The sequence below is a fragment of the Lissotriton vulgaris genome, chromosome 3_1, assembly GCF_964263255.1.
Source record: "Lissotriton vulgaris chromosome 3_1, aLisVul1.2, whole genome shotgun sequence".
Taxonomy (NCBI): domain Eukaryota; kingdom Metazoa; phylum Chordata; class Amphibia; order Caudata; family Salamandridae; genus Lissotriton; species Lissotriton vulgaris.
Genome location: NC_141689.1, coordinates 742,303,126 through 742,591,483, shown reverse-complemented (window position 1 = coordinate 742,591,483; position 288,358 = coordinate 742,303,126).

Sequence of the window (288,358 nt, the reverse complement as noted above, 5' to 3'; positions counted from 1 at the left end):
GCAGGAGGAGCGTTATGCACGCAGCGCTAAAGCAAGGGTTAGAATCAGACTGGGACGAGGTAGGAGGTCCTACTATTATTACCTCCTCCTCCAATGCGTGGGTCCTGGCAGGGCGAGTGTCTCTCCCTCACCCAAGATGGCGCTCAGTGTGGAAGGACCTTCTCCCCACTCCAAAATGGCGTGGGGAGATACGTGCACACACTCTCACATACACACACGTGCACATATACTCAGAACTTTTCTCCACTCCAAATGGCGGACACCGCTATTAGGAACCTTTTTCAAGAAGATTTCAAGAATGATTCATACACCTATGAATAGAAGTAATTTGTGTGCAGTTTGTAAAGAGACTCACAATCAAACACTGCATGGCAACACAGTTGAGAAATGGTCTCAGAAGTAACGATGTTATAAAAACCTACTATCATGATGAAGTCTAATTTACAGCTTAGACCGAGTTTATTCGAAGGCATGTTTTCTATGCCAATACATCTTTGTATCTTGGATTACTACCGTAATCTCTCCCTGCAGACCAGACTGTCTGTAGCAGAGCCAGCCTGGGAAAAGAGCAGTGTAGTACAACATGTTGAAACAAGCCCTACATTATACCAAGAGAAGCAAGCGTGAGATCCAGGTTCCTGCATTAAAAAAAAATGACTTCTGGGTACAAAACACTATGCCAAGAATTAATGGATAAAACTGGCTGAGGATCGTTCTTATATTTAAGGACTCTTTGTCATGTAACTTGAAAGGGTATCACACCTACTGTGCATTCCAGTACATGACGATTCAATAAAGAATGCGCCTTCACAGTCTCTGAAGCATTCAATGACAGCATATCATTCTCCTGGGATGAATCACATTTTCCTGCTTTATTGCTCATCAAATGAGCCCATCTTCTTAGGTGATTTCAATATTCAAAAGGGAAAGGAAAACAATGCACACACCTAGACTCTCAACTCCTAAATCCCTCTTACTTGAGAAAAGCTATTTCATCCTATCAGTAATTTTCTCATGTAAAAAGGGTCAGTTCTTGACTTAGTCATGTCCAGACAAGAATGCATTAGTCTACAAGATATGATGGACTATACTCAGGTGGAGTTAAAGCAGACATTGCAAGCTTATTGTGAGAGGAACTTGCTTACTGTAAATGTGGAAAAGACCAGAACCATGATCTTCTTTCGAGATAATGCTTCACTAGAGTAGGTTGAGGAATACAAATTTGAGGTGGGATACTCATGAAAATAGTGAAAACTGAGCTATTAAGTACAGTAAATGCATTAGGAAAGTTTTACTTGAAATTTGGTGGTTTGTCCGTAAAATTTTTAAGAAGGTGGTGGTAGGGAAGTTGATTTCTGAGGCCCTTTATTGAGCCAAGTTTTTGGCCCTGGGAACACTGTTGACTGGGAGTCACAGAAGGGTTCTTGTTTAAGGGCCCTCTGTGTCTCCCGGCAAGCACAATGGTTACAAGTACTGAGGATGGCGCTAACTATTGTCTCCTGGTCACTGTTTGCCAGATCATACTATATGAGATTAGTGCATGGCCTAATGCAGGAAGTTATCAGTACTAAAACTTTACTGCATGATGATGCAAAACATTAGGCTGTCCAATATCTAGTTGTTGTATTCTTTCATAGCATCAGTGGAAAAATGGACCAGGGCCTTGGAATATGTTATAAATGGGGGTCTCTAGTTGGCAGAGGTAAACACCTTTGTTCAAGTAGGGACCCTTCCTTCTAGTCAGGGTAAGGGGCTTACACATTTTAGTTAACCCCAGACAGGCTTATCCCGAAGGCAATGTTTAAAATATTTGTACTCCAAACTAAGAATGGGCGGTGAACTCTGCTCCGCTTGCAGAGATTTTTTTTTCTCACTCGTGTTCGTCAAAGTTAAGTTGGCGAGTGAAGAAAATCCACCTCCCTGTGAGATTTTACCTCACTTGTGATCGCCAACTTCAAGTTGGCGAGCGCAAGTGTGTAAAATCAACCTCCCAGTGAGATTTCCCAACTCAGGCAGTCAGATTTCTCATCACGAGTGGTCGCTTATGCTCGCGACCACTCAGATTGAGAAATTGTCCTTTCGCGTCGAGAAAGCTGCAGCCTGAGTAAAAATCAACTTGAGTGGCTGAAAGGAAGCAGCGCCGCTTCGCTGTGCATGGTGCAGTTTGCAATGATTGCACAGTGCAGGCAAACACCTGGCACTGAAAATCAGTCACCTCCAACAGCATTTATCCAACGCACTCCACCGCTTGTGGAGCTCCGCGTAGCACAGCAGAGCTTTTTTGCACTTCGCAGAGTTCCGTGTAGCAGAACTCCACGAACTCCGCCCAGGCTTACTCCAAACACACAGTACCAGAGTGAAACACCACAAATAAACACCACACCAGTTTAGAAAATTAAAGTATCTTTATCTAAACAAAAGAAAACCAAAACAAGCAAAATCCAACATACATAACTTAAAATATGACTTTAAAAGATTTTACGCAGCTAGAAAACTATGGCTGCATGATTTTAGAGCAAAGTACCTCTAGATATGTCAAAGTTTACAATGCCAAACAGCTGCAGGGAGGGGGAGTGTTGGAAAACACAGCGATGCATCCATTGTTGAGTCCTTGTAGAGGCGATGCAACAGTTCAATTGCATGCAGGAGAATCGATGCGTTCAGCCTGGACTGTAGGAGGAAGTGAGGCATCGAAATCCAAGATGATTCTGGTCTGCGGGTGATACATGGAAAAACCTGGCAGACAGGTACGATGCTTGAAGTACCAAAACCCTGACAAAACCCACTTCTGAGGCCCTGTTATTGGATGAAGGCACCTTTTGTGTCACTGAGACCTCTTAACAGGAGGCAAGCACACAATAGCCCTTGGAGAAACTTCACAAGCAAGATACACAGCACAGCCCATTCCTTTGTCTTCTCCTTGGCAGAAGCAGAACTGCAGGCCAACACAGCAAAGCACACTCAGCAAAGGGGCAGTACTCCTCCTCAGTACTCCTCCTCACAGCTCTCCAGCTCTTCTCCAGCTCTTCTTTCCAGAAGTAATCTGTGACAGCATTGTGCAGAAGAAACACTACCTAATGAGGTGCAAGTGAAACTCCTCCCACCACTCTAAATGCAGCCAAGGCCTATTCATCTCAGCTAAGTCACACAGGAAAGGCAGAACACACCGTAACCCCACTTGTGGCTATCTAGAGTGAGTGCACATCCCCGGCCCCTGTCGCTCCAAAACCAGACAGTAGACACAACTGTAGAGGCACACAGAATGGTTAAACAGGAAAATGCCCACCTTCTAAAAGTGGCATTTTCAAACACACAATTTAAAAACCACCTTTATGGGGTATGGCCTGGCCGCCAAAAGAGTAGGACACACCTTGCAGTGTCTCCGCTCTCTCGTGGCCGGCCCTGACGAATCCATCACCAACGGGACCTGGGAGGTAGATGCAGACTCCCAACTGAGGTCCAGCTCGCCATCTGCCTTGACATCACAGCGAGAGTGTGGAGATTGGGGCTGTGATGTAGCGGCATAGCGGGGAAGAGCGACTAGACCCGCCAATTAGAACCCGGGCGGGAGAGTGCCGGCCCATGTATTGGAGGCCTGAATCACTCCCCAAGGGCCCTGGCGGTTGCTTTCAGGCGCCAACACGTGAACCCGTGGCCCAGGGACTGGGGGTGCTCCCCCCAACACCCCCTGGCCAATATCGATGATCGGCCTGGCCAGCTGGAGCTGGGGGTACCATTTTGTCGGCCCTGAGGCCGGAGCGAGCTCCAACTGCTGATCGACCAATTGAGACAGACCTCTCACCAAAGGCTGTGGCGGACTCCTCTGGGGCCTGAAATGCAGGCCCGACCCAGGGAACTAGATGAGGCCCACTATGCATCAATGACCCAATTGTTTCTGGGGCCCTGCCGACCGGAGCATGTGGTGCAATCTTGCAGGCCCAGAGAACGGGGCCTGATCCTCTCCAGCGCCACAAAGTCGGAGCACTGAAGGCAGATGTCAGATGAAGTAGTGTGGCTCACTGGTTAGAGGCGGCAGACCCGAGAGCAGAGGACGGCCCGGGACCAGGGTTCGATTCCCGGTGCGGCAGGTTTCTGGACCAGGGTCAGCGGACTCGATAATTCTCTCGCCGCGGTGCCCACTCTGATCAGCGATCACACTCGGCAACTCTGGGCATTAGCTTGCCTCATCTTCACTAACGGCCCCACCAGACCGCCGGGGATGCCTGGTCTCACCCTGGAGATACCCATTAAGGGACCATCTCTCAGGGAAGCCAGGAAGGGTTTCGCAGCGGTCGAAGCGCCTTGGGACCCTACGGGTAAGTAGTGCGCTATATAAATGCCTATACATACATTTACATGGCAGAGACCTGAGTGGACTTCCCTGCTGGCCACCATGGGACCTGGCCTGCTCTCCTTCACAGGTGGCACAGGCAGACTTGAGGCCCTCCCGGCTATGATGCAGCACCAAGGAACAGCGCGTCCCTGCAGTCGGAGGGACCCATTGCCAACCGTACGGCAGAGAAGTAACTTGAGCCTCATCTGAAGGCCCTCCCGTTATCGAACCACTGCAGACAATATAAGACTGAGGTGAGCACCGGGTCAAGCGTGGGCATGGGCGTTGTGCAAGGACTGCTATCTGAGCCTACGGGGCAGGAGGGAATGGTCGGTTGCACGGCCAGGCTTGCCCCTGCTCCCTCTCCTCCTCCTCTCCTATTGCATGAGCTAACAGACCACTGGGCCCCCGCACGGGGGGAAGTGATTGGCTGTATCATCGAGCAGCTGGATGTGTTGCCCCCCAAGTGTAACATGAATCACCACATGGCATCCTATGCAACCTTGTTGGCAAAAATTAGAATCAATGGACTCCTTGCCCCTCCTGTACGTATTCACAGGGGTACCCGCAGAGATTTCCTTTATCTCCTCTACTCTTTGCCCTGGCAGTTGAATCCCTGGTGATAGCCATCTATTGATTTTGCTACAATCAAAGGCATACCATTCGGAGGCGACAAACACAAAGCACTATTCACAGACGACCTCCTGCTCACCCTGTTGAACTCTAGGATCTCCCTTCCTGTGTTACTCTTATTAGTCTCACAGTTGGAATGCGTCTTGGGACTTAAAATTAATGTAACGCAATTGCACACATTGAACCTAACACTTCCCCCTCATGAGGTCCTCGAACAATGCTCTCTCAACCCGTTCCAATGGACTATTCACTCGATTCGGTACCTGGGCCTCAATGTGACTGCCATGCTGGACTCGTGGTCTCAGGCTAACTGACCGGACTGTAGACGATTCATCAGGGAAGGCCTAAGGCACTGGAAATTACTCCCCATATCATGGCTAGGTCACCTTAATGCAGTAAAAATGTCCATACTGCCCAAGGTACTTTCCTCTTTCAAACATTTCCGACACCTATCTCCCAAGTGGATACTGTAAGCCTTCAGAAAGACTTGAATGCATTAATCGGGGGAAGGGTAGACTGTGATTCTCCAACTGTATACTAATGCTTCCGAGGGATTTTGGGGGACTTGACTGTCTCAACTTCCTTGTCTATTACTGGGTGGCACACTTCCGTTACATCTTGGAGTGGGTGGTCCGCGAAAGTGAGAAACATTGGTTTCATATGGATAAGACCGTAACATGACACCCCCTTTGGGGCCTGGCCTGGATACTGAGGAGATTGTGGCCATGCGTTGCCTACATTGCCACCCCCAGGAGAACGGTCCTGGACATTGGGATAGGCTTGTGGTTAGTCAGGGACTTACTTCCTTTCCCTCTCCTAACACGCCACTGGCCTGCAATCTCGGCTCCCTCCCCGGCTCTACAGCCCAATTCCTTTCCGGCCTAGGTAGAAGGGGAATGATGCACGAATGGGGACCTCTTTGAGGGTGAAACCCTTAAGTTCTTCAACCAATGCCAACAAGATTTAAACCTCCCAGCTACAGCACACTTGCAATATTATCAACTACGACACTGGCTACCGAAGCCCATCAATATGCATGTTGATACTCACCAGCTCACTTCCTTCAAGGCGCTAGTGTGCTCCTTTGATGGCTTGCAAGGCCTGATCTCATGCACATACCAGGTCCTACAGCACTCCAACCCTCTACCTCTAAACCCTTACCAGCGAAATTGGCACTCCGACATATCGGACGATATCCCTCCAGAGCAATGGGAGCTGTCGTGGAGGGATATTCCCAGGACATATAGAAGCATTCCTCAACAGGCGTTGACTTATAAAGTCATGACCCGCTGCTATTACACTCCAGTCCACCTCCAGAAAATGTTCCCCACCTCCACGCCTCTGTGTTGCTGCTGAAACTCTGACAATGGCTCCTATATACATATTTGGTGGTCTTGCCCAATACTAACTCTCTTCTGGAAGGAGGTGCCGAGATACATCAAAGACAAGGCAGGGTCCCCATCCCGAATACTCCGCAGGTAACAATCCTTGCAATCCGACCCAAAACTCTTAAAGCCATGACCCACTCTGACTGGCTTGTGGTTCTCTACATGCTAGGGGTAGCCAAGCAGGTCATCCTCCAACATTGAAAGAATCCCTTGACCACGCTGGCCTCGATGTGGCTCACTCACCTCTGGTACATCATGTCAATAGAACTCTTAACTAGTTCCATCACGCACTCTGATACTAAATTTACACCCCTACGGCAACCACTAATACAATACTTGTCTAAACTGTAACACTGCTGCTCTCCCCCTCCTCGCCAGCGTGCCTTGCAGCTCTCTGAAGATGCTATGCTGCAGCGAGGGGCTGAACTCACAGAATGAAGCAGACCACATCACTGTAGACGATACCCTTCTACTTAGTCACACCACCTCTTTATTTCATTAATCTTACCTCTCTTGGTGCCACTGGAAGCGCCCACGATAAATAGTGGCTATGGTATAACCTCAAGGGCTGACCTCCTCTGACCCTTTCTTCCCCCTCTCCTCCCCTCCATCCCCATGTTGTCCCAAGTTTTACGTTGTTGTTGAACACTGGTGGAAATATGCCTCTGTGGCAAAACTCTTTCTTTTACCTGAGTCACCTTACTACACCATGTGTGCTCCACTACGAACTATAGTCTCTCGATTAAAGCAAGAAGAATACTTTCTGATCCACCAGGATGCTATTTGTTTGAATGATTATCAATAACAGAGGATGTGTCATAAATATGTACGCAGTTATGTGGGAAATAATGAAACATATTTCAACAGAAAAAACACCTTTACTGAAAGATGTGTAATTAAATTCTGAGTTCAGAGAGGCTAAACTCCATTTTCCTATCTTGGAAAGCTTTATTATTATTATTATGAGAAATGGTTATGAATCAGCTTTCACACCTGAAGGGGGGTCTCAGAGGTAAGAGGCTGAAGAGGCCCAGCCAAAATCAACATTCCCATTTATTTATTTATAACAAAAAATCTCCAAAACAGAATCAAACATGCAGTGGTGCTCAAACAATTTTCAGAGTGGAGATGTTGCCATTAATGCTACATCACTAAAGTAATAGCGATTGTGAAAAATGTAAGAATCACACCAAAAGCAAGTGTAGAAAATGTACCTCGTCAATTCAGCAGGAGAGGGGTAAGGGTGTGTTATGTAGCTGTTGGTGCATTTTGGAGCACAATTATTATTTGTTTTACTCCTAATAAAATCTTTGTTTTCATCACAATTCAAAATACAAAAAAATTGCTTCGTTTGTTCTTTACTAATGGCTGATATATTTTGAAATATATGTAGAGTTAATTTACAAGTATTTCAAAGTCGTTGTGCATTAGAAAAAAACCTAACATCCTACAGCCTTTCCTTTCATTTCAACAAGATTGTCACTAAGGTCATTTTGACAAAATCCTGTCACTTTGCAGTCAGAGTAATAAAAGTGACCTTTATTTTTGAACTGCAAATGTGACAAGATAAACACCAAATCTGAAGGCATGTTTATTTTTCATTCATCTTCTGAAATTCAAGTGCATAAGTCCTCTGCTGTTTACAGCATGGGTGCAGTTGTACAATTTGGGCTATTCTTTGGGTAAAAGGATTTTACTGGGAAAGAGTAAGAATTCCCTCAAATATGTGCAGAAGTATTGCACGTTTTCAGTTGGGGCCCATGAAGGGAGTTCCGCGTGGCGGTGAGGTGGGGCGGAGAAGGGGCAGGGTAGGGGGTAGTAAACTCTAGCTCACGTGCGACCGGAGTAATGTAAATAAATAAATAAATCAAACAAATTTCATTGCGTGCACTGAAACGCTAATTGCGTTTTAGTGCACACAATTAAATTTGTTTTATTAATATATTTATTTGCATTACTCTGGTCGGCCGTGACCGGAGTTTACAACGCCCTGCCGCTCTCCCGCCCCACCCTGTGGAACTCCCCCCATGGGCTGTTCCTGCACGTTTTACAAGTAGGCCAGTGCAAGCTTCACAGACACAGAAACATACACACATACACGTACAAATGAACATAGTGAGACAATACATACTAGTGGGCTGCAATAGTGAAAGCCTGCTACAGACACAGAATATATAACACAGGCAGAAATGGGGTAAACCCACTCCAGAACCCCCACCCCACACACATTGAACACATTGAAGGATAGCAGCAGAGGTGCAAACCAGATACACACACACAAAAGTGAAAGGACAGTCCACAGCAGTAATAGTTTCCCTCATACACACAAGAACAGGTGTGAACAGATTAAGCCAACCTCACACATGTATGCAAGATATTGATGCATGAATCAAAGGATATTGAAGGAACACCACAGACAGCAGCACAGACAGCAGCAGTTTAAACTTCTCTTTTTCAAGCACATACTATGGGTGTATACAATTTGAGTAATGTGCTTTTGTGTAATTACATGAAATTCCAAGAAAATTATGCATAATTGCTTGTATTTAAGTGAAATGCAAATCTGTCATTTATCGCCATATGTTAGCCCAAAATGCATCCTTGTGTCAGTTTTTTATGCGGAGATGTATTTTTCTCATTTTTCGCTGTGAGCAATAGTTGCTCATGTTCAGCTTGTTTGAATTGTTCCGGTGCCATTATGCTATACATTTACTGTGTGCGGCGGCGTCATTACGTGACTGTTATAATGGCATAATTCAGGGAATTTCATGTAACAAGAGTAATGTGAAAGTTACACTGGTACAATTTAAATTGCACCTGGCCTAGTACACACACACACACACACGCACGCACACACACACACACACACACAAATCAGCTGCAGCACAGGTATTGTCAGTGCATGTTTTCTTGCATAAGACCTTGAATAGATCATCTTGAAGAAGTAGGTCCGCTGAAATTCTTGGACATAGGGGCTCTCAAAGTTTCTCTTCTGACCACATGGAACATGTTTTGCACACAATGTGGAATTTTAGTTTGCGAACGGAACATCATCTGCGCCATCTTGTCATCCATGTACAATATGCACGGCAGCTATTTTAGGTACCATGGTCTCCCTGTTCACGATCGATCGCCAGCGCGCTCCCCTGACCCTGCGAGCATCCCCTGCACACCCTGGCTGCCCACGCTCTCACATGCACAAGTCATAAACCCTCTCCTTCCGCATGACTCTGTCCTTGGGAGTCGCACCCGCGCCTGACCAACACTTCCTTTCCTTTCATGAATACCCCTCTTTTGATAAACTCTTCCTCTGCGCTCGATTGTCTGTGCAGACCATTCCTTTCATGAATACCTCTCCTTTGATGACCCCTTCCTCTGAGTCCGGTTGTCCGCACGGGTCCCAGGCCATCACCTAGCCGGGGGATACAGTTTATTGCCCCCCTATTGTATGGAGTCGCTCCTCTTCAAAGGAGCTACTATTGATCATGGCCTCCCCACCCCCTGGGATACGATCAGGCGCACACATCCTAAGAATCGGCGGAACACTCAGCTGCGTGATAGCCCCCTCCTATTGTATGTGGGGTGAGGACCTCCACTGTAGATACGTGTGGGGGTGGGTCTGAAACGGGGATTCCGGGGATGTCTTTTCATACTTCAAAGAGTCTTTTCTGCAATAAAGAATGCGCACATGTCATAAACCAGGGTATAAAAGGCCAGGCCTCAGAGAGGCTGTTAGAGCACCTCGAAACGATACCTTGTTGTCTGATCTGATGTGTTCTGCTCCGTCGGAATAAAACTTCTGTTTCCTGCCTTCCAGTCTCCAGCGCCTGCCTCTTTGTTTGGCAACTAGAATGGTATAGAGGCGGTTAGCGCCGGGCAACTTTGAAAAAGGCCATCAGCCCTACCCTTTTCACAATTGGTGTCCCAAACGTGGGGCCCATCAGTGACTCGTGGATCCAGTGGGAGAGGTCCTGAAGACAGAGTGAACGACTGCAACGATTGGGAGAGCTCCTGTCCGATAGACCCTCGTCTGACAGCCGATCATCCGAACTTCACTGATTCCGAACAGACCTCTCTCGAGTGATCTACGGGCCTGACTGGGAACCATCAGGAGTGCCGCGAAGATCACGAAGAATAGAGGACGATCGGGTGCTGGATTCGGAAGACAGGAAACTCTCCATGCGGTCCGGGTAAGGTCGTGTAAATGCGACAAATTGCAAAATGATTGTTTGATTTGGATAATACTAGTATTACTCTTTTGTTGATTTGTTTGGAGATTTGCTGTCTGCAAACAGAGAAATAACAGGCTCTCTCTTTGCAGGTAGCGAAGGATAGGTAACGCAGACTTTTGTCCCCGTTGTAATCCGTCGTGCCTATCTTCCTCCCTCACTGATTGATTGTTTGGCCCGAACTATTGTTCGCGGATTGTTTTCTGGAGATTCTCTGTCTGTAAACAGGGAAGAACAGGTTCTCTCTTTGCAGGTAGTGAAAGGGTAGGTAACGCAGACTTTTGTCCCCGTTGTAACCCGTCGTGCCTACTTATTCTCCCCATTGATTGTTTGATTGACCGAACATTGATTGTTCGATATTGGTTCTTTTGAGGTATTCACCGCCTGCAAACAACGAAGAATAGAAATATTCTGTCTAGTCTTTGCGCGCAGTGATAAGATAGGTAGTGCAGACTTTTGTCCCCGTTGTAATCCGTCATGCCTATCTTCTCCCCACTGATTGGTAGCCTGTTTAGCCCGGACCGCTCATTAGAGATGAACCATCCAGCTCCACTGGAAGGCACCCCTAATAAGGACATGTTCATTAAGCATGGACTAGTCGCTATAGCTTATAATAAGTTATGGCATAAATATACAAAGAAGGACCCCGAAAGTCAGTGGCCACTGATAGGTTCCTTTGATGATCATAAAATAGAAACATTAGAAGCAGCGCTCCAGAAAAATAAGACTACGCCCACCATGCTCGATAGTATCGGCATGTGGCGCAAAGAAGCGGAACAACGAAAGAAAAGAGAAGAAGCAAAAATAGGGAAAGAGGTACGAAAGGCAGCCCACCTAGCTGCTAAGCAACTAGAAGAAGAAATAAAAGAAAGAAAGGAAGCTACACAAAAGCCAGAATCAGGGTTGACAGGCCAATGCCCTGTTAGGACCCCCTCTACGCTCTGCCCTGAGCTGCCCTCCAAACAACGGGCGAACGATGAGTTACTGCTAGGTCCTCCAATCATCTACATGCCCCCTCCATATGCCCCCTGCCAACCTCTGATACAGCACCTACCAGCTCCAAATACAAGCGAGAGTGACCTTAGCGCTAGTGCCCCAGCCCTTGCGGCCTCCGCACCGGCTGCATTAGTAACGACACCAGATGACCCCGAGGCTAGCAAGCAACCACCAGCCAGACCAAATAGATTGAGCAAAGATGAGCGGGATGGGATTGACAAGATAGTGAAGACACTAGTAGAACGGAAGGAGAGCGAAGAATACACAATGAATATGCACAATTCACATGCCGGTAGCCACAGACGGCATTTCATTTTACGATTCAGCTACCACACCCTGAACGCATATGAGGATAGGTATCAGAATAAGGGCCCCGCTAAATTGACAACTCTATATAGAAAGGTCGATGTCGGAGATGGGACTGAACACGATGTGACGGACCTCTTCATGCAAACGCTTGAAGTCTTCCGCCACCTCACGGAACAGAAACCAGAAGTCAAGATTACAGTCCCTGAAACGACCGAGTCCTCATTAGAAGTAGCCAACACTATGATGCCTATCAGAGAAGCGGCCCCTTACTGGGTTCCGCCACGAGGTCAGGGAACAAACGACGATATCAACCACACAGATGCAAAGGGGAGGGTTGTGTACAATTGGGTTTATCAACCCTGGGATCGACAAGATATCTTAACTTTTAGGCAAACCCTGCCCGATTTAAGAAAGAACCCGACAGCATTTTATACCGAATTAGGCACAGCCTTGGGTTCGACGATAATGACTTTAGCGGACATTGACTTGTTTTTCGGGTTATGTCTGCCGGCTGACGTGTGGAAGCAAATCCGGAAAGCCGACCACACAGATCTGTTCGGACATACCTGGAATCAACTCAGTGAGCTAGATAGACAGCGAGAGTCTGAAAGGAAACCTGTAAAAGACGTACTGGAACTCCCATACAAAATAGTTCAGAAGCTAAAGACATTAATCCCAGAGTAAAAGGTAGATTGGTCGATAGTCCCGGCTTGCCGTCAGAAACCCCAGGAAGACGTATCGGAATACTTCTCCCGATTTGAGACGGTGTTCTCCGACTACAGTGGCCAAGACATGACCACCGCCACAGTACAACACCTGTTTGTGCAAAATTATGTAAAGGGTCTATCACAAGAGGTCTCCCAAAAGTTACAGACGAGCAAGAGTAGTTGGGGGGCCTCTAAACCCGCAGCTATCCTTCAGATGGCTCAGTATTACGAACATCAAAAGAATGAGAGTGATAGGGCATCCGAGAGAAAGAAGAAAGATTTGAAAGAAAGGGTGATGATAGCCCAGATACAAGGGGTAGCGGTCGGAAGAGAACCCCACAGGGGGAACTACCAATCAACCGCCCCTAGAAATCCACCTCCTAAAGATCGCACCCCAACACCCCACATTGGACGTAGAGACATTAGCGAGAACCAGTGTGCCTTCTGCAAAGGATTCGGCCATTGGAAATCCCAGTGTCCGGTTCTGTTAGAAATGAACAGAAATAGGGACCCCAAGGACGTAGCGGGTGGACCGAGGAATAGGGGACAGGGATGAGGGTACGCAAACGACACCAACAACGACAGACCAGGGAGATCGAACACGTTTGACCATCCCCGACAGAACCAGTATCAACTATCCGACAGTGAGAACGCCCCCGACTTTGCATAGGACTGCCAGGGGCAAGGGAGGGATCCAGTCGAGCTCTGTGTTGACCAGCAAGGTCCTTACATCACCGCTAAGGTCCTGGGTACAAAGTCTCCATTTTTGGTAGACACTGGGGCAACACGTAGTTTGTTATCTAAACGACTGCTTCCAAGGGCACCCTTGTTTGGCTCACATATTACATCGATAGGTTTCGATGGGGCGCCCTCCACTAACCCCCTGTCCGTACCTATCTCCTTTGACCTAGAAAACAACCCCACTGACACAACATTTTTGCTCTCCTCCAACTCCCCTGACGCCATTATGGGCATTGACTTACTAAAGCATTTTCGAGCTACCATCAGGTGTTCCCCAGATGGAGTCCGAGTCATCCTGTACGACAACCCGAGCATGTCCAAATCCTGCCCAGCACGACACATGTACTCCATAACTGACACTGACCTGTCCTTGCTCGACACCCTGCCCCCGTACCTATGGGCCAAAAATGACTCTGATGTGGGACGAATGATGATTGACCCTGTGCACATAACGGTAAGAAAAGACGCAATGCTCCCGAAACTCCCACAGTATCAGATATCGCCCGAGGGCGAGAAGGCACTGGTAGCGATCATTCAGTCCCTGGTAGATGCAGGAGTGGTCGAGGAAGTAGTTAGCAATGTCTGCAACAGCCCTATCCTACCCATTGTTAAGAAGCAAGGCGAGGGAGATGAGAAAGCGTACCGCTTCATCATCGACCTGCGGGAGGTTAACAAAGTAGTTGTACCCCAGTACCCTGTAGTCTCAGACATCACCACCATTCTGACCCTCATCCCGTCCACTGCCACCACCTTCACTGTCATGGACCTCAAAAATGCATTTTTCTCTATCCCCATCCACCCACACAGCCGTTATCTCTTCGGCTTCACCCTAAAATCCCGCTCGTACCGATTTTGTAGAGCTCCCCAGGGCTACACTGAAAGTCCCAGCATTTACAGCCAGGCCCTCAAAAGACAGCTGGACGCCGTCCAGCTACCAGATGGAGTGGTGATGATCCAATATGTCGATGATATCCTTTTGGCGGCCGACACCACCCCACTTGCAATCACAGCCACTGTCCAACTCTTACACTTTCTTGCAGAAAATGGCCACAAAGTCTCTAAAAAGAAATTGCAGTTCTGCCAGCCTCAAGTGACATACCTACGCCATCTCCTGTCCAAAGAAGGGAGGAAACTTACGCCCGATCGAATCCAAACCATCCTAGACACCCCCATCCCAAAAACCCAAATGCAAGTCCGTTTTTTGGTGGGTCTAACCTCTTTCTGCAGACAGTGGTTACCAAATTTCAGCCTCATAATAAAACCCCTACTTTCCTTGTTGGCCAAAGATGTCCCCTTCCCGCTCCCTTGGACCCCCGAATGCCAAACGTCCTTTAAAGAGTTGCAGGATGCCCTTTGTTCAGCACCTGTCCTGGGAACACCGGATTACTCCAAGCCCTTCTCCCTCTTCACTCACGAAAGGGAGGGATGCGCGTTGTCTGTTCTAACTCAGCCCATCGGCCCTAAGCAGCGCCCTTGTGCCTACTTCTCTGCTACTCTTGACCCTGTAGCCAGAGCTTTGCCTGCCTGCCTTCGAGCAGTAGCCGCCGCTGCTGTCTCTATCCGTCAGAGCGAGGGAATCGTACTTTCGAACTCTCTCACTGTGTTAGTACCCCATGCAGTCGACACTCTTTTGAACCAGACCAAGACTCAACACCTGACTAGTGCACGACTGACAGGGTACGAATTGACCCTACTTGCCCCCCACATCACTCTGAAGAGATGCATGACTTTGAATCCTGCCACACTGTTGCCCTTGCCAGAAAGTGACCCCGACGTGCCTCCCATACACGACTGTGTAACCCTCACGGACGAACAAACTAGGAGTAGAATTGACCTCCGAGACACTGCTTTCACAGACCCTGATGGAGAGCTATGGGTAGACGGCTCATGCATCAAACTCCCAGATGGCACCACCTCAGCTGCCTATGCGGTAACGACAGCCCGAACTGTAGTTGAGACAGCCCGCATCACACAACAATCCGCGCAGGTGGCAGAGCTAATAGCCCTCACACGAGCATGCATCATAGCGACAGGGACCACGGCGAACATTTACACAGACAGCCAGTATGCCTTCGGAGTGGTTCATCATTTTCAGCTCTTATCGAGGGAAAGGGGATTCCTGACGTCCCACGGCACACACATCCTCCACGGGGATCTAGTCTCTGCCCTGATCGAAGCAGTACTACTCCCCAAACAATTAGCAGTGATCAAGTGTCAGGCACACAAGAAGGTGACGGACTTAGTCGGACAAGGAAACGCGCAGGCCGATATCACTGCGCGAACCACAGCTGAAAATAGGACAACGGCACGCATGTATGTGACCAGGTCACAAGCAGCGAAATGGACTGACGCTAGGGAGACGATTAGAGACATCCAGTCGGCCAGCACACCTCACAAACTGACTGAGTTGGCACGGGTGGGTATGAAGGACGACGAAGGCTGCTGGCGGACAAAGGATGTGAACAAATGGTTGCTGCCTGACTCATACCTGATCCCCATACTGACTATGGCATACTCCCCCGCACACATAGGGTCTGCCCCCATGATCGAGCTCATTTCCAAAGTCTGGCACAACGACAAAATCCCTGACTCAGCCAAACGTCTGGTCCAGCAGTGCCTTATCTGCTTGCAACACAACCCCGGGAAAGGAACTGTAGTGCCCCGGGAAGGGTTTGGGATCCCCGACCACCCCTTTGAGGTCTTCCAGATGGATTACATTCAGCTAGAGAGATGCCAAAGCTTGAAGTATGTACTGGTCATTGTATGTGCCTTCAGCAAATGGGTGGAAGCCTATCCAACCCGTGATAATACTGCCATGACTACTGCCAAAGTACTACTGAAAGAGTTTTTTCCTCGCTATGGCCTCTGTTGAATTTTATGGAGCGACAACGGCCCCCACTTCATAGCAGAAGTTATTCAGCTAATTTTGAAGGGGTTGGGTGTGAGGCAGAGGTTCCATGCGGTCTTCCACCCCCAATCTGCTGGTTTGGTGGAGCGACACAACGCTACATTGAAGCTGAAATTGTCAAAAATTGTGGCCACCACAGGACTTAAATGGCCAGATGCCCTCCCACTGGCATTGCTATCAATGCGCTCCACCCCCACTAAGCACCATTTGACCCCCTATGAGGTTGTATTCGGGCGACCAATGAACCTTTGGACTGCCCCCAAACCGACCTCCATTCATGACGTCCCGGACGTCCTGCTGTCTGATTACTTGTACAAATTAACAAAAACATTGTCTGTCATTCATCAGCAGGTGCAGCAGGCCATCCCCGATGCTTCCAGGGGTCCGGGCCACGACATCCGTCCGGGGGACTATGTATTAGTCCGGAATTTTCAACGGGCAAAGAGTCTGGAACCCCGGTGGACGGGCCCCTGGCAAGTACTAATCACCACCCGGACGGCTCTTCGAGTGGAGGGGAAGCGGCACTGGCTGCACGCACACCACTGCAAGAAGGTCTCCTCGACCCTGGCCACCACCGAAGACATCGACAACCAAAAAGAGCTCCTGAACAAGGATCGACCATCACTGAACTGCTATCCCGATACCGAGGCACTTGAACTTGCAAAATTCCCTGATCCCACTGTACCATCCAGGGAAGGGTATTTCCTGCGTCGAAAGGAGGGAGCTTCGGCTAAGTAGACCACGGACTAAGTTAAATCTCAGAACGGTGACCCAAACACCACCAAGGGTTACCCGGAGAGAAGCTAAACAAAGTTTGTGGTTCTGCTCGCTACCGAGCACCTTGAAAATGATGGAAGCGCCAGATAAGAAGATGATGGAAGCAGCCGGAAATACCCACTACAGGAACCCAAAGACTGACAATATGCACAAATCAAAGACAATCGCCTTCTTCATTGCTTTCCTCTTTGCCTCCTCCTCATGACTTCCTTCTGGATCTTGGAGGAAAGCACTCCTGCTCATCAGATATTGCTAATCACTGCACAGCCAACCACTATGAAAGAGCATCACCTGATCTCCCTCTCACCTCAGCTCCGAGAGAGGCGTAAGGAGTTCTGGAACAATTCCTTTGTACAACTGTTGCACCAGCACAACCTTGCTGCAAATGCCACCAACTGCTGGATCTGCGGACTGCTCCCGCATGCCACCGGTCACTCCATCCCCTTCATCCCTTCTCCTTTCTCAGTTCATGGCTCCTGCCTTGTCTGGTTGATCCTCATGCAAGAAAGCCACAAGGACAACGCCACTTCTGGTCAAACAGTGTCACACTTCTACCATGGGTTCTGGCTGAACAAAACCGGAAGGACATCTGCTCCCTTGTGTCCTGTTCCCTCTGGTTCCGCCTTCCTTATGGACACCCCTGCAAAGGAGCGAGTAGAAATGCAGGTGCTCCATAATCCAGCTAGAGCCTCCTTCTCCCACCTACGGATGCGAACCGCCACCACTCTGACTGTGGCCCTGTCTGTCATCAACGTCACTGGCCAGGTGTGTATCGAAGGCCTGGGAAGACAGCTGGTAGGTCACAGTGCCTGCCACATCACCAGGTCACTGGACTCAATTGACCCCCCCTCTTTTGTTGCTTCTCCGAATATGTACTTTGTTTGTGGCACCAAAGCTTACACCTGGCTCCCGAAAGGTTGGAGAGGCACTTGCTACATCGCTTTCGTCCTCCCCCCCACGTATGTAGCCCCTGCTGATCATCACCGGCAGAGACACGCAAGTGACATTGGACAAGCCGACTCCACTGGAGCACAGTTCCTGGATGCGGTGAAGGGACTTGTTCCTCTGTGGGGCCCGATGGCGAACAGCCGCGCCATCCGACATCTGACCCAGGCAAAAGAAACAACCATCAACATCACAGCTGGCGCCCTCGCTAACAACACGGCTGAGCTTCAGGCGGTCCGCCTTGTGACCCTTCAAAATCGCCTGGTTCTAGACGTTGTTCTAGCCGATCGTGGAGGAGCATGCCGCATCATCGGATCTAGCTGTTGCACCTACGTGCCAGATAACTCGCCCTCAGTCTACAAGGCAATTGAGCACCTCCATAGACTTTCCTCAGAAGTTCACCAAGAGCAAGAAGGATGGTCGCTTGGGAGCTGGTTTTGGGACACTTTGAAGGGCTGGGGATGGAGGTTGTTTACGTTCATATTGATACCGATTGTAATACTATGTGGGTGTTGCCTAGGTATTCAATGTTGCCATCTTTGTGTGCACTCATTTCTAACTGCATGTGCCCTAAGACTTTGGACTTCCGAACTGAGCACATGAGTCCCCTCTACGAGGTAGAAGTACGTGGCCTTATGGGGATAGACCCGAATTGACAAGTTGGCGAGACATGTTAAAAGGGAGGACTGTGGAATTTTAGTTCCCGAACTGAACATCATCTGCGCCATCTTGTCATCCATGTACAATATGCACGGCAGCTATTTTAGGTACCATGGTCTCCCTGCTCACGATCGATCGCCACCGGGCTCCCCTGACCCTGCGAGCATCCCCTGCACACCCTGGCTGCCCCCGCTCTCACATGCACAAGTCATAAACCCTCTCCTTCCGCATGACTCTGTCCTTGGGAGTCGCAACCGCGCCTAACCAACACTTCCTTTCCTTTCATGAATACCCCTCTTTTGATAAACTCTTCCTCTGCGCTCGATTGTCCGTGCAGACCATTCCTTTCATGAATACCTCTCCTTTGATGACCCCTTCCTCTGAGTCCGGTTGTCTGCACGGGTCCCAGGCCATCACCTAGCCGGGGGATACAGTTTATTGCCCCCCTATTGTATGGAGTCGCTCCTCTTCAAAGGAGCTACTATTGATCATGGCCTCCCCACCCCCTGGGATACGATCAGGCGCACACATCCTAAGAATCGGCGGAACACTCAGCTGCGTGATAGCCCCCTCCTATTGTATGTGGGGTGAGGACCTCTACTGTAGATACGTGTGGGGGTGGGTCTGAAACGGGGATTCCGGGGATGTCTTTTCATACTTCAAAGAGTCTTTTCTGCAATAAAGAATGCTCACATGTCATAAACCAGGGTATAAAAGGCCAGGCCTCAGAGAGGCTGTTAGAGCACCTCGAAACGATACCTTGTTGTCTGATCTGATGTGTTCTGCTCCGTCGGAATAAAACTTCTGTTTCCTGCCTTCCAGTCTCTAGCGCCTGCCTCTTTGTTTGGTAACTAGAATGGTATAGAGGCGGTTAGCGCCGGGCAACTTTGAAAAAGGCCATCAGCCCTACCCTTTTCACAACATGTCAGCTGTTTTTTATGCATAATGTGTACAAAATTGTGTTCATGCTGCCAGTGCACATGCTGTAATGCACATAGGTAGCAAAAGATTGTCTTGGGGTGTGGATAGTTTTAGGTCCGCGGGCAGGGGGGCAGGGTGGGTGGAAAAGAGAGGAAGGAGGTGGGTGGGATTGTTTGGGTTTTTTGTTCTGTTATTCTTTGTTAGTTGCAGAGTCACTCTTACTTTTGGGCAACACTGTCGACAAGGTCCGGCTCCAAAAGGCCGTGTGAATCTGAGATTGAAAGTTCCTCGCTCTTTTTGTAGATCCCTTCAGAATACACTTCCCGGGGGGCCAGCTACACTATTTCTCCCCACACACCGCTATGATACAATCCCTTGCCAGAGCACTCAAAGTCATGACGAGGAACATTAACGGCCTTGGTTACAAAATAAAGAGGGGGGTACTATCAGGGCTGGTCCTAGAACTCCTGGGGCCCCGGGCGAAAGAGACGATGTGAGGCCCCTCAAATTTGCATATATCTTCCAGTCGCAGCCGGCATGACTCGCGGTTGGAGGATCTCGCGGGAGTTCGGAGGGGGGGGGGTGGAGAACAGGAAGCAGGCAGCCTCCCTCCCCTCCCCTAAGCAAATCATAATGCTGCAATGGCAGCGTTGTGATTGATCAGGACGCCGACCAGCCAGGCGCCTATGGGGAGGCCATTTTCCCCATGTAGGCTGCATTGCAGCCTACATAGAGAAAGGCCAGAGTGTGCATGACTGGTTTGGCCGAACAGTCAGCGCCCTTAGCAGTTGGCAAGGCAATCCTCTCCTGCCCTAAAACAGACCCGCCCGCCCCCACCGAAACACATCTGCTTTCGCGCAGTGCTAGAAGCAGTAACATAAAATGGTCGTTTTAGCATTTTGTGTTTCTGCTTTTGCGAGAAAGTAGTGGGGCGTCGCTCCTCCGCCCTAGTGAAGGAGCCGCCCTTGGTAACATCACAAGAAGTGACATCATAGAAAGTGACATCGCAGGACTATTGATCTTACTTGGCATCCCTGAAGAGACCTAACGTGGATATCAGTAACATGGACAAAAAGATAAATATACAAATGAAATAAGTCCATATATTTTAAAACTGTTAAATGGATTACATTTGTCTCATTAGATGGAAAAGCTAGGTGCAGGTCTCACAAAGATGTATATTATTGATCACCAAAGTTTCATGACATTTTTGTTGTTGCCGAAAATTCCTGGAGACCAGGAAGGAGGCAGCAAGAGCTTTTAGAAACATAATATATTGCAAACATGACCCAAAGTCAGCGCTCAATGCGATCTCACCGTTTGCACTGCCCTAGAGCCTCCCTGCTCAAGGGTCCTGTGACCTCAATGGCAGAATCACTGTTGCTCTAGGGTGTGCTGCTTCGTAGGCCTGCCCAAAAGACTTGCGGTGGGCTTCAATAGGGATTGTGGTAGACAGGTCTTCAAGGTTAACCCACACTTGCCACTGCTAGGGTTCACCTGCTGGTGCTAAGACACCTGGGCTTCTAAGGTTGTGCGGGTCCTTCCAAGGTCTAGCATGGAAATGTGCTCCCTCAGGGAGATTGGTTTGGTGGACTGGTCATGAAGGCTGAACCTGGCTCCCCAGTTCCAAATAAGGCAGCTCTGACCATAGTGCCACATCCTCTCTCCACTGAACACCATACTACCCCACTGAGAGAAACTCGCACTGCCTTCAACTACAACTCAATTGTGCCCCGCTACTAACACCTAGAGGCAACTCATTTCAAATTACGCACTAGACAAGAGCAATATGCTGCCTAAAAAAAAAGTGACAACATTCTGGAAAAAGCAAACACTCATAAGGAATGTAAGATTAATTAAAGCATGTGAAATGTAAGCAGGAACAACATGGTTACCTTAACGCTTTAGCACTTATTCAGAAATGAATGAGTGCTTTTGCATGAAAAGTTAAGGCCATGACTACAGGGCCGGAACAGACCTGCTTCAATGCCCATTGAATATATCCTTACAAAACAAAAGCAATATGGTTTAAAAAGACCACATTTGTGAATACAGAGCAGCGGTATGCACTTTATTTTCCAGTCCGCCCATCAAGGAGGTATTGCAGTACATCCAGAAATGGTGCACTTCCCCACCTGGGGAAAACAATGCTGTTTAGAGAAAGACAAGAAAACAAAAGTAGCGCTTCACTGGTAAACTCTGTGTAGTGGCACTAATGTGATTTGGGTGTGAATAAAATCAATCTGGTCCCTTTTCGACCCACTCTGTCTTGCTTTAGTTATTTTTTACAGTTTGAATTTTTTATTTCTCTCTTTCACAAGGCTGCACTTTGGGAGTGATAAATGTCACAAAAAGATGACCTTTCCAGCAAAAAGGTTTTTCTTTTTTGGATTCATTTCACAGGGGAACAAATAAAGGAATGGAAAAGAAAGAGGGAGTAGTGGCTATGCTGGGAAGGGGGCCCCCACACCCTGACCTTGCAGATTTCTATAGTGCTTAGAGGCCCAGGGAAAGGGGGCCCCACACCTGGACCTTGCAGCTTGCTCTAGTGCTTAGAGGCCCAGGGAAAGGGGGCCCCGTCCCCTGGGCCTGAAGCAGTAACAAGGCCTTTTTTAAAACACTGCCCCAGCACCAGTTGATCTCGCTGCTCCCTCCTCCCCTCACCCACTGCTCCTTACCTGTGTCCGGCTGGTCCTGGAAACAAAGGGGCCTTCTGTCACCTAGCAACAAAATGCAGACAGGGAATGGCTGGTACTTAAGAGAGGTGTTGCCTCGCCCCTGACACTCTGAGCCCTAATTGCTGGCCCTGCTGCTTTGACTTCCCCACTCTGTTTGTCCCTCCCCCCCACCCCTGCACCCCCAGGAATGCCACCACGCGGTCGTGGACACCAGACATCTCTGATGTGTATTGTAATGTGTGGGGAGGGGGCCTTGGTGGAGCAGGGGGGCCCCCTGCCTCTCTCCTGAGCGCAAGGCCCTGGGCGGCTGCCCATACTGCCCATGCCTAGCGCCGGCCCTGGGTACTATCACAATATCTCAAGTGCCAGAACCCCGACTTGGTCCTGTTGCAGGAGACACACCTAATGGGGAATAGCTGTCAGGCACTACAATGGGGGGTTTCTAAACTGTTAATCCATGCAGGGTTTACCTCCGGCTCCCGCAGTACAGGTATCCTTATTAAGAAGAACCTGGCACTTACATGCACAAAGACATGGGCAGACCCTCTGGGACGTTTTGCAATGATAGAGGCCGCCTGGGAAGGTCGGACGGTAAATGTTGTTTCCGACTACCCTTGGGCAGGGAGGCTTTACGAGCCCTAACCTAGATATTGCTGGACCTCCCCCTGGGCACTCTGATTATCAGAGGAGACTTTAATATGACAATGAATGATGCGATAGACAGACATCCCCAGCACAGATCACAAAGGCGGGAATCGGAACTTATGGACTTCACACGGGCAGTGGGACTGGAAGACCTGTGGAGAACATTTCACCCAGACACCTCCTATTTTACATATTATTCTAATGCACACAATAGCATGTCTTGTATTGACTACTTTTTCTGTCACACAGCAGATGTTGGCTACTTTCTACATCCCAGAGGACTCCCCCGGTGAATTTCGGAGCACTCCCCTCTTAGTGTTGAACTTACATATCATCAACAAGTTACCCGAGGGTCCATAATTATTAGCCCATGGCTTTTGAAAATTCCTGACATTAAGGAAAGCCTGATTGAACACACAGAGTACTATTTCACTGAGAACGTTGGATCAGTACGCTCAGCAGTTACAATTTGGGAGGGCCATAAGACAGTTATCAAGGGGAGAGAGCTGGCTCTCAAAACCGGATACATACACAAACCCAATGGACATCTTCTCTAGGCTGAAGCCGATCTGCTCCGCCTCGAATTGACCCACAACAATACCCCATCCGACGATTCGGCGTATCGTGTCCACACTAAGCAGCTTGAATATAAGACCCTGGCCCAAGAGCAGGCACAGGCTACACTCCTTCAGACTCGTCACCGAGTCTACGAATTTGGAGACCAAGCCGGCAAAATGCTGGCGTGGCTGGAGCACCGTGGGGAGGGCACCAGATGGGTCCCTTTACTCGTCTGCCCCGATAAAACCCGCATAATAGATCCACAAGAGGTGGTAGGGGTCTTTGCAGACCATCTAGAGCAGGTCTACTCTGCTAGGGCGCAATATACATCTGAGGAGTCTCAGCAACTTCTAGAAGAAATGCACCTGCCCACTCTCTCCGAGTCAGATAGAGATGCGTTGGATGCCGATCTCACGGCCGAAGAGATTAACACTGCTATCTTTGCCATAAAGTCGGGCAAATCCATTGGACCTAATGGCATCCCCATTGAATTCCTGAAGGGAGTAGCCCTTGGAGTAACCCCCAATCTGAAGAATATGTTTGAGGAGAGTCGAGACAGGGGCATCCTCCCACTCGACCAAAGGCTGGCCTCCATAGTTGTGATCCACAAGCCCAAAAATCTGACTACAGATTGCAGTTCCTATAGGCCGATCTCTCTGACAAGTCAAGATCCTAGCAAAACTCTTAGCAACCAGACTCCTTACTGTTCTCCCTTCACTGATTCATGACGATCAGTCGGGATTCCTCCCAGGTCGGAACACGGCCCTGAATCTCCAAAGGGTGAATAACGTCCTGGGTAGACAGTCCTACTTGCAGGAAGATGCTGCGATATTGTCTCTCAACGCCACAATGTGGTTCGACTCAATAGAATGGTCTTATCTCTTCGAGGTACTGGTGTGGTTTGGCTTCGGACCTAAATTTATTCAATGGGTCCTCTTTCTATATACGGACTTATTGGGACAGGTGCGAGTCAATAATGACACATATCGACTATTCACTCTGCATAGAGGGCCCGGACAGGGCTGCTCCCTGTCCCCACTATTATTTGCACTTACCCTTGAACCATTAGCCCATTGGGTCCACACGGATGCATCTATCAGAGGCCTTAAATGGAATGACGACACAATTGATAAAATCTCCCTATATGCTGATGACATTCTGGTCTACGTTGCCTCCCCTAAATCCTCAATCAAAAGTTTACTTCACGTTATTACTAATTTCGGGAAATATTCTGGTTATTCAATCAACTGGTCACAATCGGTGTTATATGTGTTGCATGGCCCTCCGCCAACTCTCCCCCAGGGATACTCCATTGCTTTGGCCCTAGATGGCTTCAAATATCTAGGTATCTTCGTTACCCCGGATCCCAACATTTTTTATGATCGTAATTTGAAAGGCCCACTCCAAAGACTAGATAAGGATATATCCCACTGGCTATCATTGCCCTTGTCCCTCCCTGGCAGGGCGGCCCTCTTCAAAGTGTTGTCGCTCCCAAGGTTTTTGTACGCTCCCCAAAACTGCCCCTTTCCTATCGCCGATTCTTATTTTAACACACTAGAAGGAGTTTTGCATCTTCTATTGTGGGATGGTAGAGCATTCCGCATAGCCCTTCATAAACTTACCAAGGGGTGGCATGATGGGGCATCGCCCTGCCGAACTTACGCCTTTATTATTGGGCATCCCAATTGGTAGCTACAAACCATTGGATCCATGGACCGCCCTCAAACTGAACTTGCCACCTGGAACGCTACCAAACGGGACGAGAGGGTTACCTGGGGGCCCTATATAGTAAAACTTCTCGCAGTCCATACGTGGGGCCCATGACGCAGACAATAGCTATATGGCATCGCGCCAATAAACGTATGGGATTGTCCGACACATTCACTAAGACCACGCCGTTATGGGCTTCACAGAAACCTGGCTCCCTTTGTCACCAAATGGGCTTTGATAAATGGGACACCATAGGCATATCCACACTGGGAGACCTGATTCAAAGAGGGGAACAACTAACCTTCACCGACCTACAACAGAAATACACCCTTACTCAAGGTGAGGTCTTTCGATACCTTCATATCAAACATGCTATTCTCGCAAACGTATCTGACCTCTCCTCTCTCCCGGAAGCCTCACCCCTCGAGGACAGACTGCTCTCTGAGCCCCTCCAAGCGAAAGCCATATCATACACCCGGACGGCTACAAGATCATCCGGAGGGACCGCGTCAACCAGACAGGAGGAGGCATCGCCATCGTCCACAGGAACTCCATCCGCATCACGTCCAACACCAACGACACCCTCGCACCCGCCGAACACCTGCACTTCCAGATCCACACCGACCCCAAGACCACCCTCAGAGGCACCCTCATCTACCGACCCCCGGGACCACGCACACAATTCAGCGAAGACATTGCCGACTTCATCAGCCCGCACGCCCTCCCCTCCGCTGACTGCATCCTCCTCGGGGACCTCAACTTCCACCTGGAGAACAACAACAACTGCAACACCACCACCCTACTGGACAACCTCGCCAACCTCGGTCTCAAGCAGCTGGTGACCACCCCCACCCACTACGCCAGACACACTCTCGACCCCGTGTTCTCATCCAGCAAGGACATCGCCTTCAGCCACGCCACCGGACTCCACTGGACGGACCACAGCTGCGTTCACTTCAGCTTCAGAAGGACCACGATCCACCACCACCAGCAACAGGTTGCACGCAGAAGCTGGAACAAGATCACAGCCGACCAGCTCGCGACGTCCCTGAGCATGAACCCTCCCACCAGCGCAACGAACCCAAGCCAGGCGGCCACCAACCTCGCGAAGTGGATCAGCAACTGCGCAGACGACCTCGCCCCTCTGAAGACCCCGCCTAGCAGACCCGGCAGCAAGAAAGCCCCATTGTTCACCGACGAACTCAGGAGCTCCAAGAACTGCCGAGCCCTCGAGAAAGCCTGGCGCAGAGACCCAACACCGAACAACATGACTGCCCTCAGGCTCGCCACCCGAAAACACCACCAACTGATCCACGCCACCAAGAAGACTGCATTCAAGGAACCACTAGACAACAACGCCCACAACAGCAAGGAACTCTTCAACATCGTTAAAGAGCTCTCCAACCCCAACGCCGGAAACAACAACATCACCCCTTCACAAGACCTCTGCAACTCCCTCGCCTCCTACTTCCACAACAAGATCACGGACATACACAACAGCTTCAGCACTCAACCGACGCACGCCACGACCGAACCACTGCCCCCCACTACCACCCTCCGCGCCTGGACCCCGATCAGCACCGAAGACACATCCGCACGATGAACTCCATCCACTCCGGATCTCCGACTGACCCCTGCCCGCACCACGTCTTCAACAAGGCCGACGCTGTCATCGCACCCCACCTGCGGGACATCATCAATACCTCCTTCGACACTGCTACCTTCCCGGAGAGCTGGAAGCACGCCAAACTCAGCGCACTACTAAAGAAGCCATCAGCCGACCCCACAGACCTCAAGAACTACCGCCCCATCTCGCTGCTCCAATTTCCTGCAAAAGTCATCGAGAAGACCGTCAACAAGCAACTGGCCGCCTTCCTCGAGACGAACGGATCCCTCGACCTCTCGCAGTCTGGCGTCCGGGCCAACCACAACACCGAGACCGCCCTGATCGCAGCCACCGATGACAACGGAGAAACAGCGGCCCTCATCCTCCTAGACCTCTCCGCGGACTTCGACACTGTCTGCCACCGTACCCTAGTGCAGCGCCTCAGCAACGTTGGAATCCAGGAGAAGGCACTGGAATGGATCATCTTGTTCCTCGCCGGAAGGACACAGAGAGTCCGCCTCCCCCCATTCAGATCAGAAGCCACCAAAGTCATCTGTGGCGTTCCTCAAGGCTCCTCGCTCAGCCCAACCCTCTTCAACGTCTACATGAGCCCCCTCGCAGCCATCGCACGCCAACACAACCTCAACATCATCTCCTACGCCGACGACACCCAGCTGATCCTCTCCCTCACCAACGACCCCGCCACCGCCAGAGCCAACCTACAAGAAGGGATGACAGACGTAGCCAAGTGGATGATGCACAGCCGCCTGAAACTGAACTCAGACAAGACGGAAGTCCTCATCCTGGGATCTTCACCCTTCACCTGGGACGACTCCTGGTGGCCCCCCGCCCTGGGCAGCGCACCCAAACCAACAGACCACGCCCGCAACCTGGGCTTCATCCTGGACTCCTCCGTCTCCATGACCAGACAAGTCAACGCCGTCTCCTCGTCGTGCTTCAACATCCTGCGCATGCTACGTAAGATCTTCCGGTGGATCCCCACCGAGACCAGGAAGACGGTCACCCAGGCCCTCGTCACCAGCCGTCTGGACTACGGCAACTCCCACTACGCTGGAACCACCGCCAAACTCCAGAAGAGACTCCAGCGGATTCAGAACGCCTCAGCACGACTCATCCTGGACATCCCCCGTCGCAGCCACATCTCCAGACACCTGAGAGATCTGCACTGGCTCCCGGTCAACAAGAGAATCACCTTCCGTCCCCTCACCCACGCACACAAAGCCTTACATAACCAAGGCCCAGGATACCTCAACAGCCGCCTCAACTTCTACGCTCCCACACGCCAACTTCGATCGACCGGCCACGCCCTCGCCGCCGTCCCCCGCATCCGAAGAGCCACCACAGGAGGAAGGTCCTTCTCCTACCTGGCCGCCAAGACTTGGAACTCCCTCCCGACCCACCTCCGCCTGACCCAGGACCACCTTGCCTTCAGGAAGCAACTCAAGGCCTGGCTGTTCGAGCAGTAGCGGACCCCCCCTCCCCTAGCGCCTTGAGACCCTCTGGGTGAGTAGTGAGCTATATAAATGCTTTGATTGATTGATTGATTGATTGATTGATTGATTGATCGTAAACTGTGTAACAACATGCCTCACTCCTTCCAGACCTTACGAGACAAGTGGCAGGGGGATGTGGGACACCTGGAGAATGAGGAATGGCAGGCAGCATTGAGGTCCCCCAGGGAAACAGAGATTAATTATTGCTTTCGGTTGATCGAACTGAAAGTTTTACATAGGGCATACATGTCTGCCCCCCTCCTGGCCAGGATAGGTAGATGTCCAGATGACATATGTCTTCGGGGATGTGGACTAACCAGTACCTTTTATCATATCCTGTGGAGCTGTTCTGTGATCCAACAGCTGTGGGAACGGGCGACCCAAAAAATGAAAGATGCACTGGGGAAACCCCTCCCTCGGTCACCTAAGGGGGGGATCCTTAACATATGGGATGCCACAGATTTTACTGACGTCGAACTCCGATGGGTGGCTCTGGGATACCTACTTATAAAACGCGCAATAGAGATGCCCTGTGGCACTTCTCAATGGCCACTGTTAGTGGAATGGTTAGCTGCAATGGATAGATGTATGCTCGCTGAGAAGACCGTGTATAAATTCCGGGGCTGTCCCAAAAAATGGGACAAGAAATGGGGACGTTGGAATACTTATAGGGGCGAGCTTTGGAGTTCCCCCACAGCTGACATGGCCATGGAAAGGGCTGGACCCCTACACTGTAACAATCACTGATAAGCTATGTTTTAATTGTATAATAAAATGCCCATGTAAAAGGCCCACTGTGTTGACTCTGCTATGTATTGCGATACTATTGAATGATTGATTCTGCTCTCTTTATTTCCATAAAATGTTTAAAAGAAAAAAAATATATATTGTCTTGACCCTTTTCCCTAAGATTTTGTTGCTCAAGATCCACCACACATGCCTCTGTACAGATGTATTGGCAGGTAGCTTTGTGCAGGCTTTGGGCACATATCCTTCAACAACAAAAGAGACAGAAAAACCGACATATATGTATTTTGTGACTGTATGAAGACAATGAACACACATTAGGCTACTCATTGTATTGCAGTAAGCGGTTAGGGGCAGATTTATGAGGCCCTTGCGCCACGTTTATGCCGCTGTTGCGTCACTCAAGGCGGCGTAAACGTGGCGCATCCCTACGAACGATTTACAACGTGACGCATCTAGGCAGATGCGTCATGTTGTAAAGCCCTGCGCCGCTTGTGGGCGTTCCGGCGCAGGGTGGGCGTTCCGGGGCAGGTGCGCCTCGCAAAAGTGGCTGAGTGAATTCTATGAGATTTCACTCAGTCACTTTTAAGCCAATGCTGCGTCAAAAGCCTGCGCCTGCTTGAAGCAGGCGTAGGTCTTGACGCAGCATTGTTAAAATGGGGCACCCCCGAGCCTTGCTGGAGCTGCGTTGCACTTGCGACGCAACTCCAGCAATGCGCCACATTTCCGGCACAGATGCGTCACGCATCTGTGCCGTTTTTGCACCATGGTGCGCCGCATTATAAATGCGGCGCACCATGGCTGGCGGAGCTGTGGCGCACTGTGGCGCATGTTAACTGGCGCATCCCTAGGGATGCGCCAGTTAACATAAATCTGCCCCTTAGTGTCTGTGTAGTTCATTGACCTGATGCATTTTATTGAACAAATTTTACTTACTCACTGCATGAATAATGTCGTGCGGCACCGTGGACTTGCTGATAGTAATGAACTTTCCTTGATGAATACTTTTATTTTTCCAAGATTCACATGCTATTAAATGTAATCAATGGCTTGTAGCGTCTTGACGAACTTACTAGTTTCTGTTGAAGGCGACGATGGTCTTTTTACTAATTACTAATTGAGTTGCTTTTATTGCTGTAGTATTGATTAAATGGCAGTAAATATAATTTTAATTTTATTACGTTTAAGTAACTTGAGAAAAAGAAGAAATTCAGTTAGTTGCACATTTGCTGCACACAAGTGTCATGGAATTGACTGATAATCACTGCAACGTAAAAATCCTGCATGGACACTGTGCTCAAACTGCCTTGGATGCGCCATAATCCCTGTACTTTAATGTAGGTTTCAAGTGCATAGTGAAGTGGCGAGTCCCCCCTTGGAGAGTGATAATCAATGCCTTTGTTTTCCCAGTCTCTGAGCATGGCATGGAGACAGATACCGGTCGGATGCCCAAGCGTGCAGGTTAGAGGGAACAGTGCTGTCTCGTATATTAAATGTGACGAGACGTCCATGTGAAGAAATATATTTTCTTGTATCTGAGTTCGAAGTATGTGACTAAGGAATTTTTTTATTGTTTTGGAATAATTTTAATCTCGATTTTTTTTTGTGTGTTTTTTAACCAATGAAATTGTAAGGCGTGCATTTTATCTTTTTGAGATGCTACTGCTATGTGCAAATATTTTCGCAAGATAAAGTAATTGCAATGTATCATTTATTTTTTTTTAGATGTTAGTGTAATGTGAATATGTTTATAAAATGTATGTCTTGGAAATGCATCTTACTACTACTACTATTACTACTACTACTGCAAGATCTGAAGATTTTCCATTTCTCACTCATTAGCTGCTCCTGTTAAAAAGAGGCTCCTTTACAGGGACCCTTTGCTGAAGTATAGCCTGTTCTTGCCTGGACCTCTCGAGGCGGACTGCGGATTGGTGTGCCTTGCTGCACGGAGCAGTTTCTTCCCACGACTCGCCGGACCCGCTTCGCGGGTCCCGCTTCGAGTCTTTGACTAAGGAGGCTGTTTGCTTGTACCTGTTGGGAGGAGCGCGGGTGAGGCGTAGGGACCAGCGGGGCTGCGAGCTGTTGGGCAGGGACTCCAGCGACCAGGAGCCCTTGCGCGCCCAACTTGCTACACCTGGGCTGCTCTCCCCGCTGGCCACGCCCCCCCTGCCTATCAGCCAACGAACAAGCAGCATCAGTGTATTTGGTCTCCCAGCGGCTCCGCTACGCGGGAGCGCGCCGGGAGAAGCCCGGGACAAGGGCGGGACCGTCCAAGGCCGTCATAGGCCGAAGTAGGCCGGGCAGGGCCTACTCTCCTGGTTTGTGCATTCGACCCCTGGTCTCATACATTCGGCAGAGCGGCCCGCCGAGTTTAATTCATTGTGAACACCATGCCGTCCCCGGCAAGGGAGAGTACCCCACTAAAGCCGGGCGGAGCTAAGAATAGGACTCCAGAGAATTATTTCTCCCGGGCAGTGGGGGAGGGGGACAAAGAGTGTAACCTGTCCAGGTTAAGGGCAGAACGGAGACGCTCAATAGACAATATGAAAAACACTCCCCTTGGAGACCAACCCATTACACCAAGGGAGGAGTTGTCCCGAATTGATGATGTCCCACTACTGTTGAGGGATTGCACTAATATGTCACCAGGCGAAGTCATGAGTATAGCTCCAGCTACTAGTCCTAGCCCCCCCAGGGTGACCATTGATTTAGTGTCCCAACCCCCTCCAGCACCCCCAGCCCCTAAGACTAGGAAGGCTAAATCTAAGCCAACCAACACACAAGTAGCTTTTGGACCTCCTCCCAATAAACGCAGGAGGAAATCGAAGGGAGTTCAAGGAAAGAGCAAACCCAAGGTTCCACACTCGGACTTTGGGAAGTTTCTAAAAAACCCCACATTAGTGGAGAAACCATCGGTTGATTTACATCCCAAACCCATTGCTCTTGAGGACCCAGCTCCTGCTATGATAAAAGACTCAGGAGCTGGTATTGCTAATATTCCCTTGTCTGTTGTCCCGCTTGGAAACTTAGAATTTTTGCTAAGGTCTCTGTTATTACCGATCAGCGAGAGTATTAAAAAGATTGAGATCAGACTAACCATCCTGGAGGCCACATTAGGTAGTCTGAAAACTCCAGCTGGTCGACAGGGAAGGCAACTAGATTCCACTCCCCCTACTGTAGCCCCTCAACAGCCGGCAAATAGTGTTGTCAACCCAGTTCCTCCACAAGCTATGAATGGGGTGCCCTCACAACAACCCTTAAGGCCAAAGCCTGCAATAGCTAAGCCCCCTAACACCAATATGCCCAACCCTCCTTCAGGATCTGTACCTCCGGCACAGCCGGTAGATAATAGTACCCTGACCCCTTTAATGAAGCTCACTCTGAGACCACGTAGACCTAATTTACCCCCGGAGACTAACGCTTTCACTGTAGTCATGGCGGGTGTCCCCCCACTTGAGGAAGGTGAAACGGAGGACTTTTGTGCCCTGAAAAGTAGGGTAATTAAGTGGTTAAACTTAAATAGACCCCTCCCGACACACTTCAATAATGAAATTATAATGGTAAGAAGGGTTCCATGGGTGGGGAGATCACAAAAAACCATTAAAGGGGACTGCATACTGGTGAGTTTTAGGGATACAGGAACGGTGTCCCATATATGTCAAGGGAAAAATAGATCGAGGGAATCCACCACCCAAAACCCTCCATGTGTCGTTCTTTTTTCCCATCACCCCAGTCCTATTTCAGCAACCCCAAACTCATGACAGCTGGGAGAGGGTTGGCAGGAGGGGGAGTCACCAGGCCTTTAACCTTAGGCCGATATTTGGCCGATCTGAACAACCCTTTTATACCCACAACCGGTTCAATTGCCTGAATGGCCTAGAGGGGGTTGATTGACAAACAGATTATGCCCCCCAGGGTTGCACAGAAAAGGGTGGCCTGGTAGAAAATTTGGAGGAGCAAAGTTCTAAGGCTCAGCAAACCTTGGCGGTTGGTGTGGGGGATCCAAAGTGTGTCGTGCTTAAGGTAGTTAAAGATAGTACAGGAGGGGGACATGGGCAGGCAATGCAGAGGTCAATGCGGGAAATAAGACCAAGAGCCCAGGGGGGCGCTGAATGGAGTGGAGAGGGTGTGAGACTTATCTCATGGAATATAGCGGGCATAGTGGGCAAATTCAACAACAAGGAATGGGTTGACTTCATTAGGAAATTTAATGTCATATGTGTACAGGAGACATGGGCTGTGGAGAATAATTACCATCTGCAGGGGTACAAGTGCTTTTTTGTTCCCGCCCGAAAATCCAGCTCAGGGAGAGCAATGGGCGGTTTGTCTCTCTATGTAGATCTAGATCTCCCAGGCACCTGGTCCTCCCCAGACTGGTTCTCATATGGGATCCAGGCAGCTCGGTTCCATGGAAAGGGGTTACGATTCTCTGTTTTTAACATATATAACACTGAGATAGCAAATAACCATACCCCGGTATTAACTGAACTCGACCAAAGGTTAGGAAAATAAATCACATCCCAGAATAAGGGCCCGTCTCTCGGACTGCTTGTGGTGGGGGATTTTAATTGTCACCTCTGCCCGGCACTGGCTAAAGCGAACACAGATTGGGCGCAATGCCCAATAGAGAAGGGGCCGCATTTTTCTCACTCGCCTACTGGGTCGGCTCTTAGGTTGCTTCGGCTTAAGTACGACCTAGAGCACACCATTAATATGATAGACCCACAGTCGGATGGTACACTCCCACCAACTTTTAAGGGCAGGGGCTGCTCGTCTATTATAGATTATATTCTGGTCTCGAGATCCCTGGCTAACAAAGTAATCAGTGTAGGGATAGACTGGAATAGCTTCAGTGATCATAACCCGCTTGTCTTAATGCTCGTATATAGGGCGGGTATTGGTTCCAATGCCCATCGTTCAATTGTGGAGAGGGTCACCGATCAAGGCAGGAGACTGAAATGGTCCAAAATAGATGGGGCAAAGCTTTATAAAAACTTGAGTGATAAGGGTTTGCTGGCCATAAATGACTGTTTGGATCTGGAAGTCCAGGGACCAAGGTTATTAGAAGCGTTCGATCACATTGCCAACCTGATTGATGGACTACTTAGGTCCAGTATGCCCACACGCAACCTGGTCAATCCCCGGTGGTTCGATAAAGATTGTTCCAAGGCACTGAGGGAACTGAAATGCTCTCTCAAGTCAAAACCACGTGACCCACAAGAAATTAGGGCATGTAGAGAAAAATATAAAAAAGAGACCAAAAGGAGGAAACTCACCCTGCAGGCAGAAGCTTGGGCAGATCTGAGAGAGGCAGGGGAAAGAAGGGACCTAGCGGGGTTCTGGAGAATCATCAATAAACCGACCTTTCAAGAAAATGATTCTCCGGAGATAGGGGCTAACATCCTCCCGGAGCAGTGGGTTACACACTTTAGGAGTTTGTATAACCATGAACCGGGCACCCATGTAGAGTCACTAGTAACCCAAAGTCAGGCCATCCCGGTAGTATTCACTCTTAAGGAGATTACGGCAGGGATGGAGAGTCTGACTAAGAATAAAGCTCCGGGCCCAGATGGAATTCCCCCTGACCTTTTCCTTAGTAATATAGATCTATGGGCCCCCCTGATGACTAGGGTCCTAAATACTGCTATCACCTGCGGTCTCCCTCCATCATGGTCTAAAGCGATCATTGTGCCAATCTTTAAAAAGGGCAACAAGGACGACCCTAAGTGTTATCGGCCTATTTCCCTGATTGACGTCTCGGCTAAACTTCTGGAAAGGGCACTCCTGAACAGATTGTCCGAGTGGACCGAGGAGAACAACATCTTCTCGGACACCCAATACGGGTTCAGGTCAGGGAGGTCCACTGGTGACCAATGCCTGAACCTATATATGCTGACTGCCAAATATACTCTGGCCAGTGATGAACCCATTTATATGGGATTCATGGACCTGGCAGCAGCATTCGATCACGTCAACAGAGGGAAGTTGTGGGACATGATGGCAGGCATGGGGATCGAGAGTGGTCTAATCACCATATTAAGAGAGCTGCATAGTGACACTACGGCTAAAGTTAGATTTAATAGGGAGGGTGGATTGTCTGACTCCTTTCCATGCAAAAGTGGAGTCAGACAAGGTTGTATTCTTGCCCCTTTTTTGTTCTCCCTTTACATTAATAATCTGGAACAGTTTCTCTTGGGTTTAAAGGCAGATTCCCCAAGGGTTGGGACGCGGCAAATCCCTGTCCTGCTTTACGCAGACGACGCGGTCTTGCTTGCGCGTACACCCCGAAGCCTACAGATTTTGATAGATGGGTTCGTCAAGTTCATGAGTGACCTGGACTTATCTGTCAACCTAAGCAAATCCTACGTGCTCCTGGCAGGCAAAAAAACTTCCTCTAAATTTTCTTACACAATAGGCACCCATTGTTTAGAGGAAGTTAAAACGTTCTCCTATCTCGGAGTAACCTTTGATGGTGCTCTTCAATTTAACTCCTTGGTGGCAGAACGTTGTAATAAAATGATTGCCTCTAATGGGGAAATAGCCGGATATGGCAGGAGGCTGGGCAGATGGAGTCCGGAACAGGTGATGAACCTGTACGGCTCCATAACATGCGCTAAAGTAAACTATGGGGCAGAAGTTTGGGGCTTTGTGAACACCTCTAGAATTGAACAGGAAGAAAACAGACACCTGAAATCTATCCTCAGGGCACCACCCAGTACCGCTGGATTCATAGCTCACAGTGAGCTAGGGAGGTCATACCTGGTTGATTTGCTAAAACTTAGGCCAATTGTGGCGTGGCAAAAAATCTGGGTAAACCCAGATGCGCACTTAAGCAGGAAAATTTTATTGGACTGCTTAGGTAGGACTCACTGTATGCGCATCCCATGGCTTAAATATGTGAGAAATACTCTTGAGGATCTAGGGTTTGGAAACCTCTTCAAGAACCCCACTACCATTTCAGCACAGCACAAGAAACAAGTAGGGGAAATTTTCCTAGAGCGGAAAACCCAATGCCGTGCTGTGGCTGAAGGAGAGAAAAAGTCTGTGAGGGCTCATAATTTGGTGAAGAGAGTGGAGGGTATGGAGCCCTATCTGTATCTTGTACATAATACACAGGATAGATTTCTTATGTGCCGTTTTAGACTGAACCTACTTCCTTTTATGTTGGCCTCACCAGCAGGTTTCACTATGTCAATTGAGCAGAAGGGACCCTGCGGCTGCGACAACCGGTCTCCGCAGGATTCCCTTCATTTTATCTTGCTTTGCCCTTATTTTTCCATGCCCAGGCGTAGATTCCTAGTAAGCATCTTAAAAAAAGCCCACCTGGAACACGCCAGAGATGCATTAGTCTATTTGCAAAAAGCTTCTGACCCGCTAACCTTGTGTTGTGTTATGAATTTTATCAAGGTTGCGGTCCGACTAAGGATGACGAGGGGAGAGGAATGAAAAAGACTTGGGACTCTCTGTTTTAAATTCACGGCCCTGTATGTTGTATTGTATTGTATTATCTATGTACAAGGATCTTGACTAATATTTAATGCTTTTTTATCTATGTAAATGTATGTGTGCTTTTATGGTGTTTTTTAATCACCGAATAAAGATTCTTGAATTGAATTGAATACTACTACTATTACTACTACTACTGCAAGATCTGAAGATTTTCCATTTCTCACTCATTAGCTGCTCCTGTTAAAAAGAGGCTCCTTTACAGAGAACCACACTTGAATATCAACTTTTCTCTGATGTCCTCCTCGATAGATTTGATCCTTGATGCACCATAATGAACATACCCTTCAAATTCATCATCTTTTATATTTTCAAACTCAAAAAAGCGCACATTGGTTCAATTGTCAATGAAACAACTAGAAAAAGCGTTCAGAGATTCAGGAACAAATCTTATAGAATTAAGATCTACCATAAGACTTCAATAGTACTTATTAGACAGGGCCACATTCTAAATGTTCATATCAAAGCTTAAAAGTGCAAGAGCTGTTCAAGCCTCATACTTTAAACCACAGATGATCCGTCAAACCAAAGTTCTCAGTTAAAATGTTGAGGGAGCACGTTTTTAAGTTAGTTTTTGTGTAACAAACAGAATTGAACATCTTAAGATTGCAAATTATCTTTCTGTATCCTCCATTCTTTCCTTTGGTGTCCCATCGAGCTGTGTGTGTCTGCTATTCTTCAAATTCTCCATTGAACCATTGCCAATAATATTTGCAAATCTTCAAATTTCTGTCTATCAGCATTTTAATGACACTCAACTGTAGCTGAGTATCAGTGGTTCGGATGATTTCCCTACTCTAAAATACAGGCTGGGTTGGCTTAAATTAAACTGAAGCCCAATTCTATAAAGAGTGCATTACTACGTCTCGCCACAAACCTACTTGTAAGCTTCTTTCTAAGTGCCCAGAGAATTTTAATTCATTCGGGACAAATCCTAAGTTACTAACATAGTATCGCTTAGATTCCATCTTGATTCCAAGCTCCTTCTTAATGCTCATGTTAATGACTTCGCTAAAAGGACCGAGTATCAACTGAAACTACCAGGGAGTCAGTGACTCTTCCTTTCAACTACTATTTTAAAATGGAGGCGTGGCTTGGCCGGCTGCAAGATGGCCGCACATTTAGTGGGCTCTGTCGAACAAGCGTTAACATCCGTCATTATCCGGCTGACATCCTTACCATCGTTGCACGAAGAGGCTGAATCCTCGTTGCCAGCTCAGTGTGGAGCAGTATCATCGTATCGCCGCCTTCCGACTGGGTACTGCGCCAGAGCTGTGCAATCTTTTCTTTGGACGCCAGGCCTGCGACCTCCGGACCGCGAGGTTGGGCCTTCTTTGCCGGTGTTCGCCCGCGGGAGCCTGGAAGTCGCTGTGTTGCTGCTGGTTGGCCGCGGGTGAGTGGGGTTGCTGCCGTGGTACTTTGGGCGGGGTAGGGGGCTGGTCTGTCCTGCCGGGCCCGGTATGCTGTTCAAGGGGCACCGGACCTCTGGTGCATTCGGGGCCACCTGCGCGGCCGTTGTGAGAGCCCGGGGCTAGGTGTAGTGGACGGTGGGCCTCTTGCGCCTCCCCGCTCGTATTGCCGCGATTGGCTGTGCTCCCCTTCACCCGTGCGCCTACTGTGCTTTCCGGCTGTGCGGGTGCTGCCCGTTGCTCTCCACGCTTTGCCTGCCTCCTGCACCGGCCTCCTCCCACCACTGTGGGCCCGCCGGCTTAATCGGGCCTCGATCCTGCTGTAGCCTTAATTGCACTCGCCGGCTTCTCACCTGCTGCCTGCCTGGTCTTCCCTGCTACTGCCCCCTCAGTGGAGCCCGCCCCGGCTGCCGCTGGATCTGTTGTTTCCCTCAGTGAGGCACACCATTACCTGCTACATTGGGCCCATACCCGCTGGATTCCAGGGCCGGGCCCTCTTCTGAGGTGTCCGCAGTGCGAGGCTGGTCGCCGCTGGATGCCGTTCCAGACCGTGGGTGAGTTGACGAGTGGGACTGCCTCTGTGGCGCTATGGGCAGGGCTGAGGGCTTGTAGGCCGCTACGTCTGGCCTGGCGAGCTGCGGTGGTGGTGTCTGCCTTGCACAGCTGCCATGGGGCCCGGGTTTGGGATTGTGTGTGGCGGGCCACCTGCATATCCCTGCTTGTTTCTGCTGCGGCCAAGTGTGTCTCCCCCCCGCCCCACCCCGGAGCTGTGTGGGGGCTTCTCTCCGCTCTACGTGCCCTGCCCTCCTCTGTCCTCAGCTCCTCTTCCTGACTGGATGCTGGGAGGGTGGGGATGCCATATCAGCTTGCTGTAGCCCCGCCAGACATCTCAACTGCTATCTTCTTGCCTCCTCTGCTGCTGGCCCGCTGACCATCACCGCGGCAGCACCTCTGGCACTTCAGCCCTCTATTGTCCCTACCCCTGTGGGCTCATTGGTACTGCCTGCACCCTGTTCAGCTGCCTACTGTTCCATCTGTTCCATCTAGTGCCCGACCGCGCCTCGTCCTCATGGCTTTGTTACGCGGGGTGCGCCATGGCAGATCCCTCTTCTTTGGAGTGAGACTGGGACTGGGTGGCGCCGCTTTGATACCCCTTCGGAGCTCCTCATTTCTCGGGTTCGGCGGTGCCCCCTACCGGATTGCTCTCTTGGGAGGTCGGCGCGGGCTGGCTACCTGGGCTACCTGACTTTGCAGCTTGTTGAACATCCTGCTGTCGAGGTCCTCCGCCATGGGCAAGAACGATCCCAAGCAGCCCAAGATAGCATTGAAGTCTTCTCGCCTGGATGGCACAGGCTCTGAGGATGCTGTATCTGCAGCCAACATGGGGGCTCCCTCCAATCACAAAGACGACCTCAAGGCCATCATGCTTAACATCAAATCCATGGTGACGGGTATAGCTACCCAGCTTGACCAACTCTCAGCCCGTCTGGATACAGTGAAGGCCTGCGTCGACTCCCATGACAACCGTCTCCTCTACGTCAAAACCTGGGTCTCAGATGCTGAGGATGCTGCCACGCAGGATTGGCAAAAACTTCTTCAGATGGACAAGATCCTGGCCCTCATCCGAGACAAGAACGAGGACTTGCAGGCCCGCTCCCGTTGGAGTAACCTCCGCATCACGGGTCTTCCGGAATCCACAAGCATTTCTAATATGGAGGACTTTGTGGAACGATTGATAAGGGACCTGTTTGGCGACATCCTATCCCCAGTTTTCATTGTAGAGCACGCCCACTGCTCTCTCGGTCCCCGTCCCGGCCCTGGTTTGCCACCTCGTCCCATTATTGGCAAGATTTTGAATTACCGGAACTGGGACTCCATCCTCAGGGCTGCACTCTCATTTTACCCCGACTATACCCTTGCTGTCCAGGCTGCTTGGAGAGAATTTCTTCCTGCCAAGCGCATTCTCCTAAAGCACGAGGTCTTGTACTCCTTGGCCTATCCGGCGAAGCTCAGGGTCCGCCAGGATACAAAAACACTTGTCTTTCCTGATCCCAGAGAGGCCCTGGCGTTTGCCAAAAAGCTGGACAAAGATGCCCGTTCCTCCCCCTCTACAGCTCAGAATGACGGGCAGGCTGCCTTAGTGACAATGACTGAGTCGTGCAGACATTACTGGTCTACGAACTCCAATTTTTGTACCTAAATGATGTTCGGCATCCTTACAGCTTAGCCACCCTGCTTCTTTGCAGGGTCGTATGCCTAGCCCGCCATGCCCTCAATGGATGATTCCCTTTTTTCATGCTGTTTTTCCCCTTCCTAGTTGCGAGTCCCGGGGGTGGGGTGGGAGGATAACTCAGCCTATTTGAGGGGTTGGAGTGGGTGCGGGTGGTTGGGGTTTTCTGACTTGGGGTTGCTGTGTAGGGATCGGGTGGAGGAGGCGGGGGGATTGCAGGGGGTTCAGCTCTCGTACTGGAGAGGTGGCTTCAGTTTGCCACCGTTTTGCTGCTCACTATCGTTCTCACATGTTTCTTTGCTGACACTGTGCTGCGTTGTATTGATAATGTAAGGCGATTGTTGCATTGGTTATTTTCCCCTGACACTCTCAATCAAGTTTTGCTTTGCTCCATAGTTTGTCCTGCTCCTTTACACCATGCTGTGTTTTTGGGTCGACCTGGGGCTCTCTGCGTCCCTTTCCCCCCCACCCTGCCATCTGCCTTTTCTGCCGCCTGGGGTGCTGACTTCATAATCACTTGCTGGGCTTCGCGCTTTCGGCTCTTCTGGTCCGCAGTCTGCTTGCTTGCCTGCCCTCTAGGGCCCCACTTTTCTCTGTTGTCTCATGGCTGATTTAGTGTGCTGGTCACGGAATATTCGTGGCCTGAATGATCACCGCAAAGCTCGTTTGATACACTCCCATCTTCAGCGCCACAAAGTCAATCTCTGTCTCCTACAAGAGACACACCTGCTCCCGGGGACCATCACCAAACTCCGCTCCAGGTACTGGGGGGAATCCCACTACGCCACTTATTCTTCCTATTCCAGGGGTATCTCTAGTCTGATGCGACGGGGCCTCCCCTGGCAGACGGACAGGGTAATCCGCGATCCGGATGGCAGATATATGCTTTTACATGGTTTGCTACTGGCTCAACCTGTCCTGATCGCCGCGGTTTATGGCCCAAACTGTGATGATGCAGACTTTTTTACCCATGTTTGGCAACTTATCTCCTCTTGTGGTCCCGCGGCGGTCATCTGGGGCGGGGACTTTAATGTTACTCCTTTTGCGGCTCTGGACCGGTCTGGCTCCCAATCATTTCATCCTCGTGCTACCGCAGTTCTCTCGTCGATTTGCACCGAAAAAGCCCGCTATGATGTTTGGCCACACTCCTACCCTGAAGAGCAGGGGGGCACATGTTTTACTGGAGTGCGGGGCTGTTGGTCACGTATTGATTTCTGGCTGACCTCGCCGGATGTCCTGTCCTGTCTACTTGATGTTAGGTACATGGCTCGCACCTTTTCTGACCACGCGCCTGTACAGATTTGTTTCCACCCCCCCCCCCCCCCATTTTCCAAGGCAGGCTTTTACCTGGCGCCTTTCTCCCACTGCTCTCCGAGATCCCGTCTTGTGTGTGGGCATCCAGACGGTGATTACCATTTATTTTGATATTAATGCGGGGTCGGTGGAGTCCGCTTCTACCTTTTGGGAGGGGTTCAAGGCCGTCATTCGTTGTAAATGTATTTCTAATCTGTAAGGCGTTCTTTGCTCTGTTCGTTCTGCTTTGGGGAGGCTCGAGGGGGAAATCAGGGACTTAGAGGCCACTCAGTCTGTTAGCCCCAATCCCGAGACACTGGCACGGCCGCGCCAGAAACACACCAAATTCTCCGACGAGGCTGATCGCGAGTTGTCATTTCTAGGCAGGGAAGGCCGGGCGCGCCGTTTCGGTGAGGGGGATCGCCCCCGGTGCACCCTCACCAACCTTCTTCACCCACCGCGCTCCGCTTCCTATATTACACCACTAAGTGACAGCGGTCCAGGCAGGACTACCTCCCCAGATAACATCAAGTCCGGTTTTCTTGACTTTTACTCTACTCAACTCTGCGGGCATGCCCCTAGCCCGAGTGGACTTTGACCAATGTTTTGACTCCATCGCATTGGTATGGTTGGAAGACCACCATCGCAAGTTTCCGAATGAACCATTCTCCAAAGAGGAAATATTGGAAGTCATCAATAGTCCACCCGGAGACAAAGCCCTGGGTTTTGATGGTCTGCCGGCCTCTGTCTATAAAGCTTTTGCCGGTCTCCTGGTGCCACATCTCGCTTTAATTTATAAGGACTCGTTTGATTCAGGCTACTTTTCTCCTTCCCTGCGCGAGGCGCTGCTAATCCTTCTTCTTAAACCTGATAAACCCTCTGACCATCGCGATTCCTATCACCCCCTGTTCCTTATAAATATTGATAACAAGATATTTGCTAAGCTGCTCGCCTCCCACCTGCTCTTATTAATGCCTGCCATCGCTCTTTCAGATCAATCCAATTTCATATCTGGGAGGGCGACCTCCCACAACCTCTGCACGTTCTTCTCGGTACTGCACCAAATTAACCCTGACCTGCCGGCCGTGGCTGCCTTGCTTGACGCTACCAAGGTGTTTGACACACTGGAGTTGCTCTTTCTATTTTACATCTTGCCATGCATTGGCTTTAGTGACCGCTTTCCGCGTAATGTATGGGCCTCCGGAAACTGCATTTTACCTTCCCTCAACCCCCAGTCAGCATGCCTGCTCTGGATCTTATCTATACCTCCTCAGCCCCACATAAATTAGTCACCAAACGTTATGCTCTTACTCTGCTGTCTGGCTCCACCACCTCTGATCGAGCTCGGGAGGCGTGGGGGATTGATCTAGGAGCCGAAATCTGGCCAGCCGACTGGGTTTATTGTTGCAATCAGATGAAAAAGCTGTCACCAAATTACCAGCTTTGCTTGATTCATTTCAAGTACCTGCATAGGTACTACCGTACCCCGGTGCAGCTTCATAGGCTCGGGCTCACCCCCGGAGATAACTGTATATGCTGTGCCGCTCCTGCAGCGGACTTTGCTCATCTGGCTTGGCTTTGCCCGAAGGACTCGGAGTTCTGTAGGGCGGTGTGCTCTGCTATTTCTGATATCACAGGTGCGGCAGTGCGGCCTAACCCACCCCTGTGCCTTCTGGGGTTTGTTAAGTTCTGCCCTGATGCCTCCCGCCAGTTGATTGCAATGCTGCTTGTCCTTGCTAGGCGTAGGGTAGCCATGTGCTGGGTTTACAAGCTGGCTCCTACGGATGAGAGATGGCTGGAGGATGCCTCTCGGTGCCAGACTCTCCTATTGGAGTTCTAGGATTTAATGCCCACTAGGTCCTGGCCTGTTGACATCTGGGGTCCTCTGATTGCCTTTCTCCTTTCCCTCTCTCCTCCCAGTGGCGTTGCCTCTCCCGCGCTCCCCCGCCGGCCCTGGGTCCGGTGCTGGTCAGTGACTGCTTTTCCCTCCCCTGCAGGATGTCCCTCTGACCCCGACCCGCCCCCCTCCCTCTGGACCCTTTACCATTGACAACGCTTGAATTGGGGATTCCCATATGGGAAGTTTCTTGTTGTGTAGGAGCTGAGATATCCTCTTCATGATTTTGCACTGTGCTGATAATTAACAACAATGTATCATAGATCGCACGTTCTATTTATTTTGTGTGCTGCACTGTATCTTTGCATGCTGCACTTAAAACTACTATTTTAAAATTGTGTGTGAAAGCAATAGAGAAATGGTAAGCTTTAGGTCAAAGTGAAGCAGTGTTCTCATTACTAGACTTGTTTAACTTACTTAGCACTATCCAAAGCTGCCCTTCACTCTGCTGTGCATCTTGATTTCTTTACTAAGAAATAGAAACACACATGCAATCTGTGGCCCATGCTTACCTCTTCATGATAGCCTGGCACAGACAGACAATAGTATGACTTGTTGAAGGTGCATGCATTTAGAAGCAGGAAAGGCTGCAGTTTGTGTCTAGTGCTGGTGCATCTTTTCTAGAAGCGTTATTTAAAATGCTTGAGTTCATTTAACGAAACTACATGTCCTGTGATTCCACAGAACTCTTGCATGGTTTTCTAATTGTGGCGGCCATTTTGAAGTCACAGAGTATAAATTGGCTATCAAGATAAATATTTACTGCAGCCAGGACTTTTTGCTACAGTGAGGAGAATCCTTGAAGTCCGTTTGTTCTAATTTTGGGCTCGATGGAAAACTAAACTGCATACAGATAATTATTCTAGGAAACCATTCACATTCAGTGATTTAGACTTGCTTTCGAAGTGTTGTTTCTGGGGTTATTTTTTCAAGAGTATGAATCCATATTTTGCACAAGTTTTTCCATGAGAGTAATGGAAAGATCCCCATGCCTCTTTTGGTGCCGTAGTCTCTATATTAGGTGCAATACTCCCACCCCTCTCATAGGACACAGTCATGTATTGGGGCTAAGTAGCCCATATAGTCTTTCAGCCTTTCCTTGCCTGGTGACATAGAGCTGTGATGAAACTCCTGTGAGTGTGTTCGCTGGTTGTGCATAGGACCAAGTGCACAGTGGATGACAAATCCGTTCATGTGGGAATACTGCTGCAACCTGTGTATTGAGTCTTTGGGTGGCAGCGCCAGGAGTGGCAGCTTTTCACAGTGGCTTTCTTGCGGGCTCAGGCAGTTGATTTAGTACAGATGGCCCTCAAAGGGCTGGCTCGAATCCTCAGCTGAGTGAACTATCAATCCTGTTGGGTTCACCTTGGATGGAGGCTGTTCAGCAGTACTCTTATCTAAGATGCGGGCTCGGTCATCAACAGAGTACTTCTAGACACGGTTTAGGGTACACTAGCACAGTCCGATCAGTTGCTGGGGTCTGTGGCACCTCTTTTGCAAGGAGCTAATTTTGCATGTAGTGCCTTCAGGTGACACCCTTGCTCTTCAGAATAGTGGCCCTTGGGGAGTAGTGGCAGGCCAGCTACTCACTGGGTGTTGACTTAGATGGGCACAACTGGGTTGCAGTGTTCGCTTTCAGCACAGCTAGAAATGCAAAGCACACAGTTGCAGTGCTGGGGGTACCTTCACACAGTGGTTGCTGTAGGAGGGTAGGATCTGCTTGCAATGGTTACCCCCATTTTTTGCTGGTGTTTCACTGTTTTTCGACTTAAGTCCAGCTGGGGCCCTGCTGTCCAGGACCCCAGCCTAGCTGCTTCCTCTCTAAAATGATTGCATGTACTTTAGGTACACTCCAGTTTGGTTACTGGGGTACCCTTATGAGTCCCTAGTATATGGTACACCAGGTACTAAGGGCATCGGTACCCCAGAGGCCTACCAGGGGCTGAAGCATGTATTATGCCACCCCTGGGAAGGTTTCCAAAATGACATCACAAGGCTGCTACTGCAGCCTGGGTAAGGTGGTGCATGCATCCCTTACTAAGATATAGGTTACCTATAGCTACCTTCAATCACTGACACGTATAAGCCTATCAGTCACTCATATGGCAAGCCTTATCAATCCTGAAGGCAGAGTACTTGGTTTTGTGTGAGAGGGTGCCCATGCATGAGCTGGGCCCTTCTGCAGATTTCGGAGCCTATTCTCTGAGGCTGTTCTGTGATGCATCCAGACCATATACTCTTAAGTGCATCATTACCTCGCGGTAAATGCTAACTTTGGAATGGCTGCAAGGAAAGATGTCGTATTTGGTGTCAAATACCTTGGAATCCTACCCCCCCCCCCCCCCCCCCATCCTGGCGCGGGGGTAGAATACCACCCTTCTAGAGGGAGAGACATGTACACACTGGTCCAACCGGTAATAGTTTAAAAGAGCCCTGGCATCACAAAATGGAGGATGAAGCCACAGACACGAGTCTGGCCTCCTGCTGCTGGACAAAACTCCGGAAGGAGAGGCCTGTACAATAGGTTTCCTATCACAGGGAGGTGTAACCACCTCCCAGACAGGCTTTTGTGTATTGGGGTTGGGTGGGTGCACTCTGAGAGTGCTTTGAAGTCAGCACTGGGGGGTACATTTGGTGTCCCTGTGCATAGCCCAGTTCAAACCGGTTGCAGGGGCTACCAGCCCCTGCTCTGGCGTAAAAATGGACAAAGGAAATGGGTGTAACCACCCCTCTATCCTCCGTGGTTCCCCTGTGTCACTACAGACTACGGAAACGCCCTCTACACAGGAACGTTGGCCAAGCTCCTGAGACGATTGCAACGCATCCAGAACGCCTCAGCACGTCTGATCCTCGACATGACTCGCCGAAGCCACATCACACCCCACCTGAGAGACCTGCACTGGCTCCCCATCAACAAGAGAATAACCTTCAAGCTCCTCATGCACGCACACAAAGCTCTCCACAAGATCAGCCCAGCATACCTCAACAGACGATTCAACTTCTACTCCCTTACCCGTCACCTCCGCCCCACCAGCCTCGCCCTCACCACTATCCCCCGCATCACAAGAATGATCGCCAGCAACAGATCATTCTCCCACCTCACTGTCAAGACCTGGAACACCCTCTCCACCAACCTACGGCAGACCCAAGATCTACCGGCCTTCAGAAGACTCCTCAAGACCTGGCTCTTCAATCACTAGCCGCACCTCCCCAACCACCCCCAGCTCCTTGAGACCCTCACAGGTATGTAGTGAGCTTCACAAATGTCATGATTGATTGATTGATTTCCTGACCCTTCCATCGGTGGGTCCCCAAAGCATGTCCAACCCCGTTTCTTAGAATAAGTAAGGGACCCCTGGCAACAGGACTTTAGATTACACCTGGACAAAACTCTGAAACTGAATCATGGAACTTTGACACTCTACTACAGACTGGAGGATAGAAGAGCCTCCCTTGGGGTCAAGGAGTGACTCCCCTGACCAAGCAGGCAACAACAAAGCATTTGCCGGTCTGCATCGCCGAAGCTCCCACCGGACTCTGAAGTAGTTGCAGCCAGGGAAGAGGATTTCCAGACTCCGCGAAGGCCGACACGAGTCCCCCGCAAAGTTGAGACCTGCAGCCCTCATTAGTGACGTGGAACCAGAACCCCTGCACACTGTGCACATTTGCTAGTGCATTGACTTCCCAATCTTTCCTGAAGTTGTGCTTTGGGTTACTTGTAGCCCAAGCCTCGAGCACCATCTACACCGAAGTTTGTGAGCCTACACTCCATGAGTGTTCTGTGAGCCCCCTTCTTGCATTTCAACTTGAGGCTCCTTTGCGATCCCTGGTCCATCAACTGGTGGGTCCCCACAAAGGCCATTTTGATTTTCCTTGGGCTTCCCTGGTTGACCCAGACATGCCCTGACTCCCTACCAAGTGGTGAGTCCCTCAAACCTTTCTGGTCCACACCGAAGCATTTCTTTGATTCGTGAATTGCTGTTGCCAAGGCTTGTTGGGTCCAATCCGGAAACCGACACCACAGCACTCAACATCCTGTGTGGAACAGCTTGATTCCAGATCCTGGTTGTCATTGACGCCTCCTGGTCCTCATGGCTGAAGAGTCAAGCTTCACCTTCTTCACCTTAAATCACCCAGTGGGCATTCGACTACCGTGCCCCTGGTCACTGGCAAGTGACCATGACTCTGTCCCCTCTGCTTTCAGGTTCCTCTCATCTTTGAACCAGGCTTGGATCACACCGGACACTTTCCACTTGGACACCAGCAGCAATTTGCATCAGATCGCCATTGAAAATGACGACGAAACCCGACATCAAAATACACCTATGCACCCGGCTTCCCTGAGTGAGGTTACTCGAGTACTCCGGTGCTCCTATGGGTGTTGGCTCTAGAACCCCCTAGTTATAAAGGGGTTTGCTCCAAGTCCTCTTCTATTTGTCCTTTATCTTTAAAATTCCAACCGCGACTTTCCTCATAGAAGTTAATAGTGATTAGAAGCTGTGTTCACACACTGCACACATCCTCTGTGGGTCCCCTGTGTCACTACGTTGGGTGGTTCCTGGTGGCCCCAGTGGTTCTAAAGGCTCTAGGCCTTGTTTCTATGCAAGTCGTGGTTCTTATACCACTTTCTTAATATATGATTTGGTACACCCCTAGGGCTTAAGGTATATTGTGCTAATTTACTGTGTGTTATATAGTTTACTGAATGTGCTTTTGCCTCTAGCCTCATAAAGGGACAAGAGGGATGTGTTTAAAATAAATATATATTTTATATATATACCTGGTGTGGTTCTCCTTTCATTTGGTCATTCACAAGATTATCGACTGGTAAAACAAGCTGCTTTACATTCCTCCAAGACTTACCTGAAGGCTGCTCTCCACAGCTACCACTAGGAAAGCTTTCTATTAAGGTTGTCTTTAACCTACCATCAATAAGGGTCATTTTGACTGGTGCAAGGTGCCCACTAGAATAGTGGACAGCATATGCCTGGCCAATTTCTCACAGTTGACATGGCACAAATTTTGATCAAGAATTTAGTCATGCCAATCAATCAGACATGCTCCCACAAGTGCCATGGTGGTGCTGAAGAGGATGACTTTGAGGTATTTGGGCACACTTTGGAAGTGCAGCATTCTTCTGAGGATCTTCGGGACTGATCTGCAACTTCAATTGTGCCAATCATGCAGTCTGCGAGTCTCTAGTGGGCAGACACATGCACCAGGTGTAACTGCCTCTGACCTCTTCCACATGTCAGCTCCTACTGGAAGGTTGGTTCAGTCCTGCCCACTTGCCAAGGCAGGACTTCCGATGTTTCCCAGGAATGTCAGACAGTTCTTCCTCCAGATCGGACAACATGTGATTTCCCCTCACCTTTGAGAAGCTGGCTATCAGGTAGAAACCAGCCCTGGTTGTGCAATGGAGCACACACTCTTTGGTTAGAGAGAACTTGAAACTGGAAAAACAAGGGGTCAGCAAGTCCCACTTTTATGCAGAGCTGGCAGGTAGGGGATTTGGATCCTCCTCAGACTGCCTTCCATTCTCAGTCTTTGCCTTAAGTGAAGCTTGTCACAACAGGACCGTTTCCACGTTGGAGCGTCTACAATGGAGGCAAAAAGAGATGTGCGCAGGCGTCACCTGACTATCAACAGCCACACTTTATAATGATTAGGATGAGAGAAAAAGGGTTGCTCCTCAACTAAATGACCCTTTGTAGAGGCAAAAAGAGATGTGCACAGTCGTCACTTGACTATCAACAGCCACACTTGAGAGCGATCAGGATGAGAGAAAAAGGGCTGCTCCTCAACTGAATGACCCTCCGTATCCTAACAACAAAAAGTGAATACAATTAGCAACCCTCTGTATCTGAATGGACCTAATCAAGTTTCTAAGAGGAAGGCTGTCTCTTTGTTCTCCGCAGAGTATACCAACTGCCAACATGAAAGTCCGCCCAATTTAAATGTAGACGGGCCTTCGGTTAAGCTTCAGCAGTGACCACTACATCACCACTATAGCCAAACCTCTCTGAGTGCCCAAAGAAGTAAGGGCTCTGTGAGAAACGTCTGTATATCTGCCCACCCAATCAGAAAGGGCAGACATTTGGCCATTTTTATTTTTTACTGTCCATCACCGTTAGGCAAATCCTGGTGGTAAGCAACAGTAAAAATCAAATAATCCTCCCCCACATGGGAGATGAATTCAATGGCAAGGGGAGCATTCATTTCTTATTTTCAAAAATAAATTTCCGTTTTGGAATTTTATTTTTGAAAATAAAAAAAGAATACTCTTTGGTTCAGGGTTGCACCCTGCTGACACACCCTTGAACCAAACAGTGTGATGTATTTACAGGAAATGCCGTGATGTGATGGCATTTCATGCCAATGCGTTATAAATGACTGCCTACTTTACAGGTCATTTATACATTTGGAGGGAACTACGTCCGTCATGGCAGCGGAGTAATTTACTACATCCCCATGGTGCCAATATATGAACAGGGATTTAAGAGTCTCTTGTGTCTCCCATAGTCGTCCTACTTAGCAAGATCTAGGACTTGAGGTTAAATAAACTGTTATTTCTATTTCTGGGAGTATCACGTTTAATATCATGTTCTACATATTAAAAAATCAGCAGTCCCAAACTGATACACAGTTTTAAAGGATTGCATAACTCGTGACAAACATTACTTTTCTCTATTTGAAATGATGCAGCATGTGGTATCTGCATATAAGTTACTAATCAGAGAGCTTCAGTTTACACATGGAATGTTTCATTGGGTAATTGACTAAAGAAAGGATTGTTAATTTCCACTGCATCTCTAAGACAATCCAACATGGTAATGACCCATAAACCATATGGTGGCCTGTGATGCTAGCACTGTGCTCATCTTGTGCTTGCATTGCACTCTAATAGCCAGCGCTCTGTTTAAAAAAGCGGAATGTGAAATGACTTGAAAAGAACTCAATTCCCTTGATTGAGTAGGAGTGCACCAGCCGAGGGACCCATTTACGGAATCCTGAAATAAAATATACATTTTGTGAAAGGGACCAAAAAAAACAGTGCTACATTTTCAGAAAATAAATATGCAAAATGTTCTTCATACAAGCTCTAAGCAAACATTTTCCATAAAATTACTTAAGCGATTTCAAATGGACCAAATAGTACATAATCACACTTAAAATAATGCAGGCTAGTTAGCAGTTTCCTGTTTCCCATGGGCATAAAACTAATCGTGGAAGCTCTCCAGTATGAGAAAATGAACTCCATTTTCAGACTCCAATTTCAAACAGGAGTAAACAAGCCGGTGTTGCTAAACCGTTTCTCTCCTTCAAGATCAAATCGTTATAGTTGTCGGATTTTTCATAATAATTGCAGGGTCGAAACATATTTAAAAAGAGTGACTTGACCATTTCGAATTCTATAAGTTAAACAATGCGTCGCTATTTCGACGGTCACCGAACCAGTGTATGAACCATCCCTTTCCCACAGCCACGGCTTACCAATGTTTATCACAGTATTTTAGCTCTTTCTTCGTGAGTAAATGATCGTCCATTGTATGTGTATAGGCATTTATATAGCTCACTACTTACCCGGAGGGTCCCAAGGCGCTTCGACCGCTGCGAAACCCTTCCTGGCTTCCCTGAGAGATGGTCCCTTAATGGGTATCTCCAGGGTGAGACCAGGCATCCCCGGCGGTCTGGTGGGGCCGTTAGTGAAGATGAGGCTAGCTAATGCCCAGAGTTGCCGAGTGTGATCGCTGATCAGAGTGGGCACCGAGGCGAGAGAATTATCGAGTCCGCTGACCCTGGTCCAGAAACCTGCCGTGCCGGGAATCGAACCCTGGTCCCGGGCCAACCTCTGCTCTCGGGTCTGCCGCCTCTAACCAGTGAGCCACACTACTTCACTTCCATTCCACTGCCCTATCTCCTCCTTTAACATAAATGTTAAGGTTGAAACAGCAGAGGTCCTATCGTGTGTCAGCAAGATCTACATATGCATTTTCTCTATTCATGTCACAATTAGTATGGTGTATTGACATTTTACTAGTGGTTCCCGACATAGTACCACCATTAACCATCAGCTAGCCAGGTTTCCCTTTCATATCCAGAGGAAGAGGTGATAGCGGGTGGGGAGGAAATGTCTGTGTTATCACCAGGCAAAAATTGAATGCTGTGTTAAAAGATGGTTGGGAAACTCAAAGATTGTCCCTGCCACTACACTTTGGAATATATGCATTTAGACCATGGTGTGACCTCTCGGGCTCATAACATGGGCATTAATGTGTCTTAGGTTGTGTTAATGCAATATCTGGAGCACATTTGAAAACTGCCTATGTTGATATTATTTCGTAATTTCAATTTAGGTTTACCGTCACTATAGAGTGCTGGAAATGCCACAGTAATAAAGGGCCTGATTAACCAAGATAAACTTACTCTTTTGTGTAAGTTTACATTTTTTGCTATTAACAAACTACAAATTAGTAGTCATTTTAAACGTGCAGAGATTCCACAGTCAGGGCAGAGAACTCTGCACATAAAAAGATAGGCCTGTCCTATAAGTGAATTTATTTTGACTTCAGGTTTATGTAGGTGAAACAAAGAGAGAAGGCCACTACCCTACTAAGTCAAGCTGCTGCTGCAGTATCAAGCTATAAAGGTAGACTGGGTGACCATTCTATTACCACCATTTGCACACCTATAAAATGTAGGCTGTTGCAGTAGCATTAAATGGAGTGCTTTTGAATATAAAATCTCTACAAATAGTGGAAAATAATTTTCTAAGATTACTACTTAGTTTAGGCTAAAGTACTCCCTAATTTCCCCACACGTTGAGTTTGTTATTAATTGAACAGCTGACAAAATTGCATTGCACCCTATTCTATATTTGCTGACATTGCTTAAGAACCACCTTGCAGAGGTTTACAATAAGGCTATGCGTAACCCCTTCAAAGCTAATGACGAGCTGGGCTCGTCATGGCGCTTACCTGCCGTGCGCGGATGACAAGGCCAGCTCGTCATGAATAATGGCATCATGCATATCTCAGCGCAGGACGGGAAAACGCCTAGCAGCCATGTGGTTAAGGTTGCTGAACTTCAACCCACTTATAGAAAGCTATGGCATGTGGAATCCAGCTTAATTGAAATAAGTTTGGAAATCTTTAGTCTGACCCTATTACAGCTAACTCCTGTTCCATCTGACTGCTTGAGAAAAAATATTGGCTCAATAAGTGTAAGAAGCTTTCTAAGTACAGCATGGACCAGTCACAGCTTGCCACTTCACTTATATAAAGATTTCATCAGTAAGCATGGGCGAATTTTGCGAATCTGGCGTTGGCGAATTTTGCGAATTTGCGAACTCGCAATCCGCAAAAATCTGCGAATTCTCGCGAATTTGCGGATTTTTTTTTTGTGTTCGCAAGGATTTCTGCCAGTTCGCAAGGATTTCTGCCAGTTCGCGAGGGTTTTGTTCCAGTTCGCAATTGCGAACTTACATGTCGGCTCGCAACGGTCCCGATTATGTTGTTTCTACGTCTGGTTCATCATCACAGGTTCCCAGAACCCTCTGTTTCACCCCTGCCACCCTCTGTTTTACCCATGCCATCCTCTGGTGCATCAATGCCACCCTCTGGTTCATCATCACTATAGATTATGGGGGGGAAAAGCAAGCACACCTGCCTGCTTCAACTGACATGAATTAATTTGGGGTTGATTTATTAATGTGTCACTGTTTTAAAATTCCAGTCTGGCACCTGCTTCCTGATGTGTAATTTGCTTTCTGTTGCAGTGCAATTATTTTTTCCAGGACCTTTGTGGCCTACTTGTAGCTATTCTATGAGCCTGCTGTGAGGGTCAGAGCAGGGTCATATAATTGTTGCAAATAGCAACTGAACTCTGGAGGGGCCCTTGTCAGAAAGCACTACAGGGAATGGTTACTAATGATCAGTTTGAACTTTTGAACCTGCTGAATGCTTTTTTTGTGTTTGCAAGGATTTCTGCCAGTTCGCAAGGATTTCTGCCAGTTCGCAAGGGTTTTGTACCAGTTCGCATTTGCGAACTTACATGTCGGCTCGCAACAGTCACGATTATGTTGTTTCTACGTCTGGTTCATCATCACAGGTTCCCAGAACCCTCTGTTTCACCCCTGCCACCCTCTGTTTTACCCATGCCATCCTCTGGTGCATCAATGCCACCCTCTGGTTCATCATCACTGTAGATTATGGGGGGGAAAAGCAAGCACACCTGCCTGCTTCAACTGACATGAATTAATTTGGGGTTGATTTATTAATGTGTCACTGTTTTAAAATTCCAGTCTGGCACCTGCTTCCTTATCTGTAATTTGCTTTCTGTTGCAGTGCAATTTTTTTCCAGGACCTTTGTGGCCTACTTGTACCTATTCTATGAGCCTGCTGTGAGGGTCAGAGCAGGGTCATATAATTGTTGCAACTAGCAACTGAACTCTGGAGGGGCCCTTGTCAGGAAGCACTACAGGGAATGGTTACTAATGATGAGTTTGAACTTTTGAACCTGCTGAATGCTTTTTTTGTGTTCGCAAAGATTTCTGCCAGTTCGCAAGGATTTCTGCCAGTTCGCGAGGTTTTTGTGTAAGTTCGCAATTGCGAACTTACACCGCACGCAGCAAAAAATCCGCTGTGCGAATTTGCGGATTTTGCGGGAAATTCGCGGATCTCGCGGATTGCGAATTTACTGAAAATCCGCAAAATCCGCGAGTGTAACGGATTTTCCACCCATGCTTATTCATCAGTGATGTCATTTGAGATGTCATCAGTGATGGCATCAGTGATGTCACTGATCATGTCATGAATGATGTAATATGTGACATCATCAGCAGTGCATTGCGGGCGTGCGAGTTATAGTTAGCAGAACTAACTATAACTGAGGAATTTCTATGGTTTTTACAAGTGAAATGTCCAGGTAACTATAACACTCATGAAACCTATGTTTTTTTCAGTGAATTTCTAAGGTTTTTTAAATGCTAATTCCTAACTACAACGTGTCTGAAACCTATAGTTTTTTCAGTGAATTTCAAAGTTTTTTTAAAAGCTAATTTCTAACTATAACATCTCTGAAACCAATGTTTTTTTCAGTGAATTTCGAAGGTTTTTTAAATGCTGCTTTTAAGTGTCATTTAAAAAATGTTCCAAATTTTTGGGGGAGTCACGCCCCCAAAGCATACCTACCACAGCAGGTCCACGTATTCTAGCCGCCATTTTGGAAAAGTCATGAAGGATCCGCATATGGTGAGCGACGAGTGCGTGGTTTTTTTCATTTACACCATATATATACAATGTTACTTGGTGTGCGCAATCAGTATGCAACCGATCCGCGACACCTGCTCCAGCGTATTCGCGACAAGGGAACATTACGGTACGCAATGCTTGTTTGGTGGCGGGCCCGAAGTGACATCATATATGTACTGGCTCGCGCTGAGTGCCTGACTCCTGCAAAAAAAAATGTATGTTCTAAAATGATATGTATGTGCCTTTAAAGTACTTATATTAGGGCAAGAGATTATCTAAGGTATTCATTAAAATAATATATTTCTACTTGTAATAAACTTATATTATTTGTAAATATATTTTCGTGAAGTCACTTCGGGTGCGCGCTTTGTGAGCACACGGTGTGCGGATCCCATGTGACCTCAAAAAAAAGGATTTGATTGGTTCATAACATTTCCCACTGTAACAATTGAAGGACCCCACCCATTTTAATCATTCTTCCTGGAGCACCTTGAGAGGAACATCTTTTGTCCCAGAAGAACATCTGTGAATTTTTTTGGAGTGTTTTTCTGAATCCGACAATAAAAATGGCAGCAGCATAGCAGCAACAGCAGGAAGTATCTCCGGATGAAGAACTGTTGGAGGAGGCACCACCTAAGCAGAGGCCTGAGTCTGTGGTTTGGAAATGTTTTACTTTTCCACCTTGGGAACAGAATTCAATGCCAGGAAAGTGACCTGCAAGATTTGTTAGAGAATCATTTCAGGAGGAAGTGATAAAAAGTACTCTTGCGGCACTGCTTCCATGTACAAACATTTACGTACATTACATCCACGTAATCTTGCTCAGGAGGAGATGAGGAGAGCTGTTCTAAATCCACCAGCAGTTGAAGCAAGTACATATGGAATGTCAACATCTCAACCTCCTATAGATATAAGGACTGAATTTGCCTTTTTGGAGCAGCACTGCATCAAGTGCAAAAAAATAGTCAACTATGGAGAGCGATCGGTGGATGCTATCTGTGCTGCTCAGCGCAACCACTGGTGTTAATTATTTTGTTTTTTTGTTGTTTTTGGAATGATCTTTAATTCCAAAAGTTTCCTGTTTACTTCTTTCCTTTTACTGTTTAGTTTTTAGAAAAAAAACAAAAACATATAAAATTGTTGAAAAAATACAACAAAAAAACAAAACAAAAAAAGAAGAAATACATGTTCTTATCAGAACTACCTTATCTGGTTAAAAAAAGAACTATAATTGCAGGGTAATGTCTGAAAGTTTGGTTGAATGTATGTGTAGAGCATGATTGACTGAAAAAATGCATTACTACTGTATGTTGAATTTATAGGGGCAGATTTATGAGGAAGTGCTGCAGCGTGACACTGCAAGCCCTTTAGCTGCACCCCGCTGCGGCACTTCCAAAGCACAGGGATGTGACATATTTACATGAATATGTTGCAATTCTGTGCTTTCCTCTGCACTAGCACACAAACTGCAGCCATGTAGTGATGCAGGCACCCTTGCACCATGGTGCCAGGATATCTGTGTTGTGGGGAGATTGTTTTTGTGCAGGTAGGGACACCTTCCTGTACAAAAACAATCACTAAAGGCATTTTCCTCCTTCGATGTGTGCTGTGGAATGCAGCATGCATTAAAAGAGGAAAAAAAGAGGAGAAATGAAAACATTTCTCCTTGTTGTGCCTCGCTACACCACCTCTAGGATGGCGCACCATTCACACCTATTTACAGATTTACACTTTCTCGTAAATCTTGAGATTTCTTATTCCATGGGTGTTGTGTGGGAACAGCCACAGCAACACCCATGGAATGCCCCTTCAACACAAAGTGCTGCATTTGAATGGGTTGTATCTTCAAGGAGAAGAAAAGCCAAGCAGGATGGCTTTTCCTCTCCTTGTAAATATGGAGGAGTCCCCAGCACCATCACTACGTTATAAAAAGTGGCGTACTGGTGCAGGGGGCTTGTAAATCTGCCCTATAAGTGCTTAGGTATTGGCAGAGTGATACAATAAGAACATAGTGCTGGATGGGTGATTGACGAACAGTGGTCGCTGAGTCTGTTAACTTAGAAGTGACCACTATTGTCAATCTTTCGCTGCAGGAAGCTGTGGTTCCCTTGCCTTGGAAGGAGGCAAAGACTCGCCCTCTTCTTGAAAAGCAATCATTAGACCCCCTTTGCCCTTGGAACTATCGGCCTATTTCTCTCCTCCCTGCGTTAGCAAAGGTATGTGAAAAGGGTGTAAATAAACAGCTAACCGATTTTCTGGAGAAGGAGGCGCTTTCACAGCTAGCGCAGTCTGGGTTCCGGTCGTCACACAGCACGGAAACAGTGCTGGTTGAGGTGTCAGAGGCCATACAGGACTGTCTGGACGCAGGCAGAAGGGCAGCGCTTATCTTGCTCTACCTTTCGGCTGCGTTCAATACTGTCCCGCATCCATTGCTTTTGTCGCATCTGACCAGGAGCGGTGTGGGAATGGCTCCGGTCCCTTTTAGAAGCTCGGACTGAGCAGATTTGGATTCCACCTTTCTCCACCTCTCCCCAGGAGGTTTCAACAGGTGTTCCGCAGGGGTCCGCCCTTAGCCCACTTCTATTTAACATCTATATGATTCCTCTGATAAATTTAGCAGAGGAGCTGGGGGCTAAGGTGATGGCATATGCGGACAACACCCAGTTGCTCTTTACCTTGGATAAAGGGGCGGGCTCTGTATCTCAGGCCCAACATTGCCTAGCTCAAATGCAATGAAGGGAAATTGGAGATTCTGCTATTTGGCACTTTTCCCCTGAATTTCCGAGAGCAGCTCTGGCCTCCTGACTACCAATGTCCGACCTCCACGGGGAAACCGGCAAAAAACCTGGGGGTCTGGTTTGATGAACAGCTTTCTTTCACGGCACACATCAAGAAATTGGCTGGTGGCTGATTCGGCCTGCTTAAATCCTTTAGAAGCTTCTTTCCCCTTCTGCCAGCTGCAGCGATACAAACAATTACATGTGCTTTAATTATGTCCCGGATGGACTATGCCAATGCTATTTTTTCTGGCATCCTGAGCTATCTAGTGAAGAAGCTAAAGGTGGTCCAGAACACTGCAGCTAGACTGCTGTCGGGGCTATCAGCCAGTGACAGTGTACAGAATCAGCTGTGTGTATATCACTGGCTGCCGTTAGCAGCCAGAGTTAAGTTTAAATTACTGATTATGGCTCATCGCGTGCTTCACGGATGCGGGCCTCTTTATCTACAGAGGTGGGTGTCTTTCTATGCACCTAAGCGCCCTTTGCGCTCCGGATCCCAATTCCTGGCCCATGTCCCACGCTTTAAGCGGCAGAGGATGGGTGGTGGATGCTTCTCAGTGAAGTCAACTATTGCCTGGAATGCTCTCCTGCAGGCTCTGTGCACTATTCAGGATTCAGTGGTTTTTAAAAGAAAGCTGAAACCCATCTTTTTTTCTGAAGCTCACCATGATACCCCTCTAGACACGCGCCGGGACACTCCTGAGTAGCCGTACGAGCAATAAATTCATGTAACATAACATAACATAACTTGAGACTGACAGGAAGTATCCTAGGCTGCATGAGTACTATTTCAATATTTAAAGGAGTGTACCAATAATATGTTTCTGCTTAGAGGTTTGTCGCGTATAACGTGTTCGTGTTGTGCATGTCATGTTCGGGAACGCTATCTACTTGTTCGCGATGACAAGTGCATGTTCGCGAGAAATATCGCGCAAACTTACCCACATGGTCGCGATGGGCGTGGCCATCTTGTTTTTCACTCTATGCTATGGTTCTGGGCCTAGTTTTCTATCCACCTTTAATCTTTGCAATCCTTACTTATTTTCACAGTTTTTCTCACTTTTTTTATTTATCATCTCTGTCTCTCTGTCCCTAAGTTTATATTTTGTGATTTATTTCTACTTTCACTGTGTTTTTGTTACTTTTCTACTGTTTTATTTTACTTCTTTCTTCAAGCTCCTACTTCTTCTCCCTAACTTTATTTTGTCCTTCTTTTCTTTTCTGCCTCCACCCCAGAACCATGGCCAAGGGCTGCAGTACCGGCTCCAAGGGCAAGACGCCTGCGCCCAAGAGTCGGCTGCCTTGTGGTAGAATGCGCCCAACAGCTTTTTGGAGAGGCAGAGGAGGACGCCCTGTTTTTTTTCATCCAGCGCCACCTCCCCTTGTCCTTGGCAGCAGGCGGCAGGCCAGGCTCCAGCTATCTTACCCAGGAGCACACCGCCAGTGAGCGAAAGTGCGCCGGGCAGTGTTTTGCTGCACGAGGACTCGGCGCACCCACAACCAGCTGGCCCACCGGTGGTCAGACATCCTGGATCGGGAGCAGGACCTGTTGGACCTGCTAGGTGTCGAAGTTGTGGGGCTTGGTGAGTAGCTAGTAATATATAGTAGTATAAGTATTGTGTATAATTCTTGGACGAATAACACGATTACTGGTGTGCTTAGTTACATTGCAGGTCAATTCCGTTTCAAAATCTTCTGTGATTGTATGACACAGGTGCTGCTCGGCACTTCTCTTACTTGTTGGTAACTTTGTGGTAGCTTGGGCTGATTAATGATGTTAGAGTTTACTTTAGAGAACTGAAGTTAGTTAATGCTTTTAGCTAGAGTCTAGTCTTCCATTGTCCTTCTGTGAAATAGTGGTGGATGGATAATATGTTTACTTAGTATTAGTTCATATTCTTTTTACGGTCTGCATGACGCCTCCTCTGTCACTGAATGCTTCTTACCCCAGATCTCCATAGAACCTTTTTATAGTTTGTTTAGTGAGTGGTAGGCTTAGCATTGTCAGTCAGTAGCAGAACAACATATGACGCAACCACTTTCTTTATTATTTCTTCATGATCAGCACCCAGGGGCAAGAAGACGAGGTCCGAGTTGGTGGGACAACCACCAGAGGAGCGCTCCTCTACCGAGGGTCCTGCTGCTGGCCCTAGTAAGTCCTACAGTGCTTCTATTAACAATTATATTTCCTTAACATTTAACGCACCTTCTTTTTGCCAAACTATTAATTATGCTTCCTAATTTAATTTATAACAAAAGGTTCTTTGATCTTCATTATCTGTTTTCCAAATTTTGGTTATCCCTGCCTTTCAGTTCCTTCAAACAGCATCTGCTATGCCTCTCTGTACTACTACTATCAGACTGTCTGTAGCTAAGCTTGCCCTGTTGGCCACTCTTTAGTTAAGGTTTTCTTTTGAATAAAGCTGTGATAGAACAATAGTTGTAGCCACTGGGTCCAGTCCTGTCCTTTGCGCTTTCCTAATTAATCTCTAGGCTTTGACAATTCCCACCAACAAAATGCACAACTGGATGTTTGTCTAGTATTTTTTGTTAGGATAGTAGTACATACTACTACTGTTGTGGGTATTCTGTACAGCCACATACAGAACTATGCACAAAAAAATAGGATGTTGGTGATGGGAGGTTGGACCTTACTCACACCTCAGTCAGAACTCAGAACCCACAATTCCCTGACCGACTAGCTATATTGCCTCATTATTCATTAGTCCCCAAACCCCCACATGAAGATACCCAATGATTTTATTACACAATTTTATTCCCCTTCTTCCCCTAAACCTGTACCTCTACTCTATTCCCCCCATTACCGGGGACGCTTCCCTTGACCGTCTTGTATCTCAATACCCGGTCTATGGTGAAACATCAGCTGGAAATACTCTGTCTGCTAGATGACAGTGCCGTGGACATTTTACTGCTGTCAGAAACTTGGCTAACAGACGATTCCGTTCCCGACATCCTCGCTGCCATCCCCACTGGTTATTACATCATACAATCCAATCGTCCAGGGGGACAAGCTGGTGGTGGGGTTGCAGCCATTTTTCGCACAGAACATATTTTCTCAACCTTAGCTTGCACTGCGATCCCCAATACTCAAGTTCTTGTAATTAAACTCAGCTCTACCAGGTCCTCCCTCACCTGTGTCCTTATGTACAGACCCCCTGTTTATATGTTATGTTATGTTATGTTATGTTAAAAAAATTTGTAGGGCGCAGCTAACACCATTAGGTTTCTTGGCGCCAGAAAGAAGAGAGCAAATGAAGAAGCAGCAGAGGACGTTTTATTGGTAGGATTCGGTGAAAAGAAAAGTTTTGAGAGAAGATCTAAATTTGGGATACAAAGTGGACAGTCGGAGGGGCAGAGGGAGAGAATTCCAAAGAGTGGGGGCCAGATAGGAGAACTTAAGCCCACCGTGTTTCTTCCTCTTGTATCTGGGAATGGATAGCAGGGCCAGTTGGGAAGACCGGAGAGTGCGAAAGGGGACATAGGGTTGGAGGAGGGTAGAAATGAAGCGGGGGCCCTGACCGGCAAGGGCCTTGAAAATGGTGCAGCCCAGCTTGAACCTGCAGCGGGCGGCCACCGGGAGCCAATGGAGGCTCTTCAGAAGGGGACGAACATGCTGATCTCTTGGGAGAGAGTGTATCAGGCGGGCAGCCTGATTCTGAATGAGCTGGAGCCGCCTGAGCTGGTAGGCTGGGATGCCAACGTAAAGTGCGTTGGCATAATCAAGCCTTGATATTACTAGCGCTAGCAAAGCTAGGGTAAGGGCCTCGACAGTAAGTAGCCGGGAGATTTTCCTGATTTTCCTCAGTTGGAAGTGGCTGGAGGAGACTACCGCGCTAATCTGGGGCGTCATAGAAAGGTCGCTGCTGATGACGACTCCCAGACTTTTGGCACAGTTGGCGGGGCGAGGTGGGCTGCCGAGGCTGACCGGCCAGAAGGAGGAGTCCCAGGGGTTGGAAGGGCCACCGACAAGAACCAGCTCGGTCTTGTCGGGGTTGAGCTTTAGATGGTTTGAGCTCATCCAATTGCTGATAAAGCAGAGGGTGTTTTGGAAGGTAGAAATGGAGTCAGCAGAGGAATCGATGTTGAAAATCAGTTGTATGTCATCAGCGTAGTTGAACGCTGTGACATTGAACTGCCGGAGGGCACGGATAAGTGGGGAGAGATACAAATTAAAAAGGAGGGGGGACAGGGAAGAACCCTGCGGGACACCACAGGTAAGTTTGACCTGGGAAGCAGAGAACTGGGATAGTCTGACAGCTTGGTGGCGTTGAGTCAGAAAGGAGCGGACCCAGTCCAGGGCGGAATCCTGGATGCCAGCCTCCCTGACACGGTCGACCAAAATATCATGGTCGACCGTGTCAAAGGCGGCCGACAGATCCAGGAGAACCAGGGCCTGACAGATGTTTCCGTCCGCTCCCCTGCGCAGTTCCTCCATAACAGAAAGAATAACGGCTTCTGTTGAGTGCGCGGGTCTAAATCCAGCCTGCTGGGGGTCCAAGACACCGGAGTCTTCCACAAAGGAACTAAGAATCTGAGTGACGTGCGATTCTAGAACTTTGCTAAGGAAAGGGAGAAGGGAGATTGGGCGATAGTTGCTCATGATGGAAGGGTCTGCCGAGGGTTTCTTCAAGATGGCGACCACCTCAGCCTGTTTAAAGGGACCAGGAACCTCCCCCCTGGTCAACGAGTTGTTCAAAAGAGCGAGGGGGGGGTCCGGGCAAGAGGTGAAGGCTTCTCGGAGGACCGGGGGAGGGCAACAATCGCTGGGAGAGCCAGAGGAGACTTTATGTAGAAGTGACAAAAAGTTTTCCTTTGAGATGAGAGGGATGTGAGTGAGAGTGTGGGTGTGAGAGTAGCTAGGAACACCAAAGAATGTGGGAGCCGGTGGAGAAGTGGAAATGCTGGTTTTAATTTTGATAATTTTCTCAACAAAAAATTGGTTAAGGGAGTCGCACAGGGACTGGGAAGGGAGGGGGGCTAAGGCAACTCTTTCCGGGTTGGATAGTTCGTCCACTATGGAGAAGATATCTTTAGATTTGTTGGAGGAGTTCATAATTTTACAAGAAAAGTAGCAGGATTTGGCCGCAGTGATTGATTTCTTGTACTCCTTGAGCCGAAGTGAAAAAAGCTCTTTAGATGCAGGAGAATAATCCTGACGCCACTAAGCTCAGCGGTAAACCACTTTTGGGCATCGTGCCTACGCCTAGTCTTGATGAGTTTTAAAGGTGCCACAGAGTCGGCCGCATTAGTAAGCCAAAGTGTGAGGGTTTTGGACTGAAGGTCGGTGGGAGTGTTGGGTCCAGTGATGGGTGGGGACGAGGAGCTGAGAAGAGCAGTAAATTTGTTGAGGTCCGCTTTTTTCCAATTGCGTGCCAGGAAATTGGATTGGCAGGCGACAGTGGGAGGGAGGGACAAAGCTAAGGAGAAGGTAATGAGGTGATGATCTGACCAAAGACAGGGAGTGACAAGGGGAGCAGAGATGACAAGAGAGGAGGTCCAGACTTGATCTAAAGTATGGCCTTTAACATGCGTAGGTACATGTATGTGTTGGGTGCAGTTAAGACTCAGCATAAGGTCAGAGAAAGCACGTGAGTCAGGAGTTTCGTGGGTGTCTGCCGGCCAGTAATTAAAGTCGCCTAGGATCAGCACGTTGGAGTTACTGATGGTAAGCTGGGTAATCAAATTGCCGAACTGAATAGAAAAGTCAGGCATGGATTGAGGGGGGCGGTAGATCAGCACACATATGAGCGAGCTCCCGGGCTGTTCCAGTCTTAGTACAAGGCAGTCTGTAGAAGAGATACTGGAAAAAGGCACTGGGGAGAACCTGAGAGGGTGTCTGATGATGGCAGCGACCCCACCACCCGTCTTACCAGCAGGGCGATTGGTCTGGAGAGTATAGTAACCGGGGGGGATGGCTGCCAAAATGTCTGGGGACGAATCGTCAGTGAGCCAAGTCTCGGTCAAGAGCAAAACGTCTGGCTGTTCAGAATCCAGAAGATGGAATATTTCTGATTGGTGCCGCACCAAGGAACGGGTGTTGAGATACACCAAGGACAATGGGGGGGAAGAGGGGCCAGAAGGTGATGGGGTCCGGGCCGAAGATTGCAGAGGGGAAGTACATTGGTCGGGAAAGGAGGGAAGGATTTCTGGAAAAGTAGTTCTAATCGTGAACAGGTTGTGGAGAAGCAGTTTGGGGACGGATGGGGGGGGGGGTAGGGCGGGGTCGTGGGCAGAGACAAGAGCTGTGCGAGTGTAAGTGTAAGGGGGAGCAGAATAACGTGCCCCTAGCCCCGGCCGGCCGCGGACGGGCGCAGACGGGCTTAACTCTGGCGCAACTCCGGCGCGCCTACGTCGCGCCCGCTGCGCTCGTCCGCTGCGCTGACACATAAGGGCCGTTTATATAGGGGCGGGGCGAGGGTGGAGTGTCAGGGCTACACTCCGAGGGAACAAGGAAGCCCAATCCAAGATGCCGCCCGCGAGCGCTGGGAACCGGCAGTTCCAGGCAGCCCCCAGCCAGCAGCTTACCTTAGGAGAGTAAGTTTAAAATTATTTACCCTGCATAACAAAAGGGTGTGATTAAAACAGAGCACAAATTCAATCAGGCAAAAAGCGCGACCCGCTCGCAATTCGCGGGGTATGAAGCAAGAAATGCCACAGGTTGCTCTCAGAGCGTAAGGAGCAAGCCCACTGCCACTGGGCCACCCTCAAACACGAAGCTGGAGTCAACACACGCTCCTATATAGGGGCGGGGCGAGGGTGGAGTGTCAGGGCTACACTCCGAGGGAACAAGGAAGCCCAATCCAAGATGGCGCCCGCGAGCGCTGGGAACCGGCGGTTCCAGGCAGCCCCCAGCCAGCAGCTTACCTTAGGAGAGTAAGTTTAAAATTATTTACCCTGCATAACAAAAGGGTGTGATTAAAACAGAGCACAAATTCAATCAGGCAAAAAGCGCGACCCGCTCGCAATTCGCGGGGTATGAAGCAAGAAATGCCACAGGTTGCTCTCAGAGCGTAAGGAGCAAGCCCACTGCCACTGGGCCACCCTCAAACACGAAGCTGGAGTCAACACACGCTCCTATATAGGGGCGGGGCGAGGGTGGAGTGTCAGGGCTACACTCCGAGGGAACAAGGAAGCCCAATCCAAGATGGCGCCCGCGAGCGCTGGGAACCGGCGGTTCCAGGCAGCCCCCAGCCAGCAGCTTACCTTAGGAGAGTAAGTTTAAAATTATTTACCCTACATAATAAAAGGGTGTGATTAAAACAGAGCACAAATTCAATCAGGCAAAAAGCGCGACCCGCTCGCAATTCGCGGGGTATGAAGCAAGAAATGCCACAGGTTGCTCTCAGAGCGTAAGGAGCAAGCCCACTGCCACTGGGCCACCCTCAAACGCCCTCCTTTCCACAACAGGCCGGGGCTCTTATTTCCCAATTAATTATCAATAACGCCAAAGTCATCATCATTGGTGACTTTAATTATTGGCCCTACGACCCTCGGGAAAGCCGACTTTCAGAAGAATTCTCGGACCTTCTTACAAGCATGAATTGCCGGCAATTTATGCCGACACCTACTCATTGCAAGGGTCACACTCTGGACCAGGTCTGGACGGCAAACCTTGAAATCTCGCCCCCCTTAGTGACTCCTTGCTCTTGGTCAGACCATTACTTTGTATCCTTTTCTGTTGACCTATCTATTCCCCGCTGTCCCCCCCTTACAACAAACGTTTTGGCTCATAACTGGAAGAAAGCTAACCTTCCTGAATTACACTCCTTACTGGCAGCTACAGTCCCTCTGCTCTCCGGCTCAACCACCCATCAAGCCTTCATCCTCGAACAATGGCTGTTGTCGGCTTGCAACTCTGTAGCCCCATTGAAAACTATAAAAGCTATGCGCCCTCATGACGCTCAGCGTTGGTTCACTGATCAGTTAAAACTTGACAAACTGGCTCTTCGCCAGGCCGAGCGCCGATGGCGTCATAACTATGATCCCCTTCTCAGGCTGGAATTCGTGAACCACCTAAAAACCTATAAATCCTCTATTCTCGAGGCCAAAACAACCTATTTCTCCCGCAAAATAATGGAGTCTGCTTCCAAGGCAAAAGATATATTTTCTATCGTCAATGAGCTCTCCCTTCCTGACCGGGTCACTCTCCCCCCTGTGCCCACCCAGGCTTTATGTGATGCACTAAACACTTACTTTCAGGACAAAATCACCACCATCAAAAATAATATTCTTCCGCCCTCTTCACCCCTCTCATTCCTCTTACCCCCGAACAATCCTCTGCATCTGGATGCTTTTCCCCCTATCTCTATCACCGAGTTCCAGAGACTCTTACACCAAGTTAGTTCTGGGTCCCCTAATGACTGCTGCCCTCCCCACATCCTCAAAGAAATCTTCTTGACCTGCCCTGACCCTGCCTTGGCACTTCTTAACACCTCGTTGGCCACTGGAGTAGTTCCTGACTCCTTCAAACAGGCAGTGGTGCTACCAATTCTAAAGAAAGCTAATGCAGACCCTTCGGTCCTGAGTAATTACAGGCCTATCTCCTTGCTTCCTTACCTAGGAAAGATCTTGGAAACCCATGTCACACGCTGTTTGAGCGCCTTTATTGAGAGTTCATCTTTTCTGGACCCTCAATAGGCCGGCTTCCGCCCCCTTCACTCTATTGAAGCGGTTATTGCTGCCGTCATGGACACTTTAAGAACTGGGGCTGATAATAACATCTCTCAGGCCCTCGTCCTGCTAGACCTGTCAGCGGGCCTTTTACACGGTCGATCACTCTATACTGATCGACCGTGTCATTAACGCCGGCATTCAGGGCGTGGCCCTTGATTGGGTCCGATCTTTCCTTGACAAGCGCTCCCAAGCTGTACATCTTTCCACCTTCTCTGCTCCTCTTTCCTCTCTTTCTTGTGGAGTCCCCCAAGGCTCAGCGTTATCCCCTCTTCTTTTTAATTTGTATATGCAACCCCTTATGGTTTCCCTCTGCAAATCCTCTGCAACAATTTTCAACTATGCGGATGATTTGCAGCTGATCTTTCCTATTGATACCTCTCCTTCCTCCCACACTGACTTTCAAACCACCATGTTAGACATCTCTGATTGGATGGCTCACAGCCAGCTCAAGCTAAATCCTACAAAGACTGAACTTGTGCTGGTGGGTGGGCCGGCCAACCCATGGAACGACAGCTTTTGTCCCCACTCACTTGGGGTCCCCCCCGCCCTGTCAACTCTGTGAAAAGCCTCGGTGTAGTCATCTCTGGGGATTTATCCATGACGTCTCAGATCTCGGCGGTTACATCATCCTGCTTTTTTCATCTGCGCAGGATACGCAAGATCTGTAGATTTCTCACGTTCTCATTCTATACGTGGGGATCCCTGCTTATCAGCTCCAGAGGCTTCAACTGATACAAAATCAGGCCGCCCGCTTAGTATTCCATCAGCCTAAGCATCAGCACGTCTCGCCACTTTTACGGAGCCTTCACTGGCTTCCTGTGGCCAAACGTTGCACCTTTAAACTTGGATGCACTATTTTCAAAGCTCTCTACAATCTTGCACCTGCTTTCATTGCTTCCAATTTAAAGCGGTATATCCCAACACGTAATTGACGCTCTTCTGCTGATAATCTCTTGTGCACCCCAAAAATCCACCGCAAGAAACATGGTGGTCTCCGTTTTTCTTTTCTAGCCCCTACATTTTGGAACTCTCTCCCTTCCCCCTTCCGTCACTGTCCTTCTTATGAATGTTTTCGCAGGACATTGAAAACATTCCTCTTCAAAGCTGCCTTTGAGTAAACTTCGGCCCTCGCCCTCCGCATCTGTTATGAGCGCCAAGAAACCGTTTCGGTGAACGTGCGCGGTATAAGAATTTTTAACATAACATAACATAACCGAGAACATAACACCCTTTCGCTCGCTCACTCGTGTAAGTCCACAACACCACACCAAATACCACAGAGTCTATGTGTAAGTTCAAAAGGTTTATTTATTTCAAATAATAACTCGCTTTGTAAGTTGTTCCATTAAATTACATCCAGCTCCAACACGCAAAATAAAGAAGATTAAAACACTAAACATTTGTTACAACTAGTGCATGATAGAGATCTGTGTGAATTGTGGGAGACCCCTCAACGTTGAATGTATAAATACTGGTTACATGCATCTTTCGTAAGCTCTGCAAATCTCTGTTTCATAGAAGGGAATCTTCTGCCTATTATGAGAAAAATGGGGCACGCTGGACAGTATAATACAATTATTCAGGCTTTTTGCAGTCATGCCAAAAAGTTTAACATTATGGCTAAGCAATAGAGACTAACCAAACTCCATAAAGAAAGTGGCTTGTTTTTCAACCTCTTCACTTATATGCAACACTCATGTGGCCTCAAAGGCATCTTACTGCACAAGAAGCTGCAAGGTAACATGCGCAAAAGAGTAGACATGAATCTAAAATGGTTACATGGCTCAGGCTAACTTTTCAAAGAGTAGAGTAGGAGTAGAGATGAGATGACCCTCGGGACCATATAATAATACTACTAATGTCTGTCTACTGACTCTACTGTAGTACGCAATTTGGATTAGTGATGATTTATGTTGTACTTTAACTGTTTTTCAATCTTCCTTCCTGGTGAAAATGAGTAAAATAGGGGGAGATGCACAGGCATCTAAAAAGTTGTAATTTTTTTTATAGGTGCACTACCAGTATCAACCACCAGTGCCGGCGGGGCCAGCTGCGATGGCAATGCTGCCATTCAGGAGGGGGCAGGAGATGCGGCACCTGCAGGAGCACCAGGGGGGGAGAAAGCAGCAGCAGTGGGCGGTGGTAAGTTATATTCATTACTTATTGGCATTACTAGCTGGAAGGGGAACACTTCGCTCACTTTACTGTGAGACTTAATAAGTAAGTATGAACTTGAAGTTGTACTGAACAATATACAATGGTTGAAGAAGACACCCTTTACTTAGCATCACCAATGCATTAGAAATAGCATTACCAGCATGAGTTGAGTAACCACTGGACTCTTCTATCACACTCCAACTCAGCTGTGAAAGTTATGGAGAAGACTAAAAGTCAGATCAGATGACCTTGATGGATGTGTTGAACAAAAAGGGAAAGAACTAGGGTAGAAGAAGAAAGGACGGGCAAGATGTAATATGACTAGCAGAGAAGGATACTTTGGAAGCAGCATGCAGGTGGCTGATTGGAATCAGATGCATGGGTTGTTGAATGATGGGTGGAAGGTGAAAGAAGATGCCTGCCGGGGTGGGCAACACAATATGGGTGGATAGTGGATAGCAAGAATCATCAGTGGTGTTTGTGACAAATCCAAAGCCAAGGTAAGGAAGGAAGGAGTGGACACATGGGTGGTTGTTGGTGAAAGTGAAACCAGCTAAGGTTTGTTAAGCGATACATATAACTAAAAGAATGATAGACATTTACTTTTAATGGATGGATGCCTGGATGTATTCATCATAGGTGGAGACTGTCACTGGATACAGACTAGACTCTTACTTTGAAGAGAGTGTAAAAGAAACTGCGCCAGAGTAGCAAAGCAAAGGGTCATATCTATACTACTATTATAAAGAGAGAACACGCACCTTGAGCCAGGTAAACTCGGGAACCACAGCGCCAATCCACACACCCGATACATTGTAGAAATTGTCAGGGTGTGCAGAAGGACATAGGCTATCAAAAATAAAAAATAAACGTACATTTAAAAATATAACTTTTTAAAAAAAGTAGTGCCCTGAAAGTAGCGCCGGCCGCAACGCTGCTCTGGCCGCAACGTAGCGCTGGCCGCGACGTGCGTGATGACGATGAGGAGGAGCGGCGGACATGAAGCTGCGGTTAAGTGAGGAGCGCGGGCGCGTCATGGCGAAGAGGAGCGGAGCGGCAGCTCAGGTAAAGTAAAGCTTGAAGGCGGGAGGGGAGCGGGAGGGAGTCGGGGCAGGAGGGGAGCGGGTGTGCACAGAGGGACAGGCGGGAGGAGTGGGGGCGGGAGGGAGTCGGGACGGGAGGGGGTCAGGCGGGAGCGGGTGTACTGCCCCCAGCCCCTTTCTGCCCCAGGCAACGCTGGGGCGGGCTGCTAGTATTTATATAAAAGTAGGATTTAATTTCAGAATAGAGTTGATGACTCAGTAATTTGCAAGTGCATCATATATATATTATCAAGCGCCTTCCTCTGACTCCAAGGACCACTTCCTACCTATGTTAACTTTTTTCGATTGTGTCAGCTCAGCCACCCTGCAAAGGGTGGCCTATCTCTTGGTTACACAATCAATGAACAAAGTACCTTATGCATTAGCGGTCGGTGGTGGGAGTGCTGGTGGGTGGTGATGTGGGGAGTAGGAGGGGAAGGGTGGTAAACTATGGATTCTGAATGCAGTGCGTACAACAACATTTGTTTTATTTATTTATATGTTTACTTACCAGTAATTGTTCGCAATCCATAGTTTGCTCCCCCCCCACCCTGCCCCTCCTCACGTCAACACCCGCCAGCACTCCCACCTCTGACCGGTACTGGACTGGGGAAACATCCGTTACAACGCGGATGTTTCAACGCGGTGCTGTTACGACGCGTCCGTAACAACGCAAGTCGTTACCACGACTTGCGCTGGAGGGCGCTAGAAGATTAAAAATAGTAAATTTACTATTCCAACACTTTCCCTAGTGTCCACGGGGACTGGTGTTAGAATAGTAAATTATACTATTCGATATCCGCGCCCCCAACGCAAGTCGTGGTAACGACTTGCGTTGTAAGGGACGCGTTGTAACAGCACGCGTTGTGACGGTACGCGTTGTACCGTCACCAATCCCTGGACTGATATGTCGTTCAATATAAGCAATGATATTTGTATCAGAAGTATATTATATTATTATTAATCTGCCTTTTTGTAGTCGCCAGGGCACAGTGAAAGTGAAATTGAGCAATTGCCCTTCATGTAACAGAGAGAGTATGGCTAGTGCCACCCGTAATCGAACAATATGCGAGCTTCCCTACCTGCAGCTTAGTAAATAAAAGTAACAGGCGTCTAAGTATTGACCCGTATGTTGATCTTGGAACGGAAGCAAGCTTAGCTGACTGAGCTGGCTTGCCGACTACAGCCTACAACAAGGTTATGTAATTTATCTAAACTAGAGATAAAAAAAAGACTGATATTCTTCTGTGTACTGGAGTCCATCCATAGTGCTAAGGCATGTATAATGCTGGAAAAAAACTCCAACGAATGTTAGCGGTCGGGGAAGCAGGAGGATAGATACTTACCACAAATGGTATGTACTGCACTTGCTAGTGCCACCGTGCCACTATGTGTTGAATTAATTTTGTGTTACTGTTTTGCTAAGAGTTCTGGTTAAAATTATGTTTCTTTCTTTATAGATACTTCTTCCCAAAAACCAACACAGAAGGAGTTGGCAGCCAGGGCCCAGCAACGGAAACTGCTGGCCATCTGTGAAGAATACCGCCGGCTGGTGGCTCAGGCAGAGGAGGAGGAGGAGGAGGAGGCTGCGTCAGCAGGTGCTGCCTCTTCCAATACCCCGGGCCCCAGCGAGGCCCCACCTGCAGTAGTACAGCGCCGCGTCAGGCAGCTGCCCACCGCTGCCATTTTTCAGCAACTGCCCCCCCACATGGATGCAAATGTAAGTGCTGTGCATTTCGCCAGAAACTTCTCCTCCAGATGGCACAGCAGGAGGACCAATTAGAGGAGCGCATCAAAATCCTCGTGGACAAACACCTGAAAGCCTGTCAATTGTAGATGGACCCTGTTCATTGGCCCCTTTTTAGTACATTTGTTGGTGGGTGGGAATTGGGTGTTGGGGTTTCTTATTTGTTGGACATTGGTTGGACTTGGACATTAGTTGATGTTAGGGAGAGGGGTGGGTGAGATGTGGGATAGTCTATTTTTGTTAGGAAAATAAATGTTATTTATTTATACTTACACACACGATGTTAATGTTTTGTAGGGGTATTACTGTTTCATGAATTTATGTACATCACAAGGTTTCCTTGCAGATGCAGGGCAGCAGCCAGGGTTTGATTTAAATAATCTGCCAATTTTATAACATGCAAACAGATAGATGCATTACCCCTCATTGAGTTATATTTGTCCTAGTAGTACTACCAGTCGCTCCTCCTAGTCCATTATACCCCCAGCAAACTTATCTTACCTGTGATTGATGAGGATTAAGTTTGGCACAGCAATGGCTGCATGGTTTCCCAAGAGAATGGAGAAGATGCCATGGTTGTGGTGGTGGTAGTAGACACTGGCACTAGCATTTGCAAATTAAAAAAAGAGACACTCACTTGCCTGACAGAGACTGTGGGAGTTGTAGAAAAGTACAGTACATAAGAAGACTGCCAAACAAACAATATTGCAACTGCTAAACTAAAAGAAAACATAATGGTGGTGGGGACAGCCTAGTATAAGAAGCAAAGAAGTTAAACTGTAGTTGTGTTGAAGGAGTGACTTAACACAATCGTAATTTCTAAACTTTAATGCTGTAAATACAATTAATGCCGGCAAGTAATTATGATGTATTCGGTGGGTCCCTTTGGAAAAAAACTGGCTTGTACATGGACTAAGCATGGGTGGGCAAGCAGAAGAAGATCCTCTCCCTGCCTCGTTGACATATAATTAGTGTTGCTTTCACCACATCTGCCCCAGCAAGCATGTGATCAATTGTTGGCCTACATTTAATGTAGTCACATCACACCTCAATATAAAATCACACAGCCCAGGGGAATAGAGTTAGGGTTTGATGAATGGATGGGAAGGGCGGTTTGGGGAAAGGTTTGACAAAGAAAAACAGTACGCATGGAGACAACAAAAGCAAAACAATATTTGAAGACGACGATGATCCACTATCCAATAAATCTATAAAGTGAGAAAAAGGAAATGCATGCATGATGAAGATAACTTGATGGTTAATGAGTAGTACTTAACTACTACACAATTAGACAGTACAGGGAAGTAGTATTATATGAAATTTGCCTTGCCTATATGCCCGCAGAGAAATCTTAATTACCTGCTGTACCGGGCTGAAAGCTAACAAAGAAAATTAAAAACTTGTTGTAGGGTGCAATTAGCAAACAAAGTCACACAGTCGTAAAATAAATGAAGAGAAAAAAGGAATACAATTATTTAAAAGACAAATATGATACTAAAGTTACTGTATTATCCAGGTCCAAATGTGTAGTTGTATCTCGTCATTCATCTTGGTCCTCCCTTCCATGGACACTCTGCACATCATTCTTGGGTGCCACTAGCTGGCTGATGAGGATTGGTAAGGTAAGTGTGAGTTGTTGCTCCAAGTAAAATAGCACTGGGTAAAAGGCTGGCCTGTAAGTGTTGATGGAAAAACAAAAGGGATATTGAAAAATAAATGAATTTCAAAAAAAGCATCAATTAAGGTGTAGTACAAAAAGACAAGACTTGAGCGAGAAGACTTTCAGACTGAGGCGACTTGGATACATTGTGTCCACTCTACTATTTACACAGCATTAATCTACAAGAACAACAGGACAGGAGCCAGCACAGAACAGGCCCACAGCACTGGGCCGTGACCCAAAATCCATTTACCTTAATTTTTGACAGAGCCAGACAAAAGGCATATACAGCAACCTAGCATTTTTCAAATCAAGTGACTAAATTATTGCGCCACTGTCAGTCATCATACCACTATTTGACTCCACCACTGCACGGACATGTAGCCTAGGTCTGCTGTGGTTCTTGTTGAATGGTTGTGTTTACCTTTCATGACAGTTCATAAAAAGGTGTTATTCCATCAATCATCTCAGATCCAACTGACTGACTGTGTGCAAAGATAGTATGGTCATCATCATCATGGTGTGGTACGTGTACGTGTTGTCCAACAGACCAACACCAACTCAGTCTGTAGTGAGTGACTCCGATTAAGTAAGTCCAGACTGCACCTGCAGTAGTAGGAGTACAATTGGTTATTATTAAACAACATGGAAACATTGACTATCACTTGAGTCACTTTTACTTTGTTAGCAAGCATCCAATGCAATGCATGGCATCATTCATTAATCATATACCTGTCTTCCTCTTCTCTTTGGCTTTCAGATCAAAGATGCAGAGCCTTCTGAACGTGATGACGAGTTTACTTTAGTTTTGGATGCCTGCTCCAGTTCTGACAGTGCAGAGTTGTGGATGCCTGCAGACAGAGGGGGTAGCCTTAAGACAGTGATGAGTTTCAGATTATAAACAAAACAGAAGATGGCTAAAGTCACGTACTTTTAATTTGTTATGGAGGGACTGCTAGAGGCTACATTATTGTACTATTCTCCATCCACTTAGGAAGATGGAGCAGGACTCTGAGGAGTGGAGTAGACAGTTAAATGCACAGACGTGCAACTCCAATAGGTAAATATAAATAAGAGACGGTGTTGATGGATTTTTTGGGGTTTGATTTGAACCCGAAAGACAGATATACACACAAATAAAGGAAGGGAGAAAGTAACAATTTGGAAGCCTATTTGCCAGGGAAGAGAGCTCGTCCTCAAAATCCGGTGGTTCGGACAGGAGTAGGTCATGTAACCCACTACTTATGTCTTCGGAGTCGCTCTCCTCTTCCTGCTGTGATTCACGTATTTTGTAGTCTGGTGGTATGAAGTGCTGATTCATTTTGATCATGGTTAACCTCTCCACGCTTTTGGGCAAAAGACTGGTCTTTTTCACAATTACAATGGCACCAGCAGCACTGACAACACGCTCAGAAGAGACACTTGTGACAGGGTAAGCCAGATACTTTATCGCCAGCCTGCTGAGCACTGGCCATTGGCTTCTTCTCCCATACCAATACGCCAATAGGCTTTGCTCCATGAAGACCTCTGTTGTGCCATCCAGCTAGGCCTGGACCATCCGCTCAATGTTCAGGGGTGCTCCGATTTGCATGGCCTCTTTTGACTTTGCACCAGCAACAGACTTACCCAATCCTTTCTGTAGAAACCAAGCAGTTATTTTTGCTGTGTCTGATGAATCAGATCCTGTTGGTGCTGTTGCTGATGTTACTGGTAGTGTTGGTGACTGCTGGGAAGCAAATGCACTACTCTCATGCTCGGAAGAAGAACTTTACTCTGGATGCCCTGTAATACTTGCACTGTCCTGGGTTGGCACTGGCAGGCCTCTAATTTAGAGCTGGTCATTTTCTAAATCAGTGGCTTCCTCAGCTAGTAAAGTTTTGTACTTGGCAATATCCCCTTCTGAAAAAGGAATTACTGCATTACTGTTCAGAAATAATTTGTACCGTGGATCCAAAATTGTGGCAGTAATGTAATGTCGATGTGACAACATCTTATTTTGAATCCTTGTATTGTCAGATAAGCAGACGGCTAAGGCGTTCGCCAAATAACATGTGTCTACTTTGTCTTCCACACCTTCGTATGTTTCAGACACCTCCTTCAGCTGTTGCTCTATCATGTACAACAATGGGATAGCTTGGTCCATAGTACAGTCCTCCCTGCTGACTGCACGTGTGAAGACTTCAAAAGGAAGTAGAATCTCTGTCAGGCAATTAATGAGGTTCCATTGCCACATCTTAACGGTCATGGCTTTCACAGTAGGATCCCCTTATCTTCTCATGACATAAGCATTAAGTGGTATGTAATGCTTTAACAGATGATTAAGCATGTAATAAGTTGAGTTCCAACGTGTTGGCACCCCCTGGATGAGTGCTTTGACTGGCATTTTATGCTCACGTTGAATGACCCTTAGCTGCTTCCGGGCTTTAAAAGAATGGTTGAAATGTGTGTATATTCTTCTGCAGGTGGTCAGTAAGTTGCTAACTTTGCTTTCATTTTTCAGAAAGTCTTGAACAACAATGTTAATGCAGTGTGCCAAACACGAGACCCTGAAATAGCCACCATTTTTCATGGCATTAACTACATTACTGCCATTGTCCGTGGCAACAAAACCAATGTTAAGCCCTCTTGGTCCCAGCCATTCAAAACCTTGCTGTTAAACTCTGCCAAAATATTTGCAGCAGTATGAGATTTCTCCATAGCAAACATGGCTACAGTTGCATGTCTGCGAGTGTCATTAAAAATATCAGCAGTGTCAATGCCTGCAGATAGCTTTTCTCTACCACCTGAAAAAGAGATCCAGTGTGCAGTGACTTGGCAACTGGTCCACATGTCTGTTGTCAGGTGGATACTATGAACAGCAGTCTGATGTAAGGCTTTTCCAAGCAATTCCAGCACGTCTTGATGTAGTGCTGGAACAGCAACTCTGGCAAAATAGTAGTGGCTGGGAACCTTCCATTTTGTGCAGATGGTTGTCACAAATTCCAGAAAACCCACCCCTTCAACAAAAAAAAAAGGGAGAAGGTCCAGTGCTAACATTTTAGCTAGCTTCGCATTGTACAAACGTGCTATTTGGTTGTTGCGTTCGTACTTTCCCTCCTGCTGAGTAAACATGCTAAGAATAGTACGCTGTGTGGTATTTCTTTCAGTTCGGCTCGACACAGCACTTTGTATCGCAGTACTCCTTGGTGTCTCCGGCTGACTCTTACTCTTGTGCCACTGAGATGTTGCTGATGTGGAGGATGTGGGCTGTACCACTGACGTGCTGGGGACAGGGCTACTTTGTGTACCACTATCAAATAGAATGTCTCCCTCTTCTTCTTCCTCCTGTTCGACGTGAGTGGACCTTGTACTCGTTTATCCCCACCAAGATCAATGGTTCTAGTTTTTATGCTACGAAGGTGGTCCTCCCACTTGATTGCATGGTGTTTTTTCAAATGGGTCATTTGGCCTCCGGTACCATAGTTTGTACCAAGCTTACCACGATTAACAGAGGAATGACAATTGGAGCATATAGCAATGTTCTCCTCCTTTACGCTAACCGTAAAAAAGTCCCACACTGGGGAGCTTAACTTTTGTCTCCTGCTAGAGGTGCCACTTCCAATGCCGGATGAACTGGATGGTGTGTGTTGAATTTGACTATGTGGCTGTGCAGTAGTACCACTATCTACTTCTGCTGAGGTGGTGCTTGTGCTGGATGTAGGACGCTGCTGGCCCGTTTGCTAATATAAATATATAATAAGTCGCAGCCATTCTTGATAGGGTAAAAATGATGGTCTCCATGTCCTCGGGCTGGGAGTGATGACTGGGTCAGACTCATCATCATCATCATTATCCTGCTGTTCTACATCGACCTCAATAAGTATAAGGCTTTCTGGAACCTTCATTTTCCCTAGTCTGGTCTTGGGATGTGTCTCCCTTTCATGCTCAGGTTTTTGTGGCTCCCACGTGAGATCTAGATCATCAGAAGAGATGCTTGGTAAAGAACTCAATGGACTAACCCTCCTTTACCTAGGTGGGGATTTGGAAGACAATTGATCTACTGCATGAGTGGCTTCCTCTTTTTTTACTCTGCATGAGGCTCAATTTCCTGAACTGCCCCTACTTCAGGAGGAACAACAACTACTATTGCGGGCGAAGGTTACATTTGTTGTTGTTCACCACTTATCTGCTGTGTTCCCTCATGCGTTCATTGTGTACTACTTTGAGATAGGTCAGGCTTAGCATCACTGCTTTCCACCATTAGGTTGGCTACCTCTTCCACACTCATCTGCTCGTGCCAGGGTTGGTAGGTTTGGCCCACTGATGAGGAGGTGCTACCCCCAGCTTGCCCCCGGACACCGCTGCTGCAGGCGTACTTTTTGGTTTCCCAAAAATGGTTTTGGGGTCAACACCAGACTTAAGTGTCACTTCCTTCTTCTGTTCTTCCTTCTTCTTCTCAGGACCTTTCTTGGTCTTGGAGGACCTGGTATCTGCTTTCTTTGGGCCCATCTTCTTCAGATGTCAGCAGCACTCAGTTGCACAAGTTGCAGAGATGTCTGGTCAGGTCACACCACACATCACGTACAACAGAAGGACGTCTGTCTGGCAGTACAACGGACGATGAATGATGACAGACACCTCCTCCTCAGTCTTTTGTGCACCTACAAGCAAAGAAGGCAGAAGAACATCAGTCAAATGTGGAATTTATGTGCTTTCATTTTAATTACTAGTAGTGTTAGTACACTCGGTAAGAGTAAGAATAGCAAAGAACTAAAATACAAATGTAGTGGAAGTGGAACTTGTTTGTCCTTCATTTTTGCATCATGTCGGATGGATGCAGCATCAGTGACCTGCAGCAGATGGCAATGGGGATGGAAACAGTAAGCCAACAGGAACAATGGAAAGACACACAGGCCTATGTGGCAAAAACAAAACAGCACACTACTACTACCACCGCCACGGCTCCCAGCCACATTGTCACTCATCACAGGCACATGGGTAAAGCCCAGAAAACAATGAACTCAAGCCAACCTATATCCCTATATGGCTAGACAAAGGAGGATGCCTGTTGCACATCACAGCTTTCATGCAAAAAAGAAAATCCGCATGGCTAAAAAGGTTGGAAAGTTACACAACAACAACACATACAATAAAGGCATTTATTAACACACATCCAAAACGTTAACCACACCCCAAAAACCACATTTGGGAATTCCATCCGATGCCATTCATGCCCTAAATAATTATTAAATTCAACAGACAAAATAGAAACAGCTACATCAAGCATCCCCGATGACTACCTCTGGGACTCTAGGCCTACTGGCAGAATAGACCTATGGCAAAAGCACAGTGGAAGGTCACACAAAATGGCCGCCACCACATGACCTGGCCACCCACAACAACATGAAAAGAAAGAGAAGACAGAAAATGCATGCCTATGCCTATGGCAAAAGCACAATGTTTGGCTTCACAAAATGGCCGCCACCCACTTGGTCAGCCCACCCTCAAACAACAAAGTACATACAAAGGAAAGGAACAGGAAGTTAAGGTCTCTTGGAAACTTCCTTCCTCTTTTCAAAAATAAATGAAAACATAAAAATGACTCCATGCTCCAAAAACTACAACCAAATGACAACCTGAGGAGTATTTTTAGCAAAATAAACAAAATCATCATTTTCGAGAAGGTTTTATGCAACTCGAGACATATTGCTCGCGAGATTGCAAATTCGGCGTGTTCGGCAGCGCGAACTGTTCAAAAAGTTGTTATCGCATGCGCGAGCACGTACATTGAGCGTGTGAAGAACACAAAAACTGTAAGGTCGCGTTATCGCACTGTGCAAAGTTACCAAAACTACGCGAGCTGAAGTCCTAGGGTTACCTACTGGCAGAAAAAGCCCTATTATTTAACACACAACCAAAACCTGAAATTCCACCCCAAAAACCACATTTTGAAAATCAATCCAAAGCCATCCATGTCATACATGATGTTAAAAATTTAACAAACACCACAAAAACTGTTGTTTAACTTTCATGCACCCATGATGACTTGAGTAGTACCTCTGGGCCTACTGGCAGAGTAGACCACAAGCTTGGAGACCTATAGCAAAAGCATAGTGGCTGGTCCACAAAATGGCCGCCACCACATGGCCAGGCCACCCACAGAAAGTACATACAATGAACTCAAGCAGACCTACACCAACTATATGAACTCCTAGGGTTACCTATTGCTTGAAAAGCCAATATTTAATTAACACACACCCAAAATCTGAAATTCCACTCCAAAAAACACAGTTTGCAATTGAATCCAATGCCATCCATGATGTTTAAAAACTTGAAATTCAACAGACACCACAGAAACATGGTTGGACCCATGGGTACCTCTGGGCCTACTGGATGAAATTTCAAAGAAATACAACTTGGCCCCTCATGAAAGTACAGGCCTCCCACAACAACAATTTTTAACAAGGATTGAAAAGTCCAGAAAACTGTAGGTAAAAAAAAAGCCCAAATCAAACAAACATGTACACCAATTCTCCAACTTACTTGTAAAATAAAATTTGAAATCCAAAAGTCCTCAATAAATGCAATCCAATGATATGATGCAACAGACATACACAAAAAGTGATCCTTCCAGCTCCAAATCCAAAGGAAAGTGAACAGCACATGAACAAAGCACTGGGAGGAGCCTGCTGGACAGGAACAGGAAGTTTGAGACTCAGGGGCACTTCCTTCCTCTTGAAAAAAAGAGTAGAAAAAAAGAGGACTCCTTGCACAAAAGACTACAGCCAAATCACAATCTGAGGGTTTTTTCTGAGCAAAATGATAATTTCTAGAAGGTTTTATCATGCTCGAGAGATATTCTGTGCCATATTGTAGTTTCTGCGTGTTCGGGAACACGATCTTACCAACACTGCACCGGAAGGAAGATCGCGCGTCCAAATGATGTGTTCGCGCGTTCAAATGACGTGATCGCGTTCGCACCATCTCGCAGGATTGTGCGGCCAGATTCCTACCTCGTGGCGCACACGACCGGGAAAGAAAATCGAGAATGCATATTGAGCGCGCGAGGAAGAAAACAACTATGCTATGCTGTAGATTGCAAAGTATTCGACAACTTTGCGTTCACTTTGAAGCGCGAAGTTGCTGAAACTTCGCATACTCCGCGAGCGGAGCATAGTTCACCGCCCAGGGTTAGAATTTATATGGGGATAGATATTGTCAAAGTGATTATATAGGTATATAGTGCTGGATGGGTGATTCAAGAAGTACAAGGGACTGACAAGAAAAATTCCTAGACAGTATGGGTAGTACCTTAGTACTTAATAGACTGTACCAATAATATGTATGGAGTTAGAAGTCTGCATGCATAGTGTATAGAATGTTGTATGTTTACTTCTCTTAGTACCTAGGACATTCCATAAATACATCCCTAGTAATTGGAAAGATTACTGTGCTGCAAATAGACTGCAAGGTGATTTCATAAGTTCTTTGGTATTGGTGGAGTATTGGGATAAGTAGATAGTGCTAGATGGGTGGTTGGAAAAGTACATTGGACAGACAGGAGGATTACTAGGCTGCATAGGTAGTAACTTACTAAGTAGCTGGTCAGAGGGTTATATAGATACAGCACAGCTGAATGTAGTAGTACATGGATAGTGTTTGGATTACTTAATCTTATCTTTACAGTAGTGGATATCAAAATATTCTAAACATTTTTTGCAGTTGTTTTTTATAATTTACATTTTTTTAAATTTCTAACTTTAGAATGATGATTTGTAAAAGAGAAGAAAAAAGACTGTTATAATGTATAATATTATAATTTTATAAACACAACATAATTTAGGCATAATATAAAATAGTTAGTTTGCCTTTTTTGCTGTTCTCAGAACATATTGAATTTCACTATAAATAGTAATTTCAATGCTACTCATCTCATAACAGCGTGCAAAAAAAGACAATCTATAAGACTGTGTCAAAAATATTTTCAGTATAGTCAACTATTATTATTATTATTATTATATAAAATTTATAACGCGCTCAGTTACCCAGGGGCATCCCGGCGCAGTACAGAACAAGAAAGAAGCACCGCTCAATCACTACACTGGAAACAGATAGGTCTTCAGAAGTTTCCTAAAGAGTAGGATCTTAGGCTCTGAACGGATCTTAAAGGGAAGGGAGTTCCACAGTGCCGCCACTTGCACTGAGAAACGCCTGCCCCCAGAGCGAGCTCTCTTTACTCTCGTTGACTGCAGGAGATGTTTTTGGCCTGAACGCAGTAGGCGTGTGGGCTTATAGGGGCGTGCCATGGGGGCAAGGTTCGGTGAGCCCTTACCATGCAAAATTTTATGGGCCATACACAGCGCTTTAAATTTCACCCGTTCCCTAACGGGGAGCCAGTGAAGCGTTTTCAGGGCCGGGGCAGCTGAATGTCTTCTGGGAACATCCATCAACACTCTAGCGGCTGAATTTTGTAGCTGTTGAAGGGTTTTCAAAGTCGCTTCGGGAGCACCGAGAAACACCGCGTTCCCGTAGTCAAGCCTCGACAAGATTAGACCACGAATAAGAAGCTTCCTCGCTGAATCAGGGAGCAGTGGTAAAACCTTGCGAGCTGACCGAAGCAAACCAAAGCACACGCCTGCGGTCTTCCTGGCATGGGTCCTAAAGGACAAATCTTCCTCCAACCATACTCCCAGGGTCTTGATCTCCTTCTTGGGAGACGGTAGGTCACCCAGAGACCGAGGCCAGCAGCTAGCAATGATAGAGGGACTGGATTTACCCAGGAGCATCAGCTCAGTTTTCTCCCCATTTAGCCTGAGGGCAGAGTGGGACATCCAACGATGGACATTAGCCAGGCAGTCATGAAAGACTTCAGGTTGTTCCACCAACTGGGTGAGGCCTACCACCAGCTGAGTGTCATCAGCATAGCTGATGATCTTCACTCCTGAAGGGGCGACCACTCTTTCAAGCGGAGTCATGTAAATATTAAATGAAGTAGGGCTCAAAGATGACCCCTGCGGGACTCCACATTGAAGAGGGAACAAGGCCGACTGCTCTGCCCCTTCCCAGACTTGGTAAAAACGGTTGGAGAGGAAGGATTTGAGCCATTTCAAGGCCAGCCCTGTCACACCCACCTCTGACAGACGTTGGAGGAGCACCTGATGGCTTACGGTGTCAAAGGCAGCACTCAAGTCCAGGAGGATCACTGCCACTGACCCTCCTGAATCTAGAATGCTCCTTGCTTCCTCCACTACAGCCAGTAAAGCTATGTCCGTTCCCTGACCAGGGCGGAAGCCCGTCTGGGAGTCTCCCAACAGATGCTGGGACTCAAGATGGTAAGAAAGCTGACGATTGACCAACTTTTCTGCAACTTTAGACAAGCCGGGCAGAAGTGAAATAGGCCTAAAGTTGGCTAAATTAGAAGAATCTAATCCTGGTTTCTTCAATAGTGCTTTTACCACAGCCTTTTTCCATCTCTGAGGTACATTAAGCCCATGCTTAATGTGTATCTCTGCACATTAAGCATGGGCGAATTTTGCGAATCTGGCGTTCGCGAATTTTGCTAATTTGCGAACTCGCGATCCGCAAAATCCGCGAATTCTCGCGAATTTGCTGATTTTCTTTTTTTTGTGTTCGCAAGGGTTTCTGCCAGTTCGCGAGGGTTTGGTACCAGTTCACAATTGCGAACTTACTTGTCGGCTCGCAACGGTCGGGACTATGTTGTTTCTACGTCTAGTTCATCATCACAGGTTCCCAGCACCCTCTGTTTCACCACTGCCACCCTCTGTTTCACCCATGCCACCCTCTGTTACATCAATGCCACCCTCTGGTTCATTATCACTGTAGATTAGGAGGGGGGGAAGCAAATACACCTGCCCTCCTTCAACTGACATGAATTAATTTGGGGTTAGTTTATTAATGTGTCACTGTTTAAAAATTCCAGGTCTGGCACCTGCTTCCTTAGCAGTAATTTGCTTTCTGTTGCAGTGCAATTTTTTTTCCAGGATCTTTGTGGCCTACTTGTAGCTATTCTATGAGCCTGCTGTGAGGATCAGAGCAGGGTCATACAATTGTTGCAACTAGCAACTGAACTCTGGAGGGGCCCCAGTCAGGAAGCACTACAGGGAATGGTTACTAATGATGAGTTTGAACTCTTGCACCTGCTGAGTGCTTTCAGTTTTGCAAAACTCATTTTTCTGCAATTTCGCGGGATTAGCGGGGCGCGAACACACGCGAGATCGGATTTGGAAGCCGCAAATTCTTGCGAATATGCGATTTGTTTTTTTGCGGTGTGTTAGTTCGCAAGGTTTTGTGCGTTTTCGCGAGCCGCTTGTAGCGCAAGGCGCGAAGTTACCCTCGCGGTCGTTCAAGGGTGCAGCCATCTTGTTTGCATGACGTATTTCCGTTTCCGGGCGCGAAGTGTAATCTTGCAAAGTGTGCGGCTCGCCAGTACAATTTTGCGGGGGTTTGCGAGGAAAATCTCGCGCGAACTTACCCGCGCGGTCGTGAACTGGCGCGGCCATCTTGTTTCTCATTCATTGCTATGGTTCTGAGCATGCTTTTGGTATCCTCTCTGTATCTCTGCGATCCTTTGCTTGTTTGAAGTTTTTTTTGATCTATTTTACTTATTCTCTATCTCTCTATTTTTCTTGCCCTATATTTTTGTGTTTTCTGCTACTTTTGGTTAATTTTAAACTACTTTTTTCAACTCTTTACTTTTCTTCTCTTCCCCATTCTATTTTCTTTATCCTTTCTGCCCAGAACATGGTGAAGGGAGCCGGGAAGCATCCCGAGAAGGGGAAGGGTCCCGCACCCCGTGCCCGGCTCCCGTGCGGGCGTTTGAGGGGGGGAGCAGGTCGTACCCCGGGAGATCTTTAGCCCGGAGGAGGTGGCCGCACTCATTTTTTATGTTCAGCGCCGCCTCCCCAGGACTATCACGGCAGACGGCAGGATCTGTGTTGGGTACGGGATCCGGGAGCGCCGGAAGCGGTGGGAGAAGGTGTGCCGGGCCATGTACCACCACTCTCGGGTCCGGCGCACCTACAACCAGGCCACCCACCGCTGGACGGATGTCCTGGAACGTGAACGAGATCTGCTCGACCTGCTTGGCCTTGAGATCCCCGGGCTTGGTGAGTAGTAGTAGCTATTTCTTTACTACTCTGTTTTCTCCTGCTCTGTGTGTTATGATCTTGCAAATTTCTGTTTTTTACCAAGAGCAATAATGCTGCTGATTACATTGTAGGTAAATTATATTTCAAAATCTTCTGTGAATTTCAGGTGCACTGCTCTCCTTCTCAGTATTGTTGCTACTATGCTTATTTGTTTTCGATTTTGTGTTCATTTATTTGGCCTGTGAAATTATGTATGAGTATAGTTTAAAGAACTGCGTAATGCTAGACACTAAGGTTCAGATTTTTAATTACCGGCGCATCCCTGCAAAGTATCAGGGATGCGCCAGTAATTGTGCGCCACGCCACCACCACCCATGGTGCGTCGTACTTACAATGCGGCGCACCATGGGCCCGAAACATCACCAAAGCGTTACGCATCTGTGCCGTAAAGGCGGCGCATTGCTGGAGTTGCATCGCAACGATGGCGCAGCTCCATCAATGCTCTGGGGTGCCCTATCTCCCCAATGCTGCGTCAAGCCGTACGTCTGCTTCAAGCAGGCGCAGGGTTTGAGTCACGCATCATTGTCGTTAAAGTGAGTGATTGAAATCTTGTAGATTTCCATCAGCCACTTTTAGGATGCGTTCCTGCGCAGGAACGCCCTCCCTTGCGCCGGAACGTCCCCTGATGGCACAGGGCTTTACAACGTGATGTATCTCCCATATGCGTCACGTTGTTAATATACGCCGCACCATTGCGCCTCTTTTGTGCTGTCGCTGCGTCACAAAAGTCACGCAACAATGGAGCAAAAGAGCCGCAAGAGGCTTCTAAATCAGCCCCTACAGACTCAAGTCCAGTCCTTCCTTTGTACACATGGCGATAAGAAGAAATAGTGGTGGTGGATTGATAGTTTAAGTATTTTAATGACTGGTTAATGTAGTAGGAAACTTTAGTGTTGTCGCTGATCTGCAATCACAATGGACTTTGTCTGTCACTTCGCGACTGCTGCCTGCCAATCCTAGGCAAACCTTTTTAGTACTTTATTTAGTGAGTTACATAAGAAGTTTCCAATTCGACGGTCTGCAAATCAAGCAATACTAATAACGTAGTAGACCACATGAGATCGGTCAATAATATATCCCGTGGAATAGTTGTCTATTTGCTATTTCGCCAAAATATTTTGGTATTGTTCTTTTGAAATGTTTGATTTGGTTGACAAATATCATCCATGTTTTCTGGTCTTTCTTTCTTTCATGTTGTACATCAGCTCCCCCCAGGGGCAAGAGGAGGACACAGGAGGAGGAGGAGGGTGCTGTTCAGGATGCAGGCAAGGATCGGGCAGGCGAGGGCTCCTGTGCTGGCCCCAGTAAGTTTTAATTTTAATATAGAGTACTTATTTTTTCCTAGCATTCCTCATTCGATTTTTTCTAAATCGTCTTTGATCTTCTTGTAGACTGGATCTAAATTCTTATCCTGCCTCGACTATGACTCCCTGTGGTATTACTAGATTATTCTTATTAGTCTGTCTGTGTAGCTAACTAAGATTGCACATTTGGCAATTCCATTGGACTCCCATTCTAGTCAGCAATAGCTCTATGCACTGAGTGCAGTCCTCTGGGATTGTCCATAATGTCTTTTCAAGTCTTCTAAATGTTTATGCTTTGACAATTGCCAACAATAAAAAGGTGAATGACCACCAAGAAAGAATAAGATACTACTTTACTTTTGGTTTGGATAGTAGGACAATCCATTCTACTACTGTTGCAAGGACAAATCTGCAGAAACAGAACTATGGACACTAAATAATGCATTGTTTAGCTTATCAATTATAATAGGTGCTGTTAGACTTTCCACATACCTCAGTGATAACAGACTTTGTAGTTGAACCCCCAATCTCCTTACTGACTAGATAGTGTGGCAGAGTCATTTAGCTCCCAAAGTCACCGATGATTGATCCCTCATGCTTGCAAAAATTCCAAAAGCTTTAGCTCATCCACTCTAGTCTGGAGGACCAAAAACCACAGAGTCTATTTAAGTTTAAAAGCTTTATTAAAAGTAAACACATTTATTAAAATCAAGTTTGTCATAAAAGTAAATGTTTAACTGAAAATGGAAAAGTGCTTAGTGCTGACGATTAATTGGACACATTTCTTGTGGTCGAGCCGAGCTCTCACCTGGTTTGAACTTGATCCTGCTTGTGTTCTTAGAAGTCAAGCTTCTGTCTGTTAGGAGAAAAAGTGGTGCGTGTTAAAAATAAAAAGCAAGCATTCATCAGTTGTGCCAAAAGTGCAGCAAGACAACAGCCTTCCCTGGAAAAAGGGACATTTTTACTTTAGAGTAGACAGTCACAAATTATTAAATTGTATTCTGTTTTTTTCACATTTCCTTCTTTCTCCTAGACCAAATATTATATAGTAGTGAGTGTTGTATTCTAACATTATTAAATGTACTTTGTAGGTGGAACATCTGGAGGCGGGGCCAGCGCGGAGGTGGTGGTGGCATTGGACGAGGACAACTCTGGGGAGGAGGCGGTGGAAGTGCCGGACAATTCTGTGAGGGATAACACGGTGGTGGCGGGCAGAGGTAAGCTATATATTCCTTACTTATTGAGATTGAAGACTGCAGAGTGTGCTTTCTGCACGGGTGTATTATAAATCAACCAGGTAGTAGCCTCCTCTAAATGTACTTCGACTTAGCTGTGAAGTTTTTGGCGAGAAGAATCCCAATCAGATCTGAGATGAACTTGATGGATGGGATGAACGAAAAGCGAAAGAAGGGTGTAAGTAAGTGTGGAAGGACGAGAAATGTAATGATGACTGGCAAAGAAGAATGATATGTGTTTGCTTGGTCCCCGAGGTGGCTGGGAAGGAAAGAATATGGTATGGTACATGGCTGGGTGAATGATGAAGCAAGGATGGGTGGAAGGAGAACAGCCTGGGTGGGTGAAACAGAAACTGTATGTTTGCATTTACTTTGAATGGATGGATGCCTGGATCATGGTACTATCTGACTCTTAGATAGCATATGTGTATCTAGAGAGAGTAGACGCTCACTGGATGAACTAAGTGTTACTTTGAAGAGCATGTAACACCGCACCCGCACGTCCGTTCCAGTGTAGGAAAGGCAAGGAAAAGAAGTTGTAATTTTGTCCAAATACTACCATGAATAGTAGCAGTAGTTTGTATTGCAACTGCAAGCACAGCATATATCTGGTTATTACGGTGGACACTCCCTACCTCTCTTAATAATTTAGTTTAGTAGTAGTACGTCATTCATGTGTGGGTGTATCACTGTTTACTCAATAATAAGCAAAGCACCTAAAGTCATCCCATATGTCATCAAATACATCCCATGTGAAGTGATAGATAATCAGAATATTTAGCTTCTTCATTTTCCTTTTCTAATACTCATTTGCACTATAGGGTGAAAGCTAAATTAATTAAGCAGTAGCCCTTTTAACAGAGTATTCTCAGTGCCACCCGTAATAGAAAAGTAAGAGCTTCACCACCTGCATGTACTGGACCGGTACAGTAACGCAAGTCTGTCTCACTCATCATGGTGTGCGTCTGTTTTTCTTGGGTGCAAGTTCACTGCGCTGGCATTAAGCCGGCTTGCATAAGATAACGTACCAATTTTCATAAATGAGAGAGAAGAAGAAGAATAAGACTAGTGTACTGTCATAGTCGACTGTAATGGAAGTCCATAGTGCTCGTAGAATTTGTTCCTTAAACTCCCACTAATGTTAGAGCAAGGATGAAGAAGTCGGAGGTTACATAGATACTGTCCTCAATAGTTATGTACTGTGCTTTCAATTTGCTACTTGTACTGTGACACAACTTTCTGCTCAATCATTTTGTGTTAATCTTAAGGAGCATTGGTAACAGACTATGTCTTTCTTTCTTCATATAGTTGCTCCTTCCAAATCAAAGACACCATCAAGGAGGAGGGAGCTGGCTCGAATGGCCCTGCAACGGAGGCTGGATGCCACTGTCGCCGAATATCGGCGGCTGGTGGCCCTGGAGGAGGAGGAGGAGACGCAGTCTACAGGAACAACAACAACATCCACTGGGACAGCTGCATCCTCCTCCGTGCCCCCACAGGCTGCCAGCCAGCGCAGTGCTCCAGCGGTACGGAGCCGGGCTACCAAAGCCAAACGCCACCGCCGAGCAGCAAAGACAGCAGCTGCCCCCCACAGGATTTGCAAGGCACGCCAGCGCCGCTTATGCCTCAGAGTGTCCTACCTGGAGCAGGAGGTCCTAAGCTATAAGAACTTGGTGGAGGGCCTCCGCTTCGACCATGCCACCCTCTGCAAGGAGCATGATGCCCTGGCCGCTAAAGTCAACAGCACCCTGCCGTAGTGTCCCTTGCCCCTTTTTTAGAGACTTTTGGGGGGTGGGAATTGGGAGTTGTTTTTTTTGGGACTTTTGAAGGACAATCGTTGGGGTTAGGGAGGGTCTTGCGGGAGATTATTTTGTTAGGGCTATAAAAATATACTTTTTGAAACTTTATCTGACCATACCTGTTTTTTACTGCTTTTGAGTCTGGTGGGTGGGGGTTTAACAGTAAGTTTGTTTTCCTGAGTAGTCCTAGGACTTTAGTAGTACTACCGTCAATCTCTCGTCTCTCCTAATACTCCATTATACTACCTCCAACCAAAATCTTATCTCACCTGTAATTTGTGTTTGAAAGTAGGGCTAGGCCCAGGGCTGGCTCCACGGGAAATGGCGATTAAGGTTGGCAATCCAGGGCGGATGAAATTTCGTCCTCATCGCGGTGGTACTAGTGGTGTGACACAGTGGCAGTTGCATGGCTTTTTTAAAAAAAAAAATTTATTTTGTTGCAAGACGTGACAAAGAAAAGAATCATTACATTTCAATTCCATACTAAACATATATATACAACAGGTACAGACATAGAATAGAGGAGTGGAAACAATACAAAATATAATGCAATCTAAACTTCATGTTAGCTCTACCCTTGAAATAATAAGCTACTAAAGCAGCAGAACACAGTAAGTATAGGCCTAATCACCTTTCTTGCCCTTCAAAAAAATGCTTCCATATCCTTTCTTTTCTCAGAAGGGCTTTTGGACCTCTAAGTTTAGCTAAAGAAAACTCCATAGTTCTAATTTCGTGAACCAATGATAACCAATCCGCAACTCTAGGGGGTTCTTTAGATATCCATACCCTAGCTACTGTTAATCTTGCACATGCTAACAAAATCGTTAAAAGATCTTTATTGGGACATTTACTATCTTGGATGTCTAGTAAAACCATTTGTACTGTAAGATCCGGTGTATTTATCTGGTTAAATCGAAGATGATAGGATATTCGATTCCAGAAAGTGACAAGAGCAGGACAAGAGAATAGCATGTGTTCTATTCCAGCCGCAGCAGTATTACATTTAACGCACATAGATTTATCTGATATCGAGTTACCTTGCGCCGAGCTTGATATTTTTTGTGGCGTGTAGTACAGCTCAGTGATTGTCCTATATAGTTGCATTTTGAGATTAGAAGAATGAACTATATCACCTAAATGAGTTAGGGCGTTTCCAATCTGTACTGAATTTATATTTAGATTTAATCTACGGGACCATTTGGCTGCGATTTGGGTTGTATTTTCTCCCTTATCCTTAATAAGCCATTGATATCCCACTTTGATTAACGATTTTGTTTTATCAGAATAAATACCCTCAAGAATATCAGATTGTTTAATTTCCGTTATTCTCAATTTATTACAGAAAAAATCTCTCAATTGTCTATATTTAAAGTGCATATCATCCGTAAGCCCGTTTGTAGTTTTTAAATTCTCAAAATCAATCAAACCATTAGTACCGAAAAGGTCTCCTAGTGTATTTATATCATGTCTTATCCACCGATTCCCCGAACCGTCCGAAAATATTCCCGGGAGGCCAGGATTATTCCATAGTCTAAGTTTGGCGTTGAAAAATGAGCTGTTACTAATGTGCAGAATTTTGTCCCAGATTCTTATAGCATGTTTTGCAGTCTTAAATTTTACTCTTTTAAAGTAGTTTGGATCATGGACCCGTAATAGAAATTGATTTGAGTCAGCCCCTAACATATACTGATGGAAAAATAAAGAAGGAGTATTTTTTAATAAGCTCCTAATGCGTAAAAGAAAGGTAGCTAGAAAATAAAGGCTAAAATCCGGAAAGGTAAGTCCCCCTTTAGAAATTGGTAGTGTCAAGAATTTAACCGCCCTTCGTGCCTTTTTATACCCCCAAATAAAACTACTACAAATGCCACCCAACTTTCTAAAAAAAAGCTTATTTGGGTGTAGCGGTATGGCTCTACACAAATACAGCAACTTGGGTAGAATTTTCATCTTAATCAGATTAAGTCTCCCTAACAGACTCAGGGGTATCTTATGCCATTTTTTAAAGCTAGCAGCGGTTTCTTTAAGGAATGACTCATAGTTTAATTCCACAATTTTCCCCACTTCAGCAGTAAGTTTAATACCTAAGTATACGGCTTCTTTGCAGGTTTCATAAGCACGTGTAGCCGGGGTATAATTGAGTATAATTTGGGTTTTGTTCACATTTAGTTTATACCCAGAGATTTTCCCATAATTTTGTGCTTCTTTTACAATTGCTGGCATAGCTTTATTAACATCCGATGTATATATTGCTATATCTTCCGCGAAGGCGGTTAATTTGAGAGTTATTTCCCCATGGTATGCTGGTATTATATTGATTTGGTCGTTTAAAGCATTTAAAAAAGGTTCTAAAGAAAGGGCGAACAGTAGTGGGGAGAGGGGGCATCCTTGCCTTGTACCTCTTGCTATCTTAAAATTAGCAGAATCTATGCCTCCATAGCTAATCACCGCCCGTGGTTCGTCATAAATTGACCTAACCCAATGTAAATAGGAGCCATTTATACCCATTTTGCTTAATACTGTCCACAGATATTCCCACCCCACTCGGTCGAATGCTTTTTCAGCATCTAACATTATCATACCGAGTGGGGTGTTTGTGGTTTCTGCTACATCAAAAGCTGTTATTGAAGTATTTACATGCAAAGTGGTATCTCTACCCACTACAAAGCCATGCTGTTGGGGATTAACAATATCAGGCATATAGGGAGCTAACCGATTAGCTAAAATTTTAGCAAAGATTTTCACGTCCGAGTTAAGTAGAGATATGGGCCGATACGAACCACACTCTTTTTCAGGTTTTCCCTTTTTCAGAAAGAATATAATTTTGGCAATTTTCCAAGAAGAAGGTGCTTGTTTAGAAACAATAATTGAGTTAATCACCTTTTGTAGTAATGGTAACAATTCTTGAGAGCAAAGTTTATATAGTTCACCTGGTATACTATCTTCACCAACCGCCTTTCCTACTGGTCGATGGTCAATAGCAAGTTTTATCTCCTCAGTGGTAATATTAGAGTTTAATTGTTGAAGTACTTCAAGATTTAAAACTCGAGGTGGTCTTAAGTGCTGATCAAGATATTTTACTATCTCTATTTTATTTGGTATCTCCTCTGGTGTGTACAGTTGTTGGTAAAATTTAACAAATTGATTAAGTATTTGATCCTCTCGTCCATATATCACTGAATCTGATCCAATTATTTCCTTAATTTTGGTTTTCGCTTTTCTATCCGCAGTTTTAAAGGCCAATATTTTACCAATACAATCACCACCTTCATATTGATCTAATTTGTATTTTTGTAGTTTTACTGCGTACCTTTCTCTCAACGTTTTTTTAAGTCCTGCTTGTAATTCAGCCAATTGTGCTCTAAGCAACTCAATATTATTTGTTGAGTGCAATGTTGCCTCAGCCAGTTGCTCTTCCAGGTCTAATAATTTAGATGTCATGCTTTTATTCTTATTGCGATTTTCTGCATTGAGCCTGAATACATACTGCTGGACAAACCCCCTAATACTACACTTACAAGTGTCCCATACAGTATTAATACTAGCTGAATTAACATTTAGTGGAATAAACTCCTGTATATGTTTTTTAAGTAATGAAATAAATGTTAGATCAGCTAATAAGTGTCTGGGAAAAGTGAACTTTCGTGGTTTTTTATTTTTATTTTCGATAGTAATTTCCAAAAGCAAAGGGTTATGATCCGATGTAACTTTGGGGCAAATTTCAATCCGACAATTTTCTAAAATTTGGTCAGAGGCCGATACCATATCGATTCTAGAGCAGGATCTATGTGGGGCAGAGTAGTAAGTAAAGCCTGCCAATCTAGGATGCTTAGACCGCCATAGATCTCTAAAATTGTTTAATCTTGCAAGTTCTAAAATTGCTGCTCTTACTTTGTACATTCTTTTAAAGTTTTTTGGCCCCGTAGAGTCTATTTTATAGTCCATAACACAATTGAAGTCCCCGGCAATAATAGTTTCACCTTCCCATTCAAGTAGTTCTAAACTTAAATCTTCAAAAACTTTGAGTTTATCAATATTTGGACCATATACCACACAAAATACCAGTTTAGTATTAGCCCCTTGCATCTGTGCTATTGCCCACCTGCCTCGAGTATCTGAGGCAGTTTTGATTATCTCTAATGGGAGTGTTCTTTGCTTTAAAATAGCTACCCCCCTTATAGTCTCATTTAAAGAGGTACATGCAACCAAGTCGTAGCTTAGTTGAGTTAAATGCTTTCTGTCTTGATATTTTATATGAGTTTCTGAGAGCAGCACTATATTAGGGTTGTACATTTTAATCTATTCTTGTACCAAATTTCTTTTACTTTTACTATTTAGGCCATCTACATTCCAGCATAAAATTCTTAAATTAAGCATTTAATTGTTATACTATTGATCATGTACATATTGTTCCCCTCTTCCTCTATGTGTTTCACCGTCATTAAATTTTCATTCCAACTTCTCTTAGAAAGAAAAAAGTCAAATCTTGCAATCACATTTTTCACTCTTATTTCCACCCACCACCCTTGAGTCCAGTTGTCACCCTTGCCCCTGTGACAACCCCACCCCCTCCCTTGCTGCGACCCGTTCCTAGGGGGGGGAGCTCGCCTCTAGCATTTGCTGCCGCTGAAGTGGCAGCATAGTGAAGAAGCATGCGTGGGTGGCTGCTCAAACCATGTTTTAATTCATGCCTTATTTTATCTATATTTAGCTCATATTCAAAAAGACAAACAAAAAAAAAAAAATGAATGGAGAGTGTATCCTGTCACTAGTTAAGTAGTTTAGACTCTCTTGACCCACCCCACCCATTAATTTTCTTTTTCTTTTTGGTTTCTTTTTTCATTGTCTCGGGAAAATTTTTCCAAAGACTGTTCCGCGGATAAAGGATCAGTGAAAAAGACCACTTGCCCATCACGAATGACCTTAAGGCGGGCAGGTTCTTGAAGATAGGCCATGCAGTCTAGATTTTTAAAAGCATCAATCAACTTCCGGAGTTCCCACCGTTTATCCATCGTAGCCTTAGTTAAATCTGACTTCACAAAAAAAGTGAAATTATTAACGGTGACAGGGTTGTTAGGTTTAGCTTTTAGTGCTACTGCTTGTCGCAAAAGAAAATTACCAAAATAAATCAAGAAAGGTCTAGGAAATTTACTATTTGTATTTCTTTGGACTAAAGGAAGTCTATGCACTCTCTGGAGCTGGGAGTCCCAATCCCAATCTGCGAGATCTACAAAAGCCCTTTGAAAAAGTTTAACCATAAAGGCTCTCGGATCTGACCCCTCAATACCTTCAGGTATACCGAATAGTCTAAGGTTTTGTCTTCGGGCCCGGTTTTCCAAGTCCTCCACTTTGGCTTCCAGCAGAGACACCCTTGAAGTATTTTGTTTGACAGTTGATGTAGTCTGACTTACATCTTCTTCCACCTCCACTATTCGTGATTTAATATCTTCTATCTCCTTTGTAACTCCTCCCAAGTTTTGGCAGATATCTCTCATAGTTCCTTGTATCTTAGTATTATCCTCCCTTAGTTGAAGGTATTGCTGTTGAATCTCCACTCTCTGTTCTATAAGAGTCTGCATATTTGCCTCCATTGATATTTTTTTGAAGATGTAGGGTTTAGAGTATCAAATGGAATCGATTGAGAGGATTTTCGAGCGTGCACGGGAAACAAATCAGGTGTTGTTTTTTGAGAATTAAGATTTGCATCGTCCGACACAACCTCCAAAGAATCATGTTCCAGAGTTTCTCCTGGATTAGCATCAAAGTTCGGATCTGGTTGTGTTTGGATTTTCCTCAAACTGGATACTATGGTTATAGTGGTTTCATTTATCTGATCAGTATTAAGGGTTGGTAGCTCAAGATCTTGTTCTTCAGTGGCTTTCGCGACAGCGTTTTGTGTGGGAGGAGACAAAGAAGTATCTGAAATACAGATAGAAGCAGTGCTTGGGTCATTTGGATCGCCATTCACTTCTTCAAAAACTGTGACCATATTGCTAGGTACCTCTTGGTTTGAGGAAAGTGCACTTGAGCTAGAATCAGTTAATGGATCCATGGGTCTAATCAAATTTAAGCTTATAGCATTGCTTAAATTGCCCTCCTGAATATTACTAGATTGACCGTTCAACTCATTGGGACTGGCCCCTGAAAGTCTTAGGGCCATATTCTTGACTCCACCTTTAGCCTCTATCCACCTTCTCAGAGGGCTATCGTCTATTAGTCGGCTTTTTTTATTTCTTGCCAATTCTTCACCTGTTGTTTTTAGTAAAATAATTTTTTGCTTAGTCTTGACCTTCCTCTTGGCTTTTCTTGATACCAGTTTTTTGTTTGTTGTCACTTTAAGTACTTCATTGAGCCCTTCTTCCTCTTCTGAAAGTTCCTCATAGTCAACATTTGAATCTTCGTCTGATTTAGCCCCAGATTCCTGAAATAAATCAGCCACACCTTCCTTCTCCTTCTCTCTCTCCTTTGTTTTAAACTGATCAGTCTGTGCACAAGCCTTAATGTTGATATTAAGGTTTACTGGGCCTACTGGCTGTTCTTGTACCGTGTGCTGTGGTCCTTTTATTAAGTTTCTTTCTGTTGGAGCATCCATGCTATTTACACTCTCACTTGTCTTGATCAAATTTATCTCGCTGTTTTCTTTAGTTACAGAGTCTGTTAGCCCCTTATCAATAGGTAATTTATCCGAGCCTTTTTTACCACCGCGCGTCTCAACACCTCGCCCATTATCCTGTGCTACCTCCTGCGTAATCTTCTCTGCCACAGATTTATTGCATGACACTGTGAGTGCAACGAGCTCTTTATTTGCATGTATCTCATTGGTTCTATCATCAGCTTTATCATTCTCTTTCCTCTTTTGTTTACCAGTTGGTAGTGTCTCTTTTATCCTTAATTCAGCACTTAACTCAGCACTATCACCTCCCTTTGTACCTGTAGCAGAATCATGTTTCACCCCCTGACTTGTATCAGCTTCGCCGGTACCAAGAATATTGGGAGTCTTTAAACAGTCAGGATTAAGTTTAAGTTTAGCAGAGTTAATTGCAGCATTTGTTTCTTTAAATGTTAATGTTTGCTGGGTCTCGATTTTGTCGCCTAAAGACCCTGCCACTGCTACCCCTACAACCGCTGCAGTCATGGTACCTGTGGGCGCCTTCTTTACTGTCTGTGCAGACTTCTTGGATCTGGTCTGACGTGAGGACATTGGTTCATGCACCGGCGATACCCCCGTCTCTGTCTCTGTCTCTGTTAACCTTTGCAGCCTGAGCCTTAGCCGCATAGTAGGGAAAATCCTCAGGTGAGCGCCCAGCTGATGCGAGATTGAGAACGCCCAGCCGGCTGCGGTCGTCAAGGGCGGTGATGAGCGAGCGAGGCTCGCTGCGCGGCTCCAAGAGCGATGCAGGCTCCCGCCGCGATACTGAAGCAACAGCCTGAACATTAATCCCGCCGAGCTCTGATCCTTGCACGCTCTTCTCGGGAAATGCGGTAATCCTTTATTTTTCTCTCTCCTCTCCTCTCCGCCGATTACAGGAGTGAAAGTTCTTTTATATTTAATCAGCAACCTCCATCGACCGTAGCATTAGGGCATTAAGGCAGCGTAAAATTAAATTTGAGGAGCAGCCCAACGCAGCGACTTCACTCGGCGGCGCTCAGCCCGCCATCTTGACTCCTCCCTCTTTTTTGGCAGTTGCATGGCTATGTAAAAAAAAATGAAACCTGGTTTGTCCTTACTGTAGCATTACAACTGTACGATAGAGAATATAGCAGGTGACAGTACACTAGAACAGTGCCACAATGTAGCCTAACAAATGGTAAAGTATTGATAGTATAACTTGTACTTGTGTAGGATTTCTTTGACATTGGCTACTACTACAAGAAATAGTACTGAAGCTGAGTAAGTCTAGAATATATCCTCGGATTCCTTCACCAGCCTGTTGCTATGACCTTATTCTCCTCAGCAAGTGTGTGGAATTATTGATGTCATTTAGTCACACATCAAGCAAAACCACACAGCCCGGGGGAAGAGGGTTAGGGTTTGCAAAATGGATGGGAATGGGGTTTCTTTTTGGGAAGGTTTTGTTGAGAGAAAAAAAAAAAAAAGCACAGCATGGACAAACAAAAATTGAACATAAAGAAATTTTTGGGTACAAAGCTAACCATCAATCTTTTACGTGACATAAAGGAAGTGCATGCACTACTGAATGCAATATGCTGAAAAGTAAGTAGTAATTTCGACAACCGTGAATGACAGAATGCGTCAGTACAGGGCTACATTAAATTAGGTTTAAAAAATAGCCGAAGTAAAACCTATAGAATGGCTGTAGGGATCAATTTAGAAGCAGAGAGAGATCCAAGAAATGCAGTCACACACACTCATAGAAGAAAACAATGGATACTGTATCTGTATTGTTGTAGTTGTCCTGTTGAATTTGGTAAGTAAGTTGCATGCAGCAAACAATTCCTCTTATTAGCGGCACTCCTCCATTCCAGCTGACGCTTCGTCCATCAATGTTGGTGACCAGAAGACACCCTGTCCACTGCCTGCCTGGCGGATGCTGAATTGCGGCTTGCTAATGTGAAACCTGACTCCATCCTTTTTTCCCCATCGCACAGACTGAAACCCGGCCTGTAATTATTGAACGAAAAACAGGAAGTGATATAATATTACAACACCACTGATAAATAAATATAAGGTATGTACGCTGTGTAGTGCAAAAAGTCACACTTTGATTTTCCTAATAGACAGTACAATATTTTTGAAAGTGCGTACTCTGAGTCACCTTTTGAAGGATAAATAAGTATGGGCAAATTAATTTAGCGGATCTTTCCCCTCAAGCTAGGTGTACTGTAAACTGTGTTTTAGAACAAAATTAGACCTTCCCAGCAGTGCTCCTACCCAGACCCTTACTAAAGCCAGTCGCAAAAATGTAGAAGACCCCCAATCAGATCTCAAAAAACGAGGCCTAGCAGAAAACTGGTGACAAAACGTACTTTGAAAGTAAAAGTAGGCCCAAATACCCCCTTACCCACCGTGGATTGTATTCAAACCACTTGCAAGCAAGCAAAATTATCCATAGCCAGCATCGCTCCAAGACTCGAAAATCCCCCCACCCAAACACATGCAATATAAATACTGCTAACCCTAACGAGCCCTAAGTTAAGAATAGTGGCAAAGGCTTTCTTTAACTATGCCAAATCCCCCCTTTCCCACCATGGATTTTCTTCAAATGACTTGCAACCAAAATTACACATTCTCACGGGTGCTCTAAGACCCCATAACTCAGTTGCAAAAATCTAGAACACCCCGAAACACATGCAATCCTGCTGCTAGGGCTAACCCTAACGAACCCTAAGTTACAAAAAGTGCCAAAAGGCTTTTCCTTATGGATTTTGTCCCAACCACTTCTATCCGGTATTAGACCTTCCCAGGAATGCCCCAAGACCCGCCAACCCACCCGCCAAAAAGCCCAACACCCCCAAACAGCCCAAAAGGAAAATCTCATACTTACAATATTTCTCGGCCTTCGGTCCAAACGCGCTGTGCAGCTAGGCCATAACTCCAGTTTTCCACCACGGATTTCCTGAAAAGCAAATGCAATCAAGATCAGACTGTCCCAGCAGTGCTCCCAGATCCCAAAACTCAACCATAAACACCCGGAACCCCCCCAGAGAGCACCTCAAAGGCAAGCAAGTCAGCAAAAACACAAAAAGAATTCCGCCTCCGATTTGGTCCAAACCACTTTTATCCGGTATTAGAGCTTCCCAGCAATGGCCCCAGAGCCGTCAACCCAGGAGAAAACTAGTAGAAGACCCCCAAACAGCCAAAAAGCAAAAGTACAAAAATGGGGACTTAGTCATTTTTTTGCCAATTTCCCAAATCACTCCGTGCGCGCTCTGCAGCTAGGCCCTAACTCCCCTCTACCACCATGGATTTCCTTCAAACCTCTTGAAAACTAAAGTATCCATAGCTAGCAGTGCTCCCAGACCCCGAAACCCACCCACAAACACCAGGAAGCCCCCCAAACAGGCCCCCGAAAACGCTACATTGAGCAAAATGTCAGAAATAGCAAAATAAAAATCAGCATGGATTTTGTCCCAACCACTTCCATCCGGTATTAGACCTTCCCAGGAATGCCCCAAGACCCGCCAACCCACCCGCCAAAAAGCACAACACCCCCAAACAGCCCAAAAGGAAAATCTCATACTTAGAATATTTCTCGGCCTTCGGTCCAAACGCGCTGTGCAGCTAGGCCATAACTCCAGTTTTCCACCACGGATTTCCTGAAAAGCAAATGCAATCAAGATTAGACTGTCCCAGCAGTGCTCCCAGACCCCAAAACTCACCCACAAACACCCGGAACCCCCCAGAGAGCACCTCAAAGGCAAGCAAGTCAGCAGAAACACAAAAAAATGTCCGCCTCCGATTTGGTCCAAACCACTTTTATCCAGTATTAGAGCTTCCCAGCAATGGCCCCAGAGCCGTCAACTCACCCGCAAAGAAGTAGAACACCCCCACAAGTGCTGAGTCTTTCTTCATTGGGCGTAATCCAGCCCTCTGCTTTGAGGGAAATAGGAGTCTGGAGGAGGAGGATAGAGGAGCATGTTCTTCTGAACTTGTGAACCTGAGGAATGCAGACTGCAGCACCTTCAAATCAATAAGCAAACAAGTGAAGACAGTTCTGCTGATGGGCTTGTTTTTGTGATTAGGTAATTAAAGTTTCAATTATATTAACTGTGCACAACAAAGAAAGACAGACACACAGGAATAAAAGTGAATAAGGACGAAAAAGCAAGTTATTGATTAATTGTCTCATTTTCAGGGCTCGGTGTCAGGGTCCAGGAATAAGAATAAGGCTTCGTCATCATACTCTGCGAATTCAGGCAGGGTGAGCTCAGTGTCACCTAACAGAGAAGAAATTCCCTCATCTACGTTGCTGTCCACCTCGTCTTCATCCGGCGTGCTTTCTCGTACTTTGTAATCTGGTGGTATGAAATGCTGATTCATCTTGATCATTGTTAACCTCTCCACATTTTTGGGCGAGTGGCGGCTCCGTTTGGGAGTTACAATGCCACCAGCAGCACTGAAAACACGTTCAGAAGACATGCTTGCGAGTGGGCAAGACAAGTAGTTTAAAGCCAGGTTGGAGAGCTATGGCCACAATTCTTTTTTTTTTTTTTTTTTTTTTGAAATCAAAGGAGAGAGCAAGGGATATTGTCACTAGGAAGTGACAAGAGATACCTCCTATTCCCCTGATAGGAATATTTATGCAAACAAAAAGAAGGAGTATCCCCAACGTCAGGTTTTTTGAGGAAAAAACTTTCAGAGGGTGAGTTGTTTGGCAAAAAAAGGAAAAAAGTCAACCTTTTTTGATAGGAAACCCCTCACTCACCACCTAGTGGTGACTTGCTTCATCATCGGGGTCCACCCTGGTGACCTAGCGTCACCAGGATGTGCTTCGACACCTGGGTTACAGTGGAGCAGGTTGTGACTGTCTGTGCAAAAAAAGTGTTAAAAATTGTCCTGGTTTAACTTAAAATCAATCTTTATTATAAAGTAATCAGAACAATGTTAAAAATTACTGGCGAGATACTCCTTGGTGAGTTACGGCCAAGGTATCTCTATATGTGTCTGAGTGGTTTGGTCGACATGTTTCTACCATCAGGGCAGTAGCCCGGTATTCTTCAGGACCAAAGACAGGTGGATGGGAGGTGTGTGCCCCCTAAAAGGTACACCCTCTCCTGATCCCCTGCTCACTAGCCGAGCAGAGGAGGATAGGAGTAGGTGAATGGCCATTTAATTCTCCCGCAAACTAACAAGGTTTGGCGGTTAGAAGAACCTACCCCCTGCCCGTTGAAGTAATCTAGAGGCTTATAACAAGTCTTTTTCTTTTTTTGCAACCAGACGGCTCTCTTTATCCTAAAAGAGCACATCCACCACTGGTAATTTTTCCAGTTGGTTCACAGGGGATCAGGAGAGGGTGTACCTTTTAGGGGGCACACACCTCCCATCCACCTGTCTTTGGTCCTGAAGAATACCGGGCTACTGCCCTGATGGTAGAAACATGTCGACCAAACCACTCAGACACATATAGAGATACCTTGGCCGTAACTCACCAAGGAGTATCTCGCCAGTAATTTTTAACATTGTTCTGATTACTTTATAATAAAGATTGATTTTAAGTTAAACCAGGACAATTTTTAACACTTTTTTTGCACAGACAGTCACAACCTGCTCCACTGTAACCCAGGTGTCGAAGCACATCCTGGTGACGCTAGGTCACCAGGGTGGACCCCGATGATGAAGCAAGTCACCACTAGGTGGTGAGTGAGGGGTTTCCTATCAAAAAAGGTTGACTTTTTTCCTTTTTTTGCCAAACAACTCACCCTCCGAAAGTTTTTTCCTCAAAAAACCTGACGTTGGGGATACTCCTTCTTTTTGTTTGCATACACAATTCTTTTTTCCCATGCCAATACGCCAATGGGTCAGCATTAACATAGACCTCTGTTGAGTCATTCAGATAGTCCTGCACCATCGACTCAAGGTCCTCCAAGGTTCCTCCACTTTGCTTAGCTTTTGCTGTGCCCTTTTGAGAACCAAACCCAAGCCGAGTTAGCCAATCCGCTTCAGCATCCAAAGTTACTGTTGTGTCTGGTGCAGATGATCCGGTTGCCGGTGTCTTTAATGGCTGAGAGGTCACTTGTGCCACAGCCACAGGTGCAGAAGTGGATTGTTTTGACTGGGGATGGCCTGCTGATGCTGATGTACTGCCTTTTCCTTCCATTTTCTGCCTTTCTCTTTCAAACCTCTTGGCTGACAAGGCTAGCCAAAGTTTGTACTTTGTAACATCTTCATCAGCAAAAGGAAAGAATGCTCGGCCTGCCAGCGCCTTTTTGTAGCGTGGATCCAGAATAGTAGCACAAATGTAATGCTGTTCTGAGTGGATCATTTTAAGACATTCATCACCTTGTAGGCGCTCTAATAATTTCTCCGCCAAAACAAAAGAGTCTTGGTTTTTTTCATCTTTTTGAAACACAGAAGACACCTCCTTCAGTTGGTGCTCCAGCATGTACAACAATGGGATAGCTTTTCCCAAATTACAGTCCTCCTTGCTGACTGCACACGTGAAGACCTCAAAATGACGAAGCATGCCTGTCAGGCTTTTAACTATGTCCCATTGCGCCGCACCCATCCTCAGGTCCTTCTGAGCTGTACCCTGTTTTAAGAAATAGTGATCGAGTACTGTATTCTGCTCATACAGACGCTCAAGCATGTAGAAGGTTGAGTTCCAACGTGTTCCCACCTCCTGGATGAGTGCTTTCACTGGCATTCGACGTTCATGTAGCAGGCTCCTCAGATGCTTCCGGGCCTTAAAAGAATGGCTGAAATGGTTGCACATTTTTTGGCAGGTGTCCACTACCTCGTACGCTGGACTGTCTTTATCACTCAAGAATTTTTTAACAACCAGGTTTATACAGTGCGCCAAACACGACAGTCTGAAATAGTCACCCAGCTCCATGGCCTTAACTACATTAGCGCCATTATCCGTGGAAACATAACCAATCTGGCGTTTATTTGGGGACAGCCAGTGAAGGACCTTTGTGTTAAACTCATCCAAAATGTTTTGTGCTGTGTGACGTTTCTCCAAACCAAACATGGCTAGTGTTGCATGTTTCCGAGCAGCTTTAAAAACTTGGTCCGGGTCAACACCTGCGTTTAGCTTTGCTTTAACCCCTGAAAAAGAGACCCAGTGTGCAGTGATGCACATGTAATCAGCGCCTGCGCCACTGGTCCACATGTCTGTTGTCAGATGTATAGTGTGAACAGCACTCTTCTGCAAAGCTGCCCCAATCACCTCCAGCACATCTTCATGTAGTGCTGGAACCACAACTCTGGCAAAATAGAACCGACTAGGAATCTTCCATTTAGGGCAGAGCGCTGCCACTAATTCTAGAAAACCAACCCCTTCCACAAAAGAAAAAGGGAGAAGGTCCAGAGCTAGGATTTTAGCCAGCTTAGTGTTATACAGACGCGTCAGTGGGTGGTTGCATTCATATTGGGCTTCTGTAAACAACATCTTTTTAATGTTGCCCTGGACCAAGCATTTACGGGATGATGATGATGATTTCTTCGACCCAGTTACGCTCGCTGATGAACTTTTTCGCATTGGTGTCTCACTCTCTCCCACACTCTTAGTGTGGCTCACATGGGGTGTGCTGCTGACAGGGGTACTGGGTGTAAGTGAAGTGTTTGACACGTCTTCTTCCTCCTCGTCATCATCAGATGAAAAATCAACGTTTTCATTACGTGCAATTCGGGCTTCCTGATCGCCTGTAGGTGGGCAAACCATTGGACAGCGTGCTGTCTCTTAAGATGACCTCTCTGGCCTCCGGTACCATAGTTGGTACCAAACTTACCACGACTAACTGCAACCTTACAAATGCTACAAATGGCGAAGTTTTCCCTTTTTGGGCAAACACTAAAGAAGTCCCAAGCTGGGGACTTGAATTGTCTGTGGGGGCCGGAGGAGGCGGCGATACTAGTGGCGGTGGTCATGCTGCTAATGCCAGATGAAGTGAAGGATGTGGATTGCCGAACTTTAGTATGTTGTGCACTTTCACCACCACTAATTGAGGTCGAGGTGGATGGAGGTCCCTTCTGGCGAGGAAGAAATATGGAAGCGGTACGTGTTGGTGTACTACTTAACTCCAATGATTGTTGTGTTTCCATTGCCTCCTCGTCGACATCATCATCACGCTCAGCAGCTTCTCGGGCTAGGGCAAAATGTCTGTTTGCTGCATGCCCGCTGGGGCTGCAGTGACCTTTATGATGACTGGGTCGTCGTCGTGAGAGCCTTCATCAGCAGCAGTATCCGCCACTTCTTGTTGAGCCTCATCACACTCCATAACTATGAGTTTTTCGACGACCTTCCTTTTAGGCTTAAGTACCTTTGTCAGATCATGGTGTGCCTCACTCTCAGACGGCCGTGGTGGTTCCCAATTTTCATCCATATCATCAGAAGGAGGTGGGCTTGAAGAAGATGTAGACACCCCCCTTGATCTTTTCCTTGCTAGGGATGTGGAAGACAATAAATGATCATCAGGAGGAGTGGCTTCCTCAAATGATACCTCAGCTTCATTGTCGATTTCCTGATGTGCCCCTAATTCGGGAGGAACAACTATTGTGGGCACTTGTGATCCTCCATGCACCTCTGCTTGCGCATCTCCTTGTGCTGCCTCTCCTTCCACATGTACTTGGGCTTGTACTTGCACATGTGGTTGTTGTTGCGGCTGTGGTTGTTCAACACTCGTCAGATGAGTTACAACAACCTGTGTTGATTCAGGGACATTGCTGCTACTTTCTTGCGATGAGCCAACATCACTGGTCGATGGTGATTGAACAACTAGACTAAGTGCCTCTGCAGCACTCAAGGGCTTGGACTTAAGTTGGTGTGGTGGTGGTGGTGGCGGCACTGAGCCCAATGGAGCGGGGGTGCTGCTCCCAGCTTGGTCCCCAGCAGATCCCTCTGCTGCTGCAGGCGTACTTTTTTTTTTACTCCCAAAAAAACGTGGCGGGCGGCACACCAGCCTCCTTGGTAACTTGCTTTTTCTGCTCCTTACTGGCAACTTTCTTGCTAGAGGAGCTACGGGGAACTTTTTTTGGGGCCATCTTCTTCAGAGCAGGTCAGAACAGCAGGCCGCAGTTGCACGAGTTGCAGAGTTGTCTGTGGCCAGACGTGACGTCGCGTGAGGTTATGCTGCACACACACACCGCTGCAGGACTTCTTCCTGGCACTGGTGGTTCTCTTGAGTCTTGTGCACCCAAATGCAATGAAAGACAGAGGAACATCAGTTCAGTTATACACCCCAAAAAATCGAAAATCACAGAAAAAGCAGCACAATCCCAAGCCCTCCATGATGTTTAAATTCAAGACACCCCACAGAAAGACTAGGCCCATGCACCACTCACTACCCCTGGGCATAAAGGTTGAAAGCTAGGCAAAATGGTTGCAGACCTAAGGACACTGCCTGCATTCAAAATGGCCCCCTGCCTCCCAGCACATGGCCAGGGCCTGCCTGTAGCAGCACTCAAAATGGCCCCCACCCACATGGCCTGTCCCCATCAACACCCCAAAAAATCGAAAAACACAGAAAAATCAGCACAATCCCAAACCATCCAGGCCCTCCGTGAAGTTTAAATTCAAGACACCCCACAGAAAGACTAGGCCCATGCAACACTCACTACCCCTGGTGAAAAGGCCACAACAACAGGCCAAAAAAACGAAAATCACAGAAAAATCAGCACAATCCCAAACCATCCAGGCCCTCCATGATGTTTAAATTCAAGACACCCCACAGAAAGACTAGGCCCATGCAACACTCACCACCCCTGGTGAAAAGGCCACAACAACATGCCAAAAAAACGAAAATCACAGAAAAATCAGCACAATCCCACACCATCCAGGCCCTCCATGATGTTTAAATTCAAGACACCCACAGAAAGACTAGGCCCATGCAACACTCACTACCCCTGGGCATAAAGGTTGAAAACTAGGCAAAATCGTTGCAGGCCTAACAACACTGCCTGCATTCAAAATGGCCACTTGCCTCCCAGCACATGGCCTGCCTGTACAGGCACTCAAAATGGCCCCCACCCACACAGCCTGTCCCCATGAACAACCCAAAAAATCGAAAAACACAGAAAAATCAGCACAATCCCAAACCATCCAGGCCCCCCATGATGTTTAAATTCAAGACACCCCACAGAAAGACTAGGCCCATGCAACACTCACTACCCCTGGTGAAAATGCCACAACAACAGGCCAAAAAAACGAAAATCACAGAAAAATCAGCACAATCCCAAACCATCCAGGACCTCCATGATGTTTAATTTCAAGACACCCCACAGAAAGACTAGGCCCATGCAACACTCACGACCCCTGGTGAAAAGGCCACAACAACAGGCCAAAAAAACGAAAATCACAGAAAAATCAGCACAATCCCAAACCATCCAGGCCCTCCATGATGTTTATATTCAAGACACCCCACAGAAAGACTAGGCCCATGCACCACTCACTACCCCTGGGCATAAAGGTTGAAAGCTAGGCAAAATGGTTGCAGACCTAAGAACACTGCCTGCATTCAAAATGGCCCCCTGCCTCCCAGCACATGGCCAGGGCCTGCCTGTAGCAGCACTCAAAATGGCCCCCACCCACATGGCCTGTCCCCATGAACACCCCAAAAAATTGAAAAACACAGAAAAATCAGCACAATCCCAAACCATCCAGGCCCCCCATGATGTTTAAATTCAAGACACCCCACAGAAAGACTAGGCCCATGCAACACTCACTACCCCTGGTGAAAAGGCCACAACAACAGGCCAAGAAAACGAAAATCACAGAAAAATCTGCACAATCCCAAACCATCCAGGCCCTCCATGATGTTTAAATACAAGACACCCCACAGAAAGACTAGGTCCATGCAACACTCACTACCCCTGGTGAAAAGGCCACAACAACAGGCCAAAAAACGAAAATCACAGAAAAATCAGCACAATCCCAAACCATCAAGGCCCTCCATGATGTTTTAATTCAAGACACCCCACAGAAAGACTAGGCCCATGCAACACTCACTACCCCTGGGCATAAAGGTTGAAAACTAGGCAAAATGGTTGCAGGCCTAACAACACTGCTTGCATTCAAAATGGCCACTTGCCTCCCAGCACATGGCCTGCCTGTACCAGCACTCAAAATGGACCCCACCCAGATGGCCTGTCCCCATGAACACCCCAAAAAATCGAAAAACACAGAAAAATGAGCACAATCCCAAACCATCCAGGCCCTCCATGATGTTTCATTTCAAGACACCCCACAGAAAGACTAGGCCCATGCAACACTCACTACCCCTGGTGAAAAGGCCACAACAACAGGCCAAAAAAACGAAAATCGCAGAAAAATCAGCGCAATCCCACACCATCCAGGCCCTCCATGATGTTTAAATTCAAGACACCCACAGAAAGACTAGGCCCATGCAACACTCACTACCCCTGGGCATAAAGGTTGAAAACTAGGCAAAATCGTTGCAGGCCTAACAACACTGCCTGCATTCAAAATGGCCACTTGCCTCCCAGCACATGGCCTGCCTGTACAGGCACTCAAAATGGCCCCCACCCACACAGCCTGTCCCCATGAACAACCCAAAAAATCGAAAAACACAGAAAAATCAGCACAATCCCAAACCATCCAGGCCCCCCATGATGTTTAAATTCAAGACACCCCACAGAAAGACTAGGCCCATGCAACACTCACTACCCCTGGTGAAAATGCCACAACAACAGGCCAAAAAAACGAAAATCACAGAAAAATCAGCACAATCCCAAACCATCCAGGCCCTCCATGATGTTTAATTTCAAGACACCCCACAGAAAGACTAGGCCCATGCAACACTCACTACCCCTGGTGAAAAGGCCACAACAACAGGCCAAAAAAACGAAAATCACAGAAAAATTAGCACAATCCCAAACCATCCAGGCCCTCCATGATGTTTATATTCAAGACACCCCACAGAAAGACTAGGCCCATGCACCACTCACTACCCCTGGGCATAAAGGTTGAAAGCTAGGCAAAATGGTTGCAGACCTAAGAACACTGCCTGCATTCAAAATGGCCCCCTGCCTCCCAGCACATGGCCAGGGCCTGACTGTAGCAGCACTCAAAATGGCCCCCACCCACATGGCCTGTCCCCATGAACACCCCAAAAAATTGAAAAACACAGAAAAATCAGCACAATCCCAAACCATCCAGGCCCCCCATGATGTTTAAATTCAAGACACCCCACAGAAAGACTAGGCCCATGCAACACTCACTACCCCTGGTGAAAAGGCCACAACAACAGGCCAAGAAAACGAAAATCACAGAAAAATCAGCACAATCCCAAACCATCCAGGCCCTCCATGATGTTTAAATACAAGACACCCCACAGAAAGACTAGGCCCATGCAACACTCACTACCCCTGGTGAAAAGGCCACAACAACAGGCCAAAAAAACGAAAATCACAGAAAAATCAGCACAATCCCACACCATCCAGGCCCTCCATGATGTTTAAATTCAAGACACCCACAGAAAGACTAGGCCCATGCAACACTCACTACCCCTGGGCATAAAGGTTGAAAACTAGGCAAAATCGTTGCAGGCCTAACAACACTGCCTGCATTCAAAATGGCCACTTGCCTCCCAGCACATGGCCTGCCTGTACAGGCACTCAAAATGGCCCCCACCCACACAGCCTGTCCCCATGAACAACCCAAAAAATCGAAAAACACAGAAAAATCAGCACAATCCCAAACCATCCAGGCCCCCCATGATGTTTAAATTCAAGACACCCCACAGAAAGACTAGGCCCATGCAACACTCACTACCCCTGGTGAAAATGCCACAACAACAGGCCAAAAAAACGAAAATCACAGAAAAATCAGCACAATCCCAAACCATCCAGGCCCTCCATGATGTTTAATTTCAAGACACCCCACAGAAAGACTAGGCCCATGCAACACTCACGACCCCTGGTGAAAAGGCCACAACAACAGGCCAAAAAAACGAAAATCACAGAAAAATCAGCACAATCCCAAACCATCCAGGCCCTCCATGATGTTTATATTCAAGACACCCCACAGAAAGACTAGGCCCATGCACCACTCACTACCCCTGGGCATAAAGGTTGAAAGCTAGGCAAAATGGTTGCAGACCTAAGAACACTGCCTGCATTCAAAATGGCCCCCTGCCTCCCAGCACATGGCCAGGGCCTGCCTGTAGCAGCACTCAAAATGGCCCCCACCCACATGGCCTGTCCCGATGAACACCCCAAAAAATTGAAAAACACAGAAAAATCAGCACAATCCCAAACCATCCAGGCCCCCCATGATGTTTAAATTCAAGACACCCCACAGAAAGACTAGGCCCATGCAACACTCACTACCCCTGGTGAAAAGGCCACAACAACAGGCCAAGAAAACGAAAATCACAGAAAAATCTGCACAATCCCAAACCATCCAGGCCCTCCATGATGTTTAAATACAAGACACCCCACAGAAAGACTAGGTCCATGCAACACTCACTACCCCTGGTGAAAAGGCCACAACAACAGGCCAAAAAACGAAAATCACAGAAAAATCAGCACAATCCCAAACCATCAAGGCCCTCCATGATGTTTTAATTCAAGACACCCCACAGAAAGACTAGGCCCATGCAACACTCACTACCCCTGGGCATAAAGGTTGAAAACTAGGCAAAATGGTTGCAGGCCTAACAACACTGCCTGCATTCAAAATGGCCACTTGCCTCCCAGCACATGGCCTGCCTGTACCAGCACTCAAAATGGCCCCCACCCAGATGGCCTGTCCCCATGAACACCCCAAAAAATCGAAAAACACAGAAAAATGAGCACAATCCCAAACCATCCAGGCCCTCCATGATGTTTCATTTCAAGACACCCCACAGAAAGACTAGGCCCATGCAACACTCACTACCCCTGGTGAAAAGGCCACAACAACAGGCCAAAAAAACGAAAATCGCAGAAAAATCAGCGCAATCCCACACCATCCAGGCCCTCCATGATGTTTAAATTCAAGACACCCACAGAAAGACTAGGCCCATGCAACACTCACTACCCCTGGGCATAAAGGTTGAAAACTAGGCAAAATCGTTGCAGGCCTAACAACACTGCCTGCATTCAAAATGGCCACTTGCCTCCCAGCACATGGCCTGCCTGTACAGGCACTCAAAATGGCCCCCACCCACACAGCCTGTCCCCATGAACAACCCAAAAAATCGAAAAACACAGAAAAATCAGCACAATCCCAAACCATCCAGGCCCCCCATGATGTTTAAATTCAAGACACCCCACAGAAAGACTAGGCCCATGCAACACTCACTACCCCTGGTGAAAATGCCACAACAACAGGCCAAAAAAACGAAAATCACAGAAAAATCAGCACAATCCCAAACCATCCAGGCCCTCCATGATGTTTAATTTCAAGACACCCCACAGAAAGACTAGGCCCATGCAACACTCACTACCCCTGGTGAAAAGGCCACAACAACAGGCCAAAAAAACGAAAATCACAGAAAAATCAGCACAATCCCAAACCATCCAGGCCCTCCATGATGTTTATATTCAAGACACCCCACAGAAAGACTAGGCCCATGCACCACTCACTACCCCTGGGCATAAAGGTTGAAAGCTAGGCAAAATGGTTGCAGACCTAAGAACACTGCCTGCATTCAAAATGGCCCCCTGCCTCCCAGCACATGGCCAGGGCCTGCCTGTAGCAGCACTCAAAATGGCCCCCACCCACATGGCCTGTCCCCATGAACACCCCAAAAAATTGAAAAACACAGAAAAATCAGCACAATCCCAAACCATCCAGGCCCCCCATGATGTTTAAATTCAAGACACCCCACAGAAAGACTAGGCCCATGCAACACTCACTACCCCTGGTGAAAAGGCCACAACAACAGGCCAAGAAAACGAAAATCACAGAAAAATCAGCACAATCCCAAACCATCCAGGCCCTCCATGATGTTTAAATACAAGACACCCCACAGAAAGACTAGGTCCATGCAACACTCACTACCCCTGGTGAAAAGGCCACAACAACAGGCCAAAAAACGAAAATCACAGAAAAATCAGCACAATCCCAAACCATCAAGGCCCTCCATGATGTTTTAATTCAAGACACCCCACAGAAAGACTAGGCCCATGCAACACTCACTACCCCTGGGCATAAAGGTTGAAAACTAGGCAAAATGGTTGCAGGCCTAACAACACTGCCTGCATTCAAAATGGCCACTTGCCTCACAGCACATGGCCTGCCTGTACCAGCACTCAAAATGGCCCCCACCCAGATGGCCTGTCCCCATGAACACCCCAAAAAATCGAAAAACACAGAAAAATGAGCACAATCCCAAACCATCCAGGCCCTCCATGATGTTTCATTTCAAGACACCCCACAGAAAGACTAGGCCCATGCAACACTCACTACCCCTGGTGAAAAGGCCACAACAACAGGCCAAAAAAACGAAAATCGCAGAAAAATCTGCGCAATCCCAAACCATCCGGGCCCTCCATGATGTTTAAATTCAAGACACCCCACAGAAAGACTAGGCCCATGCAACACTCACTACCCCTGGTGAAAAGGCCACAACAACAGGCCAAAAAAACGAAAATCACAGAAAAATCAGCACAATCCCAAACCATCCAGGCCCTCCATGATGTTTAAATACAAGACACCCCACAGAAAGACTAGGTCCATGCAACACTCACTACCCCTGGTGAAAAGGCCACAACAACAGGCCAAAAAACGAAAATCACAGAAAAATCAGCACAATCCCAAACCATCAAGGCCCTCCATGATGTTTTAATTCAAGACACCCCACAGAAAGACTAGGCCCATGCAACACTCACTACCCCTGGGCATAAAGGTTGAAAACTAGGCAAAATGGTTGCAGGCCTAACAACACTGCCTGCATTCAAAATGGCCACTTGCCTCCCAGCACATGGCCTGCCTGTACCAGCACTCAAAATGGCCCCCACCCAGATGGCCTGTCCCCATGAACACCCCAAAAAATCGAAAAACACAGAAAAATGAGCACAATCCCAAACCATCCAGGCCCTCCATGATGTTTCATTTCAGAAAGACTAGGCCCATGCAACACTCACTACCCCTGGTGAAAAGGCCACAACAACAGGCCAAAAAAACGAAAATAGCAGAAAAATCAGGATAATCCAAAGCCATCCAGCCCCTCCATGATGTTTAAATTCAAAACACCCCACAGAAAGACTCAGTCCACCCACCACTGAGTACCCCTGGGCAAAAGGCCCCAAAACAGCCCAAAAATCGAAAAATCCAAAATTGTAGTTGCAGCAACTGTAATGCCCCAAACAAACTTACTTGTGAAATTTCTAATCCAAAAGGGATCCAAAGAAAGTCAAAAAGGCCTCAAATCCAAATATCCAGCAGCATCCACAAAAAGTAATCCTTCCAGCTCCAGATCCAAATGAAAAGTGACCAGGAAATGGACAAAGCACTGGGAGGAGCCTGCTGGACAGGAACAGGAAGTTGAAGTCTTTGGGGCACTTCCTTCCTCCCACCCCCCCTCCCCAAAATGGACTCCTCGCAAAAAAAGTGCAGGCAAATGTCAACCTGAGGAGTTATTCATATAAAAATCATCATTTCCAGAAGGTTTATGCTGCTTGCTGGTGGATTCGATGTGCAGAATTGCAAATTTTGTATTTTCGTGAGTGCGAGATTGTTGCTGCTCGCCGCATCTACAAGGTCGCAATTGCAAAGTCCCGCGATACGTGATCACGGCGTACTCGCGTTGACAAACTCTCGCTGTGCAAGTTGGCAAGCCACGATGACGTAATCGCGCTCGCCAAACTCCCGCGGGATCCCGCAGCAAGATCCAAAATGGCGCAGCACTCTCAAAATATCGAGAAAAACAACTCGGCAAACGCTGAAGGACGGTAAGTAAACGCCACACGCCGCAAAATTGTATCACCAAGAAAAAAAATTCCCTGCGTGCGAATTTGCGGATTTTGCGGGAAATTCGCGAATCTCGCGGATTGCGAATTTACCGAAAATCCGCAAAATCCGCTAGCGGAACGGATTTTACGCCCATGCTTACTGCACATTCCATAAAAACAACATCCTCAATAACATTGCATATAATACAAATCTCAAATATATAAAATGCCTCTTTCCAAGAGAATTTTGTTAATTCCCATATACTCTAAATGATGTTCTTTAAAATATATGCTGTCAGATATCCAAGAAAAAGTGCTTAATTGACATAAATATCTTTCCTCTAGGCAAATGATATTCCCGAAATCATTTATACTGAAGTTGTCTAATAGTAATCGTATTAAGAAATTTTAACATATTCCCAACAGGCCAAATTATGTTGTTAGAACTTTGGCCTTGAAAATATTAGGTAGGAATTTGGTAATTCGTAATGCAAATTATGTCTAAAAACCAAATGGATTCACAAAGAGTGAGAGACCCAAAGTATACCCTTGAGGGCTTGGGTAGTTAAGTGAAAGGGTAGGGAGGCCTTCAAGGGATTTAATTCAAAACAAAGATCAGTTATTCAATTTACTTGGAGGTTAAAGTTAAATAACCTAATGTGTAAGTCATGTAAATAAATATACAAAGTCAGTTGAAACACATCAAAACATATAGATATATAAACAACAAAACACAAGGGTGTATCAAAAAAAGAGCTTTATCAAAAATTTCATTAAGTCAGCAGTAAATCAAAGAAGCAGGTAAGGAAATGCTGATATGAAAAGCCTAATAGCAAATCAACAATAATGCAGCAAAACCTATAAAAAACATCTATCTCAAAAAGCAAAAGTGAATCAAGCACTGTAGAGATAAGATGGAGGTCGACGTTTCGGTCTCTCTAAAACACAATCAACGAGACCATCTTCAGGACTGTTGTCAATAAAAACACTGCTATAAGTTGTGCTGAAATCTGTAACATAAATATTTAACAGTTACAAATCCATTTTCGTTAGAAACCACTAATCCATACACCCATGTGACAAAACATCACTACAAAAAAACGTGACTTATGAAGACTAGACATGAACATACGAAATATAAAATTATTTAAACTACACAGATACATGACTAACTCAAAAGGGACCAACAGTAAGTGAAGATAAACAATATCTTAATGCAGTTTAACATTTACAAAGAAGCCTATCCATTTTGGGCAAAATTCTGCACTATTAATGAGCTCACATTTTATTGAGCTAGTTTATACACAGCTTGGCGGAGCCTATCTTTAACTTAAAGGCAAACCACTGGTAAAGGCAGTGTAGATAACATTGTTAGCTTTTGATGGCACATCTAAAAATCACTAACGTGTCCATTTGTGGTTTTAACAAGCCTATCAAGGAAAGTTTATACAGGCAAAAGCACTACTGTTACATGTAATAATCATGAGGATAATATGGATGTTTCACAAACATACCCCAAATAAATGAAACGCCACACTGTTGGTCTTTGAGGCAAAATACAATGTTGACAAACTGGACCAAGTCCTGCATCGAAAAACCACGTGTTTTAGTGCACATATCGTGGCGAAAATGTATACGAAAATTAACCTAGCAAAGGTTATGAACAATTACCTAAGTGAGGGACCACATTCGTCACGTGGGTGAAGACGCCAAAGGTACTCTGGTAGATGGATATTAGATAGTAAAAAGGCTCAAAGCACGGAGGAAGCTTGAACAGTCTGGATAATTAAAAAAGAGGAGCAATTGTCAATTACATGTCCCTCTGAAACACTCCGCAAGTGAGACAGTAGCCTCGATTAAACCCACCTTGCACGTTTGGAATTGGTAGACCGAGAGCCTTATTTTATCATAGAGTAGTAGCGTCCATAGATATGGGATCTACAAGGGAAATGGCAAGACCTGCTTAGAAAAATACAAGCTTATGGGACGATTTCTAAACTTAGGTAAACAGATCGTGGTACAAAAATACCTTATAGGCTGGTGCTGTAATCCAACCGATGGGTTAAGTAGGCGCTTGGTAGCCTCGGGTTTATTTTAACTGCAAAGCCAAAAAGACGGGGGCAAGGTGTCAGTATTCATACTCTAATCTAAGCAAGCGCTGTATCAACAGGCCCTTAGTTAGCGCATAACGTTTACCTTCAGAATCGAAGGCATTTTATACAGATATATCTCTGTATTTGTTAAGCTACCAGCTCAACCCTGTAAAATGCCTATAATTGATGTGCTGTGCCGAAGCGCGTTTTTGTGATGGTTGTAAAATGTGGATGTTTCACCAACTTACTTGCCACATTTGCCCATTGACTACATTCTTCAGCATATGTATAAATGTACTTTATACAATAATTGCAACACCGCTCCTTATGTTCCAATTTTATAATTGGTTTTTGAAAAATACCCCATGTTCTGTTTTTTTATTTCCCAATTTATCAATAGTAATTAGGGCTCTATACTTGAGTTTGTCTCAAATGCACACTTCGTTTATTTGAGAGTTTAACCATTCCAAGATGGCGCTCATAAATTTAGGCAACCAATGACATGCGCGTAGTCCCATTTCGCGCTCCAAACCAGCACTCTAAAAGCGATGGCAGCCGCAGGCTTTTTCACTCGGTCTTCCCCGTGTTTGAAGTTAGATTGATTCTGACCTTGCTTCGATTCTGAAGGTAAGCGTTATGCGCTAACTAAGGGCCTGTTGATACAGCGCTTGCTTAGATTAGAGTATGAATACTGACACCTTGCCCCCGTCTTTTTGGCTTTGCAGTTAAAATAAACCCGAGGCTACCAAGCGCCTACTTAACCCATCGGTTGGATTACAGCACCAGCCTATAAGGTATTTTTGTACCACGATCTGTTTACCTAAGTTTAGAAATCGTCCCATAAGCTTGTATTTTTCTAAGCAGGTCTTGCCATTTCCCTTGTAGATCCCATATCTATGGACGCTACTACTCTATGATAAAATAAGGCTCTCGGTCTACCAATTCCAAACGTGCAAGGTGGGTTTAATCGAGGCTACTGTCTCACTTGCGGAGTGTTTCAGAGGGACATGTAATTGACAATTGCTCCTCTTTTTTAATTATCCAGACTGTTCAAGCTTCCTCCGTGCTTTGAGCCTTTTTACTATCTAATATCCATCTACCAGAGTACCTTTGGCGTCTTCACCCACGTGACGAATGTGGTCCCTCACTTAGGTAATTGTTCATAACCTTTGCTAGGTTAATTTTCGTATACATTTTCGCCACGATATGTGCACTAAAACACGTGGTTTTTCGATGCAGGACTTGGTCCAGTTTGTCAACATTGTATTTTGCCTCAAAGACCAACAGTGTGGCGTTTCATTTATTTGGGGTATGTTTGTGAAACATCCATATTATCCTCATGATTATTACATGTAACAGTAGTGCTTTTGCCTGTATAAACTTTCCTTGATAGGCTTGTTAAAACCACAAATGGACACGTTAGTGATTTTTAGATGTGCCATCAAAAGCTAACAATGTTATCTACACTGCCTTTACCAGTGGTTTGCCTTTAAGTTAAAGATAGGCTCCGCCAAGCTGTGTATAAACTAGCTCAATAAAATGTGAGCTCATTAATAGTGCAGAATTTTGCCCAAAATGGATAGGCTTCTTTGTAAATGTTAAACTGCATTAAGATATTGTTTATCTTCACTTACTGTTGGTCCATTTTGAGTTAGTCATGTATCTGTGTAGTTTAAATAATTTTATATTTCGTATGTTCATGTCTAGTCTTCATAAGTCACGTTTTTTTGTAGTGATGTTTTGTCACATGGGTGTATGGATTAGTGGTTTCTAACGAAAATGGATTTGTAACTGTTAAATATTTATGTTACAGATTTCAGCACAACTTATAGCAGTGTTTTTATTGACAACAGTCCTGAAGATGGTCTCGTTGATTGTGTTTTAGAGAGACCGAAACGTCGACCTCCATCTTATCTCTACAGTGCTTGATTCACTTTTGCTTTTTGAGATAGATGTTTTTTATAGGTTTTGCTGCATTATTGTTGATTTGCTATTAGGCTTTTCATATCAGCATTTCCTTACCTGCTTCTTTGATTTACTGCTGACTTAATGAAATTTTTGATAAAGCTCTTTTTTTGATACACCCTTGTGTTTTGTTGTTTATATGTCTATATGTTTTGATGTGTTTCAACTGACTTTGTATATTTATTTACATGACTTACACATTAGGTTATTTAACTTTAACCTCCAAGTAAATTGAATAACTGATCTTTGTTTTGAATTAAATCCCTTAAAAACCAAATGAGCATCATTACAATATGTCCACCCTTTATTGCATTTTAAATAGATAGTGTAATGTCCAGATGTTATAGAAGGTCCATGTTGGAAAATAATTCCTACTGCTACAAAAGTTCTTTCTGCTATTGATAGTTGATTTGCTACACAATGTTTAATTAAAGTTTCCAATCAGCTGTACAACGTTGTATCATTAAAATTATATATTGTCGAAATCTTTGTATAAATAATGTTGATAACATTAATGATTTGCATTGGCTACACTCCATGTTTTGATTTGCTGCTTTAACTAGTTTGCTGGAAGACACTTTTTTACAGTCTGGTATTGGCAAATATATGAATATTTCATTGTCTATTTTAGTGGTAGAAGTAAACATACAATTTTGACATTCATGTTTCCATTTATAATTAAGTTCAAAAATATTTTCAATTTCTATTCCTTCATTTTCCAATACTGCAAGCATATACATAAGAAATTCCTGATCATCTTGTTGGACATTCTGCGTAAATTGCATAGAACCAGAACATATATCCAGAAGATTGCGAATATCAGAAACACTGTGTATTTTACTTTTATCAGTTCTCAATTTTTCATAAATAGAATTCAACAAGGAACAAAATATTTTTCTCAATTCTCCATAATTTTCTGTTGCAGACTCTCTAGAAAAAAAAAACATTGACAACTATATTAGCATAGCAGTTGATACCTGAACTCTTTTCTAACTTACATCCTACAATCTCTTAAATAGTGGTCTTTTTCTTTTTACTTGCAATCTCAACATTATCTCGATTTTTTTCCTTCTCTTTGACTTCACTACAGATATTCTCATATCTTCTTTTTTGACCTACTACATGCTTTTCATATACACAATATTTACTTTAGTTGGGAGCATACAATCTTCTTAACCGATTATACTCTCTTACACAATTTACATATGCACATTTCTTTCTCTCATCAAAACCAATCAAATGCAATCCAGATAAAGTTCTGACTCGCGACAAAGCAACATATGCCATACCCTCTTTAAATACGGTACTTCCAATGTTTACCAAAGCCCTGTCTACACTCAAACCTTGAGATTTATGAATAGTCACCGCGTATGTCAGAGAAAGAGGAAACTGTTTTCTACTAACATACAAATCTTAAACAAGCAAAAAGTAACCGAACAACAACCAATTTGCTTTGCTTCTTTAATTTGATCAAATTTGATTTTCAAAAATTCTATTCCATCCCTATTTTGATAATTAACAAAATCAACAACTTTACCCATTGCTCCATTTACTAAACCATTTTCCACATCCAAAATATGCCGTAGAATTACCCGACAGTTTACACATAGATATAAATTCTTTTCTAAACCAGTAGTTTTAAATATAGATTTTTCTAAAAAAATCCAATTTTGTATTTAATTTTTCCATCAAAATAATAGTGATTCCTTCATGCTCTATTTTATCAATGGCTTCCATTTTTACTATTTGCTCATTTTCCAGCTTTAAAAGTTCTTCATTTAATGTAGAACATTCGCTCAGTGTCGGCATTAAGCAGATTATAGATTTATTTTCTGCAAATTTTTTGTATATTTTTTCCGGAACTATATTTTCATTTGCAAACAAGTTTGTAAGTAGTCAACTTTGCAAAACTCGTTTGCCATATTCTGTCAATACTCCAATCTTATATCTTGAAGAATAGCTCCATAATCAGCATCATTTGCCTGTCGCATAATTGTAATGAGTTGTATTCAAAATATTACCAAATGTTAACGTTTCTAACACATCTCAAAGAATTTCTGGTGTCTTCATGTACACATGTTTTAAATACTGTTTGTCCTTTTACGGGAGTGAGTTGCAGTAGATCCCCAAAAACAATCAGATGTTTTCCTCCAAATAAGATATTGTATTCTGTTTTTAGATTGTGCTGCATTCCTAAATGCACAAAGGCAAGCATTAAGTTTGAGACCATGCTCACCTCATCAATAATCAGATGTTTCATTTTTATTAGCACTCTTGAAACTTCATAATAAGCTTCTCCAGATATCTTGTGATATTCTAATTTGTTTTCATGCTCTACAGGTAGCATTAGTAAATGATGTAATGTAATTGCTTTAATGTTGTGTGCTGTCAATCCAGTTGGAGCAGTTACAACACAAGACAAATGTGAGTCAGTTGTTTTCTGTAGATAACTGCTGAAAACTTTGATTAGGAAGCTTTTTCGTGTTCCAGCTTGACCACTGACATACATTTGGATAGGTTTAAATGATGTGAATGTGCATTCTTTCTTTTCATGAAGAAAACCATTGTCGATCTGTTGTCTCACTTGCTGATATATTTCCTTCTGTTCAACATTTAGTTATTCTTCCAAGTTCCTAAGTCCATAATATCTTTTGAGCTTGATGCTTTTCTGTTTCCACTTCACTCATGGTGATTTGTGCTTCATTTTCAAGAATTGGTTGCCCTAGTGGATCTTGACTCAGTGGAGCAGAACTTTGACTATCTTGCGAACTGTCTTTAGGAATCTCAGCTGCAGTAGTAGCTTCTTGATCAATTTTGTCATTCAACATTTGGAGATAATTTACAAAAACTGAGCATTCAATGCTATCTTTACATGCATTGAAAGAATCTTCATAGCACTGAAAATCTCCAAGTAATTCCAATTCTGTACGCCAAGGCTTGAAGAGTTGCAAAAGTGCCACAACTCAGTTTTCTGTGATTAATCAGATTTCCTTTGCTGTCTTTCACCAAAAAACCTTCTCTACCAATCGCTGCATAGTTTCCTTCATTTATGTTTTCTGTAGTATTCCTCTTAAAAGGGTAATATTGCAGCACTTCATAGAGACAAATGTTTTCAATATGACAACTTCTATTTGGATAATATGTGTCCAACATGTTCGTTTTGACAATATCTGTACTTTCCGGTTCATTTACTGCAAAATATTTGATTTCTTGTATAGATTTAAGTACTGGACTTTTCTTTGCAGCAATACCTAGACTCACCCAAATGATTCTTCTAGACTAGTATAAACTTGCAGATGACATCAGATCCGAGCATTCTTACGCTCTAATCTCTAGATGGGATTACATCATCAAACTGAAACAGTACAATGTCTTACTAAAACTCTTCTCCTGGGAAATCACTTCCCACATTTCTTTCAACTCCGTCTTTTCTGATTTTGTTATGTAAGATGCCACATACCAGGCAACAGCAATGGAGTTATCCGCAATATACTGGATATCCATATTAGCATTCCACATTGAGAAAATAACTGGATTATAATCATTGATATATTTTGATTCTTTACTTCTTCCTAAATTGCATGTATTTTTGGGAGATTTTCAAGTGATGGTATGTCTCACAGCTGACATTAAACTATTTACTCTTCCTTTGGATATTACAGGACATGGAAATCTCGAAGAAATTCAAGTAAATAATTTGAAGCGTATTCAGCAAAGCTTAGCGTAACAAACCATTTAGGAGTTCCTAAGTTCCTTAGCATGCATTTAAGTTCTCCATGACGACGATACCAATACTCATTAGTACCACGCTGACATGCCATCAAATTATTCAGTTGAGATTCTAAATGATCGTCTCTCTGATGTACTTTATCCATAAATTCCTTTACAGAAACATTTTGAAGATGTACTCCTGTTTTTAATATATGGTTGAACTGCATATGAAAGTCCAGACAAGTCACTCTCAAACAAAAGATGAAATCTATATGGGATACATTGTCGAAATCTTGGATCTTCTGCATCCAATCTTGTTGTCTGATATTCTGATGCAGGAATCTGCACTGATCGTTCATCATATCGTCCACCTTTTCCAGTTGTGAACAGCTGCAGAAAACAACAAGCTTCTAAACTTTTTTCCCACACACTCACGGGAGTCCCCTTTGCTTACTTCATTTGGAATAATTCAATAGTGTTCCCCATCACTTCTTTCAAATGAAGTGGATGTACACCATAATCTTCATACATTTCTTCACTTTTGGACATGTTCTCTTATTCAATTTCACCACTTGACGTTTCACTATCATCTCCTAAATGTATTTCTTCTTCTTCCACATACACATTTTTGTAGTAATCATTGTTTTTTTATAAGATACTAGCAGCCCGTCCCGACCTTGTCCGGGAGCAATCATGCTTCAGGACCCCCGCCTGCCCCAACGTTGTCCGTGGGTCCCCCGGATCCTTCCTTCATATATTGCAGTATTATACCTCTATGTTTCCTTTGTACGCTTTTGTAACCTGCACACATCACATTTTGCTTATTTAATGCACCGTTTGCTAGCTGTTGTATTTTGTTGGCTCACGATTCTCACTTTTGTAATGCACTCACTTTTGTAATGCACGGTTTGCTACCTGTTTTGCTTCATTTAATGCTCACTGCTCCTCCCCGCCTGTATTTCACCTACGCTCACCGCTCCTCCCCGCCACTTTTTCCTCATGTAATGCACCGTTTGTTACCTCTTGTATGTTGTTGGCTCACGATTCTAACTTTTGTACAATTCTCACTTTTCTAATGCACTCACTTTTGTAATGTCCGTGGGTCCCTCGGAGCCTTCCTTCATATATTGCAGTATTATACCTCTATGTTTCGTTTGTACGCTTTTGTAACCTGCACGTGTCACTTTTTCCTCATGTAATGCACAGTTTGCTAGCTCTTGTATTTTGTTGGCTCACGATTCTCACATTTGTAATGCACGGTTTGCTACCTCTTTTGCTTCATTTAATGCTGACCGCTCCTCCCCGCCTGTATTTCACCTACGCTGACCACTCCTCCCCGCCTGTATTTCACCTACGCTCACCGCTCCTCCCCGCCTGTATTTCACCTACGCTCACCGCTCCTCCACGCCTGTATTTCACCTACGCTCACCGCTCCTCCCCGCCTGTATTTCACCTACGTTGACCGCTCCTCCCCGCCTGTATTTCACCTACGCTCACCGCTCCTCCCCGCCTGTAGCTTTTGTATTTCACCTACCTCATCCGCCGCTCACCGCTCCTCCCCGCCTGTCCGCCGCTGCTCGCCGCTCCTCAGCGCCTGTCCGCCGATCCTCCCCGCCTGTCCGCCGCTCCTCCCCGGGCTGATGTCCGCCGCTCCTCCCTGGCTCCTGATGTCAGCACGCACGTCGTGGCTGGCCGGCGCTACTTCCAAGGGACTACTTTTTTTTTAGGTAAATATTTTAAATAACGTATATTTTTTTATTTTATATAGCCTATGTCCATCTACAGACCCTGCCAATTACAACGATGTATCGGGTGTTTGGATTGGCACTGTGGTTCCCGAGTTTACCCGCCTCAAAGGTTCAAAGTTCTTCCTTTATAATAGTAGTATAGATAGCATTGCACTTTCCTGGCAACCACTAATTCCTGCCTGATTTTCTTACTTTTAGTAGGAACACCATTAACTAGAATAACTAGTGGTTCACTTTCTACATTCTCTACACCAATAGTTTCAATTTTTTTCTTTAAATCTAGAGGTAAATATACAACTTTTCCTTTTAATCCTCTCTGTAAATCTGTAGGAGGCAATTGACAAGTTTTAGGCTCCATACAAACAATAGCTTGAAATGGGTAGACACATTGATTCAGAACACACTCATATGTGTTTAAATCTATCAGTTCTGGAGGAATGGTTACCAACTCTAGATTATTATGGACAGCTCTTGCAGGCATTTTATTATCGTCTAATTTGTTATAACAATATTTAAAAATACACTGATCAGAACCCAAATCAAAGCAATCCTCTACAAACAAATAGGTTGAAAATTCCTTCCACTTATCATTATTTTCTCTTTCACTTTTTAAATATAGATCAAGATCTGTAGTCTGATTTTTATAGTGAGTTTGTCGGAAACAAATACAAGAATAATTTGGCCTTTCACATCAAATCACCTTAAACTTTGTTATTTGTTCTTCAAACATTTCTGTAGTGGTATGTTCCACATTTTCTTCAACATCTACTTCTATTAATGTCTCACGTTCTCCACTCTCTTTTTCAGTACCAAAATAACGAAACTCTATTTCATCACAAACATTTTTTACATCTGATACTGACCCACGCAAAAGAGCACTGTTCAACTCATTTAAAATTATTGCTGGGCTTTTTGCTTAATACAATCTTCTGACTAACTTCCTCATTTGAGAATGATGTACTGCTAACATTCTAAAATGATGAAAAACACTATGACATTCTTTCCTAGAAAGACAAGCCAGAGAATGACCTTGCAAACTAGTATTTTTTCTCACTCTTCAAGGATCTAGTCATTGCAACATCTTAATCTTTTGTTTAACACTTTTTTTTTACTATACTCTTGTAAATAAATGCATAAAATATCAATAGATTCCTGTCGTATACGAAAAATACTACTACAATCCCAAGTATACACTGGGACTTTAGGACGTCTCCCTAGAACTTCATCATCTATTAGTTCTTCCACATTTCTAGGAACCATCTTCTCTTTCTCAATTTGACAACGATTTCTAACCTCATAAACTCAATCACTGGTATCAACTGCAAGCAATAATGTATTGGCTTGAAAATAACTCTTTTCATAAAAAAAAAGGGTCGGAAATTGAACTGTGTTTCCATTCACCCAACAAAATATCAAAAAGTTACTACTGTTAATTAGTCTCTTCTTCTTACTTTTGGCCTTCATAAGATGTATTGGCTTATCTAGTGATCAAATTCTATTTAAAACTAAAATGAATAATTTCCTTTATAATTCAAAAGCCTTCTCAACAATAGTCTCAATTTCTTTCTTCTTTTTATAAAATACTGTTCTACTTTTGTATTTCTTCACATCTTTCAACAAATTAAAGACAACTCTGTTATAAAATATTTTCTTTCTAATTTCTTCATACTGACTCTTCCTCCTCTTACCATACATTGTGTCTTTTGAATGTGATTTCTCATTATTTATGTTTCTTTTCCTCTTATTTGTATTTTGTTGTGGAGGCATTTTTTGTACTTTCCACGATGTGCACACTGTTTCTAAGCTTTGAATTTTTTAAAATAAATTCTTTTGTTCTCTTTCTGCAAGACTTTTTCTTTTTCCCCACATGTTGTTGTTCATCTAATTCTTGCTGTTGAGTTTTCTTCAAATAATAGTCCTTTGTCTGTTGTTTCCTCTTTTCTGTTTTTTTGGTCATGATAAGTTTATTTTAATGATGACGAATAATATCTGTAAAAAAATAAATATATATAATATTATTTTAATAAATCTATAAAATATACTATTCTATTACTAAACAAACACAGTCTACATAAAAAACATGTAAACACGTCCTTTTGAAATCACAATTAATTTATTGAGGTACACTGGTACTAGTTAAATAATTATTGGAATAAATAAGTGTTATACAATGATTAGACAGTGAATGAGTACCTAGAGTACTGGTACTTAACAGCACATCGACTTTATAAGTGCTTATAATTCAGCAGAGTGACAAGATAAGGACATGCTTCTGTCAGGATGATTGTAGGAGTGGACACAGACTCACAGTATGATTCCAGACAAGCAGGACTATTACCTGAATTTTTGCAGTACTGGCCCAATAGTCTGCAGGGGGTTAGGAAACTGCATACATTGTGCACATTTGATTCTACCACTGCTTGTCTCAATGCTTGAGTCATTGTGCAGGTGCATAGACAGTGACTGGGTACCTACAGTGCTAGTAGTTCACTGCAAGGTGAGTTTATATGTGCTAATGTTTCACCAGAGTGATTAAACAAGGACCTGCTTCTGTTAGGATGTTAGGATGATTGTAGGAGTGGACACAGAGTCACAGTGGGATTCCAGTGGGATTCCAGACAAGCATGACTATTGTCTGGATTTTTGCAGGACTGACCAAGTACTCTGCAGGGGGTTAGGGGACCGCATACATTGTGCACATTTGACTGTACCACTGCTTGTCTCAATGCCTGAGTCATTGTGCAAGTGTATAGACAGTGACTGTGCTACTAGAGTGCTAGTAGTTGACAGCAAGGTGACTTTATAAGTGCTTATGTTTCAGAAGAGTGATTAGATATGGACATGCTAGGATGATTGTAGGAGTGGACACAGACTCACAGTATGATTCCAGACAAGCATGAGTATTACGTAGATTTCTGCAGGACTGACTCAATAATCTGCAGGGGATTAGGGAACCACATACATTGTGCACATTTGATTATACCACTGTTTGTCTCAATGCCTTTGTCCTTGTGCAAGTGCCTCAACAGTGACCGGGTGCCTAGAGTGCTAATAGTTGACAGCAAGGTGACTTTAAAAGTGCTTATGTTTCAGCAGAGTGAATAGATAAGGACATGCTTCTGTCAGGATGTTTGTAGGAGTAGAAACAAACTCACAGTGTGATTCCAGACAAGCATGACTATTACCTGGATTTTTGCAGGACTGACTCTGTAGGCTGCAGGGGGTTAGGGGACCACATACATTGTGAACATTTGATTGTAACAATGCTTGTCTCACGCCTGAGTCATTACGAACATGCATAGTTAGTGACTAGGTACCTAGAGTGCTAGTAGTTGACAGCAAGGTGAGTTTATAAGTACTTATGTTTTAGCAGAGTGATTAGATAAGGACATGCTTCTGCCAGGATGATTGTAGGACTGGACACAGACTCACTGTGTGATTGCTGACTTGCATGACTATTACCTGGATATATGCAGGACTAAATCAATAGTCTGCATGAGTACTAACTGGGTATTTACAAGAGTATATCAATAGCATGTAGTTGGTTAGACATGTGCATGCATAGTGCACAGAATAACATACCAGTAGTACTATTACTAGCTTAGGCATTCTATAAGTACACAAGCAGTATCTGAAATAATTACAGTGCACCAAACAAAGTGCATAGAGAATTTATTAGTATTTATAAATTCACCTTGCTGTCAACTACAGGCACTACACTGAATGAATAAGTGTATGGTGCTCAATGGGTGATTGGAGGAGTGTCTCTGTACTAACAGGGCAATACCTGCTCAGCAAGCAAGCTCTTCATAGGATAAAACTATTGCATACATCTCTACTGCTACATTACCTTTCTACAACTACTTTTAATATTACACGTAGCCAAATACAAAGCAGAAACCATTCACATTTCTCTACTATAAGTCTCACCATATCACTAAAAAACGTGAATGAGTATCTCTCTACAGAACACTATCTAGACCAAATAAATTCCTGTAACAATATTCTTTTATAGCCATTGACATTCAAAGACAAAATGGATAGGCTGTGCGATGATCCTAGTTCCTAGTCAATATTGCTCAAGTACCCATCTTCCTCGCATTCCATGTATGCCAATTCTCTATATCTATTCCCGACCAGACATCTTCATCATCCCACCCTAGAGTTTTAGAAATTATTTTAATTTCAAGATCTTCCTTCTTACCCCATCCCGAGCTGATCATTTTTATTTGCCGTTCTCCCAACCCAGCGTGGTTCCTGAGAAATGGTTCCCTTGTTTATCCATCAGCACTTCCTTCCTTTTTAATATTTTATTCCTTCACTTAGCATCTCAGCTTCTGCCTTTTCCATTGCAACTTTTATTAGTGCAGAATGGAGTAGAACCTTTGTTATTTCTTCCCCTTTGGTGTTAACCAGGAACCCCACTTCTTTTAAGTCTTCTTTACTAGCATATCTTAAGCTAGGACATTTCGCAAACAAAGAGAGGAGCTGGGAACGATTTAGGGGATTTAGTTTCTGAACTCTTTCCCCACCTTTTCCCTGTCCTATTGGTTCTACAAAGAGCCAGGTATCTGCACGCCTTTCTAGCTGTAAATCTTGTGGGTGTCCATCTAATATCTCTTCCCTTCTTTGCCTATTTACTTCTTCACTACCTCTCTTCCTGAGGCCCTTCCTGGGGTTTGGGTTACTAGGCCCTGCGCCTGAGGCATATCCATCCCCCATTCTATAACTACATCCTCCTTTTCCCCGGGGTGTTTCCTCAAGGTATCATTGGCACTCTTTACCATACTTTTTCCCATTTTCCACCTAGGTTGTCTCTCTGAACTATGGGCGGTCACTTCTGTGTGCAAAGCTTATCTTTTTTGTTTCCGGCGTCACTACCCTATCAACTGGCCTTTCTTCTGAGGTTACCCCTTTCCCGTTCTCCTGTCACTTTGCGGGTTATTATTTAGATGGGACCTTTTACCCCTTCCTTAGCCACGGGGTATTTTGTTTTTAAAACCTCTTTTCCCCACATATTTTTATAATCATAGGGCAGCTTGATATAAATGTTGGTTCGTCCTTCTGGGGTCTGCTCACCCATACCATTTCTTCTCCCCTATCCGCTTTAGTTTCCTCATGGGCTTCTACTGGTCTTACTAGACATTTAACAATACAAGTCTCGCTATAGGCCAATCGTACAAATATCTAGGTGTCCACACGGACTCCAGATGTAATCTTATAAAACAGCGCAACGAGATCGCAGTTAAAGCTACGACCCTGGCAGTGTCACTAAGTAAGCTCTCTAAAAATCTCTCAAGTCCAACACTTATGCCTCTCTTGGAAGTCATGAGAGCGAAAATTGGCCCTACCCTATCATACGACATAGAGATATTCAGGGGGAAATTGAACATTGCTTTAAACCAACACACAACCAGAATATATAAAAGAGTTCTCTGGCTGCCAAATTCCGCATACCCAGCACAGATAAGATTAGAGATGGGTTTACTAAACTATTAGGCTTCCAACATGGGCACTTACTTAAAACTCTGTCATAAACTGAGACAAGCGGACCCAGGCACATTAGAATCTTTAGTCTGGCTAGAAATCACCCAGAAAAATCCAGGTGGAACGTTTGGTCGCCTTTTTAAGGATGCCATTCATCAAATGTCAGCGAGTGACCTATGGGTCCTCAACCCCAGTCAGAAAGCATTTAAAATGGCCATTAAAAAATGCATGAGAATGAGATCACTTATCACAGATAAAGCACTTTTTGCGAAATGCAGCCATGCTTGGGCTCCATAAATTTGTATAGATGGCTAGCCCCCGCTACTTACCTGTCTTGTACATACTCACTGTACCTAAAACGTAGACTTATAGCCATTAGAATGGGTGACTGGCGATTTCTGCAAGACCTGCTGTCTTGGCAACGTACGGCGGAAGACACAACCTGTAGAGGGTGTGGTAAAACAGCCGAAACTCTGTTGCATGTGGTCTGCCTTTGCCCACTCTTTAATTCCCAACGCAGGTGCAAACTAAAAGCTGAATGGAATAGGTTGGGTGCCCGGACCTGCAGGCAAGCCATTATTGTGGCCTTGAACCCTGAAAATACAGTCTTAAATATAAGACTAGCAAATTTCAATCAGCAAGCATATCGTAATTTTAAGCAAAAGAGGTCCCATAAAGCCTCCCCCTGATCCTTTTTAAACATTTAACACATCTTATAATATACCCCAACTTCTAAGGAAGACAAAATGAAAAGAGCATGAGCAGTATCCCTAAGAATATTGGGTTGTTTTTATATGTAAGATACCATTGATTGTGAGAGTAACATAAAAGGGGCGAAGAGTAATTGTACATTATGTGTTAATCTACCCTCCCTCTGGTTCAGTACATATTTCAGTTTTTTTATCCTATTTTAAACTGTTACGGAACAAGGAGGATCAAGATGTGGATGATCTCTATTTTTATACGACTGTTAATTATCGATCGCGTCTCTGTATTTATTTTAACATTTGGAACATAATGTGAATTTTGTATTCTTCTTTTAAAGATATCTGGGTTATATCTAAATAAAGATATTTGATTTGATTTGGTCTTACTAGTGAGGGCATTAGGCCTTTAATCTGTGTCAACTCCCCGATTATATTCTTAAACTGGTTCCCTTGTGTTTTTAGAATTTGATTATTTAAAACTGAGACGTCTAAAATGCCCTGCAAGGTTTTCTGGAGCATCAGCATAACCTTAAGCATAGATACACTGGAGGAACCTGTCAACTCCAGGCTATGCAGAGAGGGGCCTGATAGGGCAGTTCGGGCAGCATAGGAATTTCCCAATCTTTCTTTCTCATTAGGGCTATGTTTCCTGTGGGCGGAGTCTTCCTCACCCAAGGACTTACTTGGATTTGCTCTTTCTTCCTCCACCACCTCTACTTCTATGTCCTGGATAAATAACGACAGAAATAACCTTGGCAAGGAAGAAAGGCTTGGTTCCATCGAGATCTCAGCAATATTAAAATTAGTCTGGTTCAGAGATTCCACGCTTATAGCTGCCAGGTACTCTCTAATTAGCGGGGTCTCTAGCACACTCTGCTTCTTATCAGGCATGTCCTTCGCTTTAAAATGCTTGCCTAAAAAGTCCTTAATAGATTTTAATACTGCCGATCCTCCTTTTGCGCCTACTGTCTTTGAAGTCATCATCGCTATCTGTGGGGTTGAGGTCAGTGAGGGGGTAATCCCGTTTGCTGCTGTTTTACTTACGGTGGGTGCCGCCATATCACCATTTTCATCATTTGATCCTTTTGGTATTTCAGTCGAATCATCCATCCCAGTGCTTTTATTTCCTCATTTCTTGAGATTTTTTGGGGCTTTACGGGGTTTAGATTTCCCTAAGGCCATTGCCTTTGCTTTCCTCCTCTTGGGTCCCTTCATCCCTTAACTCCTTCCTTCAGGAGTACGTGACGTTGGGATGTTCTTCTCCTTCACTTTCATTGACTTCTCACAGGTCTTTGGGTACACTTCAACCCCCCGCTCCCTGTGCACTTTGTATATTTCCTCTTATTATTAGAAAAAGGAGAAAATATATTTTCCACTTACCTCTGTTCTGTGGACCCGAGCTCTCGCCTCCGCCACTTCTCAGTAACTACCTCACTGTTCCATTCTCCAGTCTGACTCCAGGCAGTTACTCAGTCACTTCGTCAGCTGAGTCTTGCTGCGGTTTTAATTTTACACTGGGTCTTAAATGCCTGCCATTACCCCCTCACAGCTACTTATCTATCTGCCTCCTGAGTAAAGGCACTTACTTTGCCTTCCCTCAGTTCCTGCCACTTATATTTACAAAAGTTCCACCCCCACATGAGCGGCCACTCCGATCAAACTGCGGCTCGCACCTCCCGTGCCTCATGGTACCGGGCTCGCGGGTTGCGGCGCGCACCTCCCGATTCTGCAGTTCCACTGGCGGCAATGGAAGAAGCAAGTTCAGCATCCCTCGATGAATTCTGCATGGTTTCTGTAGTTTCTGTAGTCCACAGCCTTACACACGGCTCGCTCCCCGCAGCGGTTGCCGATGGCGGCTGCTGATGGCGGTGTCGTTAGCAGAATCCCGGTGAAGTCGGAAGTGGGAAGTGGGAGATGCTCAGCAAGAGGGTTCCGCAAGAGCGCGTCCGTCAGCACAGAACAGAGTCACTCCATAAATTGTGAGGTCTCAGTCTGCATGTGTTCTTTGTTGTGGCCACGCACCCTTGATAATTGTTGTTGGTGCTCTGTCCATGTGGCAGGTGGCCATTTTGTGTAGGGAGCCAATGTGCTTTTGCCCTGGGCCTGAATGTTTTCTTTGTTCACCATGCTTTCTTGCTCAGTGTTGTTGTTGAACATGTGGCACTGGCTGGCAGCCATTTTGTACATCCAGCCAATGTACCGTTATGATAGGCTTGTATGGAAGGATGCAAAATCAGGTGAATACCATGCTTGAGGATAATTTCACTCATTGTTAATTTCTTTTTCATCCGTTTTTTTGTAAATGTCCTTGTTTTTAATCACAATAAGTCCATGTAATTTTTATAATGTAATGTTTTAATGCATTTAAATTTAAATTTTTTTAAATTGTATTTGTAAAAAAAAGTATATTTTTGTCATTTTATTTAACTGTAAATTATTTGTTTCAGTTTTTCCTCAGTTGATCCTTTATCCATCTATTCACTAACCATAGGGGCATGGCCGCACATCAGCATGCAGTTGTTTAGGTATATAATTTAATTTCCTCCTGTTGAACATCTTGGCTGCAGTGAACTTGAGACTCTAGCATCATTAATTTTTTTTAAAGAATGGTATTCCATTTACCCATTTATTTTCCTGAGTGTGACATGTTTCTTCTTATGAACATAAAGGAAAGTGCTCTATCATTCTGTATATTGTGTTGGTATTATAGTATGGTGGTGTGGTTTGACTTTAAAGTGGTTACACAATTTAACAAAACAATCACACTAATATGGCTTTTATCTGTACTAATTCAAACTTCAAACTATGCCACATTTCACACTAAATGTTTTTCTTGCTTGTTTGCTTCTAGGTGCACAAGAGAAGAGACATCACCCACAGCACTGCTAAACAGAAGCCCTGTGCAGTCACATGTTAACTCTCCAACCAATTCTGCTTGTGGAGCGCAGGACAGCCGCAAACTCAATCAATCGATCAATCAGAAATTTATAAAGCACGCTACTCACCTGCGAGGGACTCAAGGTGCTGGGGGAGAGTGGGGTACAGCTCTGGTTCAGTCAAAGAGCCAGGTGACGATCATTCTGAGGGTGTGCAGAGAGGGGCCCGTCTGATGTTGATTTGGAGCTCGTTCAGGCTTTGGTTGTAAAGTAGGAGAAGGCTCTTCTGCCTGCTCTGGTTCTGCGAATGCGGGGGTCTCTACCAAGGCGAGGTCGGTGGAGCAGAGGTTCCTTGTGGGTACGTGGAAGAAGACTCTGTCGTTGAGGTATTTGGGTCTGATGTTTTGGAGGGATTTGTAGGTGTGGGTGAGCAGTTTGAAGGTTACTCTCTTCTTGACTGGGAGCCAGTGGAGGTCGCGTAGGTGTTGGGTCATGTGTTCATGCCATAGGGTACTGTGGACGAGCCTGGCTGCGGTGTTCTGGATGTTCTGGAGTTTGTGTAGGAAAGTTCTGTTGATTCTGGCATAGAGGGCGTTGTTGTAGTATAGTCTGATGGTTACAAGTGCATGGGTGACGGTTTTCTGCATTCGGGGGGTATCCATTTAAAAGTCTTGTGGAGAATGCGAAGGCAGTTGAAACTGGTGGAGGCGATGGAGTTGATTTGGCGGGTCATGCTGAGGAAGGAGTCAAGGATGATGTTGAGGTTCCGTGCATGGTCTGCAGGGGCGGATGGACGCCCGAGGTTGGAGGGCCACCAGGTGTTGTCCCGAATGGAGGTGAACGGTCCGAAGATGAGGACCTCAGTCTTCTCTGAGTTGAGTTTCAGGCAGCAGTTTTTTTTTCACGGTGGCAACACCCTCCATTCCTTCCTAGAAACAGAGTCTTGTGTCTTCAGGGTTCTTGGTGAGAGAGAGGATGAGCTGGGTGTCATCGGCGTAAGGTACTATGCTGAGCCCATGCTGTCTGACGATGGTGGTGAGGGGGGCCATGTAGATGTTGAAGAGAGTGGGGCTGAGAGATGATTCCTTGGGTACTCTGCAGTTGATCTCTACACATTCAGAGCGGAAGGGAGGGGAGTCTGATCCTCTGGGTTCTTCCGGCGAGAAAGGATCAGATCCAGTTGAGGGAGGATCCTCGGATCCCAGCCTCGCGAAGTCTGGCTGTGAGGGTCTGATGTGAGACAGTGACAAAAGCTGCAGCGAGGTCTAGTAGGAAGAGGGCCGCAGTGTGGCCCTGTTCGAGTAGCATGCAGATGTCATTGGTCACGGCAAACTGAGAGCTTTAAGAGGGCCACAAGTAATGCAGCCTACATGGAGAAAATGGCCTCCCCTTTGGTGCCTGTCTGGGGGCATCCCCAATAATCACAAGGCTGCCATTGCAGTGTTGCGATTGGCTTAGGGGAGGGAGGCTGCCTGCTTCTTGTTCCTGACGAGGGCAGGAGAGGAAAAAGGAAGCTGGAGCCAAAGCTGTGAAAACGTGGGACTCAGACCGGCTGGCGGACAGGTACGTTTTTTTCTAATTAATTATAAAATTGACCCTAAACCCCTGCCGGCCGTGAGTATTACCACCAACACCACCAGCTCCCATATTTGCAAAGCCCCAGGTGAGACCTTCAGCAACCCAGACCACTGGAGAAGCGGAAAGGCAATCGATGACACACCTCCCTATCTCCAGTTGTTCTTCAGACATTGGCAGTGGCACAGTAAAAAAAGAACTACTCCCACATTTGTGACTTTCTTTATGGTTAGCAAAGAGTGGGAGTGCATTCCAGTATGCACCATTTGCCACACAAATGTTTGTAGAGGTAATCCTAGTACAAATTATGATACTGGAGGCCAAATGATCCATAGGAAGAAACACCACAAAATCAATTAGGAGGAGCAACTTAAACAAATTGCTGAACATAGTTGTGGTGGTGGGGTTAGACAGGGAACATCAGCTACAAGTCCAATCAAGGTGGAAGGTGATGATGAGGAAGACAAAGGTGACATTGTCATGCAACGTAACCCTGTTCCCAGCAGTGTAGCCGCAGAATCACCCGCCTTAGCGACTTCACAATGGAACAAGACTCTGAGTAAGATGGAGACACCATGGCATACAGTGACTGTCCCACCACTACGCACATAAAATATATCACCACCATATACTTCTCAAAAGACACCTGTGTTAATGGCCCCAGAAAAGAGGAAACTCCAGGCTACCATTCCAGCCATGTTTAGGCAGGAGGGACTCTATAAGTGAAACCACCCAACCGCACGTTTGCACAATGAGACACTAGCAAAAATTTTAGCGCTGGACCTTCTCCTTTTTCTTTTGTGGAAAGAGTGAGTTTTCTGTAGTTTGCGCCCAAAATGGAAGGTACCAAGTCGGACCTTTTTTGCCAGAGTTGCTGTTCCAACGCTGGATCATGATGAGTTGCAGTTGGTTGGACAGGCTTTGCAGCAAAGTGTTGTTCACACCATCCACCTGATGACATACATGTGGACTAGTTGTCAGGCGACCGATTACATGTACATCACTGCTCACTGGATCCATTATGTCTCCGAAGTAAGTTTTAAGAGTGTATGGCAGGATTCAACAGTGGCCATGTTCACCATGGAGAAATTATATACAGCTGTAGGCATCTTGGAGAAATTTAACAGCAAGGTGTACGAATGGCTGTGACCCAGAGATCTCAGAATTGGATTTGTTGCCATGGAAAATGGCAATAAGATAGTCAAGGCCATGTCAGACGGGGGCTATTTAAGGGTCCTGTTGTTGGCCTTTGCATCAACCTGTTGGTGCAAGACTTTCTCACAAAAGAAAATATAGTCAGCAACATACTAACCACCTGCAGAAGAATATGCACTAATTGCAGCCATTATTTTAAAGCCTGGAAGCAATTGTGGATTGTTCAGTATCCTCATAGGGCACTGGTTAAAGCGTGACACAGGAGGTGCCAACACATTGGAACTGGATGCATTACATGCTGCAACGTCTTTTTGAGCAGTACAAACAGATCAATGATTTTGTCATTCATAAAAGAGGTGATGCAGTTGGGAAAGGTATGACCATGGATGTGGACAACTGGGTCAGAGTCAAATGCCTGACACAGATGCTACTCCCTTTTAAGGTATTCACATGGGAAGCTAGCAAGGAGGACAGTACGATCATGTTGTTGCATTTCCTACAGGGCCAGGTAAAGAAGTTGTCTAGTGTCGGCTCGCAGGGGACGTGGTGCAGGGTGATGGGGTGTGGCAGGGGAGGGTCACGGTAGGAGGATAGTGGACTCTGACATACGGTGGAACGGAGTACAGTAAGTAAATAAATAAGTAAAATAATTTACCTTGCGCGCGCTGGATTGCCGAGTTGGAGATGCAGCGCACGCAAAGTAAATACTACCGCCATAGGTCGAAGTCCACTACCCCCCACTCTAGGGAATGCGATCCGATAATGTAAAGTGCCTATCCTTGGCCTTGGTAAATCTATGTTGCAAGTTTCTTATTGAGATGAGGTATTGTTGGATACCCATCAAAAGCGGGCCTTCACAATATGATCTGACACGCAGCTTTAAGCCTATTCCTGCATCTCTTACGAGTTCCCTTGAGTTTGCTAGCCTCATCTTTAAATCTTCTTTACTAAAATCCTGGATGGATTTTGGATCGAAAAAGTCGATGTCCACCTTACACTCTTTTAAAAGATTAAAAAGATACTATAGCCAGGGGATTTTTTGGCTGTCATCAAGGGCTAGACAATCCATAATTATTTCCTTGGTGAACTTGGTCTCATCTTTACTCTAAATCCCAAGCCAAAAGGTGGGGGGTGCCATGCTAATAAAATTGCTTATATAAGGTACACACAGCTCCTTGTGAATTATATTTGAGGCAGTTGAATTAGGAACAGCTAAAACTCTCTTTAAAAATTAATTTTGCTGAATTTGCAGGAAAGCAGTGTTTGCCTCCCCCATAGTGCTGCTCCATAGCACATACCTGTGATATACTTCCTCCTATATAGTAAATAACCTCACTCGATCATAATTTTTTAACTTACATAAATTAATATGAGCACCCCAAGTGCCATTCCCAATGAAAAGAATACATAAATACGAGAAAGATGTTATTCTATCGATGTGGACGTCTTCCACGTGATGTTGCCTATTCTTTACTCGGCTTTTCCCACAGGTCATGACAAAGGTTTTACTGAGATTCAATTTTAAATCTTTTGTAGTCATGAATTGCGTGAAATTTTCTATTAAACATTGAAGCCCGTTTGCAGCCCTTGATAATAGGACTGCATTGTCTGCATATAAGAGTACTGGAGTTACACGTGTACCAAGTCTAGAGGCGTCAGTACCCAAATTCTACAGGGATAGGTCAATATTATAAATATACAGGGAAAATAAAAGGAGGGAAAATAAAAGGAGTGCAAGGGCACAAAATTGTCGTATACCACGAGTAACTCTAAAATCAGGGGTGCAGTTGCCTTTTGGGCCGAAACAAACTCTTGAGGTTAAAAAGGAATATTTTTGTTTAAAAGTAGATTATAATGTTGTGCGGTGCACCCATCCCTTGCAATGTTCGCCATAATTTAGCATGATTAACTAAATCAAAAGTGCTGGTGAGATCAATGAAACAGAGGTGCTGGGGACCTTCTATCCCTATCAGTAACTCCAGGTTTACGCACTCCTCTACCGTCCCTATACCCCTTCTAAATCCATACAGACAACAGTTTGGATTTTATTCTCGTTTGCCCAGCTTTCCAATCTTTCTAACATGATTCTACCCATGAATTTAGATGTTGAATCAAGGTAGTAGCATTTTGCGTTCCCTCTATCACCTTCTTTAAAAATAGGGAAAGTTATATTTTCCACCCAAGCTTCAGGTAACACAACTCTTATTTTAGCATCATAAACACTTAGTAAAATTAGATTTAGTCTAAATTAGATTTAAAAATATCAATAGGTACCCCATCCGGTCCTGCAGCTTTACAATTTGCCCTTTTGTTTAAGGCAGTTTTGATTTAATCTAAGGTAATCGGTGCTGTCTTAACAGTATCAACTAAGATGAAATTACTATTACCATTTTCATGAGGGTTAAAAATATGCTCGAAGTGCATCAACCATTCATCAGGGGTTACTAAGTTTTCTATCTTCACTGCTGATATATCCGTAAAAAAAGGATGATCTATTGTTTTTCAAAATAGAATAGAGTCACGTGTCTCAGCTGCTTGAATCATTTTTTCCCATGCCCTCTGTCGAATTTCTATTTTTCTTGTATTAAGCGTTTGTTTATATTTTTTCTATAGTATGCGAATCCTCTCGCTATCCCTAGGTCTTGCTTTTCGTGCTTCCTTTAATTCCTTATTTAATTTTGAGCATTGCTGGTCAAACCATCTAGGGTTATGATCGCTATTTGTTTTATTTTTTATTTTCAAATCTCCAGAGACTGCAGCTGTATTGTTGTAAAATTCACTTACAATATCTATGTTTAGGGAAGATCTATAAAAACAAATATTAATATGTTCTTGATTTTTTTGGATTGTATTTTCCATAAATATTGTAGGATTAACACCTGACCATTTAATAGATATTATATTTTCTCCTTGTGTTTTGATATCAACAGCAGCTACATTCACCTTTTCTTGCTGTGACAAACTTAAGTGTATATTCACAAGAACGTGCTCTAAACATCACCAGAAAATGCTAACGCAACTTTACACTTCGCAGCCTATTGCGGGAAAATAACCCTGTGTCAACATGGAATTCACAACAAAGCGGTACCATGCGATAGTCTTCCGAAACCTCAGCCAATGTCCGCGCTACAACCACCTCAACGGAGATAAAAACACAAACCATAACACAAAAAAACATGCGATGAGCCCATTCACAATGAGGAAAACAGGGATAAGCACCGCCAGGCCCGCGACACACATGGCAGGCGAGAATACGCATAACTAAAGCCTGAAAAAAAAATGACAAAACTAACAGAAAACAACAGCCAAGCACAATGAAGGCAACCCGAGCCTGTATACAACCCGGCAAGCCCCATTGGCAACAAAACATTGTACATTACAGGCCATCTTGGACAAGGTGAATGCAGCCTGAGAGCAAAGGAGGATAATGGAAGATAACCAGATCATCTGGAATGATGCAAAATGCACAAACAACCAGAAACACACCGACAACAAGAAGGCAGCATTGCACACCGGAGGTGGGAGTCTAGTGCCACACCAGGAGCTGGATGACATGGAGGAAATGGTGTCCACCACATCATTCTGGAGACGGTGGCAGGTCTCAGGGACGGGAAACTGCCCAAAGCAACAGACACAACAGGGAGAGGAACCAGCAGGGACTGGAGGGACGGGGAGATGGGCACAATGGCACACATGCACAATTAAGCACAGCACAACTGCAGACAAACCATGCCCAATAGTAACAACACCATCGAAGAGCACAAGTAACACAACCTGGAAATTATACACCACTGAACAAGCACAGATGTGAAAACCACAATGCCTAAAATGGAGAAGGGTGAGCCAAATTAGAGCTGAACAGACATCTCCCACACAATGCAGGACACACACATGGGAAGCAGTACACCCCAACAAACACAACATATGCACAACCGAACACAGGACAGAAGTGCACCCTTCTGTTGCTGGTAAACGGCTATACACATCTGGCTAAGTACAAAATGACAATGCACAAGTACACACCCACAGTCCTGATGGGGTAGCAATGCACGCAAAGCAGGTTGCCAGAGAGTGTGTGACACACCCATTGGCATGTAAATCAAGACACAACACAGTTAGAGACAAGTGAAAGTGTGAAAACTTTATCAACAAGTGCATGTCAGTACAGCCAAGAGAAGTGCCACGACGCGCAGACCAATGCAGCAGCATGTCTGAATGAGAAACGTAGGAAAGCACCAATGTCCACTCGGGGGAGTCCATCACCAACACAAGTTAGTGCCAACCTGCATTGGTTGTCCGCGCCTGGATCATGAGTCCAGGCCAATGCAGCCATGTCCACTGTCTTCTTGGGACATGTGACCAGATCCCCAACATGCAACCAGGTGTCGGAACACGTGCAATGGGTCGCATTCAGTTGTGGCTGCAGGTACCTTGTCACTTGTCCATGAACGCGAGTGCAGCTGCATGGGCCAACATCTCCAATGAGCAATCGTTGTCCACCCCATCTGACATTTCGTTGACGTAATCCATCAGCTGACCCGGACAGATGTCCTGACTCCAACCACTGGACCCAATGTGCACCAATGCCCAATCGGGTAGTGGCTCAATGTGCTCAGTGCATACGAGGCCTCGTGCAATCTCCCAGGTCCAGTTTCATCCATGCATGCCATAAACGGGCATCACAGTGACACTCCAGGTCGTGGGCCAACAGGGGGTGCACACACATGTCGTAATCCAGGTCAGCTACCGTTACGTTGAAAAGGCAGACATCCATGGACCACTCGAATATGCATGAGAGACAATGCAACACAGGCTTAACACAGGCGACGTCCGCAAAGTGGAAGCTCAGCCTGTAACTGATCCACAAGACTGCCAACGGCATTGCCCCAGTACATGCAGCAGACGTGTACGGTACAGGTCCACCTGACTGGAGTTGAGCATGTGTCCGGGATGGTCTGCCATTGCATCAGTGGCTCTGCTTGTAGCAGCAATGGCTTGCCCTGCACCAGTCCTGTGGATGAAATGGCACTGCTCGTGCAATGAGCAGTGTCTGTGTGCAATGGGTGCAGGCCTGGGGTAGAGTGGGAGCACGTGTGAAGACCATTACACGCATGCCAATTACAACCAAGGACTTCTGTGTGTGGGATGTGTACATGTTGGTCTCACGTCGGGCAGTGCGTAGTGTGGGAGTCGCAAGCAAATGCTATTGTATCTGTCAGGGGTGTTGGCCACATGCAAGTTCCTGCTCGGAGCTGCAGATGAGCTACCACCTGATAGTAAAGACAAAGGACCTTTCATCCCTACAGTGACTTCACCTTCTGCATGCATACAGGAGATGTACAGAGGCCGGTCGTGGGTGTGGTGGAATGTCTGCGACCCTGGGAATCATGGATGATATGCCCAGCACGTGGCACATGAGCATCCTCACTGTGTGTTACATTGCCACACAGCTGCTCCTCCCTCCCATGAGCCCCCACACTGGTGTGCACTGTGCAGTTGCATCAAGTGCACTCATACGGCACACCATATAAATGCCTGTCCACACAACAACATGATGCTATCCTTTGGAGGTGTGCCGTCACGTGAGTGTAGGCCAATGGTCCAGGGAGGGCGGACACAGGTTTACAGCCCATGGCTGGCTATGATCACGCTGTGAATGAGTCCAGGCAACTGACTCATGCATCCGCAGAACTGGTATACATAACACTTGGCATGCATGTGCCAAGACCCCGAGCAGTCTTGCGCTCCTACTCGTCCCTATATGTGTGGACCGGCCCTCCTGGGGCCTGCTACATTGCAACATCGACTACTGTGGTCCTGGTGGTGACTACATCCCAACACAGAGACATACTTACCACACTTCCTGCCCAAGGCCAGGACGAAGCCACACCCTGCCGAATCAGCACACCCCTGCACTGACCTGAAGTACACCGGACCAGCACACGCCGCTTGTGCATGTAGGGGGGTGCATGCAAAGCTAAACGTCCAGGGTCACTGCCAACGCTGAGGTGACATGGTAACATTTGCTGAAGACAGCACACCATGATGTTGCAGGGCCTGTGCCCATCATGCTACCACAATCACCACATGAACACACTTGCTCAGATGGTGTGAATGGCTACGGGCACGTGCGCATGGCCACATTTATTAGCAGGCATACAAACCGAGGGACACCTGTGTTGGATGTGTGTGGGGTGTGTGCACACCAGCCGGCAAGGGCTGCCTGGTGCAGACAAAAATCAACAATAGTGTATATCACAAAGGGCACAACCATTCAACCATAAAAGCCCCATGACTTGTGCTGCACAAAGTAGTGGCCCCGGATGAACAGCGTCCTGCACGAGCCTACCGCCACGGGACGCAGACTTGCGGTGAACAGGGTTGATGGCGCCAGGTCAGTTATTGATAGTGTTTGATCACCTCTGTGACTCTGTTCCGGCTTTCGGCCAGACTTAGCCGCATGTTCCTCTTACTCCTCTCCATCCGTTCACTGGTGTGGACTCTACCATTCATGATTACTATATGCTGGATGTGGGACCTACTGGTCCGCAGGGTAGGCCTGGGCCCTCATCCATGTGTTGCCGGCTTGCGTTGTATAGGGTTAGTGGCACCACGTGTCGTAAGCTTGCATTGGACAGGGTTAGTGGGACCACGTGTTGCAGGACTGCAATATGGAATTATGCCTCACTGATCGAAGGGAGTCTGATGCTGTGGCCACTGCCATTCAGGACTCTGGACACAATTCCACATGTGGGACCTATTGGACCAAAGGGGACGCGGTGGAGTATGTAAATGAGAAAGGAGTAATATGTGCCAGAGTCGGGGGGCCATCGATGGTCTGCGGAAGCAGCAGAGGTCACGGGACTGGTGCTTGGAGCTTGCACCAGCACATGGAGGGCCCTCTTTGACACACGCCGGTGTAAGCATGTGAACGGAGCCTCGTTGGTGCACTGGGGTAGGCATGAAGGGTCTGGGTGCAGCACGCGCACAGGGACGCAGGCCTGCCGCGCTCGGCGCAGGACTCGTGGCGGGCTGAGAGATGCCACCCTGGCAGACACGTTGTCCATTCCAAATGAACCACAACCAGTGCAACAGGCTTTTTGTTCACACCCCTTTGCAGGCTTAGCGTACGCAGGCCCAACCCACTACACACGCGCATGCAGGGTTGGACATAATGTGCGACATTTCCACGTTCTGCCCCACAGCCTGTGGGGACATGGCAGCGTCCATTGGCCACTATTCTCCATGCACCAGCAGTTGATCTTCAAATGGCCATTTCCATGGTTTGCACTCTGTGGTCTGTCCAGCACCTCCACGTCACACCTGGCATCGGTTAGGTCCATATTCCTTAGTCACTTGCCACGCTCGCACATGCCTGCTTCATGCCTCTCCTCACATCCTGTTATTGTCTGTCTGTGGTGCCATGCGGTGGATGGGTGGTGGGCATTGCAAGTCCGGATTCACAATGGCGTTGTGTTTTTGTGTCCGGTCGTTGGCATATTATGTGTCATGTTGAATGTAGTTGTGCTGTGGGCCCATTGGCAGTGTTGTGAGTTGCATGACTGTGTGCTGGAGGTATGTGGTGTGTTTATTTTGGACTTACCAACGGGCACTGCATTTCCATGTGTGTCATCCTCGGAGTGCTGCATGATGATGGACTGTCAGGAGATGTGAGTTTGGTGCACTCTTCCTGGGTAGTTGGCCACAACATTGTTGTGGAGTCCGGGGCGGTCCACTATTCCCTGCACATTCATGGCATGCGTGTACTTTCTGGAGTGGCAGTTGTGTGTAGTGTGGGCAGGGGGCACGAGGGGGACATGTGTGCAGTTGATTGTCCCTGACACGTGAGGGAATCCAGCTATGGCGTAGGGGCCTTGCTTTGTCTCCAGCTGCTCCTGCGCAGTGTGAGTGATGCATTGGTGCTGGTGTACCAGGCTGATGTTGGCATCCAGGACAGGTGTGATGACCCGGATGGGGCTGGCTGTGTGACTCCTCTGACTCTGGCAGTTGTGGGTAAGTGTGGGCACAAAATCAATTCCGCTCGTGCATTTTCAGCAATTTCGCGATCCGCGAATCGCGCAAAATTGCTGAAAATCCGCTCGCGGGCAGATTTGATTTTTTTTGCATTTTTTGCCATAGAGGGTGGCATCTTTGTGGATAAATATATGCAGGCAGGATTCATTCTGGCACGATGCTCCTGTCACAAAAATTAAACCTCAACAGGAAACACTTACAGATATAAATAAAGCAGGTGTCCGAGTTGAAGCTCAAGTTCAGTAACGCATTATAATCAGCCCAAACAACTGGTGAGCACTGTCGAGGCTAGGCAGGTGTGCTTCCTCCCCATATCTACCGTCTACAATTAGATGTAATCCTTGATGGAGGTCTTTGCATCCACGAGTTTCTCTAGCGCAATCCCTGTGTACAGCTGTGACCAGGAGACTGCTTTTTTCTCATCTGCTGCTCTGATCGGTCCCTGACCTTTACAAGAGGCATGTGAACTAGCATGGAAGCCCCGCCCATTTGGCCCCGCCACACACACACTAGGGTATGCAATGTCTTCCCGCCCTTTCCTCACTATGCTGGACAGCTCACTCGAGGGACCTCGGTCACTTTCGGCGCGGTGGCAAAGTTACAGACACACGTGTCACAAAATGGCAAAAAAATCTGCGAGTTCGCGGGAAAAATCATCGAACTCGCAGATTTTTTTGCCATTTCACGCGAATTCGCGCACCGCGAATCCGCCAAATTCGCCCATACTTAGTTGGGGGTTGGATGGTACAAGAGGCCAGCATGTGCTACGCAGCCGGCAGATTTGTCTGCGGAGTGATGTTGGTTGTCGCTGGGTAGGTACAGTCAGCAGGTGGGGGATGTGGGTCAGGATGCAGGGGATGGTTGTCCTTTTGGGCCGGTAGTAGGCAATGTCCTCCTCTGGCATTGGGTCTGGGCGGCAGGTGCGTTTCAGGTGGGTCCGCTGTCTTTGTGTACGCTGCCTCTGTGGTGTTCCTGGGGAGGGGGGCGGGATGGGTCCTGGGGTGGTGTTGTCCTGGCATGGTTGGGGTGGGTGTTGTGGCCCTCATGGGTATTCGCGCTGCATGATCATTGTCTCCATGGCATATGTGGGTCTTCTGGTGTGGCTCTTGTATGGGCTCCCTTTTATGCTGCAGGAAGTCGTCCTTCTTAACACTAGCAAAAGGCAGGTGTTAATTCCCTGCTACTACCGCGGCGTATCGCCTGTTTTCGGTTCGCATCACAGATCTGACAGTTCGTTGTGAAAGTGGTGCTGTGTTTTTTTGGGGTGTTTTTGCACGGGAACGCCTACTCTGCATCTCATTAGGGTTAGTTGGTGGTGTCAATCGTGGAGATGAATTTTGGGGAAGTTTTCGCAGGAATACTGGGGATGTCTGCAGTTTGCACAAGCTTGTGCATGGGGTGTTAAAATCTATCTCCACTTTTGATGCGCTAAGGTGGAGATAAATAGGAAAAAAGTCCTTGTGAATATCCCCCTCAGCTTCAAAATCAGAAATAATGGATGATGATCACTAAATGGACTTGCCTGAAATTTTTTCCATTATTTCCTTGCAATTCCCTGATACTATTGCAAGGTCGATGTTTGACGACGATCTTGCTCCTTCATACGTTTGGACAATGGTTTCTGCTTCATATTCACTTAAATAATTTCTACGTTATATTCATACATAACAGTATTATTAGCTTCTCCATATGAGCTATGGGGGAAATGAGGACTTCGCTCGCCATATTCACACTGTGACCCCATGGTTACCCAATTGGAATTTTGCACTTTTCACAATTAACATCACCAACCCAAATTAGCAAGTTATCTCCCCCAATCCTTTAAAAAAATCAACTAACTCAGTGACGTGATTACCCTATATTTTGCACTGTCGAAAACATCATTATAAAAATGTATTATTACTATGCACTGTTTCCTTTTAGTACAAAAACATAAAATCAGAAAAAACTCTGATTTAATATTAACTTTCCGTAAAATTAACGGAAAAGTTCCTGAAATTAGGCCTGCTAAACCTCCTTTTGCTCTCCCCACCTTCGAAGAAATCTCTTGTGTAGAGATCGTTTTAAAACCATTAATAAAAAAAGATTCTGTAGGCCAAGTTCCTTGTAGCAAATTTAAATCACAATCCTGTATCTTTATAAGCCATTCTCTATCATTTACCATGGTTTTTATCCCTGCAACATTCCATAACGTAATGGTTAAAAAGAAAACCTATGTGATGAATGACCGCTTTAATAATTATTCACAGTACTAATGGGGGGAGCGTCATGGTTACCGTCTAGCGGTAGCGATGCGTCCTCCCTTTGCCAATCAGTTTCGCTACAGCCTCTTAAAGGTGCAAACCTATTCAACATGGGGGGTATCACAAACTGATCTATATTATGGGGTATATTGCGTGTGTTGCATAGGCCTAGATGTAGGTAATTTTATTTTACCACTTCTTAAATACCGAATTTTACCGATTCGGTATTTAAGAAGTGGTAAAATAGAGGGGGGGGGGTGTAGGTATTACAGAATTGGTAAATACTGAATTGTTAAGATTCAGTATTTACCGATTCTGTAAATACCGATTCAGTAATTCCCATTGATTCCTATGGGCATTGAAGCCCATAGGAATCAATGGGCATTACCGAATCGGTATTTATCGATTCGGTAAATACTGATTCCAACAAGGGTGCAGGAGGTGTCACTTTGACACCCTCTAGCACCCCAAATACAGGCTTGTGTGCAATGTGGCACACAAACATGCCCTAAGGGCATGTCTGTGTGTCACATTGCACAGGTGTGCATGCACAGATGTGCATGCACAACTGAATTCAGTATTTTACCACACAATAGGATTGTGTGGTAAAATACCGACTCTTAAGGGCCTGTGGCACTTTAAACGGTGCCACCTACATTTGTAATTACAGAATCGGTATATTTACCGATTCAGCAATTTACCGAATCGGTAATTTTACCGAATCGGTAAATATACAGATTCTGTAATTTTCAGCCCCCTACATCTGAAAACCCTAATACCGGACAGAAACGGCCGAAATCGGCCGTTTCCGACCGGTATTAGGGCTCCTACATCTGGCCCATAGTGTGTTGCATGAGCTCGTTTCTAGGTGTATGAAAGTAGACAATATCGTCCAGATGTTTACGAGGCCAATCAAATTTTCTTGAGAGTTCTTCAATCAGGGACCACACAACCTCCAAACTTCAGAAATTCACGACTCCACCATCTCCCTGATATGACTTCCTTGTGTGACCCACCCAGCTAACTCTTCTTAACATAATTATATTCTGGTAGAGTATACTAGTGCTACAGTTAGTATTTTTTTGTCAGAATGTGTTTATTGAAACGTTTATCACAAAGTACAAGCAGTGCTTAATGATTACATCTCACAATGCGTTTCAAAAGATACAACGGGTACAAAAACCATGCTATAGGTGGCTAAGTGAAGAGCACAGTTTCTAATTAACTTGGTAAATTCGCCCCCCGCCATGGAATCTCAGGAATCGGCCCAGTATAACAAGAAGGAGCAACCAAAGGCCCGGTAGCTCCTGGAGTTGCCGGGCCCAATTTTACATATAGCGCCAATACAGGTGTACGCCCTTGAGAGATGAATAATGCGCATCCAATGCAAACGTGCTGGATGCCAGCTGCAAGCCATCTGTGGCTTGTAGTAAAGCGTAAAACATAGTTTAAGAACAAAAGGAAAAAAAAAGAAGAAAAAAGATAAATAAGAACAGTCAAACTGCGGTGATACCCAGGGAAGTTAATGCTGTGGCATTTTGGGCTGTAAAGAGGGTGGAAAGAGGGGGAAGGCAAAGCCCCGTTGAGGACCCTCAGCATCCGAACAGGCCGTTGTCACCGTTATTCCAACATCATCAGTGCTGCTGTCCCACTGAGGGGCAGCACCCGACTAACTCAAAAAGAGGTGAAGTGCCCTCATTCTTGGATTACACACAAAAAGGGGAAGGCCCTCTGAAAGGTAGCTAACCAGGGGGGACTATATATAGTCACATCCCTTTCTGGAATCTTCTGCTATGTCAGTGACTCTTTCCATTGCTATTGCCTTCCACAGACAGGCATGCTATTGGGAGAGAGAGGGGGCCACAGGTTTTTTCCAGGCTCCTGCTATAGCCACAAAATATATTTATCAGCGTGTGTTTGATAATTGAGCAGTGGGTCAAGGAGACCTAGTAGAACCTGTTCCATGGAGTCACCAATAGGATAGCCTAATATGATTTTAATTTGGGATAGAATTTCCTTCTAAAAGATTTTAATGACCGGAAAGTCCCACCAGATATGTTTAAAATCACCCAGTGACTCACAACCCCGCCAACAACGATTGGTGATGCTTGGGAAGATAGAGTGCAATTTGTGGGGGTGAAGGTACCAGTCATATAGCGTAATGGGCTTCCCTGAGGTGCATGGATCGATTGAATTTGGCTATGTCCCTATAGAGGGATTCCCAGTGCTTGTCCGAGGGCGGTGTCCGGAGCATATCTCACCAAAAGACTCTATGACATTTTGTACACTGTGGTGATAGTGCGAGAAGTAGATTATAGAGGAAGGAGATACATCCCTTGCCCGTGGTGCCTGTCTGTACAAATATATGTATTGGGGAATAGCCAATTGTGGCAGTTTGGCATATCTGTGGCTGCTGGACCTAGTGTATTAGCTGTGTATAGTGGTAGCCTTCAGTAAGTGGAAGACGAAACTTGTTCACACACCCATGGAAGGACCATATCTTGGCACCTTGAAAGAGGTCAGAGATCATGAGGCACCCTTCTTCCTCCATAAGTCAAAGGGCCCCTCTAGGTGTGCAGGAGGGAAGTTCTTGGAAAAATGTATGGGGGTGTACGGGGATGGGAATGTAGTCAATGGCAACAATTTGGTTACTGCATCAAATGCGTCGATTCTTGTCCTCGTGCCTTCCTTAGCACCAGTTATTTTGTCTTGAAGGAGGCAAAGTTAGCTAGAATAGCTTGAGGCCGCCGGGCCGGGCCCACTCTGTGAACACATTCCAACTGGACAAGCGGGATGACATCTCCAATTATGTTAGTTAATAGACCAAGTATGAACTGCTCCAGATCAGCCCATTCTCGTCCTTTCTCCAGGCCGCGAACTCTGATGTTTTCCCATCTAGAGCGATTCTCTGGATCATCATACTTGAGCAGCACAGAGTTCAGTTGTGCTGTGAGGGCTTCGGCACCATCTTCTAGTGGCTGAATGCGGTTTTCCAACGCTTGACATTTTGCCTCCAGGTCAAGAGTGCTGGTTCCCACCAAGTCCACATCGGTGCACAGGTAGCAGATTTTAAAAGCCATATCTGACTTGAAGGCTGCGAGAGAGGGGGTGATGTCCGCCTTAATGTTGTACCGTAATTCATGTTTAAAGTCTCTGAGTGTGGCAAGGAGTTCATCTCGAGATAATGCCATAGTTCCCTCCGTCTGGTTGTGTGCTGCTTCTGACCCTCTCCTCGTGGTGGGGGTACCAAAGAAATTGGAGACATTGGATTGCATTTTCATGGGAGGCATATGGGCTATGTCAAGGTCAGGTCGCCGGTTCGGGCACTCGTGTGGTTTCCGCCCTCCCGGCTGCGTGGGCTGGTTTCTTAAAAACCCAGGTATGTTGCAGGATAGGATGCCTCTGTTCAGCTATTGATCTCGTCTCTCAGGGCCACCAAGCAGCGCCTCGTGAAGGATCGCAGAGTGCAGCATAGCCCTCATGAGTCCTGAATATGACTGCATGGGGGAGTGGGTGCCATCTTATAATCAGGTCTCCCCCACAGGCCAACCTCGGCCCCCAACCCCGTCGTAGTTGGACCCATTCAGCGCTACGCACCGGGAAACAGAAAATGTGCAACATGAGGAGTTCAGGAACGAGTCTTGGGGCAGCAAGGAAGTAGCGCTACTGCTCACCTCTGGGTAACGGCATAGTGTTATCCGCAATCCGAAGTGCTGTGGAGGCGGATGTACCACCTGTGGTGGCAGACAGTCAGGGCACCACTCATGCTCATCCCAGGTAGGCTCATGCATCCGCACCGATCGGCCATGTCACGCTGATTCTCCCCTCCTTGCCAGCTGCCATCTTACCTGCCATTGGTGAGCCTTTAGATTAGCACTTCTTCAGCAGGGGGCAATTACCGCAGTGTCAACTTCATCAGCATCCAAGAGTGCAGCCCGGCTCGAGGACACACCAGCAGCAGAGCCCGGTCGCCATGTAGAGGAAGTGGCCACGCTCCATCACGCTCTCAGATTCATGGCTAGGGCACCTCCAGGGCTCAGCTAGAACTTCAAAGTATTCTTGGCGTGTTAATTAGTCATCGTCTGCTTCCTTCCCATAGTTTTGGCGAGAGTAAAGTCCCGATGCGAGCTATGGATTGGACTTTGATGCAGGAGCCGAGCAGGAACAGGTCCACGTGGCCATGATGGTTGGCCACCTTCTACAGTTAGTATTTAAAATGAACCAATGAACAACCCAGTTTTTCAAAAGTTCCCAATGTCTCTGTGGTGTTATCTACCATTTTTGGAACATTTTTCAAAACAATTTCTTAGGGGGTTGCCTGAGGTGGTATATGGAGTAAATCCTCACCAGGTTTCATAGGCCATCAGTTCCCAATGGGTTTGTCCTCGTAATTATTGCTTGCAGTTCACGTGTGATTTATATTGCTTGACTTATAATCCCTTGCTTTTACAACAAATAGTGTATTAAAGGATTTGTTTGTTTGTAATGCCGTCGTCAAATTGGTTTTATTGGTTGCGGCTGGGAAGGTTTTCCCTGCTTTTGCTCTCTCATCCAATTCTCCAGGAGCTAAAGCCATTTTGGAAATGTTCTGAGGCAGTAAGTTTGTAACCAAGTCAGTTAAGTGACATATTTTTGTACTGACTTAATTTCTAGCATCAATCATCTTTCAACGCTATCAATTTTACTGTGCATTTTTCAAAAAAAAGGGTTTCAAAACTTTGTGTATGGTTTAATAGTTCTCCTGCCCCTGTTCCTTTGGCCTCCCCTTGGTGTTTTTATTCTTTCTTTGGCTTGGTTTTCAGATTTATTGACTGGTTTGAAGGTGGCACTTTAATTTTTAGTGTTTGTTGTTTAAGGTTTTTGGTCGGTGGAGAAACCAAGTCAGAGTTGTTTGATAATACAGATATCTCTAGTGGGAGCGTGTTACCCATGTTTAATACATTGTCCTCCTTATTTATGCTATTTCCATGACCTTCCGAAATAAGTTCCATTTCAGGTTCTTGTTCCACAAAATCTATCAGTTCTTGCCTGGCCTCTTTAAGTGCTGCATTAAGTGCAGTTTTTGTAGCAGCCAGCTGCTCTCATACCTGAATGATATCATTATTATTTAGCCCCATGGAGCTTTTAAAGTATTTAGTAACTGGCACATTTTTACCGGCATGCTTCCCATTAGTTGGCAGTACTTTTCTTTAAGCCAATATCCCGAGCTTGTATTTATGTCTAAATTATGGTTGTAGGAGATTTTCATACCAGCTATTTACCCCTTCCGTTGAGCCAAGGGGGGTGGCCCAGCCCAGCTATGCCCTTGCGCAGATGGGCGCAGACGTGCCCGCCCTTGACCCGGCGCTGACGATGAGGTTGGCGGCAGCAACCCCTTGGGAGCCTGGAACTTGTTGTCCTAGTGCAGTGGCAGCAACACAGTGGAGCATGCAATAACTACATTACAACTAGCTCTCCAATAGCCAAATCATTTTTTGTTATTTTATCACTATCAGGAATTCTTCCTGTGTCATCAATGTGTAGTACTCTCGTGTGAATTATTCGTAAAGCTTTGATATAACCCACAAACTCAGTCTTTTTATTTCCATTTAGTTGCCTAAGATGGATAATCATTCTGTTTATTAATCCTACAGATGGAGCTCACCTGGGTGGAACTGGAAGTGGGACCTCGCTTGTGAAGTTGTAATGCCTTCCTTGGTATTGCTCAACCTATATTCCGGTAAGACTACCACGGATTGAAGTGAACTAGTTAACTTAGTAAGTAACTGCTGCAATTGTTTATCTAGATTGTGGTAGACAATATAGGTCATGTCAGCATTCCCCTAGTGGTCTAGATAGTTAGAGAAGTTTAACTCTATAATTAAGCAGTACACTCTCCCTTACAAGCACAAAAACAGGCTGCATAAAAACTGAAGTCAGCAGTGTAAAGTAAAAGTAAAACGGCATATATTTAGATAAGCTATAAATTCCCCTTTATTTTTTTTTCAAAGATCCACCCTCTCCACTCACACAACATGTGCACCCCTCTTCCCACACAAACTGAACTGACCCAAGCCCCAAAGTCCCAAATTCCCAAAGAAAGTCAAACCTGGTCTCAACTCCCTTCCCGACCTCTCTACCCAGTCACAACTAGTCCCTCCCACAAAAACAAAAAAAATAAAAAAGGGCTAGGAGTGGGTATTACAAATGTCCGTCCAGAGGTGGTACTGGCTCTGCTCCATTGTGGTGAGTTGGCTCACATTGCGGTCCAGCCACTGCAGGATGCGGCGAAGCAATGCCCTGTTCTGAGTATGGGAGGGGGTGGCAGCAGTGCTGGTGATGAGATGGTCAGGGGGCTGGAGGCTGCATTGGGGGCCGACTGAGAGGCATTTGTTTTCTCCTATTCTTTCCCTCGGCCACCAGCTATCTGTATTCTCACTGTATATGATCCAGCATCTGCCGCTATTAATGGGCCTCTATCTGCTCCATATTGTGTCTTATGGGTGGTCCAGTAGGATCAGCTATATTGAGAAAAAAAAGACAAATTGTAAATAATGTTATGTGTAAGCAAATATTTTAAATTAGTGGGTGGCAGAGGAGCAGCACATTTCTCAGTGGCGCCTCGTGACATTTGAAAGTGGTGAAGCGTGAAATGTTTGTATGACTTTTATGTAGTGAGTGATGTGGGCAAGCTTAATGGACAAACGTGGGGTACAGGCTGGATCCTCCTCCAGAGAATAAAATGAAAAAAAAATAGCAAATGTGCATTTGAAAGCAAATTAATTTAGTGATAAAGCAAGACTTATAAAGCAGTGGGAACGTATAGTTTTGAAAAGTTAAACACATAAAAAACTGCCCTATATCTTACTGCATTAATATGTACAACAGTTACTGTATTGTGCAAACTGTACAACACAAAAACTTCAGCCTCTTAAAGTCTGTGCTTGTCCAGTGTCTTGTACTGCATGTGCCATCAACTTTGGAAGAAACTGCTCTAACTAGGTTTCGGGAAGGAATCACAGCTGCTGATTGCAATCAGTCACATAGAAATATGTGAAGACAGGTCTTTAAGTGGGATGAAAAAGTTGTTGACTCTCTAAAAGGGAACAAGTAAAGTAAATGTCTGTGATTTCCATTGTATGGTACCCAACTGTAATTTTGCTTTCTCTCTGAGATGTAACTGCATTCAGATATATAACACAACTGACCTACACCTAAAACCTGTCAGTACAATTAGCTTTGTCAATAGTTGTTAGCTGTTTAACATAAATGAGTAAAAACAAGGATTTGTTATAAATAATTAATCTCCAAAATGTTTCAATTCTGATATTTCAATAGTATCGAGGCCTGTGGAAGGAGTTTTGGCCTTTAGTTATGTGCACTTTATGTTAGATATGTATGTTCTTTTTGCCTGCACATCTCATCCATCTGCACATCTTCAACCACCTCTCTTTCCTCTTCTGCACCTTCTTTTCACCTTTTCCCGTATGCACTTCCTTGCATCTCCCTCACTTCACCACTTCCAAACATACACTGCACTCACTCATATTTAAGTAATTTATGTACTTTGGTTCTTGCATTGTAAATATTTTGCCATACCCCCTTCAGACACATTTTCAAATAATTACAATTTAAACTGCAATACATGATGACCATTGTTCAGGGTACTCTGCAGAGAGGCCAATCTACCAACAGGCACTCAATCAAAGCCACTCATAAACACCTGCACAGCTAAAACTATGCATGAAAAAAAATACAGAAAGAAACACAACACACATAGCTATCTCTTGAGTGAAGGAAGATGAAGTAAAACTTGAAATAAGAGAAGAACAAACTACCTAACATTCATTGCCTCAAAGTTTTTAACACTCATTGTTCGTAAATCAATCCATGTTTTTGGCATTAATGTTGCTAGGGGAATATCACTGGTGTGTGAGACTGTGGTAATGTGGGCTAGAGGGCCATGGTTCAGACTAATAGGATCGCTAATGTTGAACTGGATCTTGCAAATCAAAATAAAAAATGTACACACAATGCTTTACTTTTGTAAGTGATATTTCATTAATCATTGAGATCATAAAACTGTGCCATTAATACCATGCTATTGTTAAAGGCTGCATTGCATGTTTTTGATCCGGAGGCTAAGCAACATGGTCATGCACCTGCAAGGATGTAGTACTTGCAGAGAAGCATGCTGCTGATTTAAAGACACTCTGCTGACAGACCGCATTGGAACTGGAATGCCTTTATATCAAATGAGCCAACATAACTCACCTGAACTGAAGAGACTTTAAGGCTCACAGCATGTACCTCTCTATAGGACTCTGTACTCAGGGCCAGTTTTAATGTCATACAGCAGATAACTGTCTACTGAAAGCACATTTCTCTCACTTTGCTCTTGACTAAGATATTTGCATTAACTTCACAATGGAACAACAAACCTGGCCTACTTTTCTTTTCGGTGCATTTAGTGGAGGAACAAATGCAGCAGCTCCTCTACTAACAGGGCCAGTGACGTGCTGCCAGAGCCTGGGGTATCACATTCAAAAGGTTAGGGTGGCGAGGGGTCTCAGAACAATATTCTTAACAGAAGATTAGCATGCTAACACTTACCTTTACCGATAACAAGGCACCAGATTACTCATGCTTGCATAAACTCCTAGGTGTAATGAATGGGAAAGGGTGGGATCTATGCCTGTGAATGGCAGACGGCTGATCTCACGCAGGGATATAGACTTCAACGCCTGAAACTATCATGCTGAAAACGTCACTGGCTTACAGTGGTTACTGTGATTGAATAAAATGGCAATGATTCATTATCAAGGGCTTTTGAACAGTATGCCCTGCATCATGCGTCACAGTTCAGAAAGTTGATTTACTGCCTGGCTTCCATCTCCTGCTTCAGAGCATGGTGGGGAAGGCAGCCTGGGGCACACAGCCCAAACTTAAAAACATCGGTTTGTTTAGAGAAATAATCTCATCTTTAAAAAAATTGGCCTATTTAATATTTGTACAGGAATGATAAGGAATATCATGGGGGCTCAGCCCCAGAGCCCTAATGGAAAATCCGCCCCTGACATTGGTAGTCCCATAGAGCCATTGGAATATGATGTGATATGTTGTTATATGATTAAGGGAGTTACAAGGCAAAAAAGTATTAAAGCAGACTAAAACCAGATAAAAAAATCTGTGATTTGGTGATATGTTTTTTTTTTCTTCTGAAGGTTTTTCAAGTAATTATAAACAGACACTTTGAGTGGAAAAATGAATTAACTATCTAAATGAACGCAGTACTGGACGCATGGGGTGCTGCTGCTCTTGTCCTGCTAGACCTGTTGGCGGCCTTCGACACGGTGAGCCATAAGACGTTGCTTAGCCATTTGAATTCTCTTTGCATTTCAGAAAAGGCATGGCATTGCTCTCCTCTTTTTTAGCCGATAGGATACAATCAGTTGCCCTGGGCGACTATACCTCTCGTTTTTCGCTCTCCCTTGTGGAGTACTACCTTAGTCCTTTGCAAACTGGATTATTGCAATGGGCTATATCTCAGTATACCAATGATGCAACTGCATAGGCATTCAGATGATCCAATATGCGGCTGCAAGGCTCCTCCTAGGGATTCCCAAACTCAGCCAGTGCGAAAGCACCTTCGGAGTCTGCATTGTTTACCAGTCATAAGTCGTATCAAGTTCAAGACCCTGTGCATTACATATAAGGAACTACACGGTACTGGTCCTCAGTTCTTGAGGCGGTCATTATACGGGTACTCTTGAAACAGATGCCTTCGATCACAAGGGGCAAAATTGATACTTTCTCAGAGATTTTCCAAATCAAACTGGGGTGATAGAATTTTGTGGTGGGGGCTATGAAGCTCTGGAACACCCTCCCTATTACCATCAAAAATCTTTACTCCTTGATATCTTTCAGGAAAGCCATTAAGACCTGGTTGTTCACTGAACAGTGCGCTAGCTCACTTTGGTTTGGTATTCGTGCGCTGTATTAATCTGCAACATATCATTAATGAGTACTACATTATGCGCTGTGGAGTACAAGTTGTGTGTTGTGCTAAAATAATGGAGCTATGCTCATTGCTAGCCAGAACGTTGGGGGTTTTGCTACTGTCTACAGCTGAGGCAGCTGTAGTTGACAGTTATCTATGTTTAATTCTACTGGCCCTGCTCTTTTCAAATTACAGTTCTCTTTCTACCCTGACTCCAAAGAGGATTATGAATAATAAATAAGATACTAAGTCACACACCTCACGTATGAATGCAGATGTTCATATCTTCCTGGCTGCCAGAAGTAGACATTTGAGGTAAATGATGTAGTGCACTACAGGGAAAGGAATGGGCTATATAGATTGTATTTAGGACATTCATCACAGAGTATCCCATATGCCAAACTTGACATTAGATAATGCACTTACTCCCACTTTACACACTAGCATCGCCCATCACCACATATTGTTTCCTACAAATTAATTCACTGGGCATTAAGTAAGGAAATTGAGAGATTAAGTGGGATGGAGTGGAGCGTTTGATATAGAATTGGGTCACTACACTCATCATCGATTTGTCATCATTGGCTTATTCGGTCACTGTACTAGTTAACGGAATATGAAAAGGAAAAATCTGAACATGTGTAAAATGAAACTGTTATAGGAAACCATGAAATATATTTTGTAATCACTGCATTTCACACGGTAAAATCAAACAGGGCACATGACAAGAATAGATTTTCCAATTTTTTGGTAGGCTGGGATGGAAGAACATAGGAAAAATAAAGGAGTGAAGTACTAAGAGGTGACACAGTGGACAAAGGGAAACACACCTTGTGTGTTTGGTTAGCAAGGAATTAAAAACTTTGTAAATACTACATTAACTGGAGCGGACGCATATTTCACAGCCAACACTTACTGCAGTCAAGTGACATCATAAAGGGGGGGATGAATGGTGGCTGGGATACATCTGGCTCACTTAAGTGAGCCAAATAGGTGAGCAGCATTCCCCTCTCCATAAGAAGAGATGCCCTGCTTATTTATCAAAACACCCAAGTATTCATTCATCTTACATTCTAAAATTTCAGATCAATATCAATCCATTCAGAATCTACCCTTTCTTCCAGCCATCCTTTCACCACTTCATCTGTTACCCACCCAAGCATCCTTTCACCCACCTACACTTTCACTCATTTACCACTTTCCTTTCTTTAATTCTTCCATTATTTCACATTTCCCACAAGCCATCAATGCTCGTTATGTGTGGGTGTAGTCTGGTACAGTAAACAATGGTCCTAAACCTTATTCCAAATGTCAAACTAATGGAAATACTTAGTTCAATTAGTACATTAATTTATGAGCATGCTGAGGGAACAAAAGCATTCAAGTGAAAAGAAGGGGTAGAAAAAGCACCAACCAGATTCTAAATCCAAAAGCAATTTATTTTCTTTGCAAAAGGTAAATGGAAATATACTTTTCAATAAATATCAACACGTATAAATTGGGTACCCCAGAGGAGGAAGGTGCTAAGAGGAAAGGTGCTCTAGTGTGTAGTGTTGAAGGAAGGAAAAAGTATTTAAGGTAGTGACATGAGATAATACAGTTCTAAAATGAGGACAGGTTGTAAATCGCCTGGCCAAAAACGCAATTTAAATTGTATTTTAAACAATTATATGCATCGGGATATACATTCCTATGTGGCACTTTGGGTATGAAGGATGGGGGTCCAGGCAGTGCGTTTAAAGGGGTGTCGATGTTTCGACTCGTCTTGGGACCACGAGGTAAGTTAGGCCTTGGCCTTGCGGGTCTTCATCAGGACAGAGTGGGGCAGACTAATTAGTTTTTGTAGGGCTTCAGATTATCCCCCTAGGAGAAACAAGGAATGTGTTGAATCCAATTCCTGAAGGGCCAGTGTGATTAATCCATGGCGTGTTATCTGTAAATCCGAGAAGAGTCAAACAGAGTTGTGGAGGTAGGTTCAGTAATTTAAGAAACTCATCATCAAGGCTTGAATATTCAAGGCTCAGGGCTGCTATCAGTCAGCTTCTCAATGGCAGCACGTCTTGCTCGCAAGTATAATTGTTAATAAGCAAACAATTATGTGACTTACCAGTGGACATCCCTGCTGCTGCTTCTCCCCTCCAACTAACTCGCCTCCTGCAGCATCACTGGAGCCGTCAACACTGGGGTCTGTGTGTCTAGAATAAAACATACAGATTTTAGATGCCAGATGCCACACAATTTCAATACATCACTACAGTTTGGTGACCACTGCAGTATCTTTTAATAAACATATCACTCTGTTAATTTGGTTGGTTCATATAACACAGTGTTAGACAAGCCAGGTGTTACATAATGCTCAATGAAAGACATATGCTGTTGGCTGGCAAATGTAATGAGAGTTGGAGCTCATCCTTTTTTGCCAGGCATGCTTTACTGTCATGGAAAACAGCTGATATACTGTATGAATGAAAATTAATGAGATAGCACACAACATTGGGGAGGTAGCCCATGACACCATGGTCACTCTCTCGTGAACTCAACAGTTAGAGGATGAGCAGGAAAAAGAATTCCTTTTCAACAAACATACATGGTGAATATTATAAAAGTAGCTTAGTTGGGCCTCCAATCCTCACTGTAGACAGGAGACTACCAAGAAAATGTGGTATTCTTAGTCTTACTCTAACAGTACCACAAGATATATGTAGGAGAGAGGGAAAGAATACTGGCAGGAAATAACTTAGTGGAATGGAGACTAGAAGCAAGAAAAAAGTCAGCTACCAAAGAATCAGACCATATAATATAAGGGAAAACAAAAGATAATGCAGGGATAACATGAATGAAACAAAAATGTAATTGATTGGGCTTTGCATGAGTGGGCTTCTATACTATCTTCATCAAAATGGAAGGAAAATGGCAGGTAAGGGTGTCAGAGAAACTTTGGGGCTTATTATCAAGAAGGCCGTTAAAATTATCGCCGCTTTAGCAGGAAACTGCAGCTAAAGCGGCGATAATGGGCTTGATAATATGCCCTTGAGAATTCCAATAGAAGCCCATGTTTACACCAGAACATGGGCTTCTATGGGAATTCACAACGGCATATTATCAAGCTTATTATCACTGCTTTAGCAGCAGTTTCCTGCCGCTAAAGCTGGGATAATTTTAATGCTGTTTCTTGATAATATGCCCCTTTATTTCTTACTAGTAACACCAGACTCCAGGCCAAAACTCTTACCCTGGAACCCAGCATCAACATTCCAATATACCCAAAGATTCTACTATAAAGGAAAGAAGACGGAAGTAACGGGAAATAACAAAATTACAGAAAGTCATAAAAAACACAAAACTAAATTCAGAAACATGTGAAATACACAAGCACAAAGACACACACTAATATACAAAATAAAAATGAGGGTAGATACCTTTTAAAGGGAGAGAATTGAAGAGATTAACGATGGATTAGGATTTATGGTCAGCCCCATAACAAAGAGCACAAAAATAAGATGGCCACATCCATGCTGACCATGTGGTGCCATTTGCGTGTGATTTGGAATGTGAGTTCCGCGTAGAGCAACTCTGCGAACTCTGCCCGCACCTAGTTTTCTCCACCATCTTTTGGAATGACACATATGACATATTGTTTGATGAAAGACAGGACAGCCTCATCATTATCTGTCCCAAATGTTGCTGCTTCCTTTATACATTACAGCATGTGTATATGAGGAGCACCTCTGATTTGGGGTTCTTTTCACCAAAAGAAATCAGTTCCTTCTCCAAGACAAGGATTTTTTTAGTTGCAGATGAAAGACATCATAGTGGTTAAAATATCTGCAAACATTGGCGGGATCCAAGGAACAACATTTTCCAGCTGTCTTCACTTCAAAGCTCTTAATGCTTGAATTTGCTTCTCACAAGAACAGGCAATCCCACACATAATCAGCACAACTGAGTGTTAGAAACCAAGTAGGAGCTCCAAGGTTTCTCAACGTGCATTTGAGTTCACCATGACAATGATACCAATACTCATTGGTGCCACTTTGGCATGCCAGTAAATTTATTAAGCTATATTTCAAGTTCTCATCCTTTCCTTAAATGTTATCAATGATGACATAGAGTGGTCATCAAAGCGTCCACCTTCTCCAGTGGGAAGCACTTGTAGAAAACTGCGAACTTCTAAACTTTTCTCCCATACACTTATGGGAGCTTCCATTGCTTGTTTTATTTGAAGTATTTGAATGGCATCACCGATCACTTCTTTGGAATGCGGAGCAAGGATGCTGTAGTGTTCAGTAAATCTCATCTGATCTGGATTCATCCACTTTTTCAAACTGCCCACTTGATGGTAATCTTTCATCCTCAGCATAAGTCACACCTTCAACAACATCAACATTCTTATAATAAACATTATTTTGCACCAGGTATAAAGTAGCTTTTTTAACTTTGCTGATATTTGATAACTCTTACCATATTAGTTTATTCTTTGTAGGCACACCATTTACTAGAACGACAAGAGTTTCATGATGCAGTCTGTCTGCAGCAACAGTTGTATTATTCTGTTTAAAATCTAAATGTAAGTGCACAACTTTCCTTTAATCCCTTATTGTAGGTAATTTGGTGGCTGCTTCCCTGTTTGAGGATGCATACAAACTATGGCCGGGAATGGGTGTACACATTATATTAAAATGGACTTATAAATATTTAATTCTCTTCGTTCTTGTGCAATAGATACAAATTCTAATTTGTTATAAACTGCTCTAGCTGGCATTTTATTTTCTTCTAACTTATCATAGCAGCAGTCCAAATCTTCCACCCATTTCTGGATCCGGGGTGGCTGGCTGACTCCCCACAGTTGAGCAACGTTGCGCTTTGCTAACATACACGCCAACGTAACCCATTGTCTCCTGTGCGTGTTCAAATCCGTGGCCTCCCAAACGTTTAAAAGACATCTGCGGGCTTTGGGCCGCTACTCCACCCCCAGGACTTCCTGCAGCGTATCATGGATTCTCACCCAGTACTCCTGCACCACCGAGCAATGCCACTCTTTTACTATAAATCAACATTCCAAGTTTGACTTGTGTAGTGAGTGTGTTGGCAACAAAAGAAAACAGAGTTTGGTTTCTCTGAAGAAACACTCCCCAACAATAGCGACTGACTGCTGCTGGGGAGTAGCTGTGGGACGGGTGGGGAGTGTTATAAAAAGAAATGGGGGAATAAGGAAAAAAACACTTGTGTTGGTCTGAGCACTGTGGTTCGACACTCAGTTGGGGAATGGGAGGCCGGGCATGTTCTTCACCAGGCTGTGCAATGCAGCCTGGTGGGGAACATGCAAATGTGCGCATGGCTGTTAGGCCAGACCAGAATGGCCGACCAAATAGTCATACACACTTTAAAGTGTGCTCTCCACTCCTCCCCTTGCTCTGATGCCGGCACAGCCCCACTCTGCCAGGAGCTTATAGTGCACCACTACTTTAGAAAAGAAGAACACAAATGCACTGGGTTTTGTGCATGTTTCACAAAAACAAAGAAAGACGTTGTACTAATGAATCAATTGACACTATATGTCTTTCTGAAATATTGTGTTGTTTTATTATAAACTAGCAGCCCGTCCCGACCTTGTCTGGGAGCAATCAGGCTTACCCGACCCCCGCCCGCCCCGTCATTGTCCAGAAGCCCGGGCCCCCGCCCGGCCCGTCCCCCGCCTGCTTCGACCCCCGCCTGCCCCGACATAGTCCGTGGGTCCCCTTACCTCAGCCGCCGCTCCTCCCCTGCGCTCCTCAGTTTACCGCTCCGCCGCTCTTCGCTCCTCACTGCCGCTGGTCACCGCTCCTCCCGCCTGTCCCCTGCTAGTCACCTCACTGCTGCTGGTCACCGCTCCTCCGGCCTGTCCGCTGCTCCTCACATCACCGCTCCTCCCCGTGCCATGTCCGCCGCTCCTCGTCGCGCTCCTGGACACCGCTCCTCCCCCCGCTCCTGACGTGAGCACGCACGTCACGGCCGGCGCTACTTCGGAGGGACTACTTTTTTTTTTAATGTACATTTTTTAAATTACTTTTTTTTTTAAATGTATATAGCCTATAACCATCTGCACATCCTGACGATTACAACGGTATATTGGGTGTGTGGATTGGCGCTGTGGTTCCCGAGTTTACCCGCCTCAAAGCCTCAAAGTTCTTCCTTCATTATAGTAGTATAGATTATTATTTCATCTTTTTTATCTGTTATTTTTAGCTTATTTTGGACATATATAGAAACGGTGACTGTACATGTGACATAAATTATATAAATAGAAAGTAATCTCAAAAAATTAAATCAAACAATTCATAGAATACAGAAACGCATTCCCGTTCAAAGCGTTTCGGCGTGAGCCTTCTTCAGGAAGGCTGTATTTCTTTGACAATATCATTTACTGTAATAGGGTCCAATATGAATGGCTTTACTCTGTGGGTATTTGTCAAATATATGTCACGCAGATTCTCATGTATATTGCTTCCAGACTGCTATAGAAACTTCTCGTCCTGTCTATTTAATAAACAATGAAATGGAGTGGGTCAAGTGATATTGAAGATATTCATCACCCGCTCGTATCAGACGACTGTGCTAGATAAATGATCACGTCTGAGCGTTGGGTGAAGATTCTACTTCGACTGTGTATTTTCAATCATCATTCCATTGCTTGAAAAATCTGTAATTGTACTCTCACACCCCGTGCTCTTGAAATCTAGCGTGTTTCCAAGTCTTACAATGGCGTCCACGATATCAATGGATCGCCCGTAGCCGTCTAAGGAGTCGTGTCCCCAGTACCTATAATCTGGTGGTCGCACCCCGTAGTGTGAATCCGGCTTATAGTGCACCACAACAGTGATAATAACTTTTTTATCATCATTTTATTTTTCGTGTGGGGAAACACTTCTCTCCCTTAGCGGAGGAGCCGCCATGGCTCCCCAACTTTCTAATCTCGGTTTCAAATTGATCAACAGTAATAAAGATGCCCTGTTGAGACACAATGGTGGTAACCTATGCACAACACTATCCAAAAAACCTACTGACATCAATGCTTTGTTGAGGTACAATAGCCATCATCCAAGAGCACTCAGAGAAAATCTCCCCTATAGACAATTTTTGAGACTCCGGAGAAGTTGCACATTGAAAGAGGACTTTTTTTTAGGAGGCTGAAATATTTATGAACAAATATAGAAGGGTACCCCAAGAAGACAGTAAAAATAGCGATGAAAAGAGCTTGGTTTTGCCCGAGGGAAGCAACCCTTACACCTAAAGTGAGAGAGGAAAACATGAGAATAGTAATGGCCATCAGATTTTCACCCATCAGCAATAATATTCAGAAAATTGTTTGTAAGATTTGGCATTTTCTACATGAGACATGCAATATATATACTACTGTTTGCTCAGAACGCAACAGGAACATCAGAGATCATGTGGTCAGGGCACGCAGGGACCCCCTTAGGAATGACAACATCAGAGCACAATCGAGTTTACCTGCACTTGTAGGTCATAGATGTGGTGGATGTGTAGCATATGTATTGACCATCAACATAAAAAGTTTGGAAACATGCAAGAAGATATGGACTTTAAAAGCACTTTTGAATTGCAAAAACAGAAATGTGATATATGTGATTAAAAGTCCATGCATGAGAATATTCATGGGACAAACGTCACAAATGGTGAAGCAATGCATTGCCCAGCATAGGAGCAGAATACGTTGCAGGTGGAAGGAGCACCCCTTGTCGAACACTATCAAGAAATGCAACATAATGAGAATGAGTTTTACTGGCAGGTGGATGAAGTTGCCACCACAGATAACCGAGGTGGAAATATCAGTGAGCTACATAACCACACAGAATGTAAATGGGTAGATTTACTCAAAAGTACATGTACTCGGCTGAATGATGTGGACGACCTTAGACGTCTTCCTATCCTGCCTGGCTAATAAATGCAACCTAATGAAGACATTTTTCTGAACAATAGATGTAACACAAATGAGCGATTTCTAAACAATACACACTATGGGAAGTATTAGAGGTCACATGACCCAGGTTGCAAAAATAGATGTGAGTAATATATATATTGTAATTTGACTGCATTCTGTATGTTGTACTGTGTAACATTTTTGTACAGTGTGTTTACATGCTTTGAATCACACTATGCAGTCTAACAGGTCATGCGGCGCTAAATGTATGCAATATGACTCTAGACTATCTGCTTTGATCTCCTTCATTGTATACACATCATGTGCATAACTTTTATGACTAGACAACCTAGGATAGTAATGGGTGACACACAATGAGGAATATTTAGATACACATAAGCACTGACCGTGACTGACATTGGTTACGCAGATGTCCAGACAAGCATGGCACGCAGATGGAGGTGTCCTAATATTGCAGTAAGTGGGTTTTTAATAGCACGTAACTAGTAACATGCCTATAATGCGCAGACCGGCATACGACGATACCTTGTTATATTTTCTAGAGTAATTGAACTTTGGACATCCGGTCCCCATGGAGCAAGGACTCTGGATCGGTTGTTATATTTGGTTTACATAGAGCATGTCTTGAATGTATGGACCTTCCATGTATGTCACAATCTGTTTATTTAACTACTATGCACAACACGAATACCACACGGTGTTACTAACCACGAGGCACCCTGAATAAGTGAAAATGATTTGCACAAGGGGACATGGTACAGGCCATACAGTCACCAATGATTTATCAGCACTCACCTCCCGCAGCTAAGTGCTATGACTTGTGGATTAGTGAGAGCTGCACAGTGTCTGTGAATATACATTTATGTTTGGATAAAGCGTTGCACATTGAGATATGGACCCAGTATTACCATGGTTACATGAGGTACCATGGAGTTGTCAACAGAATAGCTCTGAGTAGCAGTCCACAAAACGGATTATGGAGATACCAAACATGCACAATGCATGTAAAGGTTGGAGGCACCTTGACACAATACTGTTGAGGTGCTTGTTATATTGATGATGCGGGCACAATATGTGTAGTTTTGTATTTGGTCTACCTATAAAACGCAACAATATTTGATTTTACTAGAACGTTGCTCAGACTGCGTGTGGCTTGCCTTCAACGGACTTAATGACCGTTGGTGACATTGGACCTACCCTTTGGAAATTCATTCCCTGGAAGTATCAAGCTAGTTATCTAGATGAGTCCCCAGACATGAACATATCCTGACCAGTGGATGGATATCTCCTGGTAAGCTTAGGATGATTGTGGATCAAGACTGGAAACATTGACTAAACTTAGACTGACGACTAGTATGTTTCTGTCCCCCTTGACATTCTGCAGGTAATAAGTCAGACGACTATTATACTGAGGAGACCCCGAGATTCAATAGGGGTCAAAACTTCAATGATAGTTTTCATCTGATTATCTTGAGCAATGATTGCCTTACATGTTGGAATAGTATATACACATGTAATCTCTTTGTAAATATATAAACCTGTGAATCTTCATATATTGTTTCTTTTGTGTTCAGTTGTTGGTGTATGTTTGTCACAGTTGAGCACCGCGTCGCCTGCACGTTTGTTATTCGATTGAAGATTACCTACATATAGTAAGGTTTTTGAAAATAGAAAAAATTGAGAAATTACCTCAGAAACCTGTTTGTTTGTCTGTATATAGATTTTTTCTACTTGTTTTTGTACTTATGTTTGTATAAAACAACAACCAGAGTGAGAAGATACCACCTGTTTTTTTGGAATAACTACATTGAATGGTGGGTTTCCCCGTGCTGATGCAAGAGAGTGGCTAATATATATATATTTTAAAAGAGTCCCACAGCGGACACTGTGTTTTATATACAGTTGAGGTAGACCTGCAGGAATCAAATCCTCATTTCCCCTGCATTCTTCTTCTGGACGAATGAAACAAAACTAAATATTATCACAAACTTTTTCTACATTTGCTATTTTACCTTGTAAAAGAGCTCTGTTCATTTCTCCTAAACACAGTGCAGGATTTTTCACATAGAAATGTCTCCCAACAAATTTTTGCAATTTAGACTGGCGAACAGCTAACATACTAAAATGATGGAAGGCGCTTTGGACCATCTCCCTTGACAGACATGCGAGTGAATGTCCTTGTAAATCACTGTATTTTCTTACTTTGCATGGATCTAATCCTTGCAAAATGTCAATTTTCCGTTTAATACTTCTATCTGGAAAATGACATAAAATATTCAAAATATCAATTGATTCTTGCCGAATATTACAGATACTGTTACAATCCCATTTCCATACAGGAGCCTGTCTACACTTTCCCTGTGCTTCCTCAGCTTTTACTTCTTTAACATTTATAAGAATTGTTTCCTCTTTTGGAATGGGACTACCGTTCTTCACCTCATAACATCAACCAGTTGTTTCAACTGCATGCACTAAAGTGTTCTCTTGAAAGTAGCTACCTTCATTAAAAAAGGCTCAGTACTGGAAGTATGTTTTCATTTACTGTGAACATTTTACAAAAGTTAGTTCTATTAACAAGCCTTTTTTCTGACTTTTCTTCTTTATTGAGAGCACTGTTTTATCCAGTGTTCTCATTCTATGTACTATTAAGATAAATAGGTTTTGCTTTAAGGTAATGCTTTATCTACTACAGTTTCTATATGATGTTTTTGCTTATAAGCTGATGAGCTTTATTTATACTGCTTTATTACTACCCTAGTTCTAAATATTCTTCTTCTATATCTTTGTATTGTTTCTAACTTGCTGTTAGATACGTTTTTTTACAGTGCTTTGCAGTTTGAACATACGTTACTACTTTTTGTTTCTGACTTGTTCTCAAAGTTTTCTTTTTCTTTTCATTATTTTCCACATCTTATATTCTTCTTAATACTGTTTTAAGAAACTGCTTACATATATTCACACAGTTTAGTCACTATCCACTATATTTAGTGAGACACTCTAAATTGGTCAAGTAAACAGTCAATTACACTGCTACTATATCCTCCATCCAAATATTTATTTATATATATCCACTCATTCTTCAATGCAATTTGCTATATATATAAAAGCGTATTTAAATAACGAAGCAAACCACATTCGCTGGATGATGTCATCAGTGATGTCATTTGAGATGTCATTAGTGATGTCATGACCATGTCATGAATGATCTAATATGTGACATCATCAGCAGTGGATTGCGGGTGCACGAAATATAGTTAGTACAACTAACTATATAGTAGCAATTTCAATGGTTTTGTATGAGTGAAATGTCCAGCTAACTATAACACCCCTAAAACGTATAATTTTTTGAGCGAATTTCAAAGGTCTTTTAAAAGCTAATTCCTAACTATATAAGACCTGAAACCTATAGTTTTTTAAGTGAATTTCAAAGGTTTCTTAAATGCTAATTCCTAACTATATAAGGCCTGAAACTTATTTTTTTTCATTGAATTTGCAAGGTTTTTTAAATGCTAATTCGTACCTTTATAAGGCCTGAAACCCATGGTTTTTTCAGTGAATTTGCAAGGTTTTTTGAATGCTAATTCCTAACTATATAAGTCCTGAAACCTATGTTTTTTTAAGTGAATTTGCAAGATTTTTTGAATACTAATTCCTAACTATATAAGGCCTGAAACCTATGGTTTTTTTCAGTGAATTTGCAAGGTTTTTTAAATTCTAATTCATAACTATATAAGGCCTGAAACCTATGTTTTTTTCAGTGAATTTCAAAGTTTTTTTTAATGCTAATTCCTAACTATATAAGGCCTGAAAACTATGATTTTTTTATGAATTTCAATGGTTTTTAAAATGCTAATTCCTAACTATATCAGGGCTGAAACCTATGGATTTTTCATTTAATTTTGAAGGTTTTTTAAATGACAATTTTTAAATGTATTAATTGTTATTTTTTTATATTGATATACTACATTTTTGCAGGCAGGTGATCAGAGGGCAAGCCCCCTTTTTACAACACTCTGCAGCGCAACCCCTGGCGCGTTTGCAGAGTAGGAACTAATTCCCCTTGCATACTGGGGGTCCCTGGGGGCAACTAGCCCACCTGGAGCCTCCAGTATAAGCCAGTGGGCTGCATTGCAGAGAGGTGTAATGAGGCCACACCCTTTTTTACACCTCTCTGCAACGCAGCGCCGGGCATGTTTGCAGAGGGGGAACTAATTCCCCTTGCATACTGAGGGTCCCTGGGGGGCAACTAACCCACCAGGAGCCTCCAGTATGCGCCAGGAGGCTGCTTTGCTTTGCCCCGGAGGGCGGCAGCCCCCGGGGCAGTGTGGGGGGATTGGGCACCCCCCATACTTCTTTATCACTATGCCCCCGCGATTTGGCCCCCCCTTGGGGGTAATTTTTAAATAAACATACCGATTTTAAAAAATATATATTTTTGGCCTTGGGGGTCCTTGTGGGACCCCCTGAGCAGGCCTAGGGGGCCAGGGTGCTTCTACCCTGCCCCCTTTTTTTTCTACACGTTTGTTTTTCTGCTTTCTTGTGCCTCGGTCTACCTAGCACAAGATGAATCCCAACACTTCCTGGTTAGAAGTGTTGACAGCCAATGAGCATGCTGCTTTCCTGTGAAAGTATAAACAAACAATGGTCCGAGACCAATCTCTTTTTGAAAGCAATAAGTCAAAACTTAAACAATTTGAGGCGTGTATTATATTCACCAACCTGAACACAATTAATGAAAAGCGGAAAAATAGGCAACAGCAACAAACTCAAATCATATGCAATATTTTAATCTATTGTCGTAATGAAGGATCAATCCACAGTATTATGTACATTTTATATACAATGCCCCGTATCAAGAGCGTGCAGTGAAGATAAAGAAGTGTCAAAAAGGGCGTGATCGTGATGAAGATGAAAGGAAAAGTAATCACACAGAGTATATAAAAATTATTCTGTATTATTCAGAAAAAAACAGCCTACGAAGACTGGAACAATATGTCCTGGCCACTCCAATAATTCAATACACAGTCTTTAATGCTGTTCATAAGACATAAGATGTATAAATGTCTGCACTAGTGGAGGATAACAATAGTGGTCCAGGTTTTTAAGTAAGGTGTCGACGTTTCGACTCGTCTAGCGGCCTTGCGGTTGGTTATGCCTGGGCCATGCGAGTCTTCTTCAGGACAGATATCACGGGGCAAGGGATCTCATAGATGACCCTATAGAAAATACAAACAACCATGAGGGTTGGGGCTGTTGCCTAGTTTAGATAAAAACTAAGGGTAGAGTTCCAAGAATGCTTACCCTTCACAGGATGTAATGGACGTAATTTCCCTCCAAAGTAACTTAGTCCTTATATATCCAATGGAAATATTGTCCAGATGCTCTGGAAAAATCAATAAGGAACCTGTATGTAACAGCAATATATATTTTTCTCGCAGGATTTTCACCAAAGATGGAGAATATAAAATTATTACCTGTTCTGTGTGTTAGGGGTTCCTATCTTACTCATAAGACCATGTACCAATACATGTCTTTTTTCGAATTCCAATGTAAAATTGCCAGTTTTTCAATCTTCACCAATATATTATCCTGAGGGGTGAAGGACCAAATAGTGATAAGCCTCAGTACAAAAGTAATCCAATTACAGGTAGATTAGTAACCAAATTGGCGAGCCATTTACCTGAGTCAGGCTTTTTGTAGTGGCTTCATGGGAAGGGTTAATGAATCACTCACCGATTCTGAAGTAAACCGGCAGCTGAAAACAAAGACCAGGAATGAGAGTCTATTCCTAAATGGCTCAATTACTAAGGGTGGTTTGACAAGGGTCTCGAGGAAGGGGGCTTACCGGTAAGACAGGCAGCGTGGCTGAAGTTAGATACGCGTTCCGGTAGAACCCCAGAGCAAGCGCTCACTGAATGGAGCGCGGCGTAGTCAGGCATCCAGTGTAAGTGCCTTGTTATTCCGCGATTGTCCTGTATGTACTACATTGTTTTTTATTTTTAATGTGTTAAATTTAGGAGTGTCTACATGCCAATTGCTAAGAATTAGAATGTGCATCGCGCCAATTATGGGATAATGCAGCACCCATGCGCATAATAATCTGCAGCGCAAACGCGCCATTAGTGGTACAGCTGGCCGTCTGAATCATGACTTTAGGGATCTTTAAGGAATATTTTGAATTCCGTGAAGTGACCCTCTCCTACCCGGAAGCGGTCATTGAGCGGGGTAGTCCTTCCTCGCGCTCTACTTTTTGAACGCGGAATAACAAGGCACTTACACTGGATGCCTGACTACGCCGCGCTCCATTCAGTGAGCGCTTGCTCTGGGGTTCTACCGGAACGCGTATCTAACTTCAGCCACGCTGCCTGTCTTACCGGTAAGCCCCCTTCCTCGAGACCCTTGTCAAACCACCCTTAGTAATTGAGCCATTTAGGAATAGACTCTCATTCCTGGTCTTTGTTTTCAGCTGCCGGTTTACTTCAGAATCGGCGAGTGATTCATTAACCCTTCCCATGAAGCCACTACAAAAAGCCTGACTCAGGTAAATGGCTCGCCAATTTGGTTACTAATCTACCTGTAATTGGATTACTTTTGTACTGAGGCTTATCACTATTTGGTCCTTCACCCCTCAGGATAATATATTGGTGAAGATTGAAAAACTGGCAATTTTACATTGGAATTCGAAAAAAGACATGTATTGGTACATGGTCTTATGAGTAAGATAGGAACCCCTAACACACAGAACAGGTAATAATTTTATATTCTCCATCTTTGGTGAAAATCCTGCGAGAAAAATATATATTGCTGTTACATACAGGTTCCTTATTGATTTTTCCAGAGCATCTGGACAATATTTCCATTGGATATATAAGGACTAAGTTACTTTGGAAGGAAATTACCTCCATTACATCCTGTGAAGGGTAAGCATTCTTGGAACTCTACCCTTAGTTTTTATCTAAACTAGGCAACAGCCCCAACCCTCATGGTTGTTTGTATTTTCTATAGGGTCATCTATGAGATCCCTTGCCCCGTGATATCTGTCCTGAAGAAGACTCGCATGGCCCAGGCATAACCAACCGCAAGGCCGCTAGACGAGTCGAAACGTCGACACCTTACTTAAAAACCTGGACCACTATTGTTATCCTCCACTAGTGCAGACATTTATACATCTTATGTCTTATGAACAGCATTAAAGACTGTGTATTGAATTATTGGAGTGGCCAGGACATATTGTTCCAGTCTTCGTAGGCTGTTTTTTTCTGAATAATACAGAATAATTTTTATATACTCTGTGTGATTTCTTTTCCTTTCATCTTCATCACGATCACGCCCTTTTTGACACTTCTTTTTCTTCACTGCACGCTCTTGATACGGGGCATTGTATATAAAATGTACATAATACTGTGGATTGATCCTTCATTACGACAATAGATTAAAATATTGCATATGATTTGAGTTTGTTGCTGTTGCCTATTTTTCCGCTTTTCATTAATTGTGTTCAGGTTGGTGAATATAATACACGCCTCAAATTGTTTAAGTTTTGACTTATTGCTTTCAAAAAGAGATTGGTCTCGGACCATTGTTTGTTTATACTTGTTATTACCCAGGTCCAGTACCTTTAGGGTTACCCCATTACTTTAATGCTTTCCTGTGAAAGGCATGCTGATTGGCTGCCCCTGTCTGTCAACACTCCAAACCAGGAAGTGTTGGCAGCCATCTTGTGCCTCAGTAGACTGAGGCACAGGAAAGCAGAAAAACAAACATGTAGAACTCAAATGGGGGCAGGGTAGAAGTACCCTGACCCCATAGGCCTACTCAGGGGGTCCCACAAGGACCCCCCAGAATTATTATTTATTTTTAAATCGCGGGGTCCGCGCACCGTATGTGCACCGTACGCATACGGTGCGCGCACCCCGCGATTTTTCAATCATATTGAAAAATAATCAATAATATTATTGGGGGGCCTGGGGGGTCCCTGTGGGACCCCCTGAGCAGGCCTAAGGGGTCAGGGTACTTCTACCCTGCCCCCTGCGGGTCTCTGGGGGCCAACTAGCCCACCATGTACCTCCAGTAAGTGCCACAGAGCTGCAATGCTGAGAGGTGTAAAAAGGGGCATGGCCTCGGAACACCTCTCTGCAAAGCAGCTCTGTGGCACATTCTGGAGGTACCTGGTGGTCAATTTAGCCCCCAGGGACCCTCAGTTTTCAAGAGGAATTAATTCCACAACTTACAACCTGCCAGTGGATGCCTTTGCTGAGTGCTGCAGGGAGGGGGCGGGGCCTCCTTCGCGATGCTGGTTTTCTATTTCTCTTTTTAGAAGAAGGGCTGTGTGGCCCTCCTTCTTTTATATTATTTGGGTCACTGGGGACCCCATCCCGAGGGCCTGATTTTTTAAAAAAAAAACAGGAAGGGAGCGAATTTCGGCTCCGGGGACCCCATCCCCCGGGGCATGGCCACATTTTATTTTTTAGGTCTCGCGACCTATCAATGCGGCAAGCGCATTGAGCGGAGCGAGAATTCAAGTGCTCAAAATAATCGTGAAACCAAGGGTTTTGTTTGTGCGGTTTTCTTTGAGTTCACGTGAATCACGTGACCAAACAAGCATGCACATCGTCCTCCCTCCCTCCCTCCTAATTGCATTTTTTCACGGCTGCACAGCACATCAAAGGGCTTCTCCCAGCATATGCTCTGCGGCTTCCCCTCCCTTAATTATTCATGGCTGGCCGGCCATAATTTCAGTTTCCCGGCCGCTCTTGTTTTCCAAGCTGGGGTTTTTCATTCTGGTGCCTGTTCGTGCTTGTGTCACGTACGATTTTGTTCATGCAGGAGTGTGTTCATGCCGGCGCATTTTACGTTAGGCTTTACTTATGCTGGGTCTTTTCAAGCAGAAGTTTGATCAGGTTTGGTATGGCTGTGTTGTGATTACTTCATGGCTAATGGTATGTTTCTTTGTAATATCTGATTGTGTTTCCCCTGTTCTCTTGTAACGTAACTGGTTCTGTTGTACAGCGCTCTGACACCTTCTGGTAATGTCCGCGCTTTATAAGAATGCACAAAATAAAAAGTATTCAAAACCTAAAGGCTTTCATTGCCAGGTGTGAGTAGGTTGGATACTGTTCTGTTTTGTTCTGCCTAAAATTAAGCATGGGCGAATTTTGCGAATCTCGCGTTCGCGAATTTTGCGGATTTGCGAACTGGCAATCCGCAAAATCCGCGAATTCTCGCGAATTTGCAGATTTTTTTTTGTGTGTTCGCGCTGGTTTCTGCCAGTTCGCGAGGGTTTTGTACAATTTTGCAAACGCGAACTTACCTATCGGGTCGCAAGTTTTGCGAACTTGTTGTTTCTACGTGTCCAGCCTGTTTGGGACACTCTTCTTCATCACTGCCACTCTCTGTCACCACTGCCACTCTCTGACTACTCATGCCACCCTCTGGCCCACCCATGCCACCCTCTGTTTCATCACAGTACCCTCTGGTTGTCCAGTCAGTGTACATTATTGTGGCAAAGCAAAACACACCTTCCCTGCCTCAAGTGACCTGAATTAATTTGGGGCTGATTAATGTGTCACAGAATATTTTTTTAGCTGACACCTGCTTCCTTAGTGCTTCCTGATTAGTGATCTTTTGCACTTGCTAAGTGCTTTCATTGTTGCAAAATTAGTTACAACACCTGCCCTGCCCCAACTGACAATAATGAATTAGGGGCTGATTAATGGATTTGAACTTCCAGCCTGGCTCCTGCTTGTCTCCCTTAGCTGTAATTCAGGACCTTTGTGGCATATGTGTAACTATTCTGAGGTTCAGAGCAGGGTCACATAATAGTTGCAACTGGCAACTGAACTCTGGAGGGGCCCCTCAGGAAGCACTACAGGAAATGGCTACTAATGATGAGCCTGAACTTTTGAACCTGGTAAGTAGTTTCAGTTTTGCTAAGATCGTATTTCTGCAATTTAGCACTTATTCGCGGGGCGCGAAGTTGTACGGGGAAGCCGCGAACTCACGCGAACAGTGCGAGCAAGCTATAAAATCCGCTGCTCGCGGATTTGCGGATTTTGCGGGAGATTCGCGAATCTCGCGGATTGCGAATTTACCGAAAATCCGCAAAATCCGCGAGCGAAACGGATTTTCCGCCCATGCTTACCTAAAATGCAAGGCTGCGCGTTCAAGAATGCAAAGAAAATAGTCTAGATATGTGCTCACGCCCGACAAGGTACAACATGTGTTTCTACATCTCGAGCTATGAGCGCATCTTCTGCGGTCTTCATTTCTCCCAGTTCATGGTGGATCTTTTTATTTGCATTTTCTGCCCCAGGCGAGGCATTTAGCGAGTGGTCACTCTAAGTTCTCATACGATTGCGTCCCATCCGCTTGGCTGGTGTTTGAGGGTTTGAATCTTCGTAACTCGTTTAGTGTGTTTACTTTTCTGAGTTTCTGCCCTTGTTCATTTCTTTGTTGCCGGGTTCAAGACTTTTTCACTTTTGCGGTGCCTGGTTCTGCTCTGTGTGGTATGCTTCCTTCACGTTTTGGAATCTCATGTTAACGATCATTTTCACTCCCACTTTTCTGGCTATTGACTGAGAAGTAGAGCCCCGAGGAAGGTGGTTTTTTTTCTTCTTTCTGTTTTCTTTTTCCTCAGTCATAACTGTACTTTCTTACTTCGAGGTCGTTGTGTTCCTTGCCGATCTACTTCTCTTCTGGGCCCTGCTTCTCTCCGACTGGGAGTTGAACTCTTATGGATTTTGTTTAATGCAGTTCAAAGATTAGGTTTCAACATGGATTCTCTTTCAGCATTGTCTATTATAGTTGGCTCCCCAATTTTGACAGATGAGCTGATGGTTCCGATCCAGAAATGTGTTGCTTAATTACGACCCTTTTCTACCAAAAAGTTATTGACATTCCAGGGTTTGCGCCAGTAAGATGCCCATTGGTCATCTGGTATTGTCAATTCAGTGGGCCTGGGTGCCAAGTTTAAGGGATTCAGCCAGTGGCTCTCATGGCATCTATTGGCAAGTGAAACCTCACACCTTCTTATAATATCGGAGTCAACAAGGGGTACACAGTTGAATGCAGTTATGTGCAAGTTCCATCTCTATGTAAATTTAGTGTTTTGCAAGGGAGAGCCCATTTCAGTATATATTTTTGAAGGCTGTGTAGTAACTCTGGCTTTATTATTGGGACTCTGAAACACAGGTAAAGTGTGTTTGCGCACCATGACATTGAAAATGTGGTGAAATGTTATTTCGAGCAAACATTCGAATAAAAGTATATTAAAAAGTTCATCCACCACAGCCCCTTGCTAGAGAGTTTCGGGGTAATCTGTACACTTGGGGGCTTCTCAAAAGCTGCACCCATGCAGTTCAATAGGATGTTTGTACTGCAATACAAAAAAGACGGTGGAACAGAACTGCATACAATTTGGCATAAAGTTAGATCATTACACAATGTGCCTGTTGCGATTTTGTGCTGTTTTAGATGAATTGAGGAGGAAAGAAATAGCGCTATCTAATTGTTGCGGGATTCCAGCGAGACTAAACGTCAAAATTCAATATTCTGATTGGGTGAATACAGGGCCGGACTGCCGCAGTGGGCAATGGGCGTTTCCCTGGTGGTCCGGAGCGGTGGGATACCACCAGATCATCACTCAGGGACACAACCACACTACTCAGGGACACCACCACACCACTCAGGGACACCACCACACCACTCAGGGACACCACCACACCACTCAGGGACACCGCCACAGCACTGAGGGACACCACCACAGCCCTCAGGGACACCACCACAGCCCTCAGGGACACCAACACGGCACTCAGGGACACCACCACATCACTGATGTACACCACAAAATCAATCAGGGACACCACCACATCACTCAGGGACACCACCACACCACTCAGGGACACCACCACACCACTTAGGGACACACCACTCTGGGACACCACCAAACCACTCTGGAACACCACCACATCACTCTGGGACACCACCACATCACTCTGGGACTCCACCACATCACTCTAATACACCACCACATCACTCAGCACCATAACAGCATCACTCAGCACCACAACAGCACTGTCTTTGCTGGCTAACAACAAGCATTCCCATAGCCAATAGGACTCGCATTAGGAAAGTGTAAGCTATTGGCTTTGTAAATAACAATGCTATTAATTTATATATTTTCAGTGCCAACACAGATTAAAAAAATAATTGTCATTTGCAATACCAATAGCCCACACTTTCCTAATGGGAGACCTATTGGCAACGCCAGTGCTTGTTTTGTTTTATATTTTTTAAGGAGAGGGCTGTGTGGCCCCCCTTCTGAGGCCTCTACTGGCCCGAGAGACCTCATCCCCCATGGCTGTGCCTCTTTATTATTATTTTTTTATTTTTGAAGGGGGCCACATGGACCCCCTCCTGAACTCATCCCCAGTATAGGATCCAGACACATTGAGAAATTCAACCTATATGTGAAGGGACACAGTATAGGATCCAGACACATTGAGAAATCCAACCTATATGTGAAGGGACATAGGGAACTATGGATCGTATTAGACTGTAAAGGTCTTCTGTCAAATTAGTTTGTGATTGTGTTACTGTCACATCACCTTTACCCAGTTCCCACACTTACCTTATCACTCCCACCTTACCCCAAAACACTTTTTTCTCCTTTCTCACTGTGAGCACTTTCAAATTTGATTATGAGATAGATAACTTTGACATACAAAAGTTACTGATGAACTTTGGCATTTATCTATTCGAAACTGCTTTGATTTATTTATTCACTCTTTTTGAAGCTGAAAAATGTTGTGATTGTTTTTCTAGAATTGTTCATTAAAAATGAAATGTGATATATCATTGTGGTGAACTGTTGCTCTTTTAAATTCAGTATACATTTATGATGATGTTTAAACACTGACCCACATTCAACGTACTTCCCCAATGAAGTAGCCACGCCTCTTGGGATGTGATCCTCGTGCCAAAGTTTGACCGGGGAAGAGGCCCCCTCCCTTTCTATTATAAAACTAAAAAATAAAGGATGGGCCTCTGGGATGGGGTCCCCGGGGCTGAAAACGGTTTCTTTTTATTTTCATTACAACATTTCAAAAAGTGTCAGGCCTCCTGGCACCTCCTGGTTGTAGAAAGAAGTCCCCTTGGCTGCTGAGGGTCCATAGGGGTCAACAAGACCTCCTGTTTCATCCAGTAAGCCCCACACAGTGGGATTGCTGAGAGGTGCTCGGAGGCCACAGCAATTTTTCCACCACTCGGCAAATGCTCCTCTCAGTACACTGCTGGTGGAGGGATGAGGTCCCCTTACCTCCTGAGGGCCTCACAACTGAAGTGGACTTCTTCCCCAATGAGTAGTGCGCCAGGAGGTGTGTATGCAGAGTGGTGAAGAAAGGGTGTGTGGCCTCTGATGATCTCTTAGTCATCTATCTGTGTGGATCTTACTGGAAGTAACCAAGGTTTTTTTCTTAAGAATGAGGGGAGCCATTTAACCCCCCCCCCCTTCTGGGCTGTTCGCGGAGCAGGGACCACCACCTTCCCTCAGCAGACCCATGAATGTAAAAGAAGGGGAGGTCGCACTGCTTCTCTCCTGGAGTCAATAATGGCTCTGGGGTTCACGATCCCCCAGGGATGACTCCTCCTATGTCTCATGGTGCCCACCCCTGGACATATCTGTTTGCTGTGACTTGACAGGACCTTTGAAAGAGCTGAAAGTGTGCAGGGTCGAGGAGGGTCTGATGTTCACGGGGAGCTTGTTCCAGGTTTTGGCTGTGATGTAGGAGAAAGCTCTCCCACCAGATCTGTCTTTGCGGATGGGGAGGACCTCTGCCAGGGCGAGGTCGGCAGATCGGAGGTTCCTCTTGGGTATGTGGCAGGAAACTCTATCATTGAGGTATTTGGGTCCGATGTTCTTGAGGGATTTTTAGGCGTGGGTGAGGAGTTTGAAGGTGACCCTCTTCTCGATGGGGAGCCAGGGGAGGGCATGTAGGTGTTGGGTCATGCGTTCATGAAGCGGTGTTACGAGGACGAGTCTAGCTGCGGCTTTCAGGATGGTTTGGAGTTTGTGTAGAAGAGTTTAGTTGTTTCCGGTGTTGAGGGCATTGCTGTAGTCCAGCCTCATGGTTATGAGTGCTTGGGTACGATCCTTCTGTAGTCGGGGGGATCCATTTGAAGGTCTTACAGAGGATGCGGAGCCAGTTGAAACTAGTGGCAGCGACAGCGTCGATCTGGCAGTTCATGGAGAGGGAGGTGTCAAGGATGATGCAGAAATTCCATGAGTGATCTGTAGTGGTGGGTATTTCCGAGGGCCACCATGTGTTGTCCCAGGCAGAGGTGCAGGGTCCGTGGATGAGGACCTCGGTCTTCTCTGAGTTTAGCTTCAAGCAGCTGTCTTTCATTGCTGCTGCTACATTCTGCATTCCTTCCTGGTGTCTTCAGGATTCTTCATAAGTGAGAGGATGAGCTGGGTGTCGTCGTCATAGGGTAGGATGCTGAGCCCATGCTGTTTGACGATGGCGGCGAGGGGGGCCATGTAGATTTTGAAGAGCGTGAGGTTGAGTGAGGATTCCTGGGGTACTCCTCAGTTGATTTCTGTGGGTTCAGAGAGGAAGGGAGGGAGTCTAATCCTCTGGGTTCTGCCGGAGAGGAAGGATTGGATCCAGTCGAGGGCAGATCCTTGTATCCCCGCGTCATGAAGTCTGGCAGCGAGAGTGCGATGTGAAACAGTGTCGAAGGCTACGGAGAGGTCTAGAAGGATGAGGGCTGCAGTGTGTCCCTGGTTGAGTAGTATGCGAATGTCGTCGGTGGCAGTGAAGAGGGCAATCTCGGTGCTGTGGTTGCTGCGGATCCCAGACTGGGAGGCGTCTAAGATGGGGTTCTTTTCGACAAGTCTCTCAGTGACTTTAGCTGCAAATAAGAGGATAGAGAAGGGTCGATATCTTTTCAGGTCCCTTGGGTCTGCCGTTGGTTTCTAGAGGAGGGGTTTCACCTCTGCCCATTTCCACCTGTCTGGGCAGATGCCAAACCTGAGAGAGGCGTTGATGGTCCATCCTAGTTCGGGTGCGATGGCGGCAGCGGCCCTGTGGAATATGTGCGGTGGGCAGCGGTCCGTTTGGGCTCCTGAGTGAGTTTTCTTCATGGTCGCGGTGATGAGTTCGATGGTAGCGGGATCCCAGGTCTGGATGGTTGGCTTATTGGCAGTGGTGGGGATTGACGCTGGTTTGCTGTAGTTGTCGTAGGGGCGAAAGAGCAGAAAGAGGCAAAATAAAGGTGAACAACGAGGAGAAAGAGGCAAAATAGAGGTCAGAAATGAGCAGGAATAGGGAAAATAAAGGTCAACAATGAACACAAAGAAGCAAAATAATGGCGAGAAATGAGCAGAAAGAGTCAGAATAAAGGTCAAAAACAAGTTGAAAGAGGCAAGATAAATGTGAGAAGTGGGCTGAAAGAGGGAAAATAAAGGTCAGCAATGAACAGAAAGAAGCAAAATTAAGGGGTAAAAAGAGCGAAAAGAGGCAGATAAAGGTAAGAAGAAGCCCGAAAATGGTAAAATAAAGGTCAGCAACAAGCAGAAAGAGACAATAAAAGGTGAGAAATGAACAGAGACAGAAAAGAGGAAAAATAAAGGTTAGAACCCAGCAAATGCAGAGGAATAAAGGTCAGAAACAAGCAGAAAGAGGCAGAATACAGTTCAGCAATGAGCAGAAAGAGGAGGGAAAAAGGTGAGAAGTGAGCACAAAGAGGCAAAATAAAGGTCAGCAACGAGCAAAAAGTGGCAAAATAAAGGTGAGAAATAAGCAGAGAGTTGCAGAATAAAGGTCAGAATGGAGCAGAAAGAGGCAGAATAAATGTCTGCAACGAGCAGAAAGAGGCATAATAGAGATCTGAAACAAGCAGGAAGAGGCAAAATAGAGTACAGAAACGAGCTTGTAGAGGCAAAATAAAGGTCAGCCTCAAGCAGATAGAGGTAAAATACAGACCTGGCCAGGCACACCTGCACACATTTACAGACCCACTCAGACACTCATGCACCCACTCACAGATACACTCCACCACTCACACACCCAATCACAGGTTCATGCACCCAATCACACACCCACCCACTCAGCGACTCATTCACCCAATCACTGACCCACTCAGACACTCATGCACTGACTCATATACCCCTCAACCTTTCATGCACCCACTCACAGATCCACTCAGACACTCACACATCTAGTCACAGACACACTCAGGTGCTCACACACCCACTCACAGACATTCTCAGACACTCACACACTGACTCACATACCTACTCAGACATTCATGCATCCACACACAGACCCACTCACATGCTCATGCATCCAATAACAGCCTGACTCAGACACTCACAATCCCACTAAAACATCCACACAGCCACTCATACACCCACTTACACTGCTATATACATACCCATACAGCCACACACACAGCTACTCGCAGACCCATAAATCCACTCACACACCCTGTTATGTTTTGTAATGTATCCCAATAAAGGCCTAGGCAGTCACTTAACCTTTCACCTACATTTTCCCTGCCATTCTAATTCACAACGGGTTTTGGTATTGACCTTTTACCTAGTTAGGTGCTGCATAAATGTTACATGGTTTTCCTAGAAAACTAGCCTCATTTATTATGCATGAGGATTCTCAGAAACACAGCAGGACTGCCATCTATTGCATCTTCTGAATAATAACTGTGTATAAGGGTCATCCCTTTTGTCATCTTTGGCTGACATGACATAGCAAGGTAGAACCCCTGAGGGTACCTTTTGGGTATTTAAACGCAATATCTTTGCTGGGGCAGGCAGAGGGGAAAGACTTCCATGGTAACGGTCTAACGCGAGTCGCTGAGGTTCCTACAGTGGTATGACATCCCTTGTGGGGTGTTCATCTTAAGACCAAGACAGGGTCCTTCATTCTCTAACACCAGGTAATGGAGTTGGTCTTATCCTAGGGGGATTCTTGGCTACATACATGCTAGGTACATTTAGGTACATCTAGACATATTATTTCTGTCACGTATTTATATGCCTGCATATATTCATTGTTTTAGTACTACTGTAGAATCTACCATCCATTTACTCTGTTGGTGCTTATAATCGTTTCTATCAGTTTCTGTCTTGTGGTTGTTTCAGCATGCATATTTTATGCTAGAATGATGGTGGTTCAATAAATGCTGATTGAAATGTCCCCACCGTTTATTCTGTGTATCTCTCTGAGACCAAGTGAGCATGAGTGACAGTACGAAAAGTAGTGTACTCTTTCCACGATCCCTGATTGGACAGGGTTGCCATGTTCAATAGTTACCAGAAACTATTCTCTCCTTGGTAATAGGAGTTCATAACAGCACTGTGAGCTGGCTGGCATACAGGCAAACACACCCAGGGGTGTTTGGAATCAATCTGCACACAACTCCCACAGTTTATGTTGTTTAAACGTGCAGATCCAAATATAAATATATAGTAACTACACAACATTGCACCGCCAACTAATGATCAAATCTGAGTAGTTCAGTTGTGCTTTTCTCAGAGATCCCTACTCACATTTACCCAGAGCCGTCTGGAGTGAGATGGAAAAAATCAGCTGCAGCTGAGTTGGCATATCCTATGTATTGGCTGTAGGTTTATTGAAGCTTGAAGGATAATAGTTCCCTATTGGGCATAAAACCTTATCTCAATTTCCTTGCAACTCTTTCAACAATGTCTAAAGAAGAGAAAGCTGTGGCAGCATTATGTGCGAATGCAGCAGGGGAAGAGGAACAGGAAGGTTATAAAAATATTTCAAAAAATGTTAGAAATGCATTCTCTTTAAAACTAGCAGAGTTTGGAGCCACAACAAGAGGTGGGACTTTCACCTTCGTGATTGAGGCACACAAGTCATACAGAACAGAGGTATTCTATTCATGCGTCAAATGCCCAACAGCAGATGCACACACAAGCAGTTTCATTCTTACACATCTCAGCATCATCTCCTACGCCGACGACACCCAGCTGATCCTCTCCCTGACCAACGACCCCGCCGCCGCCAGAACCAACCTCCACGAAGGGATGAAAGACGTAGCCGAGTGAATGACGACCAGCCGCCTGAAACTGAACTCAGACAAGACGGAAGTCCTCATCCTGGGCTCCTCGCCCTCTGCCTGGGACGACTCCTGGTGGCCCCCCGCCCTGGGCACCGCACCCAAACCGACAGACCACGCACGCAACCTGGGCTTCATCCTGGACTCCTCCCTCTTCATGACCAGACAAGTCAACGCCGTCTCCGCGTCCTGTTTCAACATCCTGCGCATGCTACGGAAGATCTTCCGGTGGATCCCCACCGAGACCAGGAACACGGTCCCCCAGGCCCTCGTCACCAGCCGACTGGACTACGGCAACGTCCTCTACGCCGGAACCACCGCCAAGCTCCAGAAGAGACTCCAGCGGATCCAGAACGCCTCAGCCAGACTCATCCTCGACATCCCCCGACGCAGCCACATCTCCGGACATCTGAGAGACCTGCACTGGCTCCCCGTCAACAAGAGAATGACCTTCCGTCTCCTCACCCACGCACACAAAGCCCTACACGACCAAGGCCCGAGCTACCTCAACAACCGCCTCAACTTCTACGCTCCCAAATGCCACCTCCGATCGACCAACCACGCCCTCGCCGCCATCCCCCGCATCCGAAGAGCGACAACAGGAGGAAGGTCCTTCTCCTACCTGACCGCCAAGACCTGGAACACCCTCCCGACCAACCTTCGCCTGACCCAAGACCACCTCTCCTTCAGGAAGAAGCTCAAGACCTGGCTGTTCGAGCAGTAGCGGTACCCCCCCCCCCCCCCCCCCCCAAGCGCCTTGGGACCCTCCGGGTGAGTAGTGCGCTCTATAAATGCCTTGATTGATTGATTGATTGATTACACAGAAGATGAAATACCAGAGGAATATTGTCCATATGAGGACATTGAAGTTCTGCTCCCCTACCAGGAGCATTTAAACTAGTTTAAAGATACCCTCCCACACACAACAGATACAGTGAGACTTGGTCCACCCATCAGAGACGGAGTCACTTGGCCAGTTGTAGCTTTCTATACACAGCATCCAGACATTAACACAATGCCGGTAGCAGGCTTACATCCACTTCTCAAAGAAGTAATACTACTCTACAGAAAACAGTTCGTTATGAGAACACTCACACTTCAACCAACAAGGGTTACACCAGCAGGACAAATACAAGGAATTGCGACTAAAATTTCTCCACTAACACTGAAAACATTTCTGGGTAAAATGCCCACTAAACGTGAGTAAATGTCATTCTGGATAGCTCAGAAAATAACACAGTTAGAGGCAGTGTTCCCACACACAGGTCCTCAAGACAAACACAGAATGCTAACAATCTGCTTGCCAATGGGTATAGCTCCCACGTAAGAGGATTGTACCTCTTGAGGTACCATTTGCGCTGCCATATATAACAGAACTAATGGTATCCCTACAATAGCATTGATACTAGATGTATTGAGACAAATAGAGAATGAGTATGGAGCAGCACCTGCTCGGAACTGAAATTTTGCCCAGGTATCAACTTTTATGTGGGCAAACATAAAAGGGGAGGCAGCTACAGTGGTGATACACAAACGTCTGAGGGATTTCACTCCTATTCAACAGAAGCGTGAATTACCTAAAATTATCGAAGATACATACGCCAAATTAGGCAGAGATAATGTGGGAGCTAGAGCAACAAAACCTCAACTCCTGGGTGGACCTGATAAGGATAACACCAAGCAAGCACCTGATTCTTCCAAGAAGAAATGGGACACTAAAAAACAAAAGAATAGAGAGAATAGATCACAATGAAAGGGTGGGTGGGCCTCCTCAAAAGGAGCCCTCCAAAAAGGAGGTACAACCTTAGGAATCATGATAACATTTATAAACCTGACAGGTATCAGGATACTGATATATGTTCTTCTCATTCCTTTCACAATTCATCAAAAACCTCTGCAAGGGAAGGACTGTCAGAACACAAACAAGAAGAACGAGAAAAGTCCAGAAATACGCAACATACTTTGGACTATAATATCAAAAAAGAAGATAAACCAAAATCAAAACCTCAATTTAAAAGAAGACTGTAGCTGGCCTTAAAGTAAGAAATGCCAAGAATACAGAGGACACAACTTCTGAACAGGGAATGGGTTCTGACGGTGCTAGACAGTGTGGCAGAAGCAACAATAGTTCGCCAGAACCTGATGGAATTTCTGGTGACAGCGGAGTTGAATTAACATGTCACAGTGGAGACACCTGATACTAGGGTAAGTGTCCCACACCTGTTATATGAAATAATACTCCAAATTGGCAGGTTTGTTAGTTTTCCAGGTGCCAAGCCAACATGGGTTTCGTCTGAGTGTAACCAACGACTTCTTCAGGGCTATTGGACAAATGGATAACATGGTGAATGAGAGATTCCGCAGGCGGCGTGCTGCTCAATCTGCAACCGGTTGCAGATTGAGCAGGCATCCGGTTGCAGATTGAGCAGCACACCGCCTGCGGAATCACGCATTCACTGCGAGGCAAAGAGCCATATTAGTGTTCCAAATTGATACTGACCATTCGCTGCTTTGCACTACCATTTATTTTGATAACGTCTGACGTTACAGCCAGGACGGAAGTAGAACCGGCGGAGAGGTATCTTGACATTATAGCCATTTGTCCAATAGCCCTGAAGAAATTGTGGGTTACACCCAGATGAAACACGTGTTGGCTGGGCACCTGGAAAACTAATAAACCTGCCAAAAGGAGAAAAAACGTCATCTGGATCATATATTTCATGATCTTGTTATAGTTGAAATACTCTCAGTATTAATACTGTATATTTACAATTACGTGTGCACAGGTCCTTTGTATTTATGGTTTGAGGAATGTGGTCTTATTTGGAGGTTGTGGGTTATCCTCTCATCTGTAGCACCGTTGAAAACTTGTGTTGGACTATATTAACGTTGAAATTAGAGGCGCCATTACTTGCCGCATCACTATCAACCCAGTTATTAGTATTAATACTCCTACAAGATAGAGGCAAAAAAGATTCTGTATGCTCAAATTCCAGGAGTGGGGAAAGAGTAATACCAAACATGGATTGGTGATTAGGTTTAATTCTAGCTTTGCACAATTGTTTGGGTTCTGCACATGCAGGGATTACCACAACAGTTTCTCTACTGAAACAACACGATTGGTGGCCAGGTTTAATAAAACAGACAAAAGTATTTGTCCTTAAGTGAAACATCTGCCAGCAGGTGATGGATTAAACCCAGATCTGTTGACTGGGTGCCTTTTGTACCGCTTTGTGCGCCATAAGTTGGCAGGGTATGCTCAGACGTGAGTCCCTTGCTCACTTTGCCACTGGATTCAGGCAAGCCGGGCTGAAGACGGCTGAAATGCCAGAAACCGGTCCATGGAAGCTTGTTTCCGGTCCAGGGAAGGCATGGCTTGGCAGTTCGGGCTGGACTGTTCCCATGAGGCACAGGGTCAGACTGATTTGCATATGGCCATGTCTGAACTGGGGTGGCAGAGTGGGCTAAAGAACGGTGATGGATTAAACCCAGATCTGTTGACTGGGTGTGAGTGTTTGATTCGTTCAGATGCTCCGCCCATCACCCCCCTTTTGTACAGAAGATGAAGGGTGCCACCATACCACGTGCAGAGCAAACACCACTACTAATTTTAGACAAACGTCTCGATTGTATCTATTTGGACCACTGCTGCCCTTTACAAAGTGATGGGTCTTACAAGTATATCTAGGTGGCAGTGGATTCATGCTCTAGATTCCTGTGGGTTTGGCGGAAAAAGACATGCCAATTCTCACCATGGCTCCAGCTGTCTGTATCAGGAGTGGGTGTCTAAGTGGCTGTCTGACTGGTTTTATGGGTATGTGAGTGGGGGTGTGAGTGGCTGGTTTTCACTGTATTTCTGTGAGTAGCTGTAAAGATCAGTGAGTGGATGTGTGAGTGGTTGTATTGATGTGTGAATGAGTATGTAAATGATTTTGTGAATGAGAGAAGGGGTGTGTGAGTGTCTGTATGGGTTAATGCATAGCTCTGTCATGAGTTATGTCACTGACCATGTCATGAGTGATGTAGTATGTGAGGTCATATGCAGTACATTGCTAGGGCTTAAGTTATAGTTAGTTTAGATAACTGTAACTGCTGAATTTCAATGTATATATATATACATATATATATATATATATGTGTGTATATAAATGTATATATATATTAATTTTGATGTTATAAAAACATTTTTACCTGTGCTTTCCTTCCTTTCTCTGACACAATCTCAAACCTTTCAGATTACAATGTACTCCCAAACAGGTTTTCCAAAATGTGTTTGCCATTTGCTACCTACTCATTTATCTAACAGCCACACATGCCCACCACTCTCAATAGCATCTCACATCTTTCATTTACGAATTCACTTCAATGAATCTATTCCTATTCAAAATACTACAGTAAGTATGTCAGATCTCACACAATCGTAGCAAAACTAAATAAACAGGGAAAAGGAAGAGCATATTACTAACCTACTACATATTTACCTGTAACCTTGTCTTCTGAAGTAACGTGCTACTCATTGCAAAGCACTTACGTGCATTGTCAAGGATAGTAGCTACTAGATAAGTAAAATTTACAGTTACAATTTACATGGCAAAGGTCTGGTTCACAAAGGAAATTTCCTTGAAAGGCTTCTATTGACACTTTTTAACCACAATTGCTAATCCAGAGGTGTGCCACAGCCCAGAGTGCAAACTAAGTTGGTTACAATGCCCATTTAATTTGACAATTGCATAGCTAATGTTGCCCATTTAATTGAGAGATGGAGTTTGGAGTGCTTCCATTTTAGGATTCAAGCTTGGAATGATTTCTTTGGAACTTGTGATATTATATGTTTGTTTGGTGGGAGTGTGTTTTATGTGGGGGAGGGTTACTTAGGCATTGCTTAAACTGTGCTGGTTAGGCGAGATGGCTCATCTGTTTCTTATTAGAGTTTATTTTTCTTCTAAATTTTTCTCTATTCTTTCTTTCTTATGATATTATTACTTACTGGGATCATATTTAGTGTAGTTCTTTTGTTGAAGTGTAGTACTTTGTGGGGTTCTTTGTACTTTATTGCAGTTGTTTTTCTTTTCATGTACAATGAAAAATCACAAAAAAGAAATGTTTTTAAAAAAGTCAATTGAAAAGCTAATGAAAAAGAATTTTACTGAAGTTAAGACCTTGAAGTAGCAATATGCTTTCACGTTAATTGTACACACATTTATGATGGTTGTTAGACCTGTCAGACTCAGGGTGGTTTACCCCAATCCTTTCACTTTTGTCGACTCATTTTGCTGAATCTTTTTGTTGGCCTTATGACTCTGAGCACTTTACCACCGCTAATCAGTGCTAAAATGCCTGTGCCTCTTCTCTAAACATGCGTGTATTTGTGTATACCTGCTTTATTTACTTGTAATTCCCTTCTAAGGGAGTATACCATATACCCCAGGCTGGTAAGCTAAATGCTACTAGTGGGCTGCTGCATTGACTGTGCTACAGACAGAATTAGCATTTCAAACCTGTTGATAGTGTGCCACTACCGTGCCTGCATGAGCAGTTTACTATCACTTTGACTTGGCATTAAAATGACTTGCCAAGCCTTAAACTCCTCTTTTATTACATATAAGTTACCCCTAGGGTAGGTCCTCTAAGGGTAGGGTGCTATGTGAATGAAAGTTAGGACATGTACTTTTATGTTTTGCATGTCCTGATAGTGACAACACCTATTTCATTGTTCACTACTGCAAGGTCTACTCCTCTCATAGGTTATCATTGGGAATTCCTTAACACACTTTTAAGCTGTAATTCCTGATCAAAGAGAAATAGTTTTTTCCATTCTTTGTATGTTTGGAATGGTATTGATAAATCCTACTTACTGGTGAAGTTGGATTTAACATTACTATTTTAAAAATGCCACTTTTAGAAACAGGATTTTTCTTTGCACACACTGCTCTGTGTGCCTGACAGCCTGTCTCCAATACACGTCTGGGGTGAGTGACAGCAACATTTTCTGCATTCCCTCTAGTTAGCCACAACTTAGGAAGGATGAGTGTGTCTGAGTACCCATCCATGTACATCTGCATTCTGATGGCACTGCCTGGGCAGGATAGAAGGATGAGGCTAACACTTCACTTGAATCATTAGTACCCTGATCCCATACAAAGGCCTGATTTAACCCCATAGAAAGCATGGCAGAGAGGTTTGGGTTGAAGAACCCCCTAAAATCAGCCACTTGTGGATCTTGAATTTATCTTCTGTCAGAAGGACTGATCTGTTGCTTAAAGAACTCATCTTTGGACTGCAGCCTTGGAAGGCCTGCTTTTCTCTTGAGTTGCCCTGCTGCCTGCTGCTCTCTGGCTCTTTTGAAAGAGAATTGGACTCTGCCTTCACCCCAAGTGATATCCAAGGTCTTAGTGGCTTGCCTCCTGTTGCTGGAGATGCAGGAATATCAAAGACTTGACACCTGCTCGTGTGCCTGGCTCAATGGAAGTGGGCCAGATACTTGCAACACACGCTTCGACGCATCTCCTGCTTTAGTGTAACAGAACCAGTACATTTACCTTGTTTTCAGGAGTAAAATGTGTGCATTGCATTAGAATCAACACTTTGCCTCCCGAATATGTGGCAGAATCTGGTGCATCGCTCAATGTCTCTCGACTCCAGCACCCAACTTTGGAACTGATGCATCGCCTTCACTACGTAGACAACAATGATGCATCTTGTTGATTGTGGCCAGGAACGATACTTGGTTCACCGGGCCCTGCATGAGTCCCATAGCTGCGTTGTATTTGCATGAGGTTGGACCGAACTTTAACTTTGCCCCAGTCCAGTATGAACTAAAGAAACTTTTTTGTGCAACTTCTTTCTAAATGCTTTACTGTTTTTATTCTCTTAAAAATTCAATATTCAGCTTCTATACATTGGTTATTTTTGTCTTGGTAGTGTTTTTTAATAATATAATAACCTATATTTATAAACCTGTGTGGGGTCTTTTTATGCTGTATTCGTTGTGTTACTGTGTGTGTGTTGCACAAATACTTTACACCTTGCCTCTTTAGGTACGCCTGACTGCTCTGTGCCAAGCTACCAGAGGGTGAGCACAGTTTATCTTTTAGTGTCTATCTAGCTTACCTTGCCGAGGATTATAGCATCTGTTTGGACAGGGTGCATACCATTGCCAACCAGAAACCCAATTTCTACAAATAGAATGTTATTTTAAATAGCATACAAAGAGCTTTATACTACTGTATCAATTGATACCATCAATCTAGATCTGCCTTCAGCAGGTATTCAGAGTTCTTATTCATCTTGTGAAGGAACTGTGTCAAGTATTCCAAGTATATGGCTGCTATGGGCCAGAATACTTATAGGGTCTTTTTCAAACCCTATATAGTTAAGTTAAACGTGAGAGTCTGCAGTGCAAACCTGATCGCACAGGACAGATTCAACTGCAGATCACACAGAGGAAGATCAAACTAAGTTGTGGGTGAGCATATTTGGAATTTTCTGTTCCCAGAACCCAGCGTTCTATTGAATTTGCCAGCTTGCAAGAAGAAATGTATGCAAACATTTTTGCAGAGGCTTTCAAATGGATTACTGACACAATATCATGGTAAACAATAACGGTGACAACAGTATTGTCTCAAAAATATAGTTACCTATAATACTGTGCTCCAATACTTCTAATGGTAATGACAAAAATATGGGGAAAAAATATTGATGACACTATTATTGTCCAAAAATAGACAAAGGTATGCATGTTTTCATATAAATAGTGTTTAAAGTGGTAAATGTTAATTTTTTAATATATGTAATATAATGTCAATGAAATATATTACGCTAATATCGAATATTATATGTAAATATAATATATAAATATAAACACATATATATGTGCTTGTAATTATATAACTACCTGCTCCCGTTTCTTTCAATCGTAAAGAAATACCGCACTCGCGGGGGGGAAAGGCTTGCAGCAAAAAGACCGTTTATTTAGTGCAATGGACAGTACCCTCTTACGAGAACCCAGACCCACAGCTCCTTACTGACTGGGCGGAGCACACATCATCATACTGTTGTGGAACTCTACAAATACTAGTCAAATACGCCTGGAGCGATCTTGCCAAGGCCCTGGAGGAAATCGAAATGCTAGAAGAGGAGTTGGCCAAAGAGGAGACCATAAGTCGTGTGGAGGAGTTGAAAAGGTCAAATGAAGGTGAGACTGCGGAAATATGAAGAAAAGATCAAAAATAGGAAACAACAGAAATTCGTCAGAGACGAAAATGATTATCTACAAGGCAGAGTACTCACCTTTGCCCGGAAATTCAATTTTCCAAGAAAGGAATTTAATCAAAGGGCCAAAAAAGTAGTAATACCAAGGGTGGAAACCTCCGAGTCCGACCTAATGGAAAATGAGTCCAGTGATGAAATTGCGTCAACAGGAGATGAAAGAAGAAGAATCCCTTTTCACGACGAATTTCAAATTATCCGGCAATCGCTTGTCGATCTGAAATGCATCTACCATGATGCCCAGGGGCGACTCTGCTGGGAGGTGAAGCAGTGTGCTCCCGCACCAGTTTCTTATCCAGCAATCATGGCTGCGGGGGGGAACGAACAAGCCCCAGAAAGGGAAGGTGAAGGACAAGGAGAGGAGGCGGGGGCAGGAAGGGGAAAGAGACCAATATGGACCAACCGCAGCAAGAAGAAAGACACCAAGCGGCAATAGAGGCAACAAATCTTACTGTGGTAAACCTTACGGACAAACCCTTAACGAAAGAAGAAATGAAGGTGCTAAGCTTAGGTCTCACATTCTGCCCATCAAAACACCTGGAATATACACAAACGAGAATTGACCTTTTCCACTTCACTTCACCAGGAAACTGCAATTACATAAATACTTCAATATCAGAACATATCTGAAAGATAAGAAGAAACAGAGACTCAAATAACAGCCACAGATACCCTACTTGTTAAGGACCTTCCAGCAATGGAAGCTTTAAACATTCTAGGATCCGAAGAGGAATTACAACTGGAAAACATCACCATAGCTGAGAGAGCTATACGTGCAGGCATCGATCAGGATAAAGAAGAAAGTCCATTTAAACCCACATCAGAGTGCGGTATTTCTTTACGATTGAAAGAAATGGAGCAGTAATTTTGAAGCGGATTGCCACGACTGCAGCGAGCACCCGCCTGTGAGTGCATTGAAGGTAATGTGTGGTGTGAGAGCTTATATATATATCTGCAATACCTCGCAGCACTCCACCCCTCAGGTGAAATACAAGGCATAAACCAACTTTCTCGCAGCATACAGTTTATTTCCCAAATAAACAGCTAGTCATGACGTGTTTCGACCGTCCCTGCGGCCTTGGTCACATGACAATGCAATATGCTCAGCCCATTTTAAAGTGCAAGTGCATCACATGTCTGACTGGACATAGAAAAAATACTTTCAGTATAAATACTGTTAAAAATGTCAAGTTTAGTATCTAATTTCTATCCGTATAAATACGAAAACGTATTTGTACAAAAGACAGTTTATAAATCACTTCAATTGTAAATTATTTAGCCAACGCCCAAGAGGCATGCAAAGAGAGATTTCTTGCCAGAGGTTACCCTCTAGCCATCATTGAAACAGGTATCAATAAAACCAAGGAGCTAGATAGAAATGTTCTCCTCATCCCCAAAAACCAGGAATCTCCAATGACATCACAGGCAACTCCTCCCAAAGTGCTACAGGGGTCAGACTTATCATACCTTATAGTGCCCAAAAAAAGACCCGCCATAACCAAAATCATAAATAAGAATTGGTCCATCATACGCAGTGACCCAATTATAGGCATGGACATGCCTGCCAAACCCAGTATAACCTACAAAAGGGCCACATCCCTACGCAATAGTCTCGTCTCCAACTGCCCAGAGTCCAAGCCTTCTAATGAGTGGCTTAGGGCACCCAATGGCTTTACCAAATGTCACTCTTGTAAAGCGGGCCTATACGGTATCAATAAAACCAGTTACCGCACAGCCTTCAGTGACAAAGAAGTCAAAATTACCAAAAACCTCCACTGCAAGACCGAATTCGCTATTTATGTCCTTGAGTGCACATGTCCATTAAGGTATGTGGGCAGCACCAAGCTACCAGCCAACATGAGGGTGTTACAACACATGAGGGCCATCACTAATCATGACCCCACTTACCCCGTGGCCAGACATTTCCGAGAGGTACACAATGACAACTTACAGGACCTCTGTATAAAAAACTTATTTGTACAAAAGACAGTTTATAAATCACTTCAATTGTGAATTATTATGTTTTGGACAACAATAATAGCGTGTTTCTATCACATTTGTACTACCAGCTTGAATGCTTGTTCCCTTATTCCAAAACATAATTCATATGAACTATATCCATTTGACATGCGTTTTAAATTCAAAAATTAACACGTGCTCACCATAACGTGCATAAACTATAAGTTTTTTAAAAAAGAAACTAAAAAAGTTCTATTGTTTCAAAAAAATATATAATGAAACTACATAATAATCGTTATAAATTATAATAGAACTGCACAAGAAATACATATATAAGCATTGTTTGGGTCACTTGACACTATGGACGACTCATACCTAATATTATTACTATTTCTAAATAGACACCTAAATGCATACTATGTATATCAAATAATTATATGTTATCTAGCGTTCAAAGAAGGATCCCCTTCAATGATAATACTAAAGTGGCCTAGTGCAATAGTGCAATACAACTAAAGTGACTCGTGCTTATAAAAGATAATAAAACCACGAATAAATATCAATTTTCAATTAATAATTATACTGGTTCAATTCATTGTCCAATGTTACAATAGATATATCAGGAGGGGAATTCATATATATGATGATATCAGAGGGACAGTTTCATATTAATTCATACAGTACTTAATGTGATTGAAAATATATCAAAATCAATTCATTTGCACAACACCTTAATTAATGGTGAAGTAAAAAATATGAATTAAAACAACATCATAAGAATAAACCTAATATTAAAGGATATCGGTGACATGACTAAAACCAGCTACCTAAAAGACATATGGATAAAATCTATTCTAATATCTAGAAGACAGCTAAAATCAATCATGGGTCATTGCATATGTATAAATATTTTGCACCTGTAACATGTTCTCTAAAAACTCTGATAGTTTAAAATGAATAAATAAGTTTCAATACAAAAATGTGCAAACCAGGCAATTTAGTACCCAAATTTTCTGTTTGTCTTAACCAAAATGTTGGATGATATATGCCTTCTCTTCCTACCCTACATTCTCCTTAACGACCTCACATATGAAAGATTTTTTACTATTTCAATTATAAATATGTGTGAAGGTCTTCTGTGGTGTTCAAACCTCCAGGCCATTTGGAATCGAATTCCAGAATATAGTTTCTTTCTGTTCTTCGCATGCAGGCCTCCCTATCCCCTCCTCTTTTTGTTACTGGGATAGACTCAATTGCGTAATATTTTAGGCATTGAGGTTTACTGTTGTGACATGCCTCAAAATGCCTCGCAACCGGATAGCTCTGGTCTTTATTAGTTATAGCACGCAAATGCTGCAAGATTCTTTTATGAACCTGCAGCTTCGTGCTGCCTACATATTTCAAATGGCAATCAAGCTCCAGGATGTACACACAATATTCTATCTTACATGTAAGGTGTTGCTTAATCTCCCTGGTTGCCCTTGGGATAACCGTGGTGTATTTTTTAGTGTTCACACCATGTTGACATGCTTTGCATGTAAGACCTTTGTAGAACCCCCTACGGGTAGGCCGCCAGGGTTTTTTTCCAAGACATTCCTGGCTTTTCTTAGTTAGAAATTTGCCCAGACTCATACCTTCACGATAAGTTATTGATGGATTGGTTGGCATCAAATCTCCAATAATGGGGTCATCCTGCACAGTCTCGTCTGACTATACTCCTTAATTCCTTTTCTTGTTTAGAGTATGTCAGTACTAACCGAACTGGATTACTATCTACACTCTGAATTGGACTCTTTTTCGGGTTGTACTTTAGGAGATCACTTCTAGCTTTGTGTCGTGATTTTCTTATGGCGGTTTCTACTGTCCTAGTGCTGTATCCTCTATCCACAAATCTAGATAAATTTTCTTGTTGTTTCATGATCATATCCTCATCATTACTACAAATACGGCGGATGCAGAACATCTCACCATATGGTATTGATTTGATCAAATGTTGTGGATGGGCACTCGTTGCATGTAATAGAGTGTTTCCCGCCGTCGGTTTTCTAAAAAGGGTAGTACTAAGAGCATTGTTAGATAAAAAAACCTGCACATCTAAGAATGTCACAGATTCCTTGCTAATACTAGAAGTAAAATTCAAATTAAGATCATTCACATTTATTTCCTGTATAAAATTTAAAATACTGTCTTCAGATCCATGCCACACTATAAAAAGGTCATCAATAAAACAAAGCCAAGAGTGTAAATTGGATGTACAGTAGTGCATATATTTATGCCTGAGGACCAGTTCCTCCCACCACCCCATAAAGAGGCACGCATAACTTGGGGAGAAACTTGCCCCCATGGCTACACCCTGGACCTGCTGAAAAAATTGGCCATTGAACATAAAATAATTGCTCTCTAGACAGAAGGATAGCATTTCCAGAAGCATTTTCGTGTGGTGAGTTAATTCCATTGACCTGCTGCTTAAATAATATTCGCATGCTCGCAGGCCATCCCTATGTTTGATGCAGGTATACAGGGAACTGACATCCTATGTTACTAAGAGGAAGTCTGATTTCCACTCGATCTCTTTAATTTTACGCAGGAAATCACTTGTGTCCTGGACATATGAATTCAAAGATTTCATATGTGTCTGTAAAAAGTAATCAATGAATTTGGATAGATTTTCTAAAGGCCCACTGCATGCCGCAATTATTGGTCTTCCTGGCGGTTCAGTAAGATTTTTATGGACCTTTGGTATAAAGTATATGCAGGGGGTTAGTGGGTGATCCCTTTTAATGTACTTAAACTCATCCCCACTCAACATACCTAGTCCCTTCCATGCTACCAAATTTTTGCACAGATTTTCCTGCATCATCCTGTATATATATATATATATATATATATATACAACAGCAACTCCACAAACGCCACTTCCAATCTCCCACGATCGGCGAAGCAAGAATGGAGAGACGGACCACAGGATCTGGTTTCGGGTTACATTTTAATGTGCAGGTGAGGCAACAACAGCATAACGCGGTATATATATATATATATATATTACCTACTGGCAGTCGCCTGTAGGTAGTTATAGTTAGGACCTAGTTTCCATAGGAAATCCACAATATTCTATTTGGAATAACTTTGGCGCCAGTGGACGAATCTTTGTGAATTTCACCAAGAAAATGGCCTGCTCGGTTCCGCTCCTTCCCTCAAAGTTTGGGGGTGATTCATCAAGTGGGGGCCAGGGCTACAGCCCGAACGGCTGAATGGAATTACGCGAAATTTGGCAGAGAGGTAGACTTTGGTTCGCAGATTGTGCTTTTTGTTAAATGGTGTAAATCTGTTTAGTAGTTTCTGAGAAAATTGCAAGTAAAATCATAGCGATATCTAGAGACGGAGTTCAGCACGCGTACAGAAATCTGTTGAATTAGGAGTGCGAGCTGCATGCTGATTGGCTGTCAACTGTCTGTCAACACTCGAAACCAGGAAGTGTTGGTGCCTCGGTAGAACTGAGTCACAAGAAAACAGTAAAACAAAGTTGAGAAATAAGGGAAGGGGGCAGGCTAGAAACATTCTGAACCTATAGTCTTGTTCAGGGGGTGGTACATGAATCTTTAGGGTCAATTTTTATTTATTTTTAAATAAAAAATGGCAGGGTACTCGTGCAGCACTTGTACGTGGTGGAAAAGGTGAAAAAAAAAAACTAGAAGTCCGTTTTATTAATTTGGTCTCGGGGGCAAATTATGGGGGCAATTTTTTTGCATAGAGGGGGATGTAAGGTGTCCCGAGCACTCGTTAACGGCACTCCTCTGGTTTTATTTTGAAGTATGCGGGGGGGTTACGGTCTTACTCCCCGCAGTCTCGGGGAGCGGCACCCCTCGGGTGTTCTTTAAAAAAAAATATGTTTTGAGCTGTCTCTCTCTCTCCCCGTACACGTTGTGGGGAATGCCACCTTTCTAGGGCAGTAATATGTAAAATGACCTTCCAGCTCCAGGTACCTGCATTGTCTGGGGGTTTTTATTTATGTTGGGAGGGTGGGCTTGATAATACGTCCTTGTTAATTCCCATAGAAGCCTATGTTCTGGTGTTTACAAGGGCTTCTATGGGAAATAACAAGGCCTTATTATCAAGCTCATTATCGCCGTTTTATCGGCAGTTTCCTGCCAATAAAACAGTGATCATTTTAACACCGGTCCTTCATAATATGCACCTAAGTTTACTGGTCAGAAAAAACAGCAATGGGCCATATTATCAACAAAAGGCGATACATTATCGTCGCTTTTATCGGCAGGAAACTGCCGATAAAGCGACGATAATGGTCTTGATAATACGGCCTTGTTATTTCCCATAGAAGCCCATGTTAACACCAGAACTTAGGCTTCTATGGAAATTAACAAGGGCCTATTATCAAGCCCATTATCGCCGCTTTATCAGCAGTTTCCTGCTGATAAAAGCGGCGATAATGTATCGCCTTTTCTTGATAATATGCTCCTTCATTTCTATGATAGTATGTAAAACTTTCCTTTTTTTGTGTAGTAGCTGTACTCTACGCATGCGCAGCCTTGTTTCGAAGCTCACGTTTTTTTCTTTTTCTTTAAGTTCAACAAGCAAACCTTTCTTTATTTCAGGTAGTAAATTTGCCGCTTTCTTTTCCCGGGTCGTGTGTGTCATCCACTGCTGTACTTTTGTAATTGTGTAATTGTTAATATATTAATAATCATATCTTTTCTATATTTATTTGAAAGGTAGTGCAGAGGCGACAAACGTTGATTACGTACTCGTCCATTGCCATTTTAGTAGTTTTTCCCCGTCATTTTGATTATCTCTGTTACTTAGAACTCAGTAGTTTTCAATCCTAGTCTTGAATATCTTACTATAGTATTTCAACATGATTTCTATTGTGGACCGTCATACCCCTCCCCCACAAAATAAAAGAAGTATTTAGTTTTTTTTAATTAACTTTTATTAAATCAATAAATGTAAACGAAACTGAATTATAACTATAGTAGAAGCAACTAGAAAAATAACTTTAACAACGAACAATATTATAAACAAATTGTTAAATGGACTCCAAAAGATGTCCGATTGGTAATCTGCAAAATTAGTGTTTAGAACTATGTAGATGTGAGTAAATGAGCTGAAGCATTACAAGTTTTGGTAACTCTACGGTTTTACGTGTGCAGTGTGCCTCGTTAATTTCAGTTCTGTTATACTGCCGCGTTCAAGTGGTGTCTATTTGGAAGTACAAAACACACTGTATAAATGAGGGTCTAAGGGCTAGTTTTACGACTCTGGACTGGACACATGCCCCTACTGTCTAACTTACTACAACAAAAGGTGTCCAGGAGTCACAACTTAGTATTTTTACTCTAGACTGACCACCATATGACTTACAGGTTAGATTGTGTATTGTTCATGTGTGAAAACCATACAACTACTCATATGCTCAACATGCAAACAGGGTAGGAATGTTTTCCATCAGTTGCCGTTCTGTACCACCACTATCACATCATTTGTGTCCTCCTTACCCAGGAGTTAGTACACGTGATCAGTCAAACTATGTGAAGTGTGAAGACTGTGTGAGTGAGGAGACCGATGTCGTTTGTTTTGCTGGGTGGTATCGATATGGTGTTGAAATGATAATTACAACTGAAAGAAAGCAGTGCAGTGAAAAAGAGTGGGAGTGAGTAAAATTAGGTGGAACTGAGTAGAATAAGTGCTTTATTAGTTTCTCTCAGACCCCCAAGACTAAAAACAAGTGAAAAGTAGATTTGACAAAATATCTACTGGCAAGTGGTCGACATGTTTCAGCATATAAACGGAAGGTTTCCTATGCATTCATCAGGACCTAGATGTTGCTACTGCTTGCATGATTAAGTGATAAAGAAGTAAAAGAATAAAAGGGAAAATTTTCACCTGAATGTCAGGTGTTGATTCTCCACCACAATCTAGGAAAGTCATATGGATAAGGAAAAAGAAAAGAGAAAAACACAACATATATCAAAGAATGCGCTCACAAAGTTGCGCTATTCCTGTGGTCACGTATATACATTTTAATCAACATGATAACACTCACCCAATGTTTGTGGGGAAGGCGCCTCACCTCACCTGGCTGCAGCTCAGGTAAATAAGGAGCACCGCTCTGTTAGCAAAATACAATTATAGAAACACTCAACCGATTCAGTGAAACAAGGCAAAAAAGATTTTTTAAAAAATTTTTTAAACAGGTAAGTCTGTGCGTAATACAGAAAAGAGACTAAGTAGGTAAAAGTCTCTCGTTACGAGTATATAATTATGTAACCGCTACCCCATAAATACACAGGATTCGGTGGGGGCGATTTCTGATGATAAGCTCGTGTGTTTAGGGTTAGAAAGCCACAAGATCGTAGCGGGATACTATCGTTTATGTGGCCGGCATCGTTGTCAGTAGAGACCCCTCACACACTCACCTCTCTGTCGGTGTCTCCCAACGTCCCTCTGGTCTATTCTGGGGAGGCACCGAGCGAGAGAAAAGGGCGGGTATATCAATGATACTTGACAAGCAGGTATGGTGTTTGCTGGGAAACGTAGTTTCAATACAAAGAAGCAGAAGAAAGTTGGTAGTTCTAGATTTTTTGCTTAGGTGTGTGCTGGGAATAGTAGTTTCCTTTAGAAAAGCAGTAGTTCTAGGTTATAAAAGAAAGGATCCCTCTTTCAATTCAAGATGTAATTCCACCAATCTGTTTACGGATAGGATCAGACCCAATTATAATGACATCCATGGTTCCGGTTCGTTCAGACCCTCCTTGTCACTGTTCAATTTATAGACCCATTTCTGTTCGATTCTAAACAGAAACTTGCCTATATCAGGACAGTGGTCTGGTATGGTAGGTTGTTCCAGTATGGTCCATGTGAAATCACTAGGACCGTGTCCCTTTTCCAAGAAGTGAGCTGTTAAGCGTGTCGCTTGTTTGCGGCATCGGACAGTACTCTTGTGTTCACCAATTCTTATTTTCGTTTTTCGGGTTGTCATGCCCACGTACCTCTTAGGGCACGGGCAAGTGATCATATAGATGGTGTTCTCACTGTTGCAATTGGTGAATTTGCGCTGTTGCCATGGGCGCATAGTTCCGATGTCAACACTGGTGGACTTAGTTGTTTGGGGACATGCCGAACAATTACCGCAAGGATGGTGTCCCTGTACCCGAGGCAGACCCCACAGGGTGCCGACTTGTCTGGATGATTTGTTTTTTGGTCTAGTATGGACCAGGTGGTCTTTTATGTTTGGTCCTCTCTTAAAAGCAAATAGGGGAGGAGGTAAGGTGTCTCCACTAGTGCTCAGAATGGACCAATGTTTGGTTATGATTTTTCGAACCTCGTTCGATTTTGTATGAAACGTGTTCACAAATGTCATCCTTTTAGTTTTTTCTTTTGAGATAGCCATGTCCAGCAGGGCGTCCCTGTTGTTGTTTGACGCCCTTTTCTTGGATTGGCGGATGATCTTAGCAGGATACTTTTTTTCTCGCAGATATTCAGAAAGTGTCTTTGAGTGTTTCTCAAAAGCTTCTTTAGTAGAGCAGTTCCTTTTGAGCCTCAGGAACTGCCCGAAGGGCAGGTTTTCCCTGAGGGCTCTGGGATGACAGCTTTCGAAATTGAGGAGCGCATTTCATGCCATGGGCTTCCTATACAGCTCAGTTGTTAATCCATCATCTGTCGCCACTACAAGGAGATCCAAGAAGGGCAGTTCTTTTCTGCTGAATTCTACTGTAAATTTCAGGAATTCTTTGCAATTATTTAGCCAACTGTGGAATTCCAATAGGCTGGCCTCAGAACCTCTCCATAGACAAAGATATCGTCTATGTACCGCTTCCAAGCACGAAGCGATACATAGTAAGGATTGTCTTGATTCAATATCTTGGTTTGTTCGAGTACATGGACGAATAGATTCGCCAGACTGGGCGCGAAAACGCTGCCCATGCTGGTTCCAGAGGTCTGGAGATAGATGGTATCCTCGAATTTAAAATAATTTTCTTTCATCGCCAGCTCGGCTAGGTCCATGATGAAGGCAACTGGTTTGATCGATTGCAAATCCCTTTCTTGGAGTATGTTACCCACCGCTTCCAGGGTCTCTGTTTGAGGAATGGATGTATATAAGGACTCTACATCGAAAGACACGAGTAGATCCATAGAGGTGTCAAAATTTATGTTTGGAAGCAGTCGTAACATATCTTTCGTGTCCTTGAGGTATGTCGGCATCTCTTTGACAATGGGGTTGAGAAAATGGTCAACAAATGTGGATAATGGCTCCAAAACGGATCCAATGCCAGAGATGATTGGTCTCCCGGGTGGTGGCCTCTGCGGTTTATGCACCTTTGGTAGGCAATAGAAATAAGGGATCGATGGATCGGAGGTACATAGATATTGACCCTCTTGGGGAGTGATCCATCCTTCTGATGTTGCCTCTTCCACTAGTTGGCTGATATTGGTCTTCAGTCTCTCTGTGGGATCGTCTTTTAGAGGTAGATATGACCTTCGATCCTGTAGTTGCCTGAGGCATTCTTGTCTGTAAGTTTCTTTCTCTAAGATGACAATTGCACCGCCTTTGTCTGCAGGCTTTATTATGATTGCTTCATTGGTTGTTAAGGTCTGCAGGGCTAGTCTTTCTTTGTTCGGTAAATTAACAAAGGGTCTTGATTTTTTTGTTTTGAAGAGTAGATCGATGTCTGTTTCCACCGCCTCTTCAAAAGTTTGGACTCTGGTAGGTAATCCAATAGTCGTGGGATTAAAGGTCGACGGTTTTTTAAGGCCAGTGTTGACGACAGATTCTGTACTTTCTCCAGAGTTCTGTTTCGCAAAGAAATAGTGGAGTCTAACCTCCTTGAATAGTTTGGAGATTTCAACTTGAGTGTTGACTTGATCACCCTCGTGGGTTGCCACAAAGCCCAACCCGCGGTTGAGAAGGTTTTCTTCTTCATTAGACAGGGAGTGGGAGCTTAGATTGTTCACGAGGCTGGTTGATCAGTTGTTCCGCTCGTCCCCGCTCCGTCCTGTGGGATCTTTTTGCCACTCCTCAAGTCCATTGTCGGTTGTTGTACCGGCGTTGCCCATCGGACTTGGGATCCTTGTCCCTGTCTTCTTCTTCCTTTGTTGTTCCTCTGGCCAAACCCTAAAAAAGGCTGCTGTCCTTGGGTTTGTTGCATCTGGGGAGGGAAGAAGGGTGGTCCCATTTGTGGAAAGTTTGGGCCATACATCCATGGACCTGGTTGCCAAAATGGTTGGAACTGATTCTGGCCAAAGTTATTGAAATTACCTCTGCGTCCTCGTCTGTTGCCGCGTCCCTTAAAGGGGCGTCCATTGCAACGTTGGGATGTTTCAGAATCACTGGAGTTATCGCCAGAGCTTGAGGTGGCATAACTAGAACCTCTTCGACCTCCACTTTGATTGAATGTCGGGGCTACATAAGAATCACTAGTGTATGGGTACACTTTTTCACTAGAGAATTTAGCGAGATCTTTTTTAAATTTCTCCATTTTTGTGAAAAGAAGAGATTCTTTAAATTCAGTGTTTTTCTTGTTGGTATCGTCTTGCCCGGATTTAAAGGCAGGAGTTTTTAAAGTAGCCTTGATTTTACCTTCTAAGAGTTGTATCTCAACTAGGATCTTATCAGCTACACGTTTGGCCGTTTTTATAATAAGGACTAGCCAGTCCCTGGTGCACCGCCAGGCAATCAATGACCAATCTTTCAGAAAGTCCTTATCATCCAAGAAGAGTCTTGGTGTATTGGTCACGATTAGTCCTGACGGTGCACAATTCCCATGTAGATATTGTGCCATGGTTATACCGTGTACTGTAGTTCTTGAATGGGATTTTTTCAAAATCAAGATCTTGTTCCAACCCTCGTCTGTGGTGCTTATTGCAAGGGGGATATTATCCAGTAAACTGGGGTTCTCATCTAGAATGTTCTGAATCTCTGCTTCTTCAAAAGCCAGACCGCTATTTGAGGCCATTGTGAAAGTTTGTCTAACACACAAATACTTGCCGAGATTTACAACAGAAAAGGGAGTGTTCTATGATCGAAACAAAGTCAAAACAGAGCTGTAAAACAGACACAAAGGATTGTATGTCTGTTATTTTCAAAAAGAGACCCACAGCCGGGGCTGTACTCAATCACAAAACACACTGTATAAATGAGGGTCTAAGGGCTAGTTTTATGACTCTGGACTGGACACATGCCCCTACTGTCTAACTTACTACAACAAAAGGTGTCCAGGAGTCACAACTTAGTATTTTTACTCTAGACTACCACCATATGACTTACAGGTTAGATTGTGTATTGTTCATGTGTGAAAACCATACAACTACTCATATGCTCAACATGCAAACAGGGTAGGAATTTTTCCCATCAGTTGCCGTTCTGTACCACCACTATCACATCATTTGGGTCCTCCTTACCCAGGAGTTAGTACACATGATCAGTCACACTATGTGAAGTGTGAAGACTGTGTGAGTGAGGAGACCGATGTCGTTTGTTTTGCTGGGTGGTATCGATATGGTGTTGAAATGATAATTACAACTGAAAGAAAGCAGTGCAGTGAAAAAGAGTGGGAGTGAGTAAAATTAGGTGGAACTGAATAGAATAAGTGCTTTATTAGTTTCTCTCAGACCCCCAAGACTAAAAACAAGTGAAAAGTAGATTTGACAAAATATCTACTGGCAAGTGGTCGACATGTTTCTGCATATAAACGGAAGGTTTCTTATGCATTCATCAGGACCTAGATGTTGCTACTGCTTGCATGATTAAGTGATAAAGAAGTAAAAGAATAAAAGGGAAAAATTTCACCTGAATGTCAGGTGTTGATTCTCCACCACAATCTAGGAAAGTCATATGGATAAGGAAAAAGAAAAGAGAAAAACACAACATATATCAAAGAATGCACTCACAAAGTTGCGCTATTCCTGTGGTCACGTATATACATTTTAATCGACATGATAACACTCACCCAATTTTTGTGGGGAAGGCGCCTCACCTCACCTGGCTGCAGCTCAGGTAAATAAGGAGCACCGCTCTGTTAGCAAAATACAATTATAGAAACACTCAACCGATTCAGTGAAACAAGGCAAAAAAATGTTTTAAAATTTTTTTTAAACAGGTAAGTCTGTGCGTAATACAGAAAAGAGACTAAGTAGGTAAAAGTCTCTCGTTACGAGTATATAATTATGTAACCGCTACCCCATAAATACACAGGATTCGGTGGGGGCGATTTCTGATGATAAGCTCATGTGTTTAGGGTTAGAAAGCCACGAGATCGTAGCGGGATATTATCGTTTATGTGGCCGGCATCGTTGTCAGTAGAGACCCCTCACACACTCACCTCTCTGTCGGTGTCTCCCAACGTCCCTCTGGGCTATTCTGGGGAGGCACCGAACGAGAGAAAAGGGCGGGTATATCAATGATGCTTGACAAGCAGGTATGGTGTTTGCTGGGAAACGTAGTTTCAATACAAAGAAGCAGAAGAAAGTTGGTAGTTCTAGATTTTTTGCTTAGGTGTGTGCTGGGAATCGTAGTTTCCTTTAGAAAAGCAGTAGTTCTAGGTTATAAAAGAAAGGATCCCTCTTTCAATTCAAGATGTAATTCCACCAATCTGTTTACGGATAGGATCAGACCCAATTATAATGACATCCATGGTTCCGGTTCGTTCAGACCCTCCTTGTCACTGTTCAATTTATAGACCCATTTCTGTTCGATTCTAAACAGAAACTTGCCTATATCAGGACAGTGGTCTGGTATGGTAGGTTGTTCCAGTATGGTCCATGTGAAATCACTAGGACCGTGTCCCTTTTCCAAGAAGTGAGCTGTTAAGCGTGTCGCTTGTTTGAGGCATCGGACAGTACTCTTGTGTTCACCAATTCTTATTTTCGTTTTTCAGGTTGTCATGCCCACGTACCTCTTAGGGCACGGGCAAGTGATCATATAGATGGTGTTCTCACTGTTGCAATTGGTGAATTTGTGCTGTTGCCATGGGCGCATAGTTCCGATGTCAACACTGGTGGACTTAGTTGTTTGGGGACATGCCGAACAATTACCGCAAGGATGGTGTCCCTGTACCGGAGGCAGATCCCACAGGGTGCCGACTTGTCTGGATGATTTGTTTTTTGGTCTAGTATGGACCAGGTGGTCTTTTATGTTGGGTCCTCTCTTAAAAGCAAATAGGGGAGGAGGTAAGGTGTCTCCACTAGTGTTCAGAATGGACCAATTTTGGTTATGATTTTTCGAACCTCGTTCGATTTTGTATGAAACGTGTTCACAAATGTCATCCTTTTAGTTTTTTCTTTTGGGATAGCCATGTCCAGCAGGGCGCCCCTGTTGTTGTTTGACGCCCTTTTCTTGGATTGGCGGATGATCTTAGCAGGATACTTTTTTTCTCGCAGATATTCAGAAAGTGTCTCTGAGTGTTTCTCAAATGCTTCTTTAGTAGAGCAGTTCCTTTTGAGCCTCAGGAACTGCCCGAAGGGCAGGATTTCCCTGAGGGCTCTGGGATGACAGCTTTCGAAATTGAGGAGCGCATTTCGTGCCATGGGCTTCCTATACAGCTCAGTTGTTAATCCATCATCTGTCGCCAGTACAAGGAGATCCAAGAAGGACAGTTCTTTTCTGCTGAATTCTACTGTAAATTTCAGGAATTCATTGCAATTATTTAGCCAACTGTGGAATTCCAATAGTCTGGCCTCAGAACCTCTCCATACGACAAAGATATCGTCTATGTACCGCTTCCAAGCACGAAGCGATACATAGTAAGGATTGTCTTTATTCAATATCTTGGTTTGTTCTAGTACATGGACGTAGAGATTCGCCAGACTGGGCGCGAAAATGCTGCCCATGCTGGTTCCAGAGGTCTGGAGATAGATGGTATCCTCGAATTTCAAATAATTTTCTTTCATCGCCAGCTCGGCTAGGTCCATGATGAAGGCAACTGGAGTGATCGATTGCAAAGCCCTTTCTTGGAGTATGTTACCCACCACTTCCAGGGTCTCTGTTTGAGGAATGGATGTATATAAGGACTCTACATCGAAAGACACGAGTAGATGCATAGAGGTGTCAAAATTTATGTTTGGAAGCAGTCGTAACATATCTTTCGTGTCCTTGAGGTATGTCGGCATCTCTTTGACAATGGGGTTGAGAAAATGGTCAACAAATGTGGATAATGGCTCCAAAACGGATCCAATGCCAGAGATGATTGGTCTCCCTGGTGGTGGCCTCTGCGGTTTATGCACCTTTGGTAGGCAATAGAAATAAGGGATCGATGGATGGGAGGTACATAGATATTGACCCTCTTGGGGAGTGATCCATCCTTCTGATGTTGCCTCTTCCACTAGTTGGCTGATCTTGGTCTTCAGTCTCTCTGTGGGATCGTCTTTTAGAGGTAGATATGACCTTCGATCCTGTAGTTGCCTGAGGCATTCTTGTCTGTAAGTTTATTTGTCTAAGATGACAATTGCACCGCCTTTGTCTGCAGTCTTTATTATGATTGCTTCATTGGTTGTTAAGGTCTGCAGGGCTAGTCTTTCTTTGTTCGGTAAATTGACAAAGGGTCTTGAATTTTTTTGTTTTGAAGAGTAGATCGATGTCTGTTTCCACCGCCTCTTCAAAAGTTTGGACTCTGGTAGGTAATCCAATAGTCATGGGATTAAAGGTCGACGGTTTTTTAAGACTAGTGTTGACGACAGATTCTGTACTTTCTCCAGAGTTCTGTTTCGCAAAGAAATAGTGGAGTCTAACCTTCCTGAATAGTTTGGAGATTTCAACTTGAGTGTTAAATTGATCACCCTCGTGGGTTGCCACAAAGCCCAACCCGCGGTTGAGAAGGTTTTCTTCTTCATTAGACTGTGAGTGGGAGCTTAGATTGATCACGAGGCTGGTTGATCGGTTGTTCCGCTCGTCCCCGCACCGTCCTGTGGGATCTTTTTGCCACTCCTCAAGTCCATTGTCGGTTGTTGTACCGGCGTTGCCCATCGGACTTGGGATCCTTGTCCCTGTCTTCTTCTTCCTTTGTTGTTCCTCTGGCTAAACCCTAAAAAAGGCTGCTGTCCTTGGGTTTGTTGCATCTGGGGAGGGAAGAAGGGTGGTCCCATTTGTGGAAAGTTTGGGCCATACATCCATGGATCTGGTTGCCAAAATGGTTGGAACTGATTCTGGCCAAAGTTATTGAAATTACCTCTGCGTCCTCGTCTGTTGCCGTGGCAATGGACGCCCCTTTAAGGGACGCGGCAAGTATTTGTGTGTTAGACAAAATTTCACAATGGCCTCAAATAGCGGTCTGGCTTTTGAAGAAGCAGAGATTCAGAACATTCTAGATGAGAACCCCAGTTTACTGACTAATATCCCCCTTGCAATAAGCACCACAGACGAGGGTTGGAACAAGATCTTGATTTTGAAAAAATCCCATTCAAGAACTACAGTGCACGGTATAACCATGCACAATATCTACATGGGAATTGTGCACCGTCAGGACTAATCGCGACCAATACACCAAGACTCTTCTTGGATGATAAGGACTTTCTGAAAGATTGGTCATTGATTGCCTGGCGGTGCACCAGGGACTGGCTAGTCCTTATTATAAAAACGGCCAAACGTGTAGCTGATAAGATCCTAGTTGAGATACAACTCTTAGAAGGTAAAATCAAGGCTACTTTAAAAACTCCTGCAGTTGAAATCTCCAAACTATTCAGGAAGGTTAGACTCCACTATTTCTTTGAGAAACAGAACTCTGGAGAAAGTACAGAATCTGTCGCCAACACTGGTCTTAAAAAACCGTCGACCTTTAATCCCACGACTATTGGATTACCTACCAGAGTCCAAAATTTTGAAGAGGCGGTGGAAACAGACATCGATCTACTCTTCAAAACAAAAAAATCAAGACCCTTTGTCAATTTACTGAACAAAGAAAGACTAGCCCTGCAGACCTTAACAACCAATGAAGCAATCATAATAAAGCCTGCAGACAAAGGCGGTGCAATTGTCATCTTAGAAAAAGAAACTTACAGACAAGAATGCCTCAGGCAACTACAGGATCGAAGGTCATATCTACCTCTAAAAGACGATCCCACAGAGAGACTGAAGACCAAGATCAGCCAACTAGTGGAAGAGGCAACATCAGAAGGATGGATCACTCCCCAAGAGGGTCAATATCTATGTACCTCCCATCCATCGATCCCTTATTTCTATTGCCTACCAAAGGTGCATAAACCGCAGAGGCCACCACCCGGGAGACCAATCATCTCTGGCATTGGATCCGTTTTGGAGCCATTATCCACATTTGTTGACCATTTTCTCAACCCCATTGTCAAAGAGATGCCGACATACCTCAAGGACACGAAAGATATGTTACGACTGCTTCCAAACATAAATTTTGACACCTCTATGGATCTACTCGTGTCTTTCGATGTAGAGTCCTTATATACATCCATTCCTCAAACAGAGACCCTGGAAGTGGTGGGTAACATACTCCAAGAAAGGGATTTGCAATTGATCACTCCAGTTGCCTTCATCATGGACCTAGCCGAGCTGGCGATGAAAGAAAATTATTTTAAATTCGAGGATACCATCTATCTCCAGACCTCTGGAACCAGCATGGGCAGCGTTTTCGCGCCCAGTCTGGCGAATCTATACGTCCATGTACTAGAACAAACCAAGATATTGAATCAAGACAATCCTTACTATGTATTGCTTCGTGCTTGGAAGCGGTACATAGACGATATCTTTGTCGTATGGAGAGGTTCTGAGGCCAGCCTATTGGAATTCCACAATTGGCAAAATAATTGCAATGAATTCCTGAAATTTACAGTAGAATTCAGCAGAAAAGAACTGCCCTTCTTGGATCTCCTTGTAGTGGTGACAGATGATTGATTAACAACTGAGCTGTATAGGAAGCCCATGGCACAAAATGCGCTCCTCAATTTCGAAAGCTGTCATCCGAGAGCCCTTAGGGAAAACCAGCCCTTCGGGCAGTTCCTGAGGCTCAAAAGGAACTGCTCTACTAAAGAAGCTTTTGAGAAACACTCAGAGACACTTTCTGAATATCTGCGAGAAAAAAAGTATCCTGCTAAGATCATCCGCCAATCCAAGAAAAGGGCGTCAAACAACAACAGGGACGAACTGCTGGACATGGCTATCCCAAAAGAAAAAACTAAAAGGATGACATTTGTGAACACGTTTCATACAAAATCGAACGAGGTTCGAAAAATCATAACCAAACATTGGTCCATTCTGAACACTAGTGGAGACACCTTACCTCCTCCCCTATTTGCTTTTAAGAGAGGACCCAACATAAAAGACCACCTGGTCCATACTAGACCAAAAAACAAATCATCCAGACAAGTCGGCACCCTGTGGGATCGGCCTCCGGTACAGGGACACCATCCTTGCGGTAATTGTTCGGCATGTCCCCAAACAACTAAGTCCACCAGTGTTGACATCGGAACTATGCGCCCATGCCAACAGCGCAAATTCACCAATTGCAACAGTGAGAACACCATCTATAAGATCACTTGCCCTTGCCCTAAGAGGTACGTGGGCATGACAACCCGAAAAACGAAAATAAGAATTGGTGAACACAAGAGTACTGTCCGATGCCGCAAACAAGCGACACGCTTAACAGCTCACTTCTTGGAAAAGGGACACGGTCCTAGTGATTTCACATGGACCATACTGGAACAACCTACCATACCAGACCACTGTCCTGATATAGGCAAGTTTCTGTTTAGAATCGAACAGAAATGGGTCTATAAATTGAACAGTGACAAGGAGGGTCTGAACGAACCGATACCATGGATGTCATTATAATTGGGTCTGATCCTATCTGTAAACAAATTGGTGGAATTACATCTTGAATTGAAAGAGGGATCCTTTCTTTTATAACCTAGAACTACTGCTTTTCTAAAGGAAACTACGATTCCCAGCACACACCTAAGCAAAAAATCTAGAACTACCAACTTTCTTCTGCTTCTTTGTATGGAAACTACGTTTCCCAGCAAACACCATACCTGCTTGTCAAGCATCATTGATATACCCACCCTTTTCTCTCGTTCGGTGCCTCCCCGGAATAGCCCAGAGGGACGTTGGGAGACACCGACGGAGAGGTGAGTGTGTGAGGGGTCTCTACTGACAACGATGCCGGCCACATAAACGATAATATCCCGCTACGATCTTGTGGCTTTCTAACCCTAAACACACAAGCTTATCATCAGAAATCGCCCCCACCGAATCCTGTGTATTTATGGGGTAGCGGTTACATAATTATATACTCGTAACGAGAGACTTTTACCTACTTAGTCTCTTTTCTGTATTACGCACAGACTTACCTGTTTAAAAAATTTAAAAAAAAATTTTTTTGCCTTGTTTCACTGAATCGGTTGAGTGTTTCTATAATTGTATTTTGCTAACAGAGTGGTGCTCCTTATTTACCTGAGCTGCAGCCAGGTGAGGTGAGGCGCCTTCCCCACAAACATTGGGTGAGTGTTATCATGTCGATTAAAATGTATATACGTGACCACAGGAATAGCGCAACTTTGTGAGTGCATTCTTTGATATATATTGTGTTTTTCTCTTTTCTTTTTCCTTATCCATATGACTTTCCTAGATTGTGGTGGAGAATCAACACCTGACATTCAGGTGAAATTTTTCCCTTTTATTCTTTTACTTCTTTATCACTTAATTATGCAAGCAGTAGCAACATCTAGGTCCTGATGAATGCATAAGAAACCTTCAGTTTATATGCAGAAACATGTCGACCACTTGCCAGTAGATATTTTGTCAAATCTACTTTTCACTTGTTTTTAGTCTTGGGGGTCTGAGAGAAACTAATAAAGCACTTATTCTACTCAGTTCCACCTAATTTTACTCACTCCCACTCTTTTTCACTGCACTGCTTTCTTTCAGTTGTAATTATCATTTCAACACCATATCGATACCACCCAGCAAAACAAACGACATCGGTCTCCTCACTCACACAGTCTTCACACTTCACATGGTGTGACTGATCACGTGTACTAACTCCTGGGTAAGGAGGACCCAAATGATGTGATAGTGGTGGTACAGAACGGCAACTGATGGGAAAAATTCCTACCCTGTTTGCATGTTGAGCATATGAGTAGCTGTATGGTTTTCACACATGAACAATACACAATCTAACCTGTTAGTCATATGGTGGTCAGTCTAGAGTAAAAATACTAAGTTGTGACTCCTGGACACCTTTTGTTGTAGTAAGTCTATTTGGAAGTGCCTACTGCGTTACTGACGCCCGTTATGCCGACTTATTTCTAATGCATTGGTATGAAGGCTTTGTAGATCTAGGCCTCTGTGCTTACCGTTGAATAAACACTGCAGCCAAACTCTTCGGCCAGTTGAATTCACAACTTCTTTTGAGCAATTCTTCTACACGCCCAAGCAGACAGCAGTGTCTATAAGTTTAAGAGCGAAAGAGAAATGATGTTTCAGAGATTGAGAGAGAGAAAGAGAGAGAAAAGAACATTAAAACTGTTTTGCAGAGTCTGGAGTTGAGATTTTTTCTTGAAATGTCAGACGTAGATTTACAAGCTCCTTGCATCACTTTACCCATGTTAAAAGTGACTCAAAAGTGGCATAATATGGTTGTGGATCTGTTTGTCAGACTGTTGTAACCTATCTGTTGTCGCTGCTCTGAGGTAATTATAGATTTTACAGAGAAGCTGCTGTACACTATGCACTCTGGGCCATAATTTCAAGCCTGGGCGACAAAATTATCACCACTTTATCGGCAGTAAAGTGCCTCTAAAGTGGCGATAATGGGTTTGATAATATGCTCTATGGAATTCCAATTGAAGCTCATGTTAGATGTCCTTCACATCTAATATGAACTTCGATTGGAGTTCCATAGAGCATATTAACAAACCCATTATCGCCACTTTAGCGGCACTTTCCTGCCGATAAAGTGGCAATAATTTTGTCGCCCAGGCTTGATATTATGGCCCTCTCTTCTTTCACAAATAAAGATAACACTATAGTTTTAGGAGTGCAGTGTATCTGGTACATTTCACTTGTTATAGTGCCACGTTCAAGTGGAGTCTATATGGAAGTGCCTACTGCGTTACTGACGCAAAAGCGGCATAACGGCATTGTAAATATGCCGATTTATTTCTAATGCATCGCTATGAAGTCATTGTATATGTAGGCTGCTGTGCCTACCTTGTATAAACAGTGGGGCCACCGGAGTTCACCACTCGACTTGAACTCTGCTTCTATACGTCAAATTATATTCAATATGTTGCAGACAATTCCATTGCGGTTGGTCGATAGGCTGTGGTTGCTTCTGAAGGATGTTTGGTGAAGGAAACAAAAGGACATTTTGATTAGTCATTGTGAACTGAGTTGTGTAACTACTGTCAAAATTGAATTTTAATGTGGGTTCTTAATATTCCGTAGTTAGACTGTTGCAGCTGACCCACTTTTATCGGCAGGAAACTGCCAATAAAGCGTCAATAATGGGCTTGGTAGTATACCCTTGTGAATTCCTATAGCAGCCCAGGTTAACACAAGAACCTGGGGTGCTATGGGAATTCACATGGGCATAGTATCAAGCCCATTATTGTCGCTTTATCGTCAGTTTCCTGCCGATAAAACGGCGCTAATTTGAACAACGGACCTTGATAATATGTCTGTTTGTTTTCTAAATATATTTTGGACCTTTCAGCGATCATAAAAACGTTACTGCTATTGGGAAAAAATACTTAAATATGTAAATTAATACATTATATAGGAGTGCGTTCGTCAAAAATATTAAGTCGCATTTTTGTATGTAGTCAGCACAACTCTTTGACTCCTTCTGATGCGTACTCAAGTGTCACTGCTCACCTTTTGTGGAAACGAGTTTCTTCATGATGTAGTCACGATCTTAAACAAAGAAGCCTCATACGTGTTGCCGAGTCTTGATACCTCTATGGCTCACGACATACTCGTGCTCCCGTCATCATCATCATCGCAGGTTGTTGTCCCGCTCAGTGCTTCGGGCACTACTAACTCAGTGACCAAAGAGGCCACGCATGTAGTAGAGGGCCCTTTGTTTTGGTGCTTTGGGAACAACTCTAAAATGACGTACAAGTGCGTTCTGTCTTTTTTATAGATAGGGTCACGTGTGTAGTGACGGATGCGCTGAATGGGTGTGGTGTGGGTGTATACCAGCCATGAGGGAATGTGTGTGTCGATCTGACAACTAGACCTGCAACTAAGAAATCACTACAATGGAAGCTAGGGCCTTGTACTTTTGTTGTGTTTTCCTGGTAGCGTAAGAGTGGTCTTCTTTTTTCTATGTGACGTTATAGAGTCACCATGTATGTAACCTATTTTGTGACGCATTTTATTGTACAATGCGTTTGAAAAATTAGTTGTGGTAGGGTGTTTTTTTAAATTAAACTGTGTTTGTTGAGTATAGAAGTATATATTTGTTTTCTATTTTGTATTCTATCATAATTGACTTTTCTGCTTTAGCCTGCAGTACTATATTATTTTATAAAATGTAAAACAAACTGTTGAAATCATGTTTGAAATTAGAATGGAAGCATGTAAGCTGCTCTCTGTGAGGAATAGCAATGCCGGCTCCCGAATGATGCAGGGAGCCGGCTGGTACTGTGGTGGATTTGGGGCTCTACCTACGGACTTGAACGTTATTTTTTACGGTATATTTATTGTGGCGTACAGTGCGAATTTTGAAAGTTGTTCCATAAGTGTGCGTAAGCAAGAAAAATGAATTAAAAATAAATCTTTTACAGATATTTATCAAGTTTATGTGTTTATTTCTTTGTTGCTTGTAATGAGACGTTTTTGCTTTATTGGTACGTATAAGTAAGTGCTTATGCATAGTCTAAATTTGTTGAGGAGCAGTGTTTTATAAAGTGCTGAACTTTTCACCTATGTTGACAGTTGACTTTTGCATGATCTGTTGGGGGTAGAGTGGAAAGTTATGTCAGTTGGAAAGGTTTGGAAAGTTAAATCAATAGAAATGTGTGTTTTGTTTTGAATTAATGTGTGCAGGATTTTAATTGGTTATTTATATATATATATGTGTAAAATGAGTGGGAAAATGTTCCATTTGACGGTTCTGCTGCAAACACGGAACTAGAGAGATTCTGTACAGGAATATCCACTGTGTGAGTGGTATTCTTCTTAATCCACAAATCAATTTGAAAGGTGAGTTGATAAGTTGTATGGGAGTTTGTGCGGTGCATCTTTGTACATTAAGGATTTATGGGGTATATCAAGACAGGGAGATAATGTTATTGCCGCTTTATAAGTAGAAAACTGCCGATAAAACGGCGTTAATGTTATTGCCTGTCTTGATAATATGCCCCTATATTTGTCCGTTGTTAAAAGTTTTATAGTAGTAAATGTGTTTTGCTATAATGCCTGCTGTCATGTTTTTATGTTTAATATCAGTTTGTGCGTGTATGTACATTAAGGGATTATGGGCCATATTATTAATAAAGGGCGATACATTATCGCCGCTTTTATCGGCAGGAAACTGCCGGTAAAGCGGTGATAATGGTCTTGATAATATATCCTTGTCAATTGCCATAGGAGCCCAGGTTAACACTAGAACCTGGGCTGCTATGGGAATTTACAAGGGCCTATTATCAAGCCCATTATCGCCGCTTTAGCGGCAGTTTCCTGCTGATAAAAGCGGCAATACTGTATCGCCCTTTACTGACAATATGGCACTGACGGGCATATTATCATGGAAAGGTGTTAAAATGATCAATGTTTTATGGGCAGTAAACTGCAGATAAAATGGCGAAAATGGTCTTGATAATACGCCCTTGTTAATTCCCATAGAAGCCCATGTTCTGGTGTTAACATGGGCTTCTATGGAAATTAACAAGGGCGTATTATCAAGGCCAGGAGCGGCCCGTGGAGGGAGTTGCGGTGGGACAGACGGGTTGGGGGAGGGGCACGGTTGGGGATAATAAACAATGGAATCTGGATGATTGTAGGTAAGAAAACAATTAAATTAATAAAGCGAATTTCGGGCCATATTATCAACAACATAATGCAATACATTATCGCCGGTTTTATCGGCAGGAAACTGCAGATAAAGCGGCGATATTGGCCTTGATAATATGCCCTTGTGAATTCCCATAGCAGCCGAGGTTAACACCAGAACCTGGGCTGCTATGGGAATTTACAAGGGTCTATTATCAAGCCCATTATCGCTGCTTTATCGGCAGTTTCGTGCCAATATAAGCGGCGATAATGTATCGCCTTATGTTGTTTATAATATGCTCCTTCGTTCCGTGCCCTGCATCACATTTTGCGATGCATGGCGCGCTACGAAATTTGGGGTATATTATCAAGAACCGGTGTTAAAATTATCGCCGTTTTATCGTATTCGTAGGGTATGCTGAGAATGATTAGCAGTAGAAACTATGGTACGATCACTCTCTCGCTGTCAAATCAGAGCACAGGGCGCGCTATGAGAATCATCAGTGATGTCATTTGAGATGTCATCAGTGATGTCATGAGTGATGTCACTGACCATGTCATGAGTGATGTAATATGTGACATCATCAGCAGTGCATTGTGGGCGCGCGGGTTATAGTTAGCAGAACTAACTATAACGGGGAATTTCAATGGTTTTGTATGAGTGAAATGTCCAGCAAACTATAACGTGTGAAACCTACGGTTTTTAAGTGAATTTCTAAGGTTTTTTTAAATGCTAATTCCTAACTACAACGTATGTGAAGCCTATGTTTTTTTCAGTTATTTTCTAAGGTTTTTTAAATGCTAATTCCTAACTATAACGTTTGTGAAACCTATGGTTTTTTCAATGAATATATATATATATATATATTGAAGAGCAATGCGCCTTGCGCTTTTGGGAGGGCTCACCCCCGCACATCCAGACCATCCCGCCTTTATTTGCTCCCGAAGACTTCAAAGCCTCCCTCCACATTGATTAAAACAGAAGTCTGACACGTTTCGGGGCAGACACGCCCCTTCCTCATGGACGTTTTCACAGAGGCACAGCCAACTCACCATAGTGATTTAAATGCGTTTTATTTAAATCTAGTCTGGCTTCACAGCCTGCCCTCCCCTCCTACTTAAGGATGTTAAAGACATTAATTATGTAAAGGAACCCCAACCTATTCAAGGCAATTATGACTACTCACCTTGCAGGACTACAATATCCAGAAGTCCCGGTGTTGAAACTCCACCCACTTAGGGCGGACCAGGCCTTCTTTTCAAATAAAAAAAGTGTTTGATCAGAGCAAGGTGAGCCTGGTGTTCCTTCACTTTGTCCATGAGGAATTGGCGTTCATGGCCCCGAAACACATCGAACCTACTTGAAATTGGAGGGAGTCTGTGACACTGCACGGGAGCCAAACTGAAACCGGAAGGTTCGGGTGCTGTGGTGAGCCCTCCTAAAGCGCTTGCGCACCTTGCTCTAACACATATTTACAGCTGGCCCTAGTCGTGGAGAGTAGCTCTCCTTCAGAGGTGGATACAAGTATCCGTTCCTATGAGGACTGAGGCGAGGAGAGTGATCATCGCCTGACAGCGCAACATCCACATAAAATAAGCAGTTTCACAGCCTGCCCTCCCCTCCTAATTAAGGATGTTAAAGACATTATTTATGTAAAGGAACCCCAACCTACTCAAGGCAATTATGACTACTCACCTTGCAGGACTACAATATCCAGAAGTCCCGGTATTGAAACTCCACCCACTTCGGGCGGACCAGGCCTTCTTTTCAAATAAAAAGAGTGTTTGATCAGAGCAAGGTGAGCCTGGTGTTCCTTCACTTTGCCCATGAGGAAGGGGCGTTCATGGCCCCGAAACGCATCGGACCTACTTGAAATTGGAGGGAGCCTGTGACACTGCACGGGAGCCAAACTGAAACCGTAGGGTTCGGGTGCTGTGGTGAGCCCTCCCAAAGGGCTTGCGCACCTTGCTCTAACATATATTTATGGCTGGCCTTAGTCGTGGAGACAAGCTCCGCTTCAGAGGCGGAACAAGTGTCCGTACCTATGAGGACTGAGGCGAGGAGAGTAATCATCACCTGACAGCACAACATACACATAAAATAGGCGGTTTCACAGCCTGCCCTCCCCTCCTACTTAAGGATGTTAAAGACATTAATTATGTAAAGGAACCCCAACCTACTCAAGGCAATTATGACTACTCGCCTTGCATGCAGGACTACAATATCCAGAAGTCCGGGTGTTGAAACTCCACCCACTTAGAGCGGACCAAGCCTTCTTTTCAAATAAAAAAAGTGTTTGATCAGAGCAAGGTGAGCCTGGTGTTCCTTCACTTTGTCCATGAGGAAGGGGCGTTCATGGCCCGAAACGTGTTGGACCTACTTGAAATTGTAAGGAGCCTGTGACACTGCACGGGAGCCAAACTGAAACCGGATGGTTCGGGTGCTATATATCGGTATATCCACACATTACCGTTTTCCTAGCAGAATTGTTTCCACAAACTGATACGGATCACAATGGAACGTGCAGTTTAATCTTTATTGGTGCAAGTCTCCATAACGCTTTTCAGCCCTACCTCGGACCTTGATCACATAACAAAAGTTTGGCACGCTCATAGATTATTTAAAGTGACTGGTGCAGGAGTGGCCTAAACCATGTGAGTAGACTATGCAATAGACATAAAAAAGATTTCATTTGTAGTTTATACAATGTTACAATACGATTGCCTGTATTTCAATTATAAAACCAATGTTTGGCAATTTGTACTGGTATATCGATTTCCTTATGTCAAATGAGATGTCATCAGTGATGTCATCAGTGAGGTCATTTGAGATGTCATCAGTGATGTCATCAGTGATGTCACTGACCATGTCATGAATGATGTAATATGTGACATCATCAGCAGAGGATTGCGGGTGCGCGAAATATAGTTAGTACAACTAACTATATAGGAGCAATTTCAATGTTTTTTTAAATGCTAATTCCTAACTATATAAGGCCTGAAACCTATGGTATTTTGAGTGAATTCGTAAGGTTTTTAAAATGCTAATTCCTAACTATATAAGGCCTGAAACCTATGGTTTTTTAAGTGAATTTGTAAGGTTTTTTAAATGCTAATTCCTAACTATATAAGTCCTGAAACCTATGTTTTTTTAAGTGAATTTGCAAGGTTTTTTAAATGCTAATTCCTAACTATATAAGACTTGAAACCTATGGTTTTTTCAGTGAATTTGCAAGGTTTTTTAAATGCTAATTCCTAACTATATCAGGTGTGAAACCTATATTTTTTTTCAATAAATTTCGAAGGTTTTGTAAATGCTAATTCTATTAGCGGATAACGTTTATATATGTTATTATCCTTCTGGGACCACCTGAGCAGCCATCTTGTTTCTCAGGAGAAGTGAGGCACAAGAGAGCACAAAACAAGAGTGGAAAACGCGAAAGGGGGGCAGGGTTGAGACCCCCTTTTTTTTTTAAATCGAGGGGTATGTGCACGGTATGCATACCCTACGCATACGGTGCACGTACCCCACGATTTTTTTTTATATATATTTTTTTTGCCCTTGGGGGTCCATTTGGGTCCCCCTGAGAAGGGCTAGAGGGTTGGGGGGACTCTACCCTGCCCCCTTTTCGTGTTTTCCACTCTTGTTTTGGGCTCTCTTGTGCCTCAGTTCTCCTGAAAAACAAGATGGTGGCCAACACTTCTTGGTTTGGACAGTTTGGAATGTTGACAGTCGACTGCCAGCCAATCAGAAACTCGCTCGCGCACCTAAGGGAACGCGCACGTACGCGTACTGTACGCGTACCGTACTCGTACGGTGCGCGTACAGTGAGCGCATATAGATATATAATTTGATCAAATTCAATTTTCTCAACAACTATTGGAGGGATTTTCACCAAATATAGAAAAGGCATTACTGCATACATGTCCCTACCATTTTGCCAAGTTTGGTGTAATTCCGTTCTGCCGTTCGGGCTGTAGCCGTGTCTAAAGTTCCCATAGAAAATGCCATTTGAAAAATTTCAAATTCGATTTTCTCAAGAACTACTGGAGGGATTTACACCAAACATACAAAAGGCACTGCTGCATACCAGTCCCTACCATTTTGCCAAATCTGGAATAATTCCGTTCAGCCGTTCGAGCTGTAGTCTTGTCAGAATGCCCCTATGGAAATTAACATGGGGAAAACACGTTTTGGGACACCCTTTTTTCTCGACCCCCGCTTGACGAATCCCCCCGAAACTTTCAGGGTAGGAGCAGAGCACAGCGAGGCACATTTAAGGAAAATTACAGGCAGATCCCTCAATCGGCGCGAAAGTTATTCCCATTAGAAAGTTTGGAATTTCCTATGGTAACTAGGTCCTAACTATATATACCTACTGGCGACCGCCAGTAGGTAATATGTATATAAGTATATATATATATATACACACACACACACAAACATACATACACAATAAAAGCACACAAAATATAAACAATTGAAAAAGAAAATAATATATCAATTAATGTAGACAATAAAAATAATATTAAACATTCAAAAATCCCCAAAAACTACTATTAATAAAATAAATGTAAAAATAAAAATAAATAATATAAAACGGAATACCAATATTTTGAAGACTATTGGAGTATATGAATACAATAATATTTAATACGTAATTATTAATTACTTAATTATCTTCTTACTCTAAACCCCTGCAAGCCTAGCAACCCACACCCAAAATATAGGTAAAATAAATCAGTATTATATATTTTACATAATTAGGATGAATCACAAGTTAATTAATAATTCGTTTTTGCTTAATTAACTTCTCAAACTATTCCCATACAAACTGAACGACCCACTGGCAGGGAGGTGGGAGGGTGGGAAACCAGTAGGAACCGGAAGCGCGAAAAACAGTGGGCAAGCGGGTCTGAGAAACAAAACCTGATCGACTGTGCACTGGGCCACAGGCAAACAGTGCAACAAATCAGTGAGCACAAAACATATGGCACGAAAATACAACGAGGGGCTGGGCAAAACAAAACCACAGGGACGGAGAGGTCCAAAATAAAATAAATGCCAAGACTAAGCCTTTGAGGTATACTGACAAATATTGCATAAGTGCCTCCTCTAGTCATTTTTAAAATATATACATACAAAGGGAGCATCTTAACAATGGCTTACGTGCATTGCTGTATATTCCATACAGGCAGTTCGGCTTGAAAGAGTATAATAAATTGCACAATATAATTGAGAGCAAAGTTATTTGAGCATTGAAGCTACGCTGAAGGATTTCATGCAGCAACACGAGAAGAGTAGATTCTCACAATTATTTTTGAAACCTTCACGGAGTTCTAAAACGCTTTCCAACGTTGAGAGGTTTGCACATTTTTATTTGTATGAAGTGTTTTCACAAAAAACTAGCAAATCTCTTTCTTCCAACGTATCTAAATTATCCGTTCCTTTACACAATATTTTATTAACTTTGCATTAAAAGGAGAGGAAGATGTCTTTCACGGTTCTTAGGTGCAAGGTTCCCAGAGGCTCACTATTAAGCCGATGGCATTGTAGACATAATGCAGTAAGGTAATTCTGGGAAACACGTTTATTTGCATAGATGTGTTCTTCAGTAATTGAAAATCCAACGAGGTTGCTCTAATATAGGGGAACATAAATTATAGTTGCAATAACATAGCTGGATAAATCAGGTGTAAGTTTAAAATGTACCTCTGTGACAAATCATTATTGAATGTAATACAATACAAGTTTTAAAGTGTAAAAATATAAAAACAACTATTGATCAATTACAATTGTTTACGTTGTACAACTTCACATAGTGCTGCGATGCCCACATTTATTAGGCCAATGGTTATAGTGAATTGAAAAGAGATTCATTAAACCGTTGTCTCTTTGATTCATTGTATATCTCAAAGCTTCAATATGTTCTGTTAGCTAATACCAATAAATAGTTGTGTTAAGCACTATGAAACAACAAGCACAGATGAGTACCCCATTAATAACATATTAACTACTATAATAAGAGTACAGCAGATGGTTGCGTCATATGGTCTGCACTGCAGAGTATCTTTCAGATTAAAAAAAATACTTGCTTATAATAATATCATTCTGGAGCTCCCAATGCCAAAATGTACATGTTTATTGCATTGGGAAATAATATAATAAACAAAAAACATTTATTAGATTTATATGTGTATTTTTTTTCAATAAAACAATGCGCTTGCCCTTATACACAAATACCAACCTTACAGATAATATTATATATATTTCTCCCCATCCCCTCCCATCTTGCTCCCAGGAGCCCATTGGAGAATAAAGACGAATACAAAAAACAAAATGATTCTGACTGTCAGCACTATGGTGCACTGCTGATGAGATAGCTGCACTGTCTAAACAAATGCCTCCAAACATGCAAGTTATATGTTTTATCATCTTAGCAAAGTAAATATAGCAAATATGAATGACTGACTGACTTTAGTATTTCTAAAGCACACAAATGCCGAAGCGTCTTGGAGCTAAGTAAGATAACTGAACATGAGCTGGCCGATGTGTTATTGGGTAAAGAGCCATGTCATAATTTCCTTCCTAAACAACCTCCGGTTGGGGATCTGTCTTAGCTGAAGAGGTATAGAGTTCCATAGCCTTGAAGCCAGAAAGGAGAAACCCTTGCCTCCCCATCATTGTCTTTTGATCTTGGAGACAGTGACCAGACCCTGCGTGGCAGACCTCAGAGAGCGGGTTGGCTGATTCCTAGTGAATAATTGTTGAAGGTCAGAGGCCCCCTCTCCCAACAGTGCCTTATGAACCAGGCAGAGTGCTTTGAAATCCACCCGCCGTTGTACTGGAAGCCAGTGTAGCTGCCTGATGGAGCGAGAAGTGGAATGGTACTTAGGCAGATGGAGAAGTAATCTAGGTGCAGCGTTTTGTATTGATTGTAGCTTGGCCATTTGAGCACAGCCAGCTCCTAGATAAAGGGTATTGCCGTAGTCTATTCTTGAAAAGATGATAGCAATTATGACTGTTTTCCTAAGACAGAAAGGAATAAACTGCAGTATCGTTCTCAGCCCTTTGAGTGTAAAAAAGCAAGCGGAGACAACTTGGTTAACCTGAGGCCTCCAGGACAAGTCTTTGTCAAACATTATGCCAAGGTTCCTCGCTTTGGCCTCTGGGACCGGACAGGCTCCCGCTGATGTGGGACACCACATCTGGTTCCAGATCGATGATTTTTGGCCAAACTCGAGGACTTCCGTTTTTCCTGTGTTCAATTTCAAGAAATTCAGATTCATCCACTGCATGACTTCCGACATACAGAAGGAGAAAAATCAATCGACTGTATTATATTATGTGATTATTAAAGCTTCTATTAGTATGGCTGTTTAATTTTTGTAACCCCTGGCAGTCCTGCAGCAGGCCTATGTGTTCATAGCAATTCATGTAGTCCCAGAGAGCCTCTGCAACTACGACACAAAAATACTCAGGAGCAGATTTACAATTACTGGCGCATCCCTACAAATTAGCAGGGATGCACCAGTAATTGTGCGCCGCAGCTCCGCCACCCATGATGCGCCTCATTTACAATGCGACGCACCATGGGGCAACAATGGCACAAATGCGTCACGCATCTGTGCCGTAAAGGCGGGGCATTGCTGGAGTTGCGTCGCAAGCACGACACAGCTCCAACAATGCTCTGGGGGGCCTATTCTTCCAATGCTGCGTCAAGCCTTGCGCCTGCTTCAAGCAGGCGCAGGATTTTGACGCAGCATTGGCCTAAAAGTGACGGAGTGAAATCTCAGCCACTTTTAGGAGGCGTTCCTGCGCCGGAACGCCCCCCCCCCCTGCGCCGGAACGCCTCCTTATGGTGCAGGGCTTTACAACGAGACGCATCTTGGAGATGTGTCACGTTGTAAATACCCCTCACCATGGTGCATCTTTTGCGCCGCCGCTGCGTCACAAAAGTGACGCAACGGCGGCGCAAAAGAGGCACAAGGGGCTTGTAAATCTGCCCCTCAAAGCCCTCCTCATCACCTCTGCCCCTTTTCCTAATACTTAAACATTTCAATCCATGGCATCATTTACATCGATTAATACCCAGGAAAATCCAAAAAGTAACTTGGCTCTATTCTCCAGTCATGTAAGCTCGTGCAATGCTTGAAACCCTTTAAGTTAAACTCTGGTCATTAAAATGTAAAAAGCTTCTGGTGGCCTCTCAATTCACTCTAATACCTGTCATTCCTATCTGTCTTCTACCTCATTAAAATTCACAAAGTACTTACAGAGTCCAGGTCAGAGGTAAAATGAATGAGAAATTGTGAAGTGCATGACTCGCCGCACAGACACTGTGAGTGAGGTATATGTTTTTTAATGCAAGAAGTATAAATGGGAACATTTTAAAATGAATTGTTACTTTAGTGAACAAGAACAAAAGGTTAGCACTTCTCTTTAAATATCTTCCAATAAAACAGCCATATTTTTCTGTTAGATGACCTGCATGGCGGAAAAGTGGTGTCCACCCATTGCTTAATTTCGTTGCTTGCGGGGCCCACATGCACTCATTTTTGGGGGCTGCGACTTACTTTTCATCATGAGACATTGGTCTATAGCCAGAGTTTGGTAATCTTGTTACTTCATAACGATGTCACCTTATTAGAAGGACCAGCTGTCCTATGACACTTCTAATACGGCTGATGGGATATGCGCCACGTTTATGATATAGCAACCCAATCGGCAAGCACTTAGGAGCGTAGTGTAGTCAGTAATACTAGGGGTTGAGAGGATTGAGCTTCAGATTTTCTGACAATCACGCTGGCATATCATGTTAATTATTATAAGAGAAGCAGTGCCTGAGGCTGACTTAAGGGCCAATGGAAAGGGAAAGAAGGACACATTCTGATGGAAATTCTTAAATCAAAGCATTTTGTAAAATATCCATGTTCTAAGACCTACAGAAGAGAAGAGTGTGTGTGTGTTTCTGTCTATTTAAAAATCCCTGCTGAAATCTGACAGATAACTTACCATTCCCGACTGAAAGCTCCTGTACCCAACTCTTTACTAAATAATACATTTATTAGGGTGGGTGTAACACCCCAAACATCCGACCTGAAGATACACCACTGAGAACACCACATCAGGCTATTTGTCCCAGAATAAGAGAGAGAAAGCTAGAAACCTGGGAAAGAAGGAGAAAGAGAAAGAAGGAAAAACAGTGACACAGGGAAAATTACAGGGATCGAAAACAACCTGCAAGAGTGATATAATAGGGCAAAAGGTGCATAGTGGCGGATGACAGAGGTATGGGTTAGAATCAAGACTAGACAGCTTTGCATTAGTTTCCAGTATTCCTGATATTTTGCTGCTCAAAAGTTGGGATTAGGAAAAACTTTGGGGCATATTCACAAGCCCCTATCGCCACAGGAAAGTCACTGTTTTTGACGTTCCTGTGGCAATAGGTCAAGAGCCTTAATCTCAAGGCAGTGTTAACTCACTTAACGTAGCTTAAAGCTACGTTAAGTGGCTTAACGCTGCCTTGAGAATAGGGATCCTTTAACGCTAAACTTAGCGTGAAAGGGGGCGTGTAGTGGGCTGGGGCGGTGCGTCCATTTGGGTGCTGGGGCATTACCCCACCTGCCACTATGCCCCCATGGCCCCAGTGCCCATTCATCATTCGTTCAATGTCAATGACAAACGAGATTGAAGTTTAATCTTGTTCATTCTAATCTGATGTGTTGAAAGTGAAACTTGAGTGAGTCACACCTCACGGCTGATCCGGGCCAGCACATGACCCCGGGGCACACCCACTTGTGGTGACTGACAGACAACAAGAAGCAGTTTTTGTCTGTCTGTGAGCGCAGTAATAGTGCGCATGTTCGGTTTTGGGCATGGTAATATTTACCACCAGCCCGAACATGCGCACTACTACCAGCTGCTGCCTTCCCTTAAGCGAGCGAGGGATCGAGGGTTGCTTGCTTCATTCAAGCAGCCCCAGCCCCGTCTCCTAATTGGCAGGGGCATCTCTCCCCCCTTGCCAATCCCTTTCCCAATTTGTCACAGGGGAGCAGTTTCTGCCCTATGATGAGTTATGAAGGGGTGGGGTAGAGGCTGCAGGTAAGCAGTGGGAAGCTCAAGTAGATTGTGCGCACTGCACAGTTGTGTCTCGTATCCCGCTGGCTGAACTTGCCGGAGGATTGTGGAGGTGGACCTGGCCATGTGCCCCCTTCACCAACCATACAGTCAGACTATACGATGCAGATGCGGATCATGCATTAGGGACCTGCACGGCTATGGGACTGGAGGGCTTACGGCAGGAGACAGTGGGGCGTCTGGGGTCAGAGCTGTGGGTGACTGTAAATACCGGGCACATGATCTGGGCATACAACCTGTACAACCCTGACAACACAGTCTGGTAACTGTCCGTGATTCTGTGTCCACGCCTTGAACACTAGCGATCAGCCTGCACATGCCCTGCTCACTGAACCTATGCAAACTGCCTACACACAAATCATATGTCCATGCACATGCCCTGCGTACTGAACCTGTGCACACTCTGCCCGTGCACACAGCCTGCACATTGACCATCAGCCAGAACACATGCCCTGCACAGTGAACCGGTGCACGCGCTGCCCGTGCACACAGTCTGCACACACCCCTTACACAATGAGCTCTTGCTGGCTGCTGTGTAGGCAACCATCACACTGTAATTGTCCACAAGCAGTCTGCTTTTTCATTTTGAAGCTTTGCATGTGGAGTACAAGCCTGCCCTGTGAACCTCCACAATATTCCCATTTACACATTTGTACCTTGGCCCCCTGCATGCACACTGAGCTTGTGCTCGCACTCACCATGTTCGCACGACCTTCACACTGAGGAACTGCATAAATACTGCATACACACTCCTTGCACTCAAACTGCACACTGCCCCCTGTAAGCCGAGTCCTTGGATGAAGCCTGCTCTATTATCCCGTGCTTACAGCATGCAGAATGTCCCCGAGGATTCCTACTCAAGCACAACCAGTTAACACAGTCGGCACTTTTTTCGTCAGCTATGGACAGAGCCAGTACACTGGCCATGCTAACCTTGCTGCCCACTAACTGCACAGTACTATCACAGGCACATTCTGCTAAATCTGTGCACGTGAACATCCAATACTCACAAAACTTACCATCCCTTGTTCACAGGTCCCCTATACAGTCACATGCAGACATGTACCCTATGCACGTGCACCAACTCCTCACGCAGCACGTGTACACATGCACTTACCTACCTTCTCTCTCTCGTGCAAACCCAAACATACCAGGCACTCTGTCAGACTCTTTTCACACAAACACTTGACACACTGACACGCTGTGCATGGTGACAGGTAACACAGAGACGAGGAATATGTCCTGTCTTTAAGGGACCTCTACGTAAGTACCTCAAGTCGTGAATGCGAGCCAGAAATGCCCCACGTTGAATGGTCATCATGTTGTAGTGAATCAGCAGCAGCCCTGAGGTCACTGTGTTATTAAGTGACACTCTGTGGTCCCTGGGTGTACGTGAGGAGAGCTGCATGTGGTGCAAAGAGCCTACATAAGGTGTGAAGGGGCTTCGGAGAGAATGGGTAGAACTGCATGTGGGGGAAAGAGCCTGCGTACGGTGTGAGGGGGCTTTGGGGTGAATGGGTAGCGCTGGCTGACTTGGAGAGGCACTTCAAGGAGAGTGGGGGCCTGGGGGCGCTCCAGTCAGGGGGAGACGTTTCCTCGTGTAGAGCTATGCACCAAGCTTCACTATATGCATGAAAAACATTAGTACCTTGGAGGTGAACATGGGATGAACAAGCCTGCCAGCCTTCGCTTACACAGACTTTGAAGGCATGTGCTAAGTTCCTGGTTCGTTCCTGCCCTTCAGCTGTGCTGTTTTCACTCTTCTAGCAGTGAAATGTTTCCCAACCGGTCCCCAGGCCCTTGCTGCACATTTCTTACTCCTTTAGAAGTCCAGCTGCAGTGTTTGCTCCCTTGTGAAATGGATCCAAATATCCGAGTCAGGCCCAAAGGGAGAGATATGTGCTTACTGTGTAACATGTGCTTACAGTGGCCAGTCCTCTGATGTATGGCATTAATACTGGCCCTGTGTACATGCCCTTAACTTAACACTGATGCCAAAAACATTGATTGACTTGCAAACAATGAATGTTCAAAACGTTGAGGGAATGCATTTCAGTGATTTAGTTCCTCTCTTATTTTACATGTTTACTTAATCTTGCATTCCCCACGAGTTAGCTATTTTGTAATGTTGTTTATCTGTATTTTTTCTGTGCATACTTTGAGGCTTGAGCCATGCCAGGTGTTTATGAGGGGCTTTGATTGAGCACACAGGCGATAAGGCTAAAGCCAAACAAAGTGCCTGTCAGTGGGCTGGCCTCTCTGCAGAGCGCACAGAACAATGTTTGTGTATTCCATTTGCAACTGAAATTCTGTGGAAATGTGTGTGAAGGGTGTACACTGATGTCAAAAGAGGGAGTGCAGTGCATGTTGGGGCGGAGAAGTGACAGAGATGTGAGGAAGGGCATTCGGGTAAGAGTGAAAAGAGGTTGCTGAAGAGGAAAGAGAGGGAGTTGAAGATTTGCAGCTGGACAAGATATGCAGAGAAAATTACTATACATATCTAACATAAAGCACACATAATTGAAGGCCAAAGCTCCTTCCACAGGCCTCAATGCTATTTAATTCACAGACTCCCTATTTCAGAATTTAAACATTTTCAATGTTAATTATTTATAAGAAATTATTTTTGTTACTCATTTATCTTAAACAGCTAACACCCAGTGACAAACCCAATCATACTGACAGGCTTTAGGCGTATGTCAGTTGCTGTGCAATTTATCTGGATAAAATTACATCTCAGAGAAAAACCAAAATACTGGTCTGATTGCACGCTGGTAATCACAGAAATGTATTTGGCATGTTCCTTTATAAGGAGCACCCACTTTTTTCATCTCACTTTAAGACCTGCCTGCACATATTTCTATATGACTGGTTACAGCCAGGCACTCTGGGTGCTTCCTGAAGTCTGGTTAGAGCATATTTTTCCAAAGTTAATGCTACATGCAGTGCAATACTTTGGGCAAGCATACATTTTAAAGGGCTAATGTTATCAGGCAGAACAATTTACATATTGCAATAACAGTTGAACAAATTAATGCAAGAAGATACTGGGCAATTTTTTATGTGTTTAATATTTCAAGACTATACGTTCCACCTGCTTAATTAGCCTTGCTTTATCGCTGCATTCATTTGCTTTAAAATGCACCATTTGCCAATCTTTTTAAAATTTCTTTCTCAGGAGAGGGACTCTCCCTAGACCACAGATTTGTCCATTGAACTTGTTCACATCGCTAACTAGTGTTTTCTATTGGAAAGGGTAGAGCCAAAGCAGTCTTGCTTAGTACCCTAGCCCTCTTCAGAAGTCAGACTTGCTTGGCAACCCAGAAATTCTCTGAAATGATGTATGAGTTTTCTTTTATGAATGCCTAGAAGAACCGAATTTTTTGTCTAGTTATCACAGAAATAGTGCTGAAAATCGCACCAAAAACATGCCAATTAAAAATAAAAAATCTTCACGGGGAGAACCCCCCTTATTGCCGTCAAGCTCGCTCGCTGCGCTCACATACATTGATTCATTCTGCTTGCGCCTCACCACTTTCAAATTCCACTAGCCGCCACTGTTAATGGGTGTTGCGGTGGGAGTACCACCGCAATACCCATTGAGTTTGATACTACAGCCTATTATCAAGGGCGGCGATAATAGGAGCAGCGCCAAACTTAAGACCTAGAAAAATCAGGTCTTAATGTAGCTAAATGAGGAGAAAACCTTTATTCTCCTCGCTTTTGCTTTTTCGGTTTGTTAATGTACAATAAGCGACACCTTCCTGTGCATTAACAATACTTCCTGCTCGCAGACACCCTTGTGCTCTGGGGCAAAGGTGCCTGTTCTGGCGTTACGTCGTGAGATTTAGCACCGTTGAGGGGGGAAAAGCCCGGCTGCACCACATTCTTAAGAATAGGGTGCAGCCTGGCATTTCCAAGTGGCGGTGAGAGGCGTTAGGCCAAGGAGGTTAACGCCTCTCACCTCGACTTCTTTGTAAATATGCCTCTTTGAGTCATTGTAATCATTCTTTAACAAGTTATCATTACCTGTGATACATTGCAATACTGAATCATGGAGTATTGCTGTATAGCCTAGGCAATATCTCACCTTATAAGAGCATGTTACAGCCAAAAAATCAGACTACTAATGTGCAACAAAGATTGCAACCTTTAGCATGAAAACTACCATTCATTTGTCTGCATTTTGCTATTCTGGAGGACCAGGACCATTAAGTGATAAGCAACATTTGTAAAAATGTAAAAATTATTTTATAAAATGCAATTAACCAATCAAGGGATTGTAAAATGTGGCTACTTATCCATTAGGGTCTCAAGGCACTTGGGGTGGGGGGGGCTGCTGGTCGGACTGGGTGATGGATCATTCGAAGTGCCAGATCTTGCGCTCCTTCCTGAAATGGGTTAGTGACGCTGATTGCCTGAGTTGCAGGGGCAAGGAGTTGAATGTCTAGGCAGTGAGGTAGGAAAACGATCTCCCTCCGGTTCTGGTCATGTGGATCCTGGGGATAGAGGCGAGGACGAGATGGGCGGATTGCAGTTGACTGGTGCATGCGTAGAATAAACATGGCACTTATCCCTAACCTGTCTGTCCCATAGTTTAAACTTATTTGTAGAGGCTCTCAGATACGGTCTAGTGAGTTCTTCATTTATTTGCTGTTTTAGTTTCAAGTAGGGACAAATACTGCCTTACACTGACTTTTCCAATATATTTACATGGGCATAAAAGGCATACCTGTAGAATGCAGATCAAATGGAAACGGTATGTGTAATATTTCCTCAGCCTATGTGTGATATTTCAAACAGTTCAGTAAACCATACGGCTTGATTTAGACTTTGGAGTTTGGTAATTACTCCATCAGGGTGATTCAGTAAAATATTACTTCACCCTCATGGAGTAACCAATCCACTAATTTAGAGATGTTTGCTGGTCTGGTGGGTATCTCTTCAGATTGGTAGAAACTGTTGTCACAGCTGTTCCTGTTACTGTATTGAAGGTTTGGCAGACAGTATCATCAAAATAACATTACTGTCCATCAAACTGTTAACATCTTTTTTACAAAATCCCAAAATGGTGCATTGGTACCTGCTTTGGGGGAATGATTGTTTATGTGCAGGAAGGAGTCCCTTCCTGCCATAAACAATCATTCATGGTGTTTTGCTGTTTCTATGTGTCCTGCACTATGCAGCACACATAGCAAGAGCAAAAATTAGGAGAAATACAGGATTTCTCCTCGTATCGCCATTTTAAGACCAGGTTTTCTCTGGTCTTAATTTTTGCGCTACCTTTTATTTATGTCACACTTACAAATAGGGGGTAGCATCAAAATCAATGGGTGTTGAGGAAGAACACCCACAACAACACCCATTGCCCCCCCCATTCACGCTGAGTATAGCTTGAAAGGGTGTCTTCTTACAAGGTGGTGTTAGGCCACATTGAGTGGGGCTTAACGCTGACCTGTAAATAAGGATCAGCCCCTATTGCAAGAGTAATGTTGGTAAAAGTAATGTTCCTGTGGTGATAGAGGCTTGTAAATATGCCCCAGTGTGCACAGACACCGCAGTGGCATGTCTGAGACACATTTGAAAGGCTACTGGTATGGGAGGCACAATCAGTGCTACCAGCTCACTACTAGCATTTAATTTTACAGGCCCTGGGCACATGCAGTGCACTTTACTTGGGGCTTACCAGTAATCAAATAAGAGAGCATATGCACTTTAGCACTGATTAGCAGTGGTAAAGTGCCCAGAGTCATAAAGCCAAGGAAAAATTAGTAAAAAACAGGAGGCCAAAAAACTAAAATCTCAAGAGAAGCCGGCCAAAAACGACAGAAAACCATATTCTTTCTTAGACTTGTTAAAGTGGAGAAAACTTGATGAACAGTGTTCATACGTTAGTTATGAATTAATGTCATAGTGTCTCCTGTGTGAGCATCTTTGAATGTCTCAGAACAAAGATTTCCGGATTTAAAGAAATTGGTATTGAAAGCATGGTTTCTCTGTATGCCCATATGTATTTTGCATTTGTTTAATTCTAGGGGTCTACTATTTTGTGTCTTTGTGCTCTCTTTCAATAGAGCCTGTAATAATGTCTCTTGATTTAGGAGACAGTGTACTCTTCTTTTTTAACGACAATTTGCCCTTGATTCTGTGGAGGGATATCAATGTGATTCGAGATGGATGAGATGGCCGTTATGAATTATTTGAGTCGGGCAAAAGGCACATGATTTCTGGAAACTTTGAAATATTTGATAGGGACTTATGTAATGTGTTTGAGTAGATGGCAATGATTCAAAGGTGCGCAATGAATTTACATATTGTATACAGATGAGGGTATTGTACATTTTTATTAATGGTAGAGTAATGAAGAATTTATTATTTTTGAGTGCAAGCTCTGATGCAAGTATTCTTCCAAACCGAATGTAGGACAGATTCAACTTTCAAATATCAGCACCCGCCATATTGGCACAAAGCTGAGACAGGCACCTCTATTGCCACCCTCCATAGCATCGTCTAGGCTATTTGTTGGGAGCTGATTCAGGTCAATTATAGGAATTCACAACACGGCTGTAGCATGCAATAGTCTGCCAAAACTGTGGCCAATATCCGTGATACATCCACCTCGATGGAGACAAAATCACAGACCTCAACACCAAAAAACCTGCGATGGGCCAAAGCGCGATGAGGAAATCAGCGATAAGCAGTGCCAGGCCTGCAACTCGCACCTGGCAGATGGGAAAAATCCCAATAAAAGTAGAAAAAACACCCACACACAAACTGACCAACACCCAAGCACCATGGAGGCAGCCGGAGCAGGCACAGAGGACGAGTGCAACCCCACAAGCCCCCCGAACGACCAGCCCGGGACCTCGAGGATAGGGAAAGGAAAGGACAAGAAGAAGAGAAGATGAAGTTCAGTCCGCAGGAAGACAGGATCATAGGGCCATATGTAGGAAGCCTAATTGCGCTCGCAAATGCTGAAATTCACAGAATTTCAGCATCTGCGATCGCAATTAGGGCAGTATGCTATGTAGCACACAAAAACCCACATGCAAAACAAGGAATCGCAAAATTTGCAATTCCTTATTTTGCTATTGCATTTAAGGAATCGCAAATTGTGATTCCTTAAATGCAATGTAGGAAGCACCCAAGTTGTGCAAATGTTGCCTTAAGGGATCGTTAAATACTACCAACTTCAGGCTGGTGGTATTTTGCGGTTTCTTAAAAAAATTCACTTTTTGGCATTTTTCAAAGTGTCATTTGGGTTACATACATGCCCCTAGGGCATGTATGTGGGCCACATGTGTACACATGTTAATTTCACAGGCGCAAAAGGGTGTCCTATTGACATCCTTACAACCCTGAAATTGTATTCTCAATTTGCGATTCTCTAATTGAGTATCGCAAATTGAGAATGTCTTCCCTCTCATTCCTATGGGCCTTCTAGCTCATAGGAATGAATGAGAAGGTATTCCTTTTTTGCGAATCTCAATTTGCGATTCACAAATAAGGAATAAGTGGGATTCGCAAAAAATGTTGCTAATCCTACTTACATTGCGTTTTGCGATTCTCTAATTGCGATTCCCTAAAAATCGCAATTTGAGAATTGCAATACACAAATTACCTACATATGGTCCATAGTCACTTAGGTGATGGAACACCATCAACAACTGTTCGTCACCTCCAATGTGTCATTGTGCACCAAAAATGGGATATGGCTGGACTTTGTGGACAAGGTGATTGCCGCCGGTGAGCACAAGAGGACAATAGACGAGGTCAAGAGGTGATGGAATGACATCAAGTGGTGGACCAAGGAGAAACTCTCAGCCAACCAGAAGGCAGCAACGCATGCTTGAGGTGGGGGCCCAGCACCACAGCTCGAGCTGGATTGCATGGAGGAGCTGGTGTCAAAAGTCATCAGTGTGAATACTGTGGCCAAAGTCGGGGGAGCGGACACTGCTCGACACCACACAACCACAACAGGGTGAGTGACCACCAGGTACTGGGAAATGGGTGGAGATGGGCACAATGGCACAAATGCACAATCAAGCAGAGCATAGTGAACACACACAATGACTCTGGGTCCTCGCCCAGATCTACAGACTGTCACAGTGCCATGCTGTCTGAATGCCAACATGTACCACGCGGCTACATACATGTGGACACATTGTAATACACCATCTCCCCTTCACATCACAGGGACACCGTCAACACCTCTTGCAGAGCAGTCACAGCCACTCCTCACTGATGACGTGGAGGACAACACCAGCATCGACACCCAAACCATCCAAGACATCATTGACCTCATCTGCCACTTACCTCCAAGATCAGGGCAGCCCAGCTACATTGAGGAGACCCCACCTATTACCCAAAGCACCCAGCAGGAGGCACCAACAGCCCAACACTCCCCCAAGACCCCCAGGAACAACACATGGCCTTCCAACGCCATGTGTTGGAGTGCCAGAGGGAGACCACAGAGCAGGTGCGGTTGGGCTTCAGCATCATGGCAACCCAACTTGATGCCATCCTTGGGTGTGGAGGCCCGCTCCATGGTCTCCAACAAGCTTCAACTGACATCCCTGGAGTCATTATGCAGAGAGAAGAACACCTGTCTGCTCAAAGTGGCTCCTCCGATGCAAGCTGGGAGCTGGCCCACATGCAGAGGATCATGGAGGACATGGTGTAGATGGAGGCGGAAAGGATGGCAGCCACCGCTGCACATCAGTGGAATGTAGCTGGGATCTTCCATGCCCTGCAGATCCTCATCATGGCATTGCTGCCACAAGGCGTGGCGATGATGAATGCTGCGGCCCCCACAAAATCCACATCCCCGCCCCCTTGTGTGTCACTGCCTCCCAGTGCGACAGGCCTACCCACTCCGGCACCTGATGTGTCAGTGGCACACAGTGTGGCCCACAATCCACCTCTGGCTCCTGATGTGTCAGCGGCACACAGTGCCGCAGCTGGTACAGCTACTGCCACAGGTGGGGCAGAGCACACATCAGAGGACGTGGATGTGCCTGTGATCAGAAGGACTCAGTAGCATTCATTTTCACCACCTGGCCTGTTTCTGCCTCGTCCCGCACATGGCCTCATGACCTTCCAATGACCACCGATTCACTCAGATGCACTCACCTTGGACAGCGACATGGACTGCCACATCCTGTTGATGACCAATGACACAGCGACCAGACTGCGGACTGTGCCCTTTCTCTTCCACATGACTTTTCATCCCCGGATGGACTCTGGCTGGCCCTCCACAGGCCCATATTGTGTAGTGTGCTTGGCATTGCCCTGTACCGCTCCTGCTGTAGAACTGCACTGGATGTGCAATAAACATCCAGTGACGCACTGCTGTGTCATGTCTTTCATCAATCATGTATGAAAGAGTGGATGAATGTAGGGACAGTGATTTCTCTTGCGTCAATGATGCTCATCCTGTGGGATGCCAGTCAGAGGGTGCTACATAGCAATTTGTGTAACGGGTCCCGAGGACACCACAACAGAGGCACACACATGAGCCACTTTCTTGTCTGAACATGGACTGAGCCACGCTCAGTGCCCATCAGTCATTACTGCAAGCCCTCTGCTGTTTCAGCGTATGGCAGGCCAGACCACTCCTCTAATGCTCCGAGGGGGATTCCTCATTGCTGCCCGTCGCAGGCGTACTCGCTGGGGGTGTGCAGGTCACTGGACTAGTTGTCAGCATGTCACAGCCACTCCCTGAGGGAAGGTTTGCATCCGTCACAGGCCTCACAGGCCATGTGACCCCACAAAAATCAGGGGCTGACGACATCACATACCCCTCTGCCGTTGGGGACTGGATGACATACCCAAGGCTTTTAGGCCAGCACGGGCCTGCCACCACGTGGTGCTAACTGGGGTTGAACAGGGTTTGTGGCGCATGCTGCATTGCGGCTGGCAAAGGCACCCCACCACGGGACGTTGACTGCGGTTGAACAGGGTTTGTGGAACACGCTGCATTGTAGGCAGCACAGGCACCCCGCCATGGGACGCTGACTGTGGTTGAACAGGGTTTGTGGCACACGCTGCATTGCGGCCGGCACAGGCACCCCGCCAGGGGACGTTGACTGGGGTGAACAGGGTTTCTGGCACATGCTGCATTGCTGCCTGGACAGGCACCCGCCACGGGAAGGGTTATTTTGGGTGCAATGAGTCATTGGCACCTTAAGCTGCTGAGCGGGTGTGCAGCCTGCGATGATGCCCCCGTCCCGGCGGTCCGGACTGCTCAGGTGTGCCTTGCTGGACCGCAGTGTAGGCCGAGCCAGATGGGCTGTGTGGGCTTACCGTCACGTGGCCTCGCTTCCGGGTTCACAGAGTTAGTGGCACCCATTGGGCTGAGCGGGTTTACAGCCTGGGATGGTGCCGGGTGCCCTGGTGTGTCCTATGCCATGGAGTAATCAAGACCCTGCACCAGACGTGAGACCTGGTGGCATGCGCAGCGTTGCTACTTTGTGTGGGGGGTGCCATGTCCGCAGGCACTGGGATTGAGGCTTGCAGCGGCATGCTGTGGGACATCCTGTCTACATGCAGGAGGTGGAAGGTGAGCAGTGAGGCCTGGGTGAGCCTTTGCGGGCATGCTCCGATGTGCAGCAGGAGGGGCTGGGGTGCCTCTACCTGCGTGTGCATGTGCGGGCGGGCGATGCAGTCTTGTGTGTGTGTACTATGCCAGTCATGTATCTGGACTCTGTTTCAGATGATGGCTCTGACTCTGACGTGTGACCTGGTGTCCTGCTATGCATTCCGGCAAGTGGTAAAACACACCGGTGGCAGCAGGTGAGCAGTGTGGCCTGGGTGCACGGGGCGTCACTCTCTCTCTCTCTACCCCTCTCTTCTACACTCTCTCCCCTCTCTTCTACTCTCTCTCCCCCTCTCTTCTACTCTTTCTCTCCCCCTCTCTTCTACTCTCTCTCTCTCCCCCTCTCTTTTACACTCTCTCTCTCTTCCCCTCTCTTCTTCTCTCTCTCTATCCTTCTCTCTCTCTCTGTCCTTTGATGTGCGCAGGACACACCTTCTCATCATGTTTTTTGACTTGCAGGCTGTGACCTATGGATTGTGTCAAGGGGGGCCGTCATGTGTCTTCATTTCATTTTTCTGTTAATTTCAGTAAAGTTTCATTGTTTGCTTCAAAAGTGAATGTGTGATGCTCATTTCTTAGATGACACATGCATGTCACCACTTGTGATTGTGCAACATCAGGCGGATTATTTCATACATGTTTAGGTGTAGATGATGTGGCATGTCTTTGGTCGGGGTGCCAGGGAGTGGTGGTCTTTGGGGTGGTGTTGGTGTGTGTTGTGGCCCTCTTGGGTGTCCGCGCTGTATGTTTAGTTGCTCCATGGCATCGGTTTGTCTTCAGGTGTGGCTGTGGTTGGGGCTCCCTTTTGTGGTGTAGGCTGTGGTCCAACTTTATACTACGTCATAGAAGGTGTTAGTTTCCTGCTGCTAACATGCCTTATTGCCTGTTTTGTGTTCTCATAGCAGATCTGGCTGGTCATTGTGAATGTTGAGGTGTGGTGTTTTCACGTTTTTTGGCATGGGAACTCCGACTCTACATCTCATTAGCGATAGTTGCTGCGGTCTTCTGTGGCGATGTATTTTGCTGCTGCTATCGCGGGTAAACTGGTGCTGCGGGCTGTTTGCACCACCTTGTGAAGGGGGAGGTAAATTTATCACGATTTTGGCTGCGATAAAGTGCTGTTAATTTGACGAAAGCTCCTTGTGAATATGCCCCTCGGAGTGTTGGCGAGCTGTTGGCAGCTTATAATTGACTAGTTAGAGTCACTTGAATGAAACCAACGCACAACAATTCTACATCAACACACAAACCAGCCGGCCATAGGCAGAGTCTCTCTGCATCAAACTACATTCTTACGCAAGAGGATAAGTATCTACACTCAAAGGAATGAGCAGGCTTTACAATTTTGGGAATCACCCAGCACTGATATCTTTCATATGGAATGCATCACTCACCTTGTGGCAATGTATTCTGGCTTAGGACCAGACCTCGGAAAGGCTTGTAGAGCAAACAAACTACTCTGAGTCTGATCTGAACCTAAATCTGAAGCCAAGATAGCATTATTGTTTTGAAATATATAGTGCAGGTGACTAGGTTAAGCATTTTGAAGCTTCTTGACTGATTGTTAAGAAATGGTGGTAGTGAATCTGTCTAACTACAAATTTAAGCGCCTACGAGGTGAGGAACAAGGCTACACAACAGTTGTAAGTTCATGTAAAAGGTAGGCCTACTCACTTATCACAGAGAAATAAAAAACAACCAGAGGCAGTCAATTATTACAAATAGTCAAAACACCCATAAGCAAAAAAAGCAGTGCCTGACAGGGAGAAGATATGCCATTGCTGTACAAGCACATTATAACATCAGGGAATTAAAAGGCAATGTTCTAATTTTCAGTGACCCATAACTGAATGTGATAAAAAGGCAGTCAATTGATAACACAAATCATGCTTACCACAGTTGGAGAAACTTAAGTTGTAGTTTATATGTGTTATTTTATGTTGACTTGTTCTTGGACATTGTGCATCCTTCACCGATGAGGCCTTGCAACTTCTTGGATTGGTTCACTGATTCTGTTCCTGGTGGACCGGGTTTACATCAGGCTAGAGCCTGGTTAATTTATTGTTTGTTGAGTGTGATGCGTAGCGCCAGATGGGATGACCATTGTAATTCACAGAAGGGTGGTTGTAATAGCCCATTGTCTGTCATGTTGCTAAAGTACAGTCTTAGTCTAGGAAATCTTTACGCCCTTTGGCTATGGTGGTTAAGAGAAAGTAGGGTGGGGGTTCCTCAAAGATTTTATATTGCGCTCATTGCATTGGAGGTTGATTTGCTGTCATCTGCTTCATAACAATTATAACTGACTGGTTTCCAATATTTGGAATCCTGACTTACCAATTGACATTCATGTAGCCCAAGATAGCCAAACTAGGCATTTATGTTGCATTGTACAGCAAAATAGCATAACCTAAACAGTAATAGCAATCTAGACCATAGCTAGAGCAGAACCTATAAAATTTAACAAGGATATGCCATATAATATCACAGATATTCAAAAGGAATGACAAATCAAAGGCTACAGTAATCTAATTGGTGACATATGCTATGCACAGACAACCGTGATGCACAAAAGTAAAGTAAAATAGAATTCAAACACTCAAAGCAGAAAGACTCGACTGTTTTAGCTAATCTGCTAAAAAACAGTTTGGAATGAAATCCTCTGCATTAAATGTTCAATCCAGAAATTGTGACAGTGTAGATGCTACCATACAGAAATAGAAGTGAAGCCAGCCAAGGACCAACGTTGTTGACCAGTGAACATCTATATTGCAACAGATGGCAAAGAAAAGCACCACTAGCGAAGAGACAATCAAATGCAGCAGGAACACTTGGCTCGAAAAAGAAGGACTAAAAATCCATGTTATATATTTCATTGAACAAAGTTATATTATTTATCTCCATGAAGCCATGGGCACAGAACCGTTCCTTTATCATATTCTGAAATTTACCAACATAAAAGGAGTAGGGTGGAGCCTCATCTGTATTTCCTAATGATATATTTTGTGGATCTTTCAGAACACAGCCCAGAAATACGTTTTCTAGACGCCCCCCCCTGGAACGAAGGACGTTCTCAACATGTTAACCTGAGACAGACCCCACAACTCATTTGAGTGAGCTGTGTTACTGGTAACCATCAATCCTTTCAAATATCACAGCCAATATTAGTGGAACTCATAACCTCTTTCGTCGTGGAAAGGCACAATTAAGAACACTAGGAAATTAGGGTTGTATTTTTTTTTAAATCAACACCCTATACTAGTGAATGCAGAGCAAGGTAAATAGCAAATAATAATGCAACACTTTCGTGATATGATGAAGTTTGATGTATTTTAGTATCTCCAACCTCACTCTCATCTCTTTGACTAAATAAACTGAACTTAGCACCAAAAAAGAAAAGGGGGCTCATTCAAGCTTCAAAGATGGTTCATACTTGCACACCCCTTCTGAATGAAAGAACCAATGTTCAGCAAATCAGCAGCATCTGCTCTTTTCGTCTGTGTTGGCAGGCAGGCTGATAAGCCCACTGAGTGAAGGCTAAGTGATCCTACTGAGTCTCCTTCAACAAGAGAAGTTAATATGATTCTCAAAGGCCCATTGCACCGAATCTTGGCCATGAAATTCCTTTCTATCTCTTCACACTCTACGAGAGCAGAGGAACCCCAAGATGGCGCCCAGGACCTGAAGTGATTTCTGCGGGGGTTCGGAAAGTGCGTCGGAACATCGGAGCGCACAGACCACCCTGTGCAACTAACAAACAGGTCAGTGCAGAGAACGACCGCTGCGACCCCCCCCCCCCCCCCACAACACTCCCGGGCGAGCAGTGAATAGAGGGATTCGGCCGTACCCCCGGGAAGAAGAGGAAAATGAAACTGCAACTGCTTAGTGGGGGCCGCCATCTTGGGAGTGGAACGGTAACTAGCACGTCTCCGCTAGAACAACAGAAAGGGCGCAGATATTGCTAAGAAGAAGTGCAAGGGTCCGGTGAACACAGGGGGAAAATATTGGACGTGGTCAGGCTGCCTCTGATATAGATAAATCCCGAAGACGACCCCCTTCTGAGACTCACTGGGGCAGAGAGAAGAAGTGAAACCAAAACCAACCAGCGGGGGCCGCCATATTATAAAAGCAGAGGGGACACGCAAAGGTGCAGAGCCTGCTGTGTGGGCAAAAAAGAGGCGGCAGACCAGCACGAGAAGAGGCAAATAGGAAGGCCCAAAGGACAAGTGGAGTGACACAGGAACAAGGCACATAAACTAAGAGACGCAAACAAGATGCTGCGCACACCCAAACAAAAAGAGGAAAACTAACGGGGACATGAAGTGAAAATCACAAACAAACTAAGGAAGCCAATAATCTCAGAAGCTAATGAGGGCTAAGAGGTGAGCACTCAAGAGCCAGTGGGGGTTCACATGCGACCATCTCTCGATACAAGCCCGGAGGAACTGTGACAGAAGAGTGGCGAAACTGATAGTGGTGGGGGGGGGGCGCCATAACATAACGATCACAAGGCTATAACGGGCCTGAGAGGTGAGCAATCAAAACCCAGCAGGGGAGCCTTTAACCTCTGCGCACCAAAGGGCCACAAAGCTGACACGGGGGCCAAACTGATAAGAACAAGGGAACCATTTGGAAGTGACAAACAAAGCACTGCCGAACACTGACCCAGAGGAAGAGCCCAGTGGGGGGCCAAGAGGCGTACAAGCACGAGCCAGCTAAAGGAGCCACTAATCTCAACACACGAGGGCCCACGAAGTGAACACAGGGTCCACGCAGATAAGCCAGGAGACTAAGTCTTCAAGATCCACAAACAGAGACAAAGAGCATTAAGGTTATACAAAGCTTGGGCTGCTACAAGACAGACAAACCCGCGTTGGGTGGGTCACAATAGATGGAAGTCAGCGGTGAAAGCAGAGGGAGTCAGTCAAGAACGGAGGGTCAGCAAGGAGGCCAAATGCCGTGACAGGAGGAGGTCAAACAAGGTCCATGAGCAAAGAACACAGCACGGCAGCGGCTAAGCGCCGCAAGGCAGAAAACCGCAATAGAAAAGAACACTCAAACTGACAAGCGCATAACCTACCAAAAGGGATCATTATTCCAAATGAGGGTCAGAGTGCAGCACCAGTGGGTCGGCAGACAGCTACCACAAGCAGGAGGGGTGGGGTCAAGGAGATCACCACGAGGACCACAACAACAGGTACAAGATAAGTCCACTATAACACCACAGCCTGCCCACGAGAGAACGACACAAGCAAGCCCTACAAAACAACAGGACAAAACAACACAACAAGCGTGGGTGAAAGAGAGAGGCAAAAGAGGCCAAAGGAAGACCTCACAAGGGCAGATATACCTACCCATAGCGCTGAAAAGGGGCAGAAGATTCGACCTACAGCAAGCAAAGAGAGGCCTGACAATCATGTCTGGGAATGAAGGGAAAATCCCACAACAATCAAAAAAACAGGGGAGACATGCCAATAGACTCTCCCATCAAACAAAGACCAGATATCAATAGCACACTGGACATGATTCTGAAAAAAAACTGGCGGAGATCCATGATCTAGCCAAAACAACAAAACAAACTACGGATGCAATCCAACTAGAACTGACCGCGGTCAGAGCGGACATCCACGTGGCAATCAAGAGACTGACGGAGGAGGAACAGAGGGTTAGTGACATAGAAGACGGAGACCAAAAGACAAACAAAGCGCTTATGGCACTAACCAAAACAACGGCAGTACTCAAAAGGTAAATGGCAGAACAGGATGATCGTAACAGAAGGGGGAACATAAGAATCCTAGGGGTCCCAGAGGGAGACGAGGACAAAACAGGGTCTTGTATGGTCCTTATTGAAGACATGATCCCCAAAATTACGAACCTCAAATTCGACCACCCTTTCGAGCTAGACAAAGCATACAGGGTACCAGCCTACAAAGCCAGGAATAGGGCGGGCCTCACCCAAACATATGCAAACCCCCTCCAATCGCAGTATACAGAGGTCATATTTGGGGTGGGAAGGAAAAGCCAAATTATGCGATGGAACGGTCACAGGATAATCCTCACACAGGATTACTCCAAGCCCACAGTAGACATAAGAAAAGGATTCCTGACCCAGAGAGACTGACTAAGGGCCCCACAAGATTCAGAATTAGTGACAAAAGAAGAACGCACGTCTTCGAAGAGCCAGCAGAGCTATCCAGATTCCTACAAGGTCAATCGCAACAAGAGATGGAAACTTCACAAGAAGGTTTGAGCAAGAGGAGAGCTTCACCAGAGCCAAGAGTGGAGTGATTGGGAGAAACAAAGACTAAAAATGTACACTCAGGAACAGAATGACTACCTCAGGCTAAAACAAAAAGACCTAGCATATCTACCTCAAATCTGATGACTTCTTTATCAACAAAAAAAAAAAAAAAAAGAACTTTATCTACCTCAGGATGCTGAGAGGAGAAACTGAAACAGAGACTGAAGTGAGCATATTACCAGACTATGGGATTCAAGAGAGACTAAACCTAGTATATATCCTTTTTGTGGGCATAGAGGGGGGGCACCTCATAGGTAGGACTTGGTGTGAAGGGCCAAGGGGAACGTAATAGTCAAAAAGGAAAAATGCACATATGCTAAAGTAGGGTCAATAGTGAGCGAGGCAGGACAAAGGGGGAAGTGGAATAGTATTAGTAACACTAGAATAAGGAACCAATGTATCCCAGGGGGGACGGAATGGGGATCTTGCCATCGCACGTCTAGAATACGATGGCTTGAAACAGGGAGGGAGGGATGGGAGGGGGTGATGGGGGAGGGGCAGTCTACTATGTCTGTACTGTCTGTTGTGTATATTTACTCTGTACCTATCCACTGTCTTATATCCTATCCTAACCCTTCTAACTACACTCCTACATACAAGAAGGAACATGAAACCAAGATCTGGCGGGGGAACGGAAAACCCAACAGGGCGAGACATATGTACCACCCACGAACTAGGCTGAATGCCAAAGCAAGAAAGAAGGGCACGAGCACATCACAAGGGGGGGGGGGGGGGGGGGGGGGGTAAGGGAAAGTGGCGAACACCCACTGTAAGCAAATGACACAAAATAATCCAAGCGCCTTAGCGTCAAACCTGATTTGATTTGATTTGATTTGATTTAGGATTTCTAGAGCGCGTAGCTACCCTCGGGCGTCCCAGCGCTAACGTAAAAGCTTGACAGTACTCCTGGGGATGGATAATTGGGGGAACAACCAGGTTTTCAGCAGTCTGCGAAATGAGAGGAGATTGTTTTCTTTGCGGATGTTGAGGGGGAGGCTGTTCCAAAGCTTGGGAGCGTTATAAGAAAAGCGGCGGCCGCCAGTGCAAGCTTTCCTTATTCTGGGTATGCTCCCCAGAAACAGGGTGTCTGACCTGAACTGTCGGGTTGATTTGTGTGGCTTGATGAGGGGTCTCAGTATTGGTGAACCCTTGCCTTGTAAGATTTTATGGGAGATGCACAGGGCTTTGAAGGAGATGCGTTCTTGGATGGGAAGCCAGTGAAGCGCCTTGAGGGAGGGTCTGGCTGAGCATCTAGATTTCGTTCCCGTCAGTAGTCTTGCTGCGGCGTTCTGGGCGTGCTGAAGTTTTTTTATGACAGCTACAGGTGCGCCTAGGTATAGGGCGTTTCCGTATTCTAATCTTGACATGATAAGGCCCTGAATCAGAATTTTCCTAGACTGGGGGGGAATAAGCGGAAGGATCTTACGGGCTACCCGCATGAGCCCAAAGCAGGTGCCGGCTGTCTTCCTTGCTTGGGCTCTGAAGCTGAGGTCCTGGTCTAGCCAAAAGCCCAGGCTTTTGATTTCTTGTTTTGGTATGGGGGAGTGCCCATGCTAGCTGGCCAGGCAATGGTTTTGGGGAGTTTGTTTGGGTCGCCTAGAAGCATGATTTCGGATTTCTCTCCGTTGAGTTTGAGCCTCGAGTCGCCCATCCATATAGATATGTTGTGCAGGCAGGATACTAGGTTCTCCATTGATTGATCGGCCTGGTTGATGGAGACGACTAGTTGTGTGTCGTCGGCGTACATGACCACCTTTATGCCGAATGGGGAGGCGATGTCGTCCAAAGGGGCCGTGTAAACATTAAAAAGTGGTGGGCTCAGGGAGGAGCCCTGAGGGACTCCACAGTTCAAGGGGAGAGATTTAGAGTGCCCGTGGCTGTCGGCCACTTGGAAGGTCCTGTGTTCCAGGAATGATTTTAGCCATGCCTGAGCGGTCTCCGAAATGCCTGTTTTTTGGAGGCGGTGGAGAAGGATGGTGTGGTCCACCGTGTCGAAGGCGGCGCTCAGGTCCAGGAGGATCACTGCCACTGGACCACCTGCATCCAGAATGGACCTTGTCTCCTCTGTTACGGCCAGAAGGCGGGTGTCAGTCCCCTGTCCAGGTCTGAACCCTGTCTGTGAACTTGTCTGAAACCTAAGGATAATCTCCCTAAATGTTAAGGGCCTCAACCACCCTAGAATACCTAGCAAAGACAAAAAGTGACGTCTTCCTGTTGCATGAGACCAGGCTATCTCTAGAAGATGCCGAACAAGCTAGAACAAGATGGATCGGACAGGTGGTGTGCTCCCCGGCAACAGGGAAAAAGCGGGGGGTTATCACTCTGGTAAACAAGAACTCAAAGATAACAATAGAGGAACAACAATGTGACGAAGCAGGGAGGATACTGGTAACGCAACTTAAAAGGGGAGATGAAAACATACATGTAGTGAACATTTATGGCCCTAATACATACGACTCTGAATTTTGGGAGGGAGTCTCGAAGAGACTGGAGGCAATACCACAAAATGAACTAACAGTGTTGGCAGGTGACTTTAATATAGCACTAGACTACACACTCAATAGACAATCCCAGTGCAACTCACTCCCTCCAAACGCACACAGCACACTAAAGAACATATGCACCAGATTCAACATCAAAGAACCCTGGCATCTACAACACCCTGACACTAGAGACTACAGCTTCTACTCCAACCTGCACAACTCATACAGTAGGATAGATTACATGTTAATTTCTAGCACACACCCACTTAATAGAACACACTGACATTGCGGCGACAACTATCTAGGACCACTTGTGCATCAGCCTACTGTTGTGCGGGCGACATAACGAGGACCTTCTACGGAGAAGGAGGTTCATTAGCGACGTCTTGGCAGATCAGGCTAACAAAAACAAAATAGAAGAAGCCATTAAGGAATACGTTAGAATATGGTCAGACCCGGTGCTAAGTGGGGGACCCAGTTGGCACAGATTGTCGACCGTGTCAGCCCCTCGCTCATTGGCCGCCTGCAACCGGCTTGGTTCCAGCATAGGGATCACACCCAATCCCACACAACCTTGCACATCATCCACCCTATTCTCAGGACCAGACAGGATTGGCCTGGTTTGTGGTCAATCGACCTGGTCCAGACAGGAAAACCTGTTTTGATGTATGAAGTTTACCTGAGCAGTTGGTAGGGAGTGCCTTGGTCTGTAGCGGGAGCCATCTACAGCAAAGCCCACCCTGGTCCATCCCTTCTCACTCCCTCCCACCGTGTTGCTACCACTGGGATAAAAATAGGAGAGGGGTACAAGATCTATTGTGGACTTGTCAGGCCTTACAAGCCAGTTGCAGATATAATTTGCAACGTGTGGGCTCCTGAAACTTAAGATGATGCAATCCCCTGACCTGTTCTTTTTGGTAGGGCCAATCCATGGGATCCTCCTTACCATCAGAACCTCACCCTTCAGGTTTGGAGGCAGCGGTCTATTAATACTGAGCCAGCTTATGACCTTATTGCGTAGGGAGTCTTGAGACTCCCTAACACCACCAGTTAGCTCAGGAACTCCCACCATGATTGCCGTATATGGAACAGCTTCTGGGGGCAGATTGACCTCCCTGCGTCTATCTGGGGGAGGGACAAAACCATCGCTTGGGACATTTGTAGGACCCACTGTCGCCTTTGACTGTGGCGCAAGCCGCGGCGCAGGGGGTAACTTAGATCTCCTGGGGGCCGGAACAGGGGGCCTAGGCGCTGGAGGTAACAAAGTGCGCATCTGAGAAATAGACAAACCTTTTGCACTAGGCAATGCCCTACTGGAAACCTGGGGCAATGTGGAAGGAGGTAAGCTTTTCCCAGGTGGTTCCCCAGTGGCTAGGGGGGCGTTTGTAGCTACACCAGGGCTTCTCCTAGTATGGATGTTTTCCCGGGACTGGAGTAGATTCTCTATAGCCTCTAATCTAACTGAGATGGGGGTTAACAGATTCTTAATAATAGCTGTGAGGGAATTAATTACTATATCTGAACTATTGGAAGATAACCCACCAAAGATAAATGGGCCCGCCGCCGCTGGTGATAACACAGGAGCTGGCGAGGCCACAAGATCCAACCCAGACCCAGGTAGAATGAGCTCAGGGGAGACCGAAATATCTGTACTTTCTTCGAGGGTTGATTCAGATTCAACAATTTTTGCCCTTTTTGCCCTCTTTATTTCAGCAGGCCTTTTTCTTTTTAGAGGCTGTGCCACCCCACGATCTACAGGGAATGTTAACAGGGCCGCTTGACCCGCTTCCAACGTGTTTAGACCCATGTTATCCGGGACAGCAGAGTGGTCAGAAATCCCCGTTGGCCGTGGGGAATCCCGATCCCTCTGCGTAACAGGAGTTCTTAGCTGTTGGAGTACCGACTCAATAGTCTGGTCAATGCTGTCCAGTAAAGACATATGGGTAGCGTCCGCAGTGATGGGTGTACTAGCATCATTTGAGACAGATTCCCCAAGGTCCAGGAACACACTTTCAGGACCCATCTCAAGGTGAGAGTCCGTGGATGAGTGACACTTGCTGATTTGGGAGCTCGCCTTGGGGAAAAATTTTTCCAAAGTGCTTGCGCCATGTTGTACAGACTTACTCCTTAAAGCTCTAGATGCCATATTGAGGTAAATGATGGGTCGATTTGACGGGGGCGTTAGAGGGGGGGCCCGGTCCGGTCTCTCCCGGCCTCTAACGGCCTAGAACGGCCCGCTCTTTGCCCGGTCTTCGCGCGCGTCCCGCGTCCGCGCGGGTGAGCGAGATTAAGTAGGAGGAGGAGCGAGCGGGAAGAGGCAGCAGGTGTGCGCGCTGGTCCGGCGCAATTACCTGTGGGCCTCGCAGTCCTGCTCGCGCTGTGGGAGTCCTCTGGTCACACCGGATTAGGAAAACCAGGAATGGAGCACGCCGGCTCCCGCTGATGTCCACAGTTAAACCAGGCGAAGAAGTCAGGAGAGACTGATTAGAGCACGCCGGCTCCCGCTAATGCCCAGAATTGGTAGAGCGATAGAACTGCTTCAATGGAGGGCACGTCCCGCTTGCAGCAACGACTTCGAGCGGCACCCGCGGAGCGGTGGCCGCGAGTCGTATTTGGGTGTTAGGAGGCTTCAGGGAGGAGCGAGCGGGAAGAGGCAGCAGGTGTGCGCGCTGGTCCGGCGCAATTACCTGTGGGCCTCGCAGTCCCGCTCGCGCTGTGGGAGTCCTCTGGTCACACCGGATTAGGAAAACCAGGAATGGAGCACGCCGGCTCCCGCTGATGTCCACAGTTAAACCAGGCGAAGAAGTCAGGAGAGACTGATTAGAGCACGCCGGCTCCCGCTAATGCCCAGAATTGGTAGAGCGATAGAACTGCTTCAATGGAGGGCACGTCCCGCTTGCAGCAACGACTTTGAGCGGCACCCGCGGAGCGGTGGCCGCGAGTCGTATTTGGGTGTTAGGAGGCTTCAGGGAGGAGCGAGCGGGAAGAGGCAGCAGGTGTGCGCGCTGGTCCGGCGCAATTACCTGTGGGCCTCGCAGTCCCGCTCGCGCTGTGGGAGTCCTCTGGTCACACCGGATTAGGAAAACCAGGAATGGAGCACGCCGGCTCCCGCTGATGTCCACAGTTAAACCAGGCGAAGAAGTCAGGAGAGACTGATTAGAGCACGCCGGCTCCCGCTAATGCCCAGAATTGGTAGAGCGATAGAACTGCTTCAATGGAGGGCACGTCCCGCTTGCAGCAACGACTTCGAGCGGCACCCCGCCGTTAGACTTAACGATACACTGGGCAAGGACCCAAAGACCATATGGGACGTGCTCAAGGCAACAATCAGGGGCACAGTCATAGAAATCAAGGCCAAAATGAACAAAAATGCGACAACGCATTTGGCCCAATTATGAAGGTATATCAAAAGGTTAGAGTCAATCCACATCACAGATCCAAAGTAGCGCCCTAACAGAGCTTACAAAGAAAAAATATGAATACAACAATATCTTGAGCGAGAGGGCTGGACTGTGGATAAGCAAATATAAGGCAATAACCTCTGCGAGGCAAACAAAGCTGGGAAAATCCTAGCCTCTTACCTGAAACACAAACAAAGACAGCACAGCATTGCATCAATCCCTGACACACAAAACAACACACACACAAGACACAAGGAGATTCTACGAACATTCAGTGAGTTCTATCAAGAACTATACAGAAAGGACCAATCTCTAGACGAGGTGGGCTTTATAAGATACCTTAACAGACTAAATCTTCCAAAGATAACAGGCGAAGTAGCGCAGACACTGGGATGGGAGATAAGCGCAGCTGAAATTGAGATGGCGGTTAAGTCTCTTAAAGACAACAAGGCGCCGGGGCCAGACGGTTACACAGTCACTTTCTACAAAACCTTCCTAACGCACCTCCACCCAATTATGAAGAAAGTGTTCAACCATTGCGAGGGGGAGGGAGTGGTCTCAAATACCATGTTGGAGGCAAACACAATAGTCATCCCTAAGGAAGACAAAGACAATCAGTTGCCCCAAAACTACAGACCCATCTCACTAATTAATGTTGACTGCAAGGTCTACGCCAAAATACTGGCTTCAAGACTAAACACAGTACTACCACATTTGATAAGCAACGCACAGGTAGGATTTCTAAAGACATGTATGTCGCATGTTAACACCAGACTCCTGTGCCACATACTGGAACGGGCAGCCAGGATTAACAAACTAGCAGTGACTATCACACTAGACGCCGAGAAAGCATTTGACAGAAATTCATGGAGCAGTGCATGTGGGCATACAACTTGGGAGAATCATATACACGGAAGGTAATGGCCTTATACCAAAACCCTGGAGCTCGAATTGTAGTCCATGGTGCGGTCTCTGAACCCTTCACCCTACAACGAGGGACAAGACAGGGCTCCCACCTGTTCCCCTCGTTGTTTCTGATGGCATTGGAACCTCTGATCAGGGATATCGGGCCAATGAGGAGATGCGAGGGACCACCATCAATAAGACCACAGTCAAAGTAGCCGCGTACGCCATTCTCATAGCCACGGAGACCCCAAAGTCCTCCATCGCAGCCCTTATGGAGACCAAAGATAAGTATTCAATCCACTCTGGCTACAAACTAAACAAGGATAAGTCGGAATGCAAACCACTTAACATCCACACTACTAGAGAGATACTGGGGAACTTGGGCCTAGCCTGGGAAACCGGGTTCATCAAATACCTAGGTATACATTTCGGCAAGGACCTCAAAAGCACGCTCGACCAAAATTAAAAGCTAATGATAGAAAATAAAAAGACTCTGCTGGAGACCTGGTCACCCACATTTATATCATGGTGGGGTAGGATAGAGACAATAAAGATGATGATCACGCCAATGGTCAACTACCTGTCGAATATGCTCCCTCTTATACTCACGGACGAGTTCCACCGCAAAATAGACAAGCTGATAAATAAATTCCTATGGCGGGATAAAAAAGCGAGAATAAGTCTTAAAAAATTAAGGCTAGACAAGACAATGGGGGGGACTAAATGTGGCTGACTTCAAAACATTCCAAACTGCCTTTTTAGCAAAACAGGTGGCCTACTGGGTCCTGCCCAGCCAGGAATACACACTGGTCTGGCTGACAATTGAGAGAGCCATACTAAACAACCTTAAGCCAATAGCTCTCCTCACAGCCAACAAAAAAACACAGGCCGCAAACCCAATACTCAAAAACATAAGAAATGCTCTGCTTAAAATGACCTATAAATGGAACACAGCGTAAAGAACTCAATGTGGAAATCACTGTGCGCAAACACAAAGATAAAATATAGGGGGAAACTGCTAGCCATAGATACATGGAAAAAACTAGGAATCTCCTACCCAGCCCAGCTGGAAGAGGCAGAAGCCCCGCCACCTTAACATGCTAAAAAAACACAATTTACCAGACATAGAACTGTACAACTTCCTCAACAAATCAGAACAGCCCTGTCCAAAGCAAAACTCACTAAGCACAAGCCCTCAATCATAGAATACATGGCAAATCTCAACAAAATAGGCCACCACGTATCACACCTATACAGACTACTACGACCCGGCTCAACCAAAATTAATGACAAAACAATCACATACAGAGAGAAACAACTCGGTTCCACACTCAGTGCGAAAGAGCTCCACCTGCAATGGTCCTCCCCCATGCAAAACAAAATCTCCCCGGTTTTGGCACAGACAAAATTATGGCTCCTTCACAAAACATATTGGACCCCGGCCCGCCTGGAAACTCTGGGCCTGAGGGATAATGACCAGTGCTGGAACTGCAACAAAGAAATGGGGGACCTGGCACACCACATCTACCACTGTTCCAAAGTAAAAAAATTCTGGGAGAAGATTTTTGCCTTCATATCTAAAACGCTAGGTTGCACACTTAAAGCAGAATTTGCCACCCTAACCACCGCATTTATGACAAAAGAGTTAGACTCTCAACAAGACAGAGACCTACTAGATCTCCTATTAACAGCAGCAGTAAAAATAGTACTCACCAAATGGAAAGACACCTCTAAGACAACCTTCAAGGGCTGGCTCAACTGGGTGACGTACCTTAGAGGCGCTGACACAACTGCCCTACGTAACTCACTATGGAGACAACCTTGCAGGGGAATGTGGGCGTCTTTGGACAAATAGGCCCATATGACCCGCCGTGAATAGGTCTTACAAACAAAACAATCGGATCGTAAGCACACCCCCACCGGATCAAGAAACCAACAAGTACACTTCTTGTAAGCTATCTTTCTTTCTCTCTACCTTAATTCCTTGCCTTTCCCCCTTCACTCTTTCCTTTCCTCCTACTGGGACAGTGGATAGGGAGGGCACCCAAGTATACGTAAGCTGAAATTGTACTACAACTAACACAGCGTTGCCGATTACATGTTATATGTTGTAAAAAATTCAATAAAAATATTATTTTAAAAAATTGTGCATTTTATTTTTAGACTTCACCAACATATATAATGCAAACATGGGGATGCTTAAAAAGAAAAAAAAATATGAAAATGATAGCTCTCGCTCAAGATGAAGGAAGGCCGAAGAGTACTCTAGCCTACTTTATGTAATAATCCTTATACAAGGCACTGCTTAGAACCACTTCACACTCTTAAGCAGATACCTGTCATGGAAAGGGGAATGCTTATGAGAGCGTAGAAAGCCAGCACTCAAATGACATACCATGCCTTCTGTGGGATATTTAAATAAATAGAGTAGTACAGACAGTGGTGTAGCTAGACCTATGCCTGGCCATGGAGGCCCCTGCATTTGCCACCCCATGGCTGTGTGTACGGTAAGAGCAGCGAGGATGCTAGTTCTGGTGATTTCCTTTTCCAGCCATTGAGGTGGGGGGGGGGGTCCACTGCGTACAGAACACATTTATTAACCAAAAACTCATTGGTTGGCAAAGGTTTGGAAAAAAGGTAGAGAGCATAATGAATGTTGTACGTAATTGCAAGCTGTTTTATGGTGAAGCCATGGTAGTATTGTAAAATGTTGACCCTCGTCATTTCAATCAAGTGGAGTCTTCAACAAAACAGTACAATTTCGAAACTCTTAGTCAAGCACCACAAGTCTAGATCTTTGAAACAAAAACATTGACTGGCTCTTAGTACAAGGCATCGGAAGAAAGACCATCAGCAAGATTACATTGGAGGATTCACTGAGAAAGTTAAAATTTATTGTCAATGAAGCCAAAGGTTCTGAAAGCCACTAATGATTTTTTGGACCTTGTCCGACCATTAGTATCTATCCTGAAAATAGCAGCTAATATACTTTCAGTTCCAACAGGGAAAGTACAAATAATAGGTTCCATAAAATGGCCACCATAGTAAAATGGAAAATCAGCAAATTTGTCTCAAACCAAGAATAAAAAAGGATTTGAGTTTCATACTTCATGAGTTTAGTATTAAACTACTACTTACCTGATGGTTTTTGCGGGGGTTTAGATAGAAACACTAGAACGCACCTAATCACAACAGAAGAGACCACGAGATTCAATTTAACAGAGCGAGCATCCACAGGGTAGAAACAGCCCCATCCCTGAAAGAAGTATTAAACCACTCATAGCCTGTGTGCAAAACCAAGGCCACGGGGCATACAATGGTATGATTGCTCTGGGGTGAGCGGGAGAGTGAAATGATTTGCTTCCGAGCAATTACCCTGTTTATGCTCTGGGGAGGACCCTTAGAGAACCCCAGAAAGTTCAGAGCTGCCCGGAGGACCGGGTCGGAGGGCACATCATGGTTTCTGATGCGCAGGGAGGAATTGGGTTATAGGTGACTAGATTTCTCGTGGCCTATGAATTCTGAGGAAAAATAGTATGTTACAAACATGTAAATTTGGTTGCGGTGCAGAGTTGAATACACGTGTAAAAAACATAAATCCGGCCTGAGATGTTGGGATATCTCTATCCAAAGAACACATTTGGTCTCCGGCTGTGATTATATGGGGTAGAAGGGATCAACGCGTCCCTCCAATGACACAGTTAAGGCTTATCATAGTCAACACACACTAACAGACAACATTTTGTCCAGTACGCTGTTATGAAGGCCTCCCACCAGAAGGAAGGCAAATATAATAAGGACCTCAAAATGAGCAAGCCACCGTGTAGTGTGAGGCGAAGAATTGCAGAACGGGCCTCCTAAAGTAACATGCAATGCTTAACCAGTACTTGTTTTTGAGTTGGCTCAAAGAATAAAACTATTTTGATTTGATATACACTTACTTTCTTTACCAATAAATGGAAAGGCTCTCATTCATTCAGCATGTAGCTTTCTTATTATATTTGTTAACTGTCTTTTTTAGATTTTTTATCAGGTTTATATATGCCCCCGTGGTAGAAACCATCTTTGCCCTTGCACTGCTCTCTGTGTTCCAAAGCCACAGATAAACTTTTTTGCCATTTATGTTACATCTACTTTGGCGTTGCGAAAAACATTTTTCGTCAGCAACTCTTCTCTCTTCATTTCCAAGAATGCGACTTTCACATTTTGCCTGATGTTGGGTTCTCGTTCGAAATCACTGATCATCAATAGGTGATGCTTATACATAATGCAGTGGAGAGTGGCTTTGATCAGACTTGCCCTCAAGATCTGAATTCTTCTGTACCATACAAAAGGCTTTTCATATGTCTGCAAGAAACCATCGGGACTAAGTCTGACGTATTCAAAGGGACAACTTTTTGCAATTGAAAGCATCGAAGCAGGCAGAAATCCGTAAAAGCTGTTATTGTGAACAGAAAAAGTATCTTACAGCAAACGTTGAAAAAAAGAAATTAGTAAAGATTTGTCTTCATTTTCTATATTTGATATAAATGCACATCTGATTGCACGTGGAGACGCTCTACTAAAAGTCACATTAGTAAATTTCTCAGTCTCAGCATTGCATATAGCTGAAGTGGCAAAATGGATAACTTGAACCGTCTTAAGCTTTCAAAATGCCTTCCATTTTACATGTGTTAAGATATCTGTGCAGGTTTGGGGCAGGTTAATGCATAGGTTAATGCATATTGGTAAGGCAACTGTTGAGTGAGAATTGACCAGAATGTTCATGATTTACAGTAGAGGAATTGTCATAAATATAATTTGTAATTGTTTAGAATCTCACAATATATATGTTTTTGGTTAGTCTCATTCAGTAACTAGATTATAGCAAGTAAGAATATTCCTAACTTTCAAACGACACTCTTAATAAAGGCCAGAGAAATAAATGCTTTGAGTAGTGTCTCGCAAGATATATATTCTGCTCACTAAATGTTACAACTGCACAAATCCCGAAATTACACATAATAAACGATTAAAAAAGTAGGCACCGCTTTTGAAAATAATTTACAAAGGTGCATTTTCAATTCCCACAATATAGCCGACCATTTAGAATGGCAGATAAAACGAGACATGTGAAATATAAAAAAACATTATCTGACATTATGCACATTTATGACAGGGGTGTCCATAGCATGTTGTTTGTAACGCTGGTGATTCTAATTTAGCAGTTCATTCATTATACAGGGAAGCCAATGCTAACGCTGCTGCCGTCGGGGAAAGCGGCCGACATCCTGCTGACTTGTGGCATATCAGATTCTTCGCTCGAAGTGGCAATGGCTGACACCTTGTTGAAAGCAGTCTGCCGCCCGAACATGCAGGTGCGGCTGCCACGGTTGAAAGCAATGTATTAGCTGTAGTAGTTGGCCAGACTCAACAGGAGACGAGGACAGGGGCGCTGTTACAAGGTAACTAAGTAACTTGGAACTTGCCAAGTGAAATGATGGAAAGTCCTAATAACAATGTTGCAAGTCCCTCCACGCCCCCTCTGCCACAAATGCCTACAGTTCAAATGGAACTGAAAAATGCAAATTCGACGGAAGGGGGTTATCAAGGAGCCAAGGAGGACAAGGAAGCAGAAATTTGTCAAAATTCCTGCAGATATTGGGTAGGTTCGGTCAGGTATGATCTGCCTAAGCCTTCATTTAACATTTCTGAAACCTCAGAGGGGGAGGATACGTTTCTTGGAGCCTGTAGCGATGAACAGCCAAGAAAACTGGTCACTGAAAAAGGCACCGATCTAACCTGTAACCCCGAAGTTAAACAAGTTCAAAATATTAATTTTATTTGGCCTGTCAGATATAAAAATGGGTAAAGGACATAGACAGACTACTTATATATGCATCTCACCAACTTTATGATGGGGATAATCAAATGGATCTGCTGGAATTTTGCTGGCCTAAACTCTGCCAGTAAGCGTCAGCTGGCCCAGGAAGAGCTGAGAATTTACAAACCACAAATAATTTGACAACAGTAGTGCCACAAAATACGTCATTTTAGGATGTGTGAGCACCTGCACTTTAGCAATGGTAGCAATGGTTAGCAGTGGTAAAGTGCTAAAGTGTGCAGAGTCGTAAGGCCAGCAAAAATGAGAAAATGGAGGAGGAAGGCAAAATGTTTGGTTGTGACTTTGCAGAGAGGGCCTGGTCCAACAGTACCTATATGAGTGATAAATCTCAGCGGAGAGTCAGAAGAGTGACAGGTAAATTTCAATGCACAATGTGAAGCAACCACACAGCTTTAAAATGTGGGTATTTCCAAATAGGGTTGAGGCATTTCCTAATGTTTATGCACTTTCTAATTTTCCTGGAATGGCCCAGTTGTAAGTGATACAGAAAGCATTGAGGAAGTGCATCAATATTTCCCATTTTCACAATAAATGTGTAGGAAGAAAAGATGGTATTGGAAAAATCATTTCCAAGCGTAAGATAATTACATTCTGTATTGTATTTCACACAATTTCTAAATGTATGCATAAGGAATAATCACTTGCATACACTCTCTATACATAGTTGTAGCAAAATGGGCGCTGCCCATTTAGTCCACCCATAGTTTTTGGTTTTTTTATCAGCCAGTTTTTGGACCTTTAGTGTGGATGAGTCTCACTATTCGAATTTCACTCTCAGCAACTACATGGTAACTGGACTGCACATGTTTGTTTTCAGCCAGTGTCTAACTTTTAAGATAAATTAGGGTAAGGGGGACTGCGCTGGTTTCATTTGAACAAATGCGCACACATCTGCAGCCTTGTGCAGTCTACGCGTCTAAGACTACCATCCTTCGCAGTCCAGTAATTGTGCACAGGTAGCTTGGCGCAGAAGAGAATCTGCAAGAATAGATGTTGGCCTGGGATAGACCTTATAATATGAGTGACCATTCATAAATAAGTCAGTTGGATTTACTGGACTATCTGTAGTGTCAATTATAATTAAAGGTGAAATATGCTGGTTCACTCCAATTAGTCCCACACATTCCAGAGATGTTAACAAACTGGATGCAACATGCACACAAAGTTTGAATACTCTGATCCCAGTAGCCTATGTGTACATCTTATGGGTTTACCAGAACTAATATAGATTATAGGCCCTTTGTCCCCCTGCTGGACCAAGTTAATTACTCTGCTCTCCAGAAGAGGGAAATAAAGGCCTCCCCACACAAAGGGAGCAATTATCAGTGCTTGGCTCAGTTCCTGAGAAGGAATAGTGGAGATGAGAATATGCGCCTGGTAATTAGCTGTCAGACTGCACCTGGGTTGGGACCGACCTGGCCCATTGAACAAACTAGCAATCCCAGGCATTTGACGCCAACGCCGGAGGGCCTACCCTATGAAGTTTTGGTGGGAATGTCTCCGGCAGAGATGCTAGCAAGGGGTGGAGGTGAGACCCTCAGAGAAGCTCTGAACATAGACAACCTGTTAGTGTCATATCGGATTGTCCCAGAATGCTGTGAAGCAGAGATGTGGGTCAAGGGTGGACAGATGATGTGGCATTTTTATATTGTTCAAGGGTGCCTAGAATCTAGGTCTTTCCACCCACACTTAAAAACCTCTTTATAAGGATGAGACAGAGATCAAGAAAGACTCAGGACTGTGACAGCTGCAAAACCATGGACTGCTGGAAGGACAAGCCACCTGATACCCTGATGGTCTAAAAACTCCACAGCTGACCCCCAGGACTAAAGGGGTCACATCAGAGCCAGTGATACTGGCCCTCTTATGCCCCCTGAAGACCAGTTGGGGGAAGACTTGGACTTCTGTTCCTCCGCAGGAGGAGAAGAAAACCTAGAACCAAAGGAGAAAGTTGACACAGAGAAACAATGTAAACAACTAAAACAACCCCACACAGAGTGTGCCCATTTTGAGGCTAGGATGCTGCTGAACGTGTTCCTGATGGCGTGGGCTCTCCAACTGGAACAAAGTGGGCCCAAATTCAGGAAAACTGATCCAATGGGGTCCGAGATTTGAAGATTTAGAGATGTTGGCCTTCCTGACTTTTTGCCTGAATGGAGTGCATGGGGCTCTGCCACACTTCCTTCAGATTCCCCTGGGGAGGGCTGCAGCCTGGCCGTGAAGATATGAGTTGGGAAATGAGTATTTTGATTGCAACTCCAGCACAGCAGAGTGTCTGCTAAGGAGAGAGGTGGCAGGGCAGTGTGGGAGTGGGCTGCCCGTGCATCCCCAATGTGAATAAAGAGTTGAAGTGTCTTGGGTGGGACGAGGTTGCCCCTCTGACAAACAAACAGAAAGGAAAAGAACATTGCATGTGGTGATGTCACACAATGGAAAAGACGAAGCTGTCAAAACCACAAATAATGTTTTAACTGCTCCATGAATGGAGCGCCCCATAAGGTCTGGTAAGGTCTTCTCATTTAATCATTTTTCTTGTACACAGTGCCCCAGGGAGGGCCAAGTGCACCACAAATGTGTGTAAGTAAGGGTTTGGTGGAGACAGGAGTGCTGCAGTCCCTTCTTGAGTAACTTTTAAAATTCCCTTTAAATCTCCCAAGTTCCAGGAAACATGGCCTGGGGAGACACATTATTTCTATCACATTGGGCTGGAGCGTTTTGTTCTACAGCCTGGGAGGGCAAGAAGATCTAGAAGTTGGTTCTATGGCTACATTTTATGTGATGTAAGTGTGCAAAGAAAAAACTCAGATGTTATTTGGATATGGATGATTTACTGTATAACTATTATTGTCATTACAATGTTTTTATTAACAATGATTGCATCTAAACATGGTTAATGATTACATTGATATGATTGTGACTTATAACATAGTTATTGTTCTATTTTCATGTGATGACCCCCTGATGAAGCCAATAGGCTTGCCTTAGATATTGATGTGGTGACCCTCTGACAAAACCAATTGGCTTTGCCTTATATATTGATATGGTGACCCCTTGACAAAGCCAATAGACTTGCCTTATATATAGGTGTAGTGACCACTGACAAAGCTGATAGGCCTGCTTCAATTAAAGTGACATCCCCTTACATTGTGATGTTATGTCTGGTATAGATAGGTAGTAGTAAAGATTACAGGAGTGTGACCCATATACCAAATCGGGACTGTATAAGGAGGGTGCAACAAAAGAACAATGTCCCAACAGGGAATAGTATTAAGTCAGTTAATTATGCATGCATACAGCATTACTGGCACGGAAATAAGGAGAACACTCTTTGAATTGAATTGAGATAGTCAATCATCTTATATTGTAATACAAGTTCATGGTCGGGTATTTACAGTTCCAAGCAGCACTGCTTAAAACAAATTTGTGACAACCATAATGTACTTGGTGCTCAAAAACTTGTCTGTGGTGAACGTGGCGACACAAGTGAAGGAGTGAACTGCATGGACGGCGCACTGAGAACAAGGTGCAAGTAATATACAGTGGGGGGGTCAAATATTGTGACAAAGTGATATCACAGATGATAAAATTCTTTCAATTGGTATTGAGCCACATTTGAGAAGTTCGCCTATTAATAAGCTGTTAAGTCAACGAAGTTTCGATCCACATTAGTTCGGATCGCCATCAGGACTAGGTTGTCTGAGTAGGGGCGTGCTGCAAGGGAAAAGGGAAACATTTCAGGGGGGCGATGGGACTGAGGGGGGAAGGAAGCGTTGGCTGGGGGGGGGTGGGCATTTACCTGAGAAGAAAATTTAATTTGTACGCTCAGAACAAGGGTCATCTAGGAATAACTGTGAAGCCTGCATGGGGGCACTGTAATTAAGTAAGGGGAACAATGAGTTAAAAGTACTACTGGTCGTGAAACCGAAAATTAAACACACAGGGCCAAAACCAATGGCGGGAAATACTGACGGGCATGGATGCGCTGGGCGGCCGTCTGCGATCCGCCAATGGCCTGGCACGGGTCCTGTAGAAAGGGAGACAGGCGCGAGGCGATCAGAGTTGGCCAAGTGGGGGGGACAGACATTTTGCATGTCCGTGGGGGGAAGACATACCTTAAAGGATCGGAGTGCCGGGGCAGGAAGAAATCCGGAGGTATGGTAACCGCGGACGCTCGCGGGGTAGTGTTATCCACTTCCGCATATGGGCGGGGTCTTGGGTTGTGACGAGGGAGAGGGGGGCGTGAACTGGGTGACGAGACAGAAAAGGGGTGGGGGAAGGAGGGCACTGGAGATCGGAAAGGAACAGAATTTACAGTGGAGTGTCGGGAATAGATAGGTTTGTTGGATTAACAGAGGCATCCAGGACACGTAAAGATGGAAACCAGTCGTAGGGAGAGGTTACATGTTATACGAAGGATGTATGATAATTGTACAATTAAAACAGGACAGTCATTCAAGAGACAATTGCACATATGCAGTAGTATACAAGCATGTCAGCTACATAGAAATGGCAAGGGCTCAAGGAAGATGAGTCGGAGAAGCAAGGTATCGACTAGGGTTACATCGCATAGCGAACGACTTTCGTTAGTCACTGAGGACAGTTCAGGAGACATGGTACACGTAACCCAGTGTGTACTAAGTATCGATGGCTTAGTCGGACATATGAACCAACAGTTTATAGGAAGACATGTGATTGACAAATAGTGTATTATTACTACAACCAACCAAAAGGCAATTACACAATACATGACGCTGTAAACCAACTTTTTGAGCAATCAGGGTCAGGAATGGTGTGAGGATCAAGAATGGAAACGAGTAGTTGCAAGAGGGTCACAGTTGGGAGGAGAGATAGTCAATCAATTCAAGTAGTTACAGTACTGTTCCACTCGTCAATTGTGTTGAGGCCATGGTTGACAGAGTCGCAGATGGTCATCCATTTGCATTCGGCTTTGTTAAGGAGGAATTTGATGTCTCCTCCGTGGATGGGCAATGTGGGTTTCTCAATAACTTGCCAAAGAATGTCTGTATCAAGATGTTCCAGTTCTAGATAGTGTGCCACCAGGGGTGCTGTCAATGTTTTGAAGTTGATTCTGATTTTATGTTGGATGATTCGTTGTTTAATCATCTGAGTCGTCTGGCCAATGTGGATAGGGTAGCATTGGTATTTTAGGGGTCAGGACCTACTAGTAGTCAAATGTGCTTTCAGAATGTCATGAAAGGTATTTCTATCTGCCTGATCTATTTATTTGTAAATTAATGCACTGTATTTAGCAGTGTGTGTGTTTGTGTGTGTGGGTGTATGTGTGTGTGTTTGTGTGTGCGTGTGTCTGCGTGTGTGTGAGAGTATGTAATATATGTACTTTTACTTTTCCAATGAAAAAGCACTGACGACAATGATTTATTGAGGCTTGTTATTGTGTCCACACCACTCCACCTGAGTAGGCCTTAGACTGCTGTTTTTCACTACCCTGAGAAAGTCAAGTGCTAAAATGAGGTACTTAGGGGCTCATTACGATGGTGTAACGATCCGGCGGCAGTGATCGTTATGCCATCATCATGCAATTTACCCCAGCCATATTATGATGGTGGTGGGTATTGCAGCGGACAGAAACTCTGTATGCTGCTTTTCCACTAGTGGCAATTGTCACGATTGTCTGCCGGGTGGAGCAGGGGCACTACTTTGATGGCGGTGCCTAGCAGGCACCTTCCGCTATTTTAGGATGTCTATATTTAAAGGTCTTTCCAGATGCGGTCGCCGCGGTGGCAGTTGTATCATTATCAGGGGTGCCGGACTGCCGCCTGGCAGGCGAGGAGTCCCGTTACCGCTAGGAGAGTGGGCGGACTGAAGTCCGCCCGCCATCCTAATTATCCCCCTTCTTCCCAGTAAGGAGACAATTGTGGACCTATTACTCGGCACAATAATTACCACATTTCTTACAATAGTGTTTGGTAAAATCTGCATGAGCCCCCTCGCAGACGTTGCCAGATCCCACTGACTCAACATATTCTCTTATTCAGACAATTCTCAACTGATCCACTCGGTCACTGAGGGCCTGTCAATGCCAAAACTAACTTCTGCAACACCATGATGAATGTAGCCAAATGAATGAATGACAACTACCTCTAATTCAACTCTGACAAAACTGAAGTACTAACCTTCAGGAAGAATGCCTCCTCATGGGGCCACAGCTGGTGGCCTGCAAAACTCAGATCCACACCCGCACTGACCGACCGACCATGCACACAACCTCCGCATCATCCGTAACAGCCAACTGGCCATCAAATGACAAGTTAACACAGTTGCCTCCTCCTGCTTCCACACACTTTGCATGCTTCACAGAATCTTAAGATGAATCTCAACCAATATCAGAAAGAACATCACTCAGGCCCTCATTACCAGCCGCCTTGACTATGGCAATGTCCTATACACTGGCATCCCTATCCAGCTCCTCAGAAGACTCTAGACCATACAGAACGCTGCTGCCAGATTCATCCTGGACCTCCGAAAATGAACCCACATTGTACTCCACCTCATAGATCTCCACCGGCTCCCCATCCAGGAAGAATGCCAGATCAAGATCCTCATGCATGCCTAAAACGCCCTCTATGACCTAGGACCTGCCTGTATCAACCATCGACTGAACTTCCACCAACCCGCTAGACACCTATGCTCCACTTAACTAGCCCTCGCATATACCCCTTCAACCGCCACAGCCGTGGCTGCTTCTTCTCCTACATCACAGCCAAGACCTTTAATGACCTCCCCATACAGCTCCATACGGCCCCTCACTGGCAGACTTTAGAAGAGACTCATGACCTGGCTCTTCGACAGAGACTCAGCAGCCAGTTATCCTAGGGGTGACAGAGTGTGCTTTAAAAATGCTGATGGATTGAATGATTGATTGATTATTTGAAAACATGGGTATTCTAGTAATCTGTATAAATCAAAATCAAAATATACAAACTGGAGAAGATATAACAAAAAAAGTAAAATAGTCTTGGCATGGTTGCTGAAGTTATTTTTCATAAGGTTATAGGAAGGACTTTCCAGCACACATGCCACACTGTGCAGGAACTGGGGGTCCAGAGTTTCAGGGGGGCACTACGTGTGCCCCCCTGCATGCACACCGAGGCACAGCGGCACAAGGGTACCCTGTAGGGTCCCCTTTGTTGCCTCACCACCACCCTTTTTATGGTGGTGCGACCGCCATGAAAAGGGTGGTGGTGACACAACTGAAAATATGCCTGGCAGTTCAACTGTGGAACCACCAGCATATTTTGGCCTCGAACCGCTGCCAGACCTTTGCAAATCCTTGATCTGCGGCAGTAGCAGAGGTTCAGTGGCAGTCCAACCACCACTTATACTGCTGAGGGCGGTGCTGCAGTGTGGCTGTGGTTGGACCGCCACCACAACTACAGTAGTCCCATGGACCACTGTAGACGTAATAAGGGCCTAAACAATCTTTTATGCCATTTTCATGTCAGTGTGGTCCCACACCATTTCTTCCTCCCTATTTTCTCTCTTTCCCCTTTTAATGCTTGGTCTTCTTCTTGGCACATGTACCCTGAAACGGTTTTTAAGGTTACATGGGAAATATATTTTCTTGGCTCAGAGTGCAGATATCTGTGTTTTTTTATACTTCCGAAAAAAAAAAGAACTTTAAGATTTTCATTTATAGAAATTGCAGCAAATCCTTCAGGCAGCTGTTTGGTTTGAAACAGTATTTTCTTTAGTTACAGAAGTTCAAATAAATTAATTTCTGGTAGGTGCAAATGTTTCAAAATCGAATAGCTGGCTGACAGTTCCAAAATGCTTATGGCCAGTTGAGCGTCCTGGATTGGACAAGTAAACCGTAGGACTTGGTGACCAAAACATATTTAGCTGGATGGCAAAACTTCCGATTTACGGTAGTTCTCCAAGTTCTACAAATGACTCCCTTGCTGATATTCAAAAGTTAATACGCTATAAATTCACTTAGAGTAAGATCTGCTATGAGGCAGAAAAATCTTCCACCTGAGTTTTTCCCCAAAACTATTACTTCAGTAACTTCAGTTCACATAATACAACATGAATTACCTGCCGTGCAGAACTTGCTCTCAAAACACAACTTCACCTTGAAAGCCAATAACTGTGACACAGGGAAAATTCTGGGAATATTTGAAAACACACAGAAAGTTAAAAATAAGCTGGCTCATTTACCAGTTTTTCTCTATACCAAATAAAAAACATGAACTTCGCTGATATCCCAGAGTACTGAATGTATCTGCTCTCAGATGCAATATATACTATGTAAGCTCGTTCTTATTCAGTCTTGCAACTAAAGAATGCTACCTCCCCTGCCGGCGCCCCTCTTTATCTCATGCTGCTGCTTGGAGGTTCACAGGAGAAAGGCAACCTTCAATCTGTCTGTGTCAATATTGATTGAAAAGATAAAACACCTTGATGGCTCAATTGTAATGCAATGAGTGGCAAAACTCAGGCCTGCCTCCAATCAATCAACAAGACAATGAAGCTCATTTAGACGGACATTTAGGAAACGCAGACCACTGATGCCGTTTACTTTACCTCTGCTAAAGTGCTTGACATCTCCCTCAACTAGTATTTACTTAGCAGCAATACAAGAGCGTCATTGTCTTTCCAGCAGAGCAAACACTGTTTTCAATTTATAGACGGCTCTTGAAGGTGCTGTGCAAACAGAGGCACAAAGGCAGACCACTGTTTGACCAGCCAGTGCCAACGACCGCACAGATGAGTGACGCCACCCTGCTGCACCTCAGAAACCTGTGAGACCACGAATTTACCTTAAAGGTATGATCTAACAGATAGAAGTAAAATATTTAATATTCCTAGCTGCAGCATGTTGATTTATGATTTCGCAATTAGAAGATTGCCCTATACTAATATATTCAGTACTTGTACATTCAAAAAATAGGAACTCAGGGGCTTATTTATGATAGGTTTGTGCCGCTGGAGAATCACTTTTTCTTACGCCCGGCAGTGCAAACCTCTCAAACATATCTACGAGGCCTCGTAAAGCCACTTTGCGTGGCTTTGAGTGGCCTCATAGATATGGAGTAAGGCAAGGTTACTCTGCACAAGGGAGGCATTACATGGGCGTTACGGTGTGTTTTCCCAATCAACAAACATGCACTTTGACGCTGTCCCAGATTTACTTAATCACATAAACCTCTGGCAGGGCCAAAACCTTACGCTTCCCCAGAGCGGGCATTATGAGGAGAACTATTTTTATTTCGCCTCGTTTTTTCCTCTCTCCATGTGTGCTGCCTCCAGGACACATAGAAAGAGGAAAACGCCTCTCTGGGTTGTTTTTGTGCAGGAAGGCCCCCCTTCCTGCACAGAAACAAACCTGCCTGCAAGGCAGACACACTTGCACCATGGTGCAAGGGTGGCCACATTGGTGCTAGGCAGCAAATTGTGAACACGGGTGTAAAGGAGAGGAATGCACCGTATTTCCTAAATACAGTGCCTTTCTGCCCTTTCACATTGGAGTAGGGCAGCACAGCTAGACTTGTGGCACTGTCCTATGCAAATTCCCCAAAATGAGGCCCTCATTTCATGAAAACAATTGTGCTTATGACGATGCTTGTATTTAGATTCTGTTAAGTATTCGCATTTTCACTTTATTAAGCCATCGAGTGCTGCCCAAAGAGCCAATTATATAATGGTGGAGGTGCACGATGCACTGGTAGGCGTTCAGTTGATTCCTAAACCACATACAGGTACACTTGCAACAATTTCCAATGCTAATATATACTATTTAAAACAGAAACCCCTAAACACACTCTAATAGAGGTTATAAAGATCACCTATAAAGCTGAATCAAGAAAACCATAAAACAGTTTTGCCAAATCATCCACACTCAAAATAAAAGCCTTGACATTTTGTGAAACCTTAACACTGAGGCCCTCATTTATGAGGAACTGGTGTAGGGCAGCATCGCAAGTCTTCTTGCTGAGCTGCCCTAAGCCAATGTGAAAAGTCAGGAATGCACCGTATTTATAAAATACAGTGCATTCCTGTAATTTCCCCTTCCACTGGCACACAATTTGCTGCCTAGCGCCAATGCAGGCACCCTTGCACCATGGTGCAAGTGTGTCTACATTGCATGCAGGATTGTTTTGTGCAGGAAGGGACAATTTCCTGCGCAAAAACAATCCCAAGAGGAGTTGTGGAGGTTGGTGGCAGAGTCATGTTAATTTTTGGGCAGCCTCCACCCTTAGATTTACAGTAAAAAATAATCCCTGGTGTCTAGTGTGCTTTCTGCCACCCAAGGCAGGGCAGATCAGGGGCTATTGCCCCATCTACCCCTAAGGGGGTGAAGTTCTTTGATTTCTGACTTCGTCCCGTATCTAGCCGCCATTTTGTGTCTCGTCGCCATTTTGTGTTGCCCTCACTCAGGCCGCACGGCGAACGGAGTGTTTTTGTTTTTCCCAGCTGCTGCGTGTCCTTTCAGATAACCTCATAGCTGCTATTAAACATTCCTCCCCAGTGCTGCGCTGTCCATTGGAACTAGTGCTGAATGGACGTCCAATGGTCGTGCGCAGCACTGGGGAGGTAGTGCTGCCGTCGGCCAATGCACCGAGGCCGGCACTTAAGGGGTTAAAGAGTAACTCCATTGCCCTTGTTTACGAAACCGATGTCAGGGTCTGGCCGAGTTCGTTAATCCATGTCTGGGTTGACTGATCCCCGTCTCGACCGACTATTTGCCTTCTCCTATTCTTTCCTTATATTATCTTATCCGACTGGCCTTCACTATTCTCTCCTTGTATTCTCTTGTTACACAGCTATCCTTTGAGGCACACAAATACGTCCTGCCACCTGCAATTTGGATTGTTGGTACCATCACTGATTAATTTGTTGGGAGGGGTAATACATGTGGTCTGAGAAAGGGGCGTATTTGAGATAACTGATAACTTGCTTTCCAACTTTTCTCATTGGTCCGTTTTTGTATGTGTAAGGAGTAGACTTCGTAAATGTGTTTCCTATTAAAGATTGTGAGCCACGGATTGAAGTGGCAGTCTCCTCAGAACCCACCTTGTGTGTAACTTCTGGGATAACTGTGCTTGGCTGCAGCTAATAAACATGGCTTCCACGCTCAACAGAGTGTCTCGTGTCTCTGTTCAACAAGGCAGGTGAACTCAGGGATTTAAGACATGCCCTGCGATGCCAGGCCCATAAGGCCCGGTTCTCCAACTGGCGCTCAATGTGGGGCGGCTTCAGAGGTAGCAATTCAGCCCGAGGGTCGTGAGAAGCCCCGCAAGAAAATTCTGTAGGATTCGCGAACCACATCAAGCGACCCCTGTATGACGAAGTGGACCGAAGGTCTTTTGCTGCGTGGCTACTCATTTCAGACGGCTGCTGACGGCTGCTGCCCTGACTGCCGCCCTGCCTTGGACCCTCTGGTGATGACTGGTATCGCGAGACGTTAGACGGACCTCTGTTGGCGTGAGAAGACCAATTAGTTAAGTATTCGTGGGTAGCGCCCACTTCCTTATTTTGTTTTTGACTTTTGTTATTCGACTATTGCAATAGCCGAAGCCAAGGGGTGAGTACATTTGTACTGTGTTCATTGCTTTCACTCCTTGAAATTGGTAAACGGACCAGTGTGCTTGAAAATGCCTGGTTTGAGCGGGTTTAGGAAACTTTGTTGTTTTGGCTGTACTAGGGATTCCCGACTCGAGGACTCATGTCCGATTCCTCCGGTTGGAACTCCTACTTATGAGCTCTATTCTAAACATAGTGTTGGCCCCATTGCCTTTAATGAGGCATGGATCCTATACACAAAGAAAGATGGTGTTTTACGATGGCCCCAATATGGTAGCTTTGAGCCTGATGTTTTAGATAATTTGGAAGCAATTTTGTTTAAAAGAAAAGCCCGGCCGGCAATGTTTGACTCTTTCCGCCTCTGGCGTAAGGAAGCCAAACAGAGAGAAATTAAGCAGGGAAAAAGAGATAGAAAAGCGAAAGATATGACGATCATACAGGCTGCTCAGCAATTCAAGCATAATGAGACTGAGCGAGCAATTGAAGTTTTAGACAGACAACATCATATGGCACTAGATAGATGCTACCCTGTGTTGCCTACTTCTCCACGGAATAAGGACCCTGACGAAGATTTCTTAATGTCTCATTTGTTGAGATTGCCTCCGCCTTATGTACAGGGAGCTAATGCACCCGTATTATTGCCACCTGTTCAGCAACCTGTTGTTCAGCCAGGTGCTCCGGTTCCTCCACAATTGCCTCTTCCTGCATTGCCACCTGCGTCTCCTTTGCCACTAACTTCTGTACCTCAATCTCCTTCATCTTCAGGTTCACTTGTGACGGCTAGTTCTTCTCTTCCTTTGCTTAATACAGCGTCTCCAGTTTTACTCCCTACTTCTTCCCCGATTCGTAATCGGTTGGTCGATACTGTTTCTGGTCTTTTCTCCCCCCTTTTTGGGCCGTTTAATAGGACTCCTGCTTTTTCTTGAAGGCAATCCCATAGTCAAATTCCAGATTCTGCTGAACGAGTTGTATTTGACTCACTTGCTCATAAATGGATGATGAGTGGTCCACTGTATAGTGTACCCGATATTCTGAATACCTTTCTCCAGTGGAATGTGCCTACACAGAGATACATTTTTAATATTATGTGTGACGCTCTTGTCAAAGGATGGGAGGATATGGAGTTGGATTTAACTCCTCAGGGTCGATTAGATATACAGGATAGGTTTGATAAAGGACTTATTGTGGGTTCTGAAGTTGAGGACGCTGTAAAGACACTTGTTGCTTTCAGATCGTTATATTCTTCCCAGACTATTCCTGAACCTGACGCTGCAGTTAGACAGAAAACGAAAAATTATCCTATGAGGGAAGTTCCTCCAGTTTGGAGAGAATCAGTTCCGCAAGCGGGCGCTGTTCAGGGTGTCCCTGCTCATTTCCAGCGTATATGGGTACATGTCCCTTGGAAACGAGCTGAAGTTTTAGCACTTAAGCAGTCTTTACCGGACCCTCGTAAAAATCCTGCTGGATATTATAAAGAGCTGTCCCAGACTGTTGATGCATGTATCATGAACTTGGCCGATATTGATATGCTGGTGGGGAATGTAGTTCCACAAGCTTTGTGGGCTCGGGTTCGTAGAGAGGACCACGACCAAGCTTTAGGTGGTAATTGGGCCGCTATAGCTGCTGCGGATGCAGCACAAGTGGGTGGTGCTAAGCCAGATGATTTGATTGCACAGTTGCCTGGTAGGATCATTGCTTTAATGAAGACAATGATGCCTGCATTACGCGTTAACTGGGATAAGTTAGCTGTGTGTAAACAGAAGAAAGATGAGAGTGTTTCCGATTTGTTTACATGTTTTGAGGAGACATGTATCGATCACAGTAGTCAGGATATGAGCACTGAAGGCAGACAGCGATTATTTGTGGATACATTCGTATTTAATTTACTTCCTGAATAGTCCCATAAGTTGAAAGACTCCGAAAGTTCCTGGGCTGTTTCTTCATCTGCACAGATATTGGCCACTGCCCAGTATTACGAGAATAGGGATAAAGAAGAGAAAGATAAGATGGAGAAGAAGACTAAGGAATTAAAAACGAAGGTTCTTCTTCAACAGGCTTATCCCCCTCGTTCTGGCCAGCGTCAGTTTCAACAGCCTCCCCAGCCTCAGAGGATGTTACAGAAACCTGAGCCTTTTGTTCGCGACCTAACTTGGTCCTAATCAGTGTGCCTATTGTAAAGAGGAAGGTCATTTTAAGAATAGTTGTCCGGTTTTATTACAGCGTAATGGTGGATTTCCAGGGCCACGAGGCTGTGGTGGTTTTCAGTCAGCACCTAGAGGTAGAGGACGAGGTGCGTTGCCTCAAGGACAGCGTTCCTTTCCCCAGCAGAATTCTTTGAATTATTTTGATCAGCAAAATACTCAGTCTGCGCAATATTACAATGACGATTATTGTGTTGAGAGTGAGGTTCAGGATTTTCATTCTAGTTAGGACAGCCATGGACAAAGTAAGGGCGTCGTATAAGTTCCAGTGGATCAAAATGGGCCTTATGTTGAAGTTGTTGCATTGGGTGTTGCAGAGCCATTTTTTTTGGATACTGGTGCAATGAGAAGTTCTATCATACATACCAAACTCCCTGGGGCACCATTGTCTGGCTTAACAAACGTTTCTGTAGGATTCTCTGGCGCCCCAGTTGCTAACCCGGTTTCTTGTCCTTTGCCTCTTTCGATTGGTCCTTACGATTTGGCAGCTCTGCTTATTCTAACGACTGGTTGCTGAGAAAAATTGTTGGGTTTGGATTTGTTGAAACGTCTTTATGCTACGTTATATTGTTCCCCCTCTGGTGTGCATCTTACCTTGGGTGAAAAATTGGTCTCCCCTACATACCTATCCAAAGATCGGTTTCCGCCTGAATTGCAATCTCTCCCTGCTACGCTTTGGGCTCCAGGTCCGAATGATGTTGGTCTGCTACAGATTCCACCTTACGTGGTTACTATTAAAAGTGATGTTAAATTGCCACGTATTCCTCAGTACAAGATTTCTAATGATGATGAACGAGCTTTGTTGGCTATTATCTATGATTTGGTTCAAAAGGGTGTGGTGGAAGAGACGAGAGGTAATGTTTGCAATAGTCCTGTTTTGCTTGTTCTTAAACTCACTGACCCTTCTCAGCCTCCTGTATATCGTTTTGTGATCGATCATCGGGAGCTCAACAAGATTGTTGTCCCCCAGTTTCCTGTTGTCCCAGATAACACTGCCTTGCTTACTATGATACCAGCTTCAGCGGCATGGTTTTCGGTTATAGACCTCAAGAATGCTTTCTTTAGCATTCCTATTGCTGAGGAAAGCAGGGATATTTTTGGTTTCTCTCTCGGAGTTCGAAGTTTCCGGTTCAAACGTGCACCTCAAGGCTATTGTGAAAGTCCCTCCATTTACAGTCAGGCTTTGAAATCCCAGCTTGATGCTTTCATTTTGTCCCCAGGTGCCACTATGATTCAGTATGTCGACGATTTGTTGGTTGCTGCCGATTTGGAGGATATCTGTAAGGATGTGACTGTTTATTTGTTGCGTCATTTGTCTGACTTGCATCATAAGGTGTCCCCCTCTAAGTTGCAATATTGCCACCAAGAGGTTACCTATTTAGGTCATCTCTTGTCGAAGGAGGGAAGGTGGTTGACCCCAGAACGAATTCAAACAATTGCCTGTGCCATCCACACAAAGGGAGGTGCGTGCCTTTCTGGGAATTACCTCTTTTTGCAGACAATGGATCCCGAGTTTTTCTTTGCTGGCTAAACCTCTGCTGGCACTCACGTTGAAAGATACACCACAACCTCTTCCTTGGACTGATGAATGTCAGAAAAGTTTTTCTGACTTACGTACTGCCTTGTGTTCTGCCCCTGTGTTAGGTACTCCAGATTACAGTAAGTCTTTCACACTCTACGTTCATGAAAGAGAAGGTTGCGCGTTGTCAGTTTTAACGCAGCAATTTGGAGACAAACGGCCATGTGCCTATTTTTCCGCTACGTTGGATCCAGTAGCCAAGGCGTTGCCTAGTTGTCTCAGAGCTACAGCAGCGGCAACAATCTCTATTCATCAACCTGCTGGATTGGTATTAGATAACACTCTTGTTGTCATGGTACCACATGCAGTAGATACTCTTTTGAATAGAACGAAGACACAACACCTCACGAGTCCTCGCTTGTCTGGATATGAGCTGACGCTCTGGGCCAGCCATATACACATCAAGCGGTGTAATACTTTGAATCCAGCAACATTGTTGCCCATTCCAGACGAGAAAGGCATTCAAGAACAGCATGACTGTTTTCTCCAAACAGAGGAGGAGACGAAAGGCAGAATAAATGTAAAAGACATACCACTTGTGGACCCAGATGGAATCCTCTGGGTGGATGGGTCTTGTTTTTAGCTTCCAAATGGCGAAACGACTGCAGCTTATGCTGTCATCACCTTGTATACGGTAGTGGAGACAGCACGTATTGCACAGAATTCAGCCCAAGCAGCTTAATTAATTGCCCTGACGAAAGCTTGCGTGTAGGCTAAGGGAAAGAGAGTGAATGTTTACACTGATAGCCAATATGCCTTTGGTGTGGCTCATAGCTTCGGTCGCTTGTGGAAGGAAAGAGGATTCTTCACTTCCCATGGGACTAAAATACAGCATGGTCAGTTGGTGACTGACCTTCTCGAATCACTAGCTCTGCCTACACAGATAGCAATAATCAAGTGTAGTGCTCACAAGAAGATTACTGATGATGTGGGTCGTGGGAATGTTTTTACAGATGAAGTATCGAAGGAAACAGCGAGAGATATTATAAGTCGCATGTGTGTTGCGGGCCCTGCAAGATGGGTCAGAGAAGGAGGAATGTGTGAGGACACGATAGAAAGTGTGAGAATGATTCAAGAAGAGGCTACTGAGAAAGAATTGAGCAAGTGGAGAGAAAGTACAGGAATTTTGGACTCGACAGGGTGTTGGACGGAATTGTCAGAACATCAGCGTAGGCTGTTACCAGACGCCTATGTACTACCTGTAGTTACTATGGCACATGGTCCAGCCCACATCTGTGCAAAAGGCTTATGTAAACTTTTGGCTCCGGTATGGCAGAAAGAAGGAATTCCTAAATATGCAGAAAATGTGGTGAAGCATTGTATTGTTTGTTTAATGCATAATCCAGGAAAGGGAACCCCAACTCCAGCAGGTCATTTTGCTCCTCCTATGTATCCTTTCGAGGTATTACAAATCGATTACATTCATATGGATCATTGTAATAACCTCAAGTATGTTCTGGTGGTGGTGTGTGCCTTTTCCTGATGGATAGAGGCCTACCCCCTAAAGGACAATACTGCTTTGTCTTCTGCCAAAGTCCTTTTGAAGGAGTTTTTCCCGAGGTTTGGTTTTCCGCGCATTGTCTGGTCTGACAATGGGAGTGAATTTGTAGGCCAAATCATGCAGAAAGTATGTACAGGTCTTGGTATTAGGCAGATATTCCTTGCGGCAAACCACCCTCAGTCAGCAGGTTTGGTAGAGTGCTATAATGGCACACTCAAGCTCAAATTGGCAAAGATTCAGGCCAGCACGGGTCTTGCTTGGCCTGATGCCTTACCATTGGCACTTCTGTCCACGAGAACTACTGTGCATTCTTGTTTAGGTCTTAGTCCATATTAGGTCATTTTTGGGCACCCAGCCAATGTCTGGGGAGTCCTTCGACCTAAAGAGTATTCTGATATCCCATACCCAATGCTGATTGACTACTTGCATGACCTCACCACTAAATTACGTGTTCTTCATCAACAGGTTCAAAACGCTTTGCCGGAGGCCTCTGTGGACCCAGGTCACTCCATCCAAATGGGAGACTGGGTCTGTGTGAAGAATTTCCAGCGGAAAAAGAGTCTGGAACCTCGTTGGGGCCCGCCACAGCAAGTTTTATTGACAACACGTATAGCAGTAAAGGTCGTCGGGAAAAAGAACTGGGTCCACGGCGTGCACTGTAAGAGGGTACCTTTGCCTTTGCCTTTTGATCAATGGATTCGTAAGGGAATGAGTGACAGTGAAGGCGAAAGAGTCCCTCGATTTGTACCTTTCAGTAGTGCACGCCTGGATCAAACGAACTCTGAGAAAGAAGACGACGACGTGTTGCAAGAAGCTGTACCATCACATCTGCGATTGAACACGGCCAACCCAGAAAATTTGTTTAAGGAGCAAACAATCCCTAATAAGACTTGGTATAATTTGCGACTAAGAATAGCAAAGGACAATTGAATTTTTATTTTTCTGATTACGTTTTTTTTTTTCCTTTTTGAGAGACATTCTTTTTCCACTATCCATCAAGTTGCAGGGTCACGGTAGGAATCTTCAGCTGTGACCTGAGTAGTGACATAGGTCTGCAGGACTTGCAGTGTCATAGGACGGCTAACAATCACAGCTAAGTGATCTAGGAAGATTGACGTGAGCAACGCTTTAGAGAATGGATACAAAGGTGGAAATTAATAACCAAAATTTGTAAATGAAAAGTAAAATTAAGAAACACTTGGTTAGTCCGTGTGGCATAATGTTATGTATTTTAATATGTTCATGTATTTTATTAGCGTGTGTAAATGGGTTGTTTATACTATGCAGCTATCACCTGTTCCAACTTCTGTCTCTTTATCTCTCTTTACTACCCCCTCTCCACATCGGTTTCATACACTCCCAGAACACGAACAGATTAGGAGAACAGAATATTTCAGTAATTCATTTATTCAGTTATTACATTAGCATCAACTGGTAATGAATACCACTGATTGTTGGGTCTGTGGGCTCATGCTTCATAATACAGAGAGAGGGATGCCATATTTGGTCCTTCCATTTTGCTATGAAGGCTCCGCTTGGGCCTATTTGGCTATGTTCTCTAATGTCTATCAGAATCAACTACGGTATCCTCCTGGTAGTCCATATGGTGGTGGAGCAGATTTCAGTCATAGTTCTGTGATAAAAGGAAAAATGGCTATGGCTAGAATCGCTGAGATTAGTAAGATTCCCGTGGATGAGAAAAGAGCATATGATGGCTGGAATATAACTCGCTATGTTCCTAGCCTCACGGATAAGGCTAGGCGAAGGAGATCCCCACCAATTTGGACTGTACCTCATCGAGGTAACTTCTGTCTACAGATTAATGGTCAGAATGTTAAGAATAAACAGGAGAAGAGTGTCTGCTCCCATACTTATGTCTATATACCCCAGATTCCCTCACTATTAGTGCCATCACAAGGCACATGTTTTATCTGCCATGATAGAGCTTATACATGGCTTCCTACTTACTTTTCAGGAACTTGCTATGTGGCTTTTCTTCTTTCTCCAACATATACTGCTCCTTCAGGTCATCATAGGAAAAGATATGGCAGAGGAGTTATCGATTTGAAAGACACGGCAGGACAAGAAGGAGGTGACTTTATTAAATGGTTGCTTCCTTTCTGGGGCCCAATGGCCAATAACAGAGACATTAGACAACTAGTTTGTGTTGTTGAGGCTACTATAAAAGTAACTTCTGGAGCCTTGAGTAATCTGACAGCCAAACTTCAGGCGGATCGCCTTATGACCTTGCAGAACCGAATGGTTCTAGACATTGTCCTTGCAGATCGTGGAGGAGTCTGTAAATTGCTCGGGTCTAGTTGCTGTGTTTACATTCCTGATAATGCCCCTACGGTATACCAAGCTATCTCCAAGTTACATATCATCTCCGAGTCTATACATCAGGACACGGGAGATTGGTCTGTGATGGGATGGTTTTGGGGACTACTATCCACATGGGGATGGAAGATATTAACTTTCCATGGAATCGTTTTGGCCATAATTTTCTCTTGTTGTCTCTGTGTACAGTGTGGACCTGTCATCTGTGGTCTTTGTGCCACCATGTGTGTCCCAAAGCCTGTGTCACAGAAAACAGAGAATATTAGAATGATGCTGCAGCAACAGCATGATGACTTCATGGCCATAGACATCGACTCAGACTAACTTGAGTCCTTGGTGTTTTGCCTTAGTAATGGCAAAAGGAGGGTCTGAGGTTCTTCGATTTCTGACTTCGTCCCATATTCAGCCGCATTTTGTGTCTCGTCGCCATTTTGTGTTGCCCTCACTCAGGCAGCATGGTGGACGGCTTGTTTTTGCTTTCCCAGCTGCTGCGTGTCCTTTTAGTTAAAGAGTAACTCCATTGCCCTTGTTTACGAAACCGATGTCAGGGTCTGGCCGAGTTTGTTAATCCATGTCTGGGTTGACTGATCCCCGTCTCAACCGACTATTTGCCTTCTCCTATTCTTTCCTCATATTATCTTATCCGACTGGCCTTCACTATTCTCTCCTTGTATTCTCTTGTTACACAGCTATCCTTTGAGGCCCACAAATACGTCCTGCCACCTGAAAATTGGATTGTTGGTACCATCACTGATTAATTTGTTGGGAGGGGTAACACATGGGGTCTGAGAAAGGGGCGTATCTGAGATAACTGATAACTTGTTTTCCAACTTTTCTCATTGGTCCGTTTTTGTATGTGTAAGGAGTAGACTTCGTAAATGTGTTTCCTATAAACGATTGTGCACCATGGATTGAAGTGGCAGCCTCCTCAGAACCCACCTTGTGTGTAACTTCTGGGATAACTGTGCTTGGCTGCAGCTAATAAACCTTGCTTCCACCCTCAACAGAGTGTCTCGCGTCTCTGTTCGACAAGGCAGGTGAACTCGGGGATTTAAGGCGTGCCATTTGGAAAGATGCCCCCAGGCAAATACTGACTTGATGTTTAGGTGCAGGGCTAGTCTTCTTTTCAAAGATGGCTCTGAGACCTTACCTACCCACAAGAGGTGAAATGTTACTTTAGTACTAATTATGAGTGGGCAGGAGAATTCTGAACCCTGTGCGAACCACTTTTGCACAGTGGTCAGAAATATGAGGTGTGCAGAGTTCACCATAATCAGTAGTTTCTGGTTTTATATAGTCTGCAACATTGGTTGAATTTCAGCACATCAAACCTGCCAGAATGTAACAGTGTAAAAGAGCATGGAATTTACTGTGCCATGCATATATTGGTGCTGATATCCACAGGTTGTTCCACAAAACTCAGAATAGTACAATTTATCATACTCTATAAATGACCTCCTTCAGGGAGACATATGTTTCCTGTGTGGTAAAGGGAACCAGTCCATTTGGGGCACTCGTAATCAGGGTCCAAGGGACAGATTTACAAAGAATTTGAATTGGGTTTGTATTACGTTTTTTAATGTAGAGCAGTTACAAAGTCTACCCGTGGGATTTACAGTCCATCGCAAATAGTGATTTTCATTGGATTGTAACCCAAAGTAGTGCAGTGCAGCGCCTTGTGTTACTTGCCATCAAGGGATTGTTCCATGGGTGGTGCATGGACATTCCCATGCAACCACCCTTGTTTTTGACGGAAATTCCTATCTACAAAAGAATTGTAGTCAGGGATTTGTGTCAAGATACTGCACCTCCCTGAGGCAGAGGAAAGGAAAATACATATTTTCTTTTCTGGTTTTCTTTCTCTTTTCATGTGTGCTTGATTCGACAGCCCATGTGCAAAGAGGAAAATGTCTTAAAGCATAGTTTTTTCACGGGAACGGACACTTCCTATACAAAACTATGCTGACCACAATGCAGACACCCTTGCTCTTTGGCACAAGGGTGGCTGCATTGGTGCAAGACTGGCAAAAGTTCTCCAGCACATGTAGAGAGCAGAACTGCTCCACTTCTTAGTAGATATGATGCAGTTCTGTACTCTTCTGTTCATGCAACACAATGCAGCACCTACTTTACCTGCTGCACTGCATTGTGTGAACTCTTTGAAATTCTGGCCATGAGACTACAACCTCCTGAATGAAAGAATGTCAGGCCTAGATTTACTAATAAGTCACACAAGGGAACTTGCTGAGCTGCGTTGCGTGACAGGGCGAGAACACAAATGCACTATATGTACAACGATACAATTCACTTGTGGAGTCTGCCTGTGCATGCGCGCTGCAAGCTGCATATCACCAACACAGACACCCTTGCACCTAGGTATCTGGGTTACAAATAGGATTGTGTTTGTGAAGGAAAGGACACCTTCCTTCACAAAAACAATCTGTAAAGGCATATTCCTCTTTCTATAGGTGCTACAGAATGTAACAAGGCGAATTACATTATTTCTCCTCATTATGCTTGGGTCGGTGAGGTGAACTATTTGATGCAATCTCAGACTTACTGACCTTATTAAATCTGGGATTGCATCACAATCCATGGGTGAATGCATCGGAATGCCCATACACCAGCCATGGAACGCCACCTTAACGCAGGGTAACATCAGCAGTGAAATGCACTGCCTTGCGTTCTCTGAATTTACTACACCGCGCAGAGCCACGCAAGGTGGCTCTGCATGGCTTAGGAAATCCCAGTGATGCAATGACAATGCAAGACCATAGTAAATCTGGGCATTACAGTTTTCTCTAGGAACATTTTGCATGTATTTATATGAGAATGCACTCTGACAAAAGAATTCTCTAAATTCTCGATAAAACTGATAGAAATGTTGGCATCGCTACTTACCATTTCAGGAGTAATAACTTTGCATTCATTCAATGGCTTAACAGAGAGGGTCACAAAATTAGCTTCCTTTTCTTCTGAAATAAGAAATTACATTAAGAGTGCAATAAACAGTGCCAATGTTTCAATTTCAATTTTGTTAAAATGGCTGTTGACTATTAACCCTGTAGTGACTGTACCCACATATTTCACACTGCAAAACATCAATTCAGCTTCAAGAGGCTGTACGCCCAATTCACAAAAGTAATCTGAGACAAAATCCTCAATGTAGGACTTTCGGTATACACAAAGGGCATTTAGGAGCAGTTAAGATAGGAATCCTAACTTTACTACTCCTAAATGCCCTTTGTGAATACCGAACGTCATAAAGTTGGGATTTTGTCTCAGATTACTTTTGTGGATCGGGCCCTTTATATCTAAACATTAAGTGCTTTACAAAAACCAAGAAGCATCATATGAGTGTTTTACAAAAAAAAAGGTAGCACAACAAACTATTTGAACGGGCTGTAACCACTGTCCCCAATAAGCTGCGCGCATGTGTGCTCACGCGTCTCTCTTACCCGGAGCGTGCAGTGCTGTCTGTGGAGCACGCACACACACACACACACAGCACATCCCAAGAAACATCAGTTTTTCACGTAGCTCACTTGTTACAAGCAGCGGTGTGAAAAACTGGTGTTTCCTGGTTGCGGAGGGTGGCATTATACACAAGGTCAACAAAAGACGAGGGAGCGTCAGGTAAGTCGTGTGGCAGCCTGTGGTCACTTGCTTTCTTCTTTTGGGGGAGAGGTGTAGCTCTGCGGCCAGAGTGACTGACTCCGGAATCTGGGGATCACAGTTCGATCCCCGGGGCCGGTGGCAGATTAGGCCAGCATCTTATGACTCTGGGCAATAGCTTTCTGTATCTTTCTGACGGCCACCAGAGCCTAGATACCCTAACGGGTGATGGTTCGGGCTTTACAAATGTGGATTATTATTATTAATATTATTATTATTATTATTATTATTATTATTATTATTATTATTATATTATTTCTTTTGAATGAGGAGCCCGGCTGCAGGGCATATTGTGTGCCTTTGTTTAAGTATTTATGTTAATTGCAGCACCGTTACGAGCCGCGTCTAACGCGAATACTTTAAACAAAAGCACATAATCTGCCAACAGCCGCTAACTGTGCTCATGGCTAATATCGACACAGGCTCCTACTTACAACAATGCAAATGAATACAGCAAACGACACAGGGAGTAGTATAGATCCCAGCCTTATTGTCTGGCTGCCGTCAGCAGCAATAAAATTCCCAGATAAAAATTATAAACACATTAATAGGAACCTTGGCAAAATGTATAGGTTTTGCATTCCCTCGAGAGCGCTTTGAAAAGTACACATTGCCGGTCGAGAGGTCTTTGTGCTTCCAGATGAATCTAGTTTGATTTAATTCAGTGCGAAAAAAAATCTGCGATGCAGAATCTATAGTGTTGGCTGCATAAGAAGATCATTAATTGGCAGAAGGCCCGCTTGAAACTGGTAGTAGATTCATCCCGAGTTGAAGTTACAAGTGCGTCACAGCGCAAACCTGGAGGGATCTGTGCTTGCAGCTTGTGCTAGTTGGACACTAGAAACAAATAAAATGTGCACTAAGGCTGCTTGGAGCAGGACGACATGTCACAGCAGACACAATAGCAGAGGTGAAAACTCGTTTAGGGGCCAAAGTCAGAGAGCAGATCCCAAAAAGAGACGTACTTATAGTGGAGGAAGGCAGGGTCAGAAAATAGATTGGAAAAAAGACCCGGGCCCAAAATAAAAGTATCCCTATTAGAGAATTAGATATCTAGCTGATTTCAGATACCAAAAGACAACCATAACAAATTACGGATTCCCACCCCCAACACACACAAATACCAGCCAACACTCGACTTTTCCTTCTACCCCAGGAAATTAAACCTCTTGTGTATTAAAAAATACCAAAGCACTTGTCTGCGGTTGGGTCTGAAAGCTAGGTCCGCATCACAAATGATAGTGCTAAAATGTTTCCTACAGTCTGAGATCTCAGTTTACATTAGGGTAGATGTCTTTTTGGACATGTTAATGAGATGCACTGAGAGGTAGGGTAATGCAGAAGCATACCGTAGTTGTCTGTTGTGTCCTATGCATTGCCTCTGAATGCTACAATCTATGATTCTTTGCTACGTGTATTTTCTGGTTACCTGTGGAATAGGTGAAGTTGTGGTTCCTTCCACATTGCTGTAAAGAAGGGGAATAGCACAGAACCCAATATAGCCCCTTGAGTGTCTGAAATATCCTGGATTTTGACTGGTCGAGTCTTGACTCGCTGGTCAGATCTTTCATTGTGCAATGGTCTTCCCTTTTGCATGCCCACTGTCAGTTGTTTGAAGCCAGAACTGTACAGGAGACATAAATAGGTTTAACAGTTTTCTCCATTAACACTCTTAAGTTATTCTGACCATTGCCTGTCACAGGCTTCCTGGTTTGAAGATGTTGTGGCTCATAAGGGGCCGAACTCAGGGGCATATTACCAAGCAATAGCAATAATTATCGCTATTGCTTGGTTAGCGGGGAAAAAAATATCGCCGAGCACTGAGGATTTTTACCGCTGAGATACCTTGATATTATCAAGGTTTATCTCAAAAGCGGTAAAAATCCGGCGAAATGCATGAATATCGCTGAAAAATCAGCGATATTCATGCATTATCGTGACAATGCTCTTAGTCATGTTATCCACCTTCCATTGGATAACATGGCTAGGAACTGCTTTTAGCAGGCGTTAGCTTTTGGAGATATTTGCGCTTAGTGCGAATATTTCCAAAAGTTGTTAATAGGAGTTAGAGATGTTAGCGACTGTTTTCAGTCGCTAACATCTTGGCACGCCCACTTTGCATGTCATTAGTGATAATTATCGCTCACATGCAAAGTGGGCCCCTAAATGCCCGCTATTGCCTACAAGCTGTCGCTAACTGGTGTTAGCGACAGCTTGGTAATAGAGCGATAAAATTATCCCCGCATTAGCGGGAAAAAGTCCCGCTAATGCGGTGATAATGCCCTTGGTAATATGCCCCCAAGTCTTTTGCTGACTCAAATTTCACATCATCCATTTGTTAGTGACGCAAGTAATTTGTTAAGGCTCATCTGTTTGAGTCCGATGGAAGCATGTTGTGTGTTCCAGAAAATCATCAGAAGAAAGTAAAATGTTCGAAATAATTATTCAAGTTCTGCACTGTCATATTTTTCTGCTATTTGCCCTCTTATTTTCTTCCTTTGTAATCAGCCTAGGATCATTAATAAACTTTGTTACATTTGTTGTACATGCATTTGTGTTAATCAATTTTCAGCACTATGGTTGTATTCCATACAATGCATGATATGTATTTGTCAGTTTGATTGCAGTTCTTTTTCATTGTTTATATTATAATCACTGTGCTATATGTAGAGCATATTTATGCATCCAACAAATCCAAATAGTTTAATGTTAATATGATGCGAGGAGTTCTAGAACTAAATATGTATTCTGTCAATGTCAATGGTTTTAGGTCGAACCTGGGCATCTCATGCGCTGCTCTGCGAAGCATGTTGTATTGGGGTATGGAATTGAAGCCCCGCCCACTCTCCGCCCATTTTTGTCATTTTCTTGTCATTGTCCTCCTTGGTAAATGTTGGCTTCTGATTCGTTAATTGGCTTGTTAGTCCCTCCTTAGAACTGCTTTGTCTTCATTTGTAACCTCCCATCAGGACTGGACCTTTTACTTTGGCTGTTACACAGCACGTCTTATTTAGTCTGTACAGCACACGCCGTCTTTATAGACTTGCTGAATTTCTAATAATAGAGCTGGACTGTGGGTGATTTTGTGACTTTGGGACCAGACGGGAGCTGCGATTAACCTGAAAACTTTAACAAAGTTCCACAATCACCCAGCAGCTGAGATCTATTAAGAAAAGAAATGCAGCAACTCAACAGACATGGTGTGTAAGGCACATGCCGTGTTTGTAGACTTGCTTTATTTCTCTTCTTAATAGAGCGCATTTGCGGGGTGATTGACACTTTGACACTTTTCTGTGCTTGTCATCCGATGTATGATACAACAAGTAACATCATACCTGCAACAAGGCTTTTGGAAGTGGTTGCTAGTTGCATAAGATAAATAGCAGCAACTATGGCTTGTATATAATATTGAAAAAGCTACCACTTAAAGCCCTGAAGACACCACGACAATGTTGCTGCCCATGAGTTTCAAAAAGAGAAGGGATGCAAGTGTTAGTGGAGAAAATACTCCAGATAGATGGATCAGTCATTTACACACTTGCAGCTGCCATCTACTCAGACCTGCATCTTGGCAAGATAAAAAAAAATCTTGCCAAGGCCTAACCAGCCTTCCACCCTTCTTAGTTCGTTCAGGTGAGCATGATTACATAGAGCGCGCGTTTAGAAATGACAAGATGGCAAAAAGGCTCCTCATAGAACCCCAACGTTGATATGCAGAGAAGCATTGCCATACCACACTCGCTGTCTTTTCTGACATATCTTTTGTCCTTTTTTCTACGACTCCCCTGCTGCTCTCGCAGTTTCCTCTTCTTTTTCCTCTTCCTGTTCTATATTAGGATTTAAACTTATAAACTGCAGGTGGAAATGCACCATCTGCTCAGTTTTTTAAGTAAACATTTGGAGTGATATTTGGTGCACCACACACGCAAGGTCTGGTTCCTGGCGCACAAAGCCATGGCTGTAGCGTACTGAGACCCTACCCTGCCGCACACAGAGGAAAAAAATTAGAGGGAACATTGGCTGTAACACTAACAGGAGTGAAATATCGTCCTCGGAATGGGACGAATAACACTTCTTGTTAGCATTATCATTGCATATCTCTAGAATACAATTCTCCACTTTCATAGCAAAAACATTTAACTTAATTTACTGTTGTTTAAATCAAGTTCTATTTTAAAAAAATGAAAAACATTTCATGAATGCGAGAACACATTGTGGTGCATTTTGCAAAGTATGTCCTCCAGTCCCATAGACTGACAAAATCCTTCTCAGGCTTGCTTATTTCATTACTGTAAAACAGATCATCGGCGCAAAACAGACATCAGAATTAATTGGATTTTGTCCATACTTAATCCTATCATTTACTTTCAGATATAAAATTAATTTCCACTTTCGAAATAGATCCCTGTTAAAATATACCCTTTCCCACTTACAGTAGGTTAACCTCTGTAGCAATGCATAACTATTCTGCAAAGCAATGAAGCTCTTGCAACACAATTCTATATCAATTTAGTCCTAGATATCCTTAGGCTGCAATCGAAATATGATTATGTAGATTATTTTCTAACAAATGCACACTGCAAAAAAATTCTATCTCAGCTCAGAAAATGTGATGCATTTACGCTTATGCTCCATCTTCTATCTTTCCCATAAATGTTCAAGATAGCAGAATCTGATGTGTTAGAAAATGTTAATCGAGACCCAGATCTTTCATTGACTGTCACAGTTTTCCATAATTTTCCTTGTCTACTGGGATTCACTGGGGCTTCAAAAACATTGATTGATTAGGTGTACTTGCTCCAGAATACAGTAAGAAAAGGCAATACAAACAGGGAAGAGCCTGGCAAAAATAAAACACATAATAAATAGCAATATGACTCCTGTGAAATGTTTGGTATCTAAAAGTAGACTTTGAAGTTATAAACATGAGATGGGCCTGTAAATGTTAAATTAAACGTTTAAGAAGTCAGCAAACATGTTGTAGTGCTTTGTGTATTATAGAGCACATGACCCCTGTGGTCCCTGACGGACTCAGTAGTCTACTAACGTAAGTGATTGGTTGTGGTTAATAAAAGTCATGATGCAGCACGTGGCAGTTATCAGTAACATTCTGAGAAATAAAGATTTGTAATACCGAACTCTGAGTTTGGCGAAATTCATTTACATGCTACAGGGCTAGGGAGGGCACTACAACTGGCAACGAGATAGGGAGTATGTCAATCCGCAACCCGAAGAGTCGAGGGTGCTCTCCCAGAGAGTTTGCCATGGTCCAGCAAGCTGCACTTGCGTGCCATGTACGCTTCAGTCAAAGTGAAGAATCTATGGTTGGGATATATAAAGTCAAAGCACAACTCCAGCCAGAACAAGACCTTTGAAGAAAGTGAAGGCTCCATGGAAACTTAATTTATCATTGGTCAAAAAATGTATAACACAACCCAGATGAAAAGTACAACAGCACAACTTAACACAGAACCGTCATTCATACAGCGCATAAACGTCTACGGCAGTATCAACCAGTTACAGAGAGCACAACAAATGGTGACAGCCAGGTGCAAGAGAATGCTGAGAGCCAAAGTAAATAAGTACAAAGAAATACTAAAAGACAGAGGTCAACCAGGTGTAAGACAGCATGAAGGAACGTATGGCGTGTCTCAGAAAAAACAAATGATCATCTTCTTACCAAACATGAAGAATAAATGGAGTCATCAGACTTCAGTGCCAGGTGCAAGCATGGGGCCTGGGCTTGCGAAGCTGTTGAATCTTGCCAAATCAGCAAAAGATGCCATCAATGATGGTTGGAATAGTGCAATTTTTTAGCACTTTAATGGCTGCCGAAGAGATTGCCCAAAACGGCGCTGCCGCCTTCCTAAAACCATGGTCCGTTTTCGATGTTGCCAACAAGCAGAATATTGGCACAAGATGGACTATCTGGATCGAAGTGTTCAATGATTTTATTTATATGCTGGAAGAAGCAGATGACAAAAAGATCATCAAATATCTTAAAAAATTAGCAGGCGGAGGAGTGAAGGAAATGATACAGAAAACACCAAGAGGTATCAAAACTCCATATCATCAAATTAAAGAGGTACTGAACACCGAATTCAATCCGAAACAAAACAATGACTTTGAAAAGTACATCTTCAATCAAGTGATGCTCTTACTTTTCTATTACGGGTGGCACTGAGAATACTTTGTTACAAGGGCTACTGCTTCTTTCACCCTACAGTGCCAATGAATACTAGAAAAGCAAAATGAAGAAGATAAATAATCTGATTATCTATCACTGCACATGGTATGTATTTGCTTACATATGGGATGACTTTAGGTGCTTTGCTTTTTATTGAGTGAACAGTGATACATCCAAACATGAATGACCGAGTTCTACTTAACTTATTAATAGAGGTAGTGAGTGGCCATCGTAATAGCTGGATATATGCTGTGCTTGCAATACAAACTACTGCTATCATTCATGGTAGTATTCGGACAAAATTAATTTAAAACTTCTTTTCCTTGCCTTTCCTACACTGGGACAGACGTGCGGGGCGGTGTTACATGCTCTTCAAAGTAACACTTAGTTCATCCAGTGACCGTCTACTCTCTCTAGATACACATATGCTATCTAAGAGTCAGATAGTACCATGATCCAGGCATCCATCCATTCAAGCTATACGTCAATCATTCTTCTTCAAGTTTCTCAACTGGACAAACCTTATGTTTTCTCACGGGAAAACAACCTTTTCATTTTATTTGGGAAACCGCAAGCCATACATCCGTGCTTGACTTGCATTTGAATTTCAACCAAAGGATATATTGCGCACACATACAGTTTCTGTTTCACCCACCCAGGCTGTTCTCCTTCCACCCATCCTTGCTTCATTGTACACCTAGCCATGCATCATATTCCTTCACTGCCACCTCGGGCACCAATCAAACACGTATCATTCTTCTTTGTCAGTCATCATTACTTTTAACTTGCTCGTCCTTCTACACTTACTTACACCCTTCTTTCGCTTTTCATTCATCCCATCCATCAAGTTCATCTCAGATCTGATTTGGATTCTCGAAAAAAAAATCACCGCTGAGTTGAAGTAAATTTAGAGGAGGCTACTATCTGGTTGATAACAACTTTGTTCTAAATTTGAAAGTCTGCTTAACAGTATAGTAACTTAAGTGTTGAAGATATATACTACACCCGTGCAGAGAGCACACTCTGCAGTCTGCAATCTCAATAAGTAAGGAATATAAGAGCTTACCACTGCCCGCCACTACCGTGGCAACCTGCACAGCAGTTTCCTCTGGCACTTGCACCACCTCCTCCCCAAAAGTGTCCTCCTCCACCTCCATGCTGGGCCCGGCACCAGATGTTCCACCTACAAAGTACATTCAAGAATGTTAGATGTCATAGACATACACCACTCACTAGTATTTTGTCTAGAAATGAAGAAATGTGAATACAGAAACCAATCTAATAATTTGTGACTGTCTACTCTAAAGTAAAAATGGCCCTTTTTCCAGGGAAGGGTGTTGTCGTGCTGCACTTTTTGGCACAACTGATAAATGCTTGCTTTTTAACACGCACCATTTTTCTCATAACAGAACAAGAGCAAGATTAGATCATCATCACTAGGACAGAGTGACCAACGATTCAGCACCAAAAAGAAAAATTAAAGTTCAAACCAGGTGAGGGCTCGGCTCGGCCACAATAAATGTGTGAAATAAATTACTAAGCACTTTTCCATTTCTAATCAACCGTTTATGTTTTATGACAAGCTTGATTTTAATAAATGTTTTTACTTTTAATAAAGCTTTAAAACTTAAATAGACTCTGTGGTTTTTGGTCAAGAGTGACTGAGCAAAAGGTTTTGCAATTTGCAAGCATGAGTCCGTGCCTTTGACACTTCTGGACTCTGACTCTGTACTCTTGTCCTGCGTTGGATAATCATCATTGGGGATCAATCATCGATGAATTTGGGAGCTAAATGACACTGCCACACTATCTAGTCAGTAAGAAGACTGGGGGTTCTTCAAAGTCTGATATCACTGAGGTATGTGGAAAGTCTACCTGCGCCTATTATAATTGATAAACAATGCACTATTTAGTGTCCATAGTTCTGTTTGTGCAAATTTGTCCCTGCAACAGTAGTAGTATGGATTGTCCTCCTATCCAAACCAAAAGTAAAGTAGTATCTTATTCTTTCTTGGTGGTCATTCACATTTTATTGTTGGGAATTGTCAAAGCATAAACATTTAGAAGACTTGAAAAGACATTATGGACAATCCCAGAGGACTGCACTCAGTGCATAGAGCTATTGCTGACTAGAATGGGAGTTTCGTTTAACACCTTTTGCCAAATGTGCAATCTTAGTTAGCTACATAGACAGACTAATAAGAATAATCTAGTAATACCACAGGGAGTCATAGTAGAGGCAGGATAAGAATTTAGATACAGTCTACAAGAAGATCAAAGACGATTTAGAAAAAATCGAATGAGGAACGCTAGGAACAAATAGGTACTCTATATTAAAATTAAAACTTACCGGGGCCAGCAAAGGAGCCCTCGCATGACCGATCCCGGCCTTGTAGAGCAGCAGCAGCCGATACCCCCTTCTTCTCTGTCCTCTTGCCCCTGGGGGAAGCTGATGTACAACATGAAAGAAAGAAAGACCCAAAAACATGGATGATTGTTGTCAACCAAATGAAACATTTCAAAAGAACAATAACAAAATATTTTTGTGAGATAGCAAATAGACAACTATTCCACAGGATATATTGACCTATCTCATGTGGTCTACTACGATATTAGTATTGCTTGATTTGCGGACCGTCGACTTGGAAAGTTATGTAACTCACTAAACAAACTACTAAAAAGGTTCGCCTAGGACTGGCAGGCAGCAGTCCGCAGCACGCGAAGTGACAGACAAACTCCATTGTGATTGCAGATCAGTGACAACACTAAAAAGTTTCCTACTACATTAGCCAGTCATTAAAATACTCAAACTATCAATCCACCACCACTATTTCTTCTTATTGCCAGGTGTACAAAGGAAGGACTGGACTTGAGTCTGTAGGGACAGATTTACAAGCCCCTTGCGGCTCTTTTGCTCTGTTGTTGCATGACTTTTGTGATGCAGCGGCAGAACAAAAGAGGCGCCATGGTGCGGCGTATATTAACAACGTGACGCATATGAGAGATGCATCACGTTGTAAAGCCCTGCGCCATCATGGGTCGTTCCGGCGCAAGGGAGGGCGTTCCTGCACAGGAACGCATCCTAAAAGTGGCTGAGGGAAATCTACAAGATTTCAATCAGTCACTTTTAGGACAATGATGCGTCATTCAAACCCTGTGCCTGCTTGAAGCAGACGTACGGCTTGACGCAGCATTGGGGACATAGGGCACCCCAGAGCATTGCTGGAGCTGCGCCATCATTGCGACGCAACTCCAGCAATGCGCCGCCTTTACGGCACAGATGCGTAATGCTTCGGTGACGTTTTGGGCCCATGGTGCGCCGCATTGTAAATACGGCGCACCATGGGAGGTGGTGGCATCGCGCACAATTACTGGTGCATCCCTGCTACTTTGCAGGGATGCGCCGGTAATTGCAAATCTGCCCCTTAGTGTCTAGCATTTCGCAGTTCTGTAAACTACACTCATCCATAATTTCTCAGGCCAATGAAATGAACACAAAATCGAAAACAAATAAGCATAGTAGCAACGCTACTGAGAAGGAGAGCAGTGCACCTGAAATGCACAGAAGATTTTGAAATATAATTTACCTACAATGTAATCAGCAGCATTATTGCTCTTGGTAAAAAACAAAAAATTGCAATATAATAACACACAGAGCAGGAGAAAACAGAGTAGTGATGAAATAGCTACTACTACTCACCAAGCCCGGGGATCTCGATGCCGAGCAGGTCGAGCAAGTCGCGTTCCCGGTCCAGGAGATGCGTCCAACGGTGGGTGGCCTGGTTGTAGGTGCGCCGGACCCGAGAGTGACAATACATGGACCGGCACACCTTCTCCCACCGCTTCCGGCGCTCCCAGGGCCCGTAGCCGCTTGCGATCTTGCCGCCTGCCATGATGGTCCTGTACATAGAAGGCTAGTGTGGCCACCTCCTCTGCGCTGAAGATCTCCCGTGGCATCACTAGCTCCCCCCTCAAACGCCCACACGGGAGCCGGGCACGGGGTGCGGGACCCTTCCCCTTCTCGGGCTGCTTCCTTGCTCCCTTTACCATGGTCTGGGCAGAAAGGAAACTAAATAATAAATAAAAATAGAATAGGGAAGAAGAAAAGAAAAGAGTTTAAAAAAGTAGTTTAAAATTAACTAAAAGTAGCAGAAAACACAAAAATATAGAGTTAGAATAATAGAGGGATAGATAATAAATAAATAGATTTAAAAAAAACTTCAAACAAGCAAAGGATGGCAGAGATTCAGAGAGGATACAGAAAGCATGCCCAGAACCATAGCAATGAATGAAAAACAAGATGGCCACGGCCGTTCACGACCGCGTGGGTAAGTTTGTGCGAGATTTCCCCCGCGATCACACGCGAACTTGTACTAGCGAGCTGCACACTTTGCGAGATTACACATAGCGCCCGGAAACGGAAATACGTCACGCAAACAAGATGGCCGCGCCCATGTACGGCCCATGTACGGCCGCTAGGGTAACTTCACCTCGTTGCGCTACCAGCGGCTTGCGAAAACGCAAAAAAACACGCGAACTAACACGCAGCAAAAAAAACAAATCGCATATTTGCACGAATTCGCGGCTTCCGTATTCGATCTCGTGCAAATTCGCGCCCCGAGAATCCCGCGAAATTGCAGAAAAACGATTTTTGCAAAACTGAAAGCACTCAGCAGGTGCAAAAGTTCAAGCTCATCATTAGTAACCATTCCTTGTAGTGCTTCCTGAGGGGCCCCTCCAGAGTTTAGTTGCCTACTTGCAACTATTCTATGACCCTGCTCTGACCCTCACAGCAGGCTCAGAGAATAGCTACAAGTATGCCACAAAGGTCCTGTTAGAAAAAAAAATACACTGCAACAGAAAGCAATTACAGATAAGGCAGCAGGTGCCAGACTGGAAGTTCAAATTCAGTTACACATTAATCAACCCCTAATTCATTCATGTCAGTTGAGGCAGGGCAGGTGTGCTTTTCCCCCCATAATCTACAGTGATGAACCAGAGGGTGGCAATGATGTACCAGAGGGTGGCATGGGTGAGACAGAGGGTGGCAGTGGTGAAACAGAGGGTGCTGTGATGAACCAGACGTAGAAACAACATGGTCGCGACCGTTGCGACCCGACAAGTAAGTTCGCGTTTGCGAACTGGTAAAAAACCCTTGCGAACTGGCAGAAACCCTTGTGAAAACAAAAAAAAGAAAAAATCCGCAAATTTGGGAAAGTTCGCGGATTTTGCGGATTGGGGATTCGTGAATAAGCAAATTCGCGAAGCGCGAATTCGCAAAATTCGCCCATACTTACTTTAAACACACTAAGTTGTCTCTCAGTCTACTTTGAGACAATGTCATTAGATATTTAAGCAACTCAGCTGTGGTTTTAGAGACCTTTGGTGTGTCCTTTGACACATCTAATATGCCCCTAGAATACATGAGCAGGTTCTCATAGGGCCCTAGACTGCCCCTTTCCAAAGCTGGTACTTTAACACTCCAAACCAACTTTTATGGACTGTTGGTGTGCCATCAGATACCTTCATCATGCCCTCAAGTGACTCTGAGAATGTTTTGAATTTCACCCAGCTATTACTGCCCCAGACAGCCTTTAGAACTCCTGAGTATTCTCTTAGGCACCTCTAGGGGAGCTTAAAAAGACCTGAGCTTCACCCTCAATGGACCTCTGTTCTGAAGAGATTATCATCCAGCATTCATATACCGTCATTTGGTCCTTATAAATCAGTACAGAATGGCCAAAATACACCCTCCAAGATTTGGTCCTCAACTGGTCAAAAAGGTAATGGTCATCTTTGACTGAGGGCAGTCTCCTGATTGTAGTTGAAAACAGTGCAGCTATACTGGAAAGGAAAAATGCCTGTGCCATGTAGAAAAATATATTTTTATTTATGAACTAAGTCATCTTTAAAGTGTATCTTTTATGTCCAAAGGGATGGATGCCTAAAATATAAAAATGTGGCATGCTATACACTGGAAATAGTATGCCCTCATATTACGCCGAAGCTCTTTTCAGTATGTTTGCAAGGTTTCATGGACAGGTAAACGTATAGACACCTTGGAAAAATGCTTTCAATGGCAGGAAAGAAAAACAGTTCTGGCCCTGACAGAGGGGAGGGCACGGTATCTCCATAGGGGAGTAGCTTAGAAAAGGTTCAGAGCTCCTTCTGATGGAGGATGACAGAAGCCATCCTATTCTATGGCTTCTGGGTTGATTCAGTATAAATCATGAGAGGAAGTGCTGAAAAGGAGGAGAAGAAATTACTAAAAAGTAGATCGAGTTGATTCTGTAGGGAATTGTCAAACCATGTTACATATGGTAATAAAATATACATTTCCGTAAAACAAAAAACTAGAAATGAACTGAAAAAAACTAAGGTTAAAGTGACGTCATGGAAGCATTATATTTAGGTGAAAATGTCAGGTAAAACACAATATTTAAATTATAACAAAACAACTGAAATTCACCAGGTCTAGTTATCGTAAATAACTATAATTCATGCCCTAAGGTAACTATAACTCAGACCCTTGCCATGCACTAATAATTACCCCACATATTAAATCTCTCATGACAATGACAGATCTATGACATTACTGAAAACATGACTTTGTCCTCTTAAGAGTTGCTCTTTTTTCTTTCACCACTTTTTCTTCATTTTGCCCCTTTTGTGTCTCAGTTCTGCATAGATACTGTAGTTCTTTCTGCTCCTTTTTCCTCTGCGCTTTAGTAGGCATTTTGTCTGTACTTATGCAGATATTGTTTTGTAAACAAAAATAAGTATCTTTGAATTTTTATTCTAGCCAATGTGCCAACTAATTTACTACTGGCTTACACATAATACCAAAACAATTTTTATTTCATGCCACAGCTTTAAGCCTACAGAGAAACCTAGCTACATAACTGTAAGCACTTACTTAAATGTACCAAACCCAAACCAAAACACAAATCTCAATTTATTAGTTACCTTTTAATATTATAGCACCCTCTCCTACAACACATCTGCATCATATCTCAGGGTCTCATTATGATGGCAGTCAGACTTTCATATGACAGCCATCCTGTCAGGAAGGGGACCGCCCGACTAGCTGTCAGCAGTCAGGCCGTAGACATTAGTATGCGATCACCTTCAAGTTAGTTGCAATGTGTATATTTTGTATTGCTGTGTACGGGCAGCGGATAACATCTATTATGGATGTGTGCACATAAATGCAATTTCCAAGCCTCAGTACCAGCATTTGTATGTGTATATATGAGCTACAAAAGTTGCACTGAACCAAACTAAATAACACAAGTAGACCAAACTTTGCATATCTATTGTGTTAAGATCAGATTGGCCTAGAGATTTGTAAGCAGGATTACTACGCTAACCGTTAGTTTTCTCTCACCAGTTTTCACAGTGCAGAACACAGATCCTAGGTCATTTGCCTCAGTATCCAGATTGGCACTGATACACTGGAATATTGTATCAGTGGTTGTGTGCTTCCCAGGGCTCCCTATTCATGCTCTTCCTGAGCATTAGCACCTCTATCACCATCACAGGGTGGCTCCATTTTGGACTACTGTCCAACAATTGGTAATAAAAATGCATTATTAAGATACAATACCTATACATCGTACATAAGAGTCCTTTCTCTTTTATTGCCATGTGCTTTTCAGTACACTCCTCTGACCAATGCCTTCTCAAAAAAGCACCTATGTTACTACTACATATGTGCCATTGTTGTACTTATAGACTCATAGTCCAAAAATTGGCATCAGACCGAAGCACTAGGTTTGGATGCATTACCAATACACCTTACAAGAGAGTATTCTCTCTATTTTTACCAAGTGGCACCAGTGGGCTAACACTTTATGCTGATTTACTCTATGAACAGTTTTTAACTTATAACATTGAAAATGTGTCAAAGTGACTTCTATAGACATGTGTTCTTTTGACACAGCAAACTTCCCTTTTTTTGAGAGGTGCCTTTCCCCTGAGCTGTGGCCATGTTGAGGTGAGGTTCCTTATCCATAAATAATGGGTAAGCCACTTATTTTACTTTGTTTTCTTGTTTCTCAAACGTAAAGGACTA